Genomic DNA, 288,358 nt, shown 5'->3' with positions numbered 1-288,358 from the left:
CATGTTTGTAGCTGAACTTTTTTAAAAGAGTAAAAACAGACAATGGACTTGATATTCACAGAGAATTTATTGCACAGTCATGATGAAATACACTCAGCTGATTCTCTTTAAATGGAAATAAGGTCATGAGTTACGATGTTATAGAAATATTGTAGGATAAGTCTTTTAATGGCCTAATTTGACTGAAAAAACGTATTAAATGGTCTCATGCAGAGCTGCCTGAGGAATTATGTATAGAGTTATAGATATTCTCTCCTTTTGTGACAAGCTGGCCTACATACCAGACCCTCTAAACGACAGGTTTAAAAATCTGCAGGGAATAAATAAAAATTCTAAGTTATATTATGATCACCACATCTTTAGAGATGGTCATTATTCTTGTTTGACTGTTCACAGATTTCACCCAAACCAAAAGACTTTTTCAGGCCCAAGACCCACATTGTTTAGTTATGATGGGGTACCAGGTTTCTTAATTCATAAAACTGTGTAGTTATTGTAACATTAAATATCCCACCAGACCTTAAAGTCATAAGTCTGTGCGTGGTATTGCATTTTCAGCTTGTATATTAAAATGCTTGAAAATGTTAATTGCTCTCAGTTTACATCCAATGTGACAGAAGTTAACTTACTATGAGAAAACCAATGCCTTTTTTTTTGCGGTAGGGGAATGACATCAGTACTTTCAGCCAAGCGTGACATAGGAAGTTCTGTGTTGCCTCATTTCTTTAGCAAAAATTAAAGCCACTGCTATGTAGCACAGAAAGGGCCACATTATATTCCACCTTCTGCTGCAGTATATCCTTCCATTGACACACCCTTCCTCTGTACATGGGGTCAGGCTGTGTTCACTGTGAAGTTGGTCAGGTTAGTGAAAGACCATGAAGGATATTTTCCTTCTCTAAGAGATTACCAAAAGATCAAGTGGAATCAAAGCTGTTCAGCTTTGAAAATCTTTATTAAAGTGTGCTGAAATAATAGTCCAACACGACTTTTCACTCACTATGTTTCCTTCCAAAGTTTCAAATTTAAAATTGTGCATGTATATTATTTATGCAGACTGACTTTCAGTCAATGGGCCCTATCAAATACCCGGCGCAATGCGGCGCCAGGCACAACTCTAGTGTTTTTTGCTTGTTTCAGCCCAACACAGTTATCATTTTCACGTCCTGCGCCATGTTGTTTAAATAGCAAATGTATTTGTGCGCCCATGGGCGTGCTGGTCTGAAAACGAGGTGTGTTCCAGCGCATTGTTGGCGCATTGCTATTTTGAGGCAAATGAAATAGACTGCGCCATTGACCAACCAAAACCTGGTCAAAAGTCAATGCTGCAATATTTTTTTTCATATTTAAAGAGCGTGTTAGTAATATGCGCCTATGGCAGGTACACAACGCGCATACTCTTTGCTTATTACACATAAAGGGACGCAAAGCAGCATACGAATTTTTTTTTATATGAAAAATTAAAGGATTAAAATGTAAAAGATTATTATTGTGTACATAAATATAAAAATGCCTACATGTCATAATGGATAGTCATTACATGTATCAGAATTAGCCTACCTATTTGCACTAATGACGTGGAAGCAGGTGTCTTTGGACGAGCATATCCGTTTCCTCGCTAGAGAAAAAGAACCAGAAATAAACAGGCATGTAAATAACGAATCCACCATTGCGCGAGTGCAACTGGCTTTTAAAGGGAATGGGAGATGAGACTCTGATTGGTTTATTGCACTTTACGACCAGAACACACCCATCACTCATTAAGAGACTAGGGACAACCCTCTTAGACCATGTGCCGGGCGCTCCGACCATTTTTCCCGTTGTTAAACTAGCAAAAGTGGATTTGGACACGCCCTATAAGTGCACTTGCGCCATGTGCTTTAGACCATGTGCTTAAATCATTAAAATAGGCCCCATAATAATAGTGGTGATGATTTTTTAGTGATTCATTTAACCCAGTAGGTGGAGACAAGAGACGTTTTATGAGAAGGTCAATTAAATAATTCATCCATCTTTGTTGAAACACTGATTCATTCAGGAACAAAATCCAAAATCGCACACTTCCCTGCTATAGGCTATAGTAGGCGAAAAATGCATATATGACTAAATGTACTGTATGTCCGAATTCACTGTGCTCATAAAAGAGTAGACAAAAATTACCTGGATGGCCTACTACTTCCGGCGAAATTTTGAAGTGTGCATACAATGGACACCCTACCATCCCATATTTGTGAAATGCAGTGAAGCGACATATCATATGGTAGGTCACATGATAATGACAACATGAACATGGCGAATGTACACTCTTAGAAAAAAGGGTTCATTGGGGTTCTATATAGAACCATAGGGTTCTTTACTCAACTCCAAAGAACCTTTTATGCTAAAAAGGTTCTATAATGACAAGAAAGAACCCTTTTGGCACAAAGGTTCTTTAGGCTATTATTTATTCATATATTACATTATTCTGCAACATTTTGTAGTTGTTATTAATTTATTGTTTATTAAACTGTGTAGTAACTTAATATCACATTTTAATCGTGCTGATTTTTGGAAGAAAAAAACTGAAATGGCACTCTTTGTGTGATTTTGATTAACTACATAAAATGAGATAAATATATATACATCAAGATTACTTTAATACTACACACACTCATGCTATATAGAATGTACTTTTGGCAGTCATGAAGTAATTACTTATTCAAAATAAGTACAGTGCCTACTCAAGAGAGTATGCGATTTCGGACACAGCCTTTTTTGAATCATTCACTCAACAGTTCCATTCAGAAACAGATTCTTTCAGGCACGCCACTGTGTGTTGCTCGGAGATAGGCCTTGTTTCTTACTTTTTTTATGCAATGTGTTTCGGATAAAGTATTCTTGAAAAATTTCAGAGGTTCTTATTAATTTTAGAGAAGTCTGATTTGTGAATTTTGAAGTTTGAAACTGATTCATTAGTGTCTGTTAACTTTTTACTTATATTCAGGTGTTTGGGCTTTCTAAAATAGATGTTCAACATTCAGAGGAGGGATTCAGAGATCAGCAAATCAAGTACTGTGTGTGGATTGCTTCTCCTATGTTCTGTTAAATTATGACAGTTAAATGCTCCTCACAGTTGTTATTTGTCCAATTTTCCTCAAGAAGACATTGTTCTACATATGATAAAGCTTATCCATTTTTCCCTGAGGCTGTAATTACAGTCAATAGTAAACTGATGAGTGAATTGATTCCACATGTTGAATTAAATCTTCCTGGCCCTCTCCAAGCACAACTCACATGTTGTTCTTGCCTATTTGAAATTCGTTTTTCATATTTGCACCTCGTTTCATCCTCCGTCTCTTTCACAAGCAGAATGATAGCACTGGAAACTGGAATCAAAAGATTTTCTCATGAACATCTGATTTAAAAATGAGTACAAGCCTAATTCCTTCAGTCTTTGTCATTTCTGAAACGATCCTCAAGACATTTTATCATTCAATCCTTCTTTCTGACGTAGTACCAGAGGACTGCTGATATGAGTCTGTGTTGTATTAGACAGGGCTTGGAATCACATTGTGTTCACATAGCTAGCCCCACTGTGTCAGCCACATGTCTGTGGTCAACGTGAACCGAAAAACCCTGAATGTGAGGCAATTGTTGGTTTATGGGCACATTAATACTATTTAAAGAACTCCAGCTGAGATGTTCTGAGTAAAGTGATCTTCTCTTTTACCTATTTACCTCTGCCCTATAGGTTCAAAAATATGGCCCAACTAGTGGAAGTTTAACATTTTCTCCTTGCAAATTATATTTTCGGATTGAAGGTTTCAGTGAAAAGATTAATTAAAAATAACTGTGACGATCATAATGTAATTCTGAAAGAGAACCTTAATGCTTATGTAATTCTTTTTTTTTTTTTTTTTAAGTCCTAGCACATTCTGTTTGATTATAAGTTTTAATTTGACTTTAAATCCCAGATTTTCAAAGTGGTTTCAAGCTTTTGGACCCTACCGTTCAAACGTTTGTGTCAGTAATATTTTATTTAAGAAATTAATACTTTTATTCAGCAAGGGTGCATTCAGTTGCATTCAAATGTTTCAGTATAACGACTTGTTGCAAAATATTTTTATTTCAAATAAAGACAAAATAAAAAAACAAATATTTATAAATATATATTTTTATATATATTTTATATATATATATATATATATAATATATATATTTTTACTTTTTATTCATCAAAAAATCCTGAAACACTATCAGATTTTCCTATGTTTTATGCAGAAAACTGCTTTCAACATTGATAATAAGAAGAAATGTTTTTTTTTTTGCACCAAATCAACATATTGAATGATTTCTGAAGGATCATGTGACACTAAAGACTGGAATAATTATGCTGAACATTCAGTTTCGCCATCACGGGAATAAATTAAATTTTTAACATATATTGAAATTATTGAAAACAGCTATTTCACAAGATTACTAAAGTGATCAAATAAACGCAGCCTTAGTGAGCATAAAAGTTCTGACCTCAAACTTTTAAACTTGTATTTCTATTGGTTATAGCAGTGATAGTGGACTCTTTTCAATCTTTATTTTTGACAGTTGCTAAGAAATGCTTTTCCGAAGCACCACAGAAAGCAGATTTGAGGCTTTGCATGTTAGTCACATTACAGATGTTTACTTTGTTTCTGCTGAATTAATGCTGTCAGCGGGCAGTCTGCACGTGCCTCAACTCCAGTGCTCATCTCTTCTGACCACAGACTGTGATTTTAGTTGACAGACCAGACCCATACTTTCATATCTCAAAGAAAATGCTTAAAAGCAGTCTTTAAAAAGACATTCACAAAAGTCACCATTTACTCACCCTAATGTTATTTCAAATCTGTTTTACTTTCCTTTTTTAATAACACAAAGGAGACATTTTTCAGAATGTCTAAGCTGCTCTTTTCCATACAATGAAAGTGAAAGGTGACCATGACTCAGTACTGTATGTTAATGCTAAAAGTGTTATCTGTGCATTATAGTTCATAACCCCACTTTTCATAGGCTTGTGGTTATGAAAAGTATATGATAAAGTGCTGTAACACTGTTTTTCTGTTTTTCCTATCACATGAGGCTGATTTCTCCACACGTGTCTCAAAGAGTGTTTTCCCTCTTTTGAGAGTTTCTATGACTTCAGTCATTATTGTATATTATGGCCTTCCTTCAAAAATGAAGGGTGATGATGATGTTGTTGGAAAAGCTCCATTGAAGTTCAGGGAAAAGTAAAAGTTGCATCTGATTTGCGAGGTATCATCCATTCACTTTATGTAAAGAACAGGTTCTTAGGTCTATCGTGATCATGAAAAACACAAGATTGTTCTTGAATCTCGTCAAAACATCAGGTTTGCCATCAGAGTTGATCTGATCACTCTACAACCCACTAGGTCTTGATATTTCCATAACAGGATTCTGGAGAAATCTTTTTAGATAGATATGTATTTAAACATGGTTAAACAAACCAAATATGAGGCCCCCAAATTATCATCCGGACCTCCCTCAACCACCTGGCAACGTCAAGACGGAAATGGTAACTTATATAATGCCAGAATATTCCAGTCCATGTGTTTTAGTCCAAGAGCTCTAACATTGCCCTAGTGTTGGTGTCCAGCTCATCAATATTCAGTAGAGGATCTCTTATGGTGGCTTAACGGCCATGCTGCCAGGCCCATTTGAAGGGCTACCGCAAATTAAATGAATTCTATGCATTTAAAAGACTCTCACTGTACACAATTAAAGGTGTTAAATATTTTAAAATGCTAGATGAAGTTTTTTAAACAGTTTGCTAGCATCAGGTCACATCAATGGTTGTGGCAGAGAAAGCTGAATGTTTTAGAATTTAAGGCATTTCAAATGAATGCATTTGAATAGTTCACTAGCTTTAATAGTCTGTTGTGTTATAAAGTTGTTTGATAGCAGGCGTTATATAATGATATATTTCTCTCTTGAACCTAAGACTTTAGGTCTGATTATTATTATTGTTTATTATTATTATTGTTAATCATCATCATAATGCAAAGTTGTTTAATGATCTAAATGCTTGCAAATTCTTTTTGGCTGTGATAATGAATAGCTCAAATTAATTAATTAATGGCTTTTATTGAATGGCATTTATCAATAGACCAGATATTGAAGAAATGTTAGCGTGCCCCTATGCTATTTTAAAGGCTCTTACATGTGTTTTGGAGATCTCCTACAACTGGTTTACATGCATCAAAGGCCACAAAATATTTCATTTTCTCATCATATACGCCAATAAGGCATAACATTATAACCACCTTCCTAATATTGTGTTGGTCCCCCTTTTGCTGCCAAAACAGCCCTGACCTGTCGAGGCATGGACTCCACTAGACCCCCGAAGGTGTGCTGTGGTATCTGGCATCAAGATGTTATCAGCAGATCCTTTAAGTCCTGTAAGTTGCGAGGTGGGGCCTCCATGGATCGTACTTGTGTATTCAGCACATCCCAGAGATGCTCGATTGGATTGAGATCTGGAGAATTTGGAGGCCAAGTCAAAACCTCAAACTCGTTGTTGTGCTCCTCAAACCATTCCTGAACCTTCTTCCATTGCTCCGTGGTCCAGTTCTGATGCTCATGTGCCTACTGTTTGGCGCTTTCGGCAGTGGACAGAGGTCAGCATGGGCACCCTGACTGGAATTAACTTCTTGAGCAATTTGAGCTACAGTAGCTTGTCTGTTTGATCGGACCACACGGGCCAGTCTTCGCTCCCCACGTGCATCAATGAGCCTTGGCCACCCATGACCCTGTCGCCAGTTCACCACTGTTCCTTCCTTGGACCACTTTTGATAGATACTGACCACTGCAGACCAGGAACACCCCACAATAGCTGCAATTTCAATCAACAAACTACGGAACTGTATCAATAACAGTGCATACGTTAGCCCAGCACTAACATGAATGACTGATGTAACATAAACGTTAATGACATTTATAGACACAGTTCGATGCCATAGTGGCCCTATAAGCTGCAGCAGAAGTATTTCAGTAAGACATGAGTTAGACGGTTAGCTGGAGACCTACACAATATAAAACACAAAACTACGTATTTTGAACACATTCAGTAGAAAATGTATACATCAATAACTATCCATACTTACAGGCTGTGATTCTGAGCAGCAAGCTGGTCCAAATAAACTGGGTACTGACCCATCTTTCAAAAGCCAGCATTTAGCGAATCCCATGTTGAACTTGTTGAACATGAACATTTTGAACCCTAACAACTGAGAAGCAGTCGTCAGTAAAATGTGAAACGTTTGAGGGCCGGTCTAGATGTTTGCGGGCAGACAACGTACACAACATAGGCGGACATTATGAGAATGTCTTTTCTAGTGACGTAGAACCATCATGCAGTAGGATTTGAAATACAAATGACTCGTAAAGGCGGTTCAGAGTCGATTCTTTCTTTTGGGAGACAATACATTTATTTATTGTGCACTTTCGACTTTGCAGAACGCTTACATTCACGTACAGCTAAATTACACACTACATGAAAGGGAATATTCGAAAACCCATAATAGGGGCAATTTAAATGTGAATATATGTAAGAAAACTCCAAAGCCAATGCAGTATTTTTTGTTTTTTGTTTTTTCACTTTTGGTCACATTTCTTCAGGCTTTTATAGGAAACATATGCTCTTTTTTTTACTTTCCTGCTAATTTTCCTCATGAACTGCCCTTGTGTTTTCAATCCACGAGGAGCGATTGGCTCAATAAACAGAGTTTCCTATGTGCAATGATCAGCCAAACACAGGCACTCTGTGGCTGCGTGTTTATCTGCAGCTCTCAGTGCATTTCCACTGACACAACGTGTGTGTCTCTACAGGTGCGCATCGGTGCGTGAAATGCATAAAGAAGTGTCTGTGAGGATACTTCCCCCAGCTTCCCCATAAAGTTATCCCCACCTTTTCATCATTAAAGTCAGCTGATGAAAAAATAAGCGATGAGGACTTCTAGGTTTACAAATTTTATGAAGCACCTTTCATACATGGGGGCCCTCTTCCTTCTCTAATGTAACTCTTCACTGTCTGTCCACACCAGTGGTTCCTCTGCACTGGCCCCTTGCCAAAAGCCTGGGAGTCATCCTCAGAGTCATCCATCTAAACTACACATCTCACTACATTTATCCATTTCTGTCTTTCTCTCTAAAATGTTTCTTGCCTTATAAACTTAATTAAAACCTAGCATCCCAAAAAAGTAAATAGACTTCCATAGTTTGTGCCAGGATTAACTTCCTTCAAATGTAGTGCTGAGAGCAAAGGAAAATTGCCCCCAGGAAGTTTAACTGAAACGATGTGGAAATATTTACATGTCTGCTGTCTAATACCTTCCGTGGACATTCCTGGACCTCTTCTTTACTACAGAAAGAGACCTTTGTATGGTTGCAGTTGGGCAGCATCTCCACACAGCAACCTCTGCGTTGGCTTAAGTTGGTGTGACCTGCATCAGTACAGTAAACACTGACTACTTCATCTTACGCCAAGTTCACACATACTCCGTTTACAGTTCATTTGCAGTACATATTATGTATGCAGTGCAGAAGCAGCCGGATTCATTATGTTTTCACATTTGAGGCGTTAGCAGTGCACAACTGATCTGCAGCTATATAGCACAAACTCAACCTTTATTCATTATTTTTATTTCAAATCCAAAACATGTTATTGAAAGTGGTTTTCAGCTTTGTGATTCTTTTTGTACATTGTACAGTTAAAGGGTTAGTTCACCCAAAAATGTAATTTCTTCCATTAATGACTCACCCCAATGTTGTTCCAAACCCGTAAGACCTCCGAGCGTCACTGTGGCCTCGTGAACGCGGATTCCAACATAACCGGAAGAGAAGACAATGCTTCATAAAGTCTTAGTTTTTGTTATTTTTGGACCAAAATGTATTGTCAACGCTTCAAAAGAGTCTAACTAACCAAATGATGTCACATATGGACTACTTTGATGATGTTTTCATTACCTTTCTGGACGTGGACAGCAAAGTGTGCACAGACTTACATTCAAAGGACTGAAAGACCTCTGACTAAATCTAAAATATCTTCAACTGTGTTCCGAGGATCAACGGAGGTCTTACGGGTTTGGAACAACATTGGGGTGAGTCATTAATGGAAGAAATTTTATTTTTGGGTGAACTAACCCTTTAAACAATCTTTCATAGACGTATCCACTTTTAAATTTAAACAACATATTCAATTGATTACTTCTATAGGCTATAGATTTGTTTATTATGATGCTTAAGCAAGTGGAAAAAAATTTAAGGTGTAGTTTTCCTTTTACCCTGGGCAAAAAGCTATACTGTTATAATGTTGAATGTGAAACACAGTAGAGTTGAATTTAGTGCTGTCAAATCGATTAATCGCGATTAATCGCATCTAATATAAAAGTTTGTGTTTATTATATGTACACAGTATCTATCTATCTACATGTATATACATATATACACCGATCAGGCATAACATTATGATCATAATGTTGTATGTTGTATTCCTTCCTAATATTGTGTTGGTCCTTCTTTTGCTACTAAAACAGCCCTGACCTGTTGTGGCACAGACTTCACTAGACCCCTGAAGGTGTGCTGTGGTATCTGGCACCAAGATGTTAGCAGCAGATCCTTTAAGTCCTGTAAGTTGCGAGGTGGGGCCTCCATGGATCGGACTTGTTTCTTCAGCACATCCCACAGATGCTCGATTGGATTGAGATCTGGGAAATTTGGAGGCCAAGTCAACACTGTTGTGCTCATCAAACCATTACTAAACCATTTTTTCTTTGTGGTAGGGCGCATTATCCTGCTGAAAGAGGCCACCAGGGAATACGGTTTCCATGAAAGGGTGTACATGGTCTACAACAATGCTTAGGTAGGTGGTACGTGTCAAAGTAACATCCACATGGATGTCAGGACCCAAGGTTTCCCAGCAGAACATTGCCCAAAGCATCACACTGCCTCCGCCGACTTGCCTTCTTCCCATAGTCCATCCATTGCCATGTGTTCCCCAGGTAAGTGCACACACGCACCTGGCCAACCATGTGATGTAAAGAAAACGTTATTAATCAGACCAGGCCACCTACTTCCATTATTCCGTGGTCCAGTTCTGAGGCTCACATGGGTGCATGTGCAGCCCCATACACAACAAAATGCGATGCACTGTGTATTCTGACCCTTTTCTATCAGAACCAGCATTAACTTCTTGAGCAATTTGAGCTACAGTAGCTTGTCTGTTTGATCGGACCTCACGGGACAGCCTTCGCTCCCCACGTGCATCAATGAGCTTTGGCCGCCGATGACCCTGCTGCAGGTTCACCAACCACTCAAATCCTTACTCTTGCCCATTTTTCCTGCTTCTAACACATTTCAGATTGGTGTATATTCTTATATATACATAATGCACTCTCACTTTAATTCAGTGTAGTAAAGTCAGAGTCAAAGGACAGGGAGTCACTAGCTCCATTATGCATTTTAAGGTTGATTAAAACTATTGATTCACTATATAAAACTAAAAGAATAAAACAATATAAAACTAGATGGAGACATTTAAGACAAAAGTTGATGTTGACTTGAGAAATCCTGGCTGGAAATAATTTTAAAATGTTTGAAAAGTGTAAAGTTTGAAGGGGTTTTATTTTCTGGCCTCAGACAAAGAGATTTGTGTGGATGCTAGGCAGTGGCTAGGGTGTGCTGGGTGTTTTCTATGGTGTTCTGGATGGTTGATAGCCGGTTGCATGCTGCTCCCCCAAATATCAAACGACATGCCTACTTCATAAATCACCCAGTCTTTCGATGAAGACGTTTATTCAGTGTTCCTGAATTGAATGGATTTAATGTATGTATAACATACATTTAACGTTTTAAAATTATCATAAAACTTGTCTTGTGGAATGAAATGCATATTTTTATGAATATGCCGTGTGAAATGCAAATGGTGTTTGTTTGTTTATGTATAAGTTTGTTTGGGCTAGAATTTAAACATGAAATGTCTAATGTCAACCGTTAATTTACCGGTTAACACATTTGTCAAAAGCCTGAAATCCAGTTATTGACGAGCTGTTGTCATGCATGTAGCTTTATCTGTTTATTTATTTGTTTTTCTTGTTAGTACAGCCATGCACGAATGAATATTAGTTCAGTATTTACATTTTACAAAGAAAATTTGGAGTTGACATGCCAGTGTCACAATATTACTTATTAGAGGTGCAGAACGCCACACAGCAACTTTTTCGGCATAGTACCAAGCAAAAAATTATCGTAATCATTACAAAAAGTAAAGATAAAGTATCTAGCAAGGTCTACGCACGTTCATTCCAATGGCTTGTTTTCCCCCACGGCATCAACGGATATGACGTTTTTGTGGGCGTTCCTAGTAATGCCGACCAAGTCTATACATGCCAAATGCTATCTCTGGGTCAGCGCAGCACCAAAGCAGATTTGAATGTGAATTTGTCAAAGGTTTAATAGACACACGTTGTCATTTAGGAATAAGATTGTGTGTCTTTGAATCAAGATTGCGGTCTTTTAACAATTAATCTTGCAGCTCTAATATACATATGATATTTAACGATGCCAGCTTAAGTTTATAAATAGTTCAGACTACACTTGATGATTTATAGCTGTCTTAACTTAAGACCATTTTACAGGAAATACCCCAAAGCCCATCTCTGAAAGACAGCTTTATTTTCGCTAAAATTATTTAATGTCACTGAAAGGCACTGAGAATTGATGCTATTCTGAAGCCCTAGAGCTGCTGTGAGTGTTACATAACTATGGTACTTCAGCAGGTGGGACATTGAAATGATTGGCATACATATGACTAAATACATATGACTGAAATGACAATGAAATGGACCTGAAGAGATCTCTGCTTCATGGTTCTTACTAAAGACTTTGGATCTTCATGGTGGCAGACTGCTGATATTGCGCTAGGGGCCACTAGATTGTTGGATGATATCAATATCAACCACCTAAACCTCTAGAGGAAGCTTGGGCCACATCTGGTCATTCTCATGACGCTTAAAGTCTAGAAAGCAATTCAAAAATGCAATAAAATTGATTGAGGTCGTTCTTTTCAAAATAGAGGAATTAACATGACATTCTTGCGTGTGCATTGTAATATTTCAGTGAATAAAAACACACTTATTCCAGGAAAGAATACTCCGTCCATAAAACAGTTTTTCTCTGTCTGAGACTGATTGAAAATGTTTACATGAACCTTGTGGCAATTTCAGTGATTATGAGATGGATTTTAGAGCATTTGATGTTGTTTCCCAGTGCGTTCTTGATCCATTACAAACTTTTTTTTTTTGCTCTGTCTACGCAGAGAATCTTTTTTTTAACTCCTCCTGTTTTAGAGATGTCAGGGCTCCTCCTGCTTCTGTGGCGCTGTGCTTTGAGTGTCTTTTCTATTTTAAACTGAAATGTGTATATTTTTCCCGAATAGTTCTCTGCAAATGTGCAGTACCTAAATAGCATTGCAATGTAACCTTTTGCACCTTCACATTTACACTTGAACATACTAACCTCTCTTCCTTGTGCTCTGACATGTTGTGTTCAGTGTGTGTGTGTGTGTGTGTGTGTGTGTGTGTGTGTGTGTGTGTGTGTGTGTGTGTGTGTGTGTGTGTGTGTGTGTGTGTGTGTGTGTGTGTGTGTGTGTGTGTGTGTGTGTGTGTGTGTGTGTGTGTGTGTGTGTGTGTGTGTGTGTGTGTGTGTGCTCTCCTTCCCTTGAACTCAGTGGCTCTCTGCATAAAGGTATCTTTGTGATAGCCTAAGGTCTAATGTAAAGCAAGGGGGCCAGCAGTTGCAGCTGTGTTACTTTCCTTGGCTGGCCTGATTTTTCAGACCCTCTAAGACCACAGACAGCCCAGTTATGCAAACACGTCTATCAAAAGACTCTTGGCCCTGTGGAAAAACAGTCCTCTAAAAAGTCATGTTATCGCTTCCCAAAGGCACTGTAAGTATCAAGCCTGGAAAAAAGGTAAAGTCTGCCATTTCTGAACCAGTTTCATTTAAGAAAAAAAAAAAACAGTGAAGTCTGATTACATGTAAAATGACTCATATGACCCAGTCCTTTTTTAGTGAATAAAAAGTATACAGTATCACCAGTGTAGTCCAATTTCAGAATGACTCTTATTAGGTGGCTGTTTTTAGTGAATCAAACACATCCAGCAGAACCAGTGTAATCTTATTCCTGAACAAATGACTCTAATTAATCAGTTCTTTTTAGTGAATCAAAAACATACAGTGTGCCCAGTGTAGTCTGTTCCCTGAATGAAGCACTCTGAGCCAGTTCTTTTTAGTGAATCAAAAACATACAGTATAACCACTGTAGTCTGATTCCCGAAGAAATTACTCCTATGAACTGATACTTTTTAGTAAATCAAAATCATGCAGTGTGACCGGTGTAGTCAAGTTCCTGAGAAAATTACTCAGGATTTAGTTGTTTTTAGTGAATCAAACACATACAGCACAGCCATTGTAGTCTGATTCCTGAATCAAAAACTTACAGTGTGACCATTGTCGTCCAGTGAATGACTCTTATGAGTTGGTTGTTTTGTAGTGAAGCATAAAACATACAGTTCATGGCAAACAGTGTGGTGTGATTATAGAACAGATGACTCTTATGAGCGTTTTTTTTAATTTTTTTTAAGTAAATTAAAAACATACAGTGTCACCAATTGTAGTCTGATTACAGAACAAAGTTCAGTACGAGTCAGTTCTTTTTAGTGACTCAAGCACAAAGAGTGGAACTAGTGTAGTCCAAATTCTTAATCTTGATTTGATTTGTAACAATTTATTTGATTCTTTATAGTGCATCAAACATGTATAGTTTACAACTGTAAGCCTTGCCACATTTGTATTTGTTTAGTGTTGTTCTGTAATATACTGCATGGTTAAACATTAACATTGTTCAAACTGTTCAACTTCCACTGAAAGAAATGACAACATACAGTCATAACATCATGGCAGAATTTTTATTTTTGGTTGAAATATTCCTTTAATGCCAAAACACGCAAAAAACGGAACATTTATGGTTGAAGCCAGACAGGGTTAAAGGATTGCAGACAGAGGGCTGTGGTTAAGATTATTCTAGTGATTGGTGTGGGAAATTGGTCAAAGAGTTTTGTTTTTAGATTGGTATCCGGATTTGTGTCTCAGTCTTTAATATTTGTTCATTCTTAAGTGACAGCAGCGCTGCAGCCGGTTTGTTTCTATAGCACTGGTCCGACAATCCTGAGAGACAGCGAGTGTCTCAATTTCTCCTCCAGATGCGTGCTAAGGACCAATAGACAGGAGAAGTCTTCTCATCTAATTGTAGTCAATAACAAGTGAGGAATGTTTCTCCAGTTTTTGAAGTTTTCTTTCAAAAGCTCACAGGATCTGTAGGGGGAATGTAGGACATCACTTGAGGGCTGCAGTAATCTGGCCTCATGGGCCAGAGGGGAGAAAACATTCCAGAAATTTTTCCCAGTGACAATGATAATGACCCTAAGATTGAAATTTGTGTACAGGTACACGCTGTTCAGGGACTCACTGATATCTTCATATAATCTTACATAAAATGGCCAAGGAAAACCCCTCTACTGACCGTAAACGATATCTTCTTGGGCAGGTATGACTGCATCGATTATTTGTACTGCCAGAATGTACTGCCAGGAAAGGATTTGAATTAAAATCTGTCCAGATTGTAGCATTGCACAAACCTACAAGAGCCTGAAGAGTTTACATCATACGTATCAAAACCTAACGTGTAAAAAACAATATCTGTCAGATATTTCTTTTTGAGGACTTGCCAGCTTTTTTCAGCTATTCCAAATCCTTAAATGGTGTGTAGGCATTGTGATTGTTCGGTGTGCGTTTCAGCCTTGTTTTCACTTTCTCAGCCCTTTGAATTGTTACAAAGAAATTCATTCTTGAATAATTATTTCTACCTACATAGATGTTTTGTTATTTGAAGAAACATCTAAAGAGACGTGAGATCCCTGGCTTAAGTTAAGCACGCAAACGCCGCATTCCAGCAAAGGCAGACGGTCCCAAACAAATTCATTTCAACACCTGATCTTGTTCTGTTGAAACAGCTTGGACCCTCATATCACACATACTTACGGTTTTACTCTCGTTTGAGGCCGATGGGTGCCTCTTTAATCTGTGACCTCGCCATAGACCTCATGTAAGTTTGTTGACTCCCTCTCTTCCCTTTTCTCCAGGCATTCAGACTAGTCTCTGTGCGAGTGTCAGGTCATGTATACCTCAGCTGCTCCGTGGGCAAGACAAGCAGATCCCTGTTGACACATGCAGTAGTCAATGTATTCAAGCTGACAGTCTAATGTGCTGGATTAATGTGTGCGCTGGGAGAAATGGATGGATGGGTGTAAGCATGATGCTTGTGGTGTATACAGTGCATCCGGAAAGTATTCAAAGTGCTTCACTTTTTCCAAAGAAGGTTGAAATGTTTGCAAATTTATAAAAAATAAAAAATGAAAATAAATCACTTGTACATAAGTATTCACAGCCTTTGCTCAATACTATGTTGAAGCACCTTTGGCACCAATTACAGCCTCAAGTCTTTTTGAGTATTATGCTACAAGCATGGCACACCTATTTTTGGGCAGTTTCTCCCATTCTTCTTTTGCAGGACCTCTCAAGCTCCATCAGGTTGGATGTGGAGTGTCAGTGAACAGCCATTTTCAGATCTCTCCAGAGTTGTTCAATCGGATTCAAGTCTGGGCTCTGGCTGCGCCACTCAAGGACATTCACAGAATTGTCCCGTAGCCACTCATTTGTTATCTTGGCTCAGTTGGAAGATGAACCTTCACCCCAGTCTGAGATCCAGAGTGCTCTGGAGCAGGTTTTCATCAAGGATGTCTCTGTACATTGCTGCATTCATCTTTCCACCAATCCTGACCAGTCTCCCAGTCCCTACTTCTGAAAAACATCCCCACAGCATGATGCTGCCACCACCATGCTTCACTGTAGGGATAGTATTGGCCAGGTGATGAGCGGTGCCTGGTTTCCTCTAGACATGATGCTTGCCATTCAGGCCAAAGAGTTCAATCTTTGTTTAATCAGACCAGAGAATTTTGTTTCTCATGGTCTGAGAGTCCTTCAGATGCCTTTTGGCAAACTCCAGGCGGGCTTTAATGTGCCGTCTGGCCACTCTACCATACAGGCCTGATTGGTGGAGTGCTACAGAGATGGTTGTTCTTCTGAAAGGTTCTCCTCTCTCCACAGAGAAATGCTGGAGCTCTGTCAGAGTGACGATCAGTTTCTTGTTCACCTCCCTGACTAAGGCCCTTCTCCCGCGATCGCAGTTTGCCCGGGCGGCCAGCTCTAGGAAGTGTCCTGGTGGTTCCAAACTTCTTCCATTTACGGATGATGGAGGCCACTGTGCTCATTGGGACTTTCAATGCTGCAGAAATGTTTCTGTACCCTTCCCCAGATCTGTGCTTCGATATAATCATGTCTCGGAGGTCTACAGACAATTCCTTGGACTTCATGGTTTGGTTTGTGCTCTGACATGCACTGTTAACTGTGGGACCTTATATAGACAGGTTTGTGCCTTTCCAAATCATGTCCAATCAACTGAAGTTACCGCAGGGGGAGTGTCATGGCAAAGGCTGTGAATACTTATGTACACGTGATTTTTTTTTTTTTTTTTCTTAATACATTTGCAAAGATTTAAAGCAAATTTCTTTCACATTCATTATGGGGTATTGTTTGTATAACTAAGGGGACAAATCATGAATTTAATCCATTTTGGAATGAGGCTGTAACATAACAAAATGTGGAAAAAGTGAAGCGCTGTAAACACTTTCCGGCTGCACTGTAAGTGTAAATAATTTATCTCCAGTCGTCCCCATCTTTCTGCATACATCCACAGGTCCTTTTAAAGCATTTTAAAGGGTTAGTTCAACCAAAAATGACAATTAGCCCATGATTTACTCACCCTCAAGTCATCCTAGGTGTATATGACATTCTTTTTTCACATGAATAAAATCTGAGTTATAATAAAAATGTCCTGGCTCTTCTAATGGCAGTGAATTTTTTTGGAAGTCTATAAAAGTGCATCTATCCATTATATAACTGCTACACACGGCTCCAGGGGGTTAATACAGGCCTTCTGAAGCGACGCGATGCGTTTGTGTAAAAGTAAAATATCTAGCTTCCTCCAGATCACCTTCCATATTCTTTAAAGGATTGGGGGACGTTATTTGGTGGACCTTCAGGGAATATTCAGGATGTTCTGGGAATTTTTAGGGTACCATTATGATTAGATGTTCCCTCACTACATTCCCATAACGTTTGCAGGACCTTTAGGGGATCAACCTAGAATGTTTTTTTTGGTCTTATTTAGGTCCTTCCATCACGTTTACTGAATGTTTTCAGAACATGTTTGTGTGAATCAATGTTCACTAGGCTGCTTTGAAAATGAGGGTCAGTAAAACACAGGATTTGCACAAAAGTTGCTTCTCAAAAGATGGATCAATACCAACCCTTCGTGATCCATAATATGTGTGCGTTTGCAAATTGTCTTACTGAATGTGCTAATGTGGCTAAAGTTACCATAGTCTCTTACTGTGTTCACAGACACCAGAGCTTGTTTTTAGCCCAAAGAATGCTCACCGCCTGTACAATTCAGAAGCACACATTTATTGCTTCTTAAAAATAAAACTAATAACATAGCTCTGATCTCTATGAATACAGGCAACTTTAGCCACATTAGCCGTCAGCTAACAAGCTGTCTGCTATACAAGCACATTCACAAAGGCGATTTGCGTACATTCACAAAATATAACTTGCGGTACTTACACGTTCTGAATATGAAGTTGGACAAACAGTTGGTACTGATCCATCTTTGAGAAGCAACTTCCAAATCCTGTGTTTTACTGACCCTCGTTTGCAGGGCAGCCCAGTGTATAATGATTCACACAAACATGTTCTGAAAAATTAAGTAAATGTGATGGAAGTACCTAAATCGGACCAACAGATAACATTCTAGGTTGGTCCCCTAAAGGTCCTGAAAACGTTATGGGAATGTAGTGTAGAGACGCAGTACCAAATTAAACATCCCCATCTGACTAACAGGGAACCATATGAGAATGTCCTTTTAACGTCCCAAATATCCTCTTTGTAACATTTCCTTAGGAAACTAAGGGCCTAAATACCCAGATAGGGTAAACAGGGTTATCAAGGTAAAACAGAAAAGGTGAAAGTATACATTACAGAAGTTTTTTTTTTTTTAGGTTTTTTTTTTAAATAAAATGGTGAATGTAGTGTGTGTTAAAGTAGTGTGCTGATAGGATGTTGTCCTTTAGCATGCTAACAGTAACTTTAGACTTTTTTGTTCATTATAGTTTAAAAGCCTAAAAAAGTAGATAAAGTCTTTAAACATTGCATATAAAAACAAATTGTACTATGATTTATTTCCTAATTAATTGTCTAAAACATGAAAATATATCAAATAAACAAAATCATGGTACAAAAGCGACTTTAAAATAAGGTTTCATTAGTTAACATTAGTTAACTACATTAGTTCAAATGAAATAATAATGAATGCACTTCTACAGCATTTATTAATCTTTGTTCATGTTAATTTCAACATTTACTTGTACATTAATAAAAAAAAAAAAAGTTGTATTTGTTAACATTAGTTAATGCACTGTGAAGTAACAGCTGGATTTTTATTAACAAAGATTAACAAATACAGTATGGTTAATTCATGTTTGTTCATTACTAATATTGACAAATTAAACCTTATTGTAAAGTTACCATGTTTTATTCATTCATAACCTGTAGGCCATTTACCCCAGGGACATTTAGGTGTAACATTCAGAATGAGTTTCTTGTTTGTCTTCCAACGGCTGCAGATTTCTTAAGAGGATTTGTCAAGAGCGCAGCTTTAACTGCTGGCCAAGGTTTCTCTCAGCGGTGACGTCTGACCCAAGTGTTCACCGATGCAAGATTTTGTGAAGGTGGCAGAATCATGTCTTTGATTCCACTCTCCCCTGCAGTCTGTGTGTGAGCTTCATATTTGATCTCAGGTCAGTGAGTGGAGGGGAACAAGTCTCCCCTTTGTGCCTGGCTGCAGCTTTGAACAGTCTCATACTCCTACAGACAGTGCCAGAGCAAAGGAGGTGCCAGTCACCCTGACCCGTCTGGCTGATGAAAGCGATGACCACATGCCAAGCGGGACTTCCAAACATCGTATTAATGGAAAATATTGGCTCTTGAAAGCTTTAGCACAGTCCTGAAAAGCAGGCACTTAGAAACACCATAAACCAGAGCTACAAAATGCAACATAAAAATGGATTTATTAGACTGAACAAATGTTTACCAGCCCTTTGAGTTATTATGAATATATATCTAAAATTATAATGTAGTAAGCTCAAAATTATGATATGATCTTTCCATAGACCTCACTGTTGGAGGTTTTCCTTGATAGTTTGGAGACCTTAAGGAGCAGAAGAGGCTATATACTCCCTTAGTATGAACTGACTTCAATTCAGCATCTCACACACCAGGAAACTGCTTCAAAGACTTCAGCTCACACTGAAAGAACTGAGGTAAGCCTCACCGAAGAATCACTGTCTGTGTCAAAATTGCAGGGTAATGGGCCATTAAAATATCCTCCCTCTATTAAAACATAAATCTGATGATCTTGAAGCAACTTGTAAGCCCGTTTAAGCCACAGAATACTTTTTTTTATTTTATGTAATTACTTTAGATCTCACAATTGCACATTTATTTAACATCTCCCAATTACAATTGACTTTATTTTTTACTCTTGGGGCAGAAATTAACTTCAATAAAATATAATTACACCCCCCTTCTTCCCCTTGCACTATGTAACATTTTTGCAGTAAAATATCCAAAAACCATAGGCCAGTGTTATACATTTTGCTCAGTTGAGTACTTGCAATTTCCAAATGTTTCCAACTATTTGTAAATCGTGAGAAATTGGTATTTTACCCGAAGAACCGGGACGTGTGAGGGCGTCGCCTGTCGATAACATCATATCTGCGTTCTCCTCGGTTTCCGGTTTTATTCTGCTGAAACGCTTTACTCTTACTGCAGTGTGAACAAGTGTCATAGCAGCCGCTGAGAGAACGCACAGAATAACGTCATAACTTCATTTTCAACACACTCAGATGTATCTAATATAATAATCAGAGCTGCGTTACCTCATACTCATGGCGGAATGAAAAGCGGAAGTGGCGCCGGCGACTGTGGAATAATAAAAGTCCCGCTGCTCACAAGGCGTGTGTTGCGTTCATCTTATTATCAATCGCTCCAGCGGTTCCTCAGCTCCACAACACTCGGTCCTGCTCTGCTTCATACTACAGTAACGTTAATAATCACATCCATGAACATGATTTCTGCCCGAGTCCTATCCCGATTCTTTCCCACCGGCTTTGAGGTGAAGACCACGTGTCCCAAAATTCTGTGCTCAAACGTGGCGTCATCAAACTACGCCTTTGTTTTGAATAGGCGACCTCTTGCGGACGGAAAAGTTACATAGTGCAGCATTAACAGTTCAGATCTGATTTACAACAAAATAGCAAAGTCAGTTCTATTTGGGGCATGCAAGACCAACTCATGTCTACTAGAAATCTCACAAATGTTTTGCCAAGCTCACATTTAAATAAAACTTCAAATCAGCACTAAAATCAGACATGCGCTGTCTCATGTTGTTTCTTATGCTCAAAATAGCGATAAAATGCCTGTATTTCTGGTTGATCCGGCCAATGCGCATGTGGAGACCCAAGTGTACATATCAAGACACTGTCTGTTTTTATGGGAATCGGAGCTTCTGACAGCAGCTGCAGAGACACAATGAATTTACCAATTTGCGATTGGCTCTTTTATTTAGAAAATTTTAGAGACAGTGAGACAGTCTTTGCCGATACACAAGGTCAAAGGGTCTGAGATTTCCAGATTTAAGTTTTGAATCCCAGATTTTTCAATGTGGTCTCAATCTATTAACGGTAGGAACGTGATATTCGGATTGTGTTGTTAAATCTAAACGATTAAGAAATTGTGCCATAATTATGCATGATTGCTTTTCATTAGCATCAAAGTTCAGAACAGTCAGCATTTTTCCTGACCTTTTCATGCACAGAGAACACTTACATAATCAGCTGCCATTGGCATTTTCAGTATATCACTATGTCCTGCCATGACTTCCATTGTGGGAATCTTAAAAATGCATAGAGCCTATAAGCATTTTTTTATTAACTAGATGATGATGTTTATGAGCAGGGCGTGCTTTCACACAGAGTTCTCTCCTGTTGAGTGTCAGTCACTCCCACTGGCTCCTCAATGAGGTGTTAATGCCGCAGTTGAACTGATTGGACCGGGGGCCTTTCAACGGCCCTCAGCCCCGCACCATGGTGGTGATGTTTTTATGTTTTGTAGGGTTTCATATGTCAAACACTTTAGTAACACCTTTTCAGGACCATACCACGTCATGTGGAGAGGACACTGTTAGGTACACTGTGAGTATAAAGAATTGCCTTGTTGTTGCCCCTACTTTTTATTACTTCTTGCTGCTTATACTACATTCTTTACCTTCTTGTGGTGTTGATGGGATATGCTTGAAAGCACTGGGTACACCATAAAAGCACTGGTTTCCTTCTCATGCAATCCCAACGGTTTCCTGTGCTAGCTTGCCGTACATAAGTGACATTTGTGTGTGAGCATATACACTATATTGCCATACACATTGCATATACACATCCCATTCTTAATCCGTAGGGTTTAATATGGAGTTGGCCCACACTTTGCATTCTTCAAGTGCATTTGTGAGGTCAGGCACAGATGTTAGAGAAGGCCTGGCTCACAGTCTCCGCACAAATTCATCCCAAAGGTATTCTATCGAGTTGAGGTCAGGACTCTGTCAAGTCACTCGCCACTCGCTCCTCCATGTCTTTATGGACCTTGCTTTGTGCACTGGTGCGCTGTCACGTTGGAACAGGAAGGGGCCATCCCTAAACTGTTCCCACAAAGCTGGGAGCATGAAATTGTCCAAAATGTCTTGGTATGCTGCAGCATTAAGAGTTCCTTTCACTGGAACTAAGGGGCCAAGCCCAATCCCTGAAAAACAAGCCCACACCATAATCCCCCCTCCACCAAACTTTACACTTGGCACAATGCAGTCAAGCAAGTACCGTTCTCCTGGCAACCACAGAACCCAGACTCATCCATCGGATTGCCAGACAGAAAAGCGTGATTCTGGATCACTCCAGAGAACACGTCTCCACTGCTCCAAAGTCCAGTGGTGACTCTGGCTTTACACCACACCATCCAGTGGCTTTACACCACTGCATCCGATGCTTTGCATTGCACTTGATGATGTAAGGCTTGGATGCAGCTGCTCGGCCATGGAAACCCATTCCATGAAGCTCTCTACGCACTGTTCTTGAGCTAATCTGAAGGCCACACGAAGTTTGAAGGTCTTTAGCTATTGACTCTGCAGAAATTTGCCAACTTCTGCACACTGTGCGCCTCAGCATGCGCTGATTGATTTTATACACCTGTGGCAATGGAAGTGATTGGAACACCTGAATTCAATGATTTGGAGGGGGGTCCCAATACTTTTGCCAACATGGTGTAGATCAGTTCAGTGTCCTGCACTTTTATTTATTCGCCTTCATGTTATTCCTGAATGAAGACAGGAACATAGGTCTGTCAAGCATGTGATGTAACAGAAAATGATGTAACAGAAACTATAAAGGTTTATTAATCATTCTAATTCTATGAGAAAGCCCACACCCCAACTATAACGATAACAACATAGAAGAAAAATATAGTTGAAATTACTTTTAGAAGTTTTTTTCCCAGCTGATAACGAAATTGACAGCCTATCAGATTCCACCGTGTTATAAATGGTAGGCGTCATAACTGCAGTGCAAGCTTATAATTAACAATATTATTGTTCATTGGTGTGGACACTAATATAGGTATTCTTGGTGTGAGTGGGCTGTAATGATAAAAATAACTGTTAAGTATTATTAATCGTTCTAATTGTATATAACTATAGCCATAATGATAACGACAACTATGTTGAATAGTATATATTTTTTCAGCTGATGAATGATAAAAACATTGACAGCCTATCAGAATCCACCAGCCTTAAGAGCTTGTGCATCTAAAGCGGCAAGTGACATAACTGCAGCATGCACTTATAATGAACAGAATGTTATTGTGCATTGGTGTGGACACTGATATGGATATTGCTATAGTTATCTTTATAGTTATGGTACTTGGTGTGAATGGGCCTTAACAACACAACGAACTGTGATGTGAGCTAAGAGTGCTTGTTTGCACTGCAGCCAAAGTGTTCAGTACTGCAAAGATTTACACCTTGTGAGCCATTTATAAGTCAAAAAATTCTATACCTTAGTGTGAGTTCCCAAAAAGGAAACACTCCAACCTGTTTTGTCAGAGGTCATGCTCTGTGTGTTTGTTCATACATTACTTGCTGTCATTCCACACAGAGATTAATGATATTGTTCACAAGGCCTAAAGTCTTGCGGTACTGAACATCTGGCTGAACTGGAGACACAGACTTTCAGCTCACAACCTTTCATTTCTTTTCTTTCAACTTATTTCATTTCTTTTCATTTAATTTCTTTTAACTTATTTTCATTTCTTTTTTTCATTTAATTTCTTTTTCTTTTCCATTTCATTTTCATTTCATTTATTTTTATTTAATTAATTTCTGTTCATTTTAATTGATTTTCCATTTCGTTTTTGTATTTTTATTTACATTTAATTTTCATTTAATTTCCCTGTACCCCAGTTTGAAAACATACGTTACGTATATATATATATATATATATATATATAAAATTAGTATTATTATTATTTTTAAGACAGACAGGTGTTAAGGACATGATCCTCGCTTGAGCCTTGTTCACTGTGGTGCTCTCTGAAAGCTGTAGCTGAGTGAAACCACAAGCTTATTGTCTGTTATATAACTGTGGGTTGAATAGATGCACACTTTCAAAATCATCATGCTGCTTTATGTGCTGGTGAACCTCTTCCTTTAGTAAGTCAAACACATTTCCATGCTGCAAGATTAATTTAAAGCCAAAGCTCAAAAGTTTCCACCTCAGAGTGGAATCAGATGCTCCTCTCAGCAAAACACTTCAGGTGGGGGACACTCTGCCATGTTATTCTCAAAAGCTAAGAAGCAAGGAGTCATCTAATATGTTGAGGGTGGCTCTGAATGTGGCTAACAACATTGGCAGAAGGGCAGGAACCTAAACTAACAAGTCTTGCCTCAGCCGCAAAAGTCAAACACCGGCTAAAATAACATCGACTAACAGTGCAAAATCAGACACCAGGTTTTAGTACCGTGGGGCCCTCTGTTCTCAGATTCACTCATCGAGTCCAATTGACCCATCCCGGATGCCAGTGAAGGTGATACGTTTAGATGTTAATTTATAAGTGGAAGAGGTCAGTTGTGTATTTGTGGACCTGTGTCATGCAGAAAGAAAATGAAAGGGAAATATACAACAACACAAGATGGGCCCCATTCTGCTGGACAGGGATGAAATGTAAGTTCAGGGTTATTTTTTGAACACACTGGCCAACAGAGAGAGGTATTGTGCAGGGAAACCTGGCCAGTCTAAGCAAAAAGCTCAATAAACCCTAATGCTTAGTGCCTGATCAAACAAAAAAGGGGGAAAAGCAATTCAGTACAATGGCACTCTTTCGTGATGGCATTGAATCAATAATGATAAAAATTGGTATTAGGGTCAATGTCCTAATCATGTATTAAAAATATATATTAAAAAGCAATTCGTACATGCAATGACTTCAGCATATTTTGAATTTCCTAATAGAATTAATTTAAGCAAAACTAAAAATGACAGGGTGATTAAAATATAAAAAATATTACGATGAAGAAAAAAGACCCATAGAAAATTTAATAAGTAAGTAGCATATTTTTTTCATTCTTCAGAAACATTTTAGTCATCCTGTTTACTTCACATTTTGTTGCCTCCATAGCTGGTGGTTTTTGAAATTCACGTGACTGGGTAACTGAGATACTCCAAAATACCCGCAGGAACTCTTTGTAATGGAGTTTCCCCAACACTGTGGCACGTTGAGAACGAAAACGATGAGGATGAGCACCAGGATTGATGGTATTCCAAAGCAGCACTTGAAAGAGCAAAATCTGCAAGCGACGTGTTTCCTTTTTACCAAAGCCAACTCATTAAGACAGACTGAACTTCCAGGAAGAGAGAGTTTATGGAAGACTGTTTCTCAATATGTCTTCTTGATCCCTACACTATCAAACAACACCCATTAGTGGCATCTCTGGGGAGTTTTCCAACTGGTGAGAATTCTGGTGTGGTGAAGGATAAGCAAGATCTAAACACTGCTGATTTGCCATGTGGATCTTTCCTACTGTCTCTGGAATCTCTTTTGATGGCAGTGTTGTTTCTGGCCAAGTATTTGAGTAGAGGTGTTTATATTTTCCAAGATGACATCTCCGTTTCATCTCTATGTAGATGCTTCATCGTGCCCTCACTATTAGAGGCTACGGTTTCAGTTTCATCACAAAAAGATATCCGGTTAGAAACCAATTTTTTTTTTTTACTATGTCATTTGTGACAGATCTCTTGTCCAAGTCCTGAAGATAAAAAGACAAACAAGTGTTTTAAGCCAAATATGTGTGCAAAGAGAAGAGGATCAACAAAATTCCAGCACAAATTATGCATACTTACTAAGAGATTTAGTCACTGGCAATAATTCAATGAAAAAAGTATCTAAATGGAACATGTTATTCCTTAGATGTTACTTTGTTGCTGATGATGAGGGGAAAATGTTGACTTTGTAGTGTCTTTTAGTAATAAATAATAAATCAAAGTAGCAAATTGCATTTCTTCCAGGTTAGGAATGGTACACTGTAAAAAATATTGCTTTGGTTTTACTTTTTAAAAAAAATTGAAGAACCAACTATATTGCACCAGACTTCTAAGGGGTTGGTATTTTGAACTCATCTAATTTGTGTTTGACCAAATAGACTTTACATGTCTTCAACTTGCACCCCCTTTAGTAATTTCAACTAAATTATCCTTGTAAACGCAACTCATATTTTGTGTAGCAGAAATATAATTCAACTGAGTAAGTGCCAATAAAATAAGACTTACAAATAACTTACAAATTATGTAATTACACACTGATAAAAATTAATCATTGAGGCTGTAAGTGTAACATTATTTTTTACAAATAAAATAAATCTTTGTTTGTTACTTTACTTGGATAATTTGAGTAGCTCACTTTATTTGGATTTGTAGCAAAACTATATTTTGTATATTTACTTATCACACTTCTTATCCTGAGTAACCTAGGCTTTGTAGACGTGCATTTCCAACATGCTATTTAAGTACCATTTTGTGTATCATCTTTACATTATAAGCGTATAAGTGTGCAGTCGAGACAAACCACAATACTACTGTAAACAGTTGCTCATTGAGTTGTATAGTTGATTGAGTTGCTCATTTCATGTGACACAGGCTCCACTTGTCACCACGACGGTAACCCCCAACTCCAACATGACAAAAACGTTTCTAAATCCCAACTTAAAGGGGTCATGAATTGAGAAATCAACTTTCTCTTGAGCTTTTGATATATAAAAGGTCATGGTAATATAAGAATATACTGTAAATTTCAGAGCTGAAAACTTCCTTGTTAGTCAAAAAAAAGCTTTTATTGACAGCTGGCCCAGCAAACGAGAGATCTCAGAATATGCCAGGCTGTGACGTCAGAGTGTGGTGAAACATCGCCTCAACAGAAGAAGAACGTCTGATTATGTTGCCCCGCCCACCGACTCGTGCCTGACATGTTATAGATAAATAACATAGGCCGGAGCTAAACCGGATCAAACTTTCAAGCAATAAACATGCCACATCAGCTTCATTCGTATTCCAATATTATAAATGCATGGATGAACTTTATTGTTTATGACGATCCAGCTCACGTGGTTAAATTCGCTCCAAGGATCGGTAGCGAACCGCGATGAAGGCCGCATGCGCGTTCAGTATTTCAGCTGGAAAAATGGATTTGATTATAATATTCTTTATCTGACTCCATTTATCATAGTTGTCGAATTTAGAAGAGAATGCCAACTGGTTGTTTGGTCATTAATATTTGATAGTTAATCATACATTTAATCATTCCGTTTTAACCCTTTGTTGCAATTATACCGTTCCGTATTGGAGATAGTTAATAATTACAGATTAATTCACAAAAATTTTTTTCACAAAAACAATTTATTAACAATCAAGTAAATGTAAAATGTCAATTACATAATAGACAGAAATCTATTTTAAAAGGAAACTTTTAAATTCTAATTATGGTTACACTTGAAATAGTTTCAAATAGATGTAAACTTAAACCCTTAATTATACTCAGTAGGCCTATGCCTAGAATGCTACCTGTGAGAGTGAGAGAGAGAGAAAGAAAGAAAGAAAGAAAGAAAGAGCTAAAGAGCAGCTCTCTCTAGAGAAAGCAGAGAATCAAAAGAGAGCGAGCTACAGTTGAAATCCTTTTTTATCCTCCTCCCTGATGTCCCCAAACTCAAATATGACTCATTTAAAAGCTGACCAATCAGACCAAACCGTGAGACGTTTGAAAGCAACCAATCAGACGAAACTTCTCCCACTGTACCAAAGGTGTGAAAAGCATTTGGCCGGCAAGCCATTATTTTGTCCTTAGAAATCCCAAATGGCCCTTCAGATGGGGTTAAGGGGGGAGACAATTTAAAATATCTTGGTCACAACGATGGTTGCTAACAGTGAAGCAGATGATTTTGTTCTATTTCAAATATCTTTGATTATTTTCCACCTTACAGACGTTGCACGTTTGTTCCTTCATTTCACCACGGATTCGTTTGTACACAAAAGACTGGATTTGCAGACAGGATGAGATTACACGAATGAATGAAGCAACACACTTATGTGAGTAAAAATTTTTTTTTATATTTGTTAGTATTGCCCTCTCCTTGAACTGTCACCTTATCGTGGTGGAGAGGTTTGAGTACCCGAATGATCCTGGGAGCTATGTTGTCTGGGGCTATATGCCCCTGGTAGGGTCTCCCAAGGCAAACAGGTCCTTGGTGACGGGCCAGACCAAGAACAGTTCACAAACCCTTATGTCCACAACCACACCAAGGACCGTGACGTCGCCCGGCATGGCGTAGCCGGGGCCCCACCCTGGAGCCAGGCCCGGGGTTGGGGCTCGTATGCGAGCGCCTGGTGGCCAGGCCTCCCCCCATGGGGTCCGGCCGGGCTCAGCCCGAAGGAGTGACGTGGGGCCGCCCTCCTGTGGGCTCACCACCTGCAGGAGGGAGCGTAAGGGGCCGGTGCATAGCGAATCGGGCAGCAGTCGAGGGCGAGGACCCCGACGACCCGATCTCTGGACACGGAATCTGGCTTTAGGGACGTGGAATGTCACCTCGTTGGCGGGGAAGGAGCCTGAGCTTGTGCGGGAGGTCGAGAGGTACCGACTAGAAATAGTCGGGCTCACCTCCACGCACAGCTTGGGCTCTGGAACCACACTTCTCGAGAGAGGCTGGACTCTCTACCACTCTGGAGTTGCCCATGGTTAGAGGCGGAGGGCTGGAGTGAGTTTGCTTATAGCCCCCCTTATAGCCCCCCAGCTCAGCCGCCATGTGTTGGAGTTTACCCCGGTGAACGAGAGGGTCGCTTCCCTGCGCCTTCGAGTCGGGGATAGGTCTCTCACTGTCGTTTGTGCCTACGTTCCAAATGGCAGTGCGGAGTACCCGGCCCTCTTGGGGTCTCTGGGAGGGGTGCTGGAAAGTGCTCCGACTGGAGACTCCGTCGTTCTACTGGGGGACTTCAACGCCCACGTGGGCAGTGACAGTGACACCTGGAGGGGCGTGATTGGGAGGAACGGCCCCCCTGATCTGAACCCGAGCGGTGTTCTGTTATTGGATTTCTGTCCTAGCCACGGTTTGTCCATAACGAACACCATGTTCAAGCATAAGGGTGTCCATCAGTGCACGTGGCACCAGGACACCCTAGGCCGGAGGTCGATGATCGACTTTGTGGTCGTGTCATCAGACCTTCGGCCATATGTCTTGGACACTCGGGTGAAGAGAGGGGCGGAGCTGTCAACTGATCACCACCTGGTGGTGAGTTGGATCCGATGGCGGGGGAGGAAGCTGGACAGACCCGGCAGACCCAAACGTACTGTGAGGGTCTGTTGGGAACGTTTGGCCGAGCCCCCTGTCAGAGAGATCTTCAACTCCCACCTCCGGCAGAACTTCGACCGGATCCCGAGGGAGTCTGGAGATATTGAGTCCGAGTGGACCATGTTCTCCACCTCCATTGTCGCTGCGGCCGCTCGGAGCTGTGGCCGTAAGGTCTCTGGTGCCTGTCGAGGCGGCAATCCCCGAACCCGGTGGTGGACACCGGAAGTAAGGGATGCCGTCAAGCTGAAGAAGGAGTCCTATCGGGCCTGGATGGCTTGTGGGACTCCAGAGGCAGCTGACCGGTACCGGCAGGCCAAGCGGACTGCAGCCCGGGTAGTCGTGGAGGTAAAAAATCGGGCCTGGGAGGAGTTTGGTGAGGCCATGGAGAAAGACTATCGGTCAGCCTCGAAGAGATTCTGACAAACCGTTCGACGCCTCAGGAGAGGGAAGCAGTACCCTACCAACACTGTTTACAGTGGAGATGGGCACCTGTTGACCTCAACTGGGGATATCGTCGGGCGGTGGAAGGAATACTTCGAGGATCTCCTCAATCCCACCGGCATGTCTTCCGTTGAGGAAGCAGTGGCTGGGGACTCAGAGGTGGACTCGTCCATCAACCGGGCTGAAGTCATCGAGGTGGTTAAAAAGCTCCTCGGTGGCAAGGCACCGGGGTTGGATGAGATCCGCCCTGAGTACCTCAAGTCTCTGGATGTTGTGGGGCTGTCTTGGCTGACACGCCTCTGCAACATCGCATGGCGGTCGGGAACAGTACCTCTGGACTGGCAGACCGGGGTGGTGGTCCCTCTTTTCAAGAAGGGGGACCGGAGAGTGTGTTCCAACTATAGGGGGATCACACTTCTCAGCCTCCCCGGGAAAGTCTATGCCAGGGTACTGGAGAGGAGAATTCGGCCGATAGTGGAACCTCGGATTCAGGAGGAACAGTGTGGTTTTCGTCCCGGTCGTGGAACACTGGACCAACTCTATACCCTTTCCAGGGTGCTGGGGGGTTCATGGGAGTTTGCCCAACCAGTCCACATGTGTTTTGTGGATTTGGAGAAGGCATTCGACTGTGTTCCCCGGGGCACTCTGTGGAGGGTGCTCTGGGAGTATGGGGTCGGCGGCCCCCTGCTTAGGGCTGTTCGGTCCCTGTACGACCAGAGCAGGAGCTTGGTCCGCATTGCCGGCAGTAAGTCAGACTTGTTCCCGGTGCATGTTGGACTCCGGCAGGGCTGCCCTTTGTCACCGGTTCTGTTCATAATTTTTATGGACAGAATTTCTAGGCGCAGCCAAGGGCCGGAGAGTGTCAGGTTTGGGGACCACACGATTTCGTCACTGCTTTTTGCGGATGATGTTGTCGTGTTGGCTTCCTCGAGCCAGGACCTTCAGCGTGCACTGGGACGGTTTGCGGCCGAGTGTGAAGCGGCTGGGATGAGAATCAGCACCTCCAAGTCCGAGGCCATGGTTCTCAGTCGGAAAAGGATGGCTTGCCCGCTTCAGGTGGGTGGAGAGTTCCTGCCTCAAGTGGAGGAGTTCAGGTATCTTGGGGTCTTGTTCACGAGTGAGGGAAGGATGGAACGGGAGATTGACAGACGGATTGGTGCAGCTTCTGCAGTAATGCGGTCGATGTACCGGTCTGTCGTGGTAAAGAAGGAGCTGAGCTGAAAGGCAAAGCTCTTGATTTACCGGTCAATCTACGTTCCTACTCTCACCTATGGTCATGAGCTGTGGGTCATGACCGAAAGGACAAGTTCCCGGATACAGGCGGCCGAAATGAACTTTCTCCGTAGGGTGGCTGGGCGCTCCCTTAGAGATAGGGTGAGGAGCTCGGTCACTCGGGAGGAACTCGGAGTAGAGCCGCTGCTCCTCCACATCGAGAGGAGCCAGCTGAGGTGGCTCGGGCATCTATTTTGGATGCCTCCTGGACGCCTTCCCAGGGAGGTGTTCCAGGCACGTCCCACCGGGAGGAGGCCCCGGGGAAGACCTAGGACACGCTGGAGGGACTATGTCTCCTGGCTGGCCTGGGAACGCCTCGGGGTTCCCCCGGAAGAGCTGGAGGAAGTGGCTAGAGAGAGGGAAGTCTGGGCGTCTCTGCTTAGACTGTTGCCCCCGCGACCCGGCTCCGGATAAGCGGAAGATGAAGGATGGATGGATGGATAGTATTGCATTGTTACAGATCATTTGATATCTATTGATTATGTGTACGTGTCTAACTGAACATAACCTAGAACCAGTGTTAATTTCGTTGACGAATAATTTTCGTCATAATTTTCATCAACGACCTTTTTTCACTGACGAAAACGAGACGATAACTAAATAAAAACTAGTGTTGGATGACAAAAACTATAACGAAAATTAACTGTCATTTTCGTCAACAAATAAAAACGAGACGAAAATGTTAGGAAGGGACGATTAGGGAAGAGATCCAGTCAGAACTGATGTCCTGTGTCACAGATGAGCACATTTGATTTGAACGTGCTGATCCACAGGCTCACGCATCCCCAATCCAGCGCTCCAGAGCGGCTCACAATCAATGAATAACACTCATTTATGCCAGGCAATTGTTTATGAACTAATGCTGATGAATAATGACAATGTTTACTTTACGATGTTTATATAGTAATATGTTTTAGACGGCTTTAACAACCCATATTTTATCTCCTCATCTGAACTTGAATGAGCAGCTGCCAGTGCTACTGCAACAGAGGCGCAGACATTTCAAAATAAGAGTCCGGGTCTATTTCCAGCTTGTTTATCATTAAAAGTCACGCATTATATATTCGTTTTTGGTTACACAATAAACTGTATTTAATTTCATTCCCATTTAATTCATAGTCAGGAGGAAAGACCAGTATTTGACACATATTCAATAAAATATCAGGGTTATAATAGTTCACTAAAACCATTTAAAAAAATCTTCATTACTTGAAATTAAATAAATGCTAACTGAAATAAAAAAATAAACAAACTTATTTGAAGCTTTAGCTTAACCTGATATGGCCTACTAACTAAAACAGAAATACAAAGTTCTAAAAACGATATAGATGTTTAAAAAAAAAAAAAAAAAAAAAAGTGAATTGAGCTCTTTCGTGTATTTTTTATGTCAAAAACAAAATTATGTCAAAATGTCAGTTCAAGTGACAGTCGGTTATGTAATACTTAAATGCTTAATGAATTACAATTGAACTAAACTCATTAGATTTTAGTCGACTAAAACTACTGTAGATTTAGTCGACTAAAACTAGACTAAAACTAAAAACAATTCAGGTGACTAAAATATGACTAAAACTAAATGGCATTTTAGTCAAAAGACTATGACTAAAACTAAATCAAAATTTGCTGTCAAAATTAACACTGCCTAGAACGCTGTCACATGCTGGAGAATCCTTTATTTGAGGTGTTGTTGGTTCATTGTGCTGCGATTCGTGATCAGATTTGGACATATGGACATTTTTGGACAGCTTTCCTATAGCTCAAACAGTAGAGCGTGGCGCTAGCAACGCCGAGAACATGGGTTCGATTCCCAGGGAAAGCAAGAACTGACAAATTGTAAAATGTGTACCTTGAATGCAATGTAAGTCGCTTTGGATAAAAGCGTCTGCCAAAAATGCATAAATGTACATATGGGGCAGGGCTCGCAAAGCCCAATGTCCCAGGGCTATGTGTTTTCCAGACGGGCTACCAAAACGGCCTGCCGATTCCATTCCAATTAATTGCGGGTGGATGAGAGATAAATCATTGTGTTTGTTTGATAAAGACCTTTTGCGAGCCCTGTGGGACGAATAATTCCGGTTGCCGTTTCCCCACACGCTTTCAAAACAATCCCTCACGTTTACTCACAGGGGAGCCGATCGCTCATTATAATATGCAAAGCTTATCCAATCATAGCAGTGGGCTTTTACTTCCAAGTCTTCAGTGCGGCACGCCCATAAAAACCGAGCGTTCCATGAGAGAGGCTCAAAACCAGGGTAGAAAATAGCCCATTACTTATTCATTATGATGTTTTTGAATGTAAAAACCATGCGAACGTCATAAGCTGACCTCAACAACAGTATAAAAAATGTATAGAACATTAACAGTCCTTTAATAGAAGATTAAACAATAATAATAAGTCTCCTACTTCATTTATCTTGCTTAAAAAACCCATCAAATCCCATCTAAAGCATTTTGGGAACTAGAAATCTTCTTACCCCCAGTAAGTAGATTGTACACAATAACATTTTGTGACAAAATGTTCATTTAAACATAATATTGAACAAGCAGCAAACATCCCTGTTTTCAGTGAGTGCTTCCATTTCAGCAGCAAAAAAAAAACACGACTTTCCAAACAAGAAAACAAATAAAGACAAGATTACTGCAAGATGCGAGCAGTGCATCACAACGCGTCAAAAGCAAGACACCATTACAATCAGTGATTCTACTGGATGCAGTGCAGCCCGATGAGACCGTAAACAGATGCCCTTGTAGGATTGAAAATAATAAAAGATATATGAAAATGAACAAAGACATTTGCTTTACTGTATCAACCCCCCCAAGGACCATGTGGAATTCCTAAAGACAAAGATGTTGATAGGCCTGTATGTCAAGGTGTGTGTACATCAGGGGTCTATGAATTGTCACACCTTTATGGTGGAGGAAGTTGTAATTATCTGATTCGTAAGTTTGAATGTCTCACATTTGGGTTTTAGTCACATGGTCAAGGAAGGAATAAAAGAATATTGCAACTGTTGCTCTGTTTCTGTTATTCTTTGGCTGTCTATTTTTCTTGGGGCCTGCTCTTTGGCTCTTCTCTTTCTTTGCCTCTTTTCTTTGTCTTTTTCTCTCTAAACTTTCTCTCTCTCTCTCTCTCTCTCTCTCTCTCTCTCTCTCTCTCTCTCTCTCTCTCTCTCTCTCTCTCTCTCTCACACACACACTTTCTATCCCTCAGGTAACATTCTATTCATGCTGGGTATGATTAAGTTTTTATCATCTCATACATCTATTTTGTAACTGTAACCATAATCATATTTGTTATTAAATCCTTTCGATTACAAATACTGTGCTAACTAGTTTTGATTCGGTATTAACTTTGAAGTGCTATCTATTGCAATACAATATCGTCACATTATAGCAATGCTCTCCCACATATTTTGCTATTGTAACTGCGCTTATTTCCGTCGTTGGTATAAGTTGCAGTGGGTGGTAATAGACGAGAAATGTACAGTTTTCTACAATCTTGCTGATAATATTTCTTTAGTCATTCGGCAACCCTACAGCCTGAACCACTGTAGGCGAACAACCCTTACACCCTTTAGTATACCTGATAATACACACGGTTGCTAATCTTACAACAGAACTAATGGATTTGGAAAGTTCGCTTTGATGCGTCCAGTGTAAACCGCCTCAAGGCTTGTTCATACCAGGAAGATTATCGCGCGCACTTATCACAGACATTTAACACCTTGTGACTAAATAAAGGCCGCAAATGTGAGTGTGCACACCGATGCGCAAAACGCCACATATTAAAACTTGATACCTAAGAAGAAGAGAAAGTAAGTAGATGAAGAAGAAGATGCAACGAGGCAAGATGAATGTAGCGCTGCTGGTCTTTTTTGTGTCTGAACACAAAGAACTTTAAGACAAATGCCACAGCGACTACAAAAATCTCAAAAAGAGGCAGTTGTTATGGAGAGGAATTGCAGATCAAATAGGATTCGATGGTGAGTTTCCATCGAATCCTATTTGATCTGCAATCAAATCAAAAGCGGCATCTACTGTCAGGGAGTGAATTTGTACGTTCACTTGGCGCATCGCCTGTGAAATTTGCTTGGTTATGAACGCAAAGACGTGTCAAAAAACATCTCGAAAAATACTGGCGATAAGCGTGCGCGATAATCGTTCTGGTGTGCACAAGGCTTCAAGCTGTTGCGGTGCGGCGCAAAACAACAACGGTCACGCCTGTTGTACACAACGCTGTTATAAAATTACCCTAAAATATGAAATATTTGAAAAATTGCTGGATTTATGTTGCAATATTGAAAAATACATTGTCACCGTGTGAAAAGCGTTCATTGCATCAGCCAAATCCATCAGTAAACATTTTAAGTAAATGTAACTTAAATATGTTGGAAATGCACATCTACAAAGACTTGTCTACACTGTCAGAAAAAAAGGTACATTGCTGTCACTGGGGCGGTACACCCTTAAAAATAAAGGTGCCAGGAAGAACCAAAAAGGGGTTTTCACAGTGATGCCATAGAAGAACCGTTTTGTGAAAGGTTCTTTTAAGAACCATTTTTTCTAACCATTTTATAGTCTAAAGAACCTTTCTGTGCTACAAGGAACCTTTTGTGCAATGGAATGGTTTTTTGGATATTAAAGGTTCTTCATGGAACCACACACTCTGCCAAAGAACCATTTAAGAACCTTTATTTTTAAGAGTGTACCCTAAGGCAGGGTTCCTCAAATCTTACCCTGGCGGTCCAATGTGCTGCAGAGTTTAGCTCCAACCCTAATCAAACACACCTGAACATGCTAATCAATGTCTTCAGGTTCATTAGAAAACTACAGGTAGGTGAGTTTGATTAGGGTTGGAGCTAAACTCTGCAGCGCATTGGACCTCCAGGGTAAGATTTGAGGAACCCTGCCCTAGGTACAAAACCGAAAAGGTACTAATACCGGTATGTACCTTTAAGGTATTAATATGTACCTTTAAGGTACTAATATGCACTCTTAAAGTACTGATATGTACCTTTTAAGGTACTAATATGTACCTTTTAGGGGTGCCTTTTCACTTTTGTATACCTTAGGGTACCGCCCCAGTGACAGCACTGTACCTTTTTTTCTGACAGTGTAGATTACTAAGATAGAAGTAAATTTTTGATACAAATCCAAATTAAGTGAGCTACTCAAATTAGTAACAGTAACAAACAAATATTTATTTGTACAAAATAATCTTTTTTTTTATGTTACACTTACAGTCTCAATGATAAATTTTTGGCAATGTACAGATTTTTTTTTTAATACTCGTATATTTATTTTGAAATATACTGAAATATCAGATATGTATCAATTCATTATACTCTGGCGTCAACAAATTGTAATTAAGAACACTTTTCTCTTTGTTACAACTGGGTAAGTTAAAGTCTAATCTGCTGAACCATGTTGAATCAGGTCATAGATATGCATAAAGTCAACAAATCCCAATTTTATGGGGTATAAAAAGTCTTTATTTCTGTCTGCATGTCATGTAATATCTATGCCCTTGCACCCAGTTTATGGGTTGTTGTGTAGCCCTTTCTAAGTTCTCTGCTTGAAATATTGTGTTGCAGGGGTGGGGGGAGTTGGTGAGCTCTGCTTCAGGAGGAATTTGGAATCTGACCTTTGGAAAGGTGAACTGGATACTGTTTCAGACAGTGTATAATCTTTTTTGACCTTAATGTCTGAAGTGTGTAAAAGTCCCAGGAATTCCAGGAGCAACATAAATTAAATTTAAATTTAAATATTTTTTTTGTTAACCTCCATAAGTATAGATAGGGGTGCGATTCTAATCCCAAATAATTCACAATTTTACAAAAAGGTACACCATTTGTATAATCTTGATATGTCACTAAATTGTTCTCTTTGCTATATTTTCATTCTAGACATGTGTAACTCACTTTGTGTTCGGCCACACATTGCTGGCAGATGCTTTATTTTGCTACCAAGAGGATTCCCTCCATTCCACTCATGCTTTGAATTTTTTTATAATTCCCAATGTTAATGGATAGAGGCAGCAGTATAGGGTCAAATTACTTGTTGGTGTTTAAGTATGTATTAACAAATCTTGGGCTTTGCTAATTGATATAAGCAGTTCATATGGCACACTGCCCTCAAAAGTAATGCTTTTATATGACATTGCAAAAAGTATACACTACATTTCTGAGGTCAGTAAGATTTTGTTGTTTTTTTAGAAGAAAGTAGTCATTTATTAAGCAGTGACGCGTTAAAATGCATTTATAATGTTGCAAAAGATTTCTGTTTGAAATAAATCCTGAAAAAATGCCACGATTTCCACAAAAATATTAAGCAGCACAACTGATTTCAACATTGATAATAATAAGAAATGTTTCTTGAGCTGCAAATTAGAATATTAGAATGATTTCTGAAGGATCGTGGGATCTGAAGACTGCAGTAATGATGCTGAAAATTCAGCTTTGCCATCATAACAATAATAAAAAATAAATAAATATTAAAATAGAAAATCTTTCTTTAAATGATAACAAAAACAACAAAACAATATTACAGTTTTTTTATGTATTTTTTTTACAAATGAAAGAGACTTTTTTTTTTTTTTTTAATTGTACACATCCCAAACTTTTGAACAGTTTCTGTTATCCTTGCAACATTACATTTTCTCACTTTATAGTCCCGTCAAAGAGCAATATTGGTTCTTATGTTCTTTAAAGGTCCCATGGCATGAAATTATAATTTTATGAGGTTTTTTAACATTAATATGAGTTCCCCTAGCCTGTATATGGTCCCCAAGTGGCTAGAAATTTTGATAGGTGTAAACCGAGTTCTGGGTGTCCTGCTCTGCCTTTGAAAAAATGAAAGCTTAGACGAGCCGATCTGGAATCTTCCCTGCCGTCATACAGGGAACGGTTACCTCTATGGTTACCTCCCCTTCCTCTGCTTTGCCCGCCCAGAGAATTTGGAGAAAATGGATTCCATTTATCAATCGCAATGTCAGCACAGGCTTTACAAACAGACTTTTATGATATGGATTCGACAGCACCGCCAGAAACAGTGATCACACACCTGATTTGTGATCAGTGATTTCTTATGTGTAGCTAATCATTCAAGTTCACGCTTAAAGCGGTCATATAATGCCATTTTTGTACAAGTTAATATGATTCTTTAGTGTCTAAATGAAAAGTTTGTAATATACTTTAATTAAAAATTCTCATTAGTTTTGTAAGAAAACACTCATTTTACCTGGTCAAAAACAGCTCTGTTTTCAGCAAGACATTTCAGTGCATGTGACTTTAAATGATAATGAGCTTTGCTCACCCCGCCCCTCTGCTCTGTGGGGCGTTCGGTTCGACAACACCACAACACACGTGGAGTGTTGCCTTGACAACAATTGAGGGTATATTTTCGAGAAATAATGGCAACGGGAGTCTCTGAGGACACATCTGAGCAACCTTATCATTTTGAACCGGAGTCGGACCAGGAACAAGATGACGAACCCAACGAAGTTCAAACAGGACGTTTCTGAATGGTTGGTTAAAGTCATGTCACTTTGATCTATCTTTGTACTGGCAGAGTAGCGTAGTGAGATACGAATGCTATGTGTTTACTGATATATACGTTAGTTCACTGACAGATTGATGTTATGTTATAAGATTTTTTTTTGACATTACTTCTTAATCAGTAACAGACACCGTTATAAACCATCTACAAAAGTAAGCTTAGTGTAGTGTTACCACGTTAACTTTATCACCCGCGTACACAGTTTGTAATAACAACCATAACGCGTTGTTCATTATAAACGTGGGATTATGAATTATATTGAGAACGTCATTCACAGAAAGCATGCCGTAATGTAACTTACCCTGTAAACTTTAGCCTCATTCATCGTGAAGCGTGCAAGCGATTTGCAAAGATTAATATAAAGGTTAATAAAACGTTACACTCACATCTTCTGAAGGTGCAGCAGGAACACAATCCTTTTTTCAAGAACAGCATATTAGCAAAACCTGCTTTATACTGACCCTCGTTTATAAAGCAGTCTGCTGAGAAATTATTCGCGCAAACATTGACGTTGATCGGGGGGAATATTCCCTTCGAAAACAAAACTCAGCAGCCACTGTGTCTTCAGCGGTTCGGATTTAGGAACATCAAAATGTCTGCTGTGTTCGTTATTACACCCAAGAACAGAACACCACAATCGCTTAGACGCCATTCTGCTCCAGCGTATCAACAATGGCGGACTGATGACAGCTCGCTCAGGGCGGGTCTGTGTTGAAACGCTGCTGTCAATCAACAATCGTGGGAGGGGCGTCCGACCATGTAACGTCACACGGTCTCGAATACTTTTACAACGTTTTTTTACCATCACAGCCGTCGAGATGAACGAATGGTCAAAGTGTTGATTTTAGCATTATTTGTCGATCTTTTCCCATCACATGCGGTCCGTCTCTCTCTCTCTCTGGCAGCACTTACAGACCTCGCTAAACCACGCCCCCTCCGCCACATAATCTAATACTCATTTCAAATGCAAAGATGTCAGCCAATCACAACAGTGGGCTTTTTCACTGAAGTCTCACATCAGACACGCCCCTTGAAACTAATATCAGTATAGAAAAAATGCTTTTTGTTTCTAAATTATGATATTTTTTTATGTAAAAACCATACTAACAATATAAGTACAACTCGGGAAACATTATAAAATAATTTTAAAAATCCATGCCATGGGACCTTTAATAAATTTATTGAATATTTTGCGTGGTAATGGTTAATAACAAAACTGGAGCAAGACTCTTTTTTGGAGATTTTACAACACAAATACAGAGAGTGATATCCTGGAGCAGCAATAATTACCTATCCATAGGCTATATATTCATAAATCACACACATCATGCCTGTGCGCAGAGGGAGGCCGGCTTTCCACACACGCTCTGCCTCTTTTCACAGCATTCTGACGTTCAGTAGCTCATTCTACACTTTCCACATTAGATGTTTGCAACTCCACAGGGGATTGTAGCCATGCTGAACTGTTCTGGGAAACAAAAATGCCTTTGAGGTTCAGGCTATTGGCACATAGCATGCAGCGTTTGTTCCCATCACTGTATCGGACTGAGCAGTGTTTGTTCTGTGTTTACAGTAGGTCCACTTAGCTGTTCCATGTCATTAAAGGTCCTTAACTTTGAATGGCAGATATAAATGCTAAAGTACATGCCAACTCCTTACAATGTATTACAATGAAGTAATGAAACACTAACCCTGTCCTCCTCATTTTTCCTTCGAAACATATGTAAACCTTGGCAGACTGTATGAACGTGACCCTGCTGTCACCACACAGCTGTAGAAGTCTAGCTTCTGTGCTGGTCATTTATTGCTGGTAGACATTTTACTGCACAAAATACTTATAAATGTAATAAGTTCAAGCTTCATATAGATTATGCTTCTTATAATTCTAGTTGGGTTGACATAATCATTCGATTGCTCTCTTTCAAAACTTTTTGAATTTGAAGATCAAGGTAAATTGTACTTAATTTAATGGGAAACATGTATCTTCTATTGATTCCGAAGGGCAGTACTTAATGAAAAAAACTGATATTTAAACAAAATAAAAATTTGGATAAGAAAAATGTTCATCCTGTTGAAAACTTTTCATCCCCGGCTCTTAAAGGGTAACTTTAGTGATTTAGCATTAGACTTTGTATCAGTAGAAACCCGGTAGTATATTAAAATGATGGTACTTTCCCCCCTCATATCCCCCTGAGACGAGAGAATTATGCATTTTATTTCTGGAAAAATTCCTCCGATGACGAAAATATCGTCATTTTGCGTCATCAGAGGATTTTTTGGCCAGAGGCTAAAACCACAGCGCAAGATGGAGCTGTTCCGCATGTTATCAACCCGCCCATAGGGGAGAGATCTCACTCACAGCATGTAAGACACAGACGGCCGCACGGACAATCATAATAACGGAGCGCGGTGCAGAGTAAAGTGAGTGTTTCAACTTTTCAATGAATTCCTGGTATAGTTTAGCTTCCATATGCGATCTGAAAACGTGCCAGACTGGCGCTTAACGTTACCTCAGCTCTGCTCAGCTCGAATTAAATCTGACACTGCTACATCTGTGACGTGACTCTCGTTCGGCTTACTCACACTTTATTGAAAAGACACGTTCAGTTTTTAATTGTAGTGTTTATTCTCTAACTGAACAAAATTATTGTATTACTATGAAGATCAAAACGACGGTGTAAGGAGTGGCCTCGTAGGGCAGCGAAGCAAGTGCATTCTGGGAGTTGTTGTCTTTCATCCACATGAGACAAAAATACATTTTCTGTCTTTTCTCAGTCTAGAAGGCACCAAATTCAAAAATAATTTCACATTTCTACTGCATAAATGACCCAGTTTAAATACAAAGCTTAATGCTAAATCACTGAAGTTACCCTTAAATGCACCGTTTCTCCTTCAGGAGCATCAGTGAATGTTTTAACCTTTTTTAATAGTTGTGTTTGAGTCCCTCAATTGTCCTCAGTGTGAAAAGATGGATCTCAAAATTATACAGTCACTACTGGAAAGGGTTCAAATATGCAAAAGATGCTGGAAAACTGAAGAATTTTGCAGGACCTGGGCAGTTTAACTGCTCAGGACAAACAAGGGACTCATGAACAACCATCACGAAACAAAAAAAGCAACCATGGATCACCCAGGTAACGATACATAGTATTAAGAGTCAAGGTTACATAAACTTTTGAACAATCTAATTTTTTTAAAATCTGCAGTGGTCAGTATCTATCAAATGTGGTCCAAGGAAGGAACAGTGTTGAACCGGCGACAGGGTCATGGGCGGCTAAGGCTCATTGATGCATTTGGGTATAGCGAAGGCTGGCCCGTGTGGTCCGATCAAACAGACAAGCTACTCTAGCTCAAATTGCTCTAGAAGTTAATGCTGACGAGTCAGGGTGCCCATGCTGACCCCTGTCCACCGCCGAAAGCGCAAACAGTAAGCATCGGAACTGGACCACGGAGCAATGGAAGAAGGTGGCCTGGTCTGATGAATCTCGTTTTCCCGGTGCGTGTGCATCACTTACCTGGGAACACATGGCACCAGGATGCACTATGAGAAGAAGGCAAGCCGGCAGAGGCAGTGTGATGCTTTGGGCAATGTTCTGCTGGGAAACCTTGTGTCCTGCCATCCATGTGGATGTTACTTTCACACGTACCACTTACCTAAGTATTGTTGTAGACCATGCACACCCTTTCATGGAAATGGTATTGACTGTGGCCTCTTTCAGCAGGATAATGCGCCCTGCCACAAAGCAAAAATGGTTCAGGAATGGTTTGAGGAGCACAACAACGAGTTTGAGGTGTTGACTTGGCCTCCAAATTCCCCAGATCTCAATCCAATCGAGCATCTGTGGGATGTGCTGAAGAAACAAGTCCGATCCATGGAGGCCCCTGTCACGGAAACAGAGGCGGAAGCAAGTGCAAGTAAACTCTCTTTAATGAAACAATGATGATGTACACAGACGATGTTCACAGAGAGCAGGCTAGCGGCGCAGGGACTCCAATGGCCAGATGATGATGGTGAAGGGAGTGTAGGAGCGTGGTGTGAAGAGGTGACAATGAATCCAGAGCCACGGGAACACGAACAGAAGCAGGGAAGGCACAGGACTCAGACGTAGACTCGAACACACATACCGGAAACCACAAATAACGATCTGACAAAGAGATGAGAAAGTGATGAGTATATATATGCTGATAATGATGAGGGGGGGGGGGACCGGGACAGGCGGATTAATGCGAGCAAAAAAAACGGGTTTAATTTTGGATACATGGAACACGGGGTGAATCCTCCTGTACGCAGGAGGAAGATTGAGGCGGACTGCCACCGGACTAACGATCTTGGTGACAGAAAATGGGCCTATGAATTTGGGAGCAAGTTTATTCGATACGGAGCGAAGAGGAATGTTCTTGGTAGAAAGCCACACTTTGGAATCGACGACGTATACGGGAGGCCTAGACCGGTGGCGATCGGCTTTAGCCTTGGTGCGTGATCCCACTTGGAGTAGAGTCGCACGGGCTCTAGTCCAAGTGCGACGACACCTCTGGACGAAGGCGTGAGCGGAGGGGACCGCGACTTCGGATTCCAGACTAGGAAAAATAGGTGGCTGGTGACCTACACTACACTCAAACTGTGATAGGCCCGTTGATGACACTGGCAACGTATTGTGGGCGTACTCCACCATAGATAGTTGTTGGCTCCACGAGGAAGGATTGGATTGGATACTAAACATCGTAACGTTCTCTCCAGATCCTGATTGGCTCGCTCAGTTTGACCATTGCTCTGGGGGTGGAACCCTGAGGACAGACTGACAGTCGCACCCAGAAATTTACAAAACTCTTTCCAAAATTTGGACACAAACTGGGGTCCTCTGTCAGAAACCACGTCTGTCGGGAGACCATGTAACCGAAAGACGTGATTAATGACAATCAACGCTGTCTCCTTGGCTGAGGGTAATTTGGGCAAGGGTATGAAATGGGCCGCCTTCGGATCGGTCCACCGCAGTCAAAACTACCGTGTGACCCTGAGAGGGTGGGAGGGCGGTGATAAAATCTAGAGCGATATGGGCATAGCTGTCAACATTGAACATTGAAAATAAGGGAGATTTCCCGGAATCCATCCACAAAATAAGGGATTTTTTTACATGATTCTTACCTACAAACTTAAAAAAAAGAGTCTAAAGAGTTTATAACTACACAAAATATTTAAATTTTGGCCGTCAGCGTCCTGATCCATCATTGCACATCACACTCATCTACTATACTCTCCTTGAAGTTTACTTCCCGCTACTTTTTCCCTCTTCCTCCCAACCGCGGCTGCAACTGTCTTCTTCTTCTTCGATAGTAGCCTAAGCCAGTGTTTCCCAACCTTTTTTCAGTCATTTTATCATACGTTACGCTAGGGGTGTAACGGTACAGATTGCTCACGGTTCGGTTTGTATCACGGTTTAAGGTTCACCGTTTCAATACGGTTCAGTATTTGCTATGTTCAGGGAAAAAGGACTACTGTCAAATAAAAAAAAAGAAAATAATAAGAACAAATCATTTAAATACAAGCAGCAGCACAAATAAATACTATTGAGCAAAGATACTAATAAAATAAACTATGCTTTTCAGGTTTTTCAGGTACGTCTAACATTAGTTTTCAGGTACAGAAATTGATCAAATGTAAAATAACATTGCATATATGACTGTATAAATTAAAGATTAATCCTATTAAACTTACAAAAGTTATTCAATCAAGAGCAGTGAGTGATGCCCTTGTCTTTTGTTTGACATTAAACAGACAGCAGTAAAGGCTACTGCCCCTTTAAGACCTCGGATATGCGTCGTCTTTTCTGGACTGTATAAAGCTTACTTAAGCCATATACAGACTATGTCTGCTAGAATACTCATCAATATGTTGACATACTTTTTGCGTGAGTTTGTCCGTTCAAGAGCAAGACTTGAAAGAGAACTCAATATTTGCGCGCTGAGAGACGTGTGCGCGCTCTCGGATGAGTGCACGGAAAATTTTCTCACAGTGCGCGCGACTTCTCATTCGCGTCTTCTGGCACTAAACCAGATAGTTGCGTGTTCTGAGTTAACACAATCAGAACGTAAAAATACGGGATATTTTACGGGAAAATACTAAAACGGGAAGACAGCGGGAAAAGAGCTAAAATACGTGAGAAACCCGGAAAAAACGGGAGGGTTGACAGCTATGGATATTGGACCAGGGTCTCGAAGGAACCGGCAGCGGTTGAAGTAGTCCATCTGGAGGTCGATTGGAAGTCTTACCCGTGGCGCAAAGTGAGCATGCCAAGACAAAACTGTGAACGTCACGAGCCATGAGAGGCCACCAGAATCGTTGCTTGACTAAAAATTTAGTACGATTAACTCCTGGATGGGATGGCAAGCCACATTGGAACAATGTCCCCACTTAATAACGCTGGACCGTAAATTCTCAGGCACGAATAAACGGTTAGGTGGGCAACGAGCCGGAGGCGTTACCCCTTCTAAGGCCTTCTTGACCTTCGATTCAATCTCCCATGTGAGTGTAGAGAAGAATAGAGACTCTGGTAAAATGCACTCGGGAGTAGCCGGGCGTTTGGAGCGGTCAAAAATACGTGATAAAGAGTCGGGTTTGATATTTTTGGAACCCGGGCGGTACGAGAGAGTAAAGTCAAAACGTCCGAAAAAAAGAGCCCACCTAGCCTGCCTGGAATTTAGTCTTTTGGCAGTTCGAATGTATTCTAAGTTCTTGTGATCGGTCCAGATGATAAAAGGTACCCCTGACCCTTCTAACCAGTGACGCCATTCCTCCAATGCTAGCTTAACTGCCAACAACTCTCTGTTGCCAATGTCATAATTACGTTCGGCAGGGGACAAGCGATGAGAAAAAAACGTGCAAGGATGCATCTTGTCGTCTGAAGGAGAACGCTGGGATAGTACTGCGCCTACCCCCACCTCTGACGCATCAACCTCCACCATGAACTGACATGATGGATCAGGGGTTATCAGGATAGGGGCTGAAACGAAGCAACCCTTCAGTTTGGCAAACACAGCCTCGGCTGCGTCTGACCACCTGAATGTCGTTCTGGGGGAGGTCAAGGCGGTCAGAGGCGAGGCTAGTTGGCTGAAATTGCGAATGAAACGCCGGTAAAAATTGGCAAACCCCAGAAACCTTAGTAGGGCCTTACGGGAATCTGGACTTGGCCAATCCACCACAGCCTTGATCTTCTCAGGATCCATGCGCATTCCCTCAGCCGACACGATGTAGCCTAGAAAAGGAAGAGACTGTGCATGAAAAGCGCATTTCTCCGCCTTGACAAAAAGCCCATTCTGTAGCAACCTCTGAAGCACTTGTCGAACATGCTGCACGTGTTCCTGGAGAGACGAAGAAAAAATCAATATGTCATCCAGGTAGACATACATGAACTGATCGACCATGTCTCGCAGCATGTCGTTGACAAGTGCCTGGAAGACCGCTGGGGAGTTGGACAGTCCGAAAGGCATGACCAAGTATTCAAAGTGTCCCCTAGGGGTGTTAAAAGCGATCTTCCATTCATCCCCCTCCCTGATGCGGACCAAATGATAAGCATTACGTAAATCCAATTTCGTGAAGATAGATGCTCCCTGTAACCTCTCGAAGGCTGAATTCTTGTATTCTTGACCGTGATGTTGTTCAGCCCCCGGTAATCAATACAAGGTCGCAGGGATCCATCCTTCTTCCCCACAAAAAAGAACCCCGCCCCCACTGGAGAAGAGGAATGGGGGATGAACCCCGTTGCTAGAGAATCAGAAATGTATTTCTCCATGGCCTCTCTCTCTGGAACCGAGAGAGAATATAACTTGCCCTTAGACGGAGATGTACCTGGCAATAAGTCTATGGCACAGTCATAGGGACGATGCAGGGGAAGAGAAGCAGCCCGAGACTTACTGAACACTTCCTTCAGGTCCAGGTACTCCGCGGGCACGTTAGATAAATCCCCTGCCTCTTCCTGAAACACAGGGACAGAAACAGACAAACAGGCAGAAACAAGACAAGACTCATGACAATGACTGCTCCACGCTGACACCAACTCCCTCTGCCAGTCCACTCTGGGATTGTGTCGGGTGAGCCAGGGGTGACCAAGGACGATGGGTGCAAGGGGAGTGTCCAGGATGAAAAAGGAGATGGTCTCGGTATGGTTACCGGCTGTGATGAGGGTGATGTTTTCGGTGGCTAAAGAAATGGTGGGGAGTTCTTGACCATTGAGAGCGTGCACGGCAATCCTGTGTGTGAGTGGTTTGAGGGGAATACGAAGCTTGAGTGCAAATTTATAGTCCATGAAATTACCTTCAGCCCCAGAATCCAGAAGTGCTCGACAGTCGTGAAGGTGAGTTGACCATCGGAGTCTTACCGGAAGGATAGTCGATGTGGATGAGGTCTTCTCGGCGGAAATCCCACCCGATAGTAGCCTCATACTTACTATCGGGCTGGACCTTTTAACGGACAGTTGTAGGCGAAATGTCCAGCTCCTCCGCAGTACATGCAAAGGCCCAGGGATCTCCGCCTCTCCTTCTCCTCCCGGGAAAGCCGGGCTCGACCCACCTGCATGGGCTCGTGATCGTAGACGGGGCTGACCACGTCCCTGCCTCCAGAACGTTGTCCTCTGAATCCTTCAGAAGGACGATTATGCTGAACTCGTCGATCCACTCGGGAAAGACGTGCGTCCACTCTTAACGCCAGTGCGATTAAATCGTTGAGTCTAGTGGGAAGGTCCATGGCATAGATTTCCTTTTGGACGCGGTCAGCCAGCCCATGCAGGAACATGTCCCACTGCGCCTCCTCGTTCCATTGGCTCTCCGCCGCTAAGGTTCGAAACTCGATCGAAAAGTCAGCTACCGACCTCTCCTCCTGTCGCAGATCAGCCAACACTGGCTGCCTCTCTTCCAGCGACGGCACGGTCGAACACCCTTTTCATTTCGGCGGAGAGCGTCTGAAACGAGGAACAGCATTCGTCCTGGTTCTCCCACACCGCCGTTCCCCAAAGCGCCGCTCTCCCAGTCAGTAGCGTCAACACAAAGGCGACCTTGGTTCGCTCCTCATGAAATGTCCTGGGTTGAAGAGAAAAATGCATAGCACATCGGGTTAGGAACGCTCGACAGTAACTAGGTTCACCTGAATAAGCCTCAGGAACAGGTAGGCGGGGCTCCGACTGAGCGAGATCCGCTGATGGTGGTGGGGGAATCGGTGGTGCGGGTGGCGCAGTGGGCATACGCATCAGTTAGATCTGTTGGTTGAGCCCGGACACCTGCGCCACTAAAGCCTGAACAGCGAGAGCTGTCTCGTTGAGATTACTCTCCTGGTTATCCATTCGAAGTATGCTGTTGTTCATGAATGCCTCCAGTGAGGGTGAAGAGTCACTCGCTGCTTCCATAATATTGGTCAGATCGTTCTGTCACGGAAACAGAGGCGGAAGCAAGTGCAAGTAAACTCTCTTTAATGAAACAATGATGATGTACACAGACGATGTTCACAGAGAGCAGGCTAGCGGCGCAGGGACTCCAATGGCCAGATGATGATGGTGAAGGGAGTGTAGGAGCGTGGTGTGAAGAGGTGACGATGAATCCAGAGCCACGGGAACACGAACAGAAGCAGGGAAGGCACAGGACTCAGACGAAGACTCGAACACACATACCGGAAACCACAAATAACGATCTGACAAAGAGATGAGAAAGTGACGAGTATATATATGGTGATAATGATGAGCTGCAGCTGGTGTTGGGACTGATGAGCCGGATGGCTGATGATTCAATGAGTGGGCACGCCCACACAATCAGCACTCACACACACATAACAACAGCACATGGGACGAGAAAGAGACATGGATTTATGAACCGTGACAGCCCCACCTCGCAACGTACAGGACTTAAAGGATCTGCTGCTAACATCTTGGTGCCTGATACCACAGTACACCTTCAGGGGTCTGGAGTCCATGCCTCGACGGGTCAGGGCTGTTTTGGCAGCAAAAGGTGGACCAACAGAATATTAGGTCATAATATTATGCCTGATCGGTGTATATACTCAAACAGACACCATTTCAGAATGGAACCATTCCCAGCTGGTGTCAATAAGCATGTGTGGGTCCAAGTTTACGCCTGTGTGTAATAAATAAAGAGCCAACAGCTTCCTCTTTGGCTCTATGAGCGTGTGTGGGAGTTTAGTGTTAGTCAATATTCGTCCCAGTGTGTGAATTACGTGCATTGCTGTGTTTACATTGCCTCAAACATTTACAAGTAGCCTCAAACTTTCTGTTGTTATAATATTTTCCCATGCGCCTTTCTATCCGCCCTGATCACATTAACCTCAATGACAGACGTAAAGGAAAATGGCTTGATTGTGCTGTTAAATCGAATCATTCTTCAAAGCTAATTTGTAGTGGTTTGATGGAAATTTGTCACAGTGATGAGAAAAGTATGATCCTCTTAGATATCTTGGAGCTCAAAGCTTGGAAAACATGCACTATTAGTCTATGGATGGTAGCAAAGTGTCTCTTTCATAATAGCAGATTCTGTTTTTATTTTTCAGGATAATTTGTCAAGTATGTTCCAGTGTGGGGCTGCATGTGATCACTTGACAAGATCCTTCTCTCCTTTAATGGATAATCAAACAAAGCAGAGTTATGAAACTCTCTCGTTCAAACAATACCAGCAGTAGCTCTCCATCTTTGATGACTGATGATTCATGTCCCTGTTTGAACTTCAGAATTCTGTGGTAACTCTCAGAGAGCATTTGATCAGTTTTGTGCACAAAAAGTGAATGCATTTAACAATCCAAACTGATGGAAATTGTTCATGTTCAAGGTAGAGTAAAAACTTTCTAGAGAGCAAAGTTTACTGACCTTTTCTGCTTTCAAGTGGACTTGGAAAGCCAAGGTCATGCATTCAAAATGGAAATGAAATACAAACGTAGCCAAAACAAAAATAAAATAAAAAAATGTCTTGCCATGGTGCCTAAGAAAATCAACTTCACATTAATTAAATGTAATTTAATTTAACAAATAAATGGACATGCTACTTCCAGTGTCACAACTTTCCTATAATTGAGAATTCAAAATTTCCCACAGGCAAATGTGCCGATACCTCATGATTATGACATTTAATCCTTGAAGGCTGCATATAACTTTTGTAGTATTAAAAACAGTGCTATGCTATGTTGTTTTGACTAGTTTAATGGGCTAGTTTACCCACAAATGAAAACTCTTTCATCATTTACTTATCCTCATTTTAATCCAAACCTGTATGACTTTCTTTCTTCTGTAAAACATAAAGATATTTTGAGAATTGACTAATGCATACAAATGTGTGCATACAAAAGAAGCCAGTGGTAACCAAAACTATTTGGTTACCAACGTTCTTCAAAATATACAGGTTTAGAAAAACATGAGTAAATTAATTTTTTGGGGTGAACTACCCTTTTAATTCCCAAAGTATTCTCATAATTGTGATTAAAAAAAAGTGTAAAAAAAAAATCCAGCTTGAAATGTTTGCATTACCCAGTTGTTTTTGACTTCTAGGCAGATGAGAACAAGCAACAACAAAAAAATCTGCAAAGCTGTGACTCTGGACCTCATCTATTGAAAGTTCTGAACTTCAAGGCTTCTTCTCGCTCTGTCACTTTGGTTTCTGTATGAAATATGACAGTGATGTCATGAGCAGCAGGCCAAAGACTGACTCAGTGCCTGGATCCCCATGGAAAAGGAACAACAGATGAACTGATGCTGGGATAGAATCTCACCGCTTAGCGTGTGGCCCCAGGGCTTGTTGACAATTTGGTGGCCCTTTATGAATTTGCTATAGATTTATTGGTCTGAATGTGTCTGAAATTTTGAAAGCACTCCCAGAGTGATTCTGGTATCACTCAGACTACAGCTGGATCAGTGTGCGGTCGCCATGACTCCCACAAACATGTGGTGAAGGTTTATGACGTTCACACTTTTGCTCCAAACTACACAGACTATGGTGCATTAGGAATATTAGTCTTATATTACCTGACATAGTTCTCCTTCATGTGGCTAACACTTGACTGATTTATAATTGTTCCTAGCTAAATGGATATAGCATGGCACTAGCAACACTGACTCCATGGGTTTGATTCCCAGGGAACATACTGACCTTTAAAATATATATTGAATTAAAGTTGCTTTGGTTAAAAGTGTCTGCCAAATGCAAAAATGCAAAGAGTCAATTAGCATTCTTAGCTCATCTGAAATCACACGCCTAAGGCCTTGCTTCGTCATGAGGCAAAGGGTGGACTGCGAAAAGCCAAATGGAAACTATTTTCTCTGTGGTAAATGTAATTTGTTGTGAAAAAGCACACTTACTCGATCATATGAAAATGTGCGGCTGTTTGATGTCAGGGTCCTCTGAGGAACTTTGGCACAGTCAGGAAGTAACCCATCTTGTGAAAATCTACAGTACATTATCGATTCAATACACCAGGGAAACCGTACATAAAGCAGGACAGTCTGCGTAATACATACGCAAATCTGCACGTGATTCAAAATGCTGGCATATGTGCTGCTTGGCCAGACTCCAGTGTTTGGGTTGCGCAAAAAGGTGAATGCAAAGAAAGCATCTTTTGTGTTTGAGTTAAACAAGTGTTAAAGGGAGAGTCCACCCAAAAATGAAAATTCTGTCATCATTTAAGGCCCGTTCACACCACGGATGATAAGTACAGTACAACGATAACTATAAAGTTTTAATAAATCTATGAGAATAGGGAAGTCCACACCACAACTAATGATAATGACACAGAACTATATCTTTGGAATCACTTTACTTTACTTTTACCTTCATGCGCAAACGCTGCTTCAGAAGTCATTGCTTAATAGGACAATGAGGCAATAAGTCAGCTTTCGTATGCAGCCAACATTAGCATCCACAGCAATGCACAATAATGTTCTGTTTATTATAAGCTATATACTCAGGCTCTTTAAAGTTATGGATTCTGGTCGGCTGTCAATGTTTTTATTGTTCACAAGCTGGAAGAAAAATGTTCTGAAACTGATTTCATTTATATTGTTTATCTCATTTATATTGTTCTCATAGATTTTGGTAGATTATTAAAACTTTATTGTTATCACTATAACTTATATAATTAACATCCTTTGTGTGAACGGCCTTTATAATAAGCAAAACCTTTTTGTCCGTTGAATGCTAATATACTTAGTATTATAGTTAGCATTTTTGGTGTGAACAAGCCTCGTGTTGTTCCAATCCTGTATGGCTTTCATTGAAGTCACGCTGTGAGCTATTTAGACCCACATCGCAATTACCTTTCGTTAAGGCAGAAACCAACTTTCATACATTATGACTGCATAAAAACAATATGCTAATCTTGTCTCTTTCAGATGAAGTAAATCTTGGCACAGTTTTCCTGCAGTGGCAGGTTTCAGTCCACAGGCACCGTGATGAATACATCCCTGCTCCATGTTGGCAGTTAAGTTTCATACGCCAGTCGAGGTATCATCTTACCTCCCTGCAGAGAGGAGAGAGTCTGGCCAGCCTGTCAGGATCTGGAATCCCAGCCCTGTCAATCTTCCCACACACAGCAAATACTGGCTGAAAAACAATGGCTGTTTTCCTACACTCAGTGCTGTTTTTCCAGCACTTCCTTTTTCTAATTTCATCACACAGATTTATATTGCCTGGTCTTTTCGCATATATATGTATGTGTATGTGTGTGTGTGCGTGCGTGTACAGGTATATGGTTTATGAGGACACAAATGTGTATAATGACATGGGTATTACAACGTTAACATGCTTTATGAGGATACTTCCTGTGTCCTTGCAAACCAAAAGGCTTACAAAACATACTAAGCTGAGTTTTTTTTTTTAATAATGGTAAAAGTTTTGTGTTATGGTTAGGTTTGGGGATAGAGTTAAGGGTGTAGAGGGATAGAATATACTGTTTGTATAAAATCATTACGCCCATGGAGTGTGTGTGTACAGTGTGTGTACAGTGTGTGCTAAGTCCAGACAATATATCGCTCACAGACAATATATATTCAAATCATATATATCAGGCATTACATTATGACAGGTGAAGTGAATAACACCGATTATTTCTTCATCACGGCACCTGTTAATGGGTGGGATATATTAGGCAGCAAGTGAACATTTTGTCCTCAAAGTTGATGTGTTAGAAGCAGGAAAAATGGGCAAGCATATGGACTTCAGCGAGTTTGACAAGGGCCAAATTGTGATTGCTAGACGACTGGATCAGAGTATCTCCAAAACTACAGCTCTTGTGGAGTGTTCCCGGTCTGCAGTCAGTGGTCAGTATCTATCAAAAGTGGTCCAAGGAAGGAACAGTGGTTTACCGGCGACAGGGTCATGGGCGACCACGGCTCATTGATGCATGTGGGGAGCGAAGGCTGGCCCGTGTGGTCCGATTAAACAGACGAGCTACTGTAGCTCAAATTTCTCAAGAAGTTAATGCTGGTTCTGATAGAAAGGTGTCAGAATACACAGTGCATCGCAGTTTGTTGCGTATGGAGCTGCATAGCCGCAGACCAGTCATGCTGACTCCTGTCCACCGCCGAAAGTGCCAACAGTGGGCACATGAGCATCAGAACTGGACCACGGAGCAATGAAAGTAGGTGGCCTGGTCTGATGAATCACATCACGTGGATGGCCGTTTGCGTGTGCATCGCTTACCAGGGAACATATGGCACTTGAATGCACTATAGGAAGAAGGCAAGCCGGAGGCAGTGTGATGCTTTGGGCAATGTTCTGCTGGGAAACATTGGGTCCTGCCATCCATGTGGATGTTATTTTGACACATACCACCTACCTAAGCATTGTTGAAGACCATGTATACACCCTTTCATGGAAACGGTATTCCCTGGTGGCTGTGGCCTCTCTCAGCAGGATAATGCGCCCTGCCACAAATTCCCCAGATCTCAATCCAATTGAGCATCTGTGGGATGTGCTGAATAAACAAGTCCGATCCATGGAGGCCCCACCTCACAACTTACAGGACTTAAAGGATATGCTGCTAACATCTTGGTGCCAGATACCACAGCACACCGTCAGGGGTCTAGTGGAGTCCGTGCCTCGACAGGTCAGGGCTGTTTTGGCAGCAAAAGGGGGACCAACACAATATTAGGAAGGTGGTCATAATGTTATGCCTTATCGGTGTATATTCAGTTGTATGGTTTTAGAAGAGTTGATCACATCCTCTGAGAGTTTTCAAATGTTTTTTCAGACTGCATTCGCTATGACAAGTCAAAACAGATTTAATTAAAGACCATGGATCATATTTGTAAAAACTTGTTTTGATTCATGCCATTGTTTTACCTTCTTAAGGGGAGAGGAAACCTTGAAATGTTTTTCCAAATTAGCATGAACTTGCTTGTGGAACACAAAAGAATATTCTTAATATTCTGGTCACTCTTATCAATATTATAAAAAAATAAATATAGACCAGTGTTGTCAAGTTCAAAAATAAGACTCATAAAAGTGCTCTGTGCAATGCATGTGCTTTATGTTGCTCTAATTAATCTTCTGAAGTCATATGACAACTTTGTTAGAGAAATAGACAGAAGTTAAGGTAAAGGTATATGAAAAAATCAAAAATGTTTTACATACTCACATTCTGATATAACTGGCAGTACTCATGCTTATAACACAGTACTCCAAAGTGTCTGTAGGTTCCGGTTTACAGATGCCCCAGGTATGTTGCTGGACATAGATAACCTATACTGGAGCTGCACATGCCCCATAATGGATTTGCACGAAATAAACACTTCACAATCCTATTCACCTTGATGTCTAAAGAAAACGACTGCCTTTCTTGCTTTCCAAATAGCCTACATGCCACATGCGTGATATATCAACATAACTGTGTCAGTAATGTGATGCACATATAGAATATATATGTATGGAAATAAATGGGGGAAATGAACCCTGACTCACCTTGCTGGCAGAGAAATGTGGCTTTTGTTGTTGTTTGTTTTGAATCTGGTTGCTTTAGTTAGGACACCTGTGAGTGGGCATCACTAGGTGGACATTGAAGAGAAAAACTAGAGAATTGACCATAAAGTGTATTTATTCTAAGCCAGGTCAGGTTTAATGTCAGGTTAACCAAGCAAAATGAGTTCAGAGGTCAAAGTTTATATGGGCTAGTAAGGTCAGAGAGCATCTGAAGACACACAAGATGGCTGGTTAAACTATCACTAATTCTAATTTGAGGTTTGAATTCCCTTGTTCAAACAAATTTCAATGTGTACAAAAATGATGGTTACGGCACAGAAGAACGTTTGAGATTGAGTTGTGACAGCTAATGAATAACCGTTCGTCCACATACACTTGAGTTATCACAGCTTCATATCGCCATCTGGTGGTTGCATGAAATGTAGTGTTTTGGAAGCCTCTCAGGAGATATTCAAAATTGACGATCCTAGATCCGTTTGTGTTAGTTTTGGACGTAGCCAGGCCTGCTGTTCTGTAGGCTATACCATCCAGCAAATATCTTACCTCTGGCAACAAGTGAAAAAAAGATGATCTCAAAAGATATTGACTAATATTTCTCAATCCTGAGAAAGTAACCAGCATGTAAATGAATGAAACGTGAATTTCTTTTTCTTTTTTAAATAGACTAAGTAATCAATAATATGTTACTCTCTCTCTCTCTCTGGTGCATATAAGTGTTCAGTTATCTTTATACTTGCTTGTCTTATCTTTAAATGATTTTGCCTTTAAAAAAAATGATAATGCATAATGCAGCTTTCATATTTTTGATATATCTCACAGCATAACCAGGAGCCATCAGCCCTTCAGCCTGATCCCAGGTTTTGTCATTAGAGGTGCAATGAGAGCCATTGTCCCAAAACCTCAGTGATCTCAACAATCTGATGAAGAGAATAACAGACGGTAACTGTGTGTCAAACACATTCTCCTCTTTACTATTCATCTGAGATGTTACATCACAGGTGGAGGTCTGCCTAGTCATGCAAAAATATCAACAAAATATCAGATATTAGATTTAAGGAACAAAATGTTACAAGCCTGAATATATTTTATATATCAAATGTCGGTTTGAATGCTTACCTGCTGCAAAAGAAAAATGAACTGGCACAGCAACTCAACCTCCTTCATAGATTATATCATCATTATATCATCACTTGCAAATATAATATGTGGCAATAACATCTGTAAAACAGAGAAAACAAGTGAATCCAGCAGCCTGTATCCATGTGCTTACATCCTGTTCATTTTTTAAGATTGAGTGGTGGAGACAGGACTTATGCTAAAATGAAACCTTGATTACAGTAAAATGGACTGATTATAATTATTAAAAATTATTAAAGCTCAGCAATAAACAGCAATAGTGTTACAAACACCAAGGTCATGCGTTCAATTCCCAGGGAATGCTTGAGCAGAGAAAATGTAAATTTTAAAGCTTCTGCCAAATGCGTATACCGTTCAGAAATTTGGGGTCAGTAGGTTGTTATTTTTTGATCTTGCTATTCATCAAAGAATACCAAAAAATGCACCACGGTTTCTAAAAAAAGAAATATTAAAAAGAAATGTTTATTGAGCACAAAATCAGCATATTAGAGTGATTTCTGAAGGATCATGTGACACTGAAGACTGTAGTAATGATGCTGAAAATTCAGCTTTGCCATCACATATCATTTGCCAAAATATATTAAAATAGTTATTTCAAATGATTTTGATCAAATAAATGCAGCCTTGGTGAGCATAAGAGACTTCTTTCAGAAAAATTCAATGTTGAACAGAAGTGTACATTTGATTTTTTTTTTTTGTATACTAATATTTGTGCTTGCATCTCAATTAAATTAATACTATTGCATATGTTCAAGTCAATTGAATGTCATGTTTCCGATATTTAGTCTTAAACAAGTGCGGTGAAGAATGTATTTATGTTCCCCAGCGTCTGCCATTTTCATTCCAATGAAAACTAAGGAAGTAAAGTCTGTTTATCTTTAGGTTTTTTTTTTTTGTGTGTGACTATTTTTACACATATTGAAATAGCAGCTATTATTGCAGTCTAGTTGAAAGAGTAACTATTATAACTATTTTTATTGAAAGGCACAACCCAAATAATGGTGGAAATGTTGGTGAATTTTTGTGGCTGTCTGAAGTCCATAATGTCGGCTATTTTATTCAGTTTTCCCCATCAGTTCAGCAGCTTTTTATTTGAACTGTGGTAAGATTTGTTTTCCATTACACATTCTTCAAGAAATGACATTGATTTCTTGTGCTTAACTTGAACTGAAAACAGATTGGTAAAAATGATGTCTGTCTGCTGGCGGCGTGCTGCTTCTATACATTCAAATACATTTCAGTTCAGTTCATAAATCTTCCTGCATTCATATTATGAGTCTACACTATAGCAGAGATGTAGTTTCATGGCATTATGCACAGTATTAAATCCATTGGAATTTACTTTTATTTGCTGTCTAATAGGATATGAGTGTTTACAATATGTGTCCCTTTATTCCAGTTTGTGGTTTCATGGAGCATTTCATGAATGATCACATCAGCATTGTTTGCCATTGTAGTCATCATCACCTTTGTTAACACCTTTGAACTGACAAAGTCATGAGATGATCTACCATTAACAAACATCAATCATGACAAGATTCTTACTGAAGATTAAAAGAGGCATTACAGTGATATTTATTAAGGACCTTTATTTGTAATGTTTTTATCTTTTCTGAAAGCATTTCTGTTCTGCATCACTTTGAAAAATTCACAACGAAAACCATTGACTATGTTTTTGATGATCTTAAAGACATTTTATTTTCTAAAGGCATGCATATGCTTCTTTTTATTTATTCATATTAAACATCTTATCTCAACCGGGGGGCTGGGCCCCACTAGAGTTCCTCTGCAAATTTCCAAGGGGGCCACAGGATGACTTCAAATATTTACAGTTATTATTTTTATGTTAACGTAATCAAACTCTAATTTCAATTAAAACTAAATCAAGATAAAGGGCAACTCAAGTTTCTTTCAGTTGTATAATATTGTTCTTATCGAAGAACACAGTTCTTGAAATTTCTAAAATCTCAAAAGTAGGGTAGAGTGGGGGAAAACGCCCCCCTGGGGTAAAACGCCCCCCCACCTGTTTTTCCCAAAATAACCACTAGAGGGAGTCAAGATATATTTTCACTGTTGCTATGCACTTCGTTGACAACGGGGATAAACAAATCTCCTTGGAGAAGCTGACACCAGCGACGTATTTGAAGAGAAGAGGATTACATGCTAAGTGCTATAATTTTCAGATATTAGTAAACAAGTGTTTAAGAGAATATTGTTCTGCAGGATATCACAGTGATGTATGATAGATGAATAGTGAAGTCTGTAGTTTGAGAGGAAATTATATTTATAAGGAATATAATTATATCTTAAAAATTAAACATTTTTTAAAAAAGTCATAGCTTGTGGGGTAAAACGCCCCCTACGCTGAGGGGTAAAACGCCCCCCAAAGGGCATAGTTTCTCTCTATCATAATTACTATAATAACATATTAGATTATGTGAATGGCTACTGAATTAAAGTTTATTTATGTATGTATTTATTTATTTGTTTATTTAGTATTTATTTGTTTATTTATGTATTTATTTATTACAACACATTTGTTTGCATGGCTTAGTTATATAAATATAATTGGTAAAAGTGCTGCGAATGGCTAATGAATTAATGTTTATTTATGTATATATTTATTTATTTGTTTATTTATTATTACAACATATTTGTTTGCATGGCTTAGTTATATGTATAAATATAAATGTTAAAATGGCTGTGAATGGCTAATGAATTAATGTTTATTTATTTATAACAACATATTTGTTTGCATGGCTTATATATAAATATAAATGGTAAAAATTTGGATATTTTGGACATTCCTCAAATAAATATTAATATATATACATGTTGATACATTACTTGCCTTTTACTTTGAGAGATTAAAAACTATAGTCTGCTCATTTTGCTGTTGATCTATGAAGCAAACTGGTTGGGAAGAAAGGGGGCATTTTACCCCACCTTGGGGGGCGTTTTACCCCACCGCTGGGGCAAAACGCCCCCTTTGTACAAAAATATTTTCAGTCAAAATACTAATTAATTATGAAGGCTGTGCAATTTTAATATTTGGTGAATAACTCCTGTCATAGTCACTCAAAACCGGGATGGCAATTCAAGTCACATTTATGTTTTGTTTCACTGTAATGTCACATTTTCCTTAAGGGGGGCGTTTTCCCCCACTCTACCCTAATCGTGATAATGTAATATATCAATGCTCCCTGTTTCTATTAATAAAAAAAAGTCTGAAACAAACTTGGACATCATTAAAAAAAGAAATATATTCTGCCTATGTTTGACATTGGGGGCCTTTGAGTCAAAAAGATTAAGAATCCCTGATTCCAAATGGACGTATTAGACTAGATTGTAAGTAAACACAGCTAACAATTGTCCGGCATGCATGGAAATTCCTTCCTTCAGGACTGCTGGACAATTGGTTTGAGACATTTCTACGCATGTGCAAATAAAAACTTTTTTAACCTTTTTGGTAATGTTATAAATCTCATACTTTTACAAACTCATACATTTGTTTTGTTTCAAAGTTTCTGTTGACTTTTACTATGATGTTGCAAATGGTTGTTTTCCAAAGACAAACAGTTCCATTATGACCCAACAGATGTCGCTAAACCCTTTATCCTCTGGTGCTTCACCCATCCCAGCATTTCAAGTTTGTATTTATTTGAATGGTTCTTCCTTCCCTCTGAAATCAACTCAAATTCCCGTTTCTTCCTGGTTGTGCATGGACATGCTCTGGGATATATAACGTGTTCTAGGATGCATAGACAACTTTACACAATGTTATGGTGGGTGCTTGCGAAACACGATTGGCTGCTAACGCTGTTCAAGTTATATGTTTTGTACGTGCCAAGTCCTTGTTTGCTAGCAGGTGATTAGCCTGACTTGTTTGTTTAGCAACTAGCTATCTGATGTGTTTTCATCCTCTGCTTTGATATGCACAGGCCAGTGTGAGTTTAGGATAGTCTCTAGACTTTTAGTCACAGATTATTGACTGTTTGTCAAAGTGTAGTTGACTTAATTAGCTCGCTAGTGCTAACAGACCTTAAACCTAAACAGCAACGTCACATCATTGGAGGCCTAAAGCTCCGTCTGACAGATGTCCAGACATTTACCGGGAATATTAACTTGTTATTCTGAAACTTATTAGGTAGGTTTGATAAACGGTTCATAGATTTGTCCTCTCTCTCTGACTCAGCGTAACGTGCTAACGTACGTGGTAAGACGTCCATTTGAAAATGACAACGTTTCTCTTTTGTATGTGGTAATGAAATATGCAGTATGCGTTACAGTAGCATGTTATTAATGTTATAACTTGTGCATAACATGTATATAGTGTTGTCTTGATGGGCTTTTGAGTCACAGAGCTTGCAAGCTCCGAACGTGATAATAACGTTCTCTGTAGGTTTTTGTTACAAAAAAAATTATCCTTCCCAGAACGTTGCGGTGAGTTTTTTTGTGTGTGACAACATAAAGATAACCTATACAGGACTTTCTCGAATGGTTATTTATATATTTTTTTTTTTCACAACGTTGACAAGAATTACATTTTTAGCTGGTTATGATGAAACCATATGCTACATTGACTACTGTGCCAGACTGTCTAACATGGCGAAAGCTTTGCATTTTAAAGTTTCATTACGATCAGTTGACTTAATTAGTTTGATTATAAGCTCTAAACTAGAAGCTACGCAATCGAGGCTTTGAGTAAACAGTATCTGTTTGCTTTTACAGCATCATGCATCCTGTGCCGGCTAATGTGTTGTTTGCTATTGTGCTCTAGAGTCCCTTATTATGGCCACTGGAAGTCATGTTGGAAGTAATGCAGAAGTCCATAGGCTCAAGCAGGCCCAGCCCCATGATCTTCTCAAACGTATGGTTTGTTCTGGAGATGAGAAGAACATGAGGGAGGTGAGTAAAGGCCCGTTCACACTACGATAACTATAAAGATAACTATTAGCATCCACACCAGTGGACCATAGCGTTCTATTTATTCTAAGTTCGTGCTTGTTTGTCACTTTAAACGCTCGAGCTAGTTACAGCAGGATTGATTCTGATTGGCTGTCAATGTTTTTAGCGTTCATCAGCTGTATAAAATCGTTCTGAAAACGATCGTTTCTCTATATCGTTGATATAAATATAGAAAAATAATTGCTATTCTTTAATATTGAGAACGATAGAACTGTATCTTTATCGTTATGAAGTACCCCTTTAAAGTCTGGTAGTGTGTGGTCCTCGGTCATTTAGTTTATGATGCAAAAATGTATGAAAATGTATGTATGAATTAAAATCTTTTCACTTTTTAAGAGTCGAGTAATTTATTCCAGCCTTTAGGAACGCTAGTTTAAACTGTTATTTCTTTTCAGGTGGATTATTCACTTAAGGACGAATCCGATCAAGAGAGGTATGTTTTTGGGCCAAAAATTTAATGTTTATTTGATTATTGAAAACTCTTACTGTTTATATGTTTATTCCTTGGTTTGTCAAGCTCACATGGGAAAATGTATGAGCATGTTTATCCTCAATCCCACAGATTTCCAGTGGGCCGTTGTGTGCACAAATACAGCAAAGCGAAGCGAGCAGTGATTAGCAAGAAGAAAACACGTCAATCCGTGGTGGGATCAAGAGTATGTCGGAGATCGCCCAACACAAGCAGGACATCTGACATGGCAAACAAAGAAAATGAACTGACCTGTGCTGATGACGTGCAGGCTATTCTTTACAGTGACAACTGTGGGTTCCCTGTGAACTCAACAGACGCCTCAAAAATGGCAGGAGCTGGCTCCAAGTACAGTGATTATTTCACTGAGGTGAGTTATGCTGAATGTGAATGCTAATATTTGTGCTGACTATGTTCTTGTCATTCTAAGCTGGTGTTCTGGAAACTTTTTTTTAATTCGTGATTGTCCATCTGTGATATTGAAAGCCCTCTATTTTTGGTAAGGGTGCTCCGATCAGGATTTTTGGGGCGATTAATGATCACTGGAAGCAGTATTAATAATAGAAATAAATAATATGATTCTACAATGTATTTTAAGTACAAAAAAAATTAAGAGATGAGAAAATATCATGAATTGACAACTTTTTATTCATTTGCTAGAAACGTGCAACATATTCCATTCCCTCTCTTAGAGGTGATTAGGAACAGTTTAGAGTTTAACAAAAAGCTTTTCTGTGAAAGATAAAAAATGGAACAAAAAAACGGCTTTGTCAACAGAAAGTAATCAAATGTAAAAATTAGTGATATTTTCTTGTTTGATTAACATCAATTACACAGACAGCAGCAGGGAAATTAGGTTGCTGTCACTTTAAGCCGATTGCAAGGACCCAATAAACTATAGCACATATGTGACTTAATACACATAAGTTCACTTAAGACATAACCAATGTTTTTTGAGCGAATACTCACCAAGCCGGGTATTTTGACACATTTCTGTGTGTTTTTAGCCATTTATGTGTGAACCTGAAGCTCAAATGTCACTTTGCTTGTCCTTGTTCGTTGTTGCTCCATCTCATGACATGCGCACAGAAAACTGTAGGGAAACACAGTATCACTTTAGTGGCTTAATGCCGTTTTGATAACTCTTTTTATTATCTAGCACATCCTGCAATTTAGCAACATTAGACTGTACATTATTACAGTCGCTGATATGGATGTTAAGTTTGGGCTTTTATGGAGGTTTGAAAGCGCACCGCTGTAAAGGAAAGAAATGCTCTTAAATCGCACAGCCCTAGTTTCTTGCTGTCATTGCTGGAGGGTTGCTATTGTTGCAAAGTCTCTGCTCTCTGCAATGATGTTGATGTTGTTTATTGTCCTTTTCAGACACCTTGTAGAACTGCCAGGCCGGGGAATATAGTGAAGCAATTTTAACTGCGCATAGAGAAATTCAGATCGACGCCCGATCAATCGGTGCAACCTTAATTTTGGGGGTATATCGGTCATGGCAAAGTGTGATCTATCAGAAAATTGCATTATTTGTATTAACTTTATCATTTGTTGCATTGCAGTTATCAAAAGACCATGAAGCAATGACTCATGTGCTCTTTGGAAGGAATCTCAGACTAAATGTTGCTTTGACTCTTTGGCGGAAAAACGCAAGTGAACTAGTGGCATACTTGAACAGGTTAGCAGTTTGACATTTACTGTATTAACTGTTCCAAATGACACAAAATATACCCTGTATGCTACCATAATTTTGTTATGAAAGAAATTAATAGTTTTATTCAGCAAGGATGCATTAATTGATCAAAGGTGACAGTAAACAATATTTTTACATTTAACCATGTAAAAGTCTAAGCGGCACAACATTGACAACATTGATAATAATAAGACAATGTTTCTTGAGCAACACATTAGCATATTACAATGATTTCTGAAGGATCATGTGACACTGAAGACTGGAGTAATGATGCTGAAAATTCAGCTTTGCCATCACAGGAATACATTTCATTTTAAAATAGAAAACTGTAGTTTAAATTTGTAATCATATTATACATTAATACTGTTTTTTACTGTATTTTTTTTAATCAAATGCAGCATTGGTGGGCACGAGACTTTCAAAAACTGACTCCAAACCTTAGTAGTGTAAATGAAATATTGAAGATATCTATAGAGTCTATAGATAAATCTATAAATTTGCCTTAAAAGTGAAAAAAGGCAATTAAATCACACTGTAATGTCATATTGATGCTTGCAATTCTAACTTTTATGAGTCGTCAGTGGGACACCATGGTAACTAATTACCTTTTTTTTCTCCAGAATACAAGACACAGGGGTGCTTATTGACTGCTTGCCTGTACTTACTAAAAGGTAGTGCATTTAAAACCTTTATTATATTTTTTTAAAAAGTTTGTCACTTGATAGACATGTTGTTTCATACCAGTTTCTCCCTCTATAGTCTTCAGGAAGAACAGCCATGCATTTCAATAGGCTGTTGTGTTGACCTTTTACCACAAGTAAAAATGATTCTCAATGCTAAATATGAAGAGTAAGTATTTTGACCTTTTTATACATGCGCGCACACATATTTGTTGCTTTCTGTCGCCAATTGCCATTATAATTTCTCCCCAAATTAATTAATCTTTCAAACTGTTGAATCTTTTCCAGACACCTCATCGTAGCTTTACACTGGGTTCAATCTATCATTAAAAATTGGTGGTCTGAGCTCTCCACAAACAACATAAGCTTGCATCATGGCTGTTCAAATGACAGGTGCTTAATTTTTATATGTATGTACAGAAATACAATGCCAGAACATCTAATAAATGTTTGCTAGGAGGTGTAACTGAACATGTTTGCATCCAGCAGGAATGTTCAGGCAATGAAGACAATGCTGGTTGAACTGTGGGAGGGGAAGAGTCACTTAAGCTCAGTTCCAGGAGCTGTCGGTGAAACGGCAAAGGTGAAGTGTTCTTTGTGAAGTAAAAAAAAAAAATCTACTTTATAAAAATCAGTTTGAACTTTTTACCTTACTAGTACTCTTTTCTTTCGCAGGTGATAGAATCATATGTGTCACAACTGCGCTGATGTATCATTGTAGCACACTAAGGAGAAAACCACTACAAACTCTTGGTGCATTTTAAGCTCTTTGATCAGCTTGGAGCTGGTGAATCTGAAGCTCGGTAGGCTGTGGTGAATTGGGGATAGATGAACTGGACAATTCAGACACTCCGATTTCAGCACTGGAGGAGGAACTCTTCCTGCAGGCACTGAATGACTGCTTCACATTGAAGTGGACTTGTTAAGGGGCACGTAATCAACTCCATGAGACTCTCTGGAATCAGGCAACTCACTGAAGTGCCAAGCAGAAGTTTTAACTGTTGCACTTGTAGTGCTATGGTGTGAATCTGCTTAAGTGGATGTGATTGTGTAAGTGTAACTATTAGATGTTTTTTTTCAGTCATGCACTTGAATTGCAGGAGTTTTAAGTTATTAGTGTTGTTGTCCATTGCCCCTATCATGAATGGATATTTGAGTGTACATAGTGATTTTCTTTTAATGAACTTTCAAATAAATTTACATAATCTGAATGCTTTATTTTAAAGTTTATATGAATACTTACATTTTACATGCATGTTATTTATTTGACTAAGATAAGAAAAAATCCCCAAACATTCCGTTCAGGCACAACCCCAATCACAAGGGAAGGGATTTTTTAGAGAAAAGATTGTGGCTTATTAATACTAAAAACAAGCTGTGCAAAATTTGCAGACAAAAAAAAGTTAAGTCAATATTCTAAAATAATATGGTTCTGAACGATTCGCTTAAGAGTGACTGAACGGATGATTGAGTTGACCGGAGCATTTCAAAGCTTTGACTGTTGGGCCCAAAAATAAGTTACTAAATATTTAGCAGTAGTAACAATACAATTTAAACATACAGTATTTTGACACAATCGACTCGTATTGGGTTTTAAATAATGTATCGACGTACAAACTGAACTGGGAGACAATAAAATAGAAAATAAACAAATACAATGCAATTTTCGGCAATATGTGCCTACATATGAATTTACTGGAACGATAAAGAGTATTTAATATGACGCAGCACAATGCCATGATGTTAAAGAAAAGGTGAATCGGCTTTTAAACCCTTTATTCGACATGAGCTTTCTGAAAAGAACGATGTGTGTGAGGGTCTGTGACCAAGCGAGGCCCCGCCTCAACGATAATCACGTGGAACAAGTGTTTCCGGTCTCTGCTTTTTGTGATTTCCGCTTGCCGTTTACTTCCTTCAGCTGAGTCCTTTTCCTGTGGTCCATATCGACGCGTAGTGAAATATTGTCCTTTACAAACGTCGTATATATCGTGTGACAAAGCACGATGCAATACATTAAATGTCTATTAGATGTATATATAGCGTTGCAGGCTTTGTTTGCATTGTCGTGGTGTTTTTCTGACGCAGAGTCGGGGCCTGTAGCAGGTTCTCAGTCGAATGGAGACCGTTTCAAAATTGAAGGACGAGCGATCGTTCCTGGAGTGAAAACACAAGACTGGATCTCCACAGCCCGAATCCTGGTGGAGGGGGAGGAATATGTTGGGTTTCTCAAGTGAGTTACATCACCAGCAATGCTAGCGTCAAAAAGAGCGATGTAAATATGAGCGTGTGTGTGTGTGTTAGAGCTCGATTTACAGCAGCATGTCTCAAAAATGACAAGAATGATCTTGTTTGAAGCAGTCTGTTATATAACTCCATCTTCATAATGTGTTATTGTGAAATACAATCTGCAGGCTGTATGGAATGTCATTGCTGGGCATAATAAATTCACATTGGATGGGCAGGGGTTTCAAAACATGCCTTTATTAAACGAGGTTTTGCCAAGATGACAATTAACCACATAAATTTCCCTTGTAGGACTGATGGGAGCTTTGCTGTCAACGATGTGCCCTCTGGCTCATATGTGGTTGAAATTGTATCACCATCTTTCAGATTTGATCCTGTTCGGGTGGACATTACCTCCAAAGGAAAAATGAGGTAGCTAACATTCCGAATTCTTCTAACATGTCTCTTCGTGAACACCTCAGTTAATATCAAGATGTTGCTGAATCACAGGGCACGCTTGGTGAATTACATCAAAACCTCTGAAGTTATGCGACAGCCATACCCTCTTCAGATCAGATCCAGTGGTCCACACACATACTTCATGAAGCGGGAAACCTGGGGCTGGACTGATTTTCTGATGAACCCAATGGTATGATCATATGGTTTCTTTTATAATTTTTTTTCAGATGTGTTGTACTTGTGATTTGACTGGATATTAATCAGTCATATAGTGCAGGGGTTTTCAAACTTTATGTTGCCAAGGACCCCCTAATATGATGAACCTTATATGAGGGACCCCCTTTCCTAAAATCCATCTATATATTTTTATGTATGGAAAAAAACATTTAAACTGTTGGATACATAGTAAGTGTGACATTATAAATACAACATATAGTTTCTAAACTTAAATTGGATATTAATGTTGGATGTATAAACCTGAAGAAGAACATTTTCAATTAAAATTATTTGTATAAGCAACTTTCACAATAAATGTATGCAAGCATGCAGCTTGCGTACAGCGTTAAGAATACCACCTTACATCCCCAGTGAGCGAGATAAAGGGGACTATATTGAGAAAAACTCACAAGAAAGATACAAAGCAAACATATACAATACTGAAAAGTATGGATACGGCAAGAAAGGAGAGAAACATTTAGAACTGAAACGGTTAGAATGTTCAGTAGACTTTATCCATTTTTGCTTTGTCTTTTTATTCTCTGAACTTTTCCGGGGCAATAAGCAATATTTTCTTACATTTCTTAATGTTAGTTAATAAAAATGTTCACGTTTCTTCACAGTGTATTAACTAATGTTAACAGATGCAATGTTTGATCTTAAAAATGTATTAGTAAATCTTGAGATTAACGTGAACTAAGATTAATAAATGCTGTAGAAGTATTGTTCAGTCTTAGTTTATTTGTATCATTTAACTAATCTTAAAGGTTTAGTTCACCAAAAAATGAAAATTCTGTCATTAATTCCTCACCCTCATGTCATTCCAAACCCGTGAGACCTTCGGAACACAAATGAAGATATTTTTTGATGAAATCTGAGAGCTCTCTGACCCCTCCACTGACAGCAATGTCAATTTGCGCACAAAAAGTATTTGTGTCGCTTCTTTAATATTAGTTTGAACCACTGTAGTCTCATGGACTATTTTAACAATGTCTTTACCACCTTTCTGGGCCTTGAAAAGTAATTGCGAAAGTAATTATTGACAGAATTGTCATTTTTGGGTGAACTAACCCTTTAACATATGAAACCTTATTGTAAAGTGTTACCTTACCAGTGTTACAAATGCACATGCATTCTTTTGTATATAATTTGTGTTGCTGATGGTTTCTAATACCTGTTGTGACTTCACTTATAAAATGTTTTTGTTGTCCTTAGGTCATGATGATGGTCCTTCCTTTATTAATCATCGTCCTGCTCCCAAAGGTGGTAAATACTAATGATCCTGAGATGAGAAAGGTAATACAAAACATACTTACAAGTATTATATGCTAAACACACATCCTCATCGACTGTATATTTCTTTATTAATTAATACATTTTTTTTTTTGTTGCAGGAAATGGAGCAATCTATGAATATGTTGAACCCTAACCCAGAATTGCCAGATGTTTCTGAATTCATGACTAAATTGTTCTCCAAAGGCTCCAGTAAGTCTGGCGGAGGGAACAAAGGCAGCAGAAGTGTTGCTCTGAAGAGGAGGTAGTGCCATGTACTTGGGATCATTTTGTCGGTTTTCTTTAACACTGTTTTACTGGTTCTCGTCCCTCTTCTTTTTAATATATGAACATATTTCTTTTTCAACTGAAATGCTTGACAAAGCCGGACTGTGTTTGCACTGTGCTACTTTTCCATGCTTAATTTTCTTCTTTAGATGCATTGTTAATAATCAGATAATTTAAATCATTGCAATGATACACTGAAAACTATACATAACATTTAAAAACCAGTACAGTACAGATGGAGCAAGGCATGAATTCATCTTTTTTTTTTTTTTATAGCGCTTAAATAAGATGTTTTAACTTTAAAAGTAGAATGAGTGTGAAAGTAAAGGATTGGTCAAGATTCCAAAAGGAAACTGTTAGACTGAGATATTCAGTTTTGCTGAAACATTTCAATATCTTGCAATTAACATGACGGTAGTTTTATTGCTGCTGCGTATAACATTCATCACACAGATATGATTCCTTCTCAGAATTGAGGGCAATGCAGGTACACCTCCGTTACGACTTGAATAAAGGATTTAGGAAGTACAATTTAGCATATTGTGGTTGTTTGGCTGTTGAGTTCTTTGGGTTGATGCAATAGACCTAAAGTCAGACTGTAGTTGTTTTGCTCAGTTTGTCGCAAGCTTTCTGGTATATTTTAAAAGCACACTTGAGCTTAAGAGTCATCTTTGCAGTGATGCCATGTATGTTTTCAGACCAGCCCGAAGAGGTGACATTGACCCCAATTCTGTTTCATAACTACTTGAAATAAAGCTTCTAGGTTATTATATTTACTATATCTTGTTGGGTTTTTACAAGACTGTGAATGAAGATGAGAAATGCATATGATTTTAAGCTATGAAGTATAAACTTATTTAAACTGAATTGAAATAAACTTTGGTGGGAAATATCCTTAACATCTTGCTTATTTGCCTACTTTTCTCAGCGTGATGCTTGGATGGTAATATGTGTGGAGAATGAGATCAACATTTAAGACTACACTCATGATAATAAGTGACTGCTAAACTGTTGCAAGTTTGTCAGACTAATTGTTTGACCAAAAAATTAGTGGAAGAAGAAATAAGTCGAATCCAGACTGACGGAATGTTTCAATTAGTAAATTTCATCTTAAAACATTTATTTCACAAATTAAATGGCATGTAATCACAACACAAAGAGTAGAGACTTATTAAACAACATGAATGGAAAACAGTCAGTTAACATCCATAAATGTGCTTCTGTGATGTATGTTAATGTTTAAACGAGTTGAGATCTAATTCATGGCACCACAAATATGGATGTTTTCTATTTAATATGAGCCACTGCACATTGGGCTTATATGGTGATGTTGTAGGAATGTTTAAAATGGGCTTCATTTCACGCGATATAATGTAAAATCTCTGCCATATCATGGATATTACATCCAGAGTGAAGCTACAATCTCTACAGAAGTGATGGTTTGCCAGCTCCAAAATCTGAAGATCCATATCTAACAATGTCTAGTTCTGAAAACATAATACAACAACATTGCGTTGCACACTAGATATTTCAATGTTTACATTTCTATGCATGCAGCATCACTGACATGACCAATGTGTACAATACATCATATTTAAAATCATTCTATCACAAAAAAACGTAAAAAACACTGTTTTTGGTATCTATAATTAAAACTTCACAGTCCATATCTTTATTTGTCCACACCATCCCTAGCCTTTAGACATTACACAATGTTAAAATACACACTACTGTGTAAAAAAACAGATTAGAATATTATTAATAAATCATATTTTCAATAAAAATACGTATGCAAGAAATATGGCCAAGAATGTGATAAGGAATAATATAGAAATATGACACTATGCACAGCATAAACTAAATGTAATGTTAGCCATCTCTGTTGTGTTACTTGTGTATTTAATGGTTTTGACCAGACCAGTACAGTTTCTCCTCTCCTTTATTTTTCTTCCATTTGCAGAGGACTAACATCCAAAAGGTCTTCTGGAAGGTCTTGTTGCATAGGGCATAACACATAGGGTTGATGGTGCTGTTGACATAGCAGAGCCAGTAGCCCAGATGCCAGAGGGACACTGGGATGCATTCAGAACAGAAGGTGGAGATGAGCACCATGATGTTGTACGGGGTCCAGGTGAGGATGAAAGCCAGAAGGATGGCACTGAGAGTCTGCGCAGCCTTTTTCTCCTTGATAAGGACCATTCGTTTACGCTTGGTCATCTGGATCTTCAAGTTCGGATCTTCTGGTTTGGTAGAAGACGATGTGGATGGAGGAACCTGTGGCTCTGTGGACTGACGATGATCTGTGTTTATTCTCTCGGCCTCGTTACTACCTTGCAAAACGGTGATGTCACTAAGGATCGGCTTGAACTTGTATGACATGCATTTTTTATTGTTCGCCTGGGAGCATTTTGCAAGATCACTTAGATATTTGCTGTCTTCGTAACAGTCAAGCTGTCCATTTTTATTGAGAGTCGATTCTTGGTTCTTGAAAGACTCTCGCGGGGTCATTTCAGAGACAGACCGCTCATCATCTTCTGAGGATGTGTAACTGTTCAAGGTGGTGACCTGGTCTGATTTTGTCCACAAGTCATCAGACTGCAACGTTGTCCTAGTTGCGTAACTCTGGTTGGACGAAGACCATGACGCTTGAGTCCCGTCCCTCTTGTTTTTAAAGCTAAAGCATTGTAGTATTGGCTTTCGTGCTTTAGAGTCTTCGCGACTGTCCAGCGATGGGTTTCCTTGGAGTTCTGCTAAGTTCTTTGTGCGTTTCTCTGTTTCTCGGTAGATTTTGCAATATAAAATTGTCATGATGGATACCGGGACATAAAAGGCTGCTATGGCTGTCCCAAATGTAATTGTGGGTTCTGAGAAAAACTGGATCTGGCATTGGTCAGGAGGAACCGTCCTCTCTCCGACAAAGTACTGCCAGCACAGAATGGGTGGAGCCCACAATATAAACGATATCAACCAGGCCAAGCCAATCATGATGCCTGCACGTTTCGGGGTCCGTTTAGCCCTGTAGGTAAGTGGTCTTGTAATGGAGAAGTATCTGTCAAAGCTGATGACCAGCAAGTTCATCACTGATGCATTACTTGCAACATAGTCAAGGGCCAACCACAGATCACATGCGATATTCCCTAAAGACCAGTATCCCATGAGAATGTAGGATGTGTATAGGTTCATGGAGAACACGCCAATAATGAGGTCTGCAAAAGCTAAACTCAGTAAGTAGTAGTTGTTAACAGTCTTGAGTTGGCTGTTGACCTTGAAAGAGAGCATCACCAGAACGTTCCCCACTATTGTGATGAGACTCACAACAGCTGACACTGTTGCAATGGTTATGACCTCCAACAGACTGTATGGGGCTGGCAGGACAGCCGAGACATTTCCACTTGCGGTTAAATTTTGAATATCCATGTCCATCCTGTTACTGCTGACAGGTTAGTAAATGCTGGATGAAAGTTGCACTGTATTCTTCATGCTCATTTGGCAATGGATAATCTGAAAGCTGAGAACAAAGAGACATTTCAAAAACATAAAAATTGCATGTGTTGGCCTGTGACACCTATAAAAAAATTATAAGAATAATAAACAAGTATAGCTTCCACACTAAAGCTTTACAATGAAATGTGGGCTTTTCTAAATAAAACATCCATAATACACATTCAAGTGTTAATTTGATCACACTTTATTTGCGTCTGTTGATTTTGATTATAAGTAGAAAAAGGCTGTTTTCTCAAAAATAGTCTTTTTTTTCTCATTCTCTGAGACGGAAATCGCCATTTCAGTAGTACTGTACATCAAACTTTCCAGTTTTATTCTTATTTATTTTATGTATAGTATGTATCTGAAGGTTTTTTTTTACAAAGGATTATTTTGATATAATTTTATTTTGTATAACATTTTATTTAGACAAACATGGTCATTTTGTTGACATCTATTTTCTGATTTATGGAGTGATTAAAAAGATCTAAAAACTTGTCAACAGATTGAAAGAACTTTGAACCTGGCTTTATCCAATTTTCAGATTTCTGTTCTGCAAATGGGAGCAAAAATGTTTAAAATTCCATATGCAAAAACATAGCATTCCAGAAAACCTGTAATTTAAAAATAGTCTTAATGTACTGTGATTAATCGATGTATGGTGATATCTATTAGTTCAATTTTACCTTATTCACCTAAGACTTAAATGCTTAATTATTATAAAGAAAGAATTTTTAGGACCATTACGATTTGTTTTTGCAATATAACAAGCACTTAGTAATAACAGTTACTAGTTAGTAATACGAATACATAAATAGTAATGCGGAACTAATTGTATGAGCGGAACGTTTCTCCATAGAAGAGGGTTCTTTTTAAATGTAACAATTTGTGGTGTTACACGATTACGTTCTCGGTTAAGTTCTAATTTTCATATTCAGTTATGGAGAGTAGACATAATCGGGGACGCGGTGGTCAGTGGAAAAGAGGAGGAGGTGAAGCTAACACCGACAGTTCGGGAGAGCACAGGGGTCGCGGAAGAGGGGGCCACCATCGTGGAAGAGGCAAACGGGACCATCGTAGAGGAAGAGGGTGCGAATATGCACCTCCTGCAGACTTCAGAGTGTTTCGACGAGTGAGTGTCACCCGTACAACAATCACCATGACAACCATAGTTTCTACCGAGATACCACAGTTACTCTTACTACATAATGCTATAATTATTGCATTAAGGATTATTATAAACCTCTGGTAACTTGATATTAGACACAGATGTCATAAATATTAAATATTTAAAAAAGCATTAAGAGAGACTGTCACACTGTTTGAATGATATTAATGGCAAAATAATTAAATATTTCATATATGGTACTTCTGTAGGAACATTGCTGGATTATAATGTGTTGGCGGTGGTTAACTTGGTCGTTAAAAAAGTTGTATTAATATATTAGAAACCAAATAAACCAAACCAATGAATAACCTTTACAAAAATTCTTAGTCAGTCATGTATATGTGGTATGCAGAACAAAGTGGTATAAAAGCAGTTTTATTCCTGCTGTTTTAACAGTGTTGAATAATAAATAGGGGTTTTTCTGTGTATGTATGTTTATATAGGTATAGGTATATGTAGATATGTAGTATGTGTATTTGTATATGAAGGTACAGGTTTATATACTAAGTCTTGAGTGGTGGAGCCTTGAGCACATGTATCATGTAATAATAATAAATATTATTTTTTATTTTTTTGTTTGTTTGTTTTTTGTGATACGGATGCCTTTTACTCATTATGTCATCATACTGCAAAACAAATTTACCTGCGGGTATAAATAAAGTAACCTAACCTATATGTAAGTATTCATTGTATGTATTTAGTCATGCTTGTCATCCTTTTTCAGAATCAAGATGACCATGAAAACAAAGAAAACTTTGAGGAAGTGGAGGAGGACAAGACCTTCTCTAGACGAAAGCTTGAGTCCAACTGGGACCGTTATAAGGAATCTGAGAAAGAGGAAATTAATGAAGATGTACCTACACAAAGAGGCACAGACTATCATGTTCTCCTCACTTCAGCTGGTAAGACATACTGCCCACTTAAATCTGTGTCATATTTCCCCCGTGCATCTGATATAGCTCATGCAGGCAGGAGATCAAAACTTAAAATTAATGTAGAACAACGATGGTGTTAACCAGCTGTCCTGCTGTGCGCTATTGAGATACTGAAGGCCACGAGAAGGGCAAAGCTCTATTTCTGTTGCTCGGTTGGATCTGATTGATGGAGGACTCATCTCATGAGCAACAGTTTTTGCCATGTTTACAAATAGCACAGAGTTTATAATTTTATGCTGCCTGAATGAGACGTTTGGGGTTAGTAAGATTTTTTGTTTTGTTTGAATTCATTCTGCTATTCAGCAGGTATGCATTAAAATGATCAAAAATGGCAGTAAAGGCATCTGTAATGTTACAAAATATTTATAATTTCAAATAAATGCTGTTCTATTGAACTTTTATTTATCAAAGGATCCTGCAAAAAGATTATAATGTGTGTCCACAAAAATATTAGTAGCACCACTGTTTTCAAATTGTATATTTTTAAGAAAGCACCAAATCAGCATATTAGAATGATTTCTGAAGGGATCATTTGACAATGAAGACCGGAAAAACTTGGTGAGCATAAGATACTTTTTCCAAAAACATAAGTCTTACTGACCCCAAACTTTTGAACGGTAGTGTATAAGCAAGTTAAAACATGGAGATTGTTGTAATGGGTTTTCAGGAAATGCCCATAACCAAAGCAATACACGATTAGATGTGCTGCCCAGTTCCTTTGTTGATGTCAGTAAGTGAATGCAGAGATTGTACATTTTGTTCAGGTCATTAACACAACTGTCTAATTATTCAAAAGGCGTTTGTGCCTCGAATTTAATGAGCCTAAATTTTCTGTAAGTGCAGAATAAGTTTCCATTACGCTGTTCTCTTGAGGGAATTTTCTTTGCTCAATTTGCCTCTCATTTCCCTAATCTGCTTCCTCAAAAGCCACATTGATATTCATGAGATATATTTGTGTCATCTAATTTTACGATAGGATTGCACTGCCTCTTGTGGTATTGCAAAAGAAAAAACTATTTATCCCTAATGCATATCTGTGCAAACATACGCACTAGGAAATGTCATAGTAGCAATCTGTTTCTGTTTGTTGTGGCCGAACCGTTAAAGTTGTACTCCAAACTAAATTGGAGCACTTAATCTGTTTTGTTGCTCTCTATTTTTTCCTGCGTTGTTCCCTGCACATTCACGATTAGTCATCAGAGGTTCAAACTCGCTGATCCCTGTGAATGTGGGTGGAATTTGTATCTGTTCTCCAGAGCGAGTATTGTATCCATGACTTTAGGAAATGTGTAAGACAGCTTTTCCATCATGATGTGGTCGTACAGCACCATTTGTTTGTCATATGATAACAACAAAAGAAGTGGTTCAGTGATTTAACTTGACTGCTTTGATGAAGACTCTTTTCTGTCTTTTAAACCGTGAAATAAGTCTTTTACAAGTTTTGTTTGACTTAGCAAGATATATAAATATGGTCACACCTCTTGGTCAAATATTGCAATATAATAACTTCAGCTAAGTTATAAATAGAAAGATGGCTATTCCAGTTTGTTCAGCTTCACGTGTCTTTCAAAGTTGCCTGACCTCCCCTGCGATACTCAACTTACTGTCCTTTATCTCATTATGATTCTGCCAGCAGGCCCTGATTACTGTGTGTGGTGGTAACGGACTGATTAGATACCAAATGAGTGTAATTCAGCGTTCACCAGGGAACACCCTTCAATTACCCTTGAGCTTTCTCACAAATGACCAAAACCATAACTTAATCTGGATTCTTTAAAGGGTTAGTTAAATTTGCCTGAAATTAAAATTGTGTCATCATTTAGTCACTACACGGGTGTGAGTAAATAATAACATTTTTAGTAGTTTTTAGTAATTTTATGCTCACTTTGAACTTTTTATTTCCATAATTGTATATTCTGTAACTTGCAATTACACAGATTCCATTAAAACAGACGAGTTGTCTTCTTCATGGCAGCAGGTGCTTGCACCTGTTTGTCGCCCACAGGGTAGTTTGTTGTGTTTAATCAGTTTGAGTGAGGAAATTGTCACGCAGTTCATAGAAAACTCATTCTGGTTTCTTAACCATTCTTTAACAGGTGTAGCAATGTTATGTAACGGAGACAATATTTTTGCAAGGTTTGATTTGCATTCAGCAGCAAGATTGCTGTAATCTGTTGATTTGCACTGATCTATTATGCGTGTCAAATAATGGTCCCTGGATGGTGTGTCTTTTAGGCTGTCACCGTAAAGAAAACTACGTTTGTCAGATAACAATTGAAAATCTGTTCAATGAGAGGCTTCATGCTGTAGCAAATATTTGATGCAATCATTTTTTGTGCATATTACTGTTACACAGATGAGTAATTTTATTTAGTCTAATCTCTCAGTTGATCAGAGATTAATCTTTCAGGAACACTCAATAACATCTTTAAATTTGAACACCATCATCCAGTCCTGGTAACTTGTAGCTAGGGCCATCATCATAGGACATTGCTCAATCATTGGGAGTTCTTTTAAGTCTCAGAATGAACCTGCAACTCTCATTGCTTTGAAAATCCACTATGAGGAAGAATGTGGTAATTGCTGCCTCCTAATACAAGGTAATAATGATCTCCTTCAGATGAAATTGATGTGTAGATCCCTCTAAAGAGGGCACAATTTCCCGCTTAAGATGGTTGAATATTTAAACATTTTGTAAACATATTAGCTTTGCATTGATTTCTAGTTTCGGTAAGGAGTCCGTATTGTCAACAGTTTAGAATATTGTATTTACAGGAAATGTAAAAAAAAAAAAAAAAAAAAAAAAAAAAAAAAGTGCATGTGAATATAATATTTATATTTAATTTAATATTAAACACTTTACATAAGAGTAAGGTAATTTTTTTAATGCATTGTTTTACAACTCTTTACAAACCTTTATGTATTAGTATATGTTTAACAAAAAAAAAAACCTTGATTGATAAATGCTGTAAAAGTATTGTTCATGGTTAGTTTATGATAGCTAATGCATTAACTAAAGTTAACAAATGAAACCTCATTGAAAAGCATATGTTTATTACACTAAATATATTTATTTGATAATTTTACCGTTTCTATAGGTAGGAGCTTTTTTGGTATTTAGGTTATCCCTAGCACAAATTCAGCTTTTTAAGGTCCATTTAAATCAGTTTAGTAACTATTAACATCATTAAAAGCAATGTTAAATATTGAAAGGGATAATAGACCCCAAAATGAAACGTCTGTCATTTTTACTCACCTTCATCTCCAAACCTGTATGACTATTTATTATGTACATATAACATAAAAGCAACAAAATTAAACCCATGGGCAAGGTATTTTATTATTTTATTTATTTATATTTTCAAAATATCTGCTTTTGTCTTCCACAGAAGAAAGAAAGCTTTGATACAGGTTTGAAACAACATGTGGATTTGAAAGTTATGACAGAATGTTCATTTTTGGGTGAATTACCCCCTTACCTTTTAAACATTTTAATTGAAACATAATGAATTCATTAGAATAAGAGTCACTGATATCTATTGTCTTTAATAATGTTGACCAAATTTTCAGACACCTAATTTGCCCAATAGTAATTTCTACATTGTCTAATTATCTGTAAAATAAGAAGATATATTCAGTACTCACTGTTTTCATCTCTCAGCCTTGAACTCCATCTACAGATCTGGCTCGGTCAGACTGTCATCCCAAACCTTTTCCTCTACTGTGAACTCTCACCATCACTCTCTGGAATCGAGTGTCTAGATGCTGCTTCTTCATCCAGTCATGAGCCCGTTCTTAAATGATATAATCCTCAAAGTAGTAGTAACATGTTCTCCTCTGTTATTTGATGGTTATCTGTGCTCAATGAAGAGTCAAAGTAAAAAGCTCTCTCTCTCAAGTTGTGACGACTACACCAAAGTCTATTGTTAAGCATCTCCTTTTCTCTCAGTGGTGGAGTGTGATGGGGAAATGCTGCTGCTGCTGTTTCTTTGGATGAATGTGTGCTGCTGCCTGTGGATGCACTGACAGACACAGATGTGAATGACTGGGAGGAGGTCATTCCCTCTGGGCTGGAATGATCGTCATGATTTTGGGCAGTGAACAACAGGCAGACGCCGAGAATGGGAGGAGGAAGAGGAGAAGAGCAGGGGGTTGAACCGAAATGAAGAGCAGAAATGAGGGGATGAAGGTTAGACCGTTCATGCTCATGCTGGAGACAGTGGGGGTGTGTGAAAGGGTGGTATGATGCTCACTGAAACATAATGGAGGCATTAATTACTCTCTTTTGACACAGATGGCTGTGAGCAAATAGGTGGGTGGAGAGGATCGGTTATCTAGAAATACAGAAGTAAGAGGGTCATTTAATGACTTTTTGCCATGTCTGCATAAGAGCTACTTCAGCTCAAATCAAAGTAAAATGGTCCTCTAAAATATTACAAGGTATGAAGGTGCCAGGTGAATTGATTTTTTTGTGAATTGATGGTAATGCAGCTGTTTGTCTGATGTTCAACATAAGGTTATTAAAAATCGGTGGTCATTCACATATGAAAGTTCACCTTCGTTAATATTTTAAAGCTGAAGTAAATTGTTTTTGTTCCAAAAACAGCTTCACCAAACAAACAAAAAACAGAACAAAACAAAAATTGTTTACACAATTTCATCTGCCAGCGGTTAGCCAAATGAATAGCCTCACCCCAAATTCCCATCATCAATGTTACTGCATCTCACTGGAATAACAGCACTGAAGAGGGATTGATATATTTTCCTTCAGCATTTAGCTTTTTATATATCCTTGACGATTATAATTAAATAATTAATTGTTTATTTATTTATGCTACTGGGGTCAGTAAGATTGTTGCTTCTTCTATATGCATTAAATTGATCAAAAAAATGACATTAAAAACATTTACAGTGCTACAGAAGTCTATTTCAAATATATGCTGTTCTTTTGAGCTTTCTATTAATTAAATTTCACAAAAATATTAAGCAGCTCAACTGTTTTCAACATTGATAATAATAAGGAAAAATCAGCATATTAGAATGATTTCTGCAGAATCATGTGACACTGAAAACTGGAGGAATGACTACTGCCAACACAGGAATAAATTACATTTTAAAATGTATTAGAATAGAAATCCGGTATTTGAAATTGTAATACTATTTGCGTTTTCTTACTGTATATTCGATCAAATAAATGCAGTGAGCATAAGGGACTTCCTTTGAAACATGAAAAAAATCAAACCGACTTGTGTTATTATGTATTTATTCATTTATTTTTGCACGTACACTATTTTAAGAGGTTAGCCTTAATTTTCATTTGAAAATGATCCCTCTAATTCTGCTCTCACAGCTGCATGGGTGCAATTAGTTACATCACAGGCCATCAAAGGAAGCCTTGAATGATCAATGAAAAAAAAAAAAAAAACTGATTCAATGCACACAGAGAAAAGTTGCATTGGTAAGAGTGCAGGACGCCCAGGAAATGAGCGACATCGTGCCCTTGCGAGGTGTGTCTGTGTAAGCATTGTCTGCCTGTGGATTGAGTACAGATCGACCATTTCAGGGTCGTTTCTTTTTTTTTCCCTTGTGTCAGCCGTCACTTGGTCTTATACAATGCCACTGTGGGATGCTGGAGCAGCACAATCTCACATCTTCATGTTGTACAGTCAGGTTGACAGGAAATGGCTTATGTAAGATAGTGCCATGTAGGGCAGGATTTCCAGGCCTCCAAGTTTATTGATCATAATGAGATCATAATGGAGGATATGAGCCGTATCACATACCCTGGAGGAGGACTAATAATGAAGGGCATAGATATACAGTGACAGCTCCACTGTTTTCGCATGCATCTGTGTGTCTGCCCTAGCGTAGTACGTCTTCTCTGGGTCTCAGATGGCCAGCAGACACAACTCAGCCATATACGCTACATACTCAGGTTACACTTGACAGTGAGAGCAGCAAATTAATCCTGAATGTTGCCTGAATTTCATGACCTTGTTTAGCTGTTAACTGCACTCCGATGTGTCTGTGTCCCTGCAGAGAAGGAAAGAGATGTTAATTCATTACCAATGACACTGCAGCTGTAGGAAACCTAGCCCCCTCCCAACTTGCTTTTCTTTATTTCAGTACCTTTATTCCTTCACCTGTGGCCCTGCTACTGGCAGTTTCACCAGCTGGACCCTCCAGAAATGACTGCACCCTGGTGGGCCACAGCTCTCTAGATTGACTCTCTTTTTCATATAGTTGGCAAGCAATGACCTACTGTATATTGCGCTTTTAAGCATATACACATGCTAGATGTGTTTGTTTACATGTGTTCAGTTTCAGTCGGACTAAAGCAACAATTACCTGTCTGTTTTTTGTGAATTTTGACTAACTAAATAATGTGACTGTAGCCCGGCAGAAGAAGTGTATCACAGTCCATTCAAAAATATTAAGCAACACGACTGCTATCAACATTGATAATAAAATGATAAGCAAATCAGAATATTAGAATGAATTCTGTAGCCTCATGTGACACTGAAGACTGTAACTGTAAATGACTGCTAAAAATTCAGCTTCACATGAATAAACATTTAAAAATAAATTACTGTAGAAAACCGTTATGAAATTTTAATAATATATCACAATATTACACCTTTTTTTAAATGGTATTTTTCAAATAAATGCAGCCTTGGTTAACATAGGAGAATTTAAAAAATCGTACCGACCCCAAACCTTTGAACTGGATTATATTGCTAAACATACGTTGCTATTTTTGATTGATTTGATATCAATCATGGACTTTGTTTTCTCTGAATCCGAATCTAGTTAATTTAAGTATGCAAAATGGATGTTGACTGCAGCCTGCTAAGTGTAATCACGCAAATCGTGTTTTTTTTCCTGCACAAACTGGTGTTTCTGGAAGAATGCTGGAGCAACCTTCACTTAAATGCTGAGCACCTGTGCTTTGTGTCTGTGTTTTTGATCACGCACATGCTGTGACTGTAGTCCCCTGCATCAAGCATTGGACAGTAATTATGATGCGGGGGTGTGTGTTTGCACCCACACAGAGTATCAGAATGTCATCTCTGCTATAACGTGTAACAGTAACAACCACTCTCTTAATGACTGTGTGCGTCTCTCTTCACACTCGCTCTCTTCCCTCTCTGCTGTTGTTACCATAACACCTGTGCGATTTGCATGAGGCTGCTCATTATTTTAAAGCCATTTTGTATCTTTCAGACACCTTTATGAATGTTGGAAAGAGCAACAGAGGCCACTTGTTTCTAATTATTTCCATGTTGGCGTTCCGTATCTTTTTATCTGTCCACCATAACTTACTCCTTGTGTGTTTCTTGTGGCGATGGTTCCCCTGTTGTCACATCACTGAAATATAGGAGCTTTTTTCGAACCGTATTTACAGGTTAAAGGTTCAAGTGACACTTTTGCATAAATATGGTTGTGCAATGATAGCTTTTGACTATAAATAGCCTGAGTGATCTAATATTTTGTCCCCAATGAATCTGTTTTATAATCCTGCCAGGAAATGGTGGTCCCCTGATTGTCCCTTTGAGTTCATGTGTGCCCAGAGATGCATTATTTGGGGCAGTGTTGAAATTTGGGGCATGAAGTCCTTTGGTATTTGTTTGGAAGTGGATGTTTTTAATGGGCGCTGTCATTAAAATACCTCTGTAATCTGGATTCTCTGTGGTTTGGAAGTCTATCATGAGGAGATATTTTGGACCGGTATTTTGTATGCTCATGCTCACAAGATAGATCAGCTTATTCAAATTCAATGTCAATGTACGTCTTGAAATTGAATGCATTCCAAATTAGAACTGGGTGATGTAGACTGAAAATGTATACCTCTATATTTTTCTATATAGACAGACAGACAGATATTTTTGCATTTGCTCTTGAAAATGTACAGGTGATTTAAAAGTTGACATGTCTTTATGTGCGAAACTTTCAACATTATTGCGATATTCCCTAATTATATATACAGTGGGGAGAACAAGTATTTGGTACACTGCCGATTTTGCAGGTTTGCCCACTAACAAAGTATGTAGAAGTCTGTAATTTTTATCATAGGTACTCTTCAACTGTGAGTTACGGAATCTAAAACAAAAATCCAGAAAATCACATTGTATGATTTTTAAGTAATTAATTTGCATTTTATTGCATGACATAGGTATTTAGCTGCGTTTCCACCGAAATTACCCGGAACAATTTGTACCAGGAACTTTTTATACAGGACCTTTTTTCCCCCGAAATCTGCTACTGTCTGTGTTTCCACTGCGGTCTAAAGCATAGATATCCATAATAAAGGCTAGATGTCTCGTGCGCGCTGCTGGCCAATGGAGGTCGACGTCCGCACCTGTCGGCCATCTTGTCACAGGCAGCTCGCTCACTCCTAACATTGTTTTCATGGTGCTTGCACTTTTTAATTAACCATAACTTGCTCAATGTTCTACCGATTTTCAAACTGTTTGGTTTGTTATAAACGTCAGAGATGTAGTTATGACACTGCATACTTATGAAAAATTATTCATAATTTGTTCAAGCATCCATAATTATAGCCACCTTAATAACGTTTGTAAGAAACCAAATCATTTGTAAATATGTCAAGATTTCAGTGAGATAAGAGTATTTGTGTTCATGCAGATCATCAGGTACCACAGAGTCCTGCCTGTGACAAGATGGCTGCCGGTGATGACGTTAGAGACTCCGCCTTAAGACATCTAGTCTTTATTATGGATATCTATGGTCTAAAGTACCGGGAAGATTAGGCAAATTAGGACTGCGCGCGGCTGCTCCTCCCAGTCAGCGACGGACAATAATCATTTTTGTGCTATATTGTCTGCAACAATAAGTATGGAGGAGATGCAATCAGCGCTGCTTTTGGTAGTTATGTATTGTTTTAATAAAGAGGTCATTAACAAAACGGCGGAAAAGAGACGAGCACTGATACTAAAGCATATTCTGAAAGCTCGTAAAGCTAGATTTAAAATAAGACAACGTATGTTATTATCAGCTATTACGGACATTGACCGTGAGATTGCTGAGACGAACGCACGCCATCAGACAGAAAGAGCATGTATATTTACTGATATTTACTGAACTGAACGCAGAATGAACGAACCTCGCATAAAATGCTTCGTGAGCTCAACCGATCAGCATGTTCAGCGCCCAAGTCCCACCCCCGAAAGTTCCCGAACTTTGAAAAACTACTACCCTGGGAGCAGGGTAGTTTGGAGGGGGAAATATTTACCCGGAACTTCATTTAGACCCTGGTTCCTGTGTTCGAAACACACGAGTACCACCTCAAAGTTCCTAGTTCCTGGGCAAAGTTCCTGAGGTGGAAACGCGGCTTTTGATACATCTGAAAAGCTGAACTTAATATTTGGTACAGAAACCTTTGTTTGCAATTACAGAGATCATACGTTTCCTGTAGTTCTTGACCAGGTTTGCACACACTGCTGCAGGGATTTTGGCCCACTCCTCCATACACACCTTCTCCAGATCCTTCAGGTTTCGGGGCTGTCGCTGGGCAATACAAACTTTCAGCTCCCTCCAAAGATTTTCTATTGGGTTCAGGTCTGGAGACTGGCTAGGCCACTCCAGGACCTTGAGATGCTTCTTACGGAGCCACTCCTTAGTTGCCCTGGCTGTGTGTTTCGGGTCATTGTAATGCTGGAAGACCCAGCCACGACCCATCTTCAATGCTCCTACTGAGGGAAGGAGGTTGTTGGCCAAGATCTCGCGATACATGTCCCAGCTCTCTTCAGGTCATTGACCAGGTCCTGCCGTGTAGTTCTGGGCTGATCCCTCACCTTCCAAATGATCATTGATGCCCCACGAGGTGAGATCTTGCATGGTCGAGGGAGGACCGAGAGAGATTGACCGTCATCTTAAACTTCTTCCATTTTCTAATAATTGCGCCAACAGTTGTTACCTTCTCACCAAGCTGCTGGCCTATTGTCCTGTAGCCCATCCCGGCCTTGTGCAGGTCTACAATTTTATCCCTGATGTCCTTACACAGCTCTCTTGACCATTGTGGAGAGGTTGGAGTCTGTTTGATTGAGTGTGTGGACGGGTGTCTTTTATACAGGTAACAAGTTCAAACAGGTGCAGTTAATACAGGTAATGAGTGGACAACAGGAGGGCTTATTAAAGAAAAAGTCACAGGTCTGTGAAAGCCGGAATTCTTACTGGTTGGTAGGTGATCAAATACTTACAGTATGTCATGCAATAAAATGCAAATGAATTACTTAAAAATCATACAATGTGATTTTCTGGATTTTTGTCTTTCACAGTTGAAGAAGTGTACCTATGATAAAAATGACAGACCTCTACATGCTTTGTAAGTGGGCAAACCTGCAAAATCGGCAGTGTATCAAATACTCGTTCTCCCCACTGTATTTTAAGTCAGCAAAGATATAGACCTATTTTGTGTTTGCAAACAGTCATGTTTTTTTGTGGGCAGAGCCTACCTGGTTGCAGAAAATGACAGTTCTGCAGTAGCAATCCGTGGAAGCCACGGAATAAAAGAATAAAAAAAAATAGAAGGATAGACAGAATTGTGAGAGATACTCGTCGTTATTCTGTCTTTTTTCCTCAGAATTGCGAGTTTAGTTTATATCCCGCAATTCTGACTCTCTTCCCCTCAGAATTGTGATTTATAAACTCACAATTGCGAGTTACAAAGTCCGAACTGGGAGATATAAACACGCAAATGCAAGGAAAAAGAGTCAAGAATTGTGAGATAAAAATGTTATAGTCTATGTTTAAAAGTTATCTATGTAAAATTATATAGGTTTAAATATTATTTCATGCTGTAACTGCTATGTATGTATGTCCCTTTTGAACTGCATATGTGATTAAGTGTATAAAACGACTAGATCTTTTTACTTGTATAAATTAAATTATTTATTTTTGTTAAACATTTCTGAGAAAATCAAAGCCTGCAGTATTAAGTGTCATGCTTTTATTAATTTTTATTAAAAAAAATGTATGCTCTTAAATATTAACATTTTTAGTTGTTCCTGGAAGTGGTCCTCCCTGAGATGTGTTTGCTCTGTGTCCATCATTGGGAAAAGCATGTCCTTTGATCAAGAGTAACGCATTGAGTGGTTGATTCATCTCTATGGAAATAAATTACTCTTCTAAATCTCTTATTAAGATGAGCCACAGCTGTCTGCTAACCTGATGATCAGCTCGGCCCATCGTCCCAGCTGCAATACAGGCTCCACTTGCAGAAAGTGAACACACACAGTTACAATGAAAGTTATGTAACTAGGAGTAGCTTTTATGTTTAGGTAAAATGTCAACATGAAATGAGAATACTGCTGCTCTTGTAGTGTAGGTCAGGTTGTGCAGAGGAAAATGGATTCAGAAAATGACTCTGGATGAACTCTGCTCTTTGTGGTCCCGGGGCACAGGGCCTGGTGGTTCATCTCTGCCCTTCGTTCAGTCCAGGGGTTGATTCATCACGGCTCAGATGCTCTTTCAGCCCTCAAGGACAAATGCCGGTCTCCTGAGGCGAGGTGTGCTTCTGAATTGCTAGCATCATTCACTGAGGTGCACCTCACTCTAGAGCCCTGTTGTCACACACACTACTGCACAGGACATATGGGGAGGTGCATCCACAAATAAATAGGAATTAAATAGATTAATATAGAGCAGTAGGAGCTCTTGTCTTGTTTGTAATGCCGGGTACACACTATTAAGATAATCGGGGCGATTTTGGGCCAATTTCTCCCCTTCCGACAATCCTAGGTAAAGTCCAGATTATCTTGATAGTTCTACAAATTATTTTATCAGATTTTCCTGTGGTGTGAAGTGTGTCAAGAGTGACTGAATCTGCTCGGAAGAATGTTAGAGCTGCCCTGATCTGTTTTTGTTTTGGTCTGTTGGCAATTTACCCACTAGTATTTCGACACCACAGGTTGGCAGTTGGCAGAAAACAACAGCGTATTGCAGCCATGGAAACTAGGGAAGGGCATTTTTCCAAAATATTCATTGTATTTGAATATTTGGGCTCATAAAAAACGAATATTTGTTCATTTAAATCATGACGTTATTTTAAGAAAATGAGAAGGATATGATTTTTTTATTCCTCAAGTTTTTGCCACCATTTCTGAACAAACTTATGATTAGGTAATATACACAACAAGCTTACGTTATATCTTAAGGTTTTCATTCAGTTCAACAATATGTGAAAACCAAAAATATAGGCCTAATTAAAGAACAAAAGCATTATAAGCTCAAGCAGCATGAGCGGAAAAACACACTTATAAAGCAGATCGCGTACATATCACATATACACTTGAGTCTGTATATGGTTATCGTGTTTATATTGTTTCACATTTTCATGTTGAGAAAACAACATTAATATCATGATTCATGTGGATGATGTTATTCTTGGGTTAGAAAACGCGCCCCGCTGACAGACGTTGCAGAGACACTAAGATAACGGTGTTAAGTGACGTCTCTAACGGCACTTTGTGTTTAAAGGGAAGCATATGTCTCTCGAGATCATTTTGCTATCATACGTTATCTCGCTCTCACTCTGTGAACATCTGTGCTTACCTGCACTCGTGAATGCAGTGGTGGACAGCTGTCTTTCATGTGATTTCTCATTGTGGTCCATATGATAATTCAAGTTTCATTAAATAATTTAATCAAAAGTAACTCTTTTGTAAGATCATTTTCAATTTTCATATAACTAATTCCAAACATCGCGAGGCGAGACGACGACATTATGTGATCAAATACACTCAACTTATTAACACGCTCCACAGCGCCACCCGGTGGATTTAGTTATAACTGCGAGTTTTAGTGGGATTTTTCATGGATTCATTGCATTTACAGCCAGCAAAGCAACAGTAAAATTCGAATAGTATTTTAATTTTTCGAATATTTATTACAGATCGAATATTCGACTATTCGTGCACACCCCTAATGGAAACTAGCAAACAAACTGGGTCAGAGATCGCAGATTCTACCCTACCTAAAAAGACTTGGCATCCATCTAAAAATCTCTACGAACGGAAGCACATTAAAACACGGATAAATAAACTTGCAGTGTATAAGTCTCCTCGCCTTCCATTGTCAATTGACCTATCGGTAAGCCCCGCCCCCCGTAGTTACTGTTGCTAACTCGGACAAACAAACGGAGTTGCTATATCTTACAATGTACAGCTGTCAGTGTGAAAACCTTATCCCAGGATGTTTTTGGACACCGAATGAAGCGTATACCCCGTCCGAATGATGGCCAAACTTTACTGATGGTTTATGAAGTTTATTACATCGCTTTTCACTCCAAAAAAAATCATCGTAAGAGCTGAACAAACAAACAAAGCATAAGTGCGCATTAACGTCTCATTCACAAACTCTCTCTCTCTAGCCCTCTCTCCGTGGCATTACCATTAACATACACAGCAAATTACACAAAAACACTCACAGTAAACAAACATATACACAGTTAATAACTGGTGAACTTTGTATCTGCAAAACAACTCCGATATACTGCGTGCAAGCTCTCCCTTTCACTACCTGTTGACTATAACACTAACACCCATCAAAATAGGAGTCCTCCTTATAAGACAGATAATGCAGATCTTTAAACATCTCTAAACTCACAGAAATAAAATAAATATGGTGAGAGATTAATTTGGAAGCGATGGTTTACAGATCTCAATGCAAACGGAAGAAGCCTCTTGTTACGATCGCAGATGATAACATCCAGGATCAACACTGTTCATGTACCGCAGGGTAAGATTACATAAATTTACATTTAATCAGTTTAATATGGAGAGATGCACTGAAATGTAGACCTTAATATTTCTGACCTAACGTTACACTGTTATAGTTAGTCGGTTTGTACGTTAGCAGGGAGTTACTAACTTTAATAGTAACTTAATGAGAGTATGACAACCAGAAAATCCTCTCAGGATCCCTGGAATCAGTGTTGCAGTACCTCAGGCACGACGTTTAGCATTTTTGTAGCATAAACACCAGCAAACCGATGACAGCTTCGGATTTTCCAATGTTTCTCTATGGCGCTGAAACCTAAAGATGTCCAAGTTCCGGTCCCAGCGCAACTGATACTCAACTGCCATTGGCTCATCTGCGTTCGATGGGAGGGGCTTACCGATAGGTCAATTTATTTTTATTTATTTATTTTACCTTTATTTAACCAGGTAAATCGGTTGAGAACAGGTTCTCATTTGAAACCGCGACCTGGCCAAGATAAGGCGCAGAGTACAAGGCGACATGAAATTACACATGACATACCAACATTCAAATACACAGTCATAAATATAGAGGACATTCAAATTTCAAATAAAAAGTTCTAGACATTGTGTAAAAAAAATAAAAATGTGCAAATAGATGCTATAACAGCCATTTAGTTTAGTACGTGCAAAAATGCAACGACTATATTCGCAAAAGAGCATCAACATGTACAGTGGTCTGTCAGTAAATTTGATAGTAAAACTTTAAAAGTAGTGATTGAGACAATGGATTCTAATTTGAGAGACTTTTGTAAAGTGTTCCAATCATTTGCAGCAGAAAATGAGTAAATTGGTAAATTGAGTAAAGAATTAGAAGCAGTTCTGTATAACATCACTAAAGTCAAGCATTGGGATGATGGTCATTTTCACAAGGGCCTGTTTTGCAGGAAGAGTAAATGAAGCTTTATTTCTGTATAGAAACCCGATCCTGGACTTGATCTTTGACTGAAGATGGTTTATGTGGGTTTGAGAGGAAAGCGAGGGGTCTAGCCAGACCCCTAGATATTTGTATTTCTCCACATATTCCAGCTTAGACCCATTCAAGGTGGTTATGTTTATTGGGCACGAAGATACAGAATGTGTCCGATTAAAAATCATGCATTTTGTTTTACTAGAATTTAGAGACAATTGAAGATCACAGAAGGCTAATTGAATGTCTTCAAAACTCTTTTGAAGTTTTTCTAAAACGTTGTCCAATATCAGTGTTTCCCCTAGGTTTACAGTTGAGTTGTTGCTCTGGATTTTGTTGCTTTTAAGAAAAAAAAACGAATTTTTGCCCATTTGGGTTCGTCACCTTCTCCATTGCATTTTTACCATTAAAGTTACTACACGCAAATCCATGTTTTTTTTTTTGTTTTTTTGGGGGGTGGAATATATTTCAGGGAAAATCAGGGATTTTTTTCGGGGGTTCAAATTTTTACTTGCCCTGTCAGAATTTTCACTGACCCCACCACAAAAAAAAAAACGACAAATAAAATAAAATAGGCCTAGTATTGTTTTTGAGCCATATAAGCTTAATAAATAAGGTTATGACTCTAAAAACTAATATCCTAACTCATATATTTTTTTATATTGTTAAAGCCCGTCAGTAATAAAATAAGAACAAATAATCAAATTATGAGCAAATGCACAAATAAATACAGCAGAACAAACATATACAAATTAAATAAACAGTTATTTTCATGTAGGTCTAAACTAGATTGTCAGGTACAAAAATAGTAATCAAATGTAAAATATCACTGCATAGTCTGCATAAAAGTATATGCCACTGCATATAAATACAGATTAACCCTTATTAAAAGTTATTCAGTCAAGAGCAGTGAGTGATTTTTTTTTTTGTCTTTTGTTATCTCAATATTTATATAGCCAATGACGATATTTTCCGGCTTTCCGTGTGTTCACTGCTATACGGTAGGGGGCGCTGTAGCGCATTTCCTGCACGAGAACAGAATCTCCTGATCAAAACAGCCGAAGAAGAAGGAACGTGCGCTATCATAAGCAGATGCATATGTAAAATAACGCGATCATCACCATTAAACAGCATATAAATCACAACTGCCTAATGTTATTGAATGAAATGTCAACCCAGGACGAGTTATAGGACTGTCAAGCTTTGGGGTGTTGATGGACTCCATCTACAACATCTGTGTTTTGTTCATCGTTCGGACGTAACGTTAGTCTTTTACAAAAACGTGATTTTTTTTTCAGCTTTATGCTCAAAATGTTGCTTTTTCATGAAACTTGCAACATTCAAGTGTTGATTAAAAAATAATATATGAAGCTTGAATAAAACAGTCGGTCTGTTCTTTCTTTTGATATATTTCATGTTTAGATATTCTGTGGACCTAAAACTTGTGAAAATGACCATAAATGCTGGCGGTGACTGGCAAATTTCATGTTTACGTTCATTTAAAAGACCTAACCGACTATGTTTACGATGATACTAAACAAGACAGTCATTTTGATATCATTTTGTGTGAATATTCGCGCGCTGTGAGACGCGTGGCCGTGTGTGTGTGTGTTGTTGCCCTTCGCGTGTATCAAACTGAGAGAGAGACACTTTCTCGTCTATGAGCGCTTGAATATTTAAATTGCCAAGGCTTAAAAATGCGCAAATGATCCGTTTCCGTGAAGACGCAGCTCTTGCCCGAGGGTCTTTCATGCTGGCACTGAACCATCGGGCAATTCTTATTGTTGACCGTAATGACAAATATTTTTTGTCATTCATTCAGGGGGGGCGGGGGGTCGTTTTGGGAGGGCGGGGCGCCCCCCCAAAACAATGGTAGGGGAAACACTGAATATTGAGCCTGAAGTGTACAGAACGGTATCGTCTGCGTAGAGATGAATAAGAGTTGCGCTCGAGAATTGCGCTCGTTCCTATTGCGTGTCCTCAAACTGGCAACTTTTTTCAAACTGGCAATCTGAGTGTCAAATCTGAAGAGGAGGGGGTGTGGCAAATAATATTTTGAATTTGGACGGTAGTACCTATTTTGACCACTAGCAGTCATTCTTACATACAGCACCTTTAAAGATTTCAAAATAAGAGTTGATTTGTCACTTTCTGGACCATTTAAACCACATGATGATTAACAGCTATAGTTCCAGTCATTTCAAATGTGATTTAACTGAATAGATGCGTTTTATGCCCCGTTTCTGGTTTACGACGCTCAGACCACTTTATAAACATAATGATTTGAAGGTTATGCAACAGTTTGTTCAGTATCCCTCTAACTAATCAAAACCGAAAGCAGAGCTCAAACTTTTAATGATCTGAAGGAAAACATTTTTATTTTAACATTTGGCCTCTTTCAGATATCCAAAGCTGTGTTGCATTTAAACAAAGATGTGTTTACAAATGATCCAAGTGTGTGAACTGCACAAAGTCTTTCCTTTCAAGTCTAGACACTAATAGGAGACTTTTGGTGTTCTCCATGGCAGCTATGTTGACGCGTATAGTAAATAACGGTCTTATTGTTTTGAATGTTCAGCTTGAAATGTTTTAATTGCAATCATCACAGACTGATTTATTTTGATGGTTACAGAGTTGCTTTGTGGTAATTGGCTTAGCAATGATTTGCTCAAGAGCCGTGACGACAAAGCAAATTAGCAGTTTCTTCCAAAGGGCTGTAGCCTCCCTGCATTAAGTGCCATTTAATGACTAACAGTGAATGGCCTGTGCTCGGTGTAATGCTGCTGGGCGTTTGTGGGTCCGCAGCATTTCATGGTCCTCGTGTCATCTGTGTTTTATCGGGGCCCTTGAAAATGCAAAGGAGACTGGCCAGTTTTGGGTTGGCAGGCTGCATACGTAGTGCCACTCTCTGGGAGGAAATGACCTGTACTTGTAGCGTGGCTTCCTGTGCCGCTGCTTTCACTCATTGAGAGAGCGGGTCAGAGGACGCCAGCCTGCAGAGAGACACACATCTGTCACACTGACATTGTGCCAGCACTTCATCAGAGCTGCTACTGACAGCTGCTCATCCTTTCACATCAGCCATTTTTTCACGTCGTCTTTGCGAGTTGTTTGCTTATTTGTTACTGGTAGGTACGTTTCATTTGAAAGTCTGAAACTGTCCAATGGAATTTTTCTTCACTTAATTTGACAAAAGAATAAAAATACGATCATTTGGAAAATGGATTAAGAAAAGGAATTTAAATGTCACATCTAATAAATCACTTGAAAAGTGATTTTTTTAATTTAATTTGTGGCTTGTTTCTGCCTCGTAATGAAACAAAAAAAGTAGCCTAATTGCGACTCACAATTCTGACTTTTTTCTCAGAATTGTAATATAAACTCACAATTGTGAGGAATTACAAACTTTATAACTCACAATTCTGAGAAAAAAAGGTTGAATTGCGCAATGTAAACTTGGAATTGTGAGGAAAAGTTGCAATTATCTCTTATTTTTTTTATTCAGTGGCATAAAGAGGCTTCCATCATTTTTACTGTTACTTTTAACAACATTTTTAAGCATAAATTAAATAAATCATTTGAATATTTGTATATCATTCTCTTTGTGAAAAGTTTTTTTTTTATTTATGTATTCATATTCTATTTTGAATCAACAAATTGATTCCTTCATTTATAATTTTAAGTGAGTGAGCGGTGGTGGGGTGAGTAAATGATTGGGTAAACCGCTTTAACTATAGTTGTCTCTCAGGAAAAAGTATTTTTTTCATTACACACAGCAGCATTTTATTGAACTTGTGTATAAGAAATATCGGTAACACTTTACAATAAGGTTCATTAGTTAACTACATTAGTTAACATGAACTAATAATGAACTGCACTTCTAAAGCATTTATTTATCTTTGTTAATGTTAATTTCAACATTTACTAATGCATTATTAAAATCTTGTTAACATTAGTTAATGCACTGTGAACTAACATGAACAAACCATGAACAGCTGGATTTTTATTAACTAACGTTAACAAAGATTAACTAATGCTGAACATAGGTGTTGTTCATGTTAACTAATGCATTAACTAATTTTAACTAATACAAGCTTATTGTAAAGTGTTACCGAAATATCCCATATGCAGTCGTGCTGTAGTACTGAATATCAGTGTTATTACATGTGCGATATTGCTCAATTCTATTATTTATCAGCAATAAACAAAAATGTTTATTGGCTTTTGGTATCAGCCAACATATTCTATATTTTTGTGTTCCAGTGTTCATATGATTTATTCAGTTATTCTTGCACTGTTTCACTTGTGCAAACAGTGTCTTTACCCCATAATTAATGCAACTGAGCAGTACGCATGTCACATGCAGCTGGTTTGTTATATCGGTTAACCACACACTACTCGCACTGATAATGCTACGCTGGCCCTCGCCGCACATGCTGACAGGACATTTGCTCATTGTTATGGCAGCAGTTTCCATGGCGCTGTCACTGCCAGTGAAGGAAACGTGATGAACTTGCCTGGATGGCTTCTCCTGTCCACAGCTCCTCAGCCACTCATAACAGCATTTTCTACACTGATGACATCAACCACTGCGTACTTGGCAGTCTGCTCAGCTTTAGGAGGAATCTGGCTTCCTGTGACGTCGGTTTTGAGTCACTTGGCTGGTATATGGACAAAATCTTTGTTGAATTTACATCTTTAGGTGCTTGTTTTTCCTTCTAATGTACTGGAGCCTTTGGTGCCAGAATGCTCGCTTTTGAAGAAGGATCCCTCTACTTGACCTTGAGACCCTGCTCTGTATCATCCCTGTCAGTTCGGCCAACTGCAGTTGGCAAGTGTGCGAAAGTGTGTTTCTGAGGCAGGACGCCTGCTATTCGGCCTCCCCCTGGCTGGACAGCTGTGCGTGACAGACCCACGGCTTCTTTCTTCAGCTGTCTCAACTTGCTGCCGCCTCAGATTTCACACTGCTTGTGTCAAGGTGAAAATGACTTCAGAAGATGACACGCGTGCAGCCGCTGCTGTGATGGGGTGCAGTGAACTGAGTGTGCAGATCCCAGAGTTGTTTTTCTTGGCCTGTGTCATTATGTCCCAGTTGGAATTAAAAACAAAGTGGAAGATATCATTAATGATTGTCTTGTTACAGCAATACAGGGTCTAGGAAGGTGAGCTGCAGTACAGCAGTTATTGTTGACAATCATTTTCGTTAATTGAAACAAAGCTTAAAATCAAATACAAATATTATATGGAAAACCAAAAAAAATAAAAATGTTGCCTTGGTAACTAAAATAAAATAAGTTGAAGTACTAAAACTTCTCTACTACTCAAAATGGAAATAAAAAATGAAAGCTAAATAGAAATGGTAAAAAAGAAGACGACAAAAGAACAACATAATTACTACATTTTTACATTTTCAGTTTTCATTTCAGTTAAGGCTAATTTAAAATATTAATTTAATTACAATGTAAGTATATAATAAATAATACTAAATAACACAACTGTTGCATTATTTTCAATGAAATTTGTTACTGGATCATTTTAATCCTGGTAAATGATTCAACACTGAGTGTACATAATAATCTGATATTATTATTATTGCATTATTTTAATATTGATTTTAAATATTGAATTAAATCAATTATTAATGTATTTTTCACAATATTTAGTAAGATTCTTATGAATTTAACAAAAAAAATATAACACTTTGAGAATTTTGAGTTTGTTGGTAATGTAATAGTGTAATAATTTGATATAAAAAAGAAACTTTACACATCAATAATTTCTCCAAGAAGAAAGAATTCAATCCAAGCTTCCTGAAAGTGTTGGATCAAAACAAATACATTAGGTGGTGACTCTGGTTAAGCTCTGGGTGATATACTGTATAAATATACCGTTTTGTTTATCAATAATATATTGTCTGTTTATGATTTAGGGGACTCCTTCACACAGTTCAGGTTCTCTGATGAGAAGGACTGGGAGATGGACTCGCTGGCAAAAAATCAGGTACATGATCAGCCATTTCTCAAGTCTCTAAATATTAAGATTTACTTGTCCAGTGCAATTGAGTTATTGGACTTTTTCTCATGGTTATTTGTGACTTCTCCAGATTCCAGCTCTTTTTACAGACCTTTCAGCTTTAACTCAGTCACTTCTAGAGCTTCCACTGCACACCAGACTGGACCTGGAGGCTGAGCTTGTTCAGGTAGATCAATTGCTTTTTTTGTTGAAATACTATGAAATGCTAGTACTAGAGCTTTAATGTGTTTCAGGAGACGACTCCTGTCGAACTGCCGCCTGTGACAGTCCCTCACAGAACCGACTCGACACTAAAAGCTCCTCAGTCAAGCCGAGAGCCAGGCCTGGGCATTTCCTGCACTGTAAAGCCTGTTTCAAGCACCACAGCGTCACTCGGTGTCTCCACAACCGTCCATACTGCCACGGATGATGCTGACCAGGAGCTCGACCTTCTCCTCAGCTTGCAGAAACCCGTCACAGAACTTTCTTCAGTTGAATCCCACACTACAACAGATGATGTGATGAACACCCTGACACAAGGTATTCACATAAATTGGTATATAAGTTTGTTCTTTTTTTGTTAAAGTGTTGGAGAGTACTGTAACTAACTAAACTAACTTTCAGTAACAAATGAACTAAGTAGGGGTTGGAAATCAGAGACCGTTCTATCATGACAACTCTCTGAAGATTTTAAGCATTGGTAATGGATATGACAATGTTAATGTATAGATCTGCTGCTACGGCTGAATTGCTGCTGCTGTTGATTATTGCTGCAGAGCAAGTGCAGGAACTTGCTACTGCTGATATCGCCAAGACATATGTGCTGCTGCTCCAGAGAGCCATGAGAACTGCATGTTTGCTATCTATGTGTGCCTGAGCCAAAAGCTCAAACTTGCCTAGGTAGAAATGTGCACAATAGGGTTTTTCACATTTGAAATAGTTAACCCTGGGTCATTCTAAAGGGTAAACTGAATCCTAGTTTATCTTGCTTCACGTTTCACACTGCTCGTAAATTTACCCGGGGTTAACAATTAATCCTGGGTAGTCATAAGCTAACGTTTCACATTGTACATTCCTAAACCCTGGGTTATCGTTCTTTATCATTCGTAATCATTTACATGAAAGCTCTAGCATTGCGCGTTCTCGTATTGCCATTTGCCGACTGTACTATCGAGTTCATACTGAGTTAACAGTGGCCTAAGCATGGCAATGAGGAGCTATCAATGGTCTTACTTGTAATTAAATCCTTATTGTAACAAATAATATAGTTAAACAATTACAAGAGCTGTTACTTTTAAGGCCAAGTACAAGTTAGAAAGAGCTTTAAAATATGGACCTTCTTGAATTATTGAGTAAACAATTGTTTCCCCATGTGTGAAATATTTTCTGCTGAGAATGACAAATATTAGGAAAACCTGACTTTCAGCTATATCCCGTTTACTCATGCAAAGCCGGCCCAAAGTCGAACAGACCTGATGAAGTGCGGCGTGCATCTGAATCCGCCCACGTGAACTCGACGTAGAAATGAAAGCCTTTAGAAAATGTTGAACGCGTTGGAGGTTTAGAGCAAATAAGGTGATCTCCAATGATCGTGTATGTGTGCACAAATGCCCGATTCACTTGTGATTCGATTCTCAAATAAACTACACAAACAGGTTGCTGCTGCTGTAGGCACGGTAACATAAGCGTTGCTGCTTGTATGCTTAGCAATTTACTAGGGCTGGACCCGAATATTCGTTCGGTGGGTTGGTATTCGATTTTCGCACACCTGGCATCACCCTAGAAACGGTTCTCATTTGCACTTGAATATGTTTACACTATAAAAACTGGCAAAATACAATACTCTTTTTTTTTTTTCTTTACAATTATCTTATCTAGCCTAGCCATTTTTAATAGGATGGACAGTTGAAGGAACCCAACCTCATTATAGTTAATATAACGAGGTAATGCTTCTTCTTATCCTACTAAAGCAGTGGTCTTCAACCCTGCTCCTGGGGACCCACTGCCCTGAATCAAAATGTATTTGCCTTTTTACCCTTTAGTGATGTGACGGTGAGGAAATTTTCCCACCGGTTAACTGACGTGTGCGGTATCACCGGCAGTGACTTTTAAATCACTAATTCTAAACCGAAAGTAAAATGCGCACGGCCGCTCGGGCATAGAGACAGAGCGGCACGCGTCATAATCTGAAGACCGGGGGGGGGAACAATCAAACCGTCTCCATTGACTTTGTATTGCGTGAGGCTGCCTCCTTGTCATTTCGGACTTATAACAAAAAACTGAACAATATATAAAAGCTGATGATATGTGACAAGTGTACAGCAAACAAGCTAAACAAAACCCAGAACCAAAAACCCAGAACTTTTTATAAACTGTTGACCCAAAAAACGAGCGTTTAAGGACAAAAAAGTGGATTCAGGCCATTGAGACTGAGCGCGACGGGTCATATTACACTGAGAACTACGGCGACTAGAGGGGAACACAATCAGCGACAGTAAATATAATGTATAAAACGGACATTTGGATATTTGACTTAACAGTGACAAAATGTTTACTGCACACAGACATATTGAGGCGTACTGAGTGTCAGGATCCCAAAATTTACCCATTCTTCCTGCTGATGCTTCACTTCGTATTGCCTGTATCCACTTTTATCTTCTTAAACGCTCGTTTTGTTTGGGTCGACAGCTTATAAAAAGTTTTCTGTGTTTTTTAGCTTGATTGCTGTACACCTTTTCACATATCAGCTTTAAGATATTGTTCTGTTTTTTGTTATAAGTCCAAAATGACAATGAGGCAGCCTCACGCAATGAAAAGTCAACGGAGAGCGAAGATCAAAGAAATGCAGTTTTGATGAGCATGAGACTTCTTTCAAAAACATTTTGCCAACCAAAATCTTTGAACATTTGCGTATATATCTTAGCCTTTATTTTTTTTGGTAAAATTCTGCATGACTTCTATTACTGCAGACTGAAAATATCCTGATACACATATAAACCTTAAAAGCCATTTTCTGATGACTACTTACTTGAGTTTTGACTTTGAATCTATAACTTGAAAAGCTAGAAGATTGATGCACAAAGTAGCTTCCTGAACATGGTGTACAAATATGATTTTTATCACCTCGACAGGTTCAGAGGAAGAAGAGAGAGAAAATCAAACGGTTGTTATGAAAGAGACGAATCCAGAAGTGGAGATTGAACCTGAAGTTCCTACGAGGCAGGAAGTGACCGAGGAGGATCTGGAGGACTGGTTGGACAGCATGATCTCCTGACCCGAGAGAAGCACTTTCCTCCCTGCTGACTGACACCGCTGTGGATTAAATCAGCACATGCGTCTTTGCTAATGCTGACTGCGTTACTTCTGTGTGGACGTGTACATCATACTGTGACACTTCATGAAGTCTTATAATAGCCAAGACTAATTCAGTCATGTGGAATATAAAATGTTACTCCTAAAAAAGCTGATGTAATGCCATGTAACTGTTTCAGAATCATCATATTCTCACAGATTAAATGCAGCTATTGCCAGCTGGGATTTATTGCATGAGCTACTTTATTTTCGTTCCCCCTGCTCAAAACAAACGCAAATCACTAAAGCCACTACATACATACAAATGCCCATACAATAGCAGTTTACAGTATTGACTGTTCAATAATTTTGTTAATCATTTGAATATAGATTTCCATTGTTTTGCAATCTTATTTGATAAATGATCAGGCAGACACGATTTCAGTTATTTAACCTTATCCAAACATTTAGAAAAGCAGTGATCATCTTTACTCAACCATCAACTAAAGCTACAAAACTACAAACCCAGGTGAGACCGTCAGTGAGTCTAAACTAAAATGCAAACTAGCAAATTATATGAGCGGGAACTAAATGTTTGCATAGTCTCTTGTCATAAGGCACTTTGCTGTATGAGAAACATCTAGTGGACTGAAGCAGATGATCTTTATATTTCTCATTCCACCAGTCAGATTACCGTCCTTAAAGGCATTGCACATTCTTCATAGTATTTTTCTTGTTGTCGTTTGTTTTTAAGTCAAACAGGCATAAATTGTGTTTGGCACTCAGAAGGTATGCTTGTGCATATTTGTGTAGACGTTCATTCAACACATCAAAAACATACAGTATATATGGTAACATCTCATCTCACAAGGTCATGTGCATTTGTGAGTTAAGCAAATGAGGCAATTTACCATGTTTTAGGTTGTTTCTTTTTATCAAACATGGCTTGTGTCTTAATTTGGCAATGTGTGCTACAGGTTTTTTTTTTTTCGTGTTTTTTTTTCCAGTTTTTTCTCCTTTCTCAATGTTGTACTTGAGTTCACATTTTTGGCTTGATCACAATGAGTTCTCGATATGTCGCTGTCATTTCTGGTGTAGAAACGTCTGAGGTTTTTTTGATTGGATGAATCAGTGAGCAGCATTTGATGAGAGCTAGTTTATGATGTTGTGTCCAACCTACATAAGATCCTAAAATCCCATTTATATTAGGAGCTTGTGTAGGTTGGAGCATGTGATTTCTCTCATATTTGGACTGAGGACAACATTATGTCCTCTAGCCCAGCTGGTCCTCGTATTGCTTCCGGAAACAGTCTCCAGCAGGGAAGAAATCCCAGCACCTCTCCTGATACATCTTCCAAACATACGACTCCTACAATAAAAGGAAAGAGAAGTAATGTGACTATATCATTTATTAAATATAATAATATACACTAACGTTCAAATCTTTGGGGTCAGTAATTTTGTTCGAAAAATATATATACTTTTAATTAAACATTAATAATGTTACAAAAAATATATATTTAAAATAAATGCAGAACTCTGCTATTCTATTAATCAAAAATATGTATCACGGTTTCCACAAAAACATTAAGCAGCACAACAGTTTTCAACTGATAATATTAAAATATAAAAGTTATTTTACAGGGTTTTTTTTTTTTTACAATGGCTAGGACACATTTTTCAATACTTGGGTCACTTTTCCAAAACTCTTCCCACAGTTCTCCTAGCCAACTTTCAACTTGACACAGCAGTTAATTTCACATTCATAATGCACTAAAACTACCAAAACACATGTTCAATTCATTCTTCCATAACATTAGCAAAGTTTGCAGGGTTCATACACATTACTACCAATACATTTCCATGACGTTATAATCTAATGTTACCCTAAAGTTATCCTCTAACGTTATATTTCAACCAGGGCTCTGAACCGGTACAAGGAACGAAAACGAAAACCGGAAACGAACTAGCCTGGATGCCAGCCGAATTTAGCCCCGCCCACAAAAATTTTTGCTCGGGCAATTCGGTCTGGACTCGCTCCATAGAGGAGGAATTATGCCCGAACAGAAACTGTTCGGACCAATGAAATTGTCAGGGCGGGCTTTAGACGATGATGGACAGATGATAAACAGTAACGTAATCATCCACGTCATCGAAGGCTCTTGGGTTGAATTTGCTCTTATCCTAAACGGAGAACTTGTTCGTATATGCATTCACCTTCACTATTTCTCTCAGAAACGATGATCGTGTTGGTAAGTACTCTGTGTATCCTTAAATTATTTTATTACTGCTAAAGATCGTTAACACTCATCTTTTTCTTGTAACGTTACTTAATCCAGCGTGCGTGCAGACAGGGTTTCCAAGTGTTTTTGCAATGTCGCGCACAATTGCTACTCAAAACTATAGCCCAAAACAATAACTTTCCGGGGGGTTCTCCGGAAAAAAATGGCGTTTGGTTGGCAAAATATGTTATTTTGGCAAGGTTGCCTGCTAAAATTCGCATTCCTGGGTTTATATAATCACATAATTGGGGTCGCTTCAACCCGCGGACATGGAGAAAAACACGGACTTGGTAACAGTGCAGTTGAGTTCTGTTGACATTTGAAAACTAACGTTACGCGTCGCTCCGTTGCTCTGATTGGTTGTGGGTCTATCCAATTGAGGTCTTTCCTGGCTCGGTTGAAACACGCCCCATAATCAAAGCTCAATGGAGCGGTACCAGACTCATATTCTGACTAGAATTGAGTATGGCCACGCCAGGCTAGAAACGAACGAAATTTTAAGAGGAACAAAAACAGAAACGAAATCAAAATCAATTTGAATCGTTCTGAACAGAAACGTTAATTTGAAATGACCATTAACCGGTTAATAGCGTTATTTTATCGTTCTCTTTAATATTTTAATTTGGCAGTGACCAATCATGAAATGAGTAGTACAGCATGTGACGTTGACTTATCAAGCGTGAGTGAAATGCCCGCGCACCATCATCTATGAATCTACCGCCAGTATAGAGCGCGCATTTTCATGCCTCAAGTACATTTCTTTCCCCGCTGAGGTCTACAATGAAAGCGCAGGTATTGGAGGACATTATTTTCGAACGTTTAAATAAGCAGTGTGGACTTTAAGCTCAAATAGACTGATTTAGGCTAGTTTATGGATTTTGTTTAAGCCTGCCCAAGCAGGCTAGCATCTATCAAACATTTTTCCTATAGTCTTTCAGATAGCCAATACAGGACAGGTCAATGTTTTCTATATAGACGGTTGATGCTTCGTTTTAAATGGTATGTTATATTGCATTAAATGATCAAGCTTTTATTAGCTGACTGAATTTGATTATGTGATGCAAGGACGTGTTGCGCAGTGTTTGCTTTGAAATTAGCAGTTGACGATGCATTAAAAGAGCAATGGTTATCCAGTTTATTTATTCTTTATTCATGCAATTTTTAAAACAAGTTGTGTTGAAAAAAAGTTATGTACAAAGAATGTAATCATCACTCTTCTGAAAATAATTCGGCATAAGAGGGCCACTTTAGGTTGTCTAACGCTCCATTAAAACAGGTCCGCTGTTTATGCTTTGTAATTCTAATGCATGTATTTCTGGTTTTAAAAATGTTATGAATTAAATATTCAAGTTTATTTACCATGCGTTATATTATTATTGAGTGAAAATAAGTCTATTTATACATATTTGTTTAAAGTATAGGCTAAATTAAAATAACGTTATTAACCGGTATTTTTTCATATCAAACCGTTTTCGGAACAGTAATGTTTATTGAGGAACGCAAAAACGGAAACGCTATAATATCGATTCTGCTCGGAGTGAACCGATTGATATTTTTTTCTGTTTTTAAGCCCTGATTTCAACATTATCATAACATTATTATATTCTAACCAGGGTTCATACACATTTCTTCCTATACATTTCCATGACTTTTGAGGCAAATATTCATGCCCTAACGTTTGACCAAATTGTTTTTTACAATAAATTTTTTTCTATTTTGGCTCCTGCGATGGGTAGGGGGGTGTCCTATCCCTGTGCGTTGAGCCGACCAGATGAACCAGTTGTTTCCAGTGCTGACGGTCTTGTGCCAGCTGCTCTGCTTCCTCCACAGCAACTCCATGTTGTTGGAGGTCGCCTGCAAGGACGTCAAGCCATCGGGTGCGGGGTCTACCTCGTGGTCGTCTCCAGCCTGCGGCTCTCGGATCAAATTGGAGAATGGCTCTCGTCGGATGGTCAGGAGGGAGGCGGAGGACATGGCCGAACCAGCGGGTGCGACGTTGTGCAGCTAGGCAGGATGCTCTGGGCTGGCACATGCGGGCTCTAAGCACTTGATTGGAAACCCGCTGGGGCCACCTGATGTTCTCGATGGTTCTGAGAGCCCTGCTATCAAAACCATCTAATCTTGCAGCCAGTGTCTTATTTAAGGGCCAAGTCTCCGAGCCATAAAGCAGGATGGAGAGTACTGCTGAGTTGTAAATCCGAAGCTTCATCTTGCGTGAGATGGTCTGGTGCCGCCAGAGTGATGCCAGAGAGACTGCAGGGCTGACGCAGCCAGGGCTCTTCTGTGGGTAATCTCTGTTTTTAGGTCCCCGTTGTCTGTCACTATGGATCCCAGATACACAAAGTTTTTGACAGGCTCTACAATGTCATTGCCAAGCCGCAGGGAAGGTGGATGCGGTCCGTCACCGACGTACATGAACTTGGTTTTCGTCCAGCTCACCTGAAGGCCAAGCTTCTCAGCCTCTTCACTGTATATGCCCAGAGCGTCTCTCAGCTGGCTGTAGGACGTGCTGAGCAGGATGGTGTTGTCAGCATACTCCAGGTCAGTCAGGGTGTAACTGCCGAAGGACACTCCGGGGACCCGCTCACAAACCCTGGACATCAGATGGTCAATGATGCAGTTGAAGAGGTCGGGAGCAGCCACGCAGCCCTGGCGAACGCCACTGGAGATGGGAAACCAGTCTCTGCCGTTGATGCGGACACAGCTCTGAGCGTTGCTATAAAAGCAACTTGAACAGGGCAACGATCTTGGGTGGTGCTCCAAGGGCGTGTAGGATACTCCACAGTGAAGTGTGGCAAACGGTGTCAAATGCAGCCTTCAGATCTATGAACCCGATGTAAAGATGTCGGTCTTTACAGAATTCATAGGTCTTCTCTATCAGCAAGCGAACAGCAGAGATTTGGTCTGTTGTGGTGCGGTTAGACATGAAGCCAGCCTGCTGGGGACGGCGGCTGCTTCTGATGGCTGGGAGAGCACGAGTGAGCAAGATCCTGGTAAAGAGCTTGCCGGGGATGGAGAGAAGGGTAATGCCTCTGTGGTTGCCGCAGACTAGCCTGTCACCCTTACGTTTCCAGAAGGGCAAGATGACTCCTCTGGTCCAGTCGTTGGGAAGCCTCTCTGTCTCCCACACCTCATTGAATATGTGGGTAAGCCACTCGACAATGCTTTCACCACCTGATTTTAGCATCTCAGCGGTTATTGCACAGATGCCGGGGGCTTTCCTGTTGTTAAGTTTTTCCAGAGCAGCTCTGACTTCCTCAGGTGTGACAGGGTCTGAACTGCAGACAGCACTGGGGGCTGCAGCGTTAGCGGCTGATGAGATGGCGGGATCATCCGGGGAGGTACTGTGCTGCAGAAGGAGGCTGAAGTGCTCTTTCCAGCGTTCGAGGCAGTTTGCTTCAGTTGCTATAAGGTTGCCATCAGAATCTTTCACCAGGGCTGTCTTGATGTGTGGGCCATTACGAGCTTTGCGCAGCAGACTAAAGACACGGCTCATATTGTTGTTATTGGCCGCGGACTCTAGATGTTTAGCTTCTGCTTGCCAGAACTTCTCCCTATCCTCAGCTATAGCCACATTGCGCTGACGGTTCAGTCGCTGATACTCCGTCAGGTCACCTCGGAGCCGGGCCTCACGCCGCCGGTCGATGATGTTAAGTGTCCTCTCTGATATCCAAGGCTTTTTCGGGGAAGGTTGAAAGCATCCGAAGACATTGTGAGCTGACTGGATGACACTTTCCTTGAAGGTCTGCCAGTCGTTCACCTTGTCGGTAGCCAGGTTATCATAGGTGCTGTGGATGGCGTGACTGAAGTCTGTGGCGATGTTTGGGTCTCTGAGTAGGGAGGAGTCCAGACGAGGCTGTGTCTTGGTGTGCTGGTTAGCTCGCAGCTTTAACTTGAGCTGGGCCACCAGCAGGCGATGGTCTGTGTTGCCAAGCTCTGCTCCTCTGTACACACGACAGTTGGTGACAAACGACTTCCAGCATCGAGAGATGAGGATATGGTCTAACGCTTTCCTGGTTCTGGTTTCCTGGCTAGGACACATTCAGTTCCGCTGCTGGCCGTCTTGGTACCCTAGGCGTAATTACTTTATGATGCCCGTGGTGGCGGCGTTCGTGCGGAGAGGATTTTCTTGTGGTGCCCTCCTTAGCACTTGGTGCCCTATGCATGATGCGCGTGGTGGGAGAGGCGGCACTGGACACATTTCTCAATACTTTAGGTAACTTTTCCAGAACTAAGTTGAAAGTTGGCTGGGAGCAACTTGACACAGCAGTTAATTTCAAATTCATAATGCACTAAAACTACCAAAACCCTTAATACATGTCTCTGTTAAAGTTATGAAAGAATGAATTGAACTAAGTTGGCAGGGCTCATACACATTTCTCCCAATACATTTCCATGATGTTATAATCTAACGTTGCCTTAACGTTATCTGCTAACGTTATCTGCTAACGTTATCTGCTAACGTTCCCCAAACGTTATAATCTAATGCTATATTCTAACCAGGCTTCATACACATTTCTATCCATATATATTTCCATGACTTTTGAGGCAAATATTCACAACCTAACGTTTCATGAAACGTCTGTGGTATACATGTAAGAAAAGAATAAAAATTCATGTTAAAATTTAAAATCATAGCATATCTTCACTAATTAATGACAAGCTATGTGGTTTTAATACAAAATAAACATTTATTTAAATAACACTGACACACGAGTAAGACGGTTAGATAAAATACTGTGTCTGACCCTCAGAACTCCACTGTGTAACAAGCATCAATGCATCAATGGGAGGCAACAATGTTAAATAAGTAAAGTGTCCAGTAACACTGGCACTGCCACCTTGTAAAGTTACTGTCAGAGACAAAATTTGGAAACTAAGAACATTTTAAAACAGCTTTGCCTCCTATTTACCATTAATCTCATAAAAATAGTTGAGTTTATTTTTTCATTTCTGAACAATGACTAATCTGAACACCTCTGATTGGCCATCACATTCATAAGCTCAACAGAAACGTGTTTGGTTATAATGCTCAACGCTGTAAAACCAAATCTGATGCGGTAGTCAGATCGAATGAACATTAAGTATTGTGGTTTCTTTAACCAATATTATCACTTAAACATATATTCTTCAAAACTTTCTGAGTTGATTTATTTTATTTAAATAAAGTTTATTCAAAATTCCAGATCATGAACCCTGAGGACAAACCCCATCTCTCTACTACTAACCCCATTACTTTAGAAATGTAGCAAATTACTTTTTTTTTCAGTTTTGTATTTTTAAGGTCTAAACTTACGTTTAACAGTTTTGAAAAGAGTATGTAAACATGCAAATTATCCTGTAGGTACATATAGTTTTGGCGGTGTTTGTGTCTAAATGAGAAAATAATTGATGTAATTTGAAAGATGTAGTTGTTTAATGCATTTTGTACAAAAGCAATGATAAATGATCAACAGTTTAGCCCATATTGACTACTGTTGTGATCACTGTGTGAAGAGTTTTGAAATAGTTCTTTAAGTATTGAGATGTGTCCTAGCAATTGTAAAAAACTGTAAATTGTAATATTTTGATCAAAAAATCTTCGCCTTGGTGTGCATAATATGTCTTACAAAAACAGAAAACCAAATCTTACCAACCCCAAACGTTTGACCAGTATATGATTTTATATTCCATTAATTTAATTTAAATTAGATTAGTAGATTACCTGACCAGTGTGTTCAGTCTCATCTTTGTTGATAAGATACATCAGGAAGAATCTGTTAAACAGGAATATTTGAATTTTTAGATGTATTGATTTGTTTATAAAGGAAGCATTCTAACAATTCAAATGTTGTCATCAGATGACATATTGTATGTTCATGTTAGTTGTCGTACATCACGTAGAGGTTTTACTCACAAATAGTTGGCCAGATTGTGCTCTTGTAAGGTGTGCGTCTCAAATCCATGCGGGATTCGGTCAAAGTAGTCATTCCCGATTCCACAGATGAAGCATTTTGTCTAGACCGTAGACAAAACATTAAAACAGGAACAAACGGCTCTTTTTAGACTTCACAGGAGGACGCGAGACAGCACTCACCTCCATGTCCTCTTTCACCTGCTCCTGCTGGTCTCTCAACTCGCCGAAGGCATCAATGATCAAACCTGGTTTGAAAAATGAAAGCACTCACTATTATGTTGGTGTTCTGAAGATACAAAATATTGAGTTTGAGGTTATGATCGGTTGGGTAGTGCTATTTAAGAGCAGCGTTAATATAAAGAGTTTAATAGAGCATGTAAATCAGTGCAGTGTAGCAGTACCCTGAATGATGGCCAGCAGAATGACGATGACAAAGAAGAAGAAGGTGATGTCAAACAGAATGCGGTAGAGCTCGTAAGGGTCGCCGGCCGGGTCCACGATTTCATCACCGATTCCACCGCCAGCTCTCACACCCACGTACATGTGAAACAGGTAGCACTGAGGATTCAAAGGATTTGTTTTAGTTTGTAATGATCTATCAAAGCAATTCGGGCATATATACACACGCTTCTGTATAGTTTGTAAGATGGGTTTTATTGCATTTAATAATTTATATGCATTTATTTGATCAAAACTACAGTAAAAACAGTAATATTGTTAAATATTATTACAATTTAAAAGCACTTTTCCAGTTGAATATATTTTGAAATGTAATTTATTCCTGTGATAGTAGCAAACCTGTATTTTCAGTATCATTACTCCAGCCTTGAGTGTCACATGAACCTTCAGAAATAATTCTAATATCCTAAACATTTCTTATCATGTTGAAAACAGTCGTGCTGCTTAATAATTGTCTAAACCGTGATAAGTTCTTTTTCTGGATTCCTTGATGAATAGAAAGTTGAAAAGAACAGTCTTTTGTGACATTATAGAGGTCTTTATTGCCTCATTTGCATGACTTATTTGATCAATTTAATGCATCCTTGCTGACTAAAAAAAACGCTAACTTTTAAGTGGTAGAGTATAATAATTAATTATAAAGTAAAAATCAAGCTTTAAAAAGCACTCTTAATAATATTTTCTTTTTAAAAAATGGGGAAATTGTTCCATTTATATTTGTTAATTGAATAGTAGGGAGCCCTTAAAAAGGACAAAAAATATTAAATAGGTAAGGATGATAAATTATGTCAATACTTTTGTGACTCACAAATCTTTTGTGTTCCCCCAAGAAACGTCAAGTTCGCTTGCAAAACTTGTTTTTTTGGAAGGCAAAGCAAAGTTTCTTGGGAGAACACAACAGATTTGCGAGAAAATGCTAATATTTTTGAAATATATATTTTTTCCTCCCATCTCAGATTTTTTTCCACCACCATGTTCCTTTAGGGGCTCCATAGAATAGTACTTTTGTGAAGAAAAAAAAAACGTAATGAAAACAAAGAGTTAATATCAAAAGCATTAGGTTACATTTGATGTTTATATATAAAAAAGTAATAATCCCTGACTGTAGATTTCTATAGCATTTCTGCATTCATGTCTGACACATTTTGTGTTTGTGCAATAACGTAACCGCACTAATAGCCATTATAAGTCCAAGATGACTTCCAGATCATATGTAAATTTCCTGCCGTTAATATATCAAAAATGTACTATTATTAGTAATATGCCTTGCTAAGGACTTCATTTGGACAACTGTAAAGGCAATTTTCTCAATATCCTATCCCTATAAACCATACATCAATGGAAATCTTATGTATTTGCTACATTTGCTTTCTGATGTGAAATCTCAAAGTATGGTCCAGGGTCAAATATAGAGTAACAAAACATACTAAATCCACATTCAAGCCCCGAGAACCTTCCAAAACGAAAACCTAAACTTACAGTCATCATATCATCACACTTCATGTCAGGCGCATCCTCATCCTCGCTTTTGTTGTAGAACTTGCGGAAGAAGTTAAAAGCCACTACAGTGTACAGGTAGACCACGACAGCCAGGAGGCCCACGGTCAACACCAGCTGTTTAAATGAAGAAGGTATTTTCATCAGATTTGAAGTATTTTGTGGTAAAGCTGAACTGCAGTCACCCCCTGCTGGATGACACTTGCCTGTTTGCCATTGTGAGTCACAGAAGAGAGGATGGTCCTCAAGGTCTTAAAGCCCATGGCAATGTCCAGCAAATGAGCGGCAAAGAAGAAGTTATTGTAATGTCCCAGAATCGACATGGTGGTGTACCAGATCAGGTAGAGGAAAGACTAGAGATAAAAGATAAAACGTTATTGGCCTGGAATAGGATAATCATCCTGACGTTCTCAAATCTGAACCGTACTCACGTTGTCCGTCATAACCACCCCCATTTTCCAGATGTGGTACTTGGTATCAATTGAGCTCAACCTGCAATTTAAACCAAAACATGGATGAATACTTTAATGCTCCTTAAAACCAAATGTTTTTGGGTCCTGTCAGCTCACCAGGACAGCAGGGAGGCTTCCTTCACCACAGCCTCTTCAGTGGGATCAAAGTCCAGAGCACTCTTATCCAGACCCAGGAGTTCAGCGATGCGCTCGGCCCCGTACAAGTCACCGTATTTATTGATGACCTAAAGAAGACAGTGGAAAGTGTGGAATACAAGCACCATAAATGAGTAACTTCACAAGACATCACAACTTCATTGTGATTCTGCTTACCTTTCTCTTAACAAATTTGTCCCAGTAATTGTTAGGGAAGGACCTGAAAGACAGGTAAGTTCGTTTTTAAGTACTCAAATCCAGTGGTAATAGTGTTAACAGATGCATGACAGTAAATAATGGATGCTCTGAAAAATTATAGCTTGAGTCATGAGTTTATTTTTTCACATTTGCCTTCACTGTTTCTTTTTAAATGGTTAGGAAGTGACAAATATATTTAAGTAACAAATCTCTTGTAGCCTCTCAATAAATATTAAATCTTAAAAGTACCATAATAATACTTTTAAAAGAAATTTAAAATGTTTTGCATCGTACTTTTGCTTGAAAATAAAATGTTTATTTCTGTTGATTAGCTTTTTTGTTCTGTGAAAATGTTTCGATATGCATATTTATTGTAAATTCTCAACTTTCAACGGTATTTCATGCCATTGTACATACACTACCATTCAAAAGTATAGGGTCAGTAAGATTTTTAAGTTTGAAAGAAATTAATACTATTAAACTGATCAAAAGTGACAGTAAATTATGTGGTGCTCATGCACACTGTGAATAGTGCTGACAACTGATATAGAAAAAAATTAAATTTTTTGAAACACTGACACTATAAAGTAAACATAATGTTAGGGCTGAATGAAAGGCCCTGTTTACACCTAGTATTAAGATGCGTTTTGGTCGATCGGATCACAGGTGGATGACGCTAAATACACTTCCAGAGGTAGTCGAAAACGCATTCGACCGGATTGCTTTCATAGTGTAAATGCTTATGTGGTCAAATGCGTTCGAATACCCACAAAAGACCGTCTCTCCATCCACTGAACTAATGCGTAAACATTATCAGAAACACGCGATCCAGACAGGATTTAAACTTTGTGCTTGGTAAGTTTTTTTTGTCTTCAAATCAAACGTAGGTCTCCTGCAGACAATGTTCTCCCGTCATTCCTGATTTCTAACCAAGCGGCAACCTCCCGCAGTTTCTCTTGAAGCCAATACGCAAGTGATTAAACTGCTCCAGAAGGGAGCAGAATCTCATTGAGCCCCATGTTAAAATGCCCAACTTTACAGCAGAAAAAAACATGTTAACAGCCTGGTACAAATTGTGGTTTTAGTCTATACGGCTAATTTTGCCCTTCATGACAACTGTGAGGGGGTGAATTTTTTTACGACTCATTCATTTACATTATATAAAGCCTTGAAGTTCTGCATAATTAAGGGCGTGGTCACTTTGAGTGACAGGTGGATAGCCATTTATCTGCTGTCTGTTAGTCATCGCGTCACCTCAGCTCCACCCAGGTCCCGCCTCTTTGCCCATTTTCTATTATCCGGGAGTGACGCGCTGCCAAGATGCCAATGGCCAGCTCGTCCCTACCTTACACTTCAAAACGGCTCTTCAGAATCCTATGGGTGACGTCATGGACACTACGTCCATATTTTTTAAAAGTCTGTTTCTAACATTCACTCACAGTGTTCGGCGTGGTCTTGTGATTATCAGAGCAGAAACAAAAGCTGCTGCTCTCATGTGTTTTTCCGTCATCTCCAGGCACGTTTGCTTGACCAAAATACATCTTAATACCAAGTGTAAACAGGGCCAAAGAGAATGTCAAAAGTGTTTCTTACGGAGTTGCAATGACCAAACGATCCCACTGTCCTTTAATGTCATCATCAGACGGCTGCTCGGTAATATACAAACCATCAAACTCAAGCTTCCTAGCAATCTCCTTCTCCCGCTTGAACACGACTAAAGGAACCTACAGTGAGGAGAAAACAAGGTTACATGGAAACTGTTGTGCAGCATCTGGCTTTGAGCGTACTCTTAATCTTGAAAAATATAACCAAACTAGAAGAATCGAGATAAACCTTAAGGCAGTAATATCCAAAGACACAGAGCAAGGAGATGACTGTGTGCAGTATAGCCAAGAAAGTCAACGTGGGAGCCATGTAGCCAGTGTTCTCCTGAAGAATGAAGTATTCCATTCCTCCTCTGTAATCTTCATCATCCTCCTCATCTTCTCCACCCCAGGATCCCTCCTCCTCTTCCTCGTCTTCGAATTCTCCAGTCACCTTTAGAGAGTGAATATTCAAACGTGTTCATTCAAAATGTTTTTATACTATAAATGTCTACTTCATATTTTTAAGCACAATTAAAGTTAATAGAAAATGTATTTGCAAGACACCTTGTAGAAGAGCAGGATGAAGTTGATGGCGAAGGCCACAAACAGAGCCAGAAAACGAAGGTTGTAGAAATTACGAGCCAGGTAGTTCTAACAGAGAAATAGTAAACTTCAATTTTTCATGTTTGCCACTTAAACATTTCCTGCAGGACAATGAAGTTTAAAGTCCCTGTAAAGGCAATTCTGAGATTTTTTTTTAAACACATTATAAATGTTAGAAATGTATAGCTGAAACAAATTACAAAGACTGTGAACTATGTAGTACTGAATTCAGAAGTTAGACCGTTAAACAATTTTTCACCGTTGCTGTGTTCAGGATTTTCTGGGCGGGGCTAAAACGGTGGCTCGATGACGCACTGGAGCCACTGAGCCTGGCTCCTCCCCTAACACGATCATAACTAGAGCACATTCGCATCAGTTTGCCCACTCGATCGCGAGTTACTGTCAGTACTGTTAGTTACTATAGTCTACAACTTACAAAACAGCATACAAAACAAACACGATGATCAAGAAGAGGTGGATTAATTTTGTGAACAGCCACCTTGATGGAGAGCTGAGGATACCCACCGACGCCTGCCTCCGAGTCTGCAGGATCGTTTTACAAACTTTCACCGGAGACAACTGGGATTCACTGATAATCCGCTGCAGAACCGGCTATCCCCCGCCCCAGCCTTAGTCCTCCCGTCCCGCCAACATCTGGTGCGTCGTGATCATAGACGGTCGTGATCAGTAAGTGTTGTCTTGTGTGCAACTGCAGCTTTCCCGCGAGTGGGCGTGGTTTCGGCGCCGACAGCGGACACACCCCCAGCGTTTGAGAGCAGAGAATGCTGCTCATTTTTTCAAGTTTTTGATAAGCTATTTTATGTACTTGGTGGATTTTTTAATGATTAAAATTTGTCTGGGTGGGTAATAACACATTTATCTGTAGTGTGAGAAACTCAGAACACATGTTTAGTTTTGACTTTACAGGGACTTTAAGTAAAAATGTGGAAGGAGCTTTTTCTTACTAGCATTTTGGTTTTGTAGACTTCAAGCACTACAAAGAAGCTGGCCATGAATGCTGGACTTGCATCTTTTGATGAGCCACGTTTGGCTTTTGGAGCTGGTTTTGCTGCTGCTGGTTCCTCAGGCTTTTCCTCTTTAGCCTTGTCTTCTTTCTCCTGATTCTCGGTGCTAAAAACATTGCCATGTCAGAACATTTTGACAAAGAAATGATAAGACCATATCTTATTACAACAGTCAACTTACTCAGCTTTTTCTGGCTCAGATTCTGGCTTCTCTGCTGCTACTTTCTGTGTAATAAAAAACAATATACATTGGCAAATCTACAAATTGCATGAAACACTGCAGGGTCTCATGTTTGATTAAAATCCTAAAATAATAGACCTAAGTCTGGGACGCACCATATTTATGTTTAACAGGAATCAAATCAAGTCTGTTCAGATGACTGAAATCTTTCCAAACATCTTTCACTAGACAAAAAACTGTTTTGAAAGTAGTGAAAATTGCATGTGATCTAGAAACTTAAATGCCATTGTAAAGACTGGAAGTCTATCCCACACAGCCTCATTTTCAATTGCGTGAAATTCAATACGGTGTCTACCCTGACTAATAAGATACAGAGATACAGTTTGTCTATAAGATACAAACCTGGCTTTTCTTCTTCTCAGTAGGGGCACTAGCTTCACTCAGAACTTCACAGACATCACCCAGACCGGGTTCTGCTCCATGCTTGCCTTCTTTCTTTACAGCAGGATTAAGCAGATCCATGACCACATCCGGCTCCATCTTCTCAGCTCCAGCACCGGTCATCTGCACCATATCTGCCGACACCACCAACTCACTGCTCTCAGTTTTTTCTGCTTCCAGTACATCGCCATGGATCCCAAACTGTGTTGGATCAGGCATATTACCCAAAATATCTGTCACTTTTATGTTTTTAGCTCCCTCAACAAGACCCCCTCCAAACATGGAGGACCAAATAATATGAAAGAACCCAAAGATAATGCCGAAAATGCCTTTGAAGAACCCGGTGAAGAGCATCCAGAAGAAGGAGAAGAACCCTGTGATCATTTCTCTGATGGTCAGCTTCCTGAATTTCTTAAACTGCTTCCTCATACTCTTAAACGTCAGCATTTGACGGAAATTTGACATGCTCTTCTTCACAGAGGCGCAGGCTGCCGTGAAGGCAGAGGCGGATTCAAGAGATGCGTCTTCATCCTCAGACAAGCCATCAAGCAGACTATGCAACTCTTCATCTTCATCCTCCTCAGGTCGTTCTGCGGCATCTGACTCTGAGATCTGAGAGGCCAACTGCATCTCAAAGATGGTGTCCTCACAGAAATTTACAAATAACTCCATCTTCTCACTCTCACCGCCTTCGTTGACCACATCGAAGATGAACTGCCTTTTGGACTCTTTGACTTGAGGCTTCTCCCACTGGGTTCTGCTAGACTCGCTGATCTCAAAGTAAACCCGCTCGATCCTCTTGGCACCCCCCATGATCTCAATACGGCCCAGGTATGGTTCAAAGTAATTGACCACGCTCTCAGCCAGGTCTAAGAAGGTGGACAGGCGCGAGTCATGAGGCATATGTTCTGATAGGTTAGTGAGAAGCACGACCACATTGAAGCCAATGTCCTTGGCTGGTTCGTGGAAGCGTTCCACAAACTCCTCATAGTTGAACATGTCATTTTCATCTGCCTCTACGCAGGAGAGAAGAAACTCGATCTCAGACTGCGTGTATTGCTTCTGGCTGTCCATAGACTTATGGAACTCCTTCTTGGATATAACACCTTTGCAATCTGGGTCATACTCCTTGAAGTTATCAGATGTAGTGAGGTCCTTCAGTTTGAGGAACATGTCGAAAAACTTGAGGATCATTTCCACATTGCTGGAGGACTCCACTAAAGTGTCGACCATCTGCTTACCGATAGTTCCATTCACCACATTACCTGTAACATACAGTTGACGCATTAACCATTACTAGCCTCTCACTAGCTCCATTGTAATGTTTGAAAGGCTAATACACTCTCACCCTCTAGAAGAGATAACATCATGACCACCATATCCTTCTGCAAATCCATCAGTTCCTTCAATAACTCAATTTGACTAGAATCCTGAAACAAATGGACAATATTCAGTTTTGAGAGGCATCCTCTTTGGTAAAAGCTAGACATTAACAGTGCACTGACTGGGGTACCTGTGACAGTTTCATTTGCATGTTGGCGAAAACATGCAGGAACCCAACCACTGCATCCCACAACCTGCTGTGTGCCAAACTCTGCTGATTCCCGATACAAGGGCCCTAAAAAGAGGAAATACAGTATTATGTAGACATCCATTGAAATCTAACATGTGCTGGTGCTCTGGTGTAGAACATATGCATTACCTGAATGTACTCAGTGAGTGAGTTAAAGATTTGTTTGGCTACTGCCAAAGCTTTGGAGAAGTTAAGTTGCCCAGCCTCATCCATGACATCTTTCCCAGAGTAATACCAGTAGAAATCGCTTATGGATTCCTGGTGGTGAAAACAAGCACAACCAATACCACTGACTGAAGTTGAGTAGATTCATGAGGATTCAGAGCGATGGTGTTCTCATATACAACACATCTACATATGTATTTAGTTTGTGTTACTTGTAGGCGTAATAGGTAGTCCACAGTGCTAATGATGATGTTGACTGTAGTAGTGTTTCCAGTCTGGGTCCGCAAAAAGTTTTGAAAATCTGTTGAGGGAATATAAATGGAAACAAGAAAATGGTAAAGAATAGGCAGACCCAGAATGGGTCATGGAGTTGTGCTTATTTCCAACAATTGCTGCAAATTAAACATATTACTATTATTATTAAAAATAATAATTAATACAAATATAATTATAAGTAGCATTAAATTGAGAAAAAGATAAACTTTTTTTTTTTAGTCTTACCATTATTGTGGCCCTCACATAGAAGTTGCAAAAACCTGAATAGATCCTTTGTAAAGTCATCATTTTGTAGTACTTTGGAACCTTAAAACATGACAGAGAAATGAAATAATTTCTGGGCCATATGTTTAAAGCAAAACTAAATGACAAATTTACATCAGTCTCAAGCAAGCAGGTGACTAGCACATATTTTGGGAGCTTGCTTCACTTAGGATGTGGAGCTTTAGATTGCAGGCTCGCAACTGCATCCCAAGAGCTGACTGGAAAAAGAAAAGCTTGTCGATTAATACACAGAAATGGCGGACATTTCAAGAAGCTGGGTTAGCGGGGTAACTTTCACAAGGATGGTGTACAGTATATGCTGGAGATACAAACAGATTATACTTCAACGACAACAATAGTGTCATATTTTGTAGATTTTAATTATCATATACTGCACACATACAGAGGAGATCCTGTTATGTTCTCCACAATGTCATACTTGTGAAAGTTAGTCATGTGAAGAACCAGCTTTGTGAAATAGCCCCAGATTCATAGCATGGCAAAGCTCTTTGCTCATTTTGTAGCTGTGGTCTAATCTTTAGCTGAGTGTACACCTTTTTTTTTTTTTTTTTTTTACATGTATTAATCTTTTTTCAACAAATTATGAGTACAGATGATTCATAATGTTCACATGGAAGACAAATGTCCCCGTTGAGTGAACTGCTTTAGTAAAGGGAGTTAAATAAATGAGCCTGCCTTTGGTTTTAGTTCTATCTTAATTCTGTGTCAGCATGCATTAGTCTCTACAAGCCAGCACTGTAGAGTAGTGCATTCATATCACTAGTAGCAGGGGAGGAAAAGAGTTATGCGAAATGTAGACATGCCAGGGAACAGCATTAAGAAATGAGTAGCTAAACTTTATTTACCCCGCTCTCTCATGTTGACTGCAATCCAGTATAAAATGATGGAAAACAAACAAAGAGAGCAGACATAAGCAAATGGAGAGAGAGACTGAATTTCAGAAAGAAAAAGGAAGAGTCATTGAACTTTTAGTGAGAGGATGGACGTGCAGTTACAGATGTAGACAGAGACAGACTTCAGGCATGTTTCACTGAATGTAAGACCTTGTTTTTCATTAGATGCAATCCATAACAATGAAACAATGACACATACAGTATATTATTCACTGGGATTGGACAAGGCGTTATTTGTTTAGTTGTGAGTACACAAAGTCATTCTGTAAAATCATTAGTTAAAGAAGGTGTTAGTATTATTTCCAGCGCAGTGATTTCGATCATGTTCTATATCATACTTGACATCTGATGCCTTTCATATGATATCCGATGCCAAAGGCAGCAATATGGCTCATAAAATAAAGCCTTTAAAAACTCATAAAGCCTTTCAAGAATATGTCTAGGAATAGAGGAATATGTTGTATAAAATACTTTTTCATTACAGTAATGACGAAAATATTTAAAATGTAACTTATTATTATATCATGGAAATGTAATCTTATTTTAATTTTAAAAAATGGATGAGATGATTCTCATTATTTATATTAATTATAATCTAATGAGAAAAAAATATTGAGAATAATAAAATGTGCAAACATCTGGACGGATTACAGTATGGGGGATAATTGTCACAAAAATAATATCACAATGCAAATAACAAAATAAATGTTTCATTTAAGCAGTGTTGACATTTCTTTATTTTTTGTGCACAGCATCATCACACCACTGTGGTTCTTCATTTCACCTTTGAAGATGAAGCCCTTTAATTACCGAATAATAAAACATTTAATGTTAATGGCATCCCATAGACATTTGACATTGCATGAGAAGAATACTGCAACTTTCACTGTTGCAGTGAATCCATGTACACACATTAGCAATGCACTTCATAAAGCTATCAGGGTTTGCCATCTATTTGCCAGCTAGCCAAAGGAATGACCAGAACTGGTACCACTTTCAATCCTGTACAGTACTAAGGGAAATATACTTTGCACATACATAAACACAAAACTCTGTTTTGTAGCATAATGGAAGGAAAGTTTTATGCGGATGTTGTAATCAAATACATTAACTAATTACTCATGGTATTCATTAAAAAATTGCTGATAGAGAAGAATAAAGCTTATTGTCTTACTTGACCCCTCTTCAGTCACCATTCCAAGACTCTCTGCCTTATTTTGCCTTTCAAATGCATTCAAATCCAGCACACTGCCAGAGAGAAACAGTTCAAATGAATAAATCACAGTAGGGTACAATGGGTAAGCAGTGCAGGTCTGTGTTCACACCCACCTGCAAGACATCATTAGTCCAGACAAACTTTTAAAGAAGCCAGCATCTCGCTTTTCCTTCAAATAATCCAGCATTTTCTAAAGAATTATAAATTAAAAGAATTTACTTAGTTCAGGAACCTCTGTGGGACAAAAATAACATGATCTGCCCAGTCAAGCTTTTTACCTGCTGGACAAGAACGTTGCCTCCATTTAGGATAGAAATACCCAGTTTAAGGGTGCCAGTCACCATAGGACCAAGTCGGCCTGCAATCAAACAGATGCTGCTATAGAAGATCAAATGGATTAAGACTTTGAGAGTTAAGAAATTAATTTTTTTGGAATTAATTGGAATTAAGAAATTAAAGCGGAATTAAGAAATTAAGAAGTGTACCTTTACTGGCACTGATCATCTGTAGCACCATTTCAGCAGCCCCACGGGCATGAAGTCTGGCCTGTTGGTACAAAATCTTCTGCTTCTCCATTTCTTTTTCCTGTGAGACAAGACAAAAGCATTAAAACTAAAGCTATAATATATTGCTTGCTTACAGCCCGTGAAAATCATATGAATACTTTTTACTCCCAATCTTTTTATTGGTGTTTTGTGTGACAATACAGAATGGTACATTGATGACAAGCTAAACAGTAAACCATTGTTTATTATTAATCCCTTCCATGATCCCTTCCAACTCAAATGGACAAGCAACAAGCAAACAAAGAGAAAAGGTAAAATATAATATTAAAAAAAGAAAGAAAAAAAAGTTCTGTCTAATAGCTGACAAATATTATTCGTTGTCAGTAAGCAAGGTAGGCCTTTAATTTAGATGAAAAGTTTCTGAGAGCTTTTTTAAGTGCGTCAAATACGCTGAGCCAAAAAGTTTCCAACTTCCAACACATTCAAAACATACGCAGGTGAAAGTTTGCAACGGTTGCAAGCGGCGCGTCTGTCTGCGAAAAATTTGGCCAATTGGACATTGGTTAAGTGTGTTTTGAATAGTATTTTACACTGTAGTAAACCATGCCTGGCACATATGGAAGAGGAGTGTACCTGTTCATATGCATCATTTTTCAATTCAGGAATTGAATACCTCAAATGTTTTTTCTTTTCCCTCCTCTTCCTCTTCTTCATTCTCGGCACAGCTCTGTATATTAAAATATTGATTGATTCAATATTGACACTTTAAAACAATTACAATATAATTTAGAAGGATTATTTTGGATTAAATATAACACTGACTTTTGCCATCATGTCAGCATATGCAATATAGAGAGGATCCTCTTCTAGGAAACTACAAAAACACAAGCACAGTGAGAAAATCAGTTGTTTATCCATTATTGAATGAACAGGTATTTACTCATACAATCTTTATAGCACATATATGAAAGCATCACCTTCTCTCCGTCAGAGCATTGTGACTGAAATGAAGGATGAGCTGATGAAGAGGATCTGGGTGAACTTCAGCTTCCTCTTCCTCTTCTTCCTCAACCACATTCATATGAGTCTTCTGCAGGAAGAGCCAATAAAGTTATAAAGACTGCACTTCCCACAATCTGTTGTTCACCAGCTTTCTCTCTAACTCTGTTTAACCCAACACAAGAAAATGTGCACATTTTTTGCTATAATCAGAGGTCTCCTTTAATAAACCTTGGATTCTTTGACAACTGTCATATATATTTTTATAAGCATACCCACCAGTCAAAGTCAAAATAAACCAAATGACAATGCACTAACACATCGATCAACCTCTCGTTCAAAACATGCCCAACTGCTCAATTACCAGTGTTATGCTAAATTCAGAATTTAAGAATTAGCCCCCTTTTAATTAATGAGTGTGAATTTGAGTTCAATAGGCCCAAGAGATGACTCATTGGAATTGGAAATTAGAATTACAATAAAAGGAAATTATTGAATTGCAATACAAAGAAATTCAACATAGTCACACAGCATAGGTATTTCATGTGTCCAACACAACAACAAAATGTGCAGATCACTTCATAGTGTCGGACATTCTGACCAGGTAAATCATAGCAGTCCGTCAAATAAAGTATATATTAAATACATTAAAGTCATTATTATCTAATGTTTCTGGAAATATCTCATGTTGCGTGTGACAACATGCTTATGGATAATTCATACTAAAAAAGGAAATGTATAAATACTACTATGAATTTCTATGAATGAATTCAAATGCTATTTCCTTCAAATTAGATTATAATTACTTTCTTGTTTAACTTTTTTAATTTAGGAGCTAAATTCTCAATTCTCAATGGTGCACAACCCTGAACAAGTAATTCTACAGTGTTACAAATCAAACCATTACATCACATACATCAAAAAACCTCACACTACAGAAAATCTGTTCTCCTCACTATAAGAATAAACATGAAATAAACACACGTGACACTTTATGCAAATTAGTTTCATTCCAGTCATTTTCAGCATTATGACTCCAATACTTTGCTTCTTGATCTTGTGACAAGGGGCTTAAATTTAAATTAGACATGCAGATATTTTACATAAAGACACACTTAAATGTAACCGAGATCAGTGTGTCTCTGTTCAGGTCCAGTGGAGCCACTTTAAATCAACATTTTAAAACTTCAAAGAAAGAAACTACTGCTATGTAACTGCTTGGATCAGATGTGCTTCACAACTAGGTTAAATTTGTTGGATCCTGGACGTCCACTGGGCCTCAGCTGAGAAACACGTCGGATGACATAGTGGTCTGAGCATGGTCAATGGGGTCTGATTGGATGCTCCAGAATTACACAAGGACCAATGACCAGCTCAGGATAAACATGCAAATTCACATGGAGACACAGCAATGAAAATGGCTTTGCAGTGTATGTTAAGTGTTACATACTGATGTATATTAACTTGTTTCATTATAAAATAAATATTAAATATTACTAAAAGGGTGTCTTCACAAGATTTTAACAACGAGTGCCCAATTATTAATGTTTATCATTAATAATAATAATAGTAAAAATGTATTCTGTTAAATATTTAATTACTGCTAAAAATATTTCCAGGTCATTAATGATTAAATATATTCTTATTTAAGACGCACAAATCAGGTGGGTCGATTTGGAGCGCAGATTAAACTTTAGCTGAGACATGATCTCTAAATGAGGTAAACATGCCACCGACTCTCACAACAGAGACTTACGAAAAAGAAAGACGACACCCAAAGAACAAAGCAGAGCGTCGCGGGGAACGTCCGCCCGTCTTACCACGGCTGCGCTGAAACGGACTGCTTTTCTAGTGAGATGGCGGGGACTGAGGCTCAGCCGAAAATCATGCATGCCTTGGCTGCTGTGCCTCGGTCTGTAGTTTGTCACGTAACCAGCAGAGCTGAACACAGGCCAGGATGAGTACATGAGGCGGGCAGAGACGTGCTCCCGCGCCTGAGCAGGCACGGTGCTGGCCACAGAGCATTCGGCCGCCGAGAAGGCACCAGCGGGCACACACAGCACACGGGGCAGTGCTGATGCCAGCCCGGTACTTACTGCCAGGTCCTGCACTAGCTTCTCCTCAAAGGAGTACTCCTCTGTCTCTATCCAAAGTCTCTGATAGCCACTGAGGAAGAGGTTAATTGAGCGATGCCTGAGGAGTGGGGGGGAGAGGGAGGTTAAGAGGAAGATGAGGGAAGGAGGTGCATTCTGTGGTGTGAGAGGAAGATGTACAGTCCATGGCCTGATCTGACTGGTCACCTTAATGAGGACATCCATGAAAGCACGGCTACCATCTAAATGATCAATCATTGCATGAAGACTTATCACAAAGAACTCTTCAGGTGAACAACCTTCCACCCACCCTGAAACTGCCTGTCACTACATACAGTTAAGAGACCCGTTGGAAACGGAAGGTGACCATTCAGAGTGGCGGCGCTAACTGTATGCTTGTGCTCAGCCCTTAGCTTGGAGAATGGAAGAGGAGGAGGAGGAGGAGGTTGGGATCATGAGTTCTCTTAGTCTCACATTACCGTTAGCATGGAGAACAGACGGTCAAAGCTGGAGGTATGGTACACCTTTTCCAGCCAAACGTACCGATAGCCATTCAGGAAGTAATTATTATTTTTGTATCTGAAGTGTGTTATGGAGACAATAGAAAGGGACAGGTTTTAGGCTGAGGAAGAAAGGAACATGGAAAAAACACCAATAAAAACACATTTAAACAGAATGACACTAGAGCAGGGGTCTCTAACCTTATTTAATTTGAGAGCTACTTTTAAAAAATTAAAGTGACTGAGCACTACTCATTGTATACAATAATTAAATCTCTTAAATAAGGTAACAAAACTCTCAAATTACTAATCCAAACTGATATAGGGCCTACACCTGAATGAGTATATTTGTATACATGTCACCCTTTAATGTCAGAGAAAAGAACAGAATCAGAGAAAACAGTTCTTTAACCCCTAGAGGTCAAAGATCACGCCAGCGTGACCACCTACATTTTTTTCTTATCAGTGCCAAAAAGCCTTAAATAACTCTTAGGCAAGTGTTCTACATCATTATAATCTGTTAAGTTTCTACTTTTATTTGTGTCCACTCACAATAAAAACAATATGTTGTGCTTTTTGCAAAATAAAGAAAACATACATGATGCGCGAGCTGCAGCCTCCCTGTCAGTGAAGTCCAATCTGATAGTCTTCAGAAAATGAATTGAAACTTAGTGAATACTTGTCACACAAACATGAGACATATCTCTAAAGAAACGTTGAAATGTCAGGTTTTAAATAATGTAAAACAAATATTATCTGTTTATGTAATCTGTTTGAAAAGAGAGAGATGTCAGTTGTTCGCCAGCTTCATTATTTGCTAATGCGCCCACGTTCTTTTGAGATTCAAATACTGATGTAGGGCCGGGCGGTATATCGAGTTTGTACAATATATCGATATATTTTTTAGATGCAATACGGAATGAGGCAATACCGTTTATATCGATATACAGTAGATTGACACGAGCCATCTGAAAAATAGCGGAGTACGCAGAGTGAGCTGATGCAGGGAAAGTGCATGATACAACTTGTCCTAAACATGACACGTGCTCTACATTAAGGGCTCCAAAATCACTGGTAAGATATAGTTAACACGTATAGTTTAAAGCAGCTTGCCCTGTCAGATGCTCTGAGAGATAACGTTAGGCTACTTGTGCTGACAGACAGATAAATACTTGCGCTGTTTAATGCGTTTGAAATGTGATGCTTTCCTCAGTGCATAACTTACATTTCACAGGTATTTTCTCCATCTGTAAATGTTAGAAAGTCATGCAAAATATGTCCATTTCGCTGTCAGGAGAGGACGAGCCTTCTGCATGTGAACCTGCACAAAATGAAACCTGTGATGCATGCTGCGCCTGCATGAGACTGTTGCTAACTTTGCTTAATTCCGAACAATATTTGGCACATTTTTCAGATCGCCATAGTCAAATATGGTTTTAATGCTAATTAAAATATCAAACGGTAATATTTATTCTGAATTTTAAAGGAGCAACTTGGGTGGAAAAGCCAAGAGGCTCTAGTTACTGTATAACAAGCCTTTACTGTTGCTAACGCTGAAAATTAGGCACACACATTTGAAAAAGAAAACTCACTCTCCCATTCCTCTTTTCCGCTTTTTTCCCTTTTCTTTGCTTGAATGCTGTCTTTACTCATCCTGATGCAAACAAAGTTTTACTGCCTTGTGACGTGCTTGATTGAAACTTTGACGTCCCAATAGTTTTTTTTCCCCTACTGTTGGTTGTTATTCTGTTATATTGTAAATAGATCTACATGTTCATAACTAAATAAAAAAAATAACAACCCCACGGCCAATTTGTCAAATAATAAATACATGATTTGCATTGCAGGGGATGGAACCATGGACTGTAAAAAAAGATGGACAGCGCATATCCGCTTCCTTTGACTGTAGAAAAATAAACAAAAATATCCCAGTGAAGGTTGTTGCCAATTACACCATTCGAAGTCTGCGCAGAAGTGATCCTGAGCTGGAGCTGCGGTATCAATCTCCCGCCCACACACCCGCTCCCGAAGACTTTATTGCAAGCACAGCTGTCAATCGTAATGTTACACCCAGTTTTTATAGCATCAAATAGCTAACTAAAATGGATGAAAAATACGCCTTGGCAAGCTACCTCCAATCAGGCCACGAGCTACTGGTAGCTCGCGGGCGACGTGTTGGAGACCCCTGCACTAGAGGAAGTACAGAATGCATTCAGATGCATTTGGAAGGAAGGAATAGCTATCAAGGAACCTTTCAGAAGTATCTAATGTCCATTGAATCAGAACATGTCAATGCTGAATGCTGTGAATGTGTATTGCAAAATTGGAATTTTAATACAAAGGCTTCCAAGAACATACCTTGGCAAGTTGTAGAGTGGTGCCATTCGAAAACAGGCCACCACGGCACGCTTTCGTTGCTTTGACAGCAGCTTCTGAAACACCATCTTCTTGTTCCTAAGTGGCAGCTCAACCTGAGAATGAAATAAATGTTTAATATAAATTAAATGTTTTATTTCCTTTTCAAGTCAAGTCTACTTGCTGTTGAAGACAAAACAGGCTCACTAAATAAGATCAATATTTGTGGATAAATTACAATTTGGGGTTAAAACGTATAAATATACTGTTCATAGTTAGTATCTAATAAAATTAGGGTTGTTGATTTAAAAAGTGTAATCACACATTTTCAAATACATTTTCACATTAAATCTCCAAATTAATGTAGAAACAACATGACAGTATTTTATATTTATATTTAAGTAGGCCTACTATGAATGACGGCCAAATTATCATATTAGGTTTTTTTTTACTGTCATATTACTATCATATTAGTTTATTTAAAAAGTGAAAAAAGTTATGCTATTTTAATTATTTCTAATTAACATATGTCTGGTTTCACAGACAAGGGTTAAAACTAAAATGCATGTTGGAGCGGTTTTCCTAAGGCATGTTTATAAAAGCAACTTAAATGTCCTAATTTAACTAAGGCCTAATCCTGGCTTAATCTAAGACTTGTCTGTAAAACCAGGCCATAATGTGTTAAACAGCAAATATTAATTGCAGAAATTAATGTTTTATTCTTACCAGACCTACTTAAAATGTTAAAATGTAGTAGCATAGACATGTTTTTTTATTGTTAGTTCATGATAACTAATGCATGCAAGTAATGTTAACAAATTGAACCTGTTAAGCATTAAGTGTTACCAAATAAACAAGGTTTCTGACCTTGGCAGATGAGGAATGGCATTATATGAGCACAGGTGGATTTCATTTGTATGCCTATTGTACCTGATCAAGGTGATAGACAGCAGCGGAGATGGCCTGAACTCTCTCCACATTTTGCTCTTGATCTGGAGGTCCCTCACTCTTCACCACAACATCTTTATAGAGGTTCAGCTGCCACTGCACTGCTGGATCTGCCGACTGCGATGAAACAAGAAACACCAATAAGCCAATGTCAACGTTTCAGCATCTAATCGTGTATGTTAGACTGCTTCTCCAGACCTTCTCCTGAAGATGGAAGTTCTTCCTCAGGTAATCTTTAACCTCATCATCTGTGTCTTTCTGTTGAAGGGAGACATTGTTAGAAGCTTGTTGGAGATCACTTATAGAGCATAATTAGACATACACTCACCAGACTGTAACGGATCTTGGCGAGGGAAATGAGCTCCTGGTCTCCAGGAGTGCACATGTTCAGGCCAATGGGCAGCATCTTCTTGTGAGCTGCTACAATAAGGGAAGTCTGGATAGAGTACAACTCTCCTCTTCTTTTTTTTCCTCTTCTCTCTTGGTCCTGACCTCCAGACTAGTTTTACAAAGCAATATATCTTAAACACATGGCTCTATAGCTCTTATAATAGCTTTATGTTTTCATGAATATGTTTACTGGGTAATCAGCACAGAGCATTTGAGTCCAATTTATTATAGCTGACAATTACTTTATAAACACACTTACCTTTGACATCTTCGTCTTGCTGTCTCCAGTAAGGAATGCCAGGTTGTTAATTTCATTTTGCACCACAAAATTTTGCTCTTCCCTTTTAAAATTCTTTGAACAAAGAGCAGAAACAACTTTTGGAAATCTTGAAAAATTTGCAAGTCCTTGAAATTATTCTTTGGCGCCATACAGAGAACTTACAGGAGATTTACACCAAAGGATGAAAATCTCTGACACCATTTTGAAAAGTTCATTTGAATCTGAATCTGGTTCCTTCAGCCATTTGGATCTAGATTGTCAAAAGAGAGATGGTCATTGTTTTGGAAAGCTGATATAAATATAATCAATAAAAATACTCCAAAAAGAAAAAAAAGATTGTTTTCATTATTGTTAATTGAAAAGGTTTAAAAGCTCCATCTCAGGTCATGGTATACTGTAAATACCTGTTGTTGTCCACATAACGAATGAGCATTGGATAGAAGGCATAGAGATCCCTGCATAGAACAGCAAACTCATCCAGAATCTGCAGTTCAGCTTCCTGAGTGTCTGTCCTGGTTTCAGCCCTCAGCAGCTCCTCCTCAGTCACTATCTTCACTGTCTTCTTCTTCAGTTTCTCAAGCGTTGGCAGGAAGTGTGCTCTCAGGAGATCTGCGCTAGCCTTGCTAATGATTGGCTGGGTGAATACTACATAGGAGGGAGTTTACAGATATTTGAGAATTGCCCTGATATTTTGCAATCATGCTAAATCAAAGCAGGCGAAACATATTTTCCAATTCAAGTTCACCCTCACCTGCAAGTCTTTTCATCCAGGGGGCGTTATCAATGCCAAGGTTATTATTGAGAATCTTGAGGATATTGCCCAGGATGAGGCTGAGGTGCTCAGATGTGACAGTTGTGCAGCAATTGGCATCAACTGGGGAGTTATCTGGACCTTTTGCCCACCAGTAAGACAGGTAGTTACACAACATGGGCAGGATGACCTCGATGACCTGTGGCATCTCTGTATAGCGTGCACCGGATTCAGAAATGTCACCAATGTCCTTCATCAGGCCGTCTAAATGAGGCATCTCAGGACACATCTCATCCACAGTGTCTGGCATGCTCAAAACTGTAAAACATTCAGTATTAGGGCTGGGAATTTTACAAATCATGTTTTTACTTAAGAAAAATAAATATGCCACTGTCATCAAAAGACCAATTTGCCTATTATGATTGGCTGCAAATGAACCATATTTTAATTGTATGGGTTCTTACTGAATTCCAAATGATTTAAGATCTCAGATCCTGCCAAATATACTCACTAGCTCGTTCTCTTGGTGTCTTGGTGTTGAAGACAGATTGGGGATTGTACATATTTAGGTGGGGTTCCAGGAAAGCAACAGGCATGGCTCCAACCAGAGTAGATAAACATTCACCCAGAGAGGGCAGCTGTCTGTAAAAACCCAACATAGTGGTCTCAGTTTCAAGAAGAAATGGATAGTTCCCTCAGAAAATGTTTTTCCCTCAGAAATAAAGTTTTTTGTACTTTTCCACATAGATGTTCTTGCCAGTGCCCAAAGAGTATAGGCTGGTCAGGATGCGGTAGCAGGACAGCTGAATGTCATCCACTGAAACATACAAGGATACAAGGATTACTGATCCGCCCGCATTGACACTATATGCAAACTGAACTCAGCTGGAGCCGAAACAAATTCTGTTGCATTATATTCCTGTTACCACTGTAAAGGTGCTTTGAAACAATCTCCATTGTAAAAAGCGCTATATAAATAAAGGTGACTTGACTTGACAAGGGCAAATATTTTGAAGAATACAATAATTTTAAAGTATCATGAAACCCCCCAGTTTTAGCCTGGTCATTCACACCTCAGAGAAAATGGGCATGAAAAGCTGTGGAAAAGTGGGAGTGTAGAGGGGGGGAAGGGGGGAGACAACAACCAATAAAACACAGACCTACAACATGCTCATTATTCAGACACATGAATATTAAAATATGATCACGGGGAGAGAGAGAAAAAACAGAGTTGATGCATTTTAAAAATCTAACCCAATATAACATCAAACTGCCAAAATGAGGGAGAAACGCGAAAGAACATTTAAAATGTCTAGAGTATATGAAATATGTTATAAATAACTTTAAATAACTTGAAACGCACTCGCTCCGGTCTGTATCTGATCTGTATGATCCACGTAGGAAGTGTTCGCTCTCATGCTCGCGCCGCGTGTTGTTTGAATTCTTCGCTGTAATGCGATCTCAGATCACATGAGAAATACAGTGCAGTGACTGGGTTAAAAGAGCTCATTCTTATGAATAAATGCACCCCTGAAGGCATGCTTCTACCTCATATTCTGTGACGTTGCTTCAACTTTGCTTTTCAAACCGGAAGAACGAAAATGCTCAGAAAAAATAACCAATTTCCACTTATTGGTCAAATTAATGAGTGCTTTTAGTGTTGTCATTGATGTGCAGACTGTACATATCGGTTCACATCTCATAAAATGTGTTTTGGGGTTTCATGACTCTTTAAAAGCAAAGATGTGGCATGCTGATCCATTTTTTTGGCTACACTGGTTGCACTGTACGTTTTTGATTCACTGAAAAGAACCAATTCATGAGAACTAACATCATAGCTCACTCACATAGCAGCTCTGTTCCGAACTGGTGTTGGGTGATATGCTGAAAGAGAACCGTCAGGATGGGCAGCAGGGCCACTGAGGTGTAGCTGATGATCTGGCTAACGCCCTTCATCTGAGTGCGTGACTGACCCAACTTCCCCAGCTTCAAGTTCTCCAGAGTCTTTTCCAGGTCTTCCGCTGCATTCTCGAAGAACGTCCTGACACCAGCCTTCACCAGCTCTGAGCCAGACTTCATCACAGTCCTACGGTAAGAACAGAATCAGATCAAAACTGAGCAAACAATTGACTGATTTGTGTTGCTCTGAGATTTTGCTCACTACCTTAAGTCCAGTGACCGTGACAGGATGTGTAAGCAGCTCACCATGGTGGTGGAGTCACTTCCTGAAAGAACAAATAGTCTTAAATCAGTGACATGAGGTATACCAGGCAAAAGGAAGCTAATTGTTTTAAAGAATTTGAATGCACGGTGATGTCTTACCAAAGAGTGAAATTCTATGTCTGACAAGGGCTGCCAGCTTACAGAAAAGACTAAGGAAGAATGAGTCAAGTTAGTATGACTGTACATTAAACAATCCAAATATGCGCTCTTCCTGGCAATGCAACAAACAAAACAAAACAAAAAAACACAAAAAACGTATGCCAAATGAGTAGAGTGTGAGAATCCTCAGTATTAATGAAACACTCAGATGATATAATGGAGCTACTGAATTTACATTGTGTGCAACCATTTGACACTGCGCTGTCCCATAATGCCACAGGAGCTGATGAGCCTTCAGATTTAAACATTTTAAGTATAAAAAGAGAAGTCCATTCTTTACTGAATTCAGTATATACAGTGAAATAATGGGAATTATACTCTATCCTGTATAGATTTGTACATTTTTATGTTTATACTATTATGAATTGAACTTTAACTAATTATCTATTTTTATAGAACTTTTTCAGGACAAACATTTATGATAAACATTTATAATGATATGGATTAATATTGTCTCATTCTAAATAACAGAATGTGGCTTTGTTGTAACAGCAGCACCTGGTGATCATCTCCTTCTCTTTGTTGGATGAGTAGCCACTGCTGCTAAGGTTGATGTTAGGGGATGACAGGAAGTACATGCAGTGGTTCTTGAAGTACTGGTCTATGAGGGGCAGCAGAACCTGTGTTTTAACAGATCAAGAGAAAAACCTTGTAAACACTGGCCTTTAACTCCCATAAAATATGAAGTTTCAAGACTTTTCTGCATATGGTAAAATAGTGTCTGCTTGAAAACTGAATGCTACCTTAGCAAAAAACTTGATCTCTTGATCATGGGGAGATTTGTCGGTCTTCCCACTGGAAGCCATAGCCTCTGAAAATGTTATACAAAGAAAACAACTGATTAACTTTATATGTTTGTAAATATATACATTTTTAATTGTTGTTTATATTCACTATCTTTGCTCACCAAGATGGGCGATAAACTCCTGCGCAGAATCAACATAACTCAAGAGCCTCTTGAGGAACTTATAGGCAATCCTTTTTTCTATAGAAGAGGAATCTTGCTCCATGTCCTTCAGACCTCTGCATACAGAAAAAAAACTTCCTGTAATACAGTGCTTCAAGACCCAGAGTGTAAATCAAGTGGTGACCCAACATGGTACTAAAACTGTTTGTTATACAAACACATAAAAAATTTCCATTAAATATATAAAAATATACATTATTAGTATTATTATTATTATTATTATTATCATCATCTGAATACCTCAAATCTCTGTTTACTTTAAGTTTCACTTGGATTACTTGTCATGTTTTGTATAGTACCAATCAAATGCTTGGGTTCGTTTTTGAAAGAATTCTCTAATGCTTACCAAGGCTTCATTTATTAGATAAAAAATATAGGAAAAATACAGCCATTACTCCAGTCTTCAGTGTTACATGATACTTCATAAATCATTTTAATGTGCTGATTTGGTGCTCAAAATTTTATTATTTTATCAACAATGTTGAAAACAGATGTGCTGCTTAATATTTTTGTGAAAAGCTTGATTTTCTTTGATGAATAGAAAGTCTAAAAGAACCGCATTTATTTGAAACAGAAATATGTAGAAACATTATTAATATATAAATGCATCCCTGCCTAATAAAAGTAACATTTATTTAATTATTCATTTTTTTCTGATTATACAAGACAAAATGTGTTAGTACACTAACCTGCTGATGGCATATCCGTTGACCTGCAGGAATTTAAAGTGCTCCTGGGCCTTCTCTCTGTCTCTGTACTTCTCCTTTGCCGTCAGCGTGTCGTATGGTACCAACAATGGATGACTTCCTCCTCCTTTCGATGACAACACACAATGAGTCAATGCACCTGGGACTGCTTAGACAGGATTGAGCCAAACAGACTTTTTCCAGGAGAAAAGTATCACCTTTACTGTCAAGTTCCTTTTTCTTCTTCTTTGCCCAAATGTTGTGGTAATTTTCTGCAACTGTTTCAACCATTGCCTGTTGAAATGATTACAGGTTTAATAAACAATGTATGAGATACACATTGTTTCTAAAAATTCGATTCACACTTGCCTGTAGTTCTCTTGATAGAATAACATTTTCTAAATCTTGTGGGGCTGGATTAAACTCAGCCTGTAAAGTGAAGAAGAGGCAACTCAATACCCGAAATGCATTGATTTGTTGATAGACACTATAAAGCAACAGACACTATAAAGCAACAAACGCCGCCCTCCGTTACCTGTGAGGACTCCGATGTCTTGCGCTGTTTTTCTGTTTCCCTTTGCTGGAACATGGCCTCTCCTTCTCTGGTCCTCTCAATGCTCCATCCCATTGCCAACATGCTCTTTAGAGTCTCTTTCACAGGGTAGCGATAAGTCTCCCTTTCCTATACAGAGTGACGGATTTGAGTAGATTAAACGTTGCATTTATGTTAAAGACAAAAGTCAATACAGAAGAATGTGACTGTTTTTATGTGTACCTTTTCACTTAGTGCTTTGTATGGTTTCAGAAGCGGATGAGTTTTAGCTTTGTCATCTAATTTATCTCCCGCTGACCAGCCAAGAGCGATCTATCACCATACAAGACAAAAACAAGCAGTCATCCTTTGTCTAATTCAACAGAAGAAGAGCTCTAGTGACACAATAGAACGCGCAAGATTAATGAGATGGGTTTTATCATTGTCCAACCTTCTCAGAGGACCATTTCTCATGAGTATGCTCAGCGAACTTGCTTGCAATGTAATCTAGTTTTTCAGGCAGTGAGATGCTGAAAGACAAAACAGTATGTAGTGAAGTCCACAGAAAGTTCAAATGAAAGGATGCGATTTTCAGTGTTTCAATGGTTACTTACTTAGCAGTGTTAATAGGCTGGGGGTTGAAGTTGCCTTGCCCATCCACAGAGGCTTGCTTAACTAATGTGGAATCTGGGCTGGAGTCCACGTAGTCAGGTGGTATTGCACCGGCTATGGCACTCAGACACGGCATGGCCATTTTGAAAAGCTCTGCATCATATTTCTGCAAGACAGAAGGTTTGATAATATATTTGTGAAATAACTTTTAATTACATTTATAGTAGGGGCTATAAATGTAGTGTTTTTATTTAACGTTATTAATTATATACAAATAATGTGTTAACTTATTAAATTAAATTATATTAAATTAACATAATTATTTATACTTCCTTAAATCACACATAAATTCTATAGTAAGGAATTTTCCTATTATTCCTACCAAAATGTAGGTGCATTTTTATGAGCTGAATCATATTAAAATTAACACAGCTTTAAAAAAAAAAAACTAAAACAACTTAATGTGAAACAGTGAGATGACCCCAGAAGTATACCAGTAACTTGACCAACAACTAAAAATGATTGCAGACTTCCAAATCAATATGTATAGTGTCTATTCAATGCATTTTTTATGTCATAATAATTCATAATAATTTGTATAAGTCATTACTATGAATAAATTGTTTATTTGATTGACAGCCCAGATTTACACTTAAGTGCTGTATGTTTTGTACCTTTTGAGATAGAGCGTCAAAAAATCCCCAGAAGAGTTTCTTGGTGAGGTGGAGTTCCTCCTCTGATGCAATTCCATAGCTACCCAGGCCCGTTGGCAGACAGTAGTACTTCCAATTCTGCTCATAGTGATTCGTCAGAAGCTGCAAGGATAAACAGATATGTGGATTAGACTGTCAACATTCAGGATACTTTAAATTATATTCATGTATTGTCTTGGGTAAAAAAAGGGTTGATTTTATATTTGGATTTGGATTTGTTGATTTTATATTGGATTTGATTTAGGGAATTGTATTGGTTCACAGTTACTAAATAATTCAAAGGTGTGTGGTCTGCCAAGCCCTTTTCTGATATGCCCTGTGGTAGGGGGGGTCGTGATGGGGTGAGACAGCTGCCAGCAGAGAGACAAGGTGCTGAAATTGTGAGGAGAATATGACCTGCTTACACCTGCCTATCAAAGGCCCACGAGTAGGAGGATCTGTGGTGATTCATATTGACAGTTGCATCAGGTAATGTTTAATCCAGATGCTCTGCGTGTATGCAGGGTGTGTAAAGCTGTCAAAACGCAGAAGTTATAACTGTGAGTCGGGTGACCTCACTGTAATGAGGGGGAACTTTTCACAAAGGATGAAGTGTGCCCCGTTATCAAGTAATGCAACTAATGCAATTAGCATGGAACACATCTTGTGGGTCAGAGTGCATTTGGCATACTTGATTTAGCTCTTTAAAATGTGGAAAGTGTGCTTGACTACACTTTGTGTTTGGATTAGTTTGGTTACAACACTCATCTCCACCATTTGATGAATCACTGCAGACATGATAAACAGAAAATGTACACAAACATCTCTTTTAAACGCATCACTTCACTTCAGAAGGCCTTTATTAACCCCCCTGGAGCAGTTTTAAGATTGATAGATGCACTTTTATGGACTTCAAAACAGAAACAGCCATTCACTGTCATTATAAAGCTTGGAAGAGTCAGGTCATTTTTTAATATAACTCTGTATTCGTCTGAAAAAAGAATTTCATATACACCTAGGATGACTTGAGGGTGAGTAATCATGGGCTAATTTTCATTTTTTGGGTGAACTATGCCTTTAAGTAGAATTGCATATGGTTAGTGAATAAGATGCAGGTTTTGTGCAGAAAAACTATGTTTAGTGAATATGCCTCTTAGGGTCTTATTAGAATAAATAATGAAGCCTAAGGGTAATAAGGACAAAATGCACACTACCATTGGGGGTCAGTAAGTTCTTGTTTTTTGAAATAGTTCAGCAAGTTGTTTTTGTTTTGATTTAGTTCAGCAAGAATGCATTAAATAGATCAAAAGTGGCAGTAAATAAGTATAACTGTTACAAAAGATTTATTTTTCAAATAAATGCTGTTCTTTTTAATTTTCTACTCATCAAAGAGTCCAGTAAAACATTTATAAGAAAAAGAAATGCTTCTTAAGCACCAAATCAGTAGCCTAGAAATCTAGATGCACCCTAGCAGCAGCAAATCTAATTTGCAGGCGGGGTAGTCTAGCAACTCTTGCTTGCGAGCTGGAAAAACCAAACTCTGGTCAGGCCAATCACACCGTGTTTAGAGTCGGTGGGCGGGCTTAACATAATGATGGCAGAAGACAAAGCAGCTGGCGAACAGCAGTCTTTCTAATCGGCTTTGGCCGCGACTCTGGAAGACTTGGAGTTAAGATTTTCTTTGAGAAAAGAACAAAGAACGGCACCAAAGTCATTCTTAAGAAAGGAAGATGTGTTCGGAGTTTTGTCGACCGGATACAGCAAAAGTTAATCGATCAACTAGGTCCGCTTCACCTTCTTCGTTGCTCTGGTTGGTTGTAGCGCTATCCTATTGCGTGCAGAGGGAATTTGAAAGACAACCGTTTGTCCCGCCCCTCGGATTGAGCCCTGCCAATGGTGAGTTCCCAGACCCAACATCTTGATGTGGGTCTGGTTTGTCAGGCTACCAAATCAGCATATCAGAATGATTTCTGAAGTATCATGTGACACTCACGACAATATTTATTAAAATAGATAACTATTTTAAATTGTAATAATATTCCACAATATTACTGTTTTAATTAAATAAATGCAGCCTTGGAGAGCATAAGAGAATCTGTTAAAAACTTCATAAAAAATCGTAACAAACCCAAACTTTTGAACGGTAGTGTATGTACATTTGTGGTTTACCAAACTCACATTAATGGGCATTTTGCAGTACTCTGTAAGCTGTGGGACATCAAACACAAGACGACGCAAAAGTTGCTGTAGCATTGACGGCCGCAGATGCCTGTAGAAAGTATAAATATCAGAGGAAAAGTATAACATCAGATTATACCTAACCTCTAAATAAGTGTTATCTATATAGCATAAAAATGCAGTTCGAGTTTTCACTGAGCCTAGGAATCCATCCCAGCCTCTCAGCTAAAGATTTTCAGGAGGTTCTTACATGCAGATGGCCAGTAGACATTCATCAATAGCATCTCTCTGGGCCTTGGTGAGTGATCGGCCCTTTGAGAGGCGATAGATGGTGTGAAGTGTAGAGTCAACGAGTGTTGCATAGTGCTCAGTGTGAGTGAAAAGATGAGCACAGCGGGTCAACAGAGGAAGCACTGCGGATCCAATGTACCGGTTCATGGCCAGGGCTGTCTCAGTGGTCCTGAGCACCTCCTGATGAATGCAAAAATAACGCGAAAAACAAATCAGTTAACTTGAGTTTTTTTTATGATTATTAAATGTAAATAAAATAGACTATTACATTCTTAATTCTATAGCAATCATTCAAGTTAAAGAGGTTAAATGGGTTCCTTTTAATATTCATATCTACTTTATCACTTTATTAAATGGTTGACATCGCATGAACCTTTTAGGCTTTTTAACACAAAGCATGATACATTTATGTCTGTGACTTTTCTCTGTTTTGCTCTGCAGCACACCCTTACCGAGTCCAAGGAGGCTGATGCTCGCAGGTCTGGCAGAAAGCCCACCTCCAGCAGGTGCAACAAGAAGCTTTGGTCATCAATACCATAGACACGGTCCAGGAAAAGCACCATGGGCGCCTTGTGCTCTGGACAGAAGCTGGCATTCATATCGGGCTCCGTCACAGTGCCATCTAAGTACCCGAGAGAGTTGAACAAAAAGACATTAGAGTTATAATGACTGCGGAACAAGAAGCACAGATAATGAGACACGTAGGGATGAAGATGACATTGAAAGAGTAATAGTATCAATCAATCTTAGGCGCATAATGAGTTTCAGAGATTATGTCTTCAGACTCTTTCAAAGGCATCTAGTGACTTGTACAAACCTTTATTGACGACCGGCATTTTGAGTGGAATACTGATAATCCCAACCAAATCTTTAGTGGGTACTAGGGAACGGAGGATGGCACGGATACGCAATGCTTCACCTTTACCTTTGTTTATAAGCTGTAAAACAGCATCGGTATAATATTAAAGTGAGGCCATTTACAGTTCAACAGCACTATACTAAAGGAAACTGCAAGTTTTGTCCCCAGCTTTGTAAATCAATAAAATGTGTCAGAAAGGAGCTCTCACATGCATCTCAGGTGCACAGCGGCCCAGAAGATCAATAAGGGCTGAGTAGAAGGACATTATAGAGTTGCCCATGTGGGCAACCTCCTCCTCCTCTTTATCCTCCCCAACCCTGTCAAAACAAAGAGCAGACTTGCTTATTTTAAATCATGCTTGAAACCATTCCTGAGGTCTATGGACATCTCTACTACAACTTACCTTTTCAACTCAACCTAACATAAAATGGCAAATTATGCAGATGGATGGAAGAATTAAGTGGTCTTACGTTGGTGCAACCCCTTCAGGTAAGTTGGGCAGGTCTAAAGCAGGATCTTCTGATATCTTGATGGCTTCCTTCATGGCAGCGAGTAAACCTTGACCTCCCTCTCCTCTAAGAGCAGGTCCAAAGCACTCCGGACGCCTGATCAAAAGCTTCACAACGACATTAGCATTCTCTTCAACACTTTCACCTGAGATGACCAGAACACACAAAAGAAAAAACAATGTTTGCATCACAAAGTCTTTTTCTATTAACTAAGATACAAAAAGTAATCCAAAACAAGTATTATTGGAAAAAAGTACTAACCATTGACAAAAACAGCAAACCGTAAGAAGGACAAATAGCGTTCTCCTTCTATTGGGTTCCAGCCAATGTCTGGGTATCCCCTGGCAATGAGCATAGGGCAGTTCTGTAACCCACAGCCTGCCAGATATGTAACCACCTGAAACACACATGGACAGGATCCAAAATGCAATCCAAATGGCACTTAAAACGGGCTTAGGCAAATTTATTTGGCAACCATTTGGCAGGAAACGTTATTATGCATTGCAACACAATACATTAATTAAATCAGAGATCCTCGCTGTGCTCTACTAAAAGCTCAGTGAATGTCATAAGTCTTTCAGAAACATACCAAATTTGTCGTCAGTTAGGAACCTGGGTGTGCTCTTTGATACCAATCTTTTATTTGAACGCCACATTTCTAGCATCTGTAAAACCGCATCCTTCCGTCTTAAAAATATATCTAAATTACGACATGCTCTCAATGCAAAACCCTGAACAGTTAGTTCATGCGTTCAGGACTTCAAGGCCCTGTATGCCTAATAAATAAATTCCAGCTGGTCCAAAACGCAGCAGCTAGAGTTCTTACTAGAACCAGGATGTATGACCATATTAGCTCGGTTCTGTCAACACTGCAAAGGCTCCCTATTAAACATTGTATACATTTTAAAATCTCGCTTATTACTTACAAAGCACTAAGTGGTTTAGCTCCCCAGTACTTGAGCGAGCTCTTAACGCATTATAGTCCTTCACGTCTACTGCGGTCTAAAAACTCTGGCCAGTTGATAATACCTAGGATATCAAAATCAACTGCTGGCGGTCAATGCTTTTCCTATTTAGCACCTAAACTCTGGAACAGTCTTCCTAGCATTGTCCGGGAAGCAGACACACTCTGTCAGTTTTAAATCTAGACTAAAAACTCTCTTTACTATGGCATACACATAGAACATTATCAATTTCTATTATTCAAATCAGTTAAATGATTGTTAGGCTGCCTTAACTAGGTCAGCCAGAACCGGGAACACTTCCCATAACACCTGATGTACTCATTTACATCAAAGCTAATACAAAACGTAATGGCATCTACACTAATATTAGCCTCTCTGTTTAATATTAGTCAGCCGGATCCGGGCCATATCCAGATCAGATGGTGGACCTGCACCTAGACACTACCACAATTCACCCCTGAAGTGTCTGCAGGGATCGCATAAACTAGATTCTCCTCTGTGAAGGCATCATCGACATGACATCTTCTCTGCGAAGGCCTCATCGACATGACATCCAGTGGCACTGATCCTCAACAAGCCCGTCTCTTGCGTGATGACTCCAATCTTTAACCAGATGGAACTGGATAAATATTCTGAATATTCTTATCTAATCTGACTTCTGACTTGTAATGTTGCCTGAATCATAATCATTCACTGTTTGTTGGTGAGAAGTTGAACTGGCCCCCCAACTGAGCCTGGTTTCTCCCAAGTTTTTTTTCTCCATCCTGCCCCCTGATGGAGTTTTGGTTCCTTGCCACTGTCGCATCTGTCGCCTTTGGCTTGCTTAGTTGGGGACACTAAATATTAAACTATATTACTAATCCGCCCGCATTGACACTATATGATTATTGAACTGAGCTGGATGACACTGTTTTCTCCAGAGCGGCTGTACAGCCGAAACAGATTCTGTTGCATTATTTTCCAGTTACCATTGTGAAGCTGCTTTGAAACAATCTCCATTGTAAAAAGAGCTATATAAATAAAGGTGACTTGACTTGACCAAATAAACCACCAGAAGTTTATCAGTAGGGTGCCTAAATGTTTGTTTATTCTTCCAAAATTTCGGTGGCGACACATATAAGGTTTATTCCTAACCCTAAACTAAAGGATCAAAATATCAGCTTTTAACTCATACCATTTTTTTATTTATTTAAAAAGCAACCCTTCTATATGTAATTTTTTATACATTTTATTAAAAAGTTTTACATGAACAGGGCTGATGTTGTAGTAACCAGTTACCTTCTCAAGATCAGGTTCCTCAAGTGCCAGAGCCAAACTGTTGTTGTCCATTACAGAGGAGGCAGCTACGTCTAAAGGTGTGGAGCCTCTCATGGTTGGGCATGCTGGAGAGATATAAGAAACCAACATTATATCCATCCATACGGCCAAGAGGGACAGCAGATTTTCCACAATCACCAGCAGATGGCAGTCTTTACTTTTTTTTGGCAAGCCCCCCCCCCCCCCCCCCCTTGTCAATGATCATAATATGCTAATATAACTTATATAAAAATAGTTTTCTAAAGTAATGCTTGTAAATATATAGTTATAATCACTATTTTCTGATATATATATATATATATATTCTCTATACATTTTTACTTACAATCATAAATTGCTGCATATTTGACAGCATATCTGCTTTCAGCTTAGTTCAGCTGCTCTGTATAACCCAATCAGTGAGCTTATATTACCGAAATTAAAAATGATGTCTAAAATTACAGCTACACAACACGATATATGCAGCATGAAGATATGTTCACATTAAACTACATCTGTGGATGCTTCTCACCATGGTTTGCAGCTTGCGGCATTATCTTCATCTGATCTGATCTGATCTGTCCTGTCATGTCATTGATCTTGGGGTGATAAGGACTATAAAGGTGTGAGTGGGCTCTCAGCTGCTCATTAATGTGCTGTTATAGGAAACGACTCCTGCAGAGTCAGGTGCTCTCAGCTGCACAAGCTATTATTCACAGTCAAAACAGCGCACTGTTCTGTGTTGCCAGATTTTGCTCGAAAAACAAGCAACCTGGTCTGACAAAACAAGCCCGAAATTAATGAGTAGCTGCACCAACATAAGCAGCAGTTTTGTTGTTAGGGAGGTGTTTATGGATCAAGGAGAATTGCCTGTTTCATTGATGTGATTTATTGTAGCATAAACTTGTATAAAACTTTTATTTAGCATGGGGACATTAAATTAAGCAACATGCAAGTAAAGTAATTTATAAAGGATTTCTATTTCCAATAAATGTTGTTCTTGTGAACTATCTGATCCATGAATCCTGAAAAAAATGTATGCCATTTTCCACTAAATATGCAGCACCATAGTAAATTAAATTAAAATAGAAAACAGTTATTTATTTTAAATGGTAATAATATGTTTTACTGTATTTTTGACCAAATAAATGCAGCCTTGGTGAGCATAAGAGATCAAGAATATAATAAAATCATACTGACCTCAAAGTTTTGAATGGTAGTGTAATTTAAGGAAAAACTACAACTAATTGAAAAGATAATTTAATAATTATATAATTTTACAAAAAGAACATTGTTTCCTATGTACAACTGGTCATCTAAAATTCTAAATCATTTACACATCATGGGAGTAGGGGAGAGGCTGAGAAAGGCAAAAAAAATGGATGTAAGGACAAACAAAAACTACAGCAATAATGAGGACAGCAATATCCCCACAGGTGGATACAGCCCAAAGTCATTTTAATAAGTGGACATGGCAACACAGACACTGTGCTTCAGCCCTGCCTGACCTGCATCCCTAAAGAACTGTGTGCGTGTGTCTGTGATGGGTGGGGTTTCTGTGCGTTCGCACTGCCACCGGCGAGAGCGTCAAAATTCGCTCTGGCTGCCCTGCCAGCAACGCTGTAGAAAGATTTGTCGACGCGCTGGTGCTCTGACGTAGATCGAATGTTTGGTCTTTTTTAAAACTTTATTTAAAGGGGCCGCAAAGCAAACAATCATGTTGATCGGTATTTGTGCAGACTGACCAAAAGTAGGGTATAAGTTAACCTCATGAAATCTTTTAAATGTGAAAGAAAAAATGTGATTGATGGAAAGAACTTAACAATTATAGTTACATGTTTGCTAACGAAATCATTTATTAATAAAATATATTAAAATGAAAAGCCATTTGTGTGGTGTGGCTTTTGTGTTCATGGTGCAAGTGCTAGTCTAATTTTAACATGCAGTTTTTTAGGAGACGTTTACTAGCCTTGGTCTTTAATTAACATTAACATTAATTTGTATGCAGCCTACATTACAATAACTGTCCTGGTTGAAGTGCAGCATTAATGCATTTGGTCAAATCTGTGTTGTTGTGAGCAGATGAATTGCATTCCCGCTGAAAAACAAGCATTCTAGAGCGAAAATGTTGCCTATAAATATTAACAAACCCACCACAGCAATGATCAACCTCTCCTCCATTTTGCTTGGGAACTAATGTGGTCGGAACCAAAGTTTACAGGACTGCGTTCTCTGGAATCCTCTCAAGCGGAGGACTTCTACATTCCAATTGGTTGCCGCTGAACAAATAGCTCATTACCAAAAAGTTGACCTTATTTCCACTCTCCTTGACACCCAAATCGTCCAAGACATTGCTCGCCGCCGGCTCCCCTTAAAAATGAATGACTTCCCTCCACTTTGGCACTCTCGCCGCCAGCGGTGAAAATGCACAGTTAGGGGTAGGGTTAGTGTAGGGGGATAGATAATATGGTTTGTACAGTATAAAAACCATTATGCCTATGGAATGTCTCCGTATATCACCTATACCAACGGGACCAAATGTCCAGACTAGGAAAGTAAAACCTGAGATCACCTAGATTGTGGGGACCAGCCATAAGTCCCCACAAGGGAAATGGATTAATAAACATACTATGAACATATAAACATACATATTGTTTTTTGAAAATGTAAAAATGTAGAAAGTTTTCTGTGATGGGTAACTTTAGGGGTAGGGTTAGGGGATAGAATTTACAGTTTGTACAGTATAAAAATCATTACGCCTATGGAGAGTCCCCACAAAGATAGCAAAATCGAGTGTGTGCACGTGTGTGTGTGTGTGTGTGTGTGTGATTACCCAGCCCCACGCTGCTGTTCTCCAGGAGGTAGCTTAGATGGTCAAACATAGACTTCTGATTCTGACGGCTGATGCGACAGAAGTAGCAAAGGAAGCGACAACAGCTGGCCACCATCTTGGGGAAGGCAATCTCCTAAGAGTTAAAAACAGCATTCATTTTACTTCTGCACAGATGGAGATCATTTCCTTCACACTTCAAATTAATCTTTCATCTTTTTTTGTGTGCATGTACTCAACGTGGTGGCTAAACGTGTGTAAAGTAACATTCTCAAGTTATCGAAAGGACCCGCCGAGACAGCTAAACCAGACAGAAATATGAGACATGAGGCTCCATCGTGAATACAAGCAAATATGTTTTGTACTTCATCTGAGTAGGGAATATGGTCACCCTAAATGCCTGGAACACACGTCCCTTTGCGTGAGGCCTCTTTAATGAGGCTGCCAAGCAGAAATGAGAGACACTGTGGCAACGTCATATCTGGCATAGTCAGTGGTATTAATTCACATCCCAGACTCCAGACAAACCCCAAAAAGGTCTGGCATGAGAAGCGACCAATTCCTTCTCTTCTTGTCTTAGCTTTCGCCTTATTGCCACCCCTAAGCACAAGAAGGTATTAAGCTGTTAGACACAAGGCATTGTATTTGCCCATGTACTACGTGTTATCCCTCAAGATATTGTGTTTAGTTTAGTCTGGCTGAGAGGGGTTTGGCCTGGACACAAGTGTCCAACTGAGTCATGGGATCTTATTAAGATCATAAAAAGCAGTATTATCTAAAGTCTATAGTCTTGTTTTTATCATTTTATATGGACAAAAAAGAAACATGTTAAGTATGTGCATTACAACCATCAGAATATAACACATCACATCAACAGAATATAATCAGAGCACCCTACCCCAGAAAAAGAACTTTTGGTGCAGTATTGCACAAAAAAAGAATAGTACCTTATTCTTGTCTCCACCCAGCACATTGACCATGACTTCCATTACGGTCTCATGCATGCCAAGAACACGCATCAGATTTGGATGCTGGTAAAACACTTTGTTGTTCATGATGTCCCTGAATGCAAGAATAAGACAAAAAATGTATAGGATGTAGCTGTACAATACAGGGATTCTTTGATATTAAAATTCCAGTCAATGCAATAAGATGATAAATTAATAATGGATATTCAAATTATGTACTATTTTGTCTAAATAAATTGAAAATAGAAAATTAAAAAAAAATGTAAAAATACATTTAAATTATTTTACATTATGATATATTATTTATGTAAATAAATAATAAAAAGTCTAAATAAATTTAAAATAAAAACGTAAAAACTAAAAACAATAATTTTAAATGCTACAATTGAATTAAATATTGGTATCAAAATACTGTAATGTACAGTATGAAAAATGGATATTCATTTTGAGATTTGCTTAAGAGTACATTTACTACAGGGCTCCAGAGTGCGACTAAATGGTTGCATTTTGCGACTAAAATTTGAGAGTGTGCGACTGAATTTTACATCCAGTCGCACATGTGCGACCAGTAAATTTGCCTGCTGTCGGTAATGGAGAAATTAAGAAAATACACTTTTACAATACAATACAATTATAATTGATAGACGTTATGTCTGGCAAATTCTATCTTTGCCAGCCGTTTCTATATGAGATAATATTAAACCATTTGTCTGTGATGCATTTTTGCCATTCGCAATCCAGAAGAGAGAGAAAGCGAGAGGGATCTCTCACGTGGAGCTACAGCGAACACAACACCACAGTCAGCTTAAAGAGGGACGATGGCCAAGAACTAAACAAAAGTGTAGTCTGCTTAAACTTTAGGTATGTGCTGTGATATTAATCTAATTTTATTTTCGATTTTGGCTTCCAAGAATTATAAAAAGATGGAATGAGGTAAAACTATTCCTATAGCCGTGTTCAGTCGAGCTCATCCTTCCCTTCACAGCCTTGCGCTGTCATTTCTCCTTAAACCTAAACTAAACGTCAGATTCAGTGATTGTTGTAAACTGCAGTCTCTACTGTTGCTAAACTGCGGGATGTGTTTGATAATAAAGAGCTATTAAATGCACAATAATCCGCGCAAGAGACGCTGTTTCCAACTTCAAGGCGGCTTATGCGTGTGTGCTGCGAAATAGACCGACTTGCACTTAATATTTTAGGCTTCGTGTGCGCGTCTAAACCATCAAATAAACAACAAATAGCCGGTGTCAAAATGACCGGATTGGAGAGTAGTTATTTTAACAGTTTATATCTTAAATGGGCGTAAATAGTTTGGAGAAATAGGAGAATATGATATTATTAGTTCTACATTGATCGGTCTTAAAGGGGCAGCGTCTAATAAACCTGCTGACGATTGAGCCATTAATTCGAATCGAACAAAAGGCAAAAAGAAAATATTCACATCTCTTGAATTAATAACTTTAGCTTTTATAAGCACTAATCTATCAATTTATACAGTGAAAACTATGCTGTGTTATTTTACATTTCATTACTTTATTAGATTTCTTTGTAGGTTTGTTCTTTAATATTAATGTTAGCAGACCTTCCGAATGCCTGCACACTGGTCCATTTATACATAGATGTTTTATATTTTTGTTCAAACTTTGCGGTTTCTTTTGCTATATATATTTTACTTTTAATATTATAAAGCCATGTTAATTATGTTCTTAATTATGTTTTTTTTTTTTATAAAACAAATAAAATAAAGTATAATAAAAAGAACCGGTAAGAATACTGTTAAAGTACCGGATCGATAAGCAGTATCGGTAAGAGTAGTAATACCATTAAAACCTTAACGATACTGATCCCAATTAGTAATACAGTGGAAATTAGTAGATTTGGTTAGCATGTTGATTTATGGTGTGCGCCCCTAAAATTTCTGGTTGTGCCCCTAAAATTTCTGGTTGTGCCCCTAAAATTTTCAGTTGGGGGCCACTGTGCTCCTAGTGAAAAAAGTTAGTCTGGAGCCCTGTACTAGTGTTTTTTTTTAATTATTATTAACTTTAAGGGAGCGTTAGATGAGTGTTACATTAAATCTAAATGTATAGGGCAAATGGTTATGCACAAATAAATATCCAATATTGGCCAATAACGACCATTTAAAAATCTCTTAATATCGACTGATAACTAGTATGGTGCAGAAATATTGTGTATCTTCAGGAGGATGTAAACCTCGTAAAGACTAGAAGATGAAATTTTACCCCAGGCCATCAATCATGAGCTGGCCCTCCTCTTCACCCATGCGAACGCTGAGTAGTGAACGGATCTGGCCCAGTGAGGACAGCAGGTTGATCGCATCCCCTACAGACTTGGCACTGATGGTGTAGCTCTTCCTCAAAGCCCTGAGCAGCTCACCGACGCCATCATACTGCCTCCTCAAAAGGCTGAACATGCTGCGAACCAGTTCCGGGTCTTGGATTTTGCACTCCTGAGCCCAGCTGACCATAGTCTGAGATATCAGCTCTTTGAGGTTGGCTGGAGTAGACAAAACCAGAATAAGAAAACAAGACATTAGCATTGTTTAGGATTCTGTATCTTCTGGTATGTTTATCCATTTGTTGCTTTTAATTAGATCTCTGTAATGTGAAGCATGGAAGAATATGGATTAATGCTATAATTGGTGAACTGGTGTATTGTACTATATTGCATACAGTATAATACTTATAAATGAGTGAGGGTGAATAGAAACTGTGTTACTAATATTAAATAAAAATAAAAAACATGTAAAAGAGGTTTCAGACCTCTGCTCTAGACATGCTTAATGTGTTAGGACCATTAGTGTATGTCATTACATCTATTAATATTTTCTATTCACATATTGCCCCTGTATGCTGTTCTTAGAATAGCTGCTCTAATCACATACTCCTCTCATCAAGAGAGAGTGCAGCACTGGCGCTTTTTATCCAACATCAGCAAATTACATCCATTACAATACGTAGCTTTCCACCCATCGCTGGCAACATGATTTAAGTATGTTAATATTCTTGCCATCTTAATACCCTTTTATGCCTATTTGCAGCTCAGTATGACTGCATTTCATTTTGGAGGCAATAAAACAAATACACAGTAGAAATACATTTCTAATCAGAAAAGATTTTGCTGACCTTTTGGACAAAAACTTCATACCAGTAGCGTATATACACAACATATCTTTGATATTTTCTTTTCGATCTACTTCTCCAGGGCCGGCCCGTGGCATAGGCGGAATAGGCAAATGCTAGGGGCGCCACTCATCCATAGGGGCGCAAAAATCTATAACTGATACTATTTTATTCATATTAATTTGAAATATTACCAAATAAAGCGCAAACAAACTTAACCAAGTCCCCCGCATCTTCCCGGTCCGCCTCATCAATCTCCCCCGCCGAGCTACTTGAAGTGCGTCAGAAATATAACGCGCGATCAGTTTATATTTCTGATCAGTTATGGAATTTGCTGTGTCGCGTCGCCTCTCGCCGCATCTAATGTAGACAGGATTGCTTTCATTTTTTAGGGTGCTTGGCTCGCTCCAGGTGTAGACACGGTGAAAGTTGCCTGATAATTTATGACGGATGGCCGAATTGTAGTGTTATAAAAAACAGAAGCCCTCTGATGCAGGCAAGATAAGGGAAACACTGCAGAAATGCTCTTCTTATTTAGTATTTTTGTCTTTCTAGTCTAAATATCTAAAAATTCTTAAAACAAGATGCATTTACTAGATAAGTAAAATTATATTTTTTCTTAAGTGAATATATGCTTAAAACAAGCTAAATTATCTGCCAATGGGGTGAGAAAAATAATCTTGTTTCTGATTGAAATCTTGTTAATTGTTTCTGTCCCAAACAGAAATAAGATCATTTTTCTCACCCCATTTGGCAGATAATTGTGCTAGTTTTAAGCTAAAACTCACTTAATTTAGATTTTTTCCCCCAGAAAACAAGAAAAAAAATTATCTAATATCATTTTACTAGTAAATACATCTTGATTTAAGAATTTTTTGATGTTTGGACTGGACACAAGAAAAAATTAGTAAATAAGAAGAGCATTTTTTGCAGTGTTAAGACAGAGGTAAAGTGATGTAATGAATGAGTTTATTTAACTGCATAGTAGTGAAATACGAATGTACGCTAATTAATTCCAGTTTTACCTTAAACTATATGCAAGCAGCTGTTCTGGGTTCTCCAGTGGCCACAGATAGTGTATTTTGTCAAAAAATCAATCATATCTGTTTTTTTTAAACGCATGTAATATCACTTTTTTAATAACCTAATGTTTTTAGATTAGATTAGATTAGATTCAACTTTATTGTCCTTACACAAGTACAAGTAGAAGGCAACGAAATGCAGTTTAGGTCTAACCAGAAGTGCAATAGCAGCAAGTGCAGGATATACAACGTTTGCATAAGTGCAGGACATGGATATGTACTGAATATATATAAATATATCTATAAATAGAAAGATGGTTATTACTATAAACAGAATTTACAGGTGAATATGTACAGTGAATAATATACAGATGGTTATTACTATAAACAGAATTTACAGGTGGATATGTACTATGAATATAATATAATTTTTGTTTCTTTAATTTTTATACTCTACAGTTCTGCAGTTTTAAGGGGACATATGGACATTTTAAAATGTATTTGCCGAAATTAGTAATGATATTTATATACAGGTGTATTTAAAATAGCAACATTTTATGTAAATTTCACATTAAATATCTAAATTTCTCAGTTTAATTCATGGTGAAAACATGAATGTGCATATAAGTGGAAGTTTGCTGCCATCTACTGGAAAACAAACACTTTTGCTAGTTCTCAATAGTCTGTGCATGAATGCTAGATGCAATTACTTGTTATTTGTGTTTAGGCTGTAATGTGGCGTAGGTGCTATTTTTGTATAGTTTAACTATCATCAGCCTTTTAAAGAAATTAAATAATAATAATATCATGAACATAATGACGGGGTAGAATGGACTGGACATCATATAAAACAACAACAATAAAAAATATAGCTGCAAGCAGCAATACCGGGGCCAAGCGCAAAGAAGAAGACAAGACATGCCAAAATGGCTGGCAGTGTCAGATCAACTGCATCAATGAGCAATTAATCACATTTTAAGATGATTTTAGGCAAAAGGCTGAAAAATGCATTGTAGTCTGAGAGTGTCAGACCAACTGCAGCAATGAACAATTATACAGTTTAAGAAGATTAGGCAAAATGGCTGAAATATAATTTATAGAGTCACTAATAATATAATTTAATGGTTTATCACTTTTGACCAATAGGGGGCACAGTTACGGAATTGATGTGGTGTGGTCAGAATAAGGGAACAATGACACATGCAAAGTTTGATGCCAATATGTCAAAGCATTGCAGAGATACAGCCTCAAGAGTCATTTTGGCATCATGCCTCAACTTCGTCACTGCAGTTTACAAAAACTGTTTCATCTGTCGACGCAAAATCCCTAACATTTTGTCGGCACAGTCTGAAGATGATATTTCATTTTGGTGGAAATCAGACAAACGGTCTAGGACGAGTTAAAAAAAGTAGGTTTTTAGCAAATAACAAGATGGAAGACAAGAAGGTTTGCCAAATATGGCAAAATGGGTATCCATGTTCTCGGCCTGAGCCAAGGAATGTATTATGGCCAGTTTCATTAAACTAGGTTAATTTAATCAAAAGTTATTAGAATTTTTGTAAATTTTCTTATAACCTTTGACCACAAGGAGGCACTGCCCCAGAACTTTTTGAGTACCTTCAAAGCATGGTGCGGAAGACACACGCTGAGTTTCGTAACGATACACTAATGCATTCGTAAAATGTAGCATTTTTTGACAAAATTCAAAATGGCTGACAGCCAAAATGGTCAATATGGTAAATATTGGCATGCCGTCCTGAATCTAACGAGACACCTTTTATGATTTTTGGACAAACGGTTCAAAAGTCACAAGCAAAAATAGCCAGTTTTTGTATCTCCGGACCAGTAGGTGGCGCTTTGCCGAAATGCTGCATGTTGCCTCAGGTCATGCTTGTGATGACATGTACCAAGTTTGGTTTGAATACGATAAAGCGTTGCGGAGATATTGCCTTTTGAGTGTTTTTGCAACCGCTACGCAAAATTTGTGTGCGCGTTTATCAAAAACGATTTGACAAATCAACTTGATTTGCAAGATTTTTTGTCAGCATGGTCTGAAGATGATCTGGTTCAATTTTCGTGCAAATCGGACAAACCGCCTAGGACGAGTTCGTAAAAGTAGGTTTTTTGGAAAATTAAAAATGGCGGGGAAATTATCATGACCGAAAATGACTTCATAGGGTGCAATTAAATCGGCATGAGCCAATGAATGTATTATGACCAGTTTAATTTAACTAAGCTAATTTAATCAAAAGTTATTAGCATTTTTGTAAATTTTGTTATAACCTTTGACCACAAGGTGGCACTGCCCCAAAACGTTTTGAGTACCTTCAAAGCATGGTGCGGAAGACACATACCAAGTTTTGTAACGATAGACTAATGAGTTTGTAAAATATAGTATTTTAGCACATAATTCAAAATGTCAGATAGCCAAAATGGCCGATTTGGTAGAATTTAATATCAGACGACTCGGCATGCCTTCCTGAATCTAACGAGACCACTTTTATGATTTTTGGACGAACGGTTCAAAAGTTATTAGCAAAAATAGCCATTTTTCATATCTCCGGACCAGTAGGTGGCGCTGCGCCGAAACACTGCATGTTGCCTCAAGTCATGCTTGTGATGACATGTACCAAGTTTGGTTTGAATACGATAAAGCGTTGCGGAGATATTGCTTTAAGTGTGTTTTTGCAACCGCTACGTAAAATTTGTTTGCGCGTTTATCGCAAATGATTTGACGAATCAACTTGATTTGCAAGATTTTTTGTCAGCATGGTCTGAAGATGATCTGGTTCAATTTTCGTGCAAATCGGATGAACCGTCTAGGACAAGTTCGCAAAAGTAGGTTTTTCGGAAAATTAAAAATGGCGGGAAAATTTTTATGACGGAAAATGACGTCATAGGGTGCAATCGAATTGTCTTAAGCCAAGGAATCAGAGGAAAAAAGAAATTTGTTTCTAGCCCTTATGGTTCAAAAGTTATTAGCATAAACATGAGTTAAATTTTGGACTGATGGTGGCGCTAGAGGGATTGAGTTAGAGACTCCAAATTTGCTATGGTGACTCTTCAGACTGTCCTCTATGAGTATGCCAAATTTCACAACTTTTTACCATACGGTTCTATGGGCTGCCATAGACTTCGTGGCGGAAGAAGAAGAAGAAGAAGATGAATAATAATAATAATAGGAACGGGAACGGTTTCAATAGGTGCCTTCGCACCTTCGGTGCTTGGCCCCTAATAATAATAATAAGAACGGGAACGGTTTCAATAGGTGCCTTCGCACCTTCGGTGCTTGGCCCCTAAATATAGCTGCAAGCAGCAATACCGGGGCCAAGCGCAAAGAAGAAGACAAGACATGCCAAAATGGCTGGCAGTGTCAGATTATTCACATTATCAGCAATTAATCACATTTTAATATGATTTTAGGCAAAAGGCTGAAAAATGCATTGTAGTCTGAGAGTGTCAGACCAACTGCAACAATTAACAATTATACAGTTTAAGAAGATTAGGCAAAATGGCTGAAATATCATATATTGAGTCACTGATAATATAAGTTAATGGTTTATCACTTTTGACCAATAGGTGGCACTGATACGAAATTGATGTGGTGTGGTCAGAATAAGCGAACAATGACACATGCAAAGTTTGATGCCAATATGTCAAAGCATTGCAGAGATACAGCCTCAAGAGTCATTTTGGCATAATGGCTCAACTTCGTCGCTGCGGTTTACAAAAACGGTTTCATCTATTGATGCAAAATCCCTAACTTTTTGTTGACACAGTCTGAAGATGATACGATTCGATTTTGGTGGAAATTGGACAAACGGTCTAGGATGAGTTTGAAAAAGTAGGTTTTGATCAAATAAGAACATTGAGGACAGGATGTTTGACCAAATATGGAAAAATTAGTATCTCTGTTCTCGGCATGAGCCAATGACTGTATTATGACCAGTTTCATTAAACTAGGCTAATTTAATCAAAAGTTATTAGCATGTTTGTAAATTTTGTTATAACCTCTGACCACAAGGTGGCACTGCCCCAAAACATTTTGAGTACCTTCAAAGCATGGTGCGGAAGACATGATTTTTGGACAAACAGTTCAAAAGTTATAAGCAAAAATAGCCATTTTTTGTATCTCCGGACCAGTAGGTGGCGCTGCGCCGAAACGCTGCAAGTTGCCTCAAGTCATGCTTGTGATGACATGTACCAAGTTTGGATTGAACACGATAAAGCGTTGCGGAGATATAGCCTTATGAGTGTTTTTGCAACCGCTACGTAAAATTTGTGTGCACGTCTATCAAAAACGATTTGACGAATCAACTTGATTTGCAAGATTTTTTGTCAGCATGGTCTGAAGATGATCTGGTTCAATTTTCGTGCAAATCGGACAAACCGTCTAGGACGAGTTCGCAAAAGTAGGTTTTTTGGAAAATTAAATATGGCGGGGAAATTGTCATGACCGAAAATGACGTCATAGGGTGCAATTGAATCGGCATGAGCCAATGAATGTATTATGACCAGTTTCATTATACTAAGCTAATTAAATCAAAAGTTATTAGCATTTTTTTCAAGTTTGTTATAACTTTTGACCACAAGGTGGCACTGCTCCAAAACTTTTTGAGTACCTTCAGGGCATGGAGTGGAAGTCACATACCGAGTTTAGTAACAATACACTAATGCATTTGTAAAATATAGCATTTTAGCACATAATTCAAAATGGCCGACAGCCAAAATGACTGATATGGTAAAATTGAATATCAGACGACTCGGCATGCCGTCCTGAATGTAACGAGACCACTTTTATGATTTTTGGACAAATGGTTCAAAAGTTATAAGCAAAAATAGCCATTTTTTGTATCTCCGGACCAGTAGGTGGCGCTGCGCCGAAACGCTGCAAGTTGCCTCAAGTCATGCTTTTGATGACATGTACCAAGTTTGGATTGAACACGATAAAGCGTTGCGGAGATATAGCCTTATGAGTGTTTTTGCAACCGCTACGTAAAATTTGTGTGCACGTCTATCAAAAACGATTTGACGAATCAACTTGATTTGCAAGATTTTTTGTCAGCATGGTCTGAAGATGATCTGGTTCAATTTTCGTGCAAATCGGACAAACCGTCTAGGACGAGTTCGCAAAAGTAGGTTTTTTGGAAAATTAAATATGGCGGGGAAATTGTCATGACCGAAAATGACGTCATAGGGTGCAATTGAATCGGCATGAGCCAATGAATGTATTATGACCAGTTTCATTATACTAAGCTAATTAAATCAAAAGTTATTAGCATTTTTTTCAAGTTTGTTATAACTTTTGACCACAAGGTGGCACTGCTCCAAAACTTTTTGAGTACCTTCAGGGCATGGAGTGGAAGTCACATACCGAGTTTAGTAACAATACACTAATGCATTTGTAAAATATAGCATTTTAGCACATAATTCAAAATGGCCGACAACCAAAATGACTGATATGGTAAAATTGAATATCAGACGACTTGGCATGCCGTCCTGAATGTAACGAGACCACTTTTATGATTTTTGGACAAACGGTTCAAAAGTTATAAGCAAAAACAGCCATTTTTTGTATCTCCGGACCAGTAGGTGGCGCTGCGCCGAAACACTGCATGTTGCCTCAAGTCATACTTGTGATGACAAGTACCAAGTTTGGTTTGAATACGATAAAGCGTTGCGGAGATATTGCCTTAAGAGTGCTTTTGCAACCGCTACGTAAAATTTGTTTGCGCGTTTATCGCAAATGATTTGACGAATCAACTTGATTTGCAAGATTTTTTGTCAGCATGGTCTGAAGATGATCTGGTTCAATTTTCGTGCAAATCGGATGAACCGTCTAGGACGAGTTCGCAAAAGTAGGTTTTTGGGAAAATTAAAAATGGCGGGAAAATTTTTATGACGGAAAATGACGTCATAGGGTGCAATCGATTCGTCTTGAGCCAAGGGATCAGAGGAAAAAAGAATTTCGTTTCTAGCCCTTATGGTTCAAAAGTTATTAGCATAAACATGAGTCAAATTTTGGACTGATGGTGGCGCTAGAGGGATTGAGTTTGAGACTCCAAATTTGCTACGGTGACATTTCAGACTGTCCTCTATTAGTGTGCCAAATTTCACAACTTTTTATCATACGGTTCTATGGGCTGCCATAGACTTCGTGGCGGAAGAAGAAGAAGAAGAAGATGAAATATAGCTGCAAGCAGCAATACCGGGGCCAAGCGCAAAGAAGAAGACAAGACATGCCAAAATGGCTGGCAGTGTCAGATCAACTGGAGCAATGAGCAATTAATCACGTTTTAAGATGATTTTAAGCAAAAGGCTGAAAATGCATTGTAGTCTGAGAGTGTTAGACCAACTGCAGCAATGAACAATTATACAGTTTAAGAAGATTAGGCAAAATGGCTGAAATATCATATATTGAGTCACTGATAATGTAAGTTAATGGTTTATCACTTTTGACCAATAGGTGGCACAGATACGAAATTGATGTGGTGTGGTCAGAATAAGGGAACAATGACACATGCAAAGTTTGATGCCAATATGTCAAAGCATTGCAGAGATACAGCCTCAAGAGTAATTTTGGCATAATGGCTCAACTTCGTCGCTGCGGTTTACAAAAACGGTTTCATCTATTGATACAAAATCCCTAACTTTTTGTTGACACAGTCTGAAGATGATACGATTCGATTTTGGTGGAAATTGGACAAACGGTCTAGGATGAGTTTGAAAAAGTAGGTTTTGATCAAATAAGAACATTGAGGACAGGATGTTTGACCAAATATGGAAAAATTAGTATCTCTGTTCTCGGCATGAGCCAATGATTGTATTATGACCAGTTTCATTAAACTAGGCTAATTTAATCAAAAGTTATTAGCATGTTTGTAAATTTTGTTATAACCTCTGACCACAAGGTGGCACTGCCCCAAAACATTTTGAGTACCTTCAAAGCATGGTGCGGAAGACATGATTTTTGGACAAACAGTTCAAAAGTTATAAGCAAAAATAGCCATTTTTTGTATCTCCGGACCAGTAGGTGGCGCTGCGCCGAAACGCTGCATGTTGCTTCAGGTCATGCTTGTGATGACATGTACCAAGATTGGTTTGAATACGATAAAGCGTTGTGGAGATATAGGCTTATGAGTGTTTTTGCAACCGCTACGCAAAATTTGTGTGCGCGTTTATCGAAAACGATTTGACAAATCAACTTGATTTGCAAGATTTTTTGTCAGCATGGTCTGAAGATGATCTGGTTCAATTTTCGTGCAAATCGGACAAACCGTCTAGGACGAGTTCGTAAAAGTAGGTTTTTTGGAAAAATAAAAATGGCGGGGAAATTATCATGACCGAAAATGACATCATAGGTTGCAATTGAATCGGCATGAGCCAATGACTCTATTATGACCAGTTTCAATATACTAGGCTAATTTAATCAAAAGTTATTAGCATTTTTGTCAAGTTTGTTATATCTTTTGACCACAAGGTGGCACTGCCCTAAAACTTTTTGAGTACCTTCAGGGCATAGCAAGGAAGTCACATACCGAGTTTAGTAACAATATACTAATGCATTTGTAAAATATAGCATTTTTTGACAAAATTCAAAATGGCCGACAGCCAAAATGGCCGATATGGTAAAATTGAATATCAGACGACTCGGCATGCCGTCCTGAATGTAACGAGACCACTTTTATGATTTTTGGACAAACAGTTCAGAAGTTATAAGCAAAAATAGCAATTTTTCGTATCTCCGGACCAGTAGGTGGCGCTGCGCCGAAACGCTGTATGTTGCCTCAAGTCATGCTTGTGATGACATGTACCAAGTTTGGTTTGAATACGATAAAGCGTTGCGGAGATATTGCCTTAAGAGTGTTTTTGCAACCGCTACGTAAAATTTGTTTGCGCGTTTATCGCAAAAGATTTGACGAATCAACTTGATTTGCAAGATTTTTTGTCAGCATGGTCTGAAGATGATCTGGTTCAATTTTCGTGCAAATCGGATGAACCGTCTAGGACGAGTTCGTAAAAGTAGGTTTTTCGGAAAATTAAAAATGGCGGGAAAATTTTTATGACGGAAAATGACGTCATAGGGTGCATTCGAATCGTCTTGAGCCAAGGAATCAGAGGCAAAAAGAATTTTGTTTCTAGCCCTTATGGTTCAAAAGTTATTAGCATAAACATGAGTCAAATTTTGAACTGATGGTGGCGCTAGAGGGATTGAGTTTGAGACTCCAAATTTGCTACGGTGACATTTCAGACTGTCCTCTATTAGTGTGCCAAATTTCACAACTTTTTACCATACGGTTCTATGGGCTGCCATAGACTTCGTGGCGGAAGAAGAAGAAGAAGATGAACAAGCAGCAATACCGGGGCCAAGCGCAAAGAAGAAGACAAGACATGCCAAAATGGCTGGCAGTGTCAGATCAACTGGAGCAATGAGCAAATTAGCAATGAGCAATTAATCACGTTTTAAGATGATTTTAAGCAAAAGGCTGAAAATGCATTGTAGTCTGAGAGTGTCAGACCAACTGCAACAATTAACAATTATACAGTTTAAAAAGATTAGGCAAAATGGCTGAAATATTATATATTGAGTCACTGATAATGTAAGTTAATGGTTTATCACTTTTGACCAATAGGTGGCACAGATACGAAATGTATGTGGTGTGGTCAGAATAAGGGAACAATGACACATGCAAAGTTTGATGCCAATATGTATAAGCATTGCATAGATACAGCCTCAAGAGTAATTTTGGCATGATGGCTCAACTTCGTCGCTGCGGTTTACAAAAACGGTTTCAGATATAGATGCAAAATCCCTAACTTTTTGTTGACACAGTCTGAAGATGATACGATTCGACTTTGGTGGAAATTGGACAAACGGTCTAGGATGAGTTTGAAAAAGTAGGTTTTGATCAAATAAGAACATTGAGGACAGGATGTTTGACCAAATATGGAAAAATTAGTATCTCTGTTCTCGGCATGAGCCAATAAATGTATTATGACCAGTTTCATTAAACTAGGCTAATTTAATCAAAAGTTATTAGCATGTTTGTAAATTTTGTTATAACCTCTGACCACAAGGTGGCACTGCCCCAAAACGTTTTGAGTACCTTCAAAGCATGGTGCGGAAGACATGATTTTTGGACAAACAGTTCAAAAGTTATACGCAAAAATAGCCATTTTTTGTATCTCCGGACCAGTAGGTGGCGCTGCGCCGAAACGCTGCATGTTGCTTCAAGTCATGCTTTTGATGACATATACCAAGATTGGTTTGAATACGATAAAGCGTTGTGGAGATATAGGCTTATGAGTGTTTTTGCAACCGCTACGCAAAATTTGTGTGCGCGTTTATCGAAAACGATTTGACAAATCAACTTGATTTGCAAGATTTTTTGTCAGCATGGTCTGAAGATGATCTGGTTCAATTTTCGTGCAAATCGGACAAACCGTCTAGGACGAGTTCGCAAAAGTAGGTTTTTTGGAAAATTAAAAATGGCGGGGAAATTATCATGACCGAAAATGACATCATAGGTTGCAATTGAATCGGCATGAGCCAATGACTCTATTATGACCAGTTTCAATATACTAGGCTAATTTAATCAAAAGTTATTAGCATTTTTGTCAAGTTTGTTATATCTTTTGACCACAAGGTGGCACTGCCCTAAATCTTTTTGAGTACCTTCAGGGCATAGCAAGGAAGTCACATACCGAGTTTAGTAACAATATACTAATGCATTTGTAAAATATAGTATTTTTTGACAAAATTCAAAATGGCCGACAGCTAAAATGGCCGATATTGTAAAATTGAATATCAGACGACTCGGCATGCCGTCCTGAATGTAACGAGACCACTTTTATGATTTTTGGACAAACGGTTCAAAAGTTTAAGCAAAAACAGCCATTTTTTGTATCTCCGGACCAGTAGGTGGCGCTGCGCCGAAACACTGCATGTTGCCTCAAGTCATGCTTGTGATGACATGTACCAAGTTTGGTTTGAATACGATAAAGCGTTGCGGAGATATTGCCTTAAGAGTGTTTTTGCAACCGCTACGTAAAATTTGTTTGCGCGTTTATCGCAAATGATTTGACGAATCAACTTGATTTGCAAGATTTTTTGTTAGCATGGTCTGAAGATGATCTGGTTCAATTTTCGTGCAAATCGGATGAACCGTCTAGGACGAGTTTGTAAAAGTAGGTTTTTCGGAAAATTCAAAATGGCGGGAAAATTTTTATGACGGAAAATGACGTCATAGGTTGCAATGGAATCGTCTTGAGCCAAGGAATCAGAGGAAAAAAGAATTTTGTTTCTAGCCCTTATGGTTCAAAAGTTATTAGCATAAACATGAGTCAAATTTTGGACTGATGGTGGCGCTAGAGGGATTGAGTTAGAGACTCCAAACTTGCTATGGAGACACTTGAGACCGTCCTCTATAAGTGTGCCGAATTTCATAACTTTTTACCATACGGTTCTATGGGCTGCCATAGACTTCGTGGCGGAAGAAGAAGAAGATGAATAATAATAATAATAGGAACGGGAACGGTTTCAATAGGTGCCTTCGCACCTTCGGTGCTTGGCCCCTAAATATAGCTGCAAGCAGCAATACCGGGGCCAAGCGCAAAGAAGAAGACAATACATGCCAAAATGGCTGGCAGTGTCAGATCAACTGGAGCAATGAGCAATTAATCACGTTTTAAGATGATTTTAAGCAAAAGGCTGAAAATGCATTGTAGTCTGAGAGTGTCAGACCAACTGCAACAATTAACAATTATACAGTTAGGCAGATTAGGCAAAATGGCTGAAATATCATATATTGAGTCACTGATAATGTAAGTTAATGGTTTATCACTTTTGACCAATAGGTGGCACAGATACGAAATTGATGTGGTGTGGTCAGAATAAGGGAACAATGACACATGCAAAGTTTGATGCCAATATGTCAAAGCATTGCAGAGATACAGCCTCAAGAGTCATTTTGGCATAATGGCTCAACTTCGTCACTGCGGTTTACAAAAACGGTTTCATCTATTGATGCAAAATCCCTAACTTTTTGTTGAGACAGTCTGAAGATGATACGATTCGATTTTGGTGGAAATTGGACAAACGGTCTAGGATGAGTTTGAAAAAGTAGGTTTTGATCAAATAAGAACATTGAGGACAGGATGTTTGACCAAATATGGAAAAATTAGTATCTCTGTTCTCGGCATGAGCCAATGACTGTATTATGACCAGTTTCATTAAACTAGGCTAATTTAATCAAAAGTTATTAGCATGTTTGTAAATTTTGTTATAACCTCTGACCACAAGGTGGCACTGCCCCAAAACGTTTTGAGTACCTTCAAAGCATGGTGCGGAAGACATGATTTTTGGACAAACAGTTCAAAAGTTATAAGCAAAAATAGCCATTTTTTGTATCTCCGGACCAGTAGGTGGCGCTGCGCCGAAACGCTGCATGTTGCTTCAGGTCATGCTTGTGATGACATATACCAAGATTGGTTTGAATACGATAAAGCGTTGCGGAGATATTGCCTTAAGAGTGTTTTTGCAACCGCTACGTAAAATTTGTTTGCGCGTTTATCGCAAATGATTTGACGAATCAACTTGATTTGCAAGATTTTTTGTCAGCATGGTCTGAAGATGATCTGGTTCAATTTTCGTGCAAATCGGATGAACCGTCTAGGACGAGTTCGTAAAAGTAGGTTTTTTGGAAAATTCAAAATGGCGGGAAAATTTTTATGACGGAAAATGACGTCATAGGGTGCAATGGAATCGTCTTGAGTCAAGGAATCAGAGGAAAAAATAATTTTGTTTCTAGCCCTTATGGTTCAAAAGTTATTAGCATAAACATGAGTCAAATTTTGGACTGATGGTGGCGCTAGAGGGATTGAGTTTGAGACTCCAAATTTGCTACGGTGACATTTCAGACTGTCCTCTATTAGTGTGCCAAATTTCACAACTTTTTACCATACGGTTCTATGGGCTGCCATAGACTTCGTGGCGGAAGAAGAAGAAGATGAAATATAGCTGCAAGCAGCAATACCGGGGCCAAGCGCAAAGAAGAAGACAAGACATGCCAAAATGGCTGGCAGTGTCAGATCAACTGGAGCAATGAGCAATTAATCACGTTTTAAGATGATTTTAAGCAAAAGGCTGAAAATGCATTGTAGTCTGAGAGTGTCAGACCAACTGCAACAATTAACAATTATACAGTTTAACAAGATTAGGCAAAATGGCTGAAATATCATATATTGAGTCACTGATAATGTAAGTTAATGGTTTATCACTTTTGACCAATACTTTGACCAGTTACGAAATGTATGTGGTGTGGTCAGAATAAGGGAACAATGACACATGCAAAGTTTGATGCCAATATGTCAAAGCATTGCAGAGATACAGCCTCAAGAGTCATTTTGGCATAATGGCTCAACTTCGTCACTGCGGTTTACAAAAACGGTTTCATCTATTGATGCAAAATCCATAACTTTTTGTTGACACAGTCTGAAGATGATACGATTCGATTTTGGTGGAAATTGGACAAACGGTCTAGGATGAGTTTGAAAAAGTAGGTTCTGATCAAATAAGAACATTGAGGACAGGATGTTTGACCAAATATGGAAAAATTAGTATATCTGTTCTCGGCATGAGCCAATGACTGTATTATGACCAGTTTCATTAAACTAGGCTAATTTAATCAAAAGTTATTAGCATGTTTGTAAATTTTGTTATAACCTCTGACCACAAGGTGGCACTGCCCCAAAACGTTTTGAGTACCTTCAAAGCATGGTGCGGAAGACATGATTTTTGGACAAACAGTTCAAAAGTTATAAGCAAAAATAGCCATTTTTTGTATCTCCGGACCAGTAGGTGGCGCTGCGCCGAAACGCTGCATGTTGCTTCAGGTCATGCTTGTGATGACATATACCAAGATTGGTTTGAATACGATAAAGCGTTGTGGAGATATAGGCTTATGAGTGTTTTTGCAACCGCTACGCAAATTTTGTGTGCGCGTTTATCGAAAACGATTTGACAAATCAACTTGATTTGCAAGATTTTTTGTCAGCATGGTCTGAAGATGATCTGGTTCAATTTTCGTGCAAATCGGACAAACCGTCTAGGACGAGTTCGTAAAAGTAGGTTTTTTGGAAAATTAAAAATGGCGGGGAAATTATCATGACCAAAAATGACATCATAGGTTGCAATTAAATCGGCATGAGCCAATGACTCTATTATGACCAGTTTCAATATACTAGGCTAATTTAATCAAAAGTTATTAGCATTTTTGTCAAGTTTGTTATATCTTTTGACCACAAGGTGGCACTGCCCTAAAACTTTTTGAGTACCTTCAGGGCATAGCAAGGAAGTCACATACCGAGTTTAGTAACAATATACTAATGCATTTGTAAAATATAGCATTTTTTGACAAAATTCAAAATGGCCGACAGCCAAAATGGCCGATATGGTAAAATTGAATATCAGACGACTCGGCATGCCGTCCTGAATGTATCGAGACCACTTTTATGATTTTTGGACAAACAGTTCAGAAGTTATAAGCAAAAATAGCAATTTTTCGTATCTCCGGACCAGTAGGTGGCGCTGCGCCGAAACGCTGTATGTTGCCTCAAGTCATGCTTGTGATGACATGTACCAAGTTTGGTTTGAATACGATAAAGCGTTGCGGAGATATTGCCTTAAGAGTGTTTTTGCAACCACTACGTAAAATTTGTTTGCGCGTTTATCGCAAATGATTTGACGAATCAACTTGATTTGCAAGATTTTTTGTCAGCATGGTCTGAAGATGATCTGGTTCAATTTTCGTGCAAATCGGATGAACCGTCTAGGACGAGTTCGTAAAAGTAGGTTTTTCGGAAAATTCAAAATGGCGGGAAAATTTTTATGACGGAAAATGACGTCATATGGTGCAATGGAATCGTCTTGAGCCAAGGAATCAGAGGAAAAAAGAATTTCGTTTCTAGCCCTTATGGTTCAAAAGTTATTAGCATAAACATGAGTAAAATTTTGGACTGATGGTGGCGCTAGAGGGATTGAGTTTGAGACTCCAAATTTGCTACGGTGACATTTCAGACTGTCCTCTATTAGTGTGCCAAATTTCACAACTTTTTACCATACGGTTCTATGGGCTGCCATTGACTTCGTGGCGGAAGAAGAAGAAGAAGATGAATAAATATAGCTGCAAGCAGCAATACCGGGGCCAAGCGCAAAGAAGAAGACAAGACATGCCAAAATGGCTGGCAGTGTCAGATCAACTGCAGCAATGAGCAATTAATCACGTTTTAAGATGATTTTAGGCAATAGGCTGAAAAATGCATTGTAGTTTCAGTGTGTCAAACCAACTGCAACAACGAACAATTATACAGTTTAAGAAGATTAGGCAAAATGGCTGAAATATCATATATAGAGTCACTAATAATATAATTTAATGGTTTATCACTTTTGACCAATAGGGGGCACAGTTACGAAATGGATGTGGTGTGGTCAGAATAAGGGAACAATGACACATGCAAAGTTTGATGCCAATATGTCAAAGCATTGCAGAGATACAACGTCTAGAGTCATTTTGGCCTCATGCCTCAAATTCGTCGCAGCGATATACAAAAATGGTTTTGCCTATAAACGCAAAATCCATAATATTTTCTTGGCACAGCCTGAAGATGATACGATTAAATTTTAGTGAAAATCGGACAAACGGCCTAGGAGAGTTTGAAGAAGTAGTTTTTTAACAAATAGCAAGATGGAGGACAGGAAGTTTGACCAAGTATGGCAAAATTTATATTTATGTTCTCAGCAGTAGCCAAGGAATGTATTATGACCAGTTTCATTATTATAGACAAATTTATTCAAAAGTTATTAGCCTTTTTGTATATCTTGTTATACATTTTGACCACAAGGTGGCGCTGCCCTGAAACCTTTTGAGTACCTTCAGGGCATGGTGCAGAACTCGAACACATAACGAGTTTCGTAATTATACTCCAAAGCGTTATTTAAACAAAGGCCTAGAATTAATTTTTTTCATAATCCTGTATTTCATGTTTTTTCTATTATTGTGCCACCAAGAGATATGATACCACCATTTTTTATGTGTCCTCGGAGTGAGCCCATACATATGTGTCGATTTTGGTGAAAATATCTCATTTTGTTTTTGAGTTATAGACATTTATATGAAAAAACACATAAAAAATTACTGACACCTGACTTTGATTGGATTTTACTTCCCCTTAATGTCAATATTTTGACATTTGGGTATTAACACTTGGCTATCGACCTATGTTTCAGAACTTCTGACGCTGGTTTCGTCTTGGTCAGACTAGCATTCGAAGATATCCGCTAATGTTTTTTTAGCGCTAAGTTACCATGCTGCGAAATCTGGCAAGTCTGGTATCGTTGGACTTGGCAAGGATTCAGGAGACAAAAAAAAGTTACTCCTATGAAAACAAGTCAACCACAACCAAAGTTTGAGCAGTCAAGCATTTGGGAGGGGCAATCTCCACTAGGTGGTGCTGTTTCTAAACCTCTCAGGCTACCTCAGGTCATCGTGGTGATGACCCATACTGAGTTTTGTCAACCCTATGTCAACCTAAAATGTATTGCTGAGATCACAAAATATGGCGGAAAATGAATACTTAAACAATAATACTTAAACAATAGGCTTAAACAATAATATTTTATACAGACTAAACATGCTCACACACACAAACACACATTTTGTTGTAGATACAGATATGTGAAATATATGGTGGGAACAAAATGTTTACTGCAAGTTTTTTTCAGGTTTCACATTACTCATCATGTGGCACAATTGTCAATACCAATACTTCAATAGAAAGGAAGTGATGCATTTTACAAAATGTGATTGTAAATGTTATAATAGTGATTTTATAATGTCTAAATATGAATTACAGATCAATATTAGGGAGTAGTATGAGCACAAATTGATGATAATAACTTAGTAGAAGCTGTATCGTTAGATTTTAGCTCAGCATTTTATGTAATGGATCATAAATTATTGCTGGATAATTTGATTGTTTAATATGTGACAATGACTACGTTTACATGGACAACAATACTCCGATATTAATCTGATTAAGACCATACTCTGATTAAGAATCTACCATCTAAACAGTGATTTCTAATTACCTTAATCTGGTTAAAGCCATACTTGAATTAAAGGTCCCATGGCATGGCATTTTTCTATCATTTTATAGTGTTTCCTGAGGTGTACTTATATTGTTAGTATGATTTTTACATCATAAAATGTCATAATTTAGAAATAAAAGGCATTTTTTCTATACTGCTGTTTGCCCTGTGGCTGAATGCCCTGCTTCAAGAGGCGTGTCTGCTGTGAGACTTCAGTAAAAACGCCCACTGTTGTGATTGGCTGACATCTTTGCATTTTAAATGAGCGGAGGGGGCGCGGTTTAACGAGGCACGAGCAGGCACGAGTCTGCCAGAGACGGATGGACCTGTGTTCACTTCTCATCAGTTCTCTCAGCATGTCTCAGTTCAGGGTGAACTGTTGTAGTTACTAGCATATACTTCAGGTTATTCGTTTATTTCTAGTCGGAGGGACTGTCACTCATGTGGATCAGCGCTGACTCGAGACGCGAACCGTTTAGAACGATTCAATCCGATTTGGTGAACTGGTTCGGTTCACTAAAAAGAACCGATTCAAAAGAATGATTCGTTCGCGAACCGGACATCACGGAGACGGAGCGATTGCTAACAAAGTTATTTATAGTAACTACTGAGTTATGAGAGCGCTGTCTGTCAGCGCGAGTTTATTGTGTTTGTATCTGAGAGTTCTGAATAAACACGAGTCCCAGTCACGCCGAGTCCGTCTTCATCATTATTCTACCAACTTTGTAACACATGCAATGTACCATTACAGCGAGATGAACGAGTTAGTAAGTGTTGAGTATAGCATTATTTCTAGATATGTTCCAATCATATGAAAAGCGTCAGTGACGCGCATTGAGTAACTTACACAGCGCAAACAAAGACACAACAGCAGTAATCGAATGTAATCCAGTTTATTGTGGGGAAAGCTGGCTAGCCTAGCCCAGATATGCTCACGCTTACCCTCCTTCTGCTTAATCTCACGCCGCGTTTGGTGCCTCCGCTGTGGGCCAGATGCAGTACTGGGGGTCGGGGATGTTGAAGGCCGAGCTTCGGCGTGTGTGAGGTTTATCTCTACAGATGTGACTCTGCTGGTGTTGAGCAGAAAAGACTGTATGCACATTTAAGAACAGATAGACGCGACGAGGACGTACAAAAACACTGACTCACAAGATAGAAAACACCTTTCTGTCGGGAGAGAGAGAAGCCGCAGTGTGTGCACGAATAATAAATAATTAGCTACACATAAGAAATTAATGATCACAGATCAGAAGGAACTGAAGAAAGACTTCTGTTTTCATTTGTACATCCAAACACTGAGAAACTGCCAGCGTTCACTCGTTCACAAGTAATGATCTCTCGAGCGCTTGCAAGGGCGTGCCAGATTCTCTGGGCGGAGGAAAGGGAGGTTACCGTTCCTGCTTGGACGTCATAACAGGAGACTTCAGGATTGGCTCGTCTGACCTGTCATTTTCTCAAAGGCAGAGAAAGACAGCCAGAACTCGGTTTTACACCGATCAACATTTCTATACACTTGGGGACAATATTCAGGCTAGGGGAACTCATATTAATGTTGAAATACCTCATAAAATGAAAATTTCATGCCATGGGACCTTTAAACAAAAATCGAATTAAGACATGTGGAGTATGCCTATTTTAGTCGCATCATCGAAGTGCATTGTAGACATGTATACACCTTAATCAAACTATTAACGTCGTCGTGTAGGAGTTTTCGCCGCATTTTGTGACAGGACACACACACACACACACCAGGCAAGTGCAGAGCGGAGGAGGGCTTTGGAGCGCGAGCCCCTGTCCTTTTTAAAAATGTATCAAAAGTGCCCCTCTCAACAATCATCAATAATATTGTGACAAATAAAACTGAATTTGAATTATAATTAATATAACAGCGCGTACAAAACAGTAACAAGGCACTCAAATGTCCCGTTTATCTTTTACGTATCTGTCAGTTTGAAACGTCGTTGCCATGACGTGTTGCTATGGTTGGTGCGTGTCTTGCTTGACTGCTCATTCTGACACTGCCTCCTCCATATTTTTTTCTTTGTGTTGTAATATGTAAAAGTACATTGTAAAAGTAAAATACAATAAGTTTGTATCTGTAATCTCAGATTCATAATTGTCTGCTTACAACAGCGGTCGAGAACCTCTAGGCTCGCGAGCCATATGGCCATTCAGTGAACGCCTGTGGCTCGACGGCAGAAAAAAACAATCCAAACAATCACGATTTTGAAACCTCAATTTTCATCATTAATCAAAGCTATTAATCGAAATGTAGGCTGTCAAGAAAGAGGCAAGATGGGCAGTGTCTCTTCAAAAAAACCTGAAAGACACAACATATAATATTACAAAAATAAAACAACGTAGCCTATATATATATATATATATATATATATATATATATATTACATTAAAAAGTATAAAAATCACTCATTTTTATAAAGGAACACTGTCCGACAGCGACACCCGCAGGTAGTCTAAAGTTACAGCGGTTTGCCTGAGCCTAATGATTTTAACAGACCCATGAAAGTCGCACTATGATTGGCCGTCGAGTGGCAAGGAGACGTAATGACGTGCCATTAATCGAGCTATGTTCTATATGTAAAACGGGAACATGAACGGAATATTCTAAAATCAACTCATGTAAACACCTTAATCAGATTATTGTCTTATTCAGATTAAGGGCAATAATTAGATTACTGCTGTCCATGTAAACATAGTCACTGTTTATGTTATTATGGAAGTTATTCAGATTTTAAAGAGCAATGTGGTGTTCCTCAAGGAAGTTGTTTAGGACTATTATTATCATCATCATTATTTTATCAATAATCTTCCTCCTGTTTTAAACTGTGCGCAGACAGTCATGTATTGTGTTTTGAAAACCACTGCACAACAATGGACTATAATATCTGGAGGAATGAAAATATGGAATGATTTACTATCAGATATTATAAAATGAGTTTTAAAAGGAAGGAACATTTAATGGAATTTGTTAATGGGATTTGTATGTTTCATTTTATTGTTGTTGATTTAATTAGGGCCCGAGCACCGATGGTGGTCTACATGCCAATATTTAGTCAGTTATAGTGCCACCTGTGGGCAACAGTAAACTGTGATTAACTCCTCATTAAGATTGAACCAGAATCATATTTGGTCAGTGTAATCTTAAGCCTTAGTGATGTAAAATTTCAAAGATCTTGAGTTTCGTTGAACTGAGTTTTGAGTTTGAGTTTTGTCTGTGGCATCCTGACAAAGTCTGATGTTTCCGCAAAATTTTAGTTAGTCATAGTGCCACCAGCTGGTCAAGTCAAGTCACCTTTATTTAAATAGCGCTTTCAACAAGTCCAATTGTTTCAAAGTAGCTTCACAGTGTTAACTATCTAACTATCTAACTATCCAGCTAATTTCAATTTTCATATAGTGTCAATGCGGGCAGAACGATAATATAGTTGAAATTTAGGTGTCCCCAACTGAGCAAGCCAAAGGCAACGGTGGCAAGGAACCAAAATTCCTTTCAAGGCCAGAATGGAGAAAAAGAAACCTTGGGAGAAACCAGTTTGGGTGCCAGTTGTCCTCTGGCCGACGAACAAACAGTGTATGATTATAATTCTGGCAACATTACAGTTCAGAAGTCATATTAGATAAATATTCGAGATATTCGTAAGATTATTCGATAGATTGGAGTCGTCGTGCTGGAGACGGGTTTAATGAGGGTGTCATTTAGATGCAGCATTTACAGGGCAGAGTTTAGTTGACAGGCTCTCTTTAGACATATCAGGGATGCATTGGTCATGTCCAGGTGCAGGTCGACCATCTGATCTGAACACAGCCCGGTAGCAGGAAGTGTGGCAAATACAAATGATTGATGTAGTCCTCCTATTTTTATATACTTAAATGCAAATTGGCCACCGTGCTCTGTTTTCCTAAAGCCCCAAGGTGGTGGTGGCACAGGTGCGAGATCCCTTTCATTGCTCTTGCAGCTTTAATGTAGTTTTGTATTTTTTACTTTTTGGGACCTCATGAAGAGTAGTCACTGCCTAGGTACTGGCTAATGGGGATCCAAGTAAACAAATAAACTTAGATCATAGATGGGAAAGAGCATTCACGGCAAAACAGGCAATTTAACTAAGGAAAAATATGTTTTTTTTGACAGTTATAACACATCTCTGCTTTTTTTTAGGTGTCCTCAAAGTGTGCCCAAAAATATATGTGTAAAATTTGTTGTAAATATCTCATTTTATTTTAAAGTTATAGCCACTTATATTTAGAGAGAATTGGCTGCATTGATTGGATTTTTTTTTTTTGCCACTTCCTTCCAAAATGTTGGCTTTTAGTCATTATTGTTTAGCTATTGACCTATGTTATGTGTCTTGAAGACATTCGCAAAGGTTTTTTAGGTGCTAAAATACACCTTTTCACATACCATAAGGTGAAACCTGGCATGTTTGGTATCACTGGAATTCAGCAATGATTCAGGAGTCTAAGGAGGTGAATGCTCATTCAGGGCATTGTGCCAATGACGTATACAGAGTTTTTTGAGATATGCCAGTGTCCTCATAGACTATCATGGCAACCTGGATGAAGACAATGAATGCACATTGTCATCTGACTAATGTTTGGGTGCCTATATTGCCATTTTCACGTGTTTTTCCCCTGTTATAGCGCCAACAAGTGGTTAATAGTTGCGATTTTTTTCATGTGATCTCAGACTGAGCTCACATACATGTGACCTGAATTTGGTGAAAATATCTCATTCCGTTCACAAGTTATAGCCATTTTAGTAAAAGAGGTTCCGGTTACATCAAACATTTTGGCTCCCCTTAGCGACCATGAATCAAAATGTGTTTTTTTTTTTATAATTATTGATAATCACTCTCCAGAGAACATTTCTGCAGTGATTTGGTTCTGATCAGGCAAAGAACCTGGGAGTAATTTGCAAAAGTAGGTTTTACAAAAAACCTAAAATATCTCGAAATTGGCGCCTGAAGGGCGAGCAAATCCGAGGCATGCATTTTGTCCGCCTTGAGCCAAGGATTCCAGCGATATAAGGCACTCGAGGCTATGCCTTACGGTTGAGGAGTTATGAGCCGTTTCGTACTTTTGATCGCCGTTTCGTACTTTTGATCGCTGTAGCGCCCCCGTCAGGCCGATCGGGGCGTGCTTCGGTGACGTCAGTAGTCGTTGTGAGTACTACCATCCCTGCAAGTTTCAAGTCTCTACGACTTACGGTTTGGTCTGCCCGATCAGTTTTAGCTGGAGAATGATGCATCATGGGAAAATGAACAGTTACAATAGGGTTTCAGCCTGACACCTGACTTTGATTGGATTTTACTACCCCTTACTATCAATATTTTGACATTTGGGCTCGCGATCGTGCCTAACGACCTATGTTTCCGAACTTCTGACGCTGGTTTCGTCTCGATCGGACTAGCGGTTTCGAAGATATCGGCAAAAAGGTTTTAAGCGCTAAATTACAACGGTGCACAAACCATACGGCGAAACCTGGCAAGTGTGGTATTGTTGGACTCGGCAACGATTCAGGAGTCTAATGAGATGAGTCTCGTGAAAACAAGTCAACCACACCCAAAGTTCTGAGCCTTTTTTTAAAAAAATCTCCACTAGGCGGCGCTGTTTCGAAACTTGTCAGGCTACTTTGGGGTATCGTGGTGATGACCCATACCGAGTTTTGCAACAATCCGTTCATGCGTTGATAAAATACAGCATTTTAGCACATAATTCAAGATGGGCGACAGCCAAAATGGCCGATATGGTAAAATTGGATATCCTTCGACTCGGCATGACGTCCCGAATCTAACGAGGCCCCTTTTATGATATTTGGACAAACGGTTCAGCAAAGAAAAGCTAAAATAGCCATTTTTCGTATCTCCAGACCAGTAGGTGGCACAGCGCCGAAACGCTGCATGTAGCCTCAAGTCATGTTTATGATGACATGTACCAAGTTTGGTTTGAACACGATAAAGCGTTGCGGAGATATTGCCTTAAGTGTGTTTTTGCAAACGTTATGTAAAATTTGTTCGCGCGTTTATTGAAAACGATTAGACGAATCAACTTGATTTGCAAGATTTTTGGTCAATATTGTCTGAAGATGATCTGGTTCAATTTTCGTGCAAATCGGATGAACCGTCTAGGACGAGTTCGCAAAAGTAGGTTTTTCGGTTAATTGAAAATGGCGGGGAAATATCCAAGACGGAAAATGACGTCATAGGGTGCAACCGAATTGGCATGAGCTCAGAAATTAGAGGAAAAAAGAATTTCATTTCTAGCCCTTACGGTTCAAAAGTTATTAGCATAAACATGAGTACACATTTGGACAGGTGGTGGCGCTAGAGGTATTGAGATAGAGACACCAAAATTGCCATGGTGACATACCAGACCATCCTCTATTAGTGTGCCAAATTTCACAACTTTTTACCATACGGTTCTATGGGCTGCCATAGACTCCCATGGCGGAAGAAAAAAAGACAGGAACGGTTTCAATAGGTGCCTTCGCACCTTTGGTGCTTGGCCCCTAATAAAAAGGGCATAAAAAGGGTCTAAAAAGGCCTATAAAAAAAAGACTATAGGGTCTGAGCACTTGATTTTTGAGCTGCTGGTTGCAAAAACTTTATCAAGCCTGGTGACATGTGCATCGGAGAGGTCAAAGGTCAATTTTTGCATTTTCAGCTCATTTATCATGGAAAAGTGGTGTTTTTTTTTTTTACCTTTTAAACTGGTATGCCTCTACTGATGGCCCGATCTCCGTCAAAGTTTGCACGCGTCTTTACAATAATGCGACGCACATGCTCAGCCGATTTGGTGAAGTTCTGCGCAGAGCAGGCAATTTTTAGTCATTTAAATGTCATTTCGCATAGGATAATATAGAGCATTTTTTTCACCTTTATAACAGTTAAAGCGCCACGGCGGCCATAAAAGTCTGCAAGCCTCTTTAGGGTCACGTGACGCATGCCCACGCGTGATTTCGTGAAGCTGTATGCAAATCAGGCAGGAAGAGGGCCGCTTTCAGGCATTTAATGGGATTTTCCATAGAAATACATCATTGTGACCCCTTTTTAACCGTTATAGCGCCACCAAGTGGCCAATCGCCACGTCCTTTTTCATGCGGCCACAGAACGAGCTCTTACATATGTGTGCTGAGATTGGTGAAAATACCTCGTTCCGTTCACGAGTTATAGCCAATTTAGTAAAAGTGGCTCCTCCCCCTTCCAACGTTTTGGCAGCCCTTAGGGACCGTGAACCCAAATTTCCACTTTTTTTTATAAGCTTTGACAATCAGACTCCAGAGAATCTCGCTGCGCTGGTTTGGTTCCGGTCGGGCCAATAACCTAGGACTAGTTTGCAAAAGTAGGTTTTGCAAAAAATCCCAAATAGCCGAAATTTTTCCCACTCTGACGAGCAAATCCGAGGCATGCATTTTGTCCGCCTTGAGCCAAGGATTCCAGCGATATAAGGCACTCGAGGCTATGCCTTACGGTTGAGGAGTTATGAGCCGTTTTGTACTTTTGATCGCCGTTTCGTACTTTTGATCGCTGTAGCGCCCCCGTCAGGCCGATCGGGGCGTGCTTCGGTGACGTCAGTAGTCGTTGTGAGTACTACCATCCCTGCAAGTTTCAAGTCTCTACGACTTACGGTTTGGTCTGCCCGATCAGTTTTAGCTGGAGAATGATGCATCATGGGAAAATGAACAGTTACAATAGGGTTTCAGCCTGACACCTGACTTTGATTGGATTTTACTACCCCTTACTATCAATATTTTGACATTTGGGCTCGCGATCGTGCCTAACGACCTATGTTTCCGAACTTCTGACGCTGGTTTCGTCTCGATCGGACTAGCGGTTTCGAAGATATCGGCAAAAAGGTTTTAAGCGCTAAATTACAACGGTGCACAAACCATACGGCGAAACCTGGCAAGTGTGGTATTGTTGGACTCGGCAACGATTCAGGAGTCTAATGAGATGAGTCTCGTGAAAACAAGTCAACCACACCCAAAGTTCTGAGCCTTTTTTTAAAAAAATCTCCACTAGGCGGCGCTGTTTCGAAACTTGTCAGGCTACTTTGGGGTATCGTGGTGATGACCCATACCGAGTTTTGCAACAATCCGTTCATGCGTTGATAAAATACAGCATTTTAGCACATAATTCAAGATGGGCGACAGCCAAAATGGCCGATATGGTAAAATTGGATATCCTTCGACTCGGCATGACGTCCCGAATCTAACGAGGCCCCTTTTATGATATTTGGACAAACGGTTCAGCAAAGAAAAGCTAAAATAGCCATTTTTCGTATCTCCAGACCAGTAGGTGGCACAGCGCCGAAACGCTGCATGTAGCCTCAAGTCATGTTTATGATGACATGTACCAAGTTTGGTTTGAACACGATAAAGCGTTGCGGAGATATTGCCTTAAGTGTGTTTTTGCAAACGTTATGTAAAATTTGTTCGCGCGTTTATTGAAAACGATTAGACGAATCAACTTGATTTGCAAGATTTTTGGTCAATATTGTCTGAAGATGATCTGGTTCAATTTTCGTGCAAATCGGATGAACCGTCTAGGACGAGTTCGCAAAAGTAGGTTTTTCGGTTAATTGAAAATGGCGGGGAAATATCCAAGACGGAAAATGACGTCATAGGGTGCAACCGAATTGGCATGAGCTCAGAAATTAGAGGAAAAAAGAATTTCATTTCTAGCCCTTACGGTTCAAAAGTTATTAGCATAAACATGAGTACACATTTGGACAGGTGGTGGCGCTAGAGGTATTGAGATAGAGACACCAAAATTGCCATGGTGACATACCAGACCATCCTCTATTAGTGTGCCAAATTTCACAACTTTTTACCATACGGTTCTATGGGCTGCCATAGACTCCCATGGCGGAAGAAAAAAAGACAGGAACGGTTTCAATAGGTGCCTTCGCACCTTTGGTGCTTGGCCCCTAAATATAGCTGCAAGCAGCAATACCGGGGCCAAGCGCAAAGAAGAAGACAAGACATGCCAAAATGGCTGGCAGTGTCAGATCAACTGGAGCAATGAGCAATTAATCACGTTTTAAGATGATTTTAAGCAAAAGGCTGAAAATGCATTGTAGTCTGAGAGTGTCAGACCAACTGCAACAATGAACAATTATACAGTTTAAGAAGATTAGGCAAAATGGCTGAAATATCATATATTGAGTCACTGATAATGTAAGTTAATGGTTTATCACTTTTGACCAATAGGTGGCACAGATACGAAATTTATGTGGTGTGGTCAGAATAAGGGAACAATGACACATGCAAAGTTTGATGCCAATATGTCAAAGCATTGCAGAGATACAGCCTCAAGAGTCATTTTGGCATGATGGCTCAACTTCGTCGCTGCGGTTTACAAAAACGGTTTCATCTATTGATGCAAAATCCCTAACTTTTTGTTGACACAGTCTGAAGATGATACGATTCGATTTTGGTGGAAATTGGACAAACGGTCTAGGATGAGTTTGCAAAAGTAGGTTTTGATCAAATAAGAACATTGAGGACAGGATGTTTGACCAAATATGGAAAAATTTGTATCTCTGTTCTCGGCATGAGCCAATGACTGTATTATGACCAGTTTCATTAAACTAGGCTAATTTAATCAAAAGTTATTAGCATGTTTGTAAATTTTGTTATAACCTCTGACCACAAGGTGGCACTGCCCCAAAACGTTTTGAGTACCTTCAAAGCATGGTGCGGAAGACATGATTTTTGGACAAACAGTTCAAAAGTTATAAGCAAAAATAGCCATTTTTTGTATCTCCGGACCAGTAGGTGGCGCTGCGCCGAAACGCTGCATGTTGCTTCAGGTCATGCTTGTGATGACATATACCAAGATTGGTTTGAATACGATAAAGCGTTGAGGAGATATAGGCTTATGAGTGTTTTTGCAACCGCTACGCAAAATTTGTGTGCGCGTTTATCGAAAACGATTTGACAAATCAACTTGATTTGCAAGATTTTTTGTCAGCATGGTCTGAAGATGATCTGGTTCAATTTTCGTGCAAATCGGACAAACCGTCTAGGACGAGTTCGTAAAAGTAGGTTTTTTGGAAAATTAAAAATGGCGGGGAAATTATCATGACCGAAAATGACATCATAGGTTGCAATTGAATCGGCATGAGCCAATGACTCTATTATGACCAGTTTCAATATACTAGGCTAATTTAATCAAAAGTTATTAGCATTTTTGTCAAGTTTGTTATATCTTTTGACCACAAGGTGGCACTGCCCTAAAACTTTTTGAGTACCTTCAGGGCATAGCAAGGAAGTCACATACCGAGTTTAGTAACAATATACTAATGCATTTGTAAAATATAGCATTTTTTGACAAAATTCAAAATGGCCGACAGCCAAAATGGCCGATATGGTAAAATTGAATATCAGACGACTCGGCATGCCGTCCTGAATGTAACGAGACAACTTTTATGATTTTTGGACAAACAGTTCAGAAGTTATAAGCAAAAATAGCAATTTTTCGTATCTCCGGACCAGTAGGTGGCGCTGCGCCGAAACGCTGTATGTTGCCTCAAGTCATGCTTGTGATGACATGTACCAAGTTTGGTTTAAATACGATAAAGCGTTGCGGAGATATTGCCTTAAGAGTGTTTTTGCAACCGCTACGTAAAATTTGTTTGCGCGTTTATCGCAAATGATTTGACGAATCAACTTGATTTGCAAGATTTTTTGTCAGCATGGTCTGAAGATGATCTGGATCAATTTTCGTGCAAATCGGATGAACCGTCTAGGACGAGTTCGTAAAAGTAGGTTTTTCGGAAAATTAAAAATGGCGGGAAAATTTTTATGACGGAAAATGACGTCATAGGGTGCAATCGAATCGCCTTGAGCCAAGGAATCAGAGGAAAAAAGAATTTTGTTTCTAGCCCTTATGGTTCAAAAGTTATTAGCATAAACATGAGTCAAATTTTGGACTGATGGTGGCGCTAGAGGGATTGAGTTTGAGACTCCAAATTTGCTACAGTGACATTTCAGACTGTCCTCTATTAGTGTGCCAAATTTCACAACTTTTTACCATACGGTTCTATGGGCTGCCATAGACTTCGTGGCGGAAGAAGAAGAAGAAGAAGATGAAATATAGCTGCAAGCAGCAATACCGGGGCCAAGCGCAAAGAAGAAGACAAGACATGCCAAAATGGCTGGCAGTGGCAGATCAACTGGAGCAATGAGCAATTAATCACGTTTTAAGATGATTTTAGGCAAAAGGCTGAAAAATGCATTGTAGTCTGACAGTGTCAGACCAACTGCAACAATAAACAATTATACAGTTTAAGAAAATTAGGCAAAATGGCTGAAATATCATATATAGAGTCACTGATAATATAAGTTAATGGTTTATCACTTTTGACCAATAGGTGGCGCAGTTACGAAATTGTCATGGTGTGGTCAGAATAAGGGAACAATGACACATGCAAAGTTTGATACCAATATGTCAAAGCATTGCAGAGATACAGCCTCAAGAGTCATTTTGGCATCATGCCTCAAATTCGTCGCTGCGGTTTACAAAAACGGTTTCATCTATTGATGCAAAATCCCTAACTTTTTGTTGACACAGTCTGAAGATGATACGATTCGATTTTGGTGGAAATAGGACAAACGGTCTAGGATGAGTTTGAAAAAGTAGATTTTGATCAAATAAGAACATTGAGGACAGGATGTTTGACCAAATATGGCAAAATTAGTATCTATGTTCACGGCATGAGCCAATAAATGTATTATGACCAGTTTAATTAAACTAGGCTAATTTAATCAAAAGTTATTAGCATTTTTGTAAATTTTGTTATAACCTTTGACCACAAGGTGGCACTGCCCCAAAACTTTTTGAGTACCTTCAAAGCATGGTGCGGAAGACCCATACCAAGTTGCGTAACGATAGACTAATGCGTTTGTAAAATATAGTATTTTAGCACATAATTCAAAATGGCCGAGAGCCAAAATGGCCGATATGGTAAAATTGAATATCAGACAACTCTGAATACCGTCCTGAATCTAACGAGACAACTTTTATGATTTTTGGACAAACAGTTCAAAAGTTATAAGCAAAAACAGCCATTTTTTGTATCTCCAGACCAGTAGGTGACGCTGCGCCGAAACACTGCATGTTGCCTCAAGTCATGCTTGTGATGACATGTACCAAGTTTGGATTGAACACGATAAAGCATTGTGGAGATATAGCCTTATGAGTGTTTTTGCAACCGCTACGTAAAATTTGTGTGCACGTTTATCAAAAACGATTTGACGAATCAACTTGATTTGCAAGATTTTTTGTCAGCATGGTCTGAAGATGATCTGGTTCAATTTTCGTGCAAATCGGACAAACCGTCTAGGACGAGTTCGCAAAAGTAGGTTTTTTGGAAAATTAAATATGGCGGGGAAATTATCATGACCGAAAATGACGTCATAGGGTGCAATTGAATCGGCATGAGCCAATGAATGTATTATGACCAGTTTCATTATACTAAGCTAATTAAATCAAAAGTTATTAGCATTTTTGTCAAGTTTGTTATAACTTTTGACCACAAGGTGGCACTGCCCCAAAACTTTTTGAGTACCTTCAGGGCATGGAGTGGAAGTCACATACCGAGTTTAGTAACAATACACTAATGCATTTGTAAAATATAGCATTTTAGCACATAATTCAAAATGGCCGACAGCCAAAATGGCCGATATGGTAAAATTGAATATCAGACGACTCGGCATGCCGTCCTGAATCTAACGAGACCACTTTTATGATTTTTGGACAAATGGTTCAAAAGTTATAAGCAAAAACAGCCATTTTTTGTATCTCCGGACCAGTAGGTGGCGCTGCGCCGAAACACTGCATGTTGCCTCAAGTCATGCTTGTGATGACATGTACCAAGTTTGGTTTGAATACGATAAAGCGTTGCGGAGATATTGCCTTAAGAGTGCTTTTGCAACCGCTACGTAAAATTTGTTTGCGCGTTTATCGCAAATGATTTGACGAATCAACTTGATTTGCAAGATTTTTTGTCAGCATGGTCTGAAGATGATCTGGTTCAATTTTCGTGCAAATCGGATGAACCGTCTAGGACGAGTTCGCAAAAGTAGGTTTTTCGGTTAATTAAAAATGGCGGGAAAATTATTATGACGGAAAATGACGTCATAGGGTGCAATCGAAATGGCTTGAGCCAAGGAATCAGAGGAAAAAAGAATTTTGTTTCTAGCCCTTATGGTTCAAAAGTTATTAGCATAAACATGAGTCTAATTTTGGACTGATGGTGGCGCTAGAGGGATTGAGTTAGAGACTCAAAATTTGCTATGGTGACATTTCAGACTGTCCTCTATGAGTGTGCCAAATTTCATAACTTTTTACCATACGGTTCTATGGGCTGCCATAGACTTCGTGGCGGAAGAAGAAGAAGATGAAATATAGCTGCAAGCAGCAATACCGGGGCCAAGCGCAAAGAAGAAGACAAGACATGCCAAAATGGCTGGCAGTGTCAGATCAACTGCAGCAATGAGAAATTAATCACGTTTTAAGATGATTTTAGGCATAAGGCTGAAAATGCATTGTAGTCTGAGAGTGTCAGACCAACTGCAGCTATGAACAATTATACAGTTTAAGAAGATTAGGCAAAATGGCTGAAATATCATATATAGAGTCACTGATAATATAAGTTAATGGTTTATCACTTTTGACCAATAGGTGGCACAGTTACGAAATGTATGTGGTGTGGTCAGAATAAGAGAACAATGACACAAGCAAAGTTTGATGCCAATATGTCAAAGCATTGCAGAGATACAGCCTCAAGAGTCATATTGGCATCATGCCTCAACTTCGCCACTGCGGTTTACAAAAACGGTTTCATCTATTGATGCAAAATTCCTAACTTTTTGTTGACACAGTCTGAAGATGATACGATTCGATTTTGGTGGAAATTGGACAAACGGTCTAGGATGAGTTTGAAAAAGTAGGTTTTGATCAAATAAGAACATTGAGGACAGGATGTTTGACCAAATATGGCAAAATTAGTATCTCTGTTCTCGGCATGAGCCAATGACTGTATTATGACCAGTTTCATTAAACTAGGCTAATTTAATCAAAAGTTATTAGCATGTTTGTAAATTTTGTTATAACCTCTGACCACAAGGTGGCACTGCCCCAAAACTTTTTGAGTACCTTCAAAGCATGGTGCGAAAGACATGAATTTTGGACAAACAGTTCATAAGTTATAAGCAAAAATAGCCATTTTTTGTATCTCCGGACCAGTAGGTGGCGCTGCGCCGAAACGCTGCATGTTGCCTCAGGTCATGCTTGTGATGACATGTACCAAGATTGGTTTGAATACGATAAAGCGTTGTGGAGATATAGGCTTATGAGTGTTTTTGCAACCGCTACGCAAAATTTGTGTGCGCGTTTTTCGAAAACGATTTGACAAATCAACTTGATTTGCAAGATTTTTTGTCAGCATGGTCTGAAGATGATATGGTTCAATTTCTGTGCAAATCGGACAAACCGTCTAGGACGAGTTCGCAAAAGTAGGTTTTTTGGAAAATTAAAAATGGCGGGAAATTATCATGACCGAAAATGACATCATAGGTTGCATTTGAATCGGCATGAGCCAATGACTCTATTATGACCAGTTTCAATATACTAGGCTAATTTAATCAAAAGTTATTAGCATTTTTGTCAAGTTTGTTATATCTTTTGACCACAAGGTGGCACTGCCCTAAAACTTTTTGAGTACCTTCAGGGCATAGCATGGAAGTCACATACCGAGTTTAGTAACAATATACTAATGCATTTGTAAAATATAGCATTTTTTGACAAAATTCAAAATGGCCGACAGCCAAAATGGCCGATATGGTAAAATTGAATATCAGACGACTCGGCATGCCGTCCTGAATGTAACGAGACCACTTTTATGATTTTTGGACAAACAGTTCAGAAGTTATAAGCAAAAATAGCAATTTTTCGTATCTCCGGACCAGTAGGTGGCGCTGCGCCGAAACGCTGTATGATGCCTCAAGTCATGCTTGTGATGACATGTACCAAGTTTGGTTTGAATACGATAAAGCGTTGCGGAGATATTGCCTTAAGTGTGTTTTTGCAACCGCTACGTAAAATTTGTTTGCGCGTTTATCGCAAATGATTTGACGAATCAACTTGATTTGCAAGATTTTTTGTCAACATTGTCTGAAGATGATCTGGTTCAATTTTCGTGCAAATCGGATGAACCGTCTAGGACAAGTTCGTAAAAGTAGGTTTTTCGGAAAATTCAAAATGGCGGGAAAATTATTATGACGGAAAATGACGTCATAGGGTGCAATCGAATCGTCTTGAGCCAAGGAATCAGAGGAAAAAAGAATTTTGTTTCTAGCCCTTATGGTTCAAAAGTTATTAGCATAAACATGAGTAAAATTTTGGACTGATGGTGGCGCTAGAGGGATTGAGTTTGAGACTCCAAATTTGCTACGGTGACATTTCAGACTGTCCTCTATTAGTGTGCCAAATTTCACAACTTTTTACCATACGGTTCTATGGGCTGCCATAGACTTCGTGGCGGAAGAAGAAGAAGAAGATGAATAATAATAATAAGAACGGGAACGGTTTCAATAGGTGCCTTCGCACCTTCGGTGCTTGGCCCCTAAATATAGCTGCAAGCAGCAATACCGGGGCCAAGCGCAAAGAAGAAGACAAGACATGCCAAAATGGCTGGCAGTGTCAGATCAACTGGAGCAATGAGCAATTAATCACGTTTTAAGATGATTTTAGGCAAAAGGCTGAAAAATGCATTGTAGTCTGAGAGTGTCAGACCAACTGCAACAATTAACAATTATACAGTTTAAGAAGATTAGGCAAAATGGCTGAAATATCATATATAGAGTCACTGATAATATAAGTTAATGGTTTATCACTTTTGACCAATAGGTGGCACAGTTACGAAATTGATGTGGTGCAGTCAGAATAAGGGAACAATGACACATGCAAAGGTTGATGCCAATATGTCAAAGCATTGCAGAGATACAGCCTCAAGAGTCATTTTGGCATCATGGCTCAAATTCGTCGCAGCGATATACAAAAAAGGTTTTGCCTATAAACGCAAAATCCATAATATTTTCTTGGCACAGCCTGAAGATGATACGATTAAATTTTGGTGAAAATCGGACAAACGGCCTAGCAGAGTTTGAAGAAGTAGTTTATTAACAAATAGCAAGATGGAGGACAGGAAGTTTTTTACCAAGTATGGCAAAATTTATATTTATGTTCTCAGCAGTAGCCAAGGAATGTATTATGACCAGTTTCATTATTATAGACAAATTTATTCAAAAGTTATTAGCCTTTTTGTATATCTTGTTATACATTTTGACCACAAGGTGGCGCTGCCCTGAAACCTTTTGAGTACCTTCAGGGCATGGTGCAGAACTCGAACACATAACGAGTTTCATAATTATACTCCAAAGCGTTATTAAACAAAGGCCTAGAATTAATTTTTTTCATAATCCTGTATTTCATGTTTTTTCTATTATTGTGCCACCAAGAGATATGATACCACCATTTTTTATGTGTCCTCGGAGTGAGCCCATACATATGTGTGTCGATTTTGGTGAAAATATCTCATTTTGTTTTTGAGTTATAGACATTTATATGAAAAAACACATACAAAATTACTGACACCTGACTTTGATTGGATTTTACTTCCCCTTAATGTCAATATTTTGACATTTCGGTATTAACACTTGGCTATCGACCTATGTTTCAGAACTTCTGACGCTGGTTTTGTCTTGGTCAGACTAGCATTCGAAGATATCCGCTAATGTTTTTTTAGCGCTAAGTTACCATGCTGCGAAATCTGGCAAGTCTGGTATCTTTGGACTTGGCAAGGATTCAGGAGACAAAAAAAGGTTACTCCTATGAAAACAAGTCAACCACACCCAAAGTTATAAGCATTTGGGAGGGGCAATCTCCACTAGGTGGTGCTGTTTCTAAACCTCTCAGGTTACCTCAGGGCATCGTGGTGATGACCCATACTGAGTTTTGTCAACCCTATGTCAACCAAAAATGTATTACTGAGACCACAAAATATGGCGGAAAATGAATACTTAAACAATAATACTTAAACAATAGGCTTAAACAATAATATTTTATACAGACTAAACATGCTCACACACACAAACACACATTTTGTTGTAGATACAGATATGTGAAATATATGGTGGGAACAAAATGTTTACTGCAAGTTTTTTTCAGGTTTCACATTACTCATCATGTGGCACAATTGTCAATACCAATACTTCAATAGAAAGGAAGTGATGCATTTTACAAAATGTGATTGTAAATGTTATAATAGTGATTTTATAATGTCTAAATATGAATTACAGATCAATATTAGGGAGTAGTATGAGCACAAATTGATGACAAAAACTTAGTAGAAGCTGTATCGTTAGATTTTAGCTCAGCATTTTATGTAATGGATCATAAATTATTGCTGGATAAATTGATTGTTTAATATGTGACAATGACTACGTTTACATGGACAACAATACTCCGATATTAATCTGATTAAGACCATACTCTGATTAAGAATCTACCATGTAAACAGTGATTTCTAATTACCTTAATCTGGTTAAAGTCATACTTGAATTAAAGGTCCCATGGCATGGCATTTTTCTATTATTTTATAGTGTTTACTGAGGTGTACTTATATTGTTAGTATGATTTTTACATCATAAAATGTCATAATTTAGAAATAAAAGGCATTTTTTCTATATTGCTGTTTGCCCTGTGGCTGACTGCCCTGTTTCAAGAGACTTCAGTAAAAACGCCCACTGTTGTGATTGGCTGACATCTTTGCATTTTAAATGAGCGGAGGGGGCGTGGTTTAACGAGGCACGAGCAGGCACGAGTTTGCCAGAGACGGATGGACCTGTGTTCACTTCTCATCAGTTCTCTCAGCATGTCTCAGTTCAGGGTGAACTGTTGCAGTTACTAGCATATACTTCAGGTTATTTGTTTATTTCTAGTCGGAGGGACTGTCACTCATGTGGATCAGCGCTGACTCGAGACGCGAACCGTTTAGAACGATTCAGTCCGATTTGGTGAACTGGTTCGGTTCACTAAAAAGAACCGATTCAAAAGAATGATTCGTTCTCGAACCGGACATCACGGAGACGGAGCGATTGCTAACAAAGTTATTTATAGTAACTACTGAGTTATGAGAGCGCTGTCTGTCAGCGCGAGTTTATTGTGTTTGTATCTGAGAGTTTTGAATAAACACGAGTCCCAGTCACGCCGAGTCCGTCTTCATCATTATTCTACCAACTTTGTAACACATGCAATGCACCATTACAGCGAGATGAACGAGTTAGTAAGTGTTGAGTATAGCATTATTTCTAGATATGTTCCAATCATATGAAAAGCGTCAGTGACGCGCATTGAGTAACGTTACACAGCGCAAACAAAGACACAACAGCAGTAATCGAATGTAATCCAGTTTATTGTGGGGAAAGCTGGCTAGCCTAGCCCAGATATGCTCATGCTTACCCTCCTTCTGCTTAATCTCACTGCACATTTAAGACTGTATGCACATTTAAGAACAGATAGACGCGACGAGGACGTACAAAAACACTGACTCACAAGATAGAAAACACCTTTCTGTCGGGAGAGAAGCCGCAGTGTGTGCACAAATAATAAATAATTAGCTACACATAAGAAATTAATGATCACAGATCAGAAGGAACTGAAGAAAGACTTCTGTTTTCATTTGTACATCCAAACACTGAGAAACTGCCAGCGTTCACTCGTTCACAAGTAATGATCTCTCGAGCGCTTGCAAGGGCGTGCCAGATTCTCTGGGCGGAGGAAAGGGAGGTAACCGTTCCTGCTTGGACGTCAAACCAGGAGACTTCAGGATTGGCTCGTCTGGCCTGTCATTTTCTCAAAGGCAGAGAAAGACAGCCAGAACTCGGTTTTACACCGATCAACATTTCTATACACTTGGGGACAATATTCAGGCTAGGGGAACTCATATTAATGTTGAAATACCTCATAAAATGAAAATTTCATGCCATGGGACCTTTAAACAAAAATCGAATTAAGACATGTGGAGTATGCCTATTTTAGTCGCATCATCGAAGTGCATTGTAGACATGTATACACCTTAATCAAACTATTAACGTCGTCGTGTAGGAGTTTTCGCCGCATTTTGTGACAGGACACACACACACACACACCAGGCAAGTGCAGAGCGGAGGAGGGCTTTGGAGCGCGAGCCCCTGTCCTTTTTAAAAATGTATCAAAAGTGCCCCTCTCAACAATCATCAATAATATTGTGACAAATAAAACAGAATTTGAATTATAATTAATATAACAGCGCGTACAAAACAGTAACAAGGCACTCAAATGTCCCGTTTATCTTTTACGTATCTGTCAGTTTGAAATGTCGTTGCCATGACGTGTTGCTATGGTTGGTGCGTGTCTTGCTTGACTGCTCATTCTGACACTGCCTCCTCTATATTTTTTTCTTTGTGTTGTAATATGTAAAAGTACATTGTAAAAGTAAAATACAATAAGTTTGTATCTGTAATCTCAGATTCATACTTGTCTGCTTACAACAGCGGTCGAGAACCTCTAGGCTCGCGAGCCATATGGCCATTCAGTGAACGCCTGTGGCTCGACGGCAGAAAAAAACAATCCAAACAATCACGATTTTGAAACCTCAATTTTCATCATTAATCAAAGCTATTAATCGAAATGTAGGCTGTCAAGAAAGAGAAAAAAAAAAACTGAAAGACACAACATATAATATTACAAAAATAAAACAACGTAGCCTATATATATATATATATATATATATATATATATATATTACATTAAAAAGTACAAAAATCACTCATTTTTATAAAGGAACACTGTCCGACAGCGACACCCGCAGGTAGCCTAAAGTTACAGCGGTTTGCCTGAGCCTAATGATTTTAACAGACCCATGAAAGTCGCACTATGATTGGCCGTCGGGTGGCATGGAGACGTAATGACGTGCCATTAATCGAGCTATGTTCTATATGTAAAACGGGAACATGAACGGAATATTCTAAAATCAACTCATGTAAACACCTTAATCAGATTATTGTCTTATTCAGATTAAGGGCAATAATTAGATTACTGCTGTCCATGTAAACATAGTCACTGTTTATGTTATTATGGAAGTTATTCAGATTTTAAAGAGCAATGTGGTGTTCCTCAAGGAAGTTGTTTAGGACTATTATTATCATCATCATTATTTTATCAATGATCTTCCTCCTGTTTTAAACTGTGCGCAGACAGTCATGTATTTTGTTTTGAAAACCACTGCACAACAATGGACTATAATATCTGGAGGAATGAAAATTTGGAATGATTTACTATCAGATATTATAAAATGAGTTTTACAAGGAAGGAACATTTAATGGAATTTGTTAATGGGATTTGTATGTTTAATTTTATTGTTGTTGATTTAATTAGGGCCTGAGCACCGATGGTGGTCTACATGCCAATATTTAGTCAGTTATAGTGCCACCTGTGGGCAACAGTAAACTGTGATTAACTCCTCATTAAGATTGAACCAGAATCATATTTGGTCAGTGTAATCTTAAGCCTTAGTGATGTAAAATTTCAAAGATCTTGAGTTTTGTTGAACTGAGTTTTGAGTTTTGTCTATGGCATCCTGACAAAGTCTGATGTTTCTGCAAAATTTTAGTTAGTCATAGTGCCACCAGCTGGTCAAGTCAAGTCACCTTTATTTAAATAGCGCTTTCAACAAGTCCAATTGTTTCAAAGTAGCTTCACAGTGTTAACTATCTAACTATCCAGCTAATTTCAATTTTCATATAGTGTCAATGCGGGCAGAACGGTAATATATTTGAAATTGAGATGTCCCCAACTGAGCAAGCCAAAGGCAACGGTGGCAAGGAACCAAAATACCTTTCAAGGCCAGAATGGAGAAAAAGAAACCTTGGGAGAAACCAGTTTGGGTGCCAGTTGTCCTCTGGCCGACGAACAAACAGTGTATGATTATAATTCTGGCAACATTACAGTTCAGAAGTCATATTAGATAAATAGATATTCGTAAGATTATTCGATAGATTGGAGTCGTCGTGCTGGAGACGGGTTTAATGAGGGTGTCGTTTAGATGCAGCATTTACAGGGCAGAGTTTAGTTGACAGGCTCTCTTTAGACATATCAGGGATGCATTGGTCATGTCCAGGTGCAGGTCCACCATCTGATCTGAATACAGCCCGGTAGCAGGAAGTGTGGCAAATACAAATGATTGATGTAGTCCTCCTATTTTTATATTCTTAAATGCATATTGGCCACCGTGCTCTGTGTTCCTAAAGCCCCAAGGTGGTGGTGGCACAGGTGCGAGATCCCTTTCATTGCTCTTGCAGCTTTAATGTAGTTTTGTATTTTTTACTTTTTGGGACCTCATGAAGAGTAGTCACTGCCTAGGTACTGGCTAATGGGGATCCAAATAAACAAATAAACTTAGATCATAGATGGGAAAGAGCATTGACGGCAAAACAGGCAATTTAACTAAGGAAAAATATGTTTTTTTTGACAGTTTTAACACATCTCTGCTTTTTTTTAGGTGTCCTCAAAGTGTGCCCAAAAATATATGTGTAAAATGTGTTGTAAATATCTCATTTTATTTTAAAGTTATAGCCACTTATATTTATTTTATATAGAGAATTGGCTGGATTGATTGGATTTTTTTTTTTTGCCACTTCCTTCCAAAATGTTGGCTTTTGGTCATTATTGTTTAGCTATTGACCTATGTTATGTGTCTTGAAGACATTCGCAAAGGTTTTTTAGGTGCTAAAATACACCTTTTCACATACCATAAGGTGAAACCTGGCATGTTTGGTATCACTGGAATTCAGCAATGATTCAGGAGTCTAAGGAGGTGAATGCTCATTCAGGGCATTGTGCCAATGACGTATACAGAGTTTTTTGAGATATGCCAGTGTCCTCATAGACTATCATGGCAACCTGGATGAAGACAATGAATGCCCATTGTCATCTGACTAATGTTTGGGTGCCTGTATTGCCATTTTCACGTGTTTTTCCCCTGTTATAGCGCCAACAAGTGGTTAATAGTTGCGATTTTTTTCATGTGATCTCAGACTGAGCTCACATACATGTGACCTGAATTTGGTGAAAATATCTCATTCCGTTCACAAGTTATAGTCATTTTAGTAAAAGAGGTCACGGTTACATCAAACATTTTGGCTCCCCTTAGCGACCATGAATCAAAATGTGTTTTTTTTTTTATAGTTATTGATAATCACTCTCCAGACAACATTTCTGCAGTGATTTGGTTCTGATCAGGTTAAGAACCTGGGAGTAATTTGCAAAAGTAGGTTTTACAAAAAACCTAAAATATCTCGAAATTGGCGCCTGAAGGGCGAGCAAATCCGAGGCATGCGTTTTGTCCGCCTTGAGCCAAGGATTCCAGCGATATAAGGCACCCGAGGCTATGCCTTACGGTTGAGGAGTTATGAGGCGTTTCGTACTTTTGATCGCCGTTTCGTACTTTTGATCGCTGTAGCGCCCCCGTCAGGCCGATCGGGGTGTGCTTCGGTGACGTCAGTAGTCGTTGTGAGTACTACCATCCCTGCAAGTTTCAAGTCTCTACGACTTACGGTTTGGTCTGCCCGATCAGTTTAAGCTGGAGAATGATGCATCATGGGAAAATGAACAGTTACAATAGGGTTTCAGCCTGACACCTGACTTTGATTGGATTTTACTACCCCTTACTATCAATATTTTGACTTTTGGGCTCGCGACAGTGCCTAACGACCTATGTTTCCGAACTTCTGACGCTGGTTTCGTCTCGATCGGACTAGCGGTTTCGAAGATATCGGCAAAAAAGTTTTAAGCGCTAAATTACAACGGTGCACAAACCATACGGCGAAACCTGGCAAGTGTGGTATCGTTGGACTCGGCAACAATTCAGGAGTCTAATGAGATGAGTCTCGTGAAAATAAGTCAACCACGCCCAAAGTTCTGAGCCTTTTAAAAAAAAAATCTCCACTAGGCGGCGCTGTTTTCGAAACTTGTCAGGCTACTTTGGGGTATCGTGGTGATGACCCATACCGAGTTTTGCAACAATCCGTTCATGCGTTGATAAAATACAGCATTTTAGCACATAATTCAAGATGGCCGACAGCCAAAATGGCCGATATGGTAAAATTGGATATCCTTCGACTCGGCATGACGTCCCGAATCTAACGAGGCCCCTTTTATGATATTTGGACAAACGGTTCAGCAAAGAAAAGCTAAAATAGCCATTTTTCGTATCTCCAGACCAGTAGGTGGCACAGCGCCGAAACGCTGCATGTGGCCTCAAGTCATGCTTATGATGACATGTACCAAGTTTGGTTTGAACACGATAAAGCGTTGCGGAGATATTGCCTTAAGTGTGTTTTTGCAAACGTCATGTAAAATTTGTTCGCGCGTTTATCGAAAACGATTAGACGAATCAACTTGATTTGCAAGATTTTTTGTCAATATTGTCTGAAGATGATCTGGTTCAATTTTCGTGCAAATCGGATGAACCGTCTAGGACGAGTTCGCAAAAGTAGGTTTTTCAGTTAATTGAAAATGGCGGGAAAATATCCAAGACGGAAAATGGCGTCATAGGGTGCAATCGAATTGGCACGAGCTCAGAAATTAGAGGAAAAAAGAATTTCGTTTCTAGCCCTTACGGTTCAAAAGTTATTAGCATAAACATGAGTACACATTTGGACAGGTGGTGGCGCTAGAGGGATTGAGATAGAGACACCAAAATTGCCATGGTGATATACCAGACCATCCTCTATTAGTGTGCCAAATTTCACAACTTTTTACCATACGGTTCTATGGGCTGCCATAGACTCCCATGGCGGAAGAAAAAAAGACGGGAACGGTTTCAATAGGTGCCTTCGCACCTTCGGTGCTTGGCCCCTAATAATAATAAATATAGCTGCAAGCAGCAATACCGGGGCCAAGCGCAAAGAAGAAGACAAGACATGCCAAAATGGCTGGCAGTGTCAGATCAACTGGAGCAATGAGCAATTAATCACGTTTTAAGATGATTTTAGGCAAAAGGCTGAAAAATGCATTGTAGTCTAAGAGTGTCAGACCAACTGCAACAATTAACAATTATACAGTTTAAGAAGATTAGGCAAAATGGCTGAAATATCATATATAGAGTCACTGATAATATAAGTTAATGGTTTATCACTTTTGACCAATAGGTGGCACAGTTACGAAATTGATGTGGTGTGGTCAGAATAAGGGAACAATGACACATGCAAAGTTTGATGCCAATATGTCAAAGCATTGCAGAGATACAGCCTCAAGAGTCATTTTGGCATCATGGCTCAACTTCGTCACTGCGGTTTACAAAAACGGTTTCATCTATTGATGCAAAATCCCTAACTTTTTGTTGACATAGTCTGAAGATGATACGATTCGATTTTGGTGGAAATTGGACAAACGGTCTAGGATGAGTTTGAAAAAGTAGGTTTTGATCAAATAAGAACATTGAGGACAGGATGTTTGACCAAATATGGCAAAATTAGTATCTATGTTCTCGGCATGAGCCAATAAATGTATTATGACCAGTTTCATTAAACTAGGCTAATTTAATCAAAAGTTATTAGCATGTTTGTAAATTTTGTTATAACCTCTGACCACAAGGTGGCACTGCCCCAAAACTTTTTGAGTACCTTCAAAGCATGGTGCGGAAGACCCATACCAAGTTTCGTAACGATAGACTAATGCGTTTGTAAAATATAGTATTTTAGCACATAATTCAAAATGGCCGAGAGCCAAAATGGCCGATATGGTAAAATTGAATATCAGACAACTCTGAATACCGTCCTGAATCTAACGAGACAACTTTTATGATTTTTGGACAAACAGTTCAAAAGTTATAAGCAAAAATAGCAATTTTTTGTATCTCCGGACCAGTAGGTGGCGCTGCGCCGAAACGCTGCAAGTTGCCTCAAGTCATGCTTGTGATGACATGTACCAAGTTTGGATTGAACACGATAAAGCATTGTGGAGATATAGCCTTATGAGTGTTTTTGCAACCGCTACGTAAAATTTGTGTGCACGTTTATCAAAAACGATTTGACGAATCAACTTGATTTGCAAGATTTTTTGTCAGCATGGTCTGAAGATGATCTGGTTCAATTTTCGTGCAAATCGGACAAACCGTCTAGGACGAGTTCGCAAAAGTAGGTTTTTTGGAAAATTAAATATGGCGGGGAAATTATCATGACCGAAAATGACGTCATAGGATGCAATTGAATCGGCATGAGCCAATGAATGTATTATGACCAGTTTCATTATACTAAGCTAATTAAATCAAAAGTTATTAGCATTTGTGTCAAGTTTGTTATAACTTTTGACCACAAGGTGGCACTGCCCCAAAACTTTTTTAGTACCTTCAGGGCATGGAGTGGAAGTCACATACCGAGTTTAGTAACAATACACTAATGCATTTGTAAAATATAGCATTTTAGCACATAATTCAAAATGGCCGACAGCCAAAATGGCCGATATGGTAAAATTGAATATCAGACGACTTGGCATGCCGTCCTGAATCTAACGAGACAACTTTTATGATTTTTGGACAAACGGTTCAAAAGTTATAAGCAAAAACAGCCATTTTTTGTATCTCCGGACCAGCAGGTGGCGCTGCGCCGAAACACTGCATGTTGCCTCATGTCATGCTTTTGATGACATGTACCAAGTTTGGTTTGAATACGATAAAGCGTTGCGGAGATATTGCCTTAAGAGTGCTTTTGCAACCGCTACGTAAAATTTGTTTGCGCGTTTATCGCAAATGATTTTACGAATCAACTTGATTTGCAAGATTTTTTGTCAGCATGGTCTGAAGATGATCTGGTTAAATTTTCGTGCAAATCGGATGAACCGTCTAGGACGAGTTCGCAAAAGTAGGTTTTTCGGTTAATTAAAAATGGCGGGAAAATTATTATGACGGAAAATGACGTAATAGGGTGCAATCGAATTGTCTTGAGCCAAGGAATCAGAGGGAAAAAGAATTTCGTTTCTAGCCCTTATGGTTCAAAAGTTATTAGCATAAACATGAGTCTAATTTTGGACTGATGGTGGCGCTAGAGGGATTGAGTTAGAGACTCAAAATTTGCTATGGTGACATTTCAGACTGTCCTCTATTAGTGTGCCAAATTTCACAACTTTTTACCATACGGTTCTATGGGCTGCCATAGACTTCGTGGCGGAAGAAGAAGAAGAAGAAGAAGAAGAAGAAGAAGAAGATGAATAATAATAATAAGAACGGGAACGGTTTCAATAGGTGCCTTCGCACCTTCGGTGCTTGGCCCCTAAATATAGCTGCAAGCAGCAATACCGGGGCCAAGCGCAAAGAAGAAGACAAGACATGCCAAAATGGCTGGCAGTGTCAGATCAACTGGAGCAATGAGCAATTAATCACGTTTTAAGATGATTTTAAGCAAAAGGCTGAAAATGCATTGTAGTCTGAGAGTGTCAGACCAACTGCAACAATTAACAATTATACAGTTTAAGAAGATTAGGCAAAATGGCTGAAATATCATATATTGAGTCACTGATAATGTAAGTTAATGGTTTATCACTTTTGACCAATAGGTGGCACAGATACGAAATTGATGTGGTGTGGTCAGAATAAGGGAACAATGACACATGCAAAGTTTGATGCCAATATGTCAAAGCATTGCAGAGATACAGCCTCAAGAGTAATTTTGGCATAATGGCTCAACTTCGTCGCTGCGGTTTACAAAAACGGTTTCATCTATTGATGCAAAATCCCTAACTTTTTGTTGACACAGTCTGAAGATGATACGATTCGATTTTGGTGGAAATTGGACAAACGGTCTAGGATGAGTTTGAAAAAGTAGGTTTTGATCAAATAAGAACATTGAGGACAGTATGTTTGACCAAATATGGAAAAATTAGTATCTCTGTTCTCGGCATGAGCCAATGACTGTATTATGACCAGTTTCATTAAACTAGGCTAATTTAATCAAAAGTTATTAGCATGTTTGTAAATTTTGTTATAACCTCTGACCACAAGTTGGCACTGCCCCAAAACGTTTTGAGTACCTTCAAAGCATGGTGCGGAAGACATGATTTTTGGACAAACAGTTCAAAAGTTATAAGCAAAAATAGCCATTTTTTGTATCACCGGACCAGTAGGTGGCGCTGCGCCGAAACGCTGCATGTTGCTTCAGGTCATGCTTGTGATGACATATACCAAGATTGGTTTGAATACGATAAAGCGTTGTGGAGATATAGGCTTATGAGTGTTTTTGCAACCGCTATGCAAAATTTGTGTGCGCGTTTATCGAAAACGATTTGACAAATCAACTTGATTTGCAAGATTTTTTGTCAGCATGGTCTGAAGATGATCTGGTTCAATTTTCGTGCAAATCGGACAAACCGTCTAGGACGAGTTCGTAAAAGTAGGTTTTTTGGAAAATTAAAAATGGCGGGGAAATTATCATGACCGAAAATTACATCATAGGTTGCAATTGAATCGGCATGAGCCAATGACTCTATTATGACCAGTTTCAATATACTAGGCTAATTTAATCAAAAGTTATTAGCATTTTTGTCAAGTTTGTTATATCTTTTGACCACAAGGTGGCACTGCCCTAAAACTTTTTGAGTACCTTCAGGGCATAGCAAGGAAGTCACATACCGAGTTTAGTAACAATATACTAATGCATTTGTAAAATATAGCATTTTTTGACAAAATTCAAAATGGCCGACAGCCAAAATGGCCGATATGGTAAAATTGAATATCAGACGACTCGGCATGCCGTCCTGAATGTAACGAGACCACTTTTATGATTTTTGGACAAACAGTTCAGAAGTTATAAGCAAAAATAGCAATTTTTCGTATCTCCGGACCAGTAGGTGGCGCTGCGCCGAAACGCTGTACGTTGCCTCAAGTCATGCTTGTGATGACATGTACCAAGTTTGGTTTGAATACGATAAAGCGTTGCGGAGATATTGCCTTAAGAGTGTTTTTGCAACCGCTACGTAAAATTTGTTTGCGCTTTTATCGCAAATGATTTGACGAATCAACTTGATTTGCAAGATTTTTTGTCAGCATGGTCTGAAGATGATCTGGTTCAATTTTCGTGCAAATCGGATGAACCATCTAGGACGAGTTCGTAAATGTAGGTTTTTCGGAAAATTCAAAATGGCGGGAAAATTTTTATGACGGAAAATGACGTCATAGGGTGCAATCGAATCGTCTTGAGCCAACGAATCAGAGGAAAAAAGAATTTTGTTTCTAGCCCTTATGGTTCAAAAGTTATTAGCATAAACATGAGTCAAATTTTGGACTGATGGTGGCGCTAGAGGGATTGAGTTTGAGACTCCAAATTTGCTACGGTGACAGTTCAGACTGTCCTCTATTAGTGTGCCAAATTTCACAACTTTTTACCATACGGTTCTATGGGCTGCCATAGACTTCGTGGCGGAAGAAGAAGAAGAAGAAGAAGAAGAAGAAGATGAAATATAGCTGCAAGTAGCAATACCGGGGCCAAGCGCAAAGAAGAAGACAAGACATGCCAAAATGGCTGGCAGTGTCAGATCAACTGCAGCAATGAGAAATTAATCACGTTTTAAGATGATTTTAGGCAAAAGGCTGAAAATGCATTGTAGTCTGAGAGTGTCAGACCAACTGCAGCAATGAACAATTAATCACGTTTTAAGATGATTTTAGGCAAAATGGCTGATATATTATATAAAGATTCACTGATAATATAAGTTAATGGTTTATCACTTTTGACCAATAAGTGGCACAGTTACGAAATTGATGTGGTGTGGTCAGAATAAGGGAACAATGACACATGCAAAGTTTGATACCAATATGTCAAAGCATTGCAGAGATACAGCCTCAAGAGTCATTTTGACATCATGCCTCAACTTCGTCGCTGCGGTTTACAAAAATGGTTTCATCTATTGATGCAAAATCCCTAACATTTTGTTGACACAGTCTGAAGATGATACGATTTGATTTTGGTGGAAATTGGACAACCGGTCTAGGATGAGTTTGAAAAAGTAGATTTTGATCAAATAAGAACATTGAGGACAGGATGTTTGACCAAATATGGCAAAATTAGTATCTATATTCTTGGCATGAGCCAATAAATGTATTTTGACCCGTTTCATTAAACTAGGCTAATTTAATCAAAAGTTATTAGCATTTTTGTAAATTTTGTTATAACCTTTGACCACAAGGTGGCACTACCCCAAAACTTTTTGAGTACCTTCAAAGCATGGTGCGGAAGACCCATACCAAGTTTCGTAACGATAGACTAATGCGTTTGTAAAATATAGTATTTTAGCACATAATTCAAAATGGCCGAGAGCCAAAATGGCCGATATGGTAAAATTGAAAATCAGACAACTTTGAATACCGTCCTGAATCTAACGAGACAACTTTTATGATTTTTGGACAAACGGTTAAAAAGTTATAAGCAAAAATAGCCATTTTTTTGTATCTCCGGACCAGTAGGTGGCGCTGCGCCGAAACGCTGCATTTTGCCTCAAGTCATGCTTGTGATGACATGTACCAAGTTTGGATTGAACACGATAAAGCGTTGCGGAGATATAGCCTTATGAGTGTTTTTGCAACCGCTTCGTAAAATTTGTGTGCACGTTTATCAAAAACGATTTGACGAATCAACTTGATTTGCAAGATTTTTTGTCAGCATGGTCTGAAGATGATCTGGTTCAATTTTCGTGCAAATCGGACAAACCGTCTAGGACGAGTTCGTAAAAGTAGGTTTTTTGGAAAATTAAATATGGCGGGGAAATTATCATGACCGAAAATGACGTCATAGGGTGCAATTGAATCGGCATGAGCCAATGAATGTATTATGACCAGTTTCATTATACTAAGCTAATTAAATCAAAAGTTATTAGCATTTTTGTCAAGTTTGTTATAACTTTTGACCACAAGGTGGCACTGCCCCAAAACTTTTTGAGTACCTTCAGGGCATGGAGTGGAAGTGACATACCGAGTTTAGTAACAATACACTAATGCATTTGTAAAATATAGCATTTTAGCACATAATTCAAAATGGCCGACAGCCAAAATGGCCGATATGGTAAAATTGAATATCAGACGACTCGGCATGTCGTCCTGAATCTAACGAGACCACTTTTATGATTTTTGGAAAAACGGTTCAAAAGTTATAAGCAAAAACAGCCATTTTTTGTATCTCCGGACCAGTAGGTGGCGCTGTGCCGAAACACTGCATGTTGCCTCAAGTCATGCTTGTGATGACATGTACCAAGTTTGGTTTGAATACGATAAAGCGTTTCGGAGATATTGCCTTAAGAGTGCTTTTGCACCCGCTACGTAAAATTTGTTTGCGCGTTTATCGCAAATGATTTGACAAATCAACTTGATTTGCAAGATTTTTTGTCAGCATGGTCTGAAGATGATCTGGTTCAATTTTCGTGCAAATCGGATGAACCGTCTAGGACGAGTTCGCAAAAGTAGGTTTTTCGGTTAATTAAAAATGGCGGGAAAATTATTATGACGGAAAATGACGTCATGGGGTGCAATCGAATTGTCTTGAGCCAAGGAATCAGAGGAAAAAAGAATTTCGTTTCTAGCCCTTATGGTTCAAAAGTTATTAGCATAAACATGAGTCTAATTTTGGACTGATGGTGGCGCTAGAGGGATTGAGTTAGAGACTCCAAATTTGCTAGGGAGACACTTCAGACTGTCCTCTATAAGTGTGCCAAATTTCATAACTTTTTACCATACGGTTCTATGGGCTGCCATAGACTTTGTGGCGGAAGAAGAAGAAGAAGAAGATGAAATATAGCTGCAAGCAGCAATACCGGGGCCAAGCGCAAAGAAGAAGACAAGACATGCCAAAATGGCTGGCAGTGTCAGATCAACTGCAGCAATGAGCAATTAATCACGTTTTAAGATGATTTTAGGCAAAAGGCTGAAAAATGCATTGTAGTCTGAGAGTGTCAGACCAACTGCAACAATTAACAATTATACAGTTTAAGAAGATTAGGCAAAATGGCTGAAATATCATATATAGAGTCACTGATAATATAAGTTAATGGTTTATCACTGTTGACCAATAGGTGGCACAGTTACGAAATTGATGTGGTGTAGTCAGAATAAGGGAACAATGACACATGCAAAGTTTGATGCCAATATGTCAAAGCATTGCAGAGATACAGCCTCAAGAGTCATTTTGGCATCATGGCTCAACTTCGTCACTGCGGTTTACAAAAACGGTTTCATCTATTGATGCAAAATCCCTAACTTTTTGTTGACATAGTCTGAAGATGATACGATTCGATTTTGGTGGAAATTGGATAAACGGTCTAGGATGAGTTTGAAAAAGTAGGTTTTGATCAAATAAGAACATTGAGGACAGGATGTTTGACCAAATATGGCAAAATTAGTATCTATGTTCTCGGCATGAGCCAATAAATGTATTATGACCAGTTTCATTAAACTAGGCTAATTTAATCAAAAGTTATTAGCATGTTTGTAAATTTAGTTATAACCTCTGACCACAAGGTGGCACTGCCCCAAAACTTTTTGAGTACCTTCAAAGCATGGTGCGGAAGACCCATACCAAGTTTCGTAACGATAGACTAATGCGTTTGTAAAATATAGTATTTTAGCACATAATTCAAAATGGCCGAGAGCCAAAATGGCCGATATGGTAAAATTGAAAATCAGACAACTTTGAATACCGTCCTGAATCTAACGAGACAACTTTTATGATTTTTGGACAAACGGTTAAAAAGTTATAAGCAAAAATAGCCATTTTTTTGTATCTCCGGACCAGTAGGTGGCGCTGCGCCGAAACGCTGCATTTTGCCTCAAGTCATGCTTGTGATGACATGTACCAAGTTTGGATTGAACACGATAAAGCGTTGCGGAGATATAGCCTTATGAGTGTTTTTGCAACCGCTTCGTAAAATTTGTGTGCACGTTTATCAAAAACGATTTGACGAATCAACTTGATTTGCAAGATTTTTTGTCAGCATGGTCTGAAGATGATCTGGTTCAATTTTCGTGCAAATCGGACAAACCGTCTAGGACGAGTTCGTAAAAGTAGGTTTTTTGGAAAATTAAATATGGCGGGGAAATTATCATGACCGAAAATGACGTCATAGGGTGCAATTGAATCGGCATGAGCCAATGAATGTATTATGACCAGTTTCATTATACTAAGCTAATTAAATCAAAAGTTATTAGCATTTTTGTCAAGTTTGTTATAACTTTTGACCACAAGGTGGCACTGCCCCAAAACTTTTTGAGTACCTTCAGGGCATGGAGTGGAAGTGACATACCGAGTTTAGTAACAATACACTAATGCATTTGTAAAATATAGCATTTTAGCACATAATTCAAAATGGCCGACAGCCAAAATGGCCGATATGGTAAAATTGAATATCAGACGACTCGGCATGTCGTCCTGAATCTAACGAGACCACTTTTATGATTTTTGGAAAAACGGTTCAAAAGTTATAAGCAAAAACAGCCATTTTTTGTATCTCCGGACCAGTAGGTGGCGCTGTGCCGAAACACTGCATGTTGCCTCAAGTCATGCTTGTGATGACATGTACCAAGTTTGGTTTGAATACGATAAAGCGTTTCGGAGATATTGCCTTAAGAGTGCTTTTGCACCCGCTACGTAAAATTTGTTTGCGCGTTTATCGCAAATGATTTGACAAATCAACTTGATTTGCAAGATTTTTTGTCAGCATGGTCTGAAGATGATCTGGTTCAATTTTCGTGCAAATCGGATGAACCGTCTAGGACGAGTTCGCAAAAGTAGGTTTTTCGGTTAATTAAAAATGGCGGGAAAATTATTATGACGGAAAATGACGTCATGGGGTGCAATCGAATTGTCTTGAGCCAAGGAATCAGAGGAAAAAAGAATTTCGTTTCTAGCCCTTATGGTTCAAAAGTTATTAGCATAAACATGAGTCTAATTTTGGACTGATGGTGGCGCTAGAGGGATTGAGTTAGAGACTCCAAATTTGCTAGGGAGACACTTCAGACTGTCCTCTATAAGTGTGCCAAATTTCATAACTTTTTACCATACGGTTCTATGGGCTGCCATAGACTTTGTGGCGGAAGAAGAAGAAGAAGAAGATGAAATATAGCTGCAAGCAGCAATACCGGGGCCAAGCGCAAAGAAGAAGACAAGACATGCCAAAATGGCTGGCAGTGTCAGATCAACTGCAGCAATGAGCAATTAATCACGTTTTAAGATGATTTTAGGCAAAAGGCTGAAAAATGCATTGTAGTCTGAGAGTGTCAGACCAACTGCAACAATTAACAATTATACAGTTTAAGAAGATTAGGCAAAATGGCTGAAATATCATATATAGAGTCACTGATAATATAAGTTAATGGTTTATCACTGTTGACCAATAGGTGGCACAGTTACGAAATTGATGTGGTGTAGTCAGAATAAGGGAACAATGACACATGCAAAGTTTGATGCCAATATGTCAAAGCATTGCAGAGATACAGCCTCAAGAGTCATTTTGGCATCATGGCTCAACTTCGTCACTGCGGTTTACAAAAACGGTTTCATCTATTGATGCAAAATCCCTAACTTTTTGTTGACATAGTCTGAAGATGATACGATTCGATTTTGGTGGAAATTGGATAAACGGTCTAGGATGAGTTTGAAAAAGTAGGTTTTGATCAAATAAGAACATTGAGGACAGGATGTTTGACCAAATATGGCAAAATTAGTATCTATGTTCTCGGCATGAGCCAATAAATGTATTATGACCAGTTTCATTAAACTAGGCTAATTTAATCAAAAGTTATTAGCATGTTTGTAAATTTAGTTATAACCTCTGACCACAAGGTGGCACTGCCCCAAAACTTTTTGAGTACCTTCAAAGCATGGTGCGGAAGACCCATACCAAGTTTCGTAACGATAGACTAATGCGTTTGTAAAATATAGTATTTTAACACATAATTCAAAATAGCCGAGAGCCAAAATGGCCGATATGGTAAAATTGAAAATCAGACAACTCTGAATACCGTCCTGAATCTAACGAGACAACTTTTATTATTTTTGGACAAACGGTTCAAAAGTTATAAGCAAAAATAGCCATTTTTTGTATCTCCGGACCAGTAGGTGGCGCTGCGCCGAAACACTGCATGTTGCCTCAAGTCATGCTTGTGATGACAAGTACCAAGTTTGGATTGAACACGATAAAGCATTGTGGAGATATAGCCTTATGAGTGTTTTTGCAACCGCTACGTAAAATTTGTGTGCACGTTTATCAAAAATGATTTGACGAATCAACTTGATTTGCAAGATTTTTTGTCAGCATGGTCTGAAGATGATCTGGTTCAATTTTCGTGCAAATCGGACAAACCGTCTAGGACGAGTTCGCAAAAGTAGGTTTTTTGGAAAATTAAATATGGCGGGGAAATTATCATGACCGAAAATGACGTCATAGGATGCAATTGAATCGGCATGAGCCAATGAATGTATTATGACCAGTTTCATTATACTAAGCTAATTAAATCAAAAGTTATTAGCATTTTTGTCAACTTTGTTATAACTTTTGACCACAAGGTGGCACTGCCCCAAAACTTTTTGAGTACCTTCAGGGCATGGAGTGGAAGTCACATACCGAGTTTAGTAACAATACACTAATGCATTTGTAAAATATAGCATTTTAGCACATAATTCAAAATGGCCGACAGCCAAAATGGCCGATATGGTAAAATTTAATATCAGACGACTCGGCATGCCGTCCTGAATCTAACGAGACCACTTTTATGATTTTTGGACAAACGGTTCAAAAGTTATAAGCAAAAACAGCCATTTTTTGTATCTCCGGACCAGTAGGTGGCGCTGCGCCGAAACACTGCATGTTGCCTCAAGTCATGCTTGTGATGACATGTACCAAGTTTGGTTTGAATACGATAAAGCGTTGCGGAGATATTGCCTTAAGAGTGCTTTTGCAACCGCTACGTAAAATTTGTTTGCGCGTTTATCGCAAATGATTTGACGAATCAACTTGATTTGCAAGATTTTTTGTCAGCATGGTCTGAAGATGATCTGGTTCAATTTTCGTGCAAATCGGATGAACCGTCTAGGACGAGTTCGCAAAAGTAGGTTTTTCGGTTAATTAAAAATGGCGGGAAAATTATTATGACGGAAAATGACGTCATAGGGTGCAATCGAATTGTCTTGAGCCAAGGAATCAGAGGAAAAAAGAATTTTGTTTCTAGCCCTTATGGTTCAAAAGTTATTAGCATAAACATGAGTCTAATTTTGGACTGATGGTGGCGCTAGAGGGATTGAGTTAGAGACTCAAAATTTGCTATGGTGACATTTCAGACTGTCCTCTATTAGTGTGCCAAATTTCATAACTTTTTACCATACGGTTCTATGGGCTGCCATAGACTTCGTGGCGGAAGAAGAAGAAGAAGAAGATGAATAATAATAATAATAGGAACGGGAACGGTTTCAATAGGTGCCTTCGCACCTTCGGTGCTTGGCCCCTAATAATAATAATAAGAACGGGAACGGTTTCAATAGGTGCCTTCGCACCTTCGGTGCTTGGCCCCTAAATATAGCTGCAAGCAGCAATACCGGGGCCAAGCGCAAAGAAGAAGACAAGACATGCCAAAATGGCTGGCAGTGTCAGATCAACTGCAGCAATGAGCAATTAATCACGTTTTAAGATGATTTTAGGCAATAGGCTGAAAAATGCATTGTAGTCTGAGAGTGTCAGACCAACTGCAACAATGAACAATTATACAGTTTAAGAAGATTAGGCAAAATGGCTGAAATATCATATATAGAGTCACTAATAATATAATTTAATGGTTTATCACTTTTGACCAATAGGTGGCGCAGTTACGAAATTGATGTGGTGTGGTCAGAATAAGGGAACAATGACACATGCAAAGTTTGATGCCAATATGTCAAAGCATTGCAGAGATACAGCCTCAAGAGTCATTTTGGCATCATGCCTAAAATTCGTCGCAGCGATATAGGAAAACGGTTTTGCCTATAAACGCAAAATCCATAATATTTTCTTGGCACAGCCTGAAGATGATACGATTAAATTTTGGTGAAAATCGGACAAACGGCCTAGGAGAGTTTGAAGAAGTAGTTTTTTAACAAATAGCAAGATGGAGGAGAGGAAGTTTGACCAAGTATGGCAAAATTTATATTTATGTTCTCAGCAGTAGCCAAGGAATTTATTATAACCAGTTTCATTATTATAGACAAATTTATTCAAAAGTTATTAGCCTTTTTGTATATCTTGTTATACATTTTGACCACAAGGTGGCGCTGCCCTGAAACCTTTTGAATACCTTCAGGGCATGGTGCAGAACTCGAACACATAACGAGTTTCGTAATTATACTCCAAAGCGTAATTTAAACAAAGGCCTAGAATTAATTTTTTTCATAATCCTGTATTTCATGTTTTTTCTATTATTGTGCCACCAAGAGATATGATACCACCATTTTTTATGTGTCCTCGGAGTGAGCCCATACATATGTGTGTCGATTTTGGTGAAAATATCTCATTTTGTTTTTGAGTTATAGACATTTATATGAAAAAACACATAAAAAATTACTGACACCTGACTTTGATTGGATTTTACTTCCCCTTAATGTCAATATTTTGACATTTGGGTATTAACACTTGGCTATCGATCTATGTTTCAGAACTTCTGACGCTGGTTTCGTCTTGGTCAGACTAGCATTCGAAGATATCCGCTAATGTTTTTTTAGCGCTAAGTTACCATGCTGCGAAATCTGGCAAGTCTGGTATCGTTGGACTTGGCAAGGATTCAGGAGACAAAAAAAAGTTACTCCTATGAAAACAAGTCAACCACAACCAAAGTTATAAGCATTTGGGAGGGGCAATCTCCACTAGGTGGTGCTGTTTTTAAACCTCTCAGGCTACCTCAGGTCATCGTGGTGATGACCCATACTGAGTTTTGTCAACCCTATGTCAACCTAAAATGTATTGCTGAGATCACAAAATATGGCGGAAAATGAATACTTAAACAATAATACTTAAACAATAGGCTTAAACAATAATATTTTATACAGACTAAACATGCTCACACACACAAACACACATTTTGTTGTAGATACAGATATGTGAAATATATGGTGGGAACAAAATGTTTACTGCAAGTTTTTTTCAGGTTTCACATTACTCATCATGTGGCACAATTGTCAATACCAATACTTCAATAGAAAGGAAGTGATGCATTTTACAAAATGTGATTGTAAATGTTATAATAGTGATTTTATAATGTCTAAATATGAATTATAGATCAATATTAGGGAGTAGTATGAGCACAAATTGATGATAATAACTTAGTAGAAGCTGTATCGTTAGATTTTAGCTCAGCATTTTATGTAATGGATCATAAATTATTGCTGGATAAATTGATTGTTTAATATGTGACAATGACTACGTTTACATGGACAACAATACTCCGATATTAATCTGATTAAGACCATACTCTGATTAAAAATCTACCATGTAAACAGTGATTTCTAATTACCTTAATCTGGTTAAAGCCATACTTGAATTAAAGGTCCCATGGCATGGCATTTTTCTATTATTTTATAGTGTTTCCTGAGGTGTACTTATATTGTTAGTATGATTTTTACATCATAAAATGTCATAATTTAGAAATAAAAGGCATTTTTTCTATACTGCTGTTTGCCCTGTGGCTGAATGCCCTGCTTCAAGAGGCGTGTCTGCTGTGAGACTTCAGTAAAAACGCCCACTGTTGTGATTGGCTGACATCTTTGCATTTTAAATGAGCGGAGGGGGCGTGGTTTAACGAGGCACGAGCAGGCACGAGTCTGCCAGAGACGGATGGACCTGTGTTCACTTCTCATCAGTTCTCTCAGCATGTCTCAGTTCAGGGTGAACTGTTGTAGTTACTAGCATATACTTCAGGTTATTCGTTTATTTCTAGTCGGAGGGACTGTCACTCATGTGGATCAGCGCTGACTCGAGACGCGAACCGTTTAGAACGATTAAGTCCGATTTGGTGAACTGGTTCAATTCACTAAAAAGAACCGATTCAAAAGAATGATTCGTTCGCGAACCGGACATCACGGAGACGGAGCGATTGCTAACAAAGTTATTTATAGTAACTACTGAGTTATGAGAGCGCTGTCTGTCAGCGCGAGTTTATTGTGTTTGTATCTGAGAGTTCTGAATAAACACGAGTCCCAGTCACGCCGAGTCCGTCTTCATCATTATTCTACCAACTTTGTAACACATGCAATGTACCATTACAGCGAGATGAACGAGTTAGTAAGTGTTGAGTATAGCATTATTTCTAGATATGTTCCAATCATATGAAAAGCGTCAGTGACGCGCATTGAGTAACTTACACAGCGCAAACAAAGACACAACAGCAGTAATCGAATGTAATCCAGTTTATTGTGGGGAAAGCTGGCTAGCCCGGATACCCTCACGCTTGCCCCCTTCTGCTTAATCTCACGCCGCGTTTGGTGCCTCCGCTGTGGGCCAGATTCAGTACTGGGGGTCGGGGATGTTGAAGGCCGAGCTTCGGCGTGTGTGAGGTTTATCTCTACAGATGTGACTCTGCTGGTGTTGAGCAGAAAAGACTGTACGCACATTTAAGAACAGATAGACGAGACGAGGACGTACAAAAACACTGACTCACAAGATAGAAAACACCTTTCTGTCGGGAGAGAAGCCGCAGTGTGTGCACGAATAATAAATAATTAGCTACACATAAGAAATTAATGATCACAGATCAGAAGGAACTGAAGAAAGACTTCTGTTTTCATTTGTACATCCAAACACTGAGAAACTGCCAGCGTTCACTCGTTCACAAGTAATGATCTCTCGAGCACTTGCAAGGGCGTGCCAGATTCTCTGGGCGGAGGAAAGGGAGGAAACCGTTCCTGCTTGGACGTCATAACAGGAGACTTCAGGATTGGCTCGTCTGGCCTGTCATTTTCTCAAAGGCAGAGAAAGACAGCCAGAACTCGGGTTTACACCGATCAACATTTCTATACACTTGGGGACAATATTCAGGCTAGGGGAACTCATATTAATGTTGAAATACCTCATAAAATGAAAATTTCATGCCATGGGACCTTTAAACAAAAATCGAATTAAGACATGTGGAGTATGCCTATTTTAGTCGCATTATCGAAGTGCATTGTAGACATGTATACACCTTAATCTAACTATTAACGTCGTCGTGTAGGAGTTTTCGCCGCATTTTGTGACAGGACACACACACACACACACCAGGCAAGTGCAGAGCGGAGGAGGGCTTTGGAGCGCGAGCCCCTGTCCTTTTTAAAAATGTATCAAAAGTGCCCCTCTCAACAATCATCAATAATATTGTGACAAATATAACAGAATTTGAATTATAATTAATATAACAGCGCGTACAAAACAGTAACAAGGTACTCAAATGTCCCGTTTATCTTTTACGTATTTGTCAGTTTGAAATGTCGATGCCATGACGTGTTGCTATGGTTGGTGCGTGTCTTGCTTGACTGCTCATTCTGACACTGCCTCCTCTATATTTTTTTCTTTTTGTTGTAATATGTAAAAGTACATTGTAAAAGTAAAATACAATAAGTTTGTATCTGTAATCTCAGATTCATAATTGTCTGCTTACAACAGCGGTCGAGAACCTCTAGGCTCGCGAGCCATATGGCCATTCAGTGAACGTCTGTGGCTCGACGGCAGAAAAAAACAATCCAAACAATCACGATTTTGAATCCTCAATTTTCATCATTAATCAAAGCTATTAATCGAAATGTAGGCTGTCAAGAAAGAGGCAAGATGGGCAGTGTCTCTTCAAAAAAACCTGAAAGACACAACATATAATATTGCAAAAATAAAACAATGTAGCCTATATATATATATATATATATATTACATTAAAAAGTATAAAAATCACTCATTTTTATAAAGGAACACTGTCCGACAGCGACACCCGCAGGTAGCCTAAAGTTACAGCGGTTTGCCTGAGCCTAATGATTTTAACAGACCCATGAAAGTCGCACTATGATTGGCCGTCGAGTGGCAAGGAGACGTAATGACGTGCCATTAATCGAGCTATGTTCTATATGTAAAACGGGAACATGAACGGAATATTCTAAAATCAACTCATGTAAACACCTTAATCAGATTATTGTCTTATTCAGATTAAGGGCAATAATTAGATTACTGCTGTCCATGTAAACATAGTCACTGTTTATGTTATTATGGAAGTTATTCAGATTTTAAAGAGCAATGTGGTGTTCCTCAAGGAAGTTGTTTAGGACTATTATTATCATCATCATTATTTTATCAATGATCTTCCTCCTGTTTTAAACTGTGCACAGACAGTCATGTATTTTGTTTTGAAAACCACTGCACAACAATGGACTATAATATCTGGAGGAATGAAAATATGGAATGATTTACTATCAGATATTATAAAATGAGTTTTACAAGGAAGGAACATTTAATGGAATTTGTTAATGGGATTTGTAATTTTATTGTTGTTGATTTAATTAGGGCCCGAGCACTGATGGTGGTCTACATGCCAATATTTAGTCAGTTATAGTGCCACCTGTGGGCAACAGTAAACTGTGATTAACTCCTCATTAAGATTGAACCAGAATCATATTTGGTCAGTGTAATCTTAAGCCTTAGTGATGTAAAATTTCAAAGATCTTGAGTTTCGTTGAACTGAGTTTTGAGTTTGAGTTTTATCTGTGGCATCCTGACAAAGTCTGATGTTTCCGCAAAATTTTAGTTAGTCATAGTGCCACCAGCTGGTCAAGTCAAGTCACCTTTATTTAAATAGCGCTTTCAACAAGTCCAATTGTTTCAAAGTAGCTTCACAGTGTTAACTATCTAACTATCCAGCTAATTTCAATTTTCATATAGTGTCAATGCGGGCAGAACGGTAATATAGTTGAAATGTAGGTGTCCCCAACTGAGCAAGCCAAAGGCAACGGTGGCAAGGAACCAAAATTCCTTTCAAGGCCAGAATGGAGAAAAAGAAACCTTGGGAGAAACCAGTTTGGGTGCCAGTTGTCCTCTGGCCGACGAACAAACAGTGTATGATTATAATTCTGGCAACATTACAGTTCAGAAGTCATATTAGATAAATAGATATTCGTAAGATTATTCGATAGATTGCAGAGATGTATAAAGTACTAGAGACACATACTTGAGTAAAAGTACAAGTTCCTTATCAAAAAAGTGACTTGAGTAGAAGTTGAAGTGCTCTTTAAGCACCACACTTAAGTAGAAGTACTAAAGTATTCAACATTTTTTGTACTTAAGTATTGCAAGTAGTTTATTTTAAAATTTACTACTCAAGTACTGAAAGTAAAAGTAGAAGTATTGTGTTATGTAGTTATTAAAGAAAGTAGTCAAAAGTTTGAACATCATATTGTTTTTATTATTTCAAATGATTAAGCTAAAGGACAATCACAATGTTGGTAGGTAATTTTTCTACATATTGTCATATAAATAACCTGAAAATACTGTAGTTCATTAAGATTAAATCTTACTATAACCACTCTTACTAAAAAAAAATGTTCTTATATTCTCATTTCAAGAGGTGTTCTGAGTAAATGATTTGTTTGTAACACTTTACAATATGGTTTGATTTGTTAACATTACATTAGTTAATGTATTAGACTATTAACTAACATGAACTAACCATGATCAATACATTTGTTACTGTATTTATTAATCTTTGTTAATCTTAGTTAATAAAAAATACAGCTGTTCATTGTTTGTATATGTTACTTAACAGTGCACATTAACTATGTAAACAAATAGAGAGCAATTTGAGCGCAAGACGCTCGTGTTGTTTTAAAGACAGTGAATGCGCGCTCGCGGGGCTCTCTCGCGCTCTCTCTCTCTCGCGCTCTGTCTCTCTCTCGCACTCTCGTGCGCGCTCTCTCTCATGCGCGGTAATGTGGGTTTGGAATGGAATGATTCGTAACATTTTTATAATTGTAACGAGTAACGATGCAGCACATAAAAAAAATATCGGAGTAAAAGTATTAAACTCATCGAAAATATGTACTGAAGTAAAAGTGGAAGTAGGAGAAAAAAATAATACTCTAGTAAAGTACAGATACTGCCTTTTAGTACTTAAGTACAGTAGTGAAGTAGTTCTACTTCGTTACTATACATCTCTGATAGATTGGAGTCGTCGTGCTGGAGACGGGTTTAATGAGGGTGTCGTTTAGATGCAGCATTTACAGGGCAGAGTTTAGTTGACACGCTCTCTTCAGACATATCAGGGATGCATTGGTCATGTCCATGTGCAGGTCGACCATCTGATCTGAACACAGCCCGGTAGCAGAAAGTGTGGCAGATACAAATGATTGATGTAGTCCTCCTATTTTTATATACTTAAATGCATATTGGCCACCGTGCTCTGTTTTCCTAAAGCCCCAAGGTCACCTGGCACAGGTGCGAGATCCCTTTCATTGCTCTTGCAGCTTTAATGTAGTTTTGTATTTTTTACTTTTTGGGACCTCATGAAGAGTAGTCACTGCCTAGGTACAGGCTAATGGGGATCCAAATAAACAAATAAACTTAGATCATAGATGGGAGCATTCACAGCAATACAGGCAATTTAACTAAGGAAAAATATGTTTTTTTTGACACTTATAACACATCTCTGCTTTTTTTTAGGTGTCCTCAAAGTGTGCCCATAAATATATGTGTAAAATTTGTTGTAAATATCTCATTTTATTTTAAATTTATAGCCACTTATATTTAGAGAGAATTGGCTGCATTGATTGGAATTTTTTTTTTTTGCCACTTCCTTCCAAAATGTTGGCTTTTGGTCATTATTGTTTAGCTATTGACCTATGTTATGTGTCTTGAAGACATTCGCAAAGGTTTTTTAGGTGCTAAAATACACCTTTTCACATACCATAAGGTGAAACCTGGCATGTTTGGTATCACTGGAATTCAGCAAGGATTCAGGAGTCTAAGGAGGTGAATGCTCCTTCAGGGCATTGTGCCAATGACGTATACAGAGTTTTTTGAGATATGCCAGTGTCCTCATAGACTATCATGGCAACCTGGATGAAGACAATGAATGCCCATTGTCATCTGACTAATGTTTGGGTGCCTATATAGCCATTTTCATGTGTTTTTCCCCTGTTATAGCGCCAACAAGTGGTTAATTGTTGCGATTTTTTTCATGTGATCTCAGACTGAGCTCACATACATGTGACCTGAATTTGGTGAAAATATCTCATTCCGTTCACAAGTTATAGCCATTTTAGTAAAAGAGGTCCCGGTTACATCAAACATTTTGGCTCCACTTAGCGACCATGAATCAAAATGTGTTTTTTTTTTTATAATTATTGATAATCACTCTCCAGAGAACATTTCTGCAGTGATTTGGTTCTGATCAGGCAAAGAACCTGGGAGTAATTTGCAAAAGTAGGTTTTACAAAAAACCTAAAATATCTCGAAATTGGCTCCTGAAGGGCGAGCAAATCCGAGGCATGCATTTTGTCCGCCTTGAGCCAAGGATTCCAGCGATATAAGGCACTCAAGGCTACGCCTTACGGTTGAGGAGTTATGAGCCGTTTCGTACTTTTGATCGCCGTTTCGTACTTTTGATCGCTGTAGCGCCCCCGTCAGGCCGATCGGGGCGTGCTTCGGTGACGTCAGTAGTCGTTGTGAGTACTACCAGCCCTGCAAGTTTCAAGTCTCTACGACTTACGGTTTGGTCTGCCCGATCAGTTTTAGCTGGAGAATGATGCATCATGGGAAAATGAGCAGTTACAATAGGATTTCAGCCTGACACCTGACTTTGATTGGATTTTACTACCCCTTACTATCAATATTTTGACATTTGGGCTCGCGACTGTGCCTAACGACCTATGTTTCCGAACTTCTGACGCTGGTTTCGTCTCGATCGGACTAGCGGTTTCGAAGATATCGGCAAAAAAGTTTTAAGCGCTAAATTACAACGGTGCACAAACCATACGGCGAAACCTGGCAAGTGTGGTATCGTTGGACTCGGCAACGATTCAGGAGTCTAAGGAGATGAGTCTCGTGAAAATAAGTCAACCACACCCAAAGTTCTGAGCATTTTTAAAAAAAAATCTCCACTAGGTGGCGCTGTTTCGAAACTTGTCAGGCTACTTTGGGGTATCGTGGTGATGACCCATACCGAGTTTTGCAACAATCCGTTCATGCGCTGATAAAATACAGCATTTTAGCACATAATTCAAGATGGCCGACAGCCAAAATGGCCGATATGGTAAAATTGGATATCCGTCGACTCGGCATGACGTCCCGAATCTAACGAGGCCCCTTTTATGATATTTGGACAAACGGTTCAGCAAAGAAAAGCTAAAATAGCCATTTTTCGTATCTCCAGACCAGTAGGTGGCACAGCGCCGAAACGCTGCATGTAGCCTCGAGTCATGCTTATGATGACATGTACCAAGTTTGGTTTGAACACGATAAAGCGTTGCGGAGATATTGCCTTAAGTGTGTTTTTGCAAACGTTATGTAAAATTTGTTCGCGCGTTGATCAAAAACGATTAGACGAATCAACTTGATTTGCAAGATTTTTTGTCAATATTGTCTGAAGATGATCTGGTTCAATTTTCGTGCAAATCGGATGAACCGTCTAGGACGAGTTCGCAAAAGTAGGTCTTCCGGTTAATTGAAAATGGCGGGGAAATATCCAAGACGGAAAATGACGTCATAGGGTGCAGCCGAATTGGCACGAGCTCAGAAATTAGAGGAAAAAAGAATTTAGTTTCTAGCCCATACGGTTCAAAAGTTATTAGCATAAACATGAGTACACATTTGGACAGGTGGTGGCGCTAGAGGGAATGAGATAGAGACACCAAAATTGCCATGGTGACATACCAGACCGTCCTCTATTAGTGTGCCAAATTTCACAACTTTTTACCATACGGTTCTATGGGCTGCCATAGACTCCCATGGCGGAAGAAAAAAAGACGGGAACGGTTTCAATAGGTGCCTTCGCACCTTTGGTGCTTGGCCCCTAATAAAAAGGGCATAAAAAGGGTCTAAAAAGGCCTATAAAAAAAAGACTATAGGGTCTGAGCACTTGATTTTTGAGCTGCTGGTTGCAAAAACTTTATCAAGCCTGGTGACATGTGCATCGGAGAGGTCAAAGGTCAAATTTTGCCTTTTCAGCTCATTTATCATGGAAAAGTGGTGTTTTTTTTTACCTTTTAAACTGGTATGCCTCTACTGATGGCCTGATCTCCGTCAAAGTTTGCACGCGTCTTTACAATAATGCGGCGCACATGCTCAGCCGATTTGGTGAAGTTCTGCGCAGAGCAGGCAATTTTTAGTCATTTAAATGTCATTTCGCATAGGATAATATAGAGCATTTTTTTCACCTTTATAACAGTTAAAGCGCCACGGCGGCCATAAAAGTCTGCAAGCCTCTTTAGGGTCACGTGACGCATGCGCACGCGTGATTTTGTGAAGCTGTATGCAAATCAGGCAGGAAGAGGGCCGCTTTCAGGCATTTAATGGGATTTTCCATAGAAATACATCATTGTGACCCCTTTTTAACCGTTATAGCGCCACCAAGTGGCCAATCGCCACGTCCTTTTTCATGCGGCCACAGAACGAGCTCTTACATATGCGTGCTGAGTTTGGTGAAAATACCTCGTTCCGTTCACGAGTTATAGCCAATTTAGTAGAAGTGGCTCCTCCCCCTTCCAACGTTTTGGCAGCCCTTAGGGACGGTGAACCCAAATTTCCACTTTTTTTTAATAACCTTTGACAATCCGACTCCAGAGAATCTCGCTGCGCTGGTTTGGTTCCGGTCGGGCCAATAACCTAGGACTAGTTCGCAAAAGTAGGTTTTGCAAAAAATCCCAAATAGCCGAAATTTTTCCCACTCTGACGAGCAAATCCGAGGCATGCATTTTGTCCGCCTTGAGCCAAGGATTCCAGCGATATAAGGCACTCGAGGCTACGCCTTACGGTTGAGGAGTTATGAGCCGTTTCGTACTTTTGATCGCCGTTTCGTACTTTTGATCGCTGTAGCGCCCCCGTCAGGCCGATCGGGGCGTGCTTCGGTGACGTCAGTAGTCTTTGTGAGTACTACCAGCCCTGCAAGTTTCAAGTCTCTACGACTTACGGTTTGGTCTGCCCGATCAGTTTTAGCTGGAGAATGATGCATCATGGGAAAATGAGCAGTTACAATAGGATTTCAGCCTGACACCTGACTTTGATTGGATTTTACTACCCCTTACTATCAATATTTTGACATTTGGGCTCGCGACTGTGCCTAACGACCTATGTTTCCGAACTTCTGACGCTGGTTTCGTCTCGATCGGACTAGCGGTTTCGAAGATATCGGCAAAAAAGTTTTAAGCGCTAAATTACAACGGTGCACAAACCATACGGCGAAACCTGGCAAGTGTGGTATCGTTGGACTCGGCAACGATTCAGGAGTCTAAGGAGATGAGTCTCGTGAAAATAAGTCAACCACACCCAAAGTTCTGAGCATTTTTAAAAAAAAATCTCCACTAGGTGGCGCTGTTTCGAAACTTGTCAGGCTACTTTGGGGTATCGTGGTGATGACCCATACCGAGTTTTGCAACAATCCGTTCATGCGCTGATAAAATACAGCATTTTAGCACATAATTCAAGATGGCCGACAGCCAAAATGGCCGATATGGTAAAATTGGATATCCGTCGACTCGGCATGACGTCCCGAATCTAACGAGGCCCCTTTTATGATATTTGGACAAACGGTTCAGCAAAGAAAAGCTAAAATAGCCATTTTTCGTATCTCCAGACCAGTAGGTGGCACAGCGCCGAAACGCTGCATGTAGCCTCGAGTCATGCTTATGATGACATGTACCAAGTTTGGTTTGAACACGATAAAGCGTTGCGGAGATATTGCCTTAAGTGTGTTTTTGCAAACGTTATGTAAAATTTGTTCGCGCGTTGATCAAAAACGATTAGACGAATCAACTTGATTTGCAAGATTTTTTGTCAATATTGTCTGAAGATGATCTGGTTCAATTTTCGTGCAAATCGGATGAACCGTCTAGGACGAGTTCGCAAAAGTAGGTCTTCCGGTTAATTGAAAATGGCGGGGAAATATCCAAGACGGAAAATGACGTCATAGGGTGCAGCCAAATTGGCACGAGCTCAGAAATTAGAGGAAAAAAGAATTTAGTTTCTAGCCCATACGGTTCAAAAGTTATTAGCATAAACATGAGTACACATTTGGACAGGTGGTGGCGCTAGAGGGAATGAGATAGAGACACCAAAATTGCCATGGTGACATACCAGACCGTCCTCTATTAGTGTGCCAAATTTCACAACTTTTTACCATACGGTTCTATGGGCTGCCATAGACTCCCATGGCGGAAGAAAAAAAGACGGGAACGGTTTCAATAGGTGCCTTCGCACCTTTGGTGCTTGGCCCCTAATAAAAAGGGCATAAAAAGGGTCTAAAAAGGCCTATAAAAAAAAGACTATAGGGTCTGAGCACTTGATTTTTGAGCTGCTGGTTGCAAAAACTTTATCAAGCCTGGTGACATGTGCATCGGAGAGGTCAAAGGTCAAATTTTGCCTTTTCAGCTCATTTATCATGGAAAAGTGGTGTTTTTTTTTACCTTTTAAACTGGTATGCCTCTACTGATGGCCTGATCTCCGTCAAAGTTTGCACGCGTCTTTACAATAATGCGGCGCACATGCTCAGCCGATTTGGTGAAGTTCTGCGCAGAGCAGGCAATTTTTAGTCATTTAAATGTCATTTCGCATAGGATAATATAGAGCATTTTTTTCACCTTTATAACAGTTAAAGCGCCACGGCGGCCATAAAAGTCTGCAAGCCTCTTTAGGGTCACGTGACGCATGCGCACGCGTGATTTTGTGAAGCTGTATGCAAATCAGGCAGGAAGAGGGCCGCTTTCAGGCATTTAATGGGATTTTCCATAGAAATACATCATTGTGACCCCTTTTTAACCGTTATAGCGCCACCAAGTGGCCAATCGCCACGTCCTTTTTCATGCGGCCACAGAACGAGCTCTTACATATGCGTGCTGAGTTTGGTGAAAATACCTCGTTCCGTTCACGAGTTATAGCCAATTTAGTAGAAGTGGCTCCTCCCCCTTCCAACGTTTTGGCAGCCCTTAGGGACGGTGAACCCAAATTTCCACTTTTTTTTAATAACCTTTGACAATCCGACTCCAGAGAATCTCGCTGCGCTGGTTTGGTTCCGGTCGGGCCAATAACCTAGGACTAGTTCGCAAAAGTAGGTTTTGCAAAAAATCCCAAATAGCCGAAATTTTTCCCACTCTGACGAGCAAATCCGAGGCATGCATTTTGTCCGCCTTGAGCCAAGGATTCCAGCGATATAAGGCACTCGAGGCTACGCCTTACGGTTGAGGAGTTATGAGCCGTTTCGTACTTTTGATCGCCGTTTCGTACTTTTGATCGCTGTAGCGCCCCCGTAAGGCCGATCGGGGCGTGCTTCGGTGACGTCAGTAGTCGTTGTGAGTACTACCAGCCCTGCAAGTTTCAAGTCTCTACGACTTACGGTTTGGTCTGCCCGATCAGTTTTAGCTGGAGAATGATGCATCATGGGAAAATGAGCAGTTACAATAGGATTTCAGCCTGACACCTGACTTTGATTGGATTTTACTACCCCTTACTATCAATATTTTGACATTTGGGCTCGCGACTGTGCCTAACGACCTATGTTTCCGAACTTCTGACGCTGGTTTCGTCTCGATCGGACTAGCGGTTTCGAAGATATCGGCAAAAAAGTTTTAAGCGCTAAATTACAACGGTGCACAAACCATACGGCGAAACCTGGCAAGTGTGGTATCGTTGGACTCGGCAACGATTCAGGAGTCTAAGGAGATGAGTCTCGTGAAAATAAGTCAACCACACCCAAAGTTCTGAGCATTTTTAAAAAAAAATCTCCACTAGGTGGCGCTGTTTCGAAACTTGTCAGGCTACTTTGGGGTATCGTGGTGATGACCCATACCGAGTTTTGCAACAATCCGTTCATGCGCTGATAAAATACAGCATTTTAGCACATAATTCAAGATGGCCGACAGCCAAAATGGCCGATATGGTAAAATTGGATATCCGTCGACTCGGCATGACGTCCCGAATCTAACGAGGCCCCTTTTATGATATTTGGACAAACGGTTCAGCAAAGAAAAGCTAAAATAGCCATTTTTCGTATCTCCAGACCAGTAGGTGGCACAGCGCCGAAACGCTGCATGTAGCCTCGAGTCATGCTTATGATGACATGTACCAAGTTTGGTTTGAACACGATAAAGCGTTGCGGAGATATTGCCTTAAGTGTGTTTTTGCAAACGTTATGTAAAATTTGTTCGCGCGTTGATCAAAAACGATTAGACGAATCAACTTGATTTGCAAGATTTTTTGTCAATATTGTCTGAAGATGATCTGGTTCAATTTTCGTGCAAATCGGATGAACCGTCTAGGACGAGTTCGCAAAAGTAGGTCTTCCGGTTAATTGAAAATGGCGGGGAAATATCCAAGACGGAAAATGACGTCATAGGGTGCAGCCGAATTGGCACGAGCTCAGAAATTAGAGGAAAAAAGAATTTAGTTTCTAGCCCATACGGTTCAAAAGTTATTAGCATAAACATGAGTACACATTTGGACAGGTGGTGGCGCTAGAGGGAATGAGATAGAGACACCAAAATTGCCATGGTGACATACCAGACCGTCCTCTATTAGTGTGCCAAATTTCACAACTTTTTACCATACGGTTCTATGGGCTGCCATAGACTCCCATGGCGGAAGAAAAAAAGACGGGAACGGTTTCAATAGGTGCCTTCGCACCTTTGGTGCTTGGCCCCTAATAAAAAGGGCATAAAAAGGGTCTAAAAAGGCCTATAAAAAAAAGACTATAGGGTCTGAGCACTTGATTTTTGAGCTGCTGGTTGCAAAAACTTTATCAAGCCTGGTGACATGTGCATCGGAGAGGTCAAAGGTCAAATTTTGCCTTTTCAGCTCATTTATCATGGAAAAGTGGTGTTTTTTTTTACCTTTTAAACTGGTATGCCTCTACTGATGGCCTGATCTCCGTCAAAGTTTGCACGCGTCTTTACAATAATGCGGCGCACATGCTCAGCCGATTTGGTGAAGTTCTGCGCAGAGCAGGCAATTTTTAGTCATTTAAATGTCATTTCGCATAGGATAATATAGAGCATTTTTTTCACCTTTATAACAGTTAAAGCGCCACGGCGGCCATAAAAGTCTGCAAGCCTCTTTAGGGTCACGTGACGCATGCGCACGCGTGATTTTGTGAAGCTGTATGCAAATCAGGCAGGAAGAGGGCCGCTTTCAGGCATTTAATGGGATTTTCCATAGAAATACATCATTGTGACCCCTTTTTAACCGTTATAGCGCCACCAAGTGGCCAATCGCCACGTCCTTTTTCATGCGGCCACAGAACGAGCTCTTACATATGCGTGCTGAGTTTGGTGAAAATACCTCGTTCCGTTCACGAGTTATAGCCAATTTAGTAGAAGTGGCTCCTCCCCCTTCCAACGTTTTGGCAGCCCTTAGGGACGGTGAACCCAAATTTCCACTTTTTTTTAATAACCTTTGACAATCCGACTCCAGAGAATCTCGCTGCGCTGGTTTGGTTCCGGTCGGGCCAATAACCTAGGACTAGTTCGCAAAAGTAGGTTTTGCAAAAAATCCCAAATAGCCGAAATTTTTCCCACTCTGACGAGCAAATCCGAGGCATGCATTTTGTCCGCCTTGAGCCAAGGATTCCAGCGATATAAGGCACTCGAGGCTACGCCTTACGGTTGAGGAGTTATGAGCCGTTTCGTACTTTTGATCGCCGTTTCGTACTTTTGATCGCTGTAGCGCCCCCGTCAGGCCGATCGGGGCGTGCTTCGGTGATGTCAGTAGTCTTTGTGAGTACTACCAGCCCTGCAAGTTTCAAGTCTCTACGACTTACGGTTTGGTCTGCCCGATCAGTTTTAGCTGGAGAATGATGCATCATGGGAAAATGAGCAGTTACAATAGGATTTCAGCCTGACACCTGACTTTGATTGGATTTTACTACCCCTTACTATCAATATTTTGACATTTGGGCTCGCGACTGTGCCTAACGACCTATGTTTCCGAACTTCTGACGCTGGTTTCGTCTCGATCGGACTAGCGGTTTCGAAGATATCGGCAAAAAAGTTTTAAGCGCTAAATTACAACGGTGCACAAACCATACGGCGAAACCTGGCAAGTGTGGTATCGTTGGACTCGGCAACGATTCAGGAGTCTAAGGAGATGAGTCTCGTGAAAATAAGTCAACCACACCCAAAGTTCTGAGCATTTTTAAAAAAAAATCTCCACTAGGTGGCGCTGTTTCGAAACTTGTCAGGCTACTTTGGGGTATCGTGGTGATGACCCATACCGAGTTTTGCAACAATCCGTTCATGCGCTGATAAAATACAGCATTTTAGCACATAATTCAAGATGGCCGACAGCCAAAATGGCCGATATGGTAAAATTGGATATCCGTCGACTCGGCATGACGTCCCGAATCTAACGAGGCCCCTTTTATGATATTTGGACAAACGGTTCAGCAAAGAAAAGCTAAAATAGCCATTTTTCGTATCTCCAGACCAGTAGGTGGCACAGCGCCGAAACGCTGCATGTAGCCTCGAGTCATGCTTATGATGACATGTACCAAGTTTGGTTTGAACACGATAAAGCGTTGCGGAGATATTGCCTTAAGTGTGTTTTTGCAAACGTTATGTAAAATTTGTTCGCGCGTTGATCAAAAACGATTAGACGAATCAACTTGATTTGCAAGATTTTTTGTCAATATTGTCTGAAGATGATCTGGTTCAATTTTCGTGCAAATCGGATGAACCGTCTAGGACGAGTTCGCAAAAGTAGGTCTTCCGGTTAATTGAAAATGGCGGGGAAATATCCAAGACGGAAAATGACGTCATAGGGTGCAGCCAAATTGGCACGAGCTCAGAAATTAGAGGAAAAAAGAATTTAGTTTCTAGCCCATACGGTTCAAAAGTTATTAGCATAAACATGAGTACACATTTGGACAGGTGGTGGCGCTAGAGGGAATGAGATAGAGACACCAAAATTGCCATGGTGACATACCAGACCGTCCTCTATTAGTGTGCCAAATTTCACAACTTTTTACCATACGGTTCTATGGGCTGCCATAGACTCCCATGGCGGAAGAAAAAAAGACGGGAACGGTTTCAATAGGTGCCTTCGCACCTTTGGTGCTTGGCCCCTAATAATAATAATAATAGGAACGGGAACGGTTTCAATAGGTGCCTTCGCACCTTCGGTGCTTGGCCCCTAATAATAATAATAAGAACGGGAACGGTTTCAATAGGTGCCTTCGCACCTTCGGTGCTTGGCCCCTAATTAAAAAACATCAATGCATTAAAAAAATAAAACAGTACCAGTGTTTCCGCAACTTAAAATGAAAACATGTGGTGCTAAACCTTGATACAAGGGGCACCAAGTAAAATCTTGCCTAGGGCAGCAAATTGGTCAGGGCCGGCCCTGTACTTCTCTGAGAGTCCAGCTAAGCTTTAAGCACATTCTGTACAAGTTAAACTGTTAAGTTGCCTTCGGAGTTTTTTTTTTTTTTTTTCATTAGAAATGTTTGCATTGGTTTAGAATGATCTGGCCATCAGGAGGCAGTCTTTTCAACCACATTAAGCAAAATAAAGGGCATAAAAACAGTAAGAAACTATGTATGAAGAATTTGTTTTTGACAAGAGCCTTACTAGGAGCAGCCTGCTCTTGCTCAGTTGGTTTATCCTCAGTTTTTTGAGGACGACCTTTAATCTTGTATACCAGGGACATCAGACGGCCTTTAAGAGATGTGTCCTGCTCCACCTCCTCCTCTTCCATGGGGATGCCTGTATATATAAACAAAGATGAACACTTTATCAACCAACTGGATGATGCACACTGCTGGTGGTTAACGGGAGACACCCTGATATGACTGTAAATCGCTTTGTGTGTACACTAACACATAGTAAAGTGCTATATAAATGCCGCATTCATTCACTTTGTCTGCATCTTCCAATTATTTGCACTTCAACTTGCATTTCACAACATTAGGGTTGAATTAATAATGTCATTAAAATTCTAATTCTTGAATTTGAATTGTGGTAGAACAGGTAGTAGAATTGTAATTTAAACCTGAATTCAAGGAAGTAGAAATAAAATGGAAACCTCACAAGCTCATATAAAGTAGAATTTGAAAATGATTTGACCTCTCAACACTCTTATTTAAAAATAAATATGCAGTGAAAAAAATGGAGGTAGACAATGGAAAGAATGGATAAACACATACCACAATGTAGACGAAGGTCATCATGGAAGCCTTGAAGTTCCTCTTGAAGCTCCTCAGGGCAGGTGCAATCTTCACCAGTGCTAAAGTTCAACAGCATGTTTATCTGCAATGAAAAGTTATATGCTGCTACAGGGAAAAAGCATCACTTCACCACAACAAAGACTGAGAAGTAATATGAAATACATTTCTGTCTTCTTTTTTTAATATGATGAATCATGAAATATAGATTTCACAAGCCTAACCTTTCACATAAGTTATGTAACATTCTAATGGATATCAGCTGTATCTGTAAGAAACATTTCTGTTGCCCTGGTTACAGAGACAGACAAGTTTATTTCCAACATGAGCTTATGACGTAGGCTAAAGTACAGGGGGATTTCTCAGTTAGTAGATGTGGTGTGTATTTTAAAAAGAGTGAACATTTCTGCCAAGCAGTCCTAAATCAGTGGCTCTGAGCATAATGGAGCGCAAATCAAAAGAAAATAAAGTCAAGACCTTGGCACTGGTTTATTTGCTCTACAAAATCAAATAAAAGCCAAAAATCTGTTCTGATGCCAAGGTGCTTGTTTTCTAGTTCCCATCCAAGAGAACATAGTTGCATTCAGCAATTAGAAGAAACAATACAACAGCAGGAGGAACATTCCTTGGTCTACAACCAAGTGTGACTGCTTTTCATTAGTTTTGTATAATAACAACAAATTCTGTATATTTGGAATACACAAAGGAAGTGACACACATTATGAGCGAAACATGCTGCATGTGATGAAGACTGTCATTAAAGTGTTCAAGAGTCATTAATGGTCTTTGGACCTTCTGAGCTTTATAAAGAATGTGGCTCTATGTGGGTCTAAGATGAAGGCCTACCTGCTCTTGAGGAGGTGAGCGGAACTCTCTAGTCTTCTTGGCAGTGACAGCAGCTGACATGTTGAAGGCTAGCATCAACTCGTTGTAGCGGAACTTCTGATTGTACTGCAGCTTAGACACAAAGTCATCCGAGAAGCCCACGATAGCCTCAATGCGCTGCTTCAGCTCACAGTCACAGAAATAGTGCAGTAGCTCACACATCTGCATAATAAACAAACAGAACCCACTTCATTTGAATGCATATCTTATACTTATCTTAGAAGAGTAACAGAGAGTTGAGGTTAAAAGGTTAAAAACGGTTCGAAATATTCACTTCCACAGAAAGCTTTTATAGTTACAACCATATATTCATTCATACTCACTTTACTTGTTTAAATGCACAAGATTCAAGTAAACTTGAAATGTAAAGCATTAACCTGATAATTCAGGGTGATATTATATACAGACAAAAGTTAAAGAAACACTTTTAGAGAAGTGTTATTCTAGTATTATTCATTTACTTTTATAATATTTAATAATTTTTTGAATTAGCTTTTATTTTTATATTTTCAGTTTTCATTTCATTTTTAGTAATTTTGTATGTGCTTTTGTCATTTTTAGGTTTTAGTCATTTTAATTCTTCAACTTAAAATGTTTGATTTTAGCTAGTTGTGGAGCAGCATTTTTTAAAATGCATCTAATATTTATATTTTGTTTTATTTCAGCTCTATTTTTTAATTATCGAAAATAACTTTTAATTGTTTTAGTTAACAAAACAGCAGCACTGTTTTGAGAAGATTTGATTTACTTTTTTATTAATATAATTATTATTTTTTTTACTTTATATACTGTTAGGAAAATTTAGTCTGAATTATTTAATAATAATTATTAAATAATTATAAAAAAAATGTTTTAATCAAAATCAAGAGCAAGCTTATTCCAATAGCATGTAAACATCTTTTTCAGAATGAAGGTTTACCATAATATGGACCTTAATCAGAAAATGATGTGCATGGAAAACGACAGGTCATCATGAACAAGACAAGTCATTCACCTGGCGTTTCACTGATTCGGGCAAGCTCTTCTCTAGAAGACCTTTGGGAAGCTGTTTGGCCTCTTTACTCTCCTCCTCACCCGCCTCCACAGCCTTCTCTTCATTACTGGTGGCCTCCTCTTTCTCGCCTCCATGTTCGGCAACTGCTGTCTGTTCCTCTTCCTCCTTACCATCCCCAAACACACTGGGGTCGATGAGGAGCAGGATGATTCTCACCTCCTCGCTGGTCAACGCCCCCATTATCAGCAGTGTGCCAATCAACTTAAGAATCGGAACAAACTGATACTCAACGCTTCCGCCCACAGGATCTCGAATGTGGGTTCCTCCGCCGTGCACAGCTTCCGTCAGCATACTGATAGCTTTCTCCTTCAGGGTACCCAGAGGGATCTGGGGGCTGAAGAGAGGCTGATCACGTTTGGTGGTAATGAAACACGCAGGGGAAAAGTGGAGGCGAGTGGTAAGTGAGGTGCTCAAGCCCACTCCAGGAAGAGAGTGCTTCTTTGAGTCATCTGGGAAGAGGCGGATGCTCCTTGTCTCGTCCGTCACTGGGATTATAAACTCGTTGTTCATCATCAGATGGGCCTCTTTGCCTGTGTCCAGGTGAATGCTGATAAGGACATCATAAAAGCCTTCACGTAGCTGACCAGTCAGGTATTGGTTATCAATTGTGTACAGTAGCTGCGATTGGTCGAGATGGCTACAGAGGGCGTGAGCTACGCGAGTGTTGCCCAGGGCGCAAAGGGCGCAAAAAAGCTTTAAAGTGTGGTAGTGGAACTGCCTTAGATCTTCATTTTCCGACAGCTCCATGATGTCGATACACCTACAGTGGGGGAAACAGGAAGTAGTTTAAGATCATCCAACTCAGTTGGAATTTGAGTAAGGAGCCAAATGAGCACTTAAGGGGTTTTATTTCAAAGAAAGGTCACATTCCCAGGATCACAAAGTTGCCAAAGTGTAAAACTGAGTGTATGAGTAATGCATCACCTGTTCTCCTCTGGGATATGCACGGCCATCATCTGCAGGGGTTCCAGACACTGCACCACCCAGCCATGGCGCTCACTCACACGGGCAGTCTCCACCGTCAGGAAGGTGTTGGGCATTCTGCTCCACAGCACGGAGACAATTGTCTGGACATCCAGCCGAGGAGGACACTGGGGCTCCGGGTTTCTTTGTAAACTCTTAAAGATGGCTGAAGACAGGGGCATTGCATCCTGTGTGATGATTGATGCAGATGTCAGTGAATTACAAATATGTGAAATAGACAAACTTAAATACATTACTAGAATAGACTTACTGGGATTTTTGGAAACTCAAACTGGAAGAGGTTGGGACTCGTGGGTTGAACAAACACAGCAGGGAAGAGCTTAGTGTTAGGCTCAACCTAAGAAGGCAGAAAGCATATGAAGTCCACTATGATTATAGTTTACTTGCTCTAGCTTGGAAAAGAAAGTGTTGCACACCAGGGGCGCCTGCAGGATTTTAGCTGAGGGTACGCACAGAACTTAAAAAAAGCAGCAGAGGGCCGCTTCAGGGCCGCTCACTCAACCCAGAATGATGTTTGTGATGCTGGTTCAAAAGATGTGAAATAAGTAGGGCTGCCCCAGACTAAAGTTTTTCCTAGTCAACTAGTATTTGTTCATTTAAGCCATTAGTTGACTAAGCACACATTTATAATAATTTATTTACTTAAATATATACTGGAGAGAATTCTAAACCATAATGAGTGTTTACGTAATAAATTAGCCTATTCCGCACTCACGCACACACAAAGCTTGCCACAAAGAACCAGCAAAAATAATAAGCCTATTATGAATGTGTCAAAAATAGCAAGGAGACATTTTTAATTGTTTATTAATAGCCTAATCTGGTGTTTTCTGTGTCATTACATAGCCTATGCGCTGAGTTTCGGTTCATTTATGAGACGCTCCAGTTCACGTGTAATGCAAATGATCGCGGCGGCGCCTCCTATAGTACAGTCAGAGAAATTTCATGTCGGAGCGTCGTTTTAAGGCCTGTTCACACCGGGACGATTTTCGTGCGTGTTTATCGCCGACGTTTAACACCTCGTGACTAAACAAAGGGCGCCAATGTGAGTGTGCACACCGATGCGTAAAACGCCTCGGGTTCGTTTTTTTATTTTGACGCGGAGCGTTAAAAACTGAACCAATGAGATCTTGGTCGACCTGGAGCTACTGAAGTGACAGTAAAACACGACTTGGTGGCGCTCAAGCACAAAACGGTCTTGCCGAACACACATTGATATGAAGAAGAAGTAGTAAGTAGACAAAGAAGAAAATGAGCTGATAATGCTGCCTGCCAGTTAGCAAAAAGTGTGTGAATGGTCTTGGTTAGACATAATATATCTGTGGTTTTGGCAAGCACGTCAATACTGTCTCTGTTCTTCTTCTGTGTGACAAGCGAGTGTCAGAAGCGTAAAGTGCCGCAGCACCACCAGTAGCGCTATCTACTGAATGTGCACGTTCACTCTGCGCATCGCCAGTGAAAATCGCTTGGGTGTGAACACTCAAGACGCGCCAAAAAACGTCACGAAAAACGCTGGTGATAAGCGCGCGCGATATTCGTCCCGGTGTGTACAGGCCTTTACCGCGAGTGGAGCGTTCGCTTGACCTGCCACAAGATGGCACTGTTTTCACTGTCATAATCTTGATGCTTCAAATCTTTTCCCGAAAAATCTGAGAAAAGCTACAAAGATTTAAGAGGCTTAGTTTTTCCATCCCTACTCAATAGTTTTAGGAATTGTTGCAAATGTTTCAATCAAGTTAAGCTGTTTTAGAGAGTGTTTACTCATTTTGAGCCTGATTTTACATGAACTATCTGTAATGTCATTTTTTGTGTGTGGAAAAAAAATAGCTAATCAGATTTCTTTTCCCTCACCCATGCACGCACATACACACATTTGACTTTACAACACACAAACACACACCTTTATTTATTCTTATTCTCTCTTGCTTTCTCAATATACAAGGAGTGTACACAAATAGATGAATAATACAATTAAAAAAATTTGTAAAAAAAAAAAAAAAAAAGGCATTAATTAGCACCCTCTCATGGTACCCACAGTGCGTACAGCCGTACAGCTGCAGGCGCCACTGTTGCACACTACTTGGTAAGTTGACGTAAGTCGTAAGTCGACTTGCGTACTGCTGAAAGCTAGTTATTTTAGTCTATAAAGTTTTAAATATGGATATTTTTCTTACACAAACGCTTCAGAAGGCCTTTATTAACCACCTGGAGCTGTGTGGAGCCGTTGGATAGATACACTTTTATGGACTTCAAAAACAACCAATCAAGTCAATGCCATTATAATGCTTAGATTAGCCAGGACTTTTTTAATATAACTCTGATTGTATTCGTCTTAAGGAAGAATGTCATATACACCTAGCATGACTTGAGGGTGAGTAAATCATGGGCTAATTTTTATTTTTGGGTGAACTATCCCTTCCATTCTGCTCAGACATGATACAGCCTTTAAATAATTGCTATTGTGAGTGATTCAAAATCAGAGCCGGAGGCAAGCTAAAACTAGATTGAGCACAGTGCTTCATTAATGTTATATTGCGATAGCTTTTACTGGCTCTCTGGAAAGTCTCACTTTCAACCCAACCGACTTTGCAAATGCTTAACCCTGCAAAGTCTGACATATGAAATAGTCAGAAAAATCTATTTCTTTTTTAAATGGAACAGTTTATTGAACTTTTAAACAAAAGGTTCAGGGAAAAAGTTTGCGTTGAGTATTATATTTGATACATCAGGCTTTTATGTCCCATATAGTATAATAGAGAGCTTATACAATTAGTATTATCGAGGAGGAAATAAAACACCTCAATTTTGAGCCCAAACTGAGCAAAAATATGCAATTTGGTGCAACATTTTTTAAATTAAATTATTGAATTATTTACTCTTGTAGCGAACTTTGCATTATGATATTGCATTAATGGACTAAGCTCTGATTGTTATTTAGGTCCTTGTGTCCTATTTTGTTAAAGGTGATGAATTGAGAAATCAACTTTCCCTTGAACTTTTGATATATAAAAGGTCATGGTAATATAAGAATATCCTGTAAGTTTCAGAGCTGAAAACTTCCTTGTTATTTATAGCTTTTATAGACACCAGGCCCAGCAAACGATTTTAAAAGTGTTTTTCAAAGTGGGGATCTATGACGTCAAAGGGAGGGAAGAATATCAACGCCTACTTCATCACTGCCTGTTTAGCCCCGCCCACCGATTCGCGCATGTAACATAGGCCTAATGTTAAACCTTCGAGCTACAAAGCACTAAACATGGCGTTGAGGATTACAAAATATTGTGCAGTGACAGGGTTCAACAGTAATGCAACATGTAAGTAACTGTGTTCATTCTAATGCCTGATCTGAAATGTAATGATTCATGTAGTCAGATGTTCTTTGTCTGTGTGTCAGTAAATCAGACCAGTGACTAAACATCAACTTGCGTTGTTTCTCTCAGTAGGATGAAAAAAATCTGTTATTTAACAGTGATTAAATTCTACAAAGAAAGCGATCAAAGAAAGCTCCCTTTGCAATCGTTTGAGCAGCACGCGCTGAACCTGTCAATCAAACAGAAGAGTTTATCAGTGACGCGTTTATCAGTGACTCCTGTTTTATTCAACCAATCACGTTTGCACAGTTAGTGAAGATGAAAGCTTTCGTTAGTGTACAGAACCTGAGTTGCAATGACGAGATCGCTGCTTTCATGCGCTCAGCATGTGTGTGATCGGCTAAAATGATCATCACTGCAACCTTTCATGCCACAATCTTAATATAAAGCCATAGATCTAAATATAATGCCATAGATCTAAATGTAATGCAACACTTTTCACTATTAGATAACCATGAGAGCTGTAATTGTAAAAACGAGCTAAAAGAGGGAGTAATACTATTTCAAATGCGAAGACGTTAGCCAATCACAGCAGTGGGTGTTTACACTGAAGTTTCCCAACGGACACGCCCCTTAAAACAGAGCGTTCAGAGCAGAAGGCTAAAATCAGGGTAGGAAAAATGCATTTTATTTATAAATTACGACAATTTTAGATGTAAAAAGCATTCTTACATTATAAGTGCACCCCAGGAAACATCATAAAACAATAAAAAAAAACGCAGTTCATGACCCCTTTAAAGGTTAGAAGTTGAAATTACCTGGTATGCAGTAGGCAGCTCTCTGCCATTGGCAGTGAATGAGACCAAGCCTAAGGCTAGATCTATGGAGCAGCCAATCTCCAAATCAGTGTTACTACGGCCTGTGGAGCTGCTGCCAATGTCGCCAGCACAGACCATGTAACAGTTACTTCTCCTCACACTGAATTAAGAGAGATGACAAAAAGACAACAATGAGGAACAATCAAGAGAAATTCCTAATGAGAACTAGTCTTTTGCACTGACCTCTCATGAACACGTCCCCGCTCGTCTCCCAGTGTTACTGTGACGGTGCGAACTGTGTTGAGGCTGAACTGTTTGCTGTAGTAATGGTAGTCTGGTGTTACCCAGCCCACCCAAACCGATGATGGATCTTGTCCGGCAAACACTCTCACAGAGTAGAAGTACTAAAGCACAAGTACATTTACATCAAAAGTCAAATAATAAGGTTATTTTATTATTTTCAAATGTAATGAATTAGTGTTAAGGTACCTTTGTAATGCTGCCATAATCAATCTTGCCTCCATCTTCCTTCTTGGCTTTTTGGCCCTCAGCGATCACCTCATTGATATCAGTGATCTTCCGAGGGCCAGAGTGAAACTCAACAGGCATGCTCAGACGACAACAGACCATGTCGTCATTGCTGGTCTGGGTGCCAAATGTCTTGTGTGTCACCTTTAGACATGGAGGTGTGTCCACAGTCCCATCTATTCTAGTAACCTAAACACAAAGGGATGCCAATTAAAGAACCCATCCCAGTATTTTTCAAGTCCTAGGATATAATCCACAAGTTCAACATCTAACTATACCTCGATATGGGGGTGTTCCTCTGGCACATTAACAAATGTAGGCAGGCGTTTGCTGAACCACATGGTGACCTCTCGATTCATGTTGACAGCAAAGGGTTCAAAGCCCTCTTGAAGGCCGCACATAGTGTAGTACTTAAAAGTACTAGCGTCTTTCCCCAAGTTCATGCGACCAATTTGGGAAAGACCCAGGCTGCACACTGGGATGAACCCTAGGGGTGACAAAGGTCAGTTTGTATCAACATTTTCAAAGGTGGGCTGAAAACCGATGCCCAGTCACTTAAATGAATGCCATGCTCCCTTACTTTTATTTTGACCATGCAACTTTTTAAGTAATATAATATATAATTACAGGTCTTGTTTTTATGAAGATTATTATATGTTTACCATCTTCAGTTTCAAAGTCAGCAAAGCAGAGCTCAGAGCCATTGTTGGTGATTAAGATCTCGCCATTCAGGGTGAATATCATGGATTTGTCCTCCATGTTGATCATGCAGCCCACCACATCTCCTTTATGCCACGTCCTCCCAAAGAAATGACTGCCCATATGCACCCGGCGGCCCTGGGAGCATTTTTTGGATTAGATCAAAACCAATAAAATCATGTATCATTATTAACTAATATATTAGCAAACATTATTCGTTTATTTTATGATCGATGGAAGATTTTATTGTATGTAGATTCATACTTCTGTTTTGTTCAGCACATTTTTAATTGGTTTACAGTCCACACTGAAAATCCTTTTGACTTCACTGTATGTCCTCAATATATTGCACCACTATATATCAAAAATAAAACTGATAACAGACCAATGAGACAGTATAAGATAATCACCCTGTAGCCATCAAAGATGAAGGATTGGTCATCTAGTCCCAGTTCCTTATCAGGTCTGCATCCAGGCCGTGCCCATCCCACACACATGTCACCTCCAGTGAGCGCCTCAAACTCAAAATACCACTTCCCTGTTTTCACAGCATAGGTCTTCTCCACACGGAAGAGACGGATGGATTCAATGCCCTCCTTATCTCCATGGTGAGCAGCTAAAGAATGAAAAAATATTTGAAACTTTAGGAAAGGGAAAGTAAAACAGTAATACATACAGTTTTTTACAATTCTTACAGCAAATTGAAAATATGCTTCATTCCCCCTGAAAACTGAGTAAACTAAAAGGAATTGTCTCATGTATGGCTGCAGGCTTGGTATGTCAGAGTAATGCGAAGAAAGTGTGTTACAATTCCTGTCTCGGTTTCCCTTTCTTGTGTTTGATGACTTTTATTTTGAAGTGGAGTTTCCATTGTGCCCAGTGTTCACTTCCTGTGTTTAGTTGTTGTTTACTTTGGCTGTGTTTGAAATCGCCACCTCCACCCTCATTCACTATTCCCTACATTACTTCACTAATATAGTCCACTTTAAGGAGTGAATGAAACAAGTGAAAGAATTTGGAATTTGGGCTGCCGCTTTTGCATCGTTTGTGCTTGCTGTTTAATAATCACTTGAAACTTAGCAAACTGACAGCTCCATTAGTAAGAAGAAAATATTTATCTTGAACTCTGTCATGGAAACTATGTATAAACCTTAATTAAACAATTTAATAATCAATTAAACTGGGATATTACACTGTAGCCACATTGGACCAGAGGTTTGGATGGATGGATGATTCCGGTGCTGGCGCCATCTTCTGGTCAGATGCGGGAATTCATTTGCCGCACAACTCTCACAGTGCAGTATGGGTCAGTGATGCGCGGGTCAATGTATAAACAACCCGCACCCGACCGACGTTTTCAACTAACCCGCCCGCAACTCGGACCGCAAAAAAAAAAGAAGAAAATATTGTACCCGACCCGCTTCCTGACCCGCATTTTTTAAAAGTAGTAAATGCTCATCGTAGCTCATTGGGCCATTGAGAAAATGTTTCAGGCCCTGGCGTGGTGCGCTCAGAGGTGCAGCAGCGAGAGCAGGAAGTTCTTGAGGCGGCCCATCATTTTCCATTTCAGCTCCAGATGCATATTATTGATGAACGCGATGTTTATGTTTCGACCCGGCTTGAATAATTCATCAGCCCACATTTGGAAAAGTGTGAAAGCCCTTAGGAGCGCAAACTGTTATTTTTCTGAATGCTGTATGATATAGCCTAGTGTTATGTAATACAGGCTTGATTTATTCATTTATTTCGTTTAATTTTCTTAACAATTAAGATGCTGCATGTGTTTATCCAGTCTAATCGAAGTGTGCGTCTCTCCCCCGACTTTCCCAACAAAAATCCCGCCCCCTCTCAGAAAATACATAAAACTGACTTTAAATGCGTTTAAAAGTAGCCTATTAAAATGGTACAATGGCATTGCTCAGTTCAACGTTTTGGGAAATCGGGCATTTTGTCCCGCGTCAGCATTTATTCAAAAGTTAATAACGCACAACATTCAAAAGGTAAATAAGGATTTATTGACGATCCGACCGACCGTGACCCGAATATCATTAAAAATATTTTTGGATGACTCGTAACCGCGGGTAACCGCGGGTGGCCGCGGACACCCGCTCATTTTGGATCAACCCGCGCATCACTGGTATGGGTATTCTATAGCCATTGAGCGTACGCCAGTTGTACACTTGTTATTGCGGTGCATAATGGGATTGAATGAGTGCACTCGATAACGTCCACTATGGTTTCGGATACCACTACAAATGGCTGTCCCCTCAAATAGTACCTTATTTAAGGGTATAGGGGGGGCGATTTAGGATACAGCCTTTTTCACAGCTTTTGTTTCCCAAATCAGCCTTGTTCGTTTCCATAGTGATTCATTAACCACACCTATTCCTTGTTAGCCTCTTGTTATCCTGTGTATTTATACTCCTGTGTTTCCTTTGTTCAGGGTCTGGTGTTATTCTTTGTGGATGTCACACGTGTGTTGCTTTCTGTTCTGTTTTCCTTGCCCATTGTCTGGATTTACTCTGTTTTTGCCTGTCTCCCTGTGCCTGGATTCACTCTTGTGTTATTTGTCAATAAACATTTTAGTTGCAAATGGATGCTATCATTTGTCTTTATGAATCCCCCCGCATTACAGTGTGAAAAGATTTTTGTTTATTCTACAGGGATATTCTAAAATGGTCTGGACAGATTTGTTTGGTACCCCTAGAAAACAAATACAAATAATTGTGTTATAGTGACGATTCAAACAAACTGTTTTGCTTAATTAGTATCATACATCTTTCTAAATACAATTTTGTAATCAGTCATTCAGCCTATTTAAATGGAGAAAAGTAGTCACTCTGCTCTTTAGTATCATTGTGTGCACTATACTAAACATAAACCAAGCAAAGGATAGAGTTGTCTGAGGAGATCCAAAAGAAAATCATCAACGTGAATGTTGAAGGTGAAGGCTTTAAGAGCATCAACAAGCAGCTCGATGTTCTTTTGACTATAGTTGCAAATATTGTAAAGAAGTTTAAGGTCCATGGGACTGTAGCCAACCTACTGTAGCCAACCAATCGATCCAAGATTGAACAGAAGGATAGTGTAAATGGTAGACAAAGAGCCAAGGAAAACTTCCAAAGATGCACAAGCTGGGCTCCAAGGTCAGGTTACATCAGTGCCTGATCACACCATCCGTCGCTTTTTGAGCAACAGAAGCAACCTGAAGCTCACAGATGGAAAACTGAAGCTTTCAAAGAAGGGTGCCTTGAATCTGTGCAGGGCACAACACTATCAAGACATTCTGGAGTGAAGTGTACAGCCAAGCGTCAAGAAGCTCTGTCTCAGTTCATGGACTCACAGCTCATGAGTCCTCCAACAGGATAATGACTCAAAACATACAACTTAAAGCACCCAAGAATGGCTGAGAACAAAATACAGACTGTTCTGAAGTGGCCTTCTATGAGCCCTGATCTGAAACCCAACAAACATCTATGGAAAGAGTTGAAACATGTGTAACTGTCATAGGCCAGTAAGAGCTGTGCATGGAAACCTCGCTCCCCTGATCTCAAGATTGACTGATCGTAGAGGCTGCTGTCTTTAGCCTCCTTGTTAGAGCGCCTCCCACGCCAGAGACCACCGTTCGAATCCCACTCGGAGCGAGTTGAGTAGGACCGGTTACATTTGGTGCCGTGACCCGGATGGGAGTGAGGTTTAGAAGGGTGAGTGTAATGTAGGCCAGTAAGAGCTGTGTGTGTAAACCTCACTCCCCTAACCTCAAGTGGCGCTCTAGCGACTGACGCTAGAGGCTACAGTCTTTAGCCTATTTGTTAGAGCACCCAACTCCTGCGCTGTAGACCACTGTTCGAATCCCACTCTAACCGGGTTGAATAGGACTGGTTACACATGCAGTCTAGAGAAGGCACTCATTAAACCTGAGACAGCTGAAGCAGTTTGCTCATGAAGAGTGGGCCTAAGTACCCGTTGACAGGTGCAGAAGTCTCATTGGGTGCTACAGAAATTGCTTGTTTTCTGTCAATTATTTTAGAGAAAATTGTGGGTTCTTTTTTTCATGGAAGGGTACCAACAAATTTGTCCACGTCTCTGTGTGTGTGTGTGTGTGTGTGTGTGTGTGTGTGTGTGTGTGTGTGTGTGTGTGTGTGTGTGTGTGTGTGTGTGTGTGTGTGTGTGTGTGTGTGTGTGTGTGTGTGTGTGTGTGTGTGTGTGTGTGTGTGTATATATATATATATATATATATATATATATATATATATATATATATATATATATATAGAGAGAGAGAGAGAGAGAGAGAGAGAGAGAGAGAGAGAGAGAGAGAGAGAGAGAGAGAGAGAGAGAGAGAGAGAGAGAGAGAGAGACCGCATTAAAACTCACACTCTTGATCAGGTGGGTCTATGAAATATCCATATCCAACCAGAGTACGGATGGCCTCACGAAGACTGTCTCTGTTCGATTTCTTAGTGCGTTCATCTAATAAAGCATATGGCACCAACCGTGGATTACGGCGGTTTTTCAAATCCTTTGAAAAAAATTCAAAAGACGTGATTGTACACAACTTCATGGGGATAAAATTATGTTCATTTTACTTTTAATCATTCTTAACAGGTTTGTTTGTCGATGCGCTTAAGGCAACATTATATCTAATGAATAATGAAAAGGAATTTTTACCTGCTGAATACCATAGGTCCATCCTTGTTTAATGCGATCTTTGGCCCAAACATTATGAGCGTTTTCAGCCAGTTTATCAACTAGAACCTCTTGACCAGGTGTCAGTTTCACTTCAGAAAGGTCTAGTGGTGTAGGTTTATAACCATTTGCCATCATGTAGCTTTAAATGAATTAGGATACAAATGGGAAGGGAATAAAAGCATAAACAAGAAAAATATTTCACAATTTTAAAACGTTCATCAATCAAACTTAATTTAGACAGCTAGCTGAAAAAGGAACTTTATGGTTTGGGTTTTTAAATGTGTGCTAGTTTTACTTCTTGGGGAGTTTCATCTTTTTCAGGTCTTCCTCAGCATCTATATTGACTTGTGCAACATGGCAGCCCAAAGCAAGTAGGGTCCTGAAAAACAATAACAGTATGAGCAATACTGTCAAAGAGAAGTAGTGCAAAAGAAATTAATCTGTTTAACCATCTCATTTAGCTGGTTATTGCGTTTCGATCTAAATACTGCTGAGTCTAGACTAGAGGCTGTATTGGGATGAAATGAATTTGCAGCCACGGCCTATCAATATTTACTGATGTGCATTTAATTACAATTAATAATCATGGCCCAAACTACAGATTTTTACAGTATATGCAAGTCTGTATCATGAAGGACATTGTGGTCATACTCACTTCAAAGTTTCAGTTGACATTTGCAGGTTATAATTCTTTTCTGTTTCTGGCAGTTTAGAAAAGTCGACAAGACAAGGGTGCTGTCTCTTGTTGTCATCTCGAACCTAAAAAATGTATATTTAAGAAATATATATATTTAAGAAATTATATATATTATATATATATATATATATATATATATATATATATATATATATATATATATATATATATATATATATATATATATATATATATATATATATATATATATATATTAATTAGTGAGTGAAATAATAAATCAGCAAGGGCAGATTTAAGTCAGATACTGCAAAACTAATACCACTCTCTAATTCATGACCCGTAAAACTCTTTAGATTGATGTGATGTTAGAGAGAATGCTAAAGCGTTTAGGATTGAATAATGGTGGCATAATGAAAGTGGCATTGTGCTTGCCAAGCTGCTCTTGTCCTGTAATCCCACACACTCATAGCAATGCCACCTTGAGCCAGCAAAGTCTTAATAAAATCTGATTAATCGGAGACCAGCTGGGCCACTGAAATATTTGTTAATAATAAATGCTAAGATCTGGCCTCAGGAGTAACGGCAGAGCTCAACCATTATTCATTTTTCTGCCACGCACTTGGACAGCATGCTGCTCATTAAGATTGTCTTAACTACTGTAATACTGCAAAGCTCTGTCTCTGTCTCTGCGATTTCTGGAGTCACTCTCCTGCAGCAATCAGAGGAAGAAATAAAACCGGATCAAAGTACTTTCCTTTTGCCATTAGCATCTAAAAATGAGATCTGCATGCCCATCTGCTGTGTAGCTACTCAGAATACTTAAATATTAATTTAGGCTGCAGCCGAGGACTCTCAATTCAGGCTGACATTTTCAATTATCCTCCTCTGGGTTCCCCTACAGTAGTTAAAGTTACACAGCAGAAATTATCCTGATATCGGAGCTTGTGTCATACAGAGAGGATGCTGTTTAGTATTTTCATAGTCTCCTAAAACGTTTTCCTACCTTGCCGTACATCCAACCAAGCTCTATTTTGTTCATGCCCCAGAGCTCATGGATGTTCTCAGCTAACTTGTCCCGCACATTTTCAAGATATGGAGGCAGGACAATCTGGATCATAAGACAACAACAAAACAAAACACAGTACAACTGTAAAATTTGATAAATCACAGCCTTTGATTAATCTTGAATTAATTAAGCAGCCCTAGCAGAGCCTAAGAACAGGTAGAAAAAAGCGTATTAAAAGTTAATATCTCACCTGGCTGGTGTCGACAGGGACAGGAATGAAGGAAGCCTGGGACAGGAACTCCGTGGTGCCCAGCAGATCTCTCACTCCTTCCAGGTCTCTTTTATACTCCTTCACAGGCTCCACACGCATCTTTTCTTTGGGGAGCAGGGCTTCATAACATGGTGCATATCCTGCTGGAGGAAGGAACTTAAAGTCTCCATGGCGACCACCCAACAAGAAACGGACCCTTGAGGAAAAAGAAAGAAAGATGGCATTTAAACTAATGATCAATTACTTGATTTATCCTAATAGCAACACCAGGTTGTCCAAAAATGTCTAGGTGCTACTTAATTTGTTTGGATTTGGTTGAGAAGTCAAATGATGAGTAATGGCTTGTCTCTGTTGATTGAACATAAAGCGAAAGAAGAAAGGGTTCATTTGTCACACAGAACTACTCCTGTACAATAATTTCAGAAGTGCCATGCTCAAAGTGAAAATGATAGAATGATTATTATAGAATTTTGTCCTCATTAATATTAAGATTGATGCACACTTTAAATCTCACCATATTCCTTCTTGCTATTTATGCATCTGTTACTCAACCTGACAGATCAGCAGTGTTGGGCTCTTTAAACTCACTTGACCCCTGCAGAGAAACTGACGACGGGAAAGAAGAAGCCATCTACGTTGAAGTCTTCAAACATGCCTTGAACGGGCTGACCGTTAATTCGGAAAGACATGCTAGGGGCTCCGAGATCCAGACAGCAGCTCACCACATCATCTGAATTCAGCAAGTGCTGGTTAATAGAGGCCACGGCCCGTGAGATTCGCCCTATCAGACGTGGAGAGAATAAAGAATATAGTAGATTTGTGTGAATACTGCTTCTCAAACAAGAGCATCAGAAATGATTAATGAGTCATGTTCATATATGCATTTTTCATAATGCCATATTAGATCAGCTAGTGAAGAACATGGGTAAAACAGCCTTAAATGTACCTGACCACAGATAAAGCCCATCAAAACTATAGGAGTAAAGATCGTCACCAACACCATTTCCTCCCCAACCCTCTCCACCCCCAGGATAGGGGGCGTAGCCTTTGGTGGTGGCCCAGCCAACACGAAGGTGGGTGGGCTCACTGGTCACATAGTGGTCTACTTGATCGATGATCAGTTCAAAGTACCATTTCTTATACTGCGCCGAGCCCTCACTCATGCCCAGGAAGATGTTGGGTCTCATACTGTATAAAGAAAGATGACATTGGAATACATAAATTATTAAGAAATATTACATCCATTGAGGATGTTAATGTGTTAACAATGACTGTCAGCTTCACTAAAAAATATAATTGTCTTGATTTGTGTTTTTGTCTTGTGGTCTAGTAAAATAAATACAGTAAAAAATCTGTAAACCAAGAAAAATGGCACATTTTTCATACTTATTTTCTTACACAATTTTGCTTCTTGAAAAGTATCAATACTTTTTTTCAGCAAGCACACATTAAATTGATCAAAAGTGACAGTGAAGACTTTTACTGATTTCTATTTCAAATAAATGCTGTTCTTTTGAACTTTCTATTATATAAAGAATCATGAAAAAAGCTTCACATTTTCCACAAAAATATTAAGCAGCATGCCTGTTTTCAACATTGATGATGATTTGACTTGACTTGACATGTAATTAAATACAGTAAAGGTAATGCGTATTTGGCGTACTGTCCGAGGGGGAGGGCTCTAAGCTCAGAAATTGGCCCGAACCCAGAGTACTCCCCCATCCCAGGTTGGGATAGGAAAAGTTAGAAGTGAGGAGATGAGGTGAAAGAGGTCTGCTGGAAAACTGACATGGAACAGAGGTAAGTCTGTTGTATATATGCCTCTTATCTCGTTAATTGAGTTGATTAACTGAATGTGCTCCTTCTGTGTTAATTAGATTAATTATTTGACGTGCTCCTCCTGAACTTTGTTAATAAAACATCATTAATACGAATTTTTTCTTATCTACCTTTGGACATCATTGACCAGACGTGTCTGGAGCAGCAGGTCTCTCCTGGGAAGCAGGTGATCACAGATGAAATTCTGATTGGCTCTCACAGCCACACCATTGCAGACACACAGGGAACAGAGAACATTTAGAATCTGAAAAGGAGTATGGGATACATTTTAACAATGCTGTTATTTTATTGCTTTAAACACATTTTATACTGCACATTTTCCCTATGTACAACTTTACAGTCATGTGCTTGCATATTCTCAAGTGCATACTTGAGAGTGTTTGCTTAGCGTAACATGCTGTGCCACTCCTAGAATGTATTTACGAGTTTACATGACCCACATTTTATAAGACAGAGGAATTCTCAAGTCAAGTAGCACGGGTCTACACCAGCAGAAACACCTGCCCCTTGTTAAAATGTCTGGATGTTTACACCTCTTATTGCACCTAAAACCCTTGTGAAGCAAAATTTTACTCTACTGTTCAACAGTTGGGGTCAAGAAGATTTTTTTTTTTATAATGTTACATTTATAATGTTTCAAAAAATATTTTTCGAATAAATGTTTTATAACGTTCTATTCATAAAAGAATTCTAACAAAAATGTATCACGGTTTAAACAAAAATATTAAGAAGCAATATTTTGAACATTGATGATAATAAGAAATGATTCTTGAGCACCACATCAGCATATTAAACTTATTTGAAAAATTAATTGATTAGAATCATGTGACACTGTAGACTGAAGTAATGACTGCTAAAAATGAAAGCAAAACTGTTTTTATTGTATTTTTAAACCAAAAAAATGCAGCTGTGGTGAGCATAAGAAACATTACAAATCTTGCCGACCGCAAACTTTTGAACGGTAGTGTCTCCCCAATAATATAGAAATGTACAGATTCACACTAAATCTGATTGATCTATGAAACAGCATTTTCAGCACTTCATGTAATATTTATACTATTCAGAACTGCAAGTCTTAGTTTCCATCTAAAGACTTTGGATAGTCAGCAACATCCTTTATATTCCATACTCTACTCCATACATAATCTGTACGTGTGTGTGTTTGTAGCAATGGCAAATGCTGACCTTGTGATTGCGCCCATGCTTGTACAGCAGAGAAATAATGGATTTGATGTGGGCCTTCTGGATGATGTTCAGAGATTCTGGACTCTCGATTAGGACACAATGAAGCACCTCTAAAATGCCTGTATAGAGTTGCTTAATTAATATTGCATTGTAGTAAACACAAGAAATGATAAAGGCATTACATAATCAGATAGCAGAGAGTTGTGTAAGCGAATTACTATTGATTTTATAATGAAAATTGCCCACATGCTGCAATGAATCCCATGTAATACTGCCGTGACATGAAGCTTAAAGCTAAAACCATTGACATATGTGAGGATGCTGATGGTGGCTCACTCAGTTTATGGCTACATAAGACAGACCAGATAATGTATAACCCCTCTATAATCAGAGCTAATGTATGTGTCTAATTTGACGTATAGTGGTATTTACCTGATGAGGACTCCAATCGTTCTAGCTTGCTGACTAGCCAATCCAGCTTGCGAGAGAACTGTGTGCAGTTGGTCCTGTTGCCTCGAATCAGAGCGGCTAATGGACAAAAATCAATGGCAATAAGCTCAATGTTACACTGTTTTCGCTACATACACCAGACAAATCCCTTTTACTATCCTTCACACACGATTTCCCACCTGAATAGTCATATTCTGAAATTAATGCACCTTCCGGTGTGTGTAATCCTAACCAATAAAAAATTTCTCAGAGCAATCAATCAAACTCAACACCCGAGCAAAAGGCACTTTGCTGAGAGATAGTCTAGGTGGTTTTGAAGCCCAAACATCCTGAAAAGATCTACTTCCTGAGGCAGCAAATGCATCTGTATAGAGCAGTTAAAAACTGGCTGTTGTCACTAGCCTAATGTATCACGCTACTGTTCGTCAGACAGACTCAGCACGGCCCCTCTCGAGGGTGACCTCAGCGACTCTGAGCGAGCAAAATTCGGAGCGAGCCTCGATGGGGGCTCTGATAAATGCCAAGCCAGTCAAGGTGAACCAAGGAGTGTGTTTACGCTCACTGGATCCTGATGTGATGTTACAATTTAAAACAAAATCCAATCGCTAAAGATACTGTTGTATAGAGTGCTACTCTTACATAGAGTACAAAATCTACAAAATAAGTTAGAATTTTTGGATTTCCGGTTTAATTGCCCCAAAGTCAATGGGTTTTTTGAATGAGTTTTTGTTTAAATGCCTTAAAAAGTTAGTAGTGATGACCAGTATGTTAAAAAGTTAGTAGTGATGACCAGTACTGTAGTGATGACAGTATCTTTAGCGATTGGTTTTTATTTTAAATTTTAACATCACATCAGGATCCAGTGAGCGTAAACACACTCCTTGGTTCACCTTGACTGGCTTGGCATTTATCAGAGCTCCCATCGAGGCTCGCTCCGAATTTTGCTCGCTCAGAGTCGCTGAGGTCACCCTTAATGAGTGTTGGGGATAACGAGATACAAATAACACACGTTACATAATCAGACTTTTTTTCAAGTAATGAGTAACGCATTACTTTTTAAAGTTAAACAAAATATCTTAGTTGCATTTTCAATTAAGTAAAACAGCTAAAAGGTGTGCTGTGCCCTCTACTGTAAAGGGATGCATTTGCATTGACACAGAGGGCCCTATTTTAACGATCTAAGTGCATGGTCTAAAGCACACGGCACATGTGCACTTAGGGCGTGTCCGAATCCACTTTTGCTAGTTTAATGACGGGAAAAATGGGTGACGCGCCATGTGCACGGTTTAAAAGGGTTGTTCCTATTCTCTTAATGAGTAATGGGTGTGTTTTGGGCGTGACGTAAAATAAACCAGAGTCTTCCCTTTATAAGCCTTTTGAAACATTTCTCTAGCAAGGAAATAGATCTGCTCATGCGCAAGGTTAAAGCGCACGAGCAGACCATCTACTGGACAAGCCGGATTCCACCAAAGCTCCCTGAGCATATGGCATGTAGGCATTTTTATATTTATGTACACAATTTTACATTTTAATCCTTTCATTTTGTGTGCTGCTGCGTGTCCCTGTGTGTGTAATAAGCACGTTATGTATCCACCTATAGGCGCATATTACTAATGCGCTCTTTAAATGACTTTAGACCAGATTTTAGTTGGTCAATGGTCCAGTCTATTTCAGTTGCATCAAAATAACAACGCGCCAACAATGCGCACACCTCGTTTTCAGACCAGCACGCCCATGGGCGCACAAATGGATGCAAATGCATTTGCTATTTAAACAATGTGGCGCAGGATGTGAAAATGATAACTGCGTCAGGCTGAAACTAGCAAAAAACACTTGCGTTGTGCCTTGCGCCGCATTGCGCTGGGTCTATGATAGGGCCCTTAATCTTTCCGCTTTTGGTGTGCAAGGTGGACCATACATTGGCAATCTATTTTTGCTTTTTCATGCCACATTTGTGTGAAAAGGGCTTTACATTTTCAAAAAATAGAACTTAAAAAACGTAAAAAAAAATAAGAAAGCTCAGCATAATGCTATATTTGTCTGAAAAAGACAGAAAGAGCCAAAGCCAGCTAAGGTGAGAAAAAGTAATGAATAAGTAATGTAACACATTGCATTCCATAAAAAGTAACGTAATTAGTTACTTTTTAAGGGGATAATGCATTACTTTCTCCAACACTGGTGGTGACGTTAAAATCATGCGACTGTGCATAAAAAAACTAATTCATAAAAATACTGTTACTTTGTAAAGATCTTGATGACTGAAACTTGCAATGTTGTAATCCATTACTTTTAAAAGTAACTTTCCTCAACACTGGTGGAGACATTGAAAACATGCGACCGTGGTGTAGTTCATTTATAGCCCAACTTTAGCTTTTCACCTTAGCCGATTGTATTTAGGCTGAGATGATTTAGAAACTTTTCAACTTTTGTTGACCACAAAGCTTCTTTTCTGAAATAATCCAATAGCCAATGGAAAAATTGAGTTTTGAGTTTTGCCTATTGAGTTTTTGTCAAGGGAAAAAGGGTAACACTAACTTTTGGGTTGGCCTACAAAAATATGTAATCCCTGTAGCACTCTCTATATAAAAGTAATATAATAATATGTAATATTATATAAAAGTATATAAAAGTAATATAATAAAATCTCTTCATACAAGATTTCTGAAGCAATTTTACTTCGATCTCAACTTTTAACATCTTGAACAAGGTCCTTCTTCTCTAACTGTGTTTGCCCTCCATAAATCAGACTGAGAGTCAACAACAAGGTGATAAAAGAGAATAGAATTGCTATTTAACTGCCTCTAATAACTGTCATGTCTCTCCATCATCACCTTCTGCGAACAGCTGAAGGCTGTGAATTGAATTCTTACCCAGAAGCTCATAGAGGAGGTTGAGAATGTCCTTCCAAGCCTCTCCGGCCTCTTCGCCTGCTAGCTCCTCAAATTCAGCAGCACTGTTGTACACGTTTAGCCGATCGATGCAGTGTGAGACCAGGGTTAGCATTCCCTAAAATAGTCATAATAAGTGTCAGCCTGTACATTGTATGATCATGAATCTAATAAGGCATGTGTGATTTGTATTCAACCTCCTCTTTGAAGAGATCTTGGCGCTTGATGAGAGATCGAAGCTGCCTCTGTTTCTCCTCATGTTCCAGCTCAGAGTCTGGCTGTTGGAAGTACACAATGAGGTCGTTGAGGGTCCGCAGCACTTCAAACACAGGCAGAGTCCCCTCTGTAGACTTTTCTCTATTCAAACCATCCAGACCCCTAAGACCAGGACAATAATATAATCAATATTTATTTAAATCATTATATTTATACATATTTAACCATTAGGAATTTATTAATAACTAGTCTCATGATATTCTTGTTCCAAATGGCACTCAGATATGAGAGAAGGAACATTTCTATTGTAATATTTGAGCATTTGAGCCCAGAGAGTTTGAGTCCAGTACCTGATGAACTGAGTGAAGAGGTGGGTGGTATTACGAATGATGCGAGCCGCCCTGGATTCCTCATGCTGGCAGAGCTGCAGAGTCAGCCCGTCATCCATATGGCCCTCAAGAGACAGGACAGCCTGCACACATCGTAAATGTACATCAACATTGACCTGAAAAGTAAAACAGCTGACAAACCAGTTCAGATAACTTTAGCCTAGACTGTCAATGGAGGGACAGAAATATCTTAGATTTCATAAAAAATATCTTCATTTGTGCACTGAAGATGAACAAAAGTGTTACGGGTTTGGAACAACATGAGGGTGAGTAAATGATGATAGAACTTAAATTTTTGGGTGAACCCTATAATATATATTTTTTAAATCACAAATTTCATTCTCAGTATAACAATTTAAATTTTATGAAAAATTATGAACTTCAGAGTGTATTAGTATTTGTAATTTTGGACGTACTTTATTTTAGGTGGCCTTAAATACTATGTACTAACATTTAAATTAATCATTTGATATAATGCACTTAATGTGTACATGCACGTAATTTTTAAAATGTAAGTGCAACTTAAAAACCATGTATGTAATTACATCTGTAATTAATTTCTGTAGTTATATTTATAATTACACCTAACCCTACCCTTGATCCTACCCATACCACCACACCTGTCCCTAACTTTACCTGTATCCCACCTCAATATCAGCGAAAGGGTTTTGCAATACAATATGAACACCATAAGTACATTGTACTTATTTTTTTTATATAAGTACATAGTAGTTAAGGACACCTAATTGTGGGACCGTAATTTTTGCTTAATAATGAACATCTGAACATCTGTACCTAGAACAGGTCATTTTACGCTGTAATTTTGTTCATTTCATTTTTAAATGTATTTTTGAGTCCCAGAATTTAAATGTGGCCACACTACATCAGATTATGTTGGTCACCCTGCTCTTTATGTATCGATGCATTACCAGTGTTGCTATAATGTAACGGTACATCACACTAAACGAGTCCCTGTCAGAGTCTGTTGTCACACTGCATTTATCAGTTCTTTTCTAACCTAGCATTTGGACAGGATGCTCAAGAAGCCACTTTTTCATGTCAACATTATTGCTTTGGTTCAGGCCACTTACTGTGATAATTTCAGTGGACACCTTAAGGCAAAAAGGGGTTTTGAGTCAAATCTATGTGCTTTATCATCAACTTGGCACCTCCCCCTCAAATGAGTCTGTCCAGCAGACTTCATAAGCCAAACAAATTCAATATTGGTTCAATATTTTTGAAGTGAAAATTGAATCAAGTGTCACCAAAGTTATGACTTTGGCTGCCTAGACTGTGCGTAAAGGTGGCATGCTTTTGCTGGCCTATAGCCCAGAGTTAAGCTGCATACCACAACGCTGGAAAGATGTGCAGTCCATGTGAACGTGTAATCCTGACCACTCCCCAAAAACACACTGTCACCATGCCTACCTCATTATCACATTTTAACCATGGCCTCGTATATCCTACACTCTACACAGAAGCCACTGCGGTTAATCTTGAGCCAACATTAGACCATCCTGTGAGCCCCATAATATTTAACAGGATCATAACTTATGGCACATGATGTCATAAAAGATGTCGGAGTCATTCAAAGTCGTTGTAATTATGTAAGCTTGACCTGGAGAGGGAGCTCAGTGATAGTTTCAGCCTCTTGGGACAAAAAAAGCACACTATCTCTCACCCTTCTCTTCAGTGGTCCCAGGCGAGAAGATTTTGCATCAGGCGCTTGGTAGGACAGCCACAGGCCCGTGGACACATGCATGATGAAGCAGACTGAATCACCATATTTGATCTCTGCAATCCCCATACCATCAATATCACGCTTTGGGCCGGAGTCAATCTTTTCCTGCAAAGGGAAAGACAAATTGCACAAGTCGTGCCATGTGGTCATGTGTAAGCTTTATTGAGATAAAATAGACAGTAGGGCAGCTGGGTCTGTGACCTCTCTGCTTGTTGCAGCAGAGCAAGGCTAATGAAACTCCAATATACAGTAATAATGCACTGAGGATTAGTAATTGGGAAACAGATGTAGCAATTACAGAGTCTAAGCACTGACTAGCAGGGCTACAATCTAATAAAGTCAGTTTGTCCAATAGCTGAAGCTGTCTAGCTCTGAAAGGCATTGAATTGTCTCATTTATTTAATTTTCTATTAAATACAAGAAATGTTGCTGATTCAGTTGACAACATGTGTGGCATGTTGATTAGCACAAACAATAATTTAAAGCAAAAATCAAGGTTACGGTGAGGCACTTACAATGGAAGTGATTGAGGACATTCTTTTGAGAATTTAAAAACAGAAATCTAAAGCTTATGCACTTAATTTTACAGTTAAAACTTGAAGTTGTTCTCATTATTTTCACAGTCCTTTTAGGCATTATGTTGTCATAACAACAAAGTTATAACTTTACCCAGAAAAGCTTAGTAATTATTTTTCACAATAAATTTGTGTCAACATATATATTGTTCACTTCTTGTGCATGCACTATTGAGTATTCACTTCCATTATAACCGTCTCAGTGTCACCCAGATTGTAGTTTTTTTTTTTTTTTTTTTAAAGGAATGTCATGTCAAATTACATGTCGAAATAAGTGTTTGTGGTAATCAACATTATGCCACAAATGCTGTCAATTGAGCTAAACTTGGACAAATTTAAAATATATGGTTCAAACCTTGCTTGCCCGGAAACAGAAGGCAGTTGCAGTGGTGTCAGACTTCTCTCTGTCCAGCAGTATCAGGGTATGGTCCTCTGTCTGTCCCAGGTAGTGACCGGTGGAGAGATGGCGCAGGCGGAAGGGCTGACCCCATCTGATGTGGCTCCCACTCCAGCTATAATTCAAGGAAAAAAGACTCCTCTGTGAGTATGCATCCTTTTCATCTTCAAATATGAGATGCAAACAATGTTAATGCTTAATCAATCAATAGGACTTTGCAGTAGATAAGGAAACCTTTTGATTTTCTAACAGTCAGTCATAGATCACACGCATTGCTCACTGACCTGACTTTGAACTACCCTTTTGGGCATAATTGGAAAACACAGAGGAGGAAGCATGTCTGGATCATCAAAAATTTACTGCAGATTCAACCCAAAGGGTGTGTGTGTGTGTGCGTGTGCGTGTGTGTGTGTGTGTGTGTGCTTCTTTATATGATTTATGAGGACACAAATGTGTATAATGACATGGGTATTACACTGCAATTACAACGTAAATTTGGTTTATGAGGAAACTTCCTGAGTCCTCGTAATTAAAATGGCTTAAAGGGATAGGTCAGCCTGAAATGAAACGAGTAATCTTTTACTCACCCTGTTGTTTTTCTAATGCCCTATGTCGTTCTATCTTTTTCGGACCTCAAAAAGAGAAAACGTCTTGCAAGCTCACGCAATGTTGTCATGACAACCAGTATACAATATTCACTTCAGGAGGTTTACCTTATTATTAGTATTATTTCTTATTATTTACCTTATAGAAGAGACAAGAGTCACGTTTGTTTCTATTGAGCCTGACTTCTCAAAATGGTGCGCGTGTGCTTATCCTGGGTTCCATGACAACAGTGCGGCTACTGACGGCTAACATGCACTCCCAGGAACGCGCAAAGAGTAACGTTCCAGCTCAGTATTTTGACTGAATAATAAGGTTTCTTTCTCGCAAAACCTTATTGTATGCCTCCTGAACACTTTCCATATATGGCGTGCAGCTCACTCTATCATTGCATTAAACTTTTGTATCTTTTTTGTAACGTTTTAGACTGGTCGCCATTCACTGCCATTACATGGAAAATGTCTCCTTTCGAGGTCAGAAAAAAATGTAAGGACATATGGCATTAGAACAACAGCAGAGTGAGTAAAAGATGACTTTATTTTCATTTCAGGGTGAACTATCCCTTTAAAATACTAAACAATGTTTCATTAAAAATGTAAAAATGCAGAATGTTTTCTGTGACGGGTATGTTTGGGGTTAGGGGATAGAATGTACAGTTTGTAAAGTATAAAAACCATTACACCTATGGAATGTCCTCAAACATGTGTGTGTGTATGTGTGTGTATGTGTGTGTGTGTGTGTGTGTGTGTGTGTGTGTGTGTGTGTGTGTGTGTGTGTGTGTGTGTGTGTGTGTGTGTGTGTGTGTGTGTGTGTGTGTGTGTGTGTGTGTGTGTGTGTGTGTGTGTGTGTGTGTGTGTGTGTGTGTGCGCGCACTTGTTTATAAAATTTATGGACAAAATGTCCCCACAAGGATAGCATTTTTCTGGCCCCCATAAGGAAAACAGTGAATAATCATTATAAATTATGTTTTCGGGGGTTTTTTATCTAAAAATGCAGAAACTTTTGGGGGTAGGTTTTGGGTTAAGGGGTAGAATGCACAGTTTGTCCAGTATAAAAAAATGTATATATATATGGAAAGTCCCATAAAACATTGAAACACAATGTGTGTGTGTGCGTGTGTGTGTGTGTGTGTGTGTGTGTGTGTGTGTGTGTGTGTGTGTGTGTGTGTGTGTGTGTGTGTGTGTGTGTGTGTGTGTGTGTGTGTGTGTGTGTGTGTGTGTGTGTGTGTGTGTGTGTGTGTGTGTGTGTGTGTGTGCGCGCACGTGTGTGTGTGTGTGTGTGTGTGTCTGTCTGTGTGTGTGTGTGTGTGTACTGTGTACGTACCTTATCCGAAGAGGCTCCAATCTCCATAAAGACCTGGCCTTGGACCCTCCTTTACCAGTCTCATAGTTCACCACTCTATAGGAAATAAAGAAATTAGTTAATGTTTTCTCATATGGATGCATGGATATTTTAGATTTTGCCAATTTGTGAAATTGTCTATATGGTTATTCAAATAGACACAATGATAGATAGATAAACAGACAGAACAAATGATACACGATAGAAATATATAATGACAGAAATATAGAACAATAGATAGAAGATAGAACAATAGATAGATAGGACGATAGAATGACAGACAGACAGACAGACAGACAGACAGACAGACAGACAGACAGACAGACAGACAGACAGACAGACAGACAGACAGACAGACAGACAGACAGACAGACAGACAGACAGACAGACAGACAGACAGACAGACAGACAGACAGACAGACAGACAGACAGACAGACAGACAGACAGATAGATAGATAGATAGATAGATAGATAGATAGATAGATAGATAGATAGATAGATAGATAGATAGATAGATAGATAGATAGATAGATAGATAGATAGATAGGTAGATAGGTAGATAGATAGGTAGATAGACTCACTTCTGTTGCTCTTGGCTTTGCTCGGATCCTGGTATAGTGAGACTCTCGTCGTGCCCATGGAACAAGCGCATCACTTGCCCACCCAGAAGAAATCCTTCAGAGACAAGGGAACAGTGAGACAATTCCTAACGTCAGCTGTGCTTTTGCAACTAGTAAAGCTAGACAAAAGTAATAGATTTAGATTTTTGAAAGCACAAAACATTAACTTAACTCACCCACTGCTACGTTGCTTCTGGAGCAGGTAGGCTGAACATTCCATAGTGTTTGCATGAAAGAAGCATCCACTTGAATACTTCCATTGGAGATGGAGAGGTGCTGCAAAAGAGAGAAAGAGACAAGTGTTTTGCTATGCATGCATGTTTGTGCTTGAACAAACTTGCAGAATCTGAAAAAAATAAATAAAGGAAGTGAGAGCAAGGGAGACAGAGAGAAAAAGACATTGCGAAAGAGAACAGGAATAGAGATACTGCAATGTGGCCTTGATGCTGCCAGCCTGTCTGTGTTGTCAGCATCTGAGTTACAAATCTGTTTTTAAAAGATTACTGTCTAGAAAATACAAACAGCGACTGCCTTTCCCAGAACACTAGCTCTCTGCATGAGAAGCTCCCCAAACCCTTCCAAGGGACTTAAAGGCTTTTTTAGTTAATCCATAGCTGGAACAAAAACAATGCAACTGACCTGATCAAAATGAGAGCAGTGCCTGAATTATAACAATGACTTTCAAGGGAGAACTATTTCTGAGGAATTTTGAAAGGTCTCCTGCAATGTGTATACTTGTTAAAATGTACACTACTGTTACAATGCTAGGTGTCAGTAAGATTTTTTTACATTAATACTTTTATTCAGCGAGGGTGCATTAAATTGATCAAAAGTGACCGTAAAGACATTTTTAATGCTGCAAAGAGTTCGAATAAATGCTGTTCTTTTGAATTTTCTTTTCATCAAAGAATCCTAATGAGAAAAAAATACACGGCTTCCACTAAAATATCAAGAAACGCCTGTTTTCAACATGTTTTCAAATGTTTCTTGAGGACCACAAATAAATGACTTTAAAGAAATTATTTTAAAAACTATTCAAATAATAAAAAATAGAAAAGTTTAAAAATGTCAAATTATAATAATATTTCACAATATTACTGTCTTTACTGTATTTTTTATGCAGCCTTGCTGAGCGTAAGAGACTTAAAATAGTGTATTTCATAAGACCACCTTTTTTTGGACATTCTTTTCGGGGTTAAAAACTTTATTAGGGGTTTTAGACTCCCCGAAATAATTTGCACCCTGCCGGTCAGATATAATCCAATAAGTCTGAAAGACAAAAGTGGGCCATAAATGGGGTAAAATCTCTTTCTCTCTCAGTGCATCCATTCTCCTCCTGTACTTCTAGGTTTGGGTTTGCTCTGTTGGCAGGCTGAGCACGTCACCATGACAACTTACTTGATTAAACCTGATGGGCTCCCTCTGCATGAAAGAGGTATATTAACTGTCAGCACATCTGGCGAAGTCATCTTACCAGACACAAATGAAATTATAATGAGAAATTATGGAAGAACTTTTTCTTTTCTTTTTTACTTTTTGTACTATATATTTGAATTGCTTAAAGTTAAAAGTTTATTTGGGAATTTTTAAACATTGACTCTAAGGGCCTGAGTCCATTGAAAGATTAGATGATTTAAATAAAATTATTCATACACTGGCAGTCCGTAAGGACAAAATAAAACATAAAAATTTAAAGCTGCACTCCGTAAGTTTTGCCTATTTGTCGCCATCTCTGTTTGAAACCTGCAATTGCAGTTATTTGTGGAATTATCTTTACGTGGGTTGTGCATCGGCAAGGTTTCTCAGCGTGGATGAATCTAATGTTTTGAGGAGTTTGTGAGGTTGGTTGTCAGTCACCACACCGGTGTGGATAATGTACTTTGGAATTACATATTCTATGTCTTGGAAGTAACCAAAATAAGAATTTTCATCGGAACATGTCACCTGAACAAGTAACATGTCCGCCACTTTTGTTGTGACCAACTGAGGAAAAAAAGGCATTACAATCACGCTAAATCACGCTACCAATGGTGACGATCGCTTAGCTCATATCACATTAAACCGTGCAAATTATTATCCTTGTTATAGTTTGTTCTTAAATTGTTAAATGTTAACAACATCAGCATTGCGTGACTAAGTGTATTGAGTATGTATTAGCGTTACCTGTAGAAGTGTAGATTTCAATTTCTGTACAGTCTAATCTTTTGCTTTTGACTACGGGTGAATCTCCAGTTGTCACTGATGATTGTCGTTTGGTCCTTTCTGGATTACAATCCGCCATGAAAATGATACATTTAATTATTCCAGCTGCTCCAGCTGAGAAAAGGCTATAAATGATCCACCACCTGCAGCATCCTCACAAGCGATATAGTCATATTTGATGTATATAGACGTGATGTAATGACGCAAAGATGAACGGTGGCATGCCCGTATTTCCCACTCAAATTATAACACATTATTACAAGCTTACCATTGTGAATTGGGCTAAGGTAAGTAGATAGTTTTGAACACTGGCTGGTTATGTACTTGATCAAAAAATTATTTTGGATCATTTTTAACAAAACAAAAAAAGTTACGGAATGCAGCATTAATAAACAGCGTTAAAAACTAACACACAATTTTTTTTTAAAGAGGACCTATTATGCTTTTTTACATTCTTTAGTGTGTAATGTTGCTGTTTGAGCATGAAAAAAGTACAGAGCACAAAGTCCCTCCAAAGGGAGTTATTCTCTATATCAGTAGGTAAGTACTGTTTCTGAACTCCCTGAAAGGCCTCGATTGGAGTCTTGAGTTTTCTTTCGGGAATGTACGTCACAATATTTCTCATTTAAATAATTCCCGTCCAAGGCACAAGCAGAATAAAGAAGGCGAGGCTTGGTTGAGTGAAACCCCGGAAAACACGGTTATGGTAAGGGGCGTGACATTTCCGAAACATTCTCAAAGAGGTTGACCAATCACAACACACTGGTACAGCTGACTAATCAGAGCATATTGCGCTTTTCGGAAGGAGGGGCTTATTAAGACTAAACAGAGCGTTACTAACAGACTGGAAAGAGAGGTGCTGCAACAATGTAAAATATGTTTTTAAAAAATGTCTTTTGAACATTCAAGCATGAAAACCAATTCTAGTAGACTCCAAAAACAAAATCAAGACTTTGAAAAGGGGCATAACATGGCCTCTTTAATTATGTATGAGATGAAAAAAATTCCATCTGTTGCTCACACAAAGCTATCGTATGACTTCAGAAGACTTGGGCAACACTGCATGAGTTGGATGGACTATTTATATTGTGTTTTAGTGGGGCTTGAAAGACATGATCATTATGACTTGGTGTTGTATGGAAAGAGCTGCATTGCTCTTTTAAACCTAAAAAACACCAGGTACTCACCAGGAACCTCTCAGAGGACACGCTGACCAAGATGAGGTCATCCCCAATGCGCACTTTCTCACCCTCAGACCTTTGCTTGGATGCCGGGTGAATTGTCCACCAACAAGCTTCCCCTTTGATTGAACAAATCATCAGTTAAAGGATACTGACCAGATGTAAATAAAGAAACAGCTCGTCAATGTCCTACAGCTGTCAATGTTTCAATCAACCTTTGATGAACTGAAATTGCCTACAAGATCTTTTGGGTGTTTGCAAACTTAGATGTTGATACGGATTATATTCATGCCCCTCTATTCTGGGTGACACAATACATAAAAATAGTAAGATATCTGCGTTTAATTTTGGATCTCTTTTCAAAGCTTGGGAAGTAGTCCTAGCACTGCATCTGTTACCTACAGTTCAAATGTCAATCATAGCCGGAAAGAGGCCTGAAAGATTAAAAAATTTAAATTGTGTCATTAATTTTAACTTTTGAGTTACTTGAAGCACACCTATACAGAGCGTTGCATATATTAAAAGAGATGTCGTTCAGCGTTGTTAAAGATAACTAAAACTATTAAAAATATTTTTGTAAATTGAAAAAAAAAAAAAAAAAAAAAAATATATATATATATATATATATATATATATATATATATATATATATATATATATATATATATATATATATATATATATATATATATATATATATATATATATATATATATATATATATATATGAAAAAAAATTTAACCCAAAAAAAAAAAAAGCAGATGAAAAACACTTACGCTTAAAAAACCTTTGGCAGCTAAATGAAACAAAATAAGTTTAAGCTAAGGTACTAAAATGATTTAAGTTAAACCTGAAATAAAAATAGACATGACAAACTAAAAGGAAAATGTCAAATGTAAATATAAAAATAAAACCTAATTTAAAATATTAATACATATTATAATAGTATATAAATAATACTAAAATAACACTGATGTTGTTACCAGTTGAATCCTCTTCTAGGCCAACATCAAAAGACAGTTTGTCTGTTAAAGACCTGGAAGTCTTGAGGCATGTCAGATACTGTGGTAAAACAAAGAAACAAGTGTAAATTCTACTGATAAATCATGACAAATAAGGCTCCCATACACTGTTGCATTGCCTTATGGGTAAATGCCTCCAGAAGAACAAGTTCAGTAAGCTTCAAGCATTATAGTTAATGTTTATCAACACTATAAACACATAATTATCCCATTTAAACATAAGCCGTCCTGTCATTCATGATGTTAAAGCATTTTCACTTATCCCCATCTTCCCACAATACACTGTAGGGAGTCATTGATCATGAAGTTGATGTGTGAGCTGTAAGCTGTGACAGGCTGCCTAATCCTTCTCCACACTGGCTTCAATTTGTGTGGTGCATTCTCACCATTCCACTGAAGGAATGCCTAAGGAGGATAGCGTGACCGTAGAGCAGTGTCCGATGTCCACCTCCTTGTGCTGCCTACAGAAGAGAGAGTAAAATGCTGTTAGCACACTCAAGGCAAGGGTTCAGAGACATTGACAAAATGGTCACTGCTAAAATAAAGTTAAAGTCACTGAAACAGAAAACACTGACACTGGGAAGAACATGCTGGACGGATGTTAAATGGAAATTTCTCGTTCAGCTGATTGAACGAGAACAAAATTTCGTTGATGTACCGTAGATGAGGAAATGTGAGGAGGGTGTGGAAAAAAACTAGAATGAAAAAGTAAAAACTGCCCACATGATATAGAGGGATAAATATACTTACCCGTCTTATAAGCCTCTGAATGCATTTGGGGAAAAGATGTTTCTCTTAGTTAAATATAAGTATAATGTAGAACCTCAGAAAAAAACAGTCTGCAGCCAGTGATAGTGTTCACGAATCTATCATGATCATGATCTGTTTGAGTTCTAAACACCATTTGAACCCCTTCACTGGCAGTCCAAAAACGAATGACTTCGACAAAGAGGAAAGTTGAAACTTGTGTTCCCTACTCCCAGCTGTTGCTGTATGCCTGCTGTCTTACTGAAATATCAGATGATACACAACAGTCCTTTGCTGTACTTCACTGTGATATTGTACAGTTTAGCGCCACATTTACCAGCAAATGCAACTTCCAAACAGTTGCGAGTTTGTTTGTTTTTTCCTTGTAAATCTGACTACTGTTTACTGTCAGCTTATTAAAAATTGGCAAAATCTCTGGACTGTTGATAAAAAGGTCAAGAAGCCATCTTGATGCATAAATGTTAACTGAATATACACTACCGTTCAAAAGTTGGGGGTAGGTGTTATTTTATAATGTTTTTTAAAAAAAGACTTTTATGCTCACCAAGGCTGCATTTATTTGATCACAATACAGCAATAATACATAAATATTACAATTTAAAATGAAATGTTTTCTATTTCAATTATTTAATTATTTATTCATTTAATGGCAAAGCTGAATTTTCAGCAGCCATTACTCCAGTCTTCTTTAGAAATCATCGTAATAAGCTGATTTGGTGCTCATTGTCACAGTTGGTATCGGGTTTTGTCTTTTATTTTGTAATTTCATAGTCATGTTTCAAGTTCCTGGTCTTGTCATGTGATTCCCTTCCCATCATATGATCATGTCATGTGACCTAGTTTTCATGTGTCTTGTTCTGATTGGTTTCCTTGTCTTGTCTTGTCATGTCATGTGGTTGAGTTCTGGTTGTTCATTGGTTGTCATAGTCATGTGTCCCCCTAGTCTCTCTCTATATATAAGGTGTGTTCGACATCGGCTGCGGCTGGATGCAACCGATTGGCGAGAGTAGCCGCGTGCAGGCGGGGAGGAGCTGCAAACGGAGACTTTCTGCTTCCCGCAGTGACGCTCACGCTGTGTTTGCACACTTTATCAGCTTAAGTGAAATAAATGCAATATTTGGCAATACACAGATGTTCCAGAGACATTATTGTCATGTAATACTTTATGCACTGTTTAATACAGCGTGTGTTTGTACAAGAATAAAGTTCAACATATAAGCCTACACTATCAATGAAGTGGGGTCTACGTTTTTTTATCAGTTTTATTTTTATAAACATGACAATATAACATCGCGACTACATGAAAGGAGGTTTTACTGTTATAAAAAACAGATTTGTGCGCATTACTGGAACTGAAGGTTTTAGAATAAACACAAAACACACGTGATCGCTGTCATGCGGTGAATCTGGCCAATCGTGGAACAGCTGTGTCGTCATCAGAGTCTGTGCAGCCTCGTGCAGCTGCTCTGGAGAAACTGCACCAGCTCTGTTAGCCGGCTGCTCTCGAATCGCTCTCGCGGCACTTTGTTGATACACGCCACTGTCACGTAGCGTCGACGCTGCCTCAAGTCGGACAAAATTTCTTACCGGCATGCACTGCTTCAAGTCAGCCGATGATCAGTCTGCGCATCGCTGGGTGAAGTCGAACAAGCCTAGTGTCTTCATGTTTGCCTTGTCAGTTGGTCGAGTATTGTTTCCTGTAAACCGCTGTTGGCGAAGTCAAGTCAAGTCATTGTTTCTGTTTGCTCACTTTGGATTATTGGCAATAAAACTGCACTTGGGTTCTTCAACACTTGCCTCCAGTGGATCTCTATGTTACAGAATACTTGACCCTCAAAATGGACCCAGCAGTTTCTAAGCTTTTGAATCTTCAAACAGGAAGAGCCATTGAGGACTATGTGAAGGTTTTTTTGTGTTTCATTGATTATTTGCCCTGGGATGAGATCCAATTTAAAAGGTGTTTTCGTTTTGGTTTGGACCCTGATCTTGCTGAACTCATGCCCTCAGTAGAACACCCTTGTAGTATATTGAAATTTTATTTCTAAGTGGTTCTTTGTTTACTGTGGGATTTGTGGAAGAGGTGCTCATTAATTCCGCAGTGCACACCACAGCCCAGCCTGCTCACATCTTGCCTGCCAAACCTGAGTCTCCTGTCCACGTCCAGAGTCCAGTGACGTCTCCTGTCCACGTCCAGAGTCCAGAGAGGGCTCCAGCCCGTGACCAGAGTCCTGCCACGGCTGCCACGCCAGAGCCTCGTCACACCACAGCCACCGTTCAAGTTTCCTCTGGATTTTTTTTTGGGGGGGACTACAGGTACCAAGCTCCAATGGATGCAGAACTTGGCTCTACACTGCACCACAGTCCAGGTCCTCCAGTGCTCCACTGTCCAGGTCCATCACTGCACCACGGCCCAGGTCCTCCATTGTACCACGGCCTAGGGCATCCAGTACTTCACAACCCAGGTCCACCACTGCACCACGGCCCAAGTCGTCCAGTGCTCCACTGCCCAGGCCCACCACTGCATCATGGCTCAGGTCTGTCCACGGTCCATGTCCTGTCCCCCTGCACGGGCCTGACCCTCCGTCCCTCCCCCTGGACCACCTCCGCTTCTCCACCCTCCAGGACTTTTTTTTGTTTTGGGTTGCTTGTTAGGGTGTCAGGAACCACCCTTACAATGTCACGGCTGGTTTCCTGGTCTTGTCATGTGATTCCCTTCCCATCATGTGATCATGTCATGAGCTTCCCTAACTTCATGTGTCTTGTTCTGATTGGTTCCCTTGTCTATGTGTCATGTTCTCATTGGTTGGTCTAGTCATGTGTCCATAGTTCTCATTGGTTCATTGTCTTGTCATGTGGTTGAGTTCTGGTTGTTCATTGGTTGTCATAGTCATGTGTTCCCCTAGTCTCTGTATATATATAGTCCTCATGTTTGCCTTGTCAGTTGGTCGAGTATTGTTTCCTGTAAACCATTGTTGGTGAGTTCTTTGTTTAGTCAAGTCAAGTTCAAGTAATTGTTTCTGTTTGCTCACTTTGGATTATCGGCAATAAAAAATGCACTTGGGTTCTTCAACACTTGGCTCCAGTGGATCATATTGTTACACAAAATTATACACAATTTTAATACTAATTTCTTATTATTATAAATGTTGCAAATATTTGTGCTGCTTAATATTTTTGTGTAAACTGTGATATTTTTTCAGAATTTTTTTTATGAATAGAATGTTCAAAAGAACAGCATTTATTTTAAATTGATTTAAGAGGTATTTAATATCTTATTTGATCAGTTTAAATGCATCCTTGCTAAATAACATTTAATTTTCTAAATTACTGACTTTAAACTTTGAACCGTAGAGTATTATAAAGTAGCATGATGTACTATTTTTGGGCTGAAAACGAAGCAACACATACAAAGAAGAAATAAAAAAAAATTACTGAAAAATCATGGCATATTCATGTCTCAAGAAACATTCATTCTGGAATCAGCATTCCATATAATTTCCTCGTCATTGGTACTCCTGAAATTTGACAGTGTTAGATCCCAAATGCAAGAAGGAACACAGTTCACATCTCAAACTACAAATAGTAAACACAAAAAGGCAATAAAATGCATTTGTTTCTTCAAGACAGGTGTATCAGACACTGAATTCGTTACATAAATTACATGATAGGGTTCTTTATAGTGAAGTATTGTATATAGAAACAATGGTTTTCCAACACTCTCTCCTAGACATTAATGTTAGCACAACAGATAGACAGCATTGAGCTATAAAATATATGCTGTCACATCTAATTTCAAAATGCTGCAGTAAAAAAAAAACACATTAAATAAAATATTGGGCATGCCATTTTGTGCTGAAGGGAGGGCGAATAAAGCATTCAAATGGCCCTGTGCAGAACATGCATAGCCAGTAGATTTTATTTTGGGATTTGCATAATTCTGGGCCACTAGCTTCTAGGTTTGACAAGTTCATTTATCTTCTTTGGGCAACAGGAACATTTTTACACTCTCAATCATAACATCCAAATGGAAAGAGGGAGATGAGTCTGAGATAAAGGAGAGAGACCTTGATTCTCTGACAGCATTGTGAACTGTATTAGTAGGGTTATTTCATGAGTTAAATCACACTTAGAAATCAGTTAATGACACATGAAGTGGTTGGGATGCTCAGAAAGGAGCAATAAGGTGTAATTATATAGGTTACTTTTTTTAAAAATATAATTTGGATTGACATTCATGCATACTTGTTGGTCAACAAATTGTGAACATACCCATCGTTCATGATCAGGATTCTTGCAATGATGAACAAAGATACAGATATGATTAAAGAAGGCAGTTGGAAAACCCTCGCCACTTCAGCACATTCAGTTCACTATGTCACCAAAACCCAATTAATTGATTATACCCACTCTTGATACGGTTTCTTTTTTTCTTTACATTTATTTTAAAGAAATATAACTAAAATATTGATATCGGTTGGATACTTGATATGATGAACTGAATGTTGCCAAATGATGAGGCAACCCATGAGCAAAAACACCGGAAATAACAAATAAAATGTATATTTGTGAAGTCATTCTATTAAAATAAAATATATATATACACATATACATATAATGGCAAACAGATTTTTTTTATTTCACCTTCTATTGAAAGCAGAATATACATGTAGAGCAGTGAAATTAGTCTATGCAAAGCCGAAGGTGAGGTACGACACTAGGCATTAAAAAAAGATGGCAATATTTTATCCAATTTTGACAATACATACCTCACCTGCATTTGTTAGTAAGTAGGTGCTTAAATGATTAATGGATAATGGATTTGCATTACTATCATATTGAAAATGTAAAGTAATTTCTGCCATCGGAGGACTGATGGCCAATTCATAAAACTCTCCAAATCAAACCTGCCAGTGTGAATTGCAGTTGTGATTTATTTGTGTCACAATATCAATGTCATCACTCATGATGATTTACACTAGGTCACTCAGAAGAACTACAGCTAATGGGATAGTTTTGGCAATAAAGACTAAAGTTTGGGGTTGGTAAGTTTTTTTCATGTTTTTGAAAGAAGTCTATTATGCTGAGGCTGCATTTATTTGTTAAAAATATAATCAAACCAGTAATAATCATGAAATATTAGTACAATTAAAAATAACTATTTTCTATGTTAATATATTTTAAAATGTAATTTATTCCTGTGATGTCAGTTGTCAAAGCTGAATTTTCAGCAGCCATTACTCCAGTCATCAGTTTCACATGATCCTTCAGAAATCAGATTTGTTTATCAAGAAAATGTCTTCTTGTTATCAATGATAAATCAAATCTTTTTTTTACAGAATTATGCAATATTTATTATAAATGATTTATCCGTCCACATCATTTTGTAATTCATGTGCTCTCATAATCTTTAATCAAACACTAAAATATTAAATCGCTTTAAAAAAATCTTACTGACCCCATACTTTTGATGGGTAGTTAATATAATTTCCAGCTACTATAACTTTCCATGACAGTGCATTGAAAAGCAATTCTGCCAAGAATATGACTTTCTTTTCTGTTGCTTTGAAAACACATGAGTTATTGTCTATATCAAAATGCATAGGATATTTTATTGATGTACAAATAACTAGTGGTTATCCCGTCACTAAATTTAGCATTTCCTCATCAATGGAGCCTCAAAAATTATACTTTTATTTACCTCCAGGTAAATCAGCATTTTCAGCATCATTATAATTTCCTATTGACATGGTAAATCTACTCAAAAGTAAATGTTTTTTAAGGATTCTTACTGTAACGGTTGAGATACAGTATATTCAGTATAGTAACCCTGTAATCGATGCGATTTGTTTACTTACTCCTTCACCGTTCTGTCCAGCGAGCATCTCCTGTAGAGCCCGCACTGAGAGCGACTGCTCCAGCACAAAGTTACAGATGCATAGGTCAGGAGGAAAATACTGTGGAGAGAGAGATATAGTGTAGGTGTTTTTGCTTACTTTTGATTATGGATAAAGTCATATAATTGGAAGAGTGGCAATGGTTACTAATTAAAGTCTTTCATTAGGTCTAAACAGATTGTTTTTGATATGTGTTCATTAGGATTAGCTTGAGAGCTCAGTGAGGATTTACATGGGCAAGTGGTGAACACCCCCCTTGGTCTAGAGAAGTCTTCTCCCACCCTGCATCTGTTTATCAGGCTGCTATTTAAAGCTCCTTGACTGTCTGGTTCAGCTATCCTGAGAAAGTGAACATTCTGTCACCTTCTGATAACTACAGTCTGAATCATGTACAGTCTTACTGAATTTATACTTTATAAACCCTTTCATACTCTGCATGGAGAAATAAGCCATTAATTATGGTGACCTATGACCTCTAGAGTCTTAAAATGATATGTAAGTGGGGAGAATGTGCTAAGTAGAGTGACAGATGCCTCTGAGGAAAGTCATCTGTAGCAATAAACGACAAAGGAAAATTACTATATAGGTATTATGTCTCTGTTTGGACAGGTTAAAACATTTTCTTTTTACAATTATTTATATAAAAAACAATAATGCAATAATATGAATTTTTAAAAAAAATCTTATATTTTAATAATATATTATGTTTAATTATATATAAATGATTACAGTTATATACAGTTATGTGTTTCTCATAAGATACGTTACCATTTATGGTTTTAAACATATGTGAGAGACCAGGGTGATTGTAAAGCATGATGCTGATAGTTATCGTCTTCGTCACTCAGGCAATTACAACAGATGTCTCAGTGTTACGGAGGGTTATCCATTTCATAACTGCATTGCAAATGAACCCACAAGGATTAATTTATTGATATGCATGAAGAAGACCAATACTTTATATGATAATGAAAAGATCATCATCATCATCCACCTTCATTTTTTCAATGTATGAACAAGGTCAGGTTAAGTAGACACTGCACATAACCATAGAGATGCCCACACATCTTCTACTGCCTTGCCTCCTGATGCATAGAAAATATGGTGCAGAGCACTAGGATCAATTGCTGTTGCCATGGTTTTCAACTACATGAATATCTTCCCATTAACTTGATGTATTGCTAGAGGACAACATATCGAAGGCAAAAATCTTCGAACATGTCTAAGTCTCCCTACTTCACTGTACTCATTTTTTAAACTTAAGCTGTTTTTCGTAAATTGCTTTGCTTCAATCTGCATTGTGGTTTGTGTGGAGAGGTTTGGGCATATTGAAGCAGTGATTAGTTACTCAGAACACATGAAGCTTTACCTTCGCCTCTGATGTGGGCTCTAGATAACACAGGCGGTTACCGAGTCCCTCTGCTGAAAGGCAGAATTTGCGATTCTCCTTCTGAATGGCAGCGACACACTGCAGCACCACCTCATCTTCCTGCCAAAACAAAAACAATGAATTAAACTTATTTTTAAAAGCAAAAACACTCAAAGCTCCCTAGAGCTTAACACAACTTTTCGTGATTCCTGAGAAACGCTGTTGCGTTTTTGCAAATATTTGCTAAATGTCTGCTCTGTGTGTGTGCTGAAAAAAATATTTCAGTAGGCCTATCCACTCATGATGGGGGAGGAGAGAGAGTAAACAAGTGAGGCATTTGCAGAAAGGCTGTAAAAAGAGAGATGGCTGACATTACCAAAGAGGAAATGGTCAGAGGAATATAATTGGAAGAAGAAGGGTTACGATCAGGCAAGGGCTAAGACCCCTGTTAATACTGGAAAAGCTTTCCAGAGCTGGAGAGACATTAGAGAGAAGGAGGACCTAAAAAATGGATGCAGAGGTTGCTTTGTTTCTGCTCAATACATTACTAACAAGTGTGTAATTTCTGTGAAGCCAGCATTGTCAAGCAGATTTTCAAAAATAAGGTCTGTTTTTAAAGAAGTTTCTTGGCCACTCCCCCTGTCTGACATTGGTCGGCCAAACAGATAGTCCTGCCCCATCTCACATCATTGGTTGAGCTACTGTTGCTGTGTTAGGCTGTTTGGGAGGGTTAAATGGAGCAATGTTTTGATCACTATGTTTCTGTAAGCAAACGGGTGGTTGCAATAATCACACGGCTCAGGAAATACAACAAAATCTTTAATCAACAAATCCAACTGGAACAGAAAATCTCAGGAGATATAATACACAAACGACACAGAACAATGAACAGACAGAAGGAAGACAAGGAAAACCAATGAGCCAATGAGACCGAATGAATCAAGGGATCAAGGCGGAGCTGTAACGACGAGCATGTTGAAAAACTGGTGGTTATAGGAAGTGGAGGTAGAAGAGGGAGGCTGTGAAGGATCACTGGAGATGCAGGAAACTTGGAGCTGGGAGGGACCAGCAGAGACAAAGGACACTTAGAGCTGGATGGGACAGGCGGAAACAGAAGGGAAAATAATATTTGAATTTCTCATATAAAGCAGAGGCCAGCTGCAGCTCACCCTCAGTGATGGGAGCATGGGTGTAGCTCCACTCCATGCCTTCAAACTCCCAGAGGACACTCACAGTGTCGGATGGTGTAGCCAGCTTGTGCACCTGGTCAGACATTCCGTTGGGCTCTGGCTCAGGGACGATTATTGGCTCAGTCTTAGTTCTTGGGTCAAGCTGGCTGGGTCCAGAGTGAGGCTGGTGATGTCTTCCTCAGTGGGGCAGATGGTGAACGCTGAACCATTGTTCACCAGCACCCACTTTGCAAAAGTGGCGAAATTTCCCAGAAGACCATCACCAGCCTTTGTGTGTTCGTTCAGGCTGGTCCTGAAAAACATGCTCAGAGAGTGGTCTGGAAAGTTCATCAGGTCTAAAAAATCCTTGGTGTGGTCCTCGAGGCTTCATTGTACCTGCTCCAGGCAGAGCAGTTGGATGGCTGGCAAGTCTGTAATAAAAACGAGGGAAAAACCAAAAATCTAATCTTGGTTCTGTGCTCTGTAAGCAATTGGTGGTTGCAATAAATCTCACGGCTCAGGAAATACAAAATAACTGCCTTTAATCAATAAATCCAACTGGAACAGAAAATCTCAAGATATAAAAACTACGTTCCATGCAAACGAAACACAACAGACAGAACTAAGGGTTTAAATACACAGACAGAGTAATCAAGGGAAAACACAACAGATGTAGAGCTAATTAACAAAAAAGGCTAACTAGGAACACACACAGGCAGGAAGATAGGGTTTTGTTTTTTATTGATTTTTTGTAAAAGACAATGACAATAAAACTGAACATACATAACCAATTACATTTTACACATTTTGAGAGAATTACATTTCCAGGTAACAGCCTACCTGTCCATATTATATCCTGTACCTCTCTCAATGTTTTTAAATCTCACTTAAAGGTGCAGTGTGTGATTTTTAGCAGCATCTAGCGGTGAGGTTGTGAATTGCACCCCCCAACGCTCACCCCTCCTTTACGGAGAACATAGACAAGATACGGGGGCCGACACAGGACAAAAATGTTGTCGTCGGAGAAAGCAGAGGCTGCGTCCCAATTCGCCTACTTATACTATGTCCTAAAAGTATGTACTCTTTTTGTGAAGAAAAAGTACATACTTTTGAGTGTGTAGCAGAAGAGTATGCAAGCTTTGGGACATACTACTTCGTCATCTTTAACGGACTCTGTTACGTGCGTCCCATCACCGTTTAAACTGCCCTGTCAATCATCGTCACAGTTCAAATCCCCCACTTTCAATTTAATTTCCTACCGTATCGGAGAGAAATGTAGTCGCTCGATGATCTGCCTTTCGTGGGTCTTTTATGCAGAGACTCCTCTCATGTGTTTGCAAGGTTAATGGCCAAACGTATCATTACAAAAGTTCTCAATGCTGCTGAAGGAGAAATATAATGTGGATAATATTGAATAAATATCTTTTCGTCAGGTTAAATACTGATAATTGCTCACTCAAACCACTTTATCTAATCCTCTACACTTAACCGTCAGACTCGCGTAACCGTCATGTTTGTAGTTTTTTAACACTTTTTATCCGCGTTTGTAGTTCTAATCGAATCCTCGTCCATCTCGCAATGGGTTGTGGGTAATATCAGCCGTTAGAGTGCGCATCGATCTGCACTTCGGATTCTGACCGGAAATAGTAAACCATCCGGGAATCTTTGGAATACTTTTTTCAACATACTAAGATTTGGGACATACTAATTCTTTTTTCGAATACTATTTAGTACGTATAGTATGCGAATTGGGACGCAGCCAGAGAGTGACTAGCGCTCTGTAGAAAAGTTTTCCTGTTGAGGGCTACTGTAGAAACATGACGGCGCAAAATGGCGATTTCACTGTAAGGGGACCCGCGGTGTATGTAGATAGAAATGGCTCATTCTAAGGTAATAAAAACATAACGGTACATTAAGTAAGTTCTTTATACTCCACTATATAAACAAATGTGATTGATTGATTGATTGATTGATTGATTGATTGATTGATTGATTGATTGATTGATTGATTGATTGATTGATTGATTGATTGATTGATTGATTGATTGATTGATTGATTGATTGATTGATTGATTGATTGAAAAAATAAATGTATTTGAAAGGCATATGTCATAAGTCTTAAGTAAATGTTTAAATACATTTTATTGATGTAACAACAGCTAAATTATCTCACAATTGTCACAGGAGGAAAGGAAGAAGAGTGATACTTATGTCATTAGAATCCACAATGAAGCTCTGTACATCCTCATTCTCTCTCAGGATGAATTTATTGATTTCTGTCTCATTTGTTTCCTACCCGGTGCTTTTCTTGTGTGCTAGCTCACGTATCACATTAATCCTAGCTGATGGTTGCCATGGTTCTGATGAACACCATCAGAGAAGTAACAATTCTTTAACACAGTCACGGCATGGAAGTTCATTTTTATATTTCATTCTTCAGGTTCAGGATGTGTTAATATGATAAGAGCTAGCAGGAATTTCCAGCATTCTGATTACACAGATAATAACCTGTGTATATTTGGGCTTGAGTTATGCTAATTAAATTGGGCTGTCAAACGCCACTGTCTAAGCTCTGCTAAAACTGAAGAATGACAAGAGGAACTATGCTAGTCTGACAGTAAAGCAGTGCGAGCGCCTAGTAACATAATCAAGATGCCAAACCAACATGTGATGTATTCAAATAAGCCTAATATAACATTACTCAACATTCCCCATAGAGCAAGGATGCATTCAATTGAACAAATGTGACAGTAAAGACAGTAAAAATTACTACTGCATATCACCTAAGGGTTTCCCAAACGGGGGGGTCAGGAAACCCTAAGGTTTCGCAGGAAAATTGCAGGGGACTCGTAAGTTGATAACAAGCAATTCATTAAGTTGTAAATTAAATATAGGCATCTTTACACAGCAGACGCGGCACAGAAACCGATTCTGAAGCGGCATAACATCACAAAAATGTGCATTTACACAGACCATTTAATGCGTCTCTGAAGCGGCATAAATGCATTTACACAGGAATGAAAATCGCGGGAAACAATGCTTTGAACATTACAACAGTTTTAACAAAGTGTTATAAATTAATACAAAAATAATGGAATATATAAAAATAAAATAAAAATACAGAATTTTTATTTATTTTCCTCTGCGTGCTGGCGCTTTTGATGTTTGTCATGATTCTGTATAGGCTTGTAGTCTACGGTATAGCCTAGTTGTTTTATATTTCGTAATAAATTGTGCCTGATTGAACAAATGCTATAAAAAAAATTTATTATTACAGGTAGATCACTGCAGGATTTAAAGTGGACGAAAGTTTTTTTAAAAGAAACAAAGTCACTTTGGAGCAGTCACAACAAATTAACAATGATAGCGTTTCATGACAGCAGATATATCAGCAAATATCAAATCTAATATCAAATATCGTTCTCAAAGAGATTATTTTTGGAATATAATATTACAATGCACAATCACAGTGACGTCGACTGGGTTAAGCATAACCCATCTGAGGGAAATGTTGCAGTGCGTTGATCTGCCAGACTCTTCAAAGGAAGATAAGAAATGAGAAATGCCAATTTATTACACACGACGGTGGTTTGCTTGACGATGTGAGTTAGAGCCCTACACAGGCCACAAATCTAGGCCCTGGCCCTGCCCGTGTCCGACAGCTTATCAAAAATTTCTCCAGTCCGACTGGACCCCATGTTTTTTTTGTTTTTTTTTAATCCTCCCTATAGGCTACACATTGTTGCAGCCATTAAAATAGTTTAGTTTTGTTTTTAATGTCAAAGTAGTTATATTTAATTTCGTTTCTTTATTAAGTTAATTTAGAAAAATGTTTGAAGCATTTTTTGGTTTGTTAAATTAAAGTTTTTGTTTTTTTAAAGTGACGACCAAGCGGCCGTCAGTGAGTTAACCGCATGTTTGATCGATTTAGCCTCTCAAATCAACACTGGACTTCTCTTGCCTATAATAAAATCCATAGATATAAAACACTTCAAGCATCACAATGTTAGTTAAAACATTTAGCCTACTATCACTACCACCACAAAAGGGCATTTTTGACAAGCTGAGGCTGATGCTGCTCGCAAACGAAACAGGCTACACAATCTAAACCAGTGCCGCCGCTCCCATTACGCGCATCACGCACTGCGCGTAGGGCACCAAGTGCTCAGGGGGGCACCACAAGAAAATGCTCTCTCTTCAATCGGGTTCAAGTCTGGGCCACTCAAGGACATTCACAGAGTTGTCCCATAGCCACTCCTTTGTGAGCTTAGGGTCGTTGTCCTGTTGGAAGATGAACCTTCGCCCCAGTCTGAGGTCCAGAGCGCTCTGGAACAGTTTTTCTTTAAGGATGTCTCTGTACATTGCTGCGTTCATCTTATCATCGATCCTGACTAGTCTCCCAGTTCCTACCGCTGAAAAACATCCCCATAGCATGATGCTGCCACCACCATGCTCACTGTAGGGATAGTATTGGCCAGGTGATGACCAGAAACCAGTGCCTGGTTTCCTCCAAACATGACGCTTATCATTCAGGCCAAAGAGTTCAATCTTTGTTTCATCAGACCAGAGAATCTGAGAGTCCTTCAGGTGCTTTTTGGCACTTTTGCTGAGGAGTGGCTTCCGTCTGGCCACTCTACCTTACAGGCCTGATTGGTGGAGTGCTGCAGAGATGGTTGTTCTTCTGGAAGGTTCTCCTCTCTCCACAGAGAAACGCTGGAGCTCTGTCAGAGTGACCATCAGGTTCTTGGTCACCTCCCTGACTAAGGCCCTTCTCCCCCGATCGTTCAGTTTGGCCGGGTGGCCAGCTCTAGGAAGTGTCCTGGTGGTTCCGAACTTCTTCTGTACCCTTCCCCAGATCTGTGCTTCGATATAATCCTGTCTCGGAGGCCTACAGACAATTCCTTGGACTTCATGGTTTGGTTTTGTGCTCTGACATGCACTGTTAAGTGTGGGACCTTATACAGTATAGACAGGTGTCTGCCTTTCCAAATCATGTCCAATCAACTGAATTTACCACAGGTGGATTCCAATCAAGTTGTAGAAACAGGATGCACCTGAGCTCAATTGTGAGTGTCATGGCAAAGGCTGTGATTGTTTCATTTTATTATTTTTAATACATTTGCAAAGATTTCAAACTTCTTTCACATTGTCATGGGGTATTTTTTGTAGAATCTATAGAATCAAAAAATCTATTAATTTAATCTATTTTGTAATGAGGATGTAACATAACAAAATGTGGAAAAAGTGAAGCGCTGTGAATACTTTAGGGATGCACTATAAGTACTGATCTAAACTGAAGCCTACAGGATTGACGAACAAATTGCAAGCAATTTTCAAATCGTTCCAATCTAATTTTGCCCCTCATTATTTTCAATGCTTGCCTTTCTACTGACAAATTAAATTATCAGTCTTGTCTTTAAACAATCCTCTATAGATCAAGGCTACTGACTTTACATAATTTAAAAAAAAAATCATACCAACCCCAGTCTTTTGAACAGTAGTGTGTTTATTCCTATTTGAGTCCAACTGGTAAGCTCTTTTGTTGTTGTTATGCTTCTGATGTTTACGTATAATAAAAGTCAATGAGGTCCAATGTTGTTTTGGATTCCACTGACTTTCATTGTATAGAGAAAAACAGTTGGAACATTCTTCAAAATATATTTTGTATTGTAAGAAAATGAAGGTTAAGACAATTTACTATTCCTTTACCACTCTGCATAATATCATGTGCAATAGAAACGTGAATTATCTCATACTCATACAAAATTCAAACTGTATATGCTTGCATATTATCACAAATTCTGTGCACTGCTTTTCCCTCTGCACATCTATGGTTTATCTGTGCTTGGAGTATATATTGGAGTTATTTAATTTTATAACTGTTTTATTTTTGACTTAATTTTGGCAATAAAGGCTCATTCAGATTAACAGCATTAGTATAAAACAGATGCTGTACCTATGCAGATATCTATTTACAATACAGCGTTATCTGCCTAATGCAGTAGAGTGATCTTTATCTAAAAGAGGAGATCTTCCCTTTCTTAGGTCCCACCTAGATCCCCTGCCAAGGAATCTGGTGAATCTGCAGCAAAGTGATCCAGGGGAAAGCTGCAAAGCCATCTGCAAAACAGCTAAGGGGCAGAGTCACAGTCTATCTATAGGGGTGTTGCGTATTTAAGGATGTTGGGGGGTGGGGTGCGTCTGCTCCAAATCACAAGGGCAAGTATTAGAACTCTCCAAACTCTCTGTTATGCATCCATATTCCATACGCCTGACTTCCTGGACCATCTGCCAACCCAATCTGCATCTTACGGACAGACTCGAACGAACTATTCAAGCCATCATGCTTGTGTGTTTAAACACAGGTGCAGCAGAGGAATACAGGTCCCTCCACCCCCCTCCTCCACCATACTCAGTGTGTGTCTTTAAGGACATGAACAGGTGTGGGTGTGTGGCCTGAAGACTTCAGGGGCTGTAACTCGAGAGGTCCTGGTGTGCTCTGATGCCAAATAAATGCTCACAACTCACCCGGCCCTGCGACTGACATGAACTTAAGAAAAGGTGAATACAGAGCACCGCCCCTCCCACAATGCTATTTTGAAATGTATGCACATGCTCAGTTAGCCACGGTATCGAACACTGTAGAATTGTTCAGTCATCTGAAAGATGGAAAGGCTGCTCACTGCAGAGCCAATGGGTGGAGCTTGATGTCCATCTTCCCCTCGTTGGATGTAATGGGGTTCGCTAAACATAACTCCACCCATTAGGTCCAGAGAGGGGGGAGCTGGACATCATTTAGATCTGCAGTGAGCACCACTTGAAAAGATGAATTTTCTGTGTCTCCAGATTTTAAGTACCGGTAAAAATGCCTTTTCCTTCAAAGTCCTCTAATTGAATGTTGTAGGGTTTTTTTATATATATTATCACCAATAACACAACAACTTGAGTAATATTGTTAATATGCTTATTTGATTTGTGATGTGAGGCTTCCAAATTATTTTTGCTAAAAAGAAATCTAAAATATTATTCCTAAAAATATCTAAAATATTTTTTACAACAATTGTTTTGTTCAAAACTTTTCAAAACCCCAAAACATTCTGTTCCAAGATTTTCAATGTTGTTTTACACTTCAGATTCCACTGCCAACGTTTCAATATAAAAATAACAATTTAGAGTAAATGATGCTCTCATCTAAAGTGAGGGTTTGAAAAGATGGTTCTTTGTCTTTTCCACATCTCAGCTGAAGTCTTCATTGCCATTTACTGCACTTCACAAAGCAGGTGGCTCAAGCCCCTGAACTTGACAGCTTAATGAGATGGTTGAATAAGCTCACATCTTTAATCACCTCCATATCTGCATCCAGTTAAGTTACAGAGTCCTTCAACAATGCTCTGAAACAGAGAAATGTTTTCCTTGAACTGAGAGTTTCTCAAGCTTCTGTGGACAAAATACCTCATTCATGACCATAAACTGTTTCACAGACACACCTTCAGGAGATGGCAATAATTATTTGTTTCAATTTTATTTTATTTTTTTAATAATTTGAAATTTTCAAATTACTACTGAAGTACTACCAAAAAACAAGATCTATCAATCAGGGGTGCATTTCCCGTACAATGATGTAGCTCACTGCTTAACAACCATAGTACCATGCATCGTTGAAGAAATTAACTAGTCACAACCACACCACATTGTCGCAGATTTGTCATTTAGCCACGTTGGTTAATGATGTCACGCAGGCGGTGGAGAAATAACTTCTTTTAATTAATTTGTTTGAGTTCGAATTAATGGCAGATGATTTTTTGCTATAAATTACGGACATGGCATCTGAGGACTAATTAAAAAATGGTTCTCATTTATTTTGCATTTATTAATTTCCGTACTAGAGCACGTACATGCACACTCCAACAAACTAAAAGACGTAAATTACATTATGTATTCGAAACAAATGGTATAAATCCTACTGAATGTCAGGCATCATGCTTATTTTGTTCAAGATAAGCATTTATTAAGTCCACATCATGCAAACATGAAACTATGCTACTAACCACAGAATGAGAGCTGTAGTCCCAACCATGCAACTTTCGATGTTGTTTGCGAATGTTTATTGGAAATATGGTTTTGGGACTCGTTGAACTATGCTGATAACGGCGGAACTTGCGACCATAGTTGGCAAACAATGCTTTTGGGAAAAATACCCCAGAAAAGTTATAATTATGGGGATATGAATCATTCGACTTTGCAGTCCTGCATTTTTAAAGCCTGGTCCTAACTCTCGTACATTTCATTGTACAGTGAGTCTGGCCACTCTCCATTGACAGGCGTTTACTTCCTTGAAGGTGGGTACTCTGTTGAAGTTTAAAACTATTGGATCTGCCCAGAGCCACTCTGGATCTGCCATAATAACCAATCGCTAACGTTTGGTTGTGACGTATGTCATGCGCCGTTCGCTTTTATTTCTCATATGGAAGTCCGTGAAAATAAATGTGCAGATTTTGCACGCCACCTCATTGATAAAACCTTGTGCATTCGGATTGTGATTAAGGGCGTTTTCACACCTGAAAGTCCGCACCAAGGTCCGAACCAAAGTTCATGTTTTGATACTTTTTATATATTCGGTTAGTTTTGGTTTGGATTCACATTGCAATTATGTGAGCGCATTAAAGAACTTTACATGACGCACTTGCGTCCACTCGTCATCATCTATGTGGGCGGCATCTGGACATTGATTGGTTTGTAAATGGACGTGCGTCTGACGTCAACGTTTTTGACAAGTTGAATGAACGGACCCATATCATCGTTGCCACTATTGAATAGTGCGCATTGCTTGACAATTTTTTTATTCGTTACGTTTAAAAGTGGACATTTCAAGCTTTATATACACATATTTCTCATGTTTGTGAGGCAAGTAGCCTGCGGAGTTTCGGTTTATTTGAGACCCGCTCCAGTTCATGTGTAAAGCATGTGATCGCTCCCGTGATTATTGTCTGCTATAGACTATTTGCTTCTTATTTATTAAATCCAGGCAATTATCTGATTAAATTTTGATTAAAATTAAGATACAATTTATACAAAACGAAATTCCCATTAAAGAAATGCTTTCTAAGCAAAATCATACAAAATTTCGTTCAAAATTATTTCTGACTTTCTGTCTACTGACATATTGCGCATATTTTCACTTTTCATAATCAATGTAGCCTAGATTGAATTTAAAAATAATGTTATAATATTTAAACATAAACAGGAACTTCCTGTAAATGGTCTGAAAGTCCGAACCATACAGAAAATGCTTTCACACTAGAAACGAACCGAACCTTTGTTCAGTTTTATCCGGGCCGAGACTACCTCTTTTCGTCGGACCAAATTTCGTCTGTTTGGTCCGGACCGTGGTACGGGGGAGGTTTCACACCTGCAATTTTGATTCGGACCGAACTGAAAATTCCGAAAATCCGGACCAAACAAGGTAGGTGTGAAAACGCCCTCATTCACAGTGGAGGAGAGAGTTTTGGGATCTGGAACGCACTGCTCACGTGGTCCAAAACATGATTGAATGATTGTATACTGTAAATAAAATATATGCTTGGTATGATAAGAATACATGCCGTAAATAACAGCCCAATTCAAATGTTTACGTGCTTTTCTTCTTTTTATTTTTTGAGCGGTGATGAAATATATTGCTCTTAAATACTTGCCAGCATTTAAAGAAATACAAGTCTAGAAATGCATCCCAATGACAGCGAAGCGCAACCACACGGTGCTCTGCAGTGGTCAAAAAGAATATAAACAGTGAATTTAGAAGTTATATATTCTTGAAAACTCAAAGATGTGGATTCGGACAGCAATTAAATTACCATACGACATTGGTGTTTGTCAAAACCAGTAGGTAAGTTAATTCGGCCGGGGATTTTTACGCGGGTGGTGGGAGACAGACGGCAATATAAATCACTGACTACTAGCCCCTGTAAATTATGACAATACCTTCCAACCGCACGCAAAACAATTACCGGGGCTTCAGCCAACTCCTTCACCACTAACAGAGCGAGCTGGAAAATCAAACTTTTCCCAGGACACAACATCATGGCCACCAAAAAAACTCAGCAAAGATTGTTCTTGCTCCGGCTTTAACTTCTGGATATTCGTCAGCTGTGCCACAACGGAATGAACGGCATCGCTCGCATCTTTTTTCCGCCGCCATTACTGAACTACAACTCAAACTAGTGCACGACATCAACGTCATCGTTCTCAGTCACTCCCTCTGTTCGCTGATTGGACCGGTAAAAATTTGTTCTGAGAAAACCTAAGACTATACCGCAGTCCCAGACAGAGTACTGAAGGAAAATGAAAATTGAGCGGAAGGACGTAGGAGGGCGGAGCCAGGCTAGCCTTTTGATACACTGCATTTCAAAAGTTTGGGGTCCATATGATGTTTTTGAAAGAAGTCTCTTATGCTAACCTAGGCTACATTTATTTGATCACAAATTCAGTAAAAACAGTAATGTGAAATATTATTACAATTTAAAGTAGTTATTTTAGTCTTAGTTTTCTATTCTGATATATTTAAAATGTAATTTATTCCTGTGATTGCAAAGCTGAATTTTCAGCATCATTACTTAAGTCTTCAGATCACATGATCCTTCAGAAATCAAAAAATTATAATTTGGTGCTCAACAAACATTTCTTATTATTATCAATATTATTCAATATCAATATTATTCAATATCAATATTATTTTTCTTTTTAAAGTTGATGAAAGTCAGTAGTTCTGTAATATTTTATGATATGATTCATCTCAAAGTTGTCTGGTTTGGTTCAAGGTTTAAAACTGTTTATTGAAATTAGATGGAGAAAATAAATGGAAAGTATACTCTGAGGACTGTCACTATGAAATCTAATCATATTATTTGTCGTGGTCTTAGTAGTGAGATTTTTTATTCTCAATTCAGAAATTTTCCACAGACCCCCTGGCTATCTGAGACTGAGAAACGCTGATACAGTAGCACTGTGCTCAAGATTTGCTTTGTGCTGTATTAAATCAATGTCTAACTATGGATGAATGATTCTAATTTAATGTCTTTTCAAACTTCAAACCGATTTCATTGCAGAGGCGTGCTCAAAAAGATTATTAATTCGTCAAAAATAGAATCGTTTTGCACAATTAATGCAGTTAATGTGATTTTTTCATTCTTTATTCTCTAGCAGAAGTAATCACAACATCACTTGTTGTACCTAACTAAAGAGGCTGGGTACACACATTTACACACTGCAAGTAAACTGTAAGTGACCATCTTATTTGTCCTACAACTGATGTAGATCATTTTTATTGGTGATTAGACTCTCATAGACCCTGCTTCCTTCACATAAGATCCGAAGTTTAGAAGAAAAGGTAACACAACAAGAGGGCATTCATAGAAAGTCGATTAAAAATGCAAAAGCCTCTTCACCAGCGCTTGACATCCTCACAGTGACATTTCCTTGAGTGACACAGCAGAAGGCATGCTGTGAGGTTTTAAAGGAGTCTGAGAGCACTGCTAAAGATGTGATTGTGTCAGAGAGACTAGCTTCAGAGTGTCTGAGAGCGAGAGGTTCACAGACAGCAAGTACTGTGTGATTCACTACAGCTAAATTACAAATTGTATTACTCAGCATCCTAGGCTAACTTAGAAAAAATTGCCTCATGCAATAGAAAGTGTCTTGCATGCATGCCTGAGCGAGGTCCATTTACACTAACAAATGAATTCAGACAGACTGTTGGTAGACAGAGAGATCTCTGCATGTGGATAAAATACTGATGCATTAGATGAGGTTTGGTCAGTGAAGAAGGAGTGAACTCTGAGTTCACCATTTACAGCTGGAGGAGCAATTAATGCACTGGGAAAGATCCCAAAATTATCATCATTTACTGACTCTCATGATTGTTCCAAACCTCTATGACATTAATCCAAAATTCATTTTTCATATTTTTTTTGGGAATAAGAATGAGAACTTTTAAACGCTGTTTAAATCATCAATTCATCATAAAAAGTGGATCATAAAAAAAAAAATAATTAAAAGATCTGATTCAAAATAATGATTAATTCCTGAATTGGATACCTCTAATAAACATGACATAGACAGCTTGGGCAGATGTCAAGATTTTCAAAGAATAACATATATTTCAGTCTGTTCCTCAAAATTATCGTATGGCTTCAGGAGAGTTGGAAAATAGCTCCAGTCCTCAATCACATTCATTATACACTACTGCTCAAAAGGTTGGGGCTGGTAAGATTTTTAAATAAAGTCCAAAAAATATTATTTAGTATTTAGTTTATTTTAAAATGTAATTTATTCCTGTGATGGCAAAGCTGAATTTTCAGTAATCATTACTTCAGTCTTCAGTGTCACATGATCATTCTAATGTGCTGATTTGGTATTCAAGAAACATTTCTTATTATTCTCATTGCTGAAACAGTTGTACCACTCAATATTTTTGTGGAAACCTTTGATAAATTTTTTCAGGATGCTTCGAAGAACAGAAAGTTAAAAAAAATGTCTTTGCATTCTAAATGTCTTCTAAATGTTAATACTCAAAGAATTACTTTTAAAAAAGTTTTATTTTAAAAAACTAGTGCTGTCAAATCGATTAATCCAAAATAAAAGTTTGTGTTTATATAATATATGTGTGTGTACTGTGTATAATCATTATGCATGTACCAGTATGTATGTATGTATGTATGTATGTATGTATGTATGTATGTATGTATGTATGTATATATATATATATATATATAAAAATTATATTATATACAAATATAAATATTTTATATATAAATATAACAAATTTTTCTTAAATATGTACATGCATGTGTGTGTGTATAGTAATTACACACAGTACACACATATATTATGCAAACACAAACCATTATTTTGGATGCGATTAATCACAATGAATCGATTTGACAGCACAAAAAAAAAAAAACATATTTTGTGTTTCACAGAAAAAAAGAAAGTCATAAGGGTTTGCAACGACATGAAGGTGAATAAATAATGACAGAAAATTCATTCATAACTATAACTATCCCTTTAAGATCTTGTTTGGATAATTCCTCTAAAGCAATGGTGTTGTGCTCTTGAGTAAGCTGTCAGCTCCAGGGGCCCCAAGGCCGCCTCACTGCTATGAGGCCCGTGTGTCAGACAAGCAAAAGCTATGCCACATATGTGCTGACTTTGCTGAGACAAGAATTCTTGTGTAATCCTGATATAGCTAATTGCCTGAAGTGGATTTTATAACAGTTAACAAGCTCAACCTATACACCAGTATGACGGAATCCTGTCAGATAAATTATACACTAAACATGCTTTACAAATGTTGGTACAGTAAACACCCACGCAAACACTTTTAAGCTTGAGCACTTGTGTTGTCCTTTAGCACAGATGGCTTGTTCCCTTTGGGATAAACCAAGAGGGCACAATAAGAGCAGTGGCATCAGTCTGGGTTTAATTAATCTGAAGGAAGCTCAATGAGCTGAGGCTGCCACATGAAGCTTATAGACCGCAGACGACTCACTCATCAGTCGCCTTATACAAAAACCACAGGGTCGCACACACACACACACACACACGCACACACCGACACAATTCCATTCACATACTGCGGATTTCAGCCATGCCCCAAAGCTCTGAGATATACCTTTTACCAGGGCGCCCTCATTACTCATAGTCGCCGAAGCTATCTACACTCAGCAAAATCTCGGTGATGGTGGAATAGTGAGAGCAGATAAGCGCAAAACGCTTTAAAATCTCCACCTCAATTGCTGATCAAAGATACACACACTACGAGCTGTCAAAACAGTCTGGTGTTCTGCAAATGCACTAGTGTAAATTAAAGGTTATCTCTGGGAGGTGTTTCCTAAAACAACACTTATTTGAAGAGGAACTCGTGGAGGAACATCTGTGCTACATTGTGAATCAACTTGTAATGTGACATATTAAATTTGATAATATATTTCTTAAATAGTTGTGGGGTTAGTGAAAAAAAAACTATGTTCATGTGTATTGCTTAATTTTAGTGCCATTGTCCTTTTAGTGTTACCTTGATGGTGTTTTTATCTTTGTGTAGTGTTCTATATATATATATATATATATATATATATATATATATATATATATATATATATATATATATATATATATATATATATATATATAAGTGCTGTCAAACGATTAAAATATTTAATCGCGATTAATCGCATTAATGCCATAGTTAACTCACAATTAATCACAATTAATCGCACATTTTTATTTATTCTAAATGTCCCTTGATTTCTTTTTGTCCCATTATTTTTTCTTATTTTAATGCTCTTATCAACATAGAAAAGTGGATCGGCTTGCTTTGTTCAAATGTTTGTTTTATTGAAAACAACATTGGCATACTGTAGTGTTCGATTTCACACCAACATTCTCACTTGAAGCAGTCATTCACACTTGGAGCAAATAATCGCTCACACAATGTAACACTGTCCATCAATAAAAGGGTGAAAAAAAATACTTTGTTGCACAAACAGCCCCTTCAGGGCTCCAGAGTGCGACTAAATGGTCGCATTTTGCGACTAAAATTTGAGAGTGTGCGACTGAATTTGACATCCAGTAGCACATGTGCGACCAGTAAATTTGCCTGCTGTCGGTACTGGAGAAATTAAGAAAATACACTTACTAATTATAATTGATAGACGTTATGTCTGGCAAATTCTATCTTTGCCAGCCGTTTCTATATGAGAGAATATTAAACCATTTGTCCGTGATGCATTTTTGCCATTCGCAATCCAGAAGAGAGAGAAAGCGAGCTCTCTCACGTGGAGCTACAGCGAACTCAACACCACAGTCAGCTTAATGAGTGAGGATGGCCAAGAGAACTACACAGAAGTTTAGCTTAAACTTTAGGGATGTGCTGTGATATTAATCTAATTTTATTTTCGATTTTGGCTTCCAAGAATTATAAAAAGATGATATGAGGTAAAACTATTCCTATAGCCGTGTTCGTCGAGCTCATCCTTCCCTTCACAGCCGCTGTCATTTCTCCTTAAACCTAAACTAAACGTCAGAATCAGTGATTGTTGTAAACTGCAGTCTCTACTGTTGCTAAACTGCGGGATGTGTTTGATAATAAAGAGCTATTAAATGCACAATAATCCGCGCAAGAGACGCTGTTTCCAACTTCAAGGCGGCTTATGTGTGTGTGCTGCGAAATGGACCGACTTGCACTTAATATTTTAGGCTTTGTGTGCGCGTCTAAACCATCAAATAAACAACAAATAGCCGGTGTCAAATTGACCGGATTGGAGAGTAGTTATTTTAACAGTTTATATCTTAAATGGGCGTAAATAGTTTGGAGAAATAGGAGAATATGATATTATTAGTTCTACATTCGATCGGTCTTAAAGGGGCAGCGTCTAATAAACCTGCTGATGATTGAGCCATTCATTCGAATCGAACAAAAGGCAAATAGAAAATATTCACATCTCTTGAATTAATAACTTTAGCTTTTATAAGCATTAATCTATCAATTTATACAGTGAAAACTATGCAGTGTTATTTTACATTTCATTACTTTATTAGATTTCTTTGTAGGTTTGTTCTTTACAGTAATATTAATGTTAGCAGACCTTCCGAATGCCTGCACACTGGTCCATTTACACATAGATGTTTTATATTTTTGTTCAAACTTTGCGGTTTCTTTTGCTATATATATTTTACTTTTCAGATTATAAAGCCATGTTAATTATGTTCTTAATTATGTTTTTTTTTTTTTTTTATTAAAAAAAAAAAAAGTATAATAAAAAGAACTGGTAAGAATACTGTTAAAGTACCGGATCGATAAGCAGTATCGGTAAGAGTAGTAATACCATTAAAACCTTAACGATACCCATCCCTATTAGTAATACAGTGGAAATTAGTAGATTTGGTTTGCATGTTGATTTATGGTGTGCGCCCCTAAAATTTCTGGTTGTGCCCCTAAAATTTTCAGTTGGGGGCCACTGTGCTCCTAGTGAAAAAAGTTAGTCTGGAGCCCTGCCCTTCAACAGCCCTTTCTAAGGGATCAAAACAGGGTGATACAAAATAAAATTACAAAGTGCACATGCAAGGTAAACTAGGACTCCGCCTATAGTGCAGTTAAACCAGGGGTCGCCAACTAGCGGACTCCGGTCCAAATCCGGACCGCGAAGCCTTTTGACGTAGGCTAATGAAACAGTTAACGTTGCAATGCTCACTGTTGCGTTCAGACCCAGACGCGCGGTCAAGCATGCAGAATCACACCGGACGCGAATGACGCGACATGCACGCCGCTTAATTCGCGCCGCAGAATGTCTATTTGCGTCTTTGCATTGACTTAAATCACTCGCGCAAAACGCTTCATTCGCGTCCGGTGTGAATGCACCATCAGAGCAGAAAGCAGCGCTCAAGACAAGCACTTTTAGTTGAAGACCCCTGAGTTAAACCATGGCATAATACGTTTCTCATTTCGGCGTCTCACGCTTGCCATCCACGTCTACTCTTTTAATGGCCCAAACAAGTGTGGGCAGCCGCAGCGTGCCTGATGTTTTGTTTCCGGTCTAGCTACATCCGGAGTGGTGTTGTAGTTTTTCTAACGTTACTAGTTGCTGCAACAGCATGTGAAAAAACTACAAAGTTTGTTAGACCAAAAAGAACGTTAATCTCGCGATAAAAAAATTGACGCCGTTAAAATAGGTTTGCGTTAACGTCGTTAATAACGCGTTTAACTGACAGCACTAATATATATATATATATATATATATATATATATATATATATATATATATATATATATATATATATATATATATATATATATATATATATATATATATATATATATATTAGTAAACACAAGTTAGTAAACACAAATACTTAAAGCAGTTTATATTAAACTTCAAAGTGCACTTTTGAGCTATTAAAACAGTCCATTACAACACATTAAAACCAATTAATAAGGACAAATTAATTTTAAGCTACAATTATTTTAGCTGTTTTTTAACAGTTCATTGTTCTTCTGACCTATGTTTAATTTTTTTTGTATTAAAGGGGTACTTCACCGGTAGTAAAAATGGGCTTTCAATAAAACACAAAATTAAATTTGTGCTACCTGACTAGAAAAAAAAAAACAGAGTAAAAGACTTGTTTTCCTTTTTGCCAAATAGATAAGAAAACTTCTACACCCATAATGCACTGGGCATGTTGCCGTCCAAGGCCACTCCCACCAGTTTGCTTACCAAATAAAGGTCAAATAAAAAGCCTTGCTTTAGTAGGAAATACTTCTTAGCAAACTTTTAGTCATAATGGTGTCAACTTGTATTGTTCGTTGGTGTAATAATTCAAATAGTAAACCCTTAACAGGAGTTATTTTAGCTTTCCAGTGAAGGACCCAGTGCATTGTAGGCAGCAGCTTAAAGGGGTACTTCAGCGCTCGGAAGATGAATGTGTATTTAAACTGGGTCATTTATGTAGTAGAAATGTGAAATTATTTTTGAATTTGGTGCCTTCTAGACTGAGAAAAAAATGAAAATGTATTTTTGTCTCATGTGGATGAACGACAACAACTCCAAGAATGCACTTGCTTCAAGAAGCCACTGCCAAAGCGACGGCCATTGGTTATCACCGTTTTTTTACAGTCTATGGTTATCACTTGCCCACCATGACACCGCCCCCACCGTCGTTTTGATTTTCATAGTAATAAAATAATTTTGTTCAGTTAGAGAATAGACACTGCAATTAAAAACTGAATGTGTCTTTTCAATAAAGTGTGAGTGAGCCGAACAAAAGTCACGGCACAAACGCAGCAGGAGTCAGATTTCATTCATAACGAGAGCGAAGAGCTGAGCAGAGCTGAGGTAAGCGCAGCAGTCATTCACGACTCGTGTCCAGTCTGGCGCGTTATCAGATCATGCCTATGGAAGCTTAACTTTCATAGGAATTCATTGAAAAGTTGAAACACTCCCTTTGCTCCGTGCGCATTTACATTCTGTGAGTGAGATCCCACCCCTATGGGCGGGTTGATAACATGCGGAACTAGCTCCTACTACTGGCTGTAGTCTCTAGCCTCCGGCCAAAAAAATCCTCCGATGACGCAAAATGACGATATTTGCGCCATCGGAGGATTTTTTCCAGAAATAAAATGCATAATACTCTCGTTTCAGGGGGACATGAGGGGGGAAAGTACGATAATTAGAATATACTACAGAGTTTCTACTGATACAAAGCTTAATGCTAATCGCTGAAGTAACCCTTTAAAGGGTTAGTTCACCCAAAAATGAAAATTAGCCCATGATTTACTCACCCTCAAGCCATCCTAAGTATCCTGCATCCTGCAGGGCTCGACATTAATGCTTGTGCGCTTGTCCGGGACAAGTGGATTTTTGAAGGGGCAAGTGAAAAATAATTTTACTTGCCCGACGGACAAGTATCCTGAGTAAAATGTCAAAACAAAAAATAACTAGGGAATCACCAAAGTGCAATATTGATTCTGCATTCAGTGTAAGTAGAGATCGATAGTGGATAATAATATAAAACAAACTGACAAGGTTGAGCTGTTGAGGCTCGCGCAGCCTCTCGAGGAGAAAATCGAAAACAAATGAGCGCCTCTCATACAAAGAAACTCAGTTAACACATACCGTTAAAATGGTGTAGTTATTATATTTATAACATATGATACAGTTAAGCAACATCACACTAACGAGAGTGTTGTTTTCCTGAATACCATCACGACACTGATTTCATATGCCAGTTCCATAAACAATTAATTAACATTAAGTCACTTACATTTTAGATGCAATATGAACTGTTTTTTTCCATTTCAGCAGCGAAAATAGTTCAAAACAAATAATCACAGCAGAACCGCATCTCACAGCAACAGCATGTTACTGAATGATTCAGCGTTTCAATTAATCGGTTGAATCAAAGATTCAATGACCGCCAAATTCCTGAATGAATCAGCCGTTTCACCGAATCGACTCAATGACTTGCTCATGAAGACGGCCACATGCTGCCACCCACTGGTGGTTTAGTTTCATCTTTCCAACATTTATTATTATTTGTATGCAGTTGTAATTTTTCAGTGTAAATGATTTAATTTGATTGGTAACAGCCTATAGTGTCTTATTCTAATTTAATTTATGGATCAAATTTAAGAATATAAAAGGAAAGCTGAAGCATATCCTATATTTAATAGATATCCTATATTTAATAGATTATGGGAAAATGCCCTTTATAAAAAGGTAAAAAACATCACAAATATGCATATTTAAATATGTCAAAACTGATTGAACACTGGTGAGAATATTGCTTCAGAATAGATTATATTTACAAAAAAATCCGGACAAGCACATTTTTTACTCAGACAAGTGAATGACAGATTTAAGCGTGTGAACAGGCTTAATGTCGAGCCCTGATATGACATTCTTCTCTCAGACGAACACAATAAGAGTTATATTAAAAAATGTCCTGGCTCTTCCAAGCTTTATAATGGCACTGAATGTTGCTCTGTTTTTGAAGTCCATAAAAGTACATCTATATCCATCATAACTGCTCCACACAGCTCAGGGGGGTTAATAAAGGCTTTCTGAAGCGAAGCGATGCGTTTGTGTAAGGAAAATAACCATATTTAAAACTATATAAAGCAAAATTTCTAACTTCCAGCAGACCGTCTTCTGTATTTAACTTACGGAAAAAGTGTAACGCCTCTCGCAGTTCAAAATGCTTGCGCTATGTCTGACGACACTGCACACCAGTTACACTTATGCTCGTCAGACGCAGCGTAAGCATTTCGAACTGTGTGAGACGTTACACTTTTTCCGCAAGTTGAATACAGAAGACAGAAGAGCCAGGACATTTTTTAATATAACTCTGATTGTATTCGGCTGAAAGAAGAATGTCATATACACCTAGGATGGCTTGAGAGTGAGTAAATCATGGGCTAATTTTCATTTTTGGGTGAACCAACCCTTCAAAGAATCATAAATATGGAGAGAACGCTGCAACGGGAACCTCCATGTTTGTAGTCAACGTTTCAAACTGAATGACCATGAACACAGTGTTTTAGGCCAAACAGAGGGGGAAACCTGATAGAAACTACAATTCCACCTCCCGGAAGCAAAACGCTGTCGCCTACAGGTAAGAAAGCTGTTGCCATAGTGTTCCCTTTTTCCATAATGCTGTTTAAAGAGATGATACAATTTTTTGTGATAAACCTACTCTTACAATAGCTGCTCTAACCCTCTGTCGATCCAACTGTCCATGGGCAGGGATACAAAAATGCGGAAGTATAATCTGTAGTTTTCACAAAAGCCCTCTGAAGCTGTCAAAAGACTGCCGGATGATGCATTTTGCGTCCTCCACCAGACATTTGCTGACCAATTAACATAAATGTATGAATTAATACTTAAGTCCTCCAAGGCCATTGTTACTGTAGTTGCAGAAAGTGGATGTGGAGTAATATGCGGATATTGTCAAATGCACACTTTAGCTGATATAGCCATCATTATAAAAAGATATTCGACCACTCCATGCCACGATTGACCAATCAGAATCAAGTATTCCAGTGCGCCGTGCAATAAGGTGATGATATGTTATACTAATCCAGGTTTGCAGTCCTCTTTGCAGTATTTTTTTAATATCTTAGCACATGTTGTGGTAGTTGTTGACTTTAAAATACGATACTGTGCAAATAAAAACAGTGTTGAAACATCAGTGGCCTGGCTTGTTAAACTAGCTGATGCAATGACCTATGGAGATGGAGCCTGAGAACAGTGTGCGTATGTGCGGTGGAAGTATTAACTTTTAAGAGTCTAAATTTAAACCATGGAATGCAGAAGGCTTCCAGAACAACATAAACTCCAAATAAGCCCAGTGCTACTGTACTGGCGAACTCTACATCTGGATTTATATAAATGTGCCCAAACAACAACAACAACAACAACACTTATAGTAATAATGTTATCCCTTAAGCAATTAATCTCCACTTATTTATTATTATCTTGACTGTGTGCTGCCAACTATTGATGTCCTTCAGAGTAAATTCCCTTGTAAACTATTTGCTACCAAAAAAGAAACTAAAGAGAACGAATAACATCCTGATGCATATAAAATGACCAGCAATGGGGTGTGAAAACCATGCAACTGCTATTCTGTTCGCAGCCAACGAACAGCAAAGACAGAATTGGGGCACCTTTCACAGACGTCTAGAGTGCATTAATGTCCGCTATTTAGTGAGATTGTAACCTTCACTGCCAGAGTTCTCACCTTAACGCTTTACCAGGGAAGTGAGATGTCACACACCTGTCTCATGCAAGAGGCTATAGCAGACTGCAATAAATTGGGGAGATTGATTTGATCGATGTTGCATATGCAAATTAAAAGATGAGAAAATATCAACAATGCTAACACAAATGTATCAAGACCATAACTCAATGCAAAATATTTTACACACTTTAGATTAAAATTCTACCTAGGGCCCCTAACAGTTTTTCATATATGTATGCAAAAATGTATAGCCTATATTATTTAAAGCACTGTGTCCTAACCTAAACTGTGACTTGCCTTAATACTCCTAATTTAATATTTCATGTCACAGTCAATCTGAATGCTGTGTCACTGCAGCATTCCCATTCAGGAACATTACCAAAGCCACATCAGAAACTCTGATTTCAACAAATAGCAATTGGCAAGTACTCTCAAAATACCCTTTTGTCCATGTCAACCAAGTTTTGTGAAGTTTGGACATTTGGACATTGTTCTCACAAAATAATACCCAGCCAATTAGTCACTGTGGGCTAAAGCCAGTGTTGAGTGTAACTAGTTACTAAGTAATTAGTTACTGTAACTGAATTACTTTTCCCTTGAAAAAGTAAAGCAAGGGATTACTCTTCTGTTTTGTGTAATTTAATGAGTTACTTCACAAGTAATTGAACTAAATACTGTGTATAGACTGTAGAACAATTATATATAATACAATAGTGAAATTAACATCAACATTTAAAGTCTAACTTTTAAATGCGTGTTTTTATTCATCCTTCTCACATTTGTAATACTTTGGTCAATTAATAAGAATAATTGATGTAGTTTTATATTAAGTATTTGAATGAATTAAAAGAGCCATTTCATGTCTATCATTGAATCGCTTAATTCAAGGTTGATATAGGATTTGGAAAGTAATTAGTAATAAGTAATTAAATACTTTTTGGAGAGGGTAATTTGTACAGTAATCTAATTACACTATTGAAGATGTAATTAGCAACTAGTAATTAATTACTTTTTTAGAGTAACTTACCGAACACTGGCTAAAGCTAACCCTCCCAAAAAGTATCAGCCGATATCTGCTAAATAAATGAAGTTCTTTCTTATGTCAGAAGCAGCTGTAGGCGTTAAGTATTTTTATTATTTGTGCCGATCAGACGAACAGAATGAGATTTCCAAGTAGGGGACTCTTTTTTTGTTGCAGAAATGGAAAACCATATGTCAGTTGGATTTAGGGACGCAAGGCTTAGCCTTGTGAATGATTATCACAATGCCTGGTACAATGCCTTATCTAGACACCTTATATGAATATACCACATTTCATAATGATCAGCAGTTCACAGTTAAAGATATTAGCTGCTAAAATTGAAAAGTAGATTTTTCAGAATATTCAAAACTGCTGTAAAATAATGTACTATCCACTGTTCATTTACACTAAACAACACAATTTATACTATGGCAAGAGTGTATTAGAAAGGCAGTGTCATCTCAAATCAAACTCTTCAAATGAAAATGCTATTCGCACTATACTGCAAAATGGCGTAGAATAGTGAATACAGTAGAATACAGTACACAAAATGGGACACACATTCAGTACTTGCAGTAGTTTGAGGGATTTGTGACTATCCCACCAAGTTTGGGATATTTGCGACTTAAAGTCTATTTTGCCCAAACAGTTTTAGTGCAGAAACAGAAGAAAATTATGAGTGTATATGAGCGTATGTAACAACCTTTTAGCAGTCCTCAATACACCTCTACTCAACCTCCTCTTCATTTTCATATCTAACTAACTTACTAACAAAGTGTGACAGTAATTCACACCACGGTGTCCTATCCTATCCTATCGTTTACACAGGTAACTGCCATGCGCCATGGCATCTCTATGTAACCTATCTGCGTCGAACCACAGAAATAGAAAGTCCTAAAGAAGGTGAGGGGATCGTATCAAATGTAATCGCATGCGGGAGAACACACAAACAGAGCACTTCTCCATGGAGTGAAAAAATACTGCAGAATTAAGCTCGACAACCAGTGCACGAGCGCCAACTGGATTTATTTTGTAATCGCGCGCTCAGGAACTCCTCTGTAGCGTTCTAGACAATTACAACACAGCAAAACACAATATGTAGTTCGTCTTAGACAAGACATGCACATCTCATTCTCGCTAAAATGAATGTGGCATAAACATCATTTGTCCTTGCACCTGCCTGATGCTCATTGAAATCCCATTCACGCGCGTTGACTACAGGTGCGTCGCGAGAGCAAACTCGCACCTGACTCAAGTTCCAAAAAAGAATAATACTTTAAATAGCTACTAATATGACACCTTGCTATTATATATGGGTAAGGACGGAAAATAAATCCATATGACCACCGAGAAAAGCCCAACAGCGTTGCTTAAAACCCTGAGTACAAGCCAACATTTTTGATGTCTCAGCATTACAGCGTCTTTATCGTAATTAATCATCAAGAATGCGCAAAGAGAAAAAAACAATATTGCATTTGCAAAATAAAGAACGGTGTTTTTACTTACAGTTCGTAAGAACTGAACCTCATCTTCCCCTTCACCACCTTCGGCCATGGCTGTAGAAGAGCCTGCCTAGACTCCGAAAGCCACCACTGACAGCAGGCAGCGGAGCGGTGCTTCTCCTGTCCTGCCGATATTAGCATAATGCTCCATCCACAGCCATATAGGGGAGAGCGGGCAAGCCCACTGCCGCTGCTGTCACTCAGTGTCACGAGCGCTCTCGCTCTCAATGCCAGTGGAACACCATCACGAGGAGGACGATCGCATCTGCATCACCTGCGATGTTCCAATGAAACGGAAAATATGAAGGGTTAAGTCAGCATGCAAAAATACTCTCCATACTGCAATATTAAACGCCTCTCACAAGCAGGTGAATGTGAGAAGGAATGATGCTGTAAAAGGTTTTTGTTTTGTTTTTTTGCCGCGCGGGACGGTGTTGCACACACACACTAAATAAATAATTGCATTATCGGCTACTTTGATAAAGATTAGGCTACCTAGAATATCTATGCCGATACGAACATGAAGAAAAGAATGTTAAGCCTATTTAGTGTAGCCTATACAAGCATTCAAGCACTTTGATAGCTGAAAATTATTCATTTTCAATTTTAGAGGCACTTAATTGTGACAATTATTTTACACAACATAGGCTCAACGCATTAATAAAAACAGTGCAGGATAAAAAAAAAGAAGTAGAGAAAAAAAGAAGAAAAACTATATTAATGTGTCAGAAATAAAACAATAAGGTTTATATTGAAATATAAAAAATAAAATTTAATAAAAGTTCAATTTTCAATTTCAAAGTTATTGAATATATTATTACACAACATAAAAATGTGACGGGTAAAACAAAAAAAATTGAACACTAGTAACCTAAATAAAATAAAATATCCACCTATATAGGCCTAATACAAGTTTATTCAGTCAACTCTTAAAATAAAAAAAGTTGAAATTGAATAAATTGACATTCAAAAATACATTATGCATCTTAAATATGAGAAATGTGAAAGTGAATAACATAGCATTTTATTATATATTGTGTGCTGATTTTATGTGAATGCTTGCCTATGACAGACAGGGCATAATGTCATGTATTTTACACGCGTCACATTCGCGGTCGTAAAGGTACTTGGTACTAGTCTCTAGCTTAAATTTTGGGGTAACAGCTCCATCTGGCGGCAAACTCTGAACTGCAGTCGGACACAGCGTAGCTTGTTATTAGCCAACAGCCTGTCGTGGTACGCTATCATTCATTTGTCTCCAAACACACACATTTTTAAATATTATACTTTTTTTTACCTTTGCCTGCCCAATTAAAAACTCTCCCATCTGTATTATTCCTGCTTGTTTTTATTATTTTTTTACAGAATACTTTGACATTGACCTCAGATCCTGGATTGGGATGAATCAGTGTTGATAGGAGAGTTTTCTGGCAATCACAGCCAAAGGGGCAATACAGGAAAGACTCATGGGACAGACTACAGTTCGGATGAATACCAGTTGAGAAGTAACCAGGGGATGATGGTAAGAATTCAAGTTATCATTCCAGATTACAAAGAGAAATGGATTTTAACATGAGCATTGATTATGGATTTCATAAAGAAACTTTATAACTTTTACGTTAACCTTTGTTGACACAAGTGCTTGTTAAATTAATGCAGATAGTCCATCTGTAGTCAAAACTAAAATCAGTGTAAAGTTACCTGAAATGTCAAAAAAAACATTTGACAGGTCTGAGAAGTTTTTTTTTATTCACCCCTGGTCCATCCTTGGGCATAAAAGCATGCCTTTATCGTTCAGAATGTTGTATGAAAATTCTCCACTATTACTGACATTATATCATCCGTTCAAAAGTTTGGGTTTGGTAAAACTTGTAATGTTTTTGAAAAAAATCTCTTATGCTCACAAAGGCTGCATTTATTTGATCAAAATACAGTAATATTGTGAAATATTATGATTTAATATTTACTCTGATTTGTGATTGACAAACTGCATTTTCAATTTTCATTGTCACACGATCCTTCAGAAATCACTCTTAATATGCTGATTTGGTGCTCAAGAGACAGTATTATCAACAGTTATACATTTTTTTCAGACTTCTTTAATGCGTAGAAAGTTTAAACAACATTTATTTGAAACTCATTTTTCTTTTTTAGAAAGACTGTCATAATGGTTAACACTCTAATAAGGAAGCGGACTGTCATGGAGGGCACCAGTGCTGTTTTTCAGCTTTACAAAACAATCAGAGAGAAAAACAAGATAAGTTTCTCCCAGTTATTAACGGTCCGTGCTCCATAATGAAGGGAAGGGCAGCTCTTAAAGGCAAAGCTTTGATTAGTTCTGGCATGAAGGAGGTGGGGCCGTAGAAGACTGAGCGTGAGGGTCTTGATAAGACAAATGAAGTCAGAAGTAAGGTGCTTTTTGAGGATCTGTTGGATCTACATGCGGATTGCAAAGCCGAGGCTATAATGGGAAATCAACAGGGGAACAAGAATTCAGACTTGGTAAGTGACCATCGGAGGGGAGTGGATCTGTGTTGCACCAGCAGCCGGGAGCACAAGCTCATAATTTCTCCTAAAAGCCTGAGAAAATCCTCCAGAGGGCGGAAAGAGAAGAAATTGTGGGTGATGAGCTCACAAGATGTGAAAAGGAGGATACCCGTGAGCACTACTGAACCACTCTCACACAAAGTTGTGAAAAATGAAAAGGGGCAATGCGGGCATGAATGTCCCAGGACGCTGGCTGAATTGAAAAATAAAGCAATCGCTAAGGATTCAAGGAGTTTTGAGGAAGATCTGTCCAGTGAGCTCTCCGAGTATGATAATGGATTTGAAATTGACTCAGATGAGACACAAAATCTACATGGCCGGATGGAGACTACTAAGCATAGTTCTCAAGAGGAGTCTCAAACAACAGACATGATTCAACTGTACCGGTGTGGGAATGAAGGTATGGACCAGCAGGAAGCAACGTCCAGAGTGAGAGACAAAATAGTCGAAGTGGAGAACGTTATTCACCAGGTTTTTTGCACTAGTTTAGACTGTTTGAGAGGTAGCACTCATGCCTCAACCGCAGGTGGGTTTTTGCATAAGGACAGTCACATAACCACCCAGCACATGGAGAGTTTCCCTTCAGAGCTCTGCAAAGAACTTAAGCAAACAAACATAACATTAGATGCTGTCGCTGCAATTTCAACAAGTCTGGACACTGTATCCACACCATTATCCCGTCTATCCGCACAAACCTCCAGGCCCCTGCCGCAATACCGTATTCTGCCGCTACCTGAAGGGGATGCAGAAGACTACGGTGGCACAGAAAGAAGTACCTCTAATGGATCTGTATCAACAGTCATTGAGCAAGGTTGGACCCCATCCACGACAACAACTATCCCCACCTCTTCATCTCTAGGTGTGTGACCTCTCTGTCCCCAGGAATACAACACTTCCTGATTTTGTTCTTCTGTCTCTCACTTTTTTCATCTACGATAAAAACCTTTTCATGAAATGCATGATATTTAGTAATGGCCTGTGATTCATTTCTAAGCGAATGTCAGTGAATCTTTATTTAGCTAAGTGTTTTCAACAGTGATAATTATCAAGTCACCTTTATTTATATAGCGCTTTTTACAATGGCGATTGTTTCAAAGCAGTTTCACAGTGTTAAACAGTAAAATAAATGCAATAGAATTTTATTCGGCTGTACAGCCGCTCTGGAGAAAACGGTGATGTCATCCAGCTCATTTCAATTATCATATAGTGACAATGCAGGCAGATAAGAAATTTAGTTGAAAATTTATTTGAATATTTATTTGAAAATTTAGTGTCCCCAACTGAGCAATCCAAGCCAAAGGCAACAGAGGCAAGGAACCAAAACTACATCAGGTGGCATAATGGAGAAAAATAAACCTTGGGAGAAACCAGGCTCAGTCGGGGTGCCAGTTCTCCTCTGGCCAATGAACAAACAGTATATGATTATGATTCTGGCAACATTACAGGTCAGAAGTCATATTAGATCGGAATATTTGAAAGATCGGAGTCATCTCGCTGGAGACGGGTTTATTGAGGATGTCGTGACGATGAGGCATTTATTAGATAGGAATATTCGAAGGATCGGAGTCATCATGATATCATATAACATTTACATTTTTTATTTTATTCACATTAACATTATTTAAATTAATATTTGGATACTTTTTTCGGCCTCTTTAGACATTCTGTTGACTATAAGTAACTTTGCACCTACATGTCAACTAACACTCATTAGAGTATTAGTTGAGTATTAGTAGACTGTTTGGGGTAGGGTTAGAGTTAGTAAAGGGGTTAGGGTTAAATAAGTTGACATGTAGTTGCGAAGTTACTTATAGTCAGTAGAATGTCTAAATGGGACCATCAAAATAAAGTGTTACCTAATATTTTACAATTATTATTATTACTTAGCCTGGATGCCAGCCAAATTTAGCCCCGCACACAATTTGAGTTTGGGAAATTCGGTCTGGACTTGATCCATTGTGGAGCAACTAAGAAGTTGTTCGGACCAATGAAATTGGCAGGGCGGGGTTTATACGATGATGGAGAGATGATAAACAGTAACGTAGGCATTCACGCCACCAAAGAGTGCTTGAGTTGAATTCGTTCTAATCCTAAACGGAGAACTTGTTCGTATATGCATTCACCTTTACTATTTCTCTCAAAAATGATGATCGTGTTGGTAAGTACGCTGTGTATCCTTAAATGCTTTTTTACAACACGGGCAAAGATCGTTTACACTCATTTTCTTCTACTTCTTCCAGCGCGCTCCGTTGCTCTGATTGGTTGTAGGTCTATCCAATTGAGGTCTTTCCTGGTACGGTTGAAACACGCCCCATAATCACAGCCCAATGGAGCAGTATCAGACTCATATTCTGACTAGAATTGAGTAAGACGACGTCAGGCTAATTATTACTGCTTTTACTGTACCTTTTAATCAAATAAATGCAACCTTGGTGAGATTAAATGAATTAAAATATCTTATCAACCCTAAACTTTTGAATAGTAGAATGTATATATAGAGTCTATACACACCCACACTGCCTTTATATGCACATGAACTTTAATGACATCCCATTCTTAATCGGTAGGGTTTAATATGGAGTTGGCTCACCCTTGGCAGCTATAACAGCTCCAACTCTTCTGTGATGGCTTTCCACAAGGTTTAGGAGTGTGTTTATGGGAATTTTTGACCATTCTTCTATAAGCGCATTGGTGAGGTCAGGTAATGACGTTGGACGAGAAGGCCTGACTCGTAGTCTCCGCTCTAATTCTTCCCAAAGGTGTTCTATGGGGTTGAGGTTAGGACTCTGTGCAGCCCAGTCAAGTTCCTCCACACCAAACTCGCTCATCTATGTCTTTATGGACCTTGCTTTGTGCACTGGTGCCATCCCCAATTAAATGAGCATGAAATTGTTCAAAATGTCTTGGTATGCTGAAGCATTAAGAGTTCCTTTCACTGGAACTAAGGGGCCAAGCCCAACCCCTGAAAACAACCCCACACTATAATCCCCCCTCCACCAAACTTTACACAACAGTCAGACAAGTACCGTTCTCCTGGCAACCAGACTCGTCCATCGGTTTGCCAGACAGAGCATCAGCATCACTAACAGTTGACCTTGGAATATTTAGTAACCTATCACGGTACCACGCTTGAATTCACTGAGCTCCTGAGAGCGACCCATTCTTTCACAAATGTTTGATGAAGCAGTCTGCATGCTTAGGTGCTTGATTTTATAAACTGGAGGTGATGGCCATGGAAGTGATTGGAACACCTGAATTCAATGATTTGGAGGACATATATATATATACATATATACACATACATACATACATATATATATATATATATATATATATATATATATATATATATATACACACACACACACACATTTAATCATTTAGCAGATGCTTTTATCCAAAGCGACTTAGAAATGAGGAGAGTAATAGAAGTAATCAAACCAACAATATGGGCAACAATATGCAATTGCTGTGATTAGTCCCAGTTATTGTAGCACAGTACATGTAGCAAGTTTTTTTTTCCAAATAGATATAGAATAGTAAGTGTTAGTATTAATGGATCATGTGTTGAAGAAAATATGCGTCTTCAGTAGTTTCTTGAAAATGGCTAAAGATGCAGCAGCTCGTTTGAGTTAGGCAGGTCATTCCACCAGCTTAGAACAGTCAAGGTAAAGGTCCATGAAAGTAATTTTGTGTCTCCTTGGGATGGCACCACAAGGTGCTGTTCACTTGCAGAATGCAAGCTTCTGGAGGGCAAATAGGTCTGAAGTAGTGTGTTTAGGTATAGAGCTGCAGAGCCAGTGGTTGTTCTGTAGGCAGGGAAACATCAGTGCCTTCAATTTGATGTGAGCGGCAATTGGCAACCAGTGCAATTGGTTCTCTTCGGCTCATTAAAGACAACTCATGCTGCAGAATTCTGGATCAGTTGCAGAGGTTTGACAGTACATGCTGAAAGGCCTGCCAGCAGTGGATGAAGGTCGTCGGGTCCCATGAGTCCCGTTTTCTTTTACAACACGTGGACAGCCATGTGCACCGTTTACCTGGAGAAGTGATGTTACCAGGATGCACTGTGGGACAAGCCGGTGGAGGGAGTGTGATGCTCTGGGCAAGGTTCTGCTGGGAAACCCTGCGTCTGGCTTTCAGCAGGATAATGCACCCTGCCACACTGCTCACATTGTTCCAGAATAGTTTAAGGAACATGATGAAGAGTTCAAGATGTTGCCCTGGCCTCCAAATACCCCAGATCTCAATCCAATCCAAGTTCGATCCAACAAAACAGAGCTAAAGAGGCAAGATTAAGATGTGCAGCATTATGTAATGCCTTATGCAATGCTTCTTCAGGTTCAGTATTATGTTTTGCAGGTATTTAGGTGTTTTGAAAGTAGAAACACATTGAGGAGGGATTAAGAATACAGCAGAGCATAGGCTATTACTGCAGTCTGTGATCACTGAGGTGGATAGGAATGCTAAACCTAAACCTTGTGATGGTTGTCATGATACAGATTAGCACGGGTGAGGCGCTGAAACACTGAAGACTTCCAGTCTAAAACCTTGAGGCATGCTGTGTCAACCTCAATACTTCTATATTTTGCAGATGATCATATGATTTCAGGGGCCAAAGATAGAAATTGTATGGGCCTGTAGTCAGTTAACTGGTGATGCTTGAGGTTTTTTCAGGAATGCGAACATTAAAACTCAACGTAAATGAGGCATCCTACCATGAAAGATTATAAGTGACTTTTGATCTCCCTGCTCTTGTTGAAGTAATGACCAACTTACCTTAAAAGGGAAAAGGATGAAGAATGAAGAATGAGGAAGTATCTTCTGGCTAACTTGCAGTTGTGGTTAGTCTCTCGGGAGTTTCTTTAAGTACAGATACCTGTTTGAATAGACATCTGTTAATAAGACTGTGTGATTTGTTGTGGACTTACACCTGTTCATCTATTGGCTGAAAAAAAAAACTATGTTCCATATAACTTAATCAGCTAATTCTTCAGGCTTGTGATCTATCATCTGCTATTAGAACTTCAAATAACAGGGAATTTAATAGAAGTCAACTTTAAACATTCTACCCTACTGACTGTTCGATTAAAATAGAGAAAACAAAGAGAGGCCAAGAAATGTCAATAACTCAAACACTTTAGGGCACAGAGACCAGGGATGGACAAAATTATTTCGGTTTGACTCCCTTTCAATTAAGTGGAATTTGATTTAAAATGTAATTTCAAATCAAATTGGTTAAAATAAATTCAGTACAAAACTGAAATAATTAAACTAGCATTCAGACATTTCTTATTATTAGCAAAGTTAAAAAACAGTTGTGCTGCTTAATACTTTTGTGGAAAAAAAGGTTTAAAAGAGCAGCATTTATTTGAGACAGAAATATTTTGTAACATTATAAATGCCTTCACTGTTACTTTTGATCACTTTAAAGCATCACTGCTGCATAAAATAATTAGGCGTAATTTCTTTTGAACATTAGTGTGTGTATATACACTAATTGAGAAGTGTGGTGAATAGACCATGACATGTGGATGTGCAATTAATCTTGTGTGAAATTGGTTATTTGGAATTGCTAAATGTATATGTATATTGCTTTATTTGACGTCTCATCCTTGCATTGATTTTGCAATGAAAGGCCTAAACTCCTTTGATCTTATTTAAATTCCCTTTAGCCATGTATTCAATGCATAGACCCCATAGAATACAGGATGTTAGAGAAAGCAATGTGAATGTGGCTACCTGCCGCATTCTGGTAAGACTCTCATGTATCACAGTAGCAGCAGTTTCAGCCCAACAGCTAGCTGTTAATGTTCCAATCCCTTGAGCTTTAGAGGAAATGACATCCTGAAGATGAGTCAAGCCTGCACCCTTCTCAAATGAGATTAGAGGCACACAAAACGATTTGAGTGTGACGGGGTGTGTGTGTGTGTGTGTGTGTGTGTGTGTGTGTCAGAATTAAATAGAGAATGAACCGAATTCCAACCCTAAACCCTACATTTGAACTGATGCAGCAGAATTGTAATTTCATTTCAAGGAATTCAAGGAAGCAAAATTGAAAAAGAATGAAATTCTAAATTGCATTCATTTTACTTTAATATGAAAAATACCCATAGATTATTTCCATACATACTGTATACTGTATACACTAACGTTCAAAAGAAATTAGGCCTAATTATTCTATGTAGCAGTGCTCAAAAGTGACAGTGAA

At 38.9% G+C, this 288,358-nt stretch overlaps 5 protein-coding genes across 10 annotated transcripts; 3 read left to right on the top strand and 2 right to left on the bottom strand.

Annotated features, from left to right (window-relative positions):
- The first annotated feature begins 59,234 nt into the window (after window positions 1-59,234).
- Window positions 59,235-64,637, top strand: katnbl1 (katanin p80 subunit B-like 1). 4 transcript variants are annotated; one of them, XM_079831059.1, is made up of 10 exons: window positions 59,235-59,397; window positions 60,393-60,520; window positions 60,976-61,013; window positions 61,143-61,419; window positions 62,618-62,733; window positions 63,369-63,419; window positions 63,508-63,597; window positions 63,717-63,821; window positions 63,918-64,011; window positions 64,104-64,637. In XM_079831059.1, the coding sequence occupies exons 2-10, from the start codon at window positions 60,404-60,406 to the stop codon at window positions 64,134-64,136; spliced, it is 921 nt and encodes a 306-aa protein (XP_079687185.1). In that variant the 5' UTR covers window positions 59,235-59,397; window positions 60,393-60,403; the 3' UTR covers window positions 64,137-64,637. The 4 variants fall into 4 exon arrangements, with proteins under 4 accessions (XP_079687185.1, XP_079687183.1, XP_079687184.1 ...); XM_079831057.1 differs by having other exon boundaries at window positions 59,238-59,397; window positions 63,915-64,011; XM_079831058.1 differs by having other exon boundaries at window positions 59,385-59,759; window positions 63,915-64,011.
- Window positions 64,638-65,301: 664 nt separating this feature from the next.
- emc7b (ER membrane protein complex subunit 7b) lies at window positions 65,302-68,665 on the top strand. Its single transcript, XM_079830818.1, has 5 exons — window positions 65,302-65,658; window positions 65,964-66,083; window positions 66,162-66,300; window positions 67,542-67,622; window positions 67,721-68,665. The coding sequence occupies exons 1-5, from the start codon at window positions 65,432-65,434 to the stop codon at window positions 67,865-67,867; spliced, it is 714 nt and encodes a 237-aa protein (XP_079686944.1). The 5' UTR covers window positions 65,302-65,431; the 3' UTR covers window positions 67,868-68,665.
- Window positions 68,666-69,785: 1,120 nt separating this feature from the next.
- chrm5b (cholinergic receptor, muscarinic 5b) lies at window positions 69,786-71,309 on the bottom strand (the record flags this gene model as incomplete). The annotated part of the gene is made up of 1 exon (XM_079830750.1): window positions 69,786-71,309. One exon carries the CDS (start codon window positions 71,307-71,309, stop codon window positions 69,786-69,788), a length of 1,524 nt encoding a protein of 507 aa, XP_079686876.1.
- Window positions 71,310-72,233: 924 nt separating this feature from the next.
- aven (apoptosis, caspase activation inhibitor) lies at window positions 72,234-97,714 on the top strand. Of its 2 annotated transcripts, none has more exons than XM_079831522.1 (6): window positions 72,234-72,501; window positions 73,262-73,439; window positions 94,090-94,160; window positions 94,264-94,359; window positions 94,427-94,712; window positions 97,304-97,714. In XM_079831522.1, the coding sequence occupies exons 1-6, from the start codon at window positions 72,310-72,312 to the stop codon at window positions 97,444-97,446; spliced, it is 966 nt and encodes a 321-aa protein (XP_079687648.1). In that variant the 5' UTR covers window positions 72,234-72,309; the 3' UTR covers window positions 97,447-97,714. The 2 variants fall into 2 exon arrangements, with proteins under 2 accessions (XP_079687648.1, XP_079687649.1); XM_079831523.1 differs by having other exon boundaries at window positions 94,430-94,712; window positions 97,304-97,659.
- ryr3 (ryanodine receptor 3) lies at window positions 97,678-279,736 on the bottom strand. 2 transcript variants are annotated; one of them, XM_079831520.1, is made up of 103 exons: window positions 279,605-279,736; window positions 254,621-254,740; window positions 253,213-253,311; window positions 251,627-251,647; window positions 246,976-247,050; window positions 246,551-246,629; window positions 245,573-245,685; window positions 242,360-242,459; window positions 242,145-242,238; window positions 241,545-241,619; window positions 239,577-239,733; window positions 238,587-238,751; window positions 236,867-236,988; window positions 236,498-236,678; window positions 236,283-236,418; window positions 233,395-233,490; window positions 232,963-233,081; window positions 231,888-232,021; window positions 230,885-231,126; window positions 230,527-230,719; window positions 229,918-230,134; window positions 229,665-229,769; window positions 228,659-228,762; window positions 228,299-228,382; window positions 227,983-228,142; window positions 227,689-227,833; window positions 223,722-223,927; window positions 223,275-223,449; window positions 222,891-223,099; window positions 222,574-222,801; window positions 222,328-222,488; window positions 222,085-222,244; window positions 218,206-218,292; window positions 217,896-218,122; window positions 216,912-217,731; window positions 215,879-216,079; window positions 215,015-215,117; window positions 214,440-214,574; window positions 143,477-143,750; window positions 141,216-141,330; window positions 140,272-140,404; window positions 137,421-137,524; window positions 135,439-135,574; window positions 135,139-135,322; window positions 134,877-134,985; window positions 134,627-134,747; window positions 134,262-134,431; window positions 133,769-133,989; window positions 133,519-133,609; window positions 131,323-131,463; window positions 130,651-130,814; window positions 130,488-130,566; window positions 130,280-130,369; window positions 130,040-130,186; window positions 129,874-129,933; window positions 129,723-129,798; window positions 129,508-129,631; window positions 128,759-128,874; window positions 128,595-128,662; window positions 128,350-128,471; window positions 127,792-127,841; window positions 127,634-127,694; window positions 127,317-127,555; window positions 126,205-126,286; window positions 125,981-126,111; window positions 125,470-125,787; window positions 125,123-125,363; window positions 124,881-124,968; window positions 124,698-124,790; window positions 124,377-124,547; window positions 124,247-124,306; window positions 124,031-124,165; window positions 123,104-123,216; window positions 120,249-120,345; window positions 118,131-118,243; window positions 117,976-118,027; window positions 117,827-117,880; window positions 117,133-117,232; window positions 116,926-117,005; window positions 116,761-116,837; window positions 116,606-116,679; window positions 115,384-115,401; window positions 114,479-114,559; window positions 114,190-114,278; window positions 113,942-114,070; window positions 113,753-113,857; window positions 113,588-113,669; window positions 112,201-113,504; window positions 111,799-111,842; window positions 111,558-111,723; window positions 110,554-110,640; window positions 110,237-110,440; window positions 109,997-110,127; window positions 108,383-108,425; window positions 108,167-108,294; window positions 108,029-108,089; window positions 107,804-107,950; window positions 107,580-107,714; window positions 106,043-106,199; window positions 105,822-105,886; window positions 105,642-105,742; window positions 105,450-105,501; window positions 97,679-98,832 (listed from the first exon to the last, which is right to left on the bottom strand). In XM_079831520.1, the coding sequence occupies exons 1-103, from the start codon at window positions 279,650-279,652 to the stop codon at window positions 98,737-98,739; spliced, it is 14,595 nt and encodes a 4,864-aa protein (XP_079687646.1). In that variant the 5' UTR covers window positions 279,653-279,736; the 3' UTR covers window positions 97,679-98,736. The 2 variants fall into 2 exon arrangements, with proteins under 2 accessions (XP_079687647.1, XP_079687646.1); XM_079831521.1 differs by lacking the exon at window positions 115,384-115,401 and having other exon boundaries at window positions 97,678-98,832.
- Between the last annotated feature and the right edge of the window lie 8,622 nt (window positions 279,737-288,358).

The sequence above is a fragment of the Gobio gobio genome (genome assembly GCF_949357685.1).
Source record: "Gobio gobio genome assembly, chromosome: 12".
Classification (NCBI taxonomy): domain Eukaryota; kingdom Metazoa; phylum Chordata; class Actinopteri; order Cypriniformes; family Gobionidae; genus Gobio; species Gobio gobio.
The sequence above is the reverse complement of the archived record's forward strand: the minus strand, read 5'-3'. Positions and strand labels throughout refer to the sequence as shown.

Bases quoted from the DNA above. Each gene is read 5' to 3' on its own strand.
- katnbl1 (XM_079831057.1), top strand. From the start codon at position 60,404: ATGGCCACTGGAAGTCATGTTGGAAGTAATGCAGAAGTCCATAGGCTC. The intron at 61,014-61,142 runs GTATGTTTTTGG...TCAATCCCACAG, and splicing joins GACGAATCCGATCAAGAGAG to ATTTCCAGTGGGCCGTTGTG. The intron at 63,598-63,716 runs GTAAGTATTTTG...AATCTTTTCCAG, and splicing joins CTCAATGCTAAATATGAAGA to ACACCTCATCGTAGCTTTAC.
- ryr3 (XM_079831520.1), bottom strand. From the start codon at position 279,652: ATGGCCGAAGGTGGTGAAGGGGAAGATGAGGTTCAGTTCTTACGAACT. The intron at 227,834-227,982 runs GTAAAAATTCCT...TTTTTTTCAAAG, and splicing joins GGACCTATGGTATTCAGCAG to GATTTGAAAAACCGCCGTAA. The intron at 134,432-134,626 runs GTTTGTACAAGT...TCGGGTACTTAG, and splicing joins AATGCCGGTCGTCAATAAAG to ATGGCACTGTGACGGAGCCC.
- aven (XM_079831522.1), top strand. From the start codon at position 72,310: ATGGAGAGTAGACATAATCGGGGACGCGGTGGTCAGTGGAAAAGAGGA. The intron at 94,360-94,426 runs GTAGATCAATTG...AATGTGTTTCAG, and splicing joins TGGAGGCTGAGCTTGTTCAG to GAGACGACTCCTGTCGAACT. The intron at 94,713-97,303 runs GTATTCACATAA...TCACCTCGACAG, and splicing joins GATGAACACCCTGACACAAG to GTTCAGAGGAAGAAGAGAGA.
- emc7b (XM_079830818.1), top strand. From the start codon at position 65,432: ATGCAATACATTAAATGTCTATTAGATGTATATATAGCGTTGCAGGCT. The intron at 65,659-65,963 runs GTGAGTTACATC...TTTCCCTTGTAG, and splicing joins GAATATGTTGGGTTTCTCAA to GACTGATGGGAGCTTTGCTG. The intron at 66,301-67,541 runs GTATGATCATAT...TGTTGTCCTTAG, and splicing joins ATTTTCTGATGAACCCAATG to GTCATGATGATGGTCCTTCC.